Below are 206765 nucleotides of genomic sequence, written 5' to 3' on the forward strand. Positions count from 1 at the left end.
CTTGGGTTTTTTCGGTAAAGTCACGTAGGTAAAAAATTAAAATTAATAAACGTAAAATAAAATAAAAATCACGACGTTTCGGAGGCAACACAAGCTTCCGTCTTCAGGTGGAACCGTCACAGCACGATAGCTGTATCAAGTACTTGATACAGCTGAAGACGGAAGCTTGTGTTGCCTCCGAAACGTCGTGATTTTTATTTTATTTTTTATTTTATTTTAGGTTTATTAATTTGAATTTTTTACCTACGTGACTTTACCGAAAAAAACAAAGAATATGAATCCTTGCAGTCACGAAAGCTTCAAATCTAGTGCAGAGTCCTTTCAGCGTTGCCTCAGGACTTGATAGACGATATCAAGACCGCACGATGCTCCCTTGAGCACGGGGATGGGGATATCTTATTGAGTGTGCACAAGCACGTGCCAAACAAACACACCTACAGCTGCTATTGCTTAATTGCGAGATAGCGGCACAATTAGAGAATCCGTCACACAATGTCCGCGCGTCTTATCAGGGGTGATCACGAAGTCGTGAGAATTGTATTTTATTATGTTTTATTTTAATTATTTTATTATTTCCATTCTACGTGACTTTACCGAAAGAACCAAGAAATAAAACATAATACAATATTATATTATTATATTATGTTTTATTTTTATTATTTTATTATTTCCATTCTACGTGACTTTACCGAAAGAACCAAGAAGATTAATCCCTGCAGTCACGAAAGCTTTAAATCGAAAAGATCACGAAAATTGTGAGGCTTACGAGACCTCCTGACTTCATACTCGGTTGCCGTCGGTGGGATTCAGGAGTGGGTTCAGATTGTCAGGCCCACGTGTCACTTCTCTGTCCTTTCTGCAACTCTGTTTCTCTATGCGTCTCGATCCATATTCCTCTTAATACATTTTAAACCTACTTCTGCTATCTGTCACATTGTCTTTGTTATACGTGGCTGTGCTTTTGTCTCTTCACGTCTCTTTGTATGTTTGTCTCAATTTCTGTCTCTATGTCTGTCCCTCTGTTTCTATTTCTGTGTGTCTCTATTGTATTTAACACGTTTTGTGTTGTTCTGTATTTATCTTCATGTTTCTCTGTATTTCCAACTATGTCCACCATCTCCGTACCTATATGTTTTTGTCCGTGACTTCCATATCTCTGTCTGCTTCACAATGTCTCCCTGAGTCTCTCTCTTTGTCTTTATGTTTTTGTTCTGTCTCTGATCATGTTTTTAATGCTACAAGTTACACATGAATATCGGGTTAAAAAGGAATACAGTTTTATGGGTTTGCCTGCCCTCCTTCCAAAAGCAAGACTCAAGCAATGAGTGTAAGTAGACAATTAGAAATATGCTACTGCCACTTTTCATAACAGTCGGAGCTATATCCCAAACATGACCACTAACCAGAGAAGTCTCAAATGTAGTCATAAAGCAACTGAAGTAAAACACCACAAAAAGTATAAATTCAGTGTTTCAGTGGCAAGCAAATGATGAAGGAAGGCTTATATGACCACCCTTTCACAAGTAAATTCACGGAAACATTCAAATTATGTTAGAAAGGAGGCGAGTATCACGGAGGCCTGGAGACTGCGTCAGAGAACTGAATGAGCAACGCTGGAAATTATAATTCGAACCGCAAGCTTCGACCAGAGATGAAGTCATTTTCCCAAGCACAGTGCACATTATAGTCTCCCATAGACAAACGTGGGTTAGAGAACCTACACAAGTTAAAGAGACACCATCTCAGTAACTGTTATGAAAAGCAATTGGGCTTGGGTAGAACATATCGCCGGATGGGATGATCGCCGGTGGTCTAGACAAAATGAAGGAATGGCAGCCAAAAGGAGGGAACACTCCAACGGCATCTACCGTACAGCTGGTTCGATGAAATCAGCGCCTTGTGCGGGAGCTGTATGGACTGTTGCATCGTGAGACGTTGTTCTTCACATTTTCCGAGGGGGGGCACTTTCGCCGATAAGATATCCGTGTGAGGGCCACCACACATTTGAAACCATTGGGGTGTGACAGCACGATGATGTGGGGTGTTTTCACATGTTGTGTATTGTCGGGGGCCGCACGTCAGGGGCCACACTAAAGGCCACGAGGGGCCACTAGGGGCCCGCGGGCCTTGCAATGAAGAACACCGCCGTGAGAGATGATGATGACCGGTCAAAAATAATGAATACAAACTCAAGTTTATAACGGTTTGTTTTTCCAGCTTTAAGGACAAGTAGGGAACCACTCGGTCACCTCGACGTCTTAAGAGTAGGGCAGTTTAGCAATATGTGTAAGATTGATGCTTGAAGCTGTTTCATGGCCTGAACGATCACTTTTGCGTTTGTCCCACTGTGCGATGTTCACCCTTGTTTCGTGCAACGCGATGTCGGATGTGAAGATGTTTTACTTGAGCCTTCGATGGCAAGAGTCACGTGTGCCACAAGTGGCCAAGCACACATTTAACATGGCTGGAATGCAGAGAGAAAGATATAAAGTAAGGAGGAGGGAGTGGGACGGTGTTACTGTGGATCAATTCTCTCACCAGATTGCTCTGCAGTTTCCCTTTATACGGTTGTTATTGTTTAATATATAGATTTTTTTTTACACAAAAACTCAACAAGTGCTCACACATCGCGATGTATCAGTGCAGGAAAAATCTCCGTGTAAATGTGCTTTCAAATACGATGTAAACAATTTTACTATATATTTGTTTTACCAGGTAAGGCGCACAGACTGCAAATGATAGCCCAATTAAGTGGCTTATCACGTGGAATTGTATAGCAGCCAAATACTCTAAACGTTTCAGTGTGTGCCACTAATATTGTATTACATTTGGGGGTTTCACTTAATTCGGCAACAAATTACAAATCTAGAAAATATAAATAATATATTTTTAAACTGATATCCGGCGAACGTGTCTACAGCGAGTCAAGTTTATTCGTCTAGCAGAGTGTATGAGAAAGTGAAGGGCCATGAGCGTGGATAAGGAGTCACTTGATGGAAACCAGAAGTAGTTTTGTGACATCGCCTTCCATTGAACATTCTTTGTCATGGGCCAAACGCCGCTCTGTAAAAGTTCAAAAATGGCCACTTTGCCGCACGACGTGAAGCCGACAGCACGATTGGAATAAAATTGGGTAAGTATATATTAAAAAAAAAAAAAGTTTTAAACAAGATTAATGGATGCCTATCATATGTACAGAGCAGACTGGGGTTGTGAGGGGGCATTCTGGATGGAGTTGGTATAACTGATAAAAAAAATCTACCGTTAATGTGCATTTGAAAAAACTTTTGCTGCAAATGGGCTCATTTGTAATTTGCCAACAACGTATTGTCTCATGACACATTTGCTTCAGGATCTAGAGAGATAATGTATAAAATTAGATATATATATTTATACTTGTTTACCAGCAAAGGCTCACGGAGTCTCAATACACTTTTTCAGGAGGGTCGTACCAAGTTTTTTTTCGCAGGAGGGGACGATGTTTGCCGTTGCTGCTGTGTGTGATCCCAATTGAGTAACTTTCAGGTATTTATTTTCAGCATTGGGATGTTTGGCCAATACCAATTACATTGTAGGGTTTGTGTTGTTGTTTGTAGCTGTGAGAGGAAAGCGGTGAAACCAAAACAGACCAAGGCAGAACAGGGGAGAGGAAATACAAGCTCAACCCAGAAAGGCGCCCTAGTCAGGAATTGAACCCAGGTGCTTCTTGCTACGAGTGTTACCGCCGTGCCACCATCACATCCAACACGAGGGAGCAGCAACCTGCGGCTTCGGAGCCACATGCGACTCTTTAAGGACTTGCTTGGTGACGTTATTTATGAAGGACAATCACATTTTGACTTAACATCACCGTCTCGTATTCACCACACGGTGCATTGCGGCTCCTGAAATATTGCGTTTTTGTTGTTACCGAATTCGATGATAAAAAAAAATGCCCCTTCTCGTTATTGTGGTTGCCGACCCACTGTACTAATTACATTTCCAAAAAACAAACACTGCACTATACATTTCAACTTAATTTAATAAAATGTATGGTACTCTTATAAATGGGGACATACAAAGATAATGTGAAAAGCGCGCTTCGGATCATTAGCCCGAGCAAAGATATAAGAAACCACACGGAGGAGAAAAAACTATAATAAACGGTGAAAACACACAAGCGTGAACAAACACAACACTGCAAACAAAACAACAGGCAGAGAGAACAATCCTAAAATAAATAACAGAAATCGTGCTGCTTTGGCGCGGCAATTATTGCTGCGGCTGAAGTACGATGGCAGCGTCCGCCAGCGTGCTGCAGCCGGCGGTGCAGAAACGCGAGATGATTTAGAAAGGGCACCGGTCATTAGGGTCCTGTGAACGCTGCCGAACAAGCTGAAGAATTCATTGCGTGCAAATGTGCGCTCCGTGGATGGAGAGGGGGTAGAGCAGCCCCTTTGAAGCGCTGCCACTGCTCAGAGTGTTGAATTGCAACGTGCAGTTTTTTTGTTACTTCATATTTTAAGATCGCGTTCGTGAAACAACCCCGATTAAACAACAACAAATTCAACGACCGCAATGATGTTACAGATGGTTCTTGTTTTTTTGTTGTTTGCATCGGAAATGTTATACGCTTCACAAACAACTGTAAAAATCTTGTATCTGTTCCACCTGATGATGGTCGCTTGCAGTTGCGATCGAAACGTCGTGATTTATTTTCTTTTATACCTACGTGACTTTACCGAAAGAACCAAAGAGTATGGATAAATGTAACAATAGCAAATACGGGGTGGAACGGTGTCGCGCGGGATGTACCCGGCCACCTGCGTATTACTCCCGTCCACGGCGACAATGCTCCCGAGTGACCGAACTCGACTCGTGCTGGGATACTCCCTTCGCCGACCCACACTGACCAGCGTGGTGAAGTATAGTCAAAGAACCCCAGCCTAACCCGTGACTCACATGGCGTGGGACGGCCTTCTTCATCCAGCAGTAGATTAATTACATTATTTACTCACAACTGTCAGGAAGCACCTGGCTGGTATGTTTGGTCACTTACGGCTTGAATTTATTTATTTCGATTTGAGGCATGAAACAGGAGTGCCCAGAGAAAAACCAATCCGTACGAGAGAAGACCCACACGTCTTTGCACAGGCAGGTCAGTGATCTACTTGCTGTACCGCCTCTCACAAGCAGGGCCCAGCAAGTGGGTGTCTGGTGGGGTTCACTGCCCAGCCATGGTCCTGGGCACCCACCAACTTGCACTGAGCAGTGAGGTGAAGAATGTTCAAACAATCGCCACGGCTCACCATGGCCTTGGGAGACTCCTCGTTTAAAAGCAGTGGACCGATAGAATCGAAATAATTGTGATATCACAGTGATCTCAGGCACACTAATAATGAGATTGCTGTACTTTTTATTCAATGCCCCACCCGCTGCCCAGCTATTGCGAAATGTCATTGAATCCCAAGTCGCAGAGATTACTCCACCCGTGGAGAAATACAAGTTTTACCTCGGTTCTCCATGTGTGACGCTGGCCGGGAGGTTCGTGGCCTTTTACGGGGTTTCCTGCCTTCAAGAGGTAGCAATATGAATTTTGAGTCGATTCGTCTACGAAAAATTGTCTATCGTCCCAGATTTAGTTATAAGGAAATACATCCTGACGTACAGTGTATGCGCCATAGATTCACTACACGATGGTTGTGTTCACAGAGCCTTACTAAAAAACACACACACACACAGGTGCGCACACGTCCACGTGCGGACAGCACCTGGGACTCGATGAGGAGTCAAGAGCGTGGCCCTCATTAACGTGCAGGCACGAGGGAGCGTTCGACCGTGCACAACGCGAGTTGGCAGGGCAGATTAGCGCTCTGAAATTAAGCTTGCCTTTAAAAGCTACTGTCACGCCCTGCCTGTATAATTTACGTGGATATGTTATAAAATTGTAATGAAAAAAGGTGTACACGTGGCTGAGAACAGTGAGATTTTTTTTTACGTTGATAAATTATTTCAACTCCGCTATTTTTTATTTTACCATTCAGCTATACAGCTCTTTTTCAGAAGCGACCTGGCCACAAATGAGAGCTCAACGAAGTGGCTTTTGTGGAAATTTATAGCAGCCAAATTCTCGAAATACTCCAAATGTATAGTCGGAGGACATCAAATACGTTTTGGCAGCTAAAAACCTCAAGTCGTAACAGCCCTCACCCCCATATTCACGTGTGTCAGCAGTGCCGTTTAACTTTACAATAATTCGTTTTAATTCGAATGAAATGCTGAAATATTCTTTGTTTAAGCAGTCGAGAGCATGCTGAGATGTAATTGTCCCATGTAAATTTAGTTACGTGGGAATGGTTTGTATATGGATTTTTTTTTTACAATGACAGCTTTAAAACGTTTGGGGTAGCAGCTATTACACGGGCACTAACATCGTGTTGTAAATTGAAGTCACGGGGTCTTTGATGTCGACCTCACAGCTGAAGGTGCACTTCAGTAATTTCCCTTCGTGCTCCACGTGGCTCTCCGGTGTTTTCGGGTCGTGCCGTGCGATGTTCGATACGATGTCCGACGTTTCGCTCCGCGAGCTGGGAGCTTCTACGGGGAACTGAATTCAGCGCTGGGAGCTTCTTGACTTTAGCTCATGAAGAAGCTCCCGGCGTGTGAAGTGAACCGTCGGACATCATGTGAAACAACACACGGTGAGGAAATTACCAGAGGGAATTTGGGAATGTACTGGCGAATTAGTGCCAAATGCCTTCGTGGCAAGTGCCCTCACACGAGTTTATACTTCCACCGTGACTCAATCAACTGCTGTGTCAGTTTCTGCTCACCATACAATTCATTTGAAGTCTCGCAATTTTCGAGTTGGTGTGCGTATCTAAAGGCTCTGCACAACTCATTCAGAAATGAGCCTGTTCTCGAAAGCTAAGCAGGCGTTGATCTTGGATAGTGCTTGGATGGGTGACTATGCAAAACAGGCGCTGTAGGCCGCTGCAGGTTTATGTTTGCGGGAAGCAGAGAAGCGCAACATCCAATGTTATACTGTACTTGTACGCACGCCTCGTCGATAATCCCTGCCATCACCAATCCACACTCACCAGCAGAGTGAAGAATGGACATATACAACCCCTATGACCCATGCACCATGGAGAGGCCATCACCTCGCAGCGGAGTGACGAATGGGATATACATATTCTGCGCAATGTCATTTTTCACAGCTGTGATGAAGCGGCCGCGGCCATGCAGGCCATGCGAGAGAGACGTCGCCTCCCCGTGCGGCCTCACACGAAGCCACTTAGTTTTGGCACGGGTATCTGGGCACAGAACCTGCTCGAATGTCACAGCTTACATGCGTGTGTGTGCCTGCCACCAAATCACTCTGAATGTGCACGATCCCATCGGATCTCATAAGCCAAGCAGGATTTTTGGAACCCGGCTCATGCAATCCGATAACAAATCCCTTTTTTCAATATTATTTATATAATTAGGATGGCGGAGTACAGCTTATTCATATTGCCGCAAATTGTGCTTATGATTATCACGTAAAACAGCCTTCCCCAAAACACACAAGAGGGCTTCAAAAAATGAAAGTGTCATTGATTTAAAGCGTGGAAATCTTCTGTCTGGAAAAAAAGCGGTGTACAACGCACCACTGCGGTTTGTGAGTGTTGCCTTGCACGTAATGAATTAACTTTTGTTGGCGATGAAGGGACCGATGTGGAAGTTGTGAACGGCGTTCAATCACGCCCGATTAAACTCCATACAAATTGCCTAGGTGTTGGATAGCATGTTGAACCCGGGGGGGGGGGGGGGGGGAAACCCCCAGTACGCACTAAGCAGTCTTGTTACAATGTCCGCTCAGGCTAATGAGGCAGATGAAAGCAATTTAAGTGGAAGGAGAAGAAATGACATATTACCTCTCAAATCCTGTCTCTCAGCTTCAACGAATAGGAATCGCTGCGCCAGTTTTCGCGGCCCATTCAAAATGGATTATGCAATTGCACAATGCAGGTGAGTGCGTAGGGGGGGGGGGGTTCTGCTATAATCATCAGGAAATCAACAAACGTCGCATGAGGCGGCCTGCAAAACAAAACGGATGTTTCAGCGTCGGTAAACATCACGGCCGCTACCCCCGCCGCCGCTGGTACTATGGTGAGAGATTCTATGGCGATATAGCCAGGGATGTATTCGAGTTTTTGCTCACGTCGATTGTACACTGATAACGGACACACGCTGCAAGAGACAATGGCAGAAAAGCTGCGGGAGTAATCAAAATGCTGATGACCCAGCCGTACGGCATTTGCACGTAGGATGATGTTGCGTTGCTGCAGGCTCTAAAGGTCGCTTCCGCCAGAATTTCACTGTTGGCCGTCGATAACATTTAGATTGCAGGTAGGTTGCAAGGGTGACCTTGCTGTAACAAGTGTAATGTGCAATATTCACAGCAAGGGCAAGTTTGTAAACATGTCGGAAAAAGTGTAATTTTTTTTTCCTGAATTCCTCCACTTGGATGATTCCCTCATTTACAGAGACAGGATCACACGTGTTGGTGACATCACGAGTTAAAAACGGTGGCGCACGCAAACCTCAGAATTCCAATCACCTAAGCGCACTTTTCTCCGCAACGATGCTTCCCACCTGCGTCAGATGAGAGGACACGTCGTAAAGGTTACTTCGTTTTTTTGTGTCGTGCGTTGTGTTTTTTTTGGGGGGGTCATCCATTCCTTCGGCGTGAATCGTCAACCCCCGTGAAAGAAAGCGACAGCCCCCCGTGGGAAAAAGTGCGCCAAGCACTGTAGGGGCTGCTCATCCGATGTTGAACACCAAAAGCAGAATAAGTGTCCGCGATCGTGACCTTTACGCTAAGCGCGAGCCTCATCCGAAAAGCCTGAAATTTACGTGGCCTCGTGACGTCGAGTCGACAAAAAACCAGCACACTTTCGTCGCCACCAGCAATAAACGCACAAATATTCTCTGTATTTATATAATTATATATTAAAACAAAGTACCTTTTTTTGTTAAACGCATTTTAAAGCACAGGTAAAAACACCTACACACTGCAAACAACTACACACCTTCCAGAAAGCAACTCCCCAGTTGAAAACGACAAGATGCTGAAAAGTCTCAGAACACTGGGAAGCAGGTTTCACCCGGCAGTGTTTCAAGACGCAGCAACAGGGCAGCCCTTTAGCTCCCACCCCACACACACGGATGCAGATACTGCTGCAGGATCTGCAGGAGGCCCTGCTGCAGGGGCTCCAGTGGAAAAGAGCATCGCCTGGGTTTTCTCTTCAGCAAAAAAGGGGCAATATCAGCCCTGCAAGAGAGCGAGAGAGAGCGAGAGAGAAAAAAACAACTAACCAGGGTGTTCTTGCAAGTGGGCTTTACTTTGAGGACTTCTAAAGATTGTGAACGGGAGGTAATGTGTTAATGGCCGATACGTGTTAAAGAGAGGAATAAATAAACTACTTTGAGTACTCGATGAAGGTCAAAGAGAGACTGTGGCGGTCTTTGCCATTCTGGGAAATGGTTCCTCTGGAAAAAAATGTATCCATGAAAAACCATGAGCAGCCAAACACGAGACGACAGGACTTAATCGTCAACAAATGTATTTAATTTCTACCTAAAAGAAAAGATAAACACTTCTGCTATCCGGACTTTAACGTTGCTGCCAGGATACACAGGAGTGTATGCGTTTGCAAAACGTGGTTTTCCTGACAGATGTGCTATAACTGCGTGCTTCCAAGTGTTCGGAGGCCTTTTATAAAGGTCACGAGGACAAAGAGTACAGCCACTTGGTGGCTTGAAGCGGAGTTTCAGGAGACTGGGTTCCTGGCCAGGGTGTGAGCACACCAGAGGAGGAGAGTGTCTCCATCGCAGTCGACCGAAGACAGGGCATTCAATTATAAACAATCGCCTTCGTCTCCCGCAGGGAAGCAATTATAGATATAACCCGCCGTTGTTTAAAGTGTCGTTTTAAAATTCACTGCCTTCGTGCATATCATATACAATTTAAATAGTGTCCCATACCATCGTGTATGTATCCATCACTTCCACCCGAAGCGAAATTTGATTGAGTTTTATTTTACGTACCCCGCTCGGGACTGACTTTGTACTGCTGACACTTATTTTGTTAATTTTACCAGGCTGTTGAGAATAACAGTAAAATTGTTGTCAAGATTCATTCATGCGTCAACCTTGAGTTCCAGTCTCTTGAAATCTAGATTCAAGTCACTGACAACATAATAACACAAAATTGGTGGAAACATATTTTGGCCACATAGCATCACGGAAAATATCTACGATGCCATTTTTTTTAAGTGGCTTCCTGTCCACAGGACTTAATGAGCAAGACGGCAACCGGACAATGACTGTGAAAAGAACAAAGCAATTTTTTTTGTTTAAACCAAACCCCCCCAAAAAACTAACAGCAGGCGTCTCTTGATGGCAAAACGGATCTGTAAATGTTTTTTCATACCCCCTTGTTCTCGCCAAAGAAACAACAGAAACGTGACGGACAGGCTAGGTAACGCGCAGTGCTGCGCGAGCACCTAGACCGCATTTGTGCCTTGCCTTGCGCACGAGCACGTTATTGCATGCTTTAAATAACTTAAGAAATAAATAATCTCAATGATAATTTGTAAAAAAATATATAAAAATATTTTAGAACGCCTTTATTATTTTTTCTTATGATCATTGTCTTCGGTTTCATTTTTTTAAACTTTTTTTTTTACGTTTACCAGTCTTTAGCATTATTACTGCTAAATTCAATATGGCACTCTTGAAAACATGGAGAAATCCCGATACTGTGCCACACATTTATCCCATGAACAACGAACCAACAACCCAGTCACTGTTTAATCTCTACCCAGTCTCAACTACTGCAGTGGTGCGTGATACCAATGCTTTGGTACCCACACTATATACAATTTATACTACAGAATATCAATATTTTAACGATACCTTTACGTGATAGGCACATGGGGTTAGGGAATTGTGGATTGGTGTTTATTGTTGTCCGTGAAAGGCTTCAGAAGATTAGGGTGTACAAATGTTGCTATTTATTTTTTGCTGACATCCAAGTCACATTGTCAGCCTAAAAACTTGTGTGGAATGCAAGTTATAGATACACCGAGACCCAAAAGTTAGTTTACCGAGACAGAGTGCAACAATTTATGAATGTTTTGGCAATTTGTTTACTCCTAATAAAGACCTTGACTAATTTATTTAACGGATTTAAACAACGAGCTCTCTGCTAGGATGGCCTAAGGGCCATCCTGTGGCCACAGATTTTGTAGCATACTGCTCTCCTTTTTGTATTTGGATTGTCAACCAACACGGGGTATAACGACATCTTGTACACCTATTGTTCTCTTTCAGCCTCGCCCGCCCACCCCCCAACACGTTCCATTCATTGGCTACCACATTCAGATAAGCCCCTCCCCCCTTAACTTGTATTTAAGAACTAGTCTCTTGGACTTTTGCCTCACTTGAAACGGTAAATCTAGTTGTGACCGTCTCACCTGATGACGGAGACTTGTGTTGCCTCCGAAACGTCGTGATTTATTATTTTATTTCTGTTATTATTTCTGTAATTATTTATATTATTTATTATTTATTTAGTTTTACCTACGTGACTTTACCGAAACAACCTAAGAGTGTAGCACACTGCTGTTGATGCCCTGGGGCTCCACAGGAACTCTCGGACACAACCGTTCATTGTGTGCATCCTAAGATTCAGAGGCCTTCGGGGTTTTAAAGTTTACGGTTATGGATTGAACTAAAGGTTAAATGTAAGGTGAGCGATAGGATTTAGTGTAAAGGGGTTCACATTATTACGTGGAGGTGTGGAGGGTTTGAGATCAAAGAGTAGCGTTAAGAACTATTTTAACATAATCTGTATTGGATCAATTTCGTTGATGTCACACGGGTATCGAGAACAATTGCCAAAGATCGATCCACAGATCGATCGATCTTGTAGCAGTATCAGAATATTGATAATTTGAGTTAATAGACACAGCCATAGTATAAATCCTAATTTACAAAAGGCCCTCTGCACCTAGGGCAAAAAAACCAAACAAACACTAGCACTCTCTCCCTCACAGCTAAATATTTTGTATATTCATTTAATTTCTGTAAACGTCTGTTTGCAATTAATGACTATTCCTGCACAAAATCCTGCACGCGTGTCTTTGCACATATATATGTATATGAGCTTCAAAATGTTTGGATAAAAAAAAGTAATACCTTTATACAGTGCCACAACTTTCAAAAACTACACAAACGCTTCAACAAAGACACAACTACCGTATTTATCCGCATTATAAGACGTAAGTTCTGCCCGTGTTTTACTTTCCGGAGCGTCTCATAGTCCGGAAAATACGGTAATCGTAGTTATCGAGTGAAAAAACAAGCGTGAAAATTGTGTCGGCAGTACAAGAACGTCTCCCCCAAATGATATTTGCTCTCCTTTATTACGCGATGCCACACTCCTTACGGCAAATTGAAAACAAACAAACAAAAACTATCACCCGAGGAGGCATTTTTTTGCCTTCGTGCCAGAATGCTTATCACATCCATTTACCAAGGAGGTGCAACCAGCCACCGATGATTTCGCTACCGCGTGGGGGGGGTTCTGCTTTTGTGTCGCGTCGCCCTCCCAACGTGTTTCCGGTCTCCGCCGCACGCCGTTCGGCACGATGTCCGACGTTTCGCTCCGTACGTGTTGAGAGCTTCTTGAGGACACCCCGACGACGTTCTTGAATAAATTCCCGAATAAGTTCGCAGAAAAGTGCCCAGCGCGGCGGCCAAGATGTCAAATGTCGCGCTAACAACAGCGGGGCTCTACTTGGGAACAACTCGGCGGGCGCCCAGGTTCGTGAACCGAGGGAGCACCCATCCTGGTGGCCGTGGCAACGCAGCATGGATCTATCTGAAGGATCTGGGTAAGATTCAAATATTATCCTATTCTGGCTCTGACGGCTCTGACCCATTTCCTCCTTAGAAGGCGATGAAGCCTATTTGTGGAATGATTGATCACATTACGCGTAGCCGTTCAGAAATTAAAAAGATTTTACCCAAACATCTCAAAGCAAACATATGTGTGTACATAGGTACATGTATAATAAAGACGTCATTCCTCTTGCTGTTTCTTCTTCCGTTTTACCCTGTTGCAATTTCCCTGCTAAAAAAGAAGGGAGGCCCCACACTGTGGCTCAACAGACAACATAAATTGTAAACCAAACACAATTTTTTTTCTTCTCTCGGGAAAATCGTTTGCTGAAGGAAATCGAGTACAGCACTGCACACATTTCTGAGGCTCACAAAAGCGTAATTTTTTTAGGACTCAACCAAGAACCCAAGGAGACAGGGAGGGCATGAGGCACAGGGCGCGCAACCTAAAAACAAACACGTGCCGTCCGCCAGCAACATCACGGCCGCGAGAGATCTCGCCATCTCGGGATAAAATTTCGCGATTTTCTGGGAGATCCCACAATTTCAAGACATCCCGACGGTTCGAGAAAATCGCGAAGATATCAGTCGAGATATTGACAGAGATCGAACAATTACAAAGTGTCCCATAACGTTGATGGTGATATCGTGGCTAATTCCACGATGTCAAGTGAAATGCTGGGATCTAAATACAAATCTATCATTTTAAGAGTTTACAATATTAATGAATCAGATTATTATTGGTCGAAATCCCACAACAAATTGTGCAATATTAAAGCATGCCGTAAATTGGATACGACACAATTTATGAAAATCCCCAATGGTAAAAAAAAAAAACATCCCCCGTTTTCATGAAATGTGATTCCATTTATTTTGATAGTCCTATCAAAACAAAATGAACAAAATTAAAATCTACTTTGCGAATAAAAAAAACACACCATCGTTTTAAACAAACAAAAAAATAGATACCCCGTTATTTTAGGGCGATTTAGATTTGTTTAGTTTGATTTAAATAAAATTAGAAAAAAAACATGTCGAGGAATCTGCACAATATCAGGGCGAGACTTTTCGCACGATTGTAACTGCGATCCCACAATCTCGGGGTCACACTTGGCGACTTGCACTACCAGGAAGCCCGCGGGTGCCCTAACGGCACTATTGTAAACACACCTGGGGCGTGAGCTCCTGGACAGGATAGGAGAATGCACCTCAAAAACCGCACAGCAAACAAAGAACAAGAAAAAACACGCACACACATCGCCGCGCGTAAAGGTGGCCAATACGTTACTTAAGCGGAAAAACCGTTAACAATAAACCAAACTAAAAACGAACAAAAAAAATGTATATTATGCATCTATATATAATTAAACTTTGAGACGGTAACACCTAAAACAAACTTCTCTCAAAAGAAAATGAATACTTTTTTTCTTCCTTAAACGCACATCAAAAAAAAAAACAAGAGCTCTTTAAAAAAAATAAAAAAACACCAAACAAGAAGAGATAGCGAGAGTGCGGCCATGTCAAAAGTGTTATTATACTCGTTAAGTAGTTAAAGCCCCGTTATTGTTAACGAGCTATGCTGGGGCTAAAGGTGGACGTGGAAACCCTCCAGCCACAAGAGAGATGGAAGTGCGCCGGGGAGATTGGGAGGAGCCACGGAGGACAGCCCGGATGATCTCGGGAGACAGATCCGGTGATGGGAAGACAGCGAGATGAAGAGAGTGTGAAAGAGAAAAAGATTGGAGAGAGGGGAAGAGATGCAGAAAGGTAAGACTAAAAGGGGATAAAGATGGCGCGTGGGATGAGTCGAACATGGATCGAGGTAAAAACGAGAGATGCTGAGAGGGAACGAGGGATGGAGGAGTGAAATGGAGAGTGGGAATTTAGCGATGGGCAGGATGGACCAGGTGATGGCGAGACAGAGTGAGGGCGGAGAGGAGTTGGAGGGAGGGAGACGACCCTTCAGTAAGGCTTGCCGTCGCTCTTGTTGCGCTTGAGCTGCACCTTGAGACGCTTCATGCCGATCTGGAAGCCGTTCATGGCCTGGATCGCAGCCTGGGCTGACACCGGGTTATCATAGCTCACGAAACCTGCACGGCCAGAGAGAACACAGGTGACAGGGACGAATACGAGTGATCAGCAAATGAGCGAGAGGCAGAGAAAGAGAGAAAGAAGATGGCTTTCGAGAGACCCTGCAATTGCTTCCTCATGCCGCTGAGAGTCGAAAATACCTCACTTGAGGGAGCTCTTGATGACACAAGAGAGCCCGATCTATTTGGCAGTCTCTTCGGGAAGCATTTGTTAGTTCCTTGTGTTCTTCCGACTTTAACCGACCCGTGGCAACACACAGCCAAGCACAGCATTGGACAAAGCAGGTGACGAAATACAACGGAGTCCTTGGCTCAAAGCACTCCGGTGTCTCCCATCGCAGCTACACACGAGTCTCTGCGTCCTCTCGTACAACTCAGCAGTCGGCTGATGCTCTAACAACCTCGATGTTCCCGTAGCCATTCTCACCAAAATTGAATCACGAGCTCACTTAAAAGTCTAAAGAACAAATCCAAGGAACGTTCGCATGATTCCAGACCTTCCCAATATCACGTCTGGCAGTAAATATTTCTATCGGGCACACACCCTCACTGTCTGTTTCAAAGCCATGCTGGTTTTCCCTTAAGTGTCATTATTTCCGCGAGTTTATCTTATTCAGCAATACCCTGATACACTCCTTCCATGGAATACACGGTGAACAACAAAGTCCTCTGCAGTTCTCACACTCTTCTCCATCTTCCTTAGAGCAGCCTCCTGCTGTGGCTTCCCGACATGATGCAGCTCGATTCTGATTTGCAATCCTTCCAGCGTAAAATGTTTTTTTTTACATCAACATCTCCGTGAACTTTAACTTCCTTAGCAGGCGTCAGCTGTTATACGGAAGCATTGAGCTCTTTCACTCCCTTTTCCAGCTCTTCAGCATTCTCTGCCCGTTGCGAATTACTCTTCACCAGTGGGCCTGCCGTTGCTCAGCGGACTTCTCGGCTGCACCAGCTCCGCCAACCCTCCAAGACGTCTTCCTCCCGTGACTGTTCCGTCGCTCATTTTTCCTACTGCTGGATGAAGTCCTCGCCACGCCGTGTCGGTTATGGCGATTGTTTGACCATACTTCACCCGCCGCTGGTCGATGCAGGCAGCCGAAGGGAGACCCAGGAGCGGCTCACAATATCACTCAGCACCGACGTTAGCCGTGGCTGGGCTCGTAGTGCCGTGCGCTAATCACAGCGTCATCGCTCCACCGCTCCCCGTGGCATTTGAACCCACTTTAGACTTGGTGCCTTCTTGTCCGGTGACGTCTCCTGAAAGTAGTTGAGCATGATGGCTGGTGCAGTGACAACCGACACAGCAGTTTTCATCAATAGGAGTATTTATTTCCTTAGGCACGATCTTCAAGGATTCCCTTCTCTCCATGTGTCCCGAACTCTCTTGCTTCCCATTTATACATTGCTCAAGCCCCTTCCTCGAAGGTTCCTTGACCTTCCACTTTCCCTCTAGCCAATCACCTTCCACTTTTCCTAACGGATTCCAACTGTCCTCCCTGTCAATTATCCTACGTTTCCCACTCTTTCCATTTGTATTTCTCCTCAAATCCCTTCAATTCCCTGCCTCGAACCAATCCCCTTTCAGGCCCATTGAGTACCAATCAGAGGGCTTGTTTTACTTCCTTACTGTCCGTATCATGCAGGCCGTGTCGATAACGTAGGGTGAGTATATTCGGTTGTGACTGAATCACTACAGTTGTACATCATCACAACTGCCCTCCAGAATAATAATCTTCTGCAGCCAAAGTTGGGTACGAAGGCTGCCACTGCTGCAACAACGCCTAAAAAAACCCTCGCTTAACCAAACACACGATTCGGCCACTGGCAGACACAACATCTTACGAAGCAAAGGAGTGAATGAGTGAGAATGAGGACACGCTGAGAGGACGGGAAGAGAGATTTTGTCTCGTGCGAGGAAGCGAAGTCGGGTGCAGTCCCCTCTTGCCATCCCCCGAAAGTGCTTTTTATTTGCGCTCGCCTGGGCTCGACACAACCGATTGAATTTCACGCAATGAGACATGTGCAGTGAACTGCCCCTCCACCACCACCACCTCGTGCCATCGGTGTGTTCAGCTTTTTTATCAAGAAACGCACGAATTTGGCCAGAGATGCGCACGTGCGTACAACGTCGAGACGTGCAATCGCAATTGGGTAATTTTCAGGTGATTTTTTTGTTCGCACTGGGATGTTTCGGTCAACGTCGGTTACATTGTACGTGTTTGTTTTTGTTTTTTTAGCCATGGGAAGAAACCGGAGAACCCAGAGAAGGCCCATGCACAACAGAGGGAGAACACACGTACAAATCCCACGTACAAAGGACGCCCAAGGTCAGGAATCGAACCGGCAAGGGACCGGCGTTGCTGCGGCGCCACCCTGCCGCATCGTCACCTTGACCCGCCCCCCCTTACGAACTGGCGTGGTGTCGAGAGCACCGATCGCTTGGGCTCGTGGCTCGGCTCGCGGCTCACCGAAGCACTTGCTGAGGTTGGTCTGCTTGTCGATGAACACCTTGGCCGAAATGACTGCGCCGAACGGCACGAACATCTGCATGAGGTCCTGGTCTCCAAACTCCTGGGGGAGGTGGTAGATGAACAGGTTCGCTCCCTCGGGGCCTGGCGCGACACAGAGACATACACGCGCAGACACACACGGACACACACACGGACACACACACAAGACGCACGGACATGGACGCACGGACGTGGACAGACGCAACACACACTTCTGGACGGAGACGCACGGACGCACAACCGATGGGCAAGATGGCTTACAACTCAAGTTAACAGACAACTGGATGCGTGGACAGAGGCAAAGACACAATTAGACGCACGGCGACGTAAACAAGAAAATGGACACACAAAGGTCGTAACAGATACGCGTGAAACACAAACACATTGGCATAAACACACAGACGCATGGATTTGTGCACAGAGACAAGTCTATCAGTACAAAGACGCCCGAAGGCAGATGCGCGCAAAGATGAACCACGCAGACGTCCGCAGGCTTTCACGATTGCACATAGACGCGTGGATGCAGACACACGGGCACAGCGACATGCAGAAGTAAACATGTGTGCAGGTGCATGCGCAAACAGACCAAGTGCAGAAGCACACACACACACACAAGGCCACACGTGCGTCCGAGTGCGGTAACGGCACAGCGTCGCGTCACATTTGCCAATCCGGCAGGCTTCGGTCGTCCGCTCGACGCGCGCTTGGAGGTGCGCGTGGCCCGCTTCAGCGTGACCAACGGCGTATTTTTGACAGCTCCAAAGAAGCCACGCGACGAGGCAGCGGGGCACGACACTGACGTCGCTAATCAGAAGCCAGGGGCCGCGTTTCCAATTAACAAAATATCCTGCAACGGTAACCTGTGCGGCGCAGGCATGACGGTAGGAATGTATACTCTTTGGTTCTTTCGGGTAAAGTCACATAGGTAGAAAAATAATAGATCACGACGTTTCGATCGCAACACAAGCAACCGTCTTCAGGTGAAAAAAAGAGGGGGAATCTGCTGAGGCAGAATGTTTATAAAGGTTTAGAGATGGCCGGGACAACTCATGTTCACGTAGGAGCGAGCAGGAGAGCGCAAGTAGGAGAGAGAAATTTGCTTGTAAATGTAGGAATGTGTTTTGAATTTTTAACCGAACTGTTATAATGCGATGTCGAACCAAACAAAAATACGTCGGCACCGTTTCTTTTATAACAATTTTTTTCAATGTTGCTCACTGCTGTCGCTCTGTTGAGACAGCGGTGAGAAAGACAGGCCTCGGGAGGAGGTGGGGGGGGATTAGGCCACCTGTGTACAGTGGCACATGCCCTGACAGGCATGGTGTGCGCGCACGTGCTCTGTGTCTAGGTAAGGGGAAAAAGTTGAACGAACATTTTGCAGAAAGGAAAAAGTAATCGCCACCCGATGCAAACAACCCTGACTGGGATAATTTTGGCCCCGATTTGTTTTGTTTTTTTACAAATGTTTACATAGATTATATGTTTACTCAAGGGGTTAATTCACATTTATGACTGCTGAAATCCTAGGTTTGAATCTGGCTCTAAGCCACTTTTGATTTATGCTAAGTTCTCAAAGTAATGGTCTCGGACGGCTCATTAATGTCTGTACACACACAGACACACAACACAAATCCCAGTTGTATTTCTTCGATGAAATCAGAATATTTCAGCTCTGAAGACTAAAACACGAGGTTTTTTTGAATGGCACGCGATGAAGACTGTTTAGAAGAAATCCGAAGGTGGCCAATTAGTGTGGATAATGGTTCTTTCTCAGCGACTTAAGAAAAATATTAATTTGATGTTACGTTTGCTTTCTATCACGATGCGATGCACTGCTGGCTACGGAAGATCTGAACAAATTTTGTTGGAGAAAAGTCCAGTATAGGCTGAAAGGCAAAGTTGCTTGTATGCAAGCAGGACGGACGCCCGTGTTCCTGCATGGATGTTGAGCTTCTTTCGCGCCGCCCATAGCGAACCGCGCTGATTGGAGGCACACGACGCTGCAATCGCTTGAGCAAAATCAGCGCCACCTTTACCATGGCTGCGGTAAAATGTGGAACAATGGCAAAACACTCTTGTCCCGAGAAAAAAGCACTGTCACCAATGATGCTATCATTTAAAAAAATTAATAGATTTTCATATCGGTGGCCACAGTTGGAAAGTCGGGATTTCTTCTCGGTAATATGAACATATATGTAGCTCCCTTGCTTTTTTTTTCCTTTTTTATTAACATTTTTTTGACTGTGGACTGGCAGCACCGGTGAGATTCTGCGTTCGAACCGAAACTGCTGCCACGAGGGAGCGAGTCAACTGGGTTCACAAGAGCAGCGCATCGACGGTCTCAGCCCAGACGTCAACGACTGCAGAGAGAACAACACTTCATGCATTTGGCTGCTCTGCGTTTCCATGTGATAAGCCGCTTCGTTGGGCGATCATTTGTGACCAGGTCGCGTTTGAAAAAGACCTCTATAGCAGCTCTGGGGGCCTTACTTGTAAAAAAATATATTTAAATCGAAATTTAAATCGAAAAATATATAGAGTTTAGTTTTTAACGTGGAGGCTTTTAGTTTCACATGAAACTTGGTTTTGTGCCGAATTGGCAAATATCCAGCTCCGAGACTTAAAATTATTGGCTTAACTGTCATGTGAAGAACATGTATGTATGCTCTTTGGGTCTTTCGGTAAAGTCACGTAGATAGAAAAATAATAACAAAATCACGACGTTTCGATCGCAGGACAAGCAATCGTCTTCAGGTGAAAAAAAAAACAGCAGGAGAACTGCTGAGGCAGAAGAAATATGACATGTATGTATGTATGTTGAACTTCTTGCAATGTACATAGCCAAGAGTGCGAATCGGACGTGCCGAAGATCACTCTGCAGTAGGGCAAATAGAAGAGTTCTGCCCCCTACAGCGTCGACCGGAGATCAATTATTCAGTTCTCAGAGGGAGCTATGTCAGGAGTGGGGAACGTCCGGCCCGCGGGCCATATAAGGCTCGCGAAATCATTCGGTGTGGCTCTGCCAAGCCAACCGCAGGCGGGACTCTAGATTCAATAAATCTAGGAGCAAACCTGGAAAAGCAGTTGCGAGTAGCAGCAACATCATCAATACCAGCTAACATCACACGCCTCGCCAAAGAGAAGCAGTTGCAGCCATCACATTAGGGGTGAGTTAATTAAACGTTTGACCAAATATAACAGGGCAAATTTTTAAGTTGATAATTTTCTATGGCCCGCGAATGATATTATAAATATCCAAATGGCCCTTGGCAGAAAAAGAGGTTCCCCACACCTGAGCTATGTGATACTCGCTTCCGCGGGCTGCTCTCAAACACAGAGGGTTGCGCGCACTGCTCTTGCGGGCGGAGTCGACCGGATACTCGTCTCCTGATGGCGCGATCGCAATCAAAATGAGCAACGAACATTTGACACGAAAAAGGCAAAGAGCCCCTACCCTCCTTCTGGCTGCCCGCCACTCCCTGGCTCTGCACCAGGTTGTGGCCGTAGAGGCCGGGCAGAGCAGAGGCGGCGTACTGCTGAATGCTGGAGTACGCCTGGTTCAGTGCATCCATACCGCCTCCTCCTCCGCCGCCGCCACCGCCTCCTCCCCCTCCACCGGCACCGCCCGTGCCATTGGAGAGACCCGAGCCCCCCAGGCCGCCATTGAGCGAGCCCATACCTAAGGGCATTTGATAATCAACAGCATCATCACCATCACCACCACCGCTTTATACGTATACCTCCCAGACAGGACATCTCGGGGCGCTCTACGGCAAGGGACAACCCCCCCCCCCCTCCCCCCGTGGCAGCTGTTCGTTTACGGCACCAGGTGAAACACAGCGCCGGCCCTGCAAGTGGGCATTAGTCTGCCAGTAGTGGGGGGCACTGGTGCTGTTTTGTTTGGATTTCCACAATTGTGTAAATTCTGAGCGATTTACCAAATTATTTTAAAATGCGGACCGTGACTTCGGCACACGCGGCCAACAATCTCATTAATGACAAAAACACGGGTTGTTAAATGTCCACTGCGAAGCAGACTGCGCGTATTTATGTTAAATAGACCTGCGGTGTTAACCAGGGGTGGTCACTGGGCTCGAACCGCGACCCTTTGCAACTAGAGGCAAACGCGCTGCCGCTGGGCTCACGTCCCCTAAACGACACTGCGTAGAGCTTAAAGAAGTACGATGCAAATTGAAAAACAACTGCGTGTTAGTCGCCTCGATTATTAACGGCGTATCGGTTCACGGCAAAAAAATCTGGCAAGCAACGGCAACTCCTGTAAAAATAAAACACATTTTTTTTTAAACGAATTTAATTAAGCCTCTCAAATCGAAAGCTTTTCAATAACGGGGGTTTCAATTCTTTCCTCCCCCCTCATGCGCCGCGGTACCTCACATGCAACAACGCCCCACCATGCACCACTCGTCGTGTTATCTGCGGGTAAACGGGGGGAGGGGTGTTTTTTCTCACCTTGCGAATGAAGGTGAAAGGACTCCAGTGCAGCTGTGGGTTAGTATCGAGGATGTGTGTTAGTATTGAACCTTCACGGATGCCCCACTCTCTGCAGCTGTGCGCACACGTGTACGCACATGTTACAGCCCTGCTGGTCAATCCACTTCTGGACGAGGGCCTCCCCACGCCGTGCGGGTCGCGGGGGTTAGTTTACCGGACTCGAACAACGCTGGGCATTGCCGGTTGTGAAAGGCGGGCAGCATTGGACGTGGCGGTGTAGAAGTAGAGTAACAGTAATGGATTTTACTGCACCGCCCTCTGATGCTCACCACGCAGCCCAGCAACAGCCTATCACAACCCGTTATACAGAGTGGTCATCCATCCAAGCACTATCCAGGCTCGACCCGACTTAGCTTCTGAGATCGGGCAAGACGAGGCACACTGAGGGCGATTTCATCGGAGGCAGTTGTAGGGGGCACTAACGTCGCGTAAATGAATCGTCGAGGAGATGTTCGTGTCCCTGTTATCACTTGGTCGCTCCTCTGTCTCTACCCGTTGTGGTCCGGGGCCGCTGATGGTGTGCCTAAAAGCCATGCTTTTCCCCTCTAGGAAACATTTCACGATGCCTAAAACTCATATTGGACAGCCTGGAGCACATGGCCTGTGTACGTATTAGAGGGTGTGATGATGTGCCGATTAGATTTTTTTAAACCTTTATATATTATAGGCATCCGATTGCGTTCGTGAGCATCAACGTTTTTGAGATTGAGAAAAATAAACAATCGGCTCTCCAATGGAATCGCGAACCGCGAATTGCGACGGCCAAAACCGAATCGTCACAGTCCCGGTGCACGTGACAATACGCGCCACGTGCGTGTCTCCCTCACGTGAGGACGATTATCCCAACGGTCTCTTGATTGCAAACTATTAATAAATTACGTGACGTATGTACGCACGTACGTACGTACTCTGGACTTCTTTCGCGCCGTACATAGCGAAGCGTGCTAATCGAAGGTGCACAAAAATTCCGATTGCCGTATATATGTACGGCCATGGCCGGAGCGCAAAATCGTCGACGGTGTGGGGCGCGTTGTGCGCGGGGGAGAATATCGACGGCGCAGAGGCTGCCAGGCTTAAGCAACCATCCCAACACCGGTGGCTCCATCTGTGGCGCCACGACGCACGCGACGCTGCGCGCTGTCAATTTGTGTACGTGAACCATGGCCTGGGCCTCCTCTTTGCGTCGACTCGACCTCAAATGATTGCCCAGCGCAGCGTGGACGATTGTCGCCAGCACCACCGGGGAGACGGGGGAGCACACGGTGTGCGGACTGAAATAAGTTGATCGCTCCCGGCACTTGCCCCCACAGCTGAAGAGACTCAATTTGTGGGAGGGGGGGGCACGGGGGGGAGGTGATCTCTGTGCGCTAATGCACGCGCCGACAAATACTGTGGCCCTGTGGCTGCTGCGGCAAGAAACAAAATGCGTATTGTGTGCAGGGGGCGTCATTTCTCACTCGGTATTTTCTGGGTCACCGGTAAACCGGGCGAAGTAGGCACGTGATGGGAGAGATATAGCTGTAGTGAGAGAGGGATATGATGGATGTGGCGTGCCTGGCGTGGAAATATTTTTCAGTGTCGGTGACCCGGACAGATCCCGGATCGTAAGCACTCATTACGGTTTCACGAGCCCAGACCGAGTCTTTCACTTCCCCCGGGTAGCACCTGAGGTGGAATGACTTGTGGTTCCAAGTTTGCTCTTTATTAGGATTGTAAATCAATTGGTACGACTAAAGTTTTGCAACCTTAGGCGGTACCGATGTCTGCACCAGCCCATGGATGACGAATGTGAAACAGGGGGCTGCTGCCTCATCACAGCAGCGACGGATGTCAACGGCGTCTGGGAGGGAAGGGGATTTGTCACGAGTGGCATCGACTGTGAGGGGTCGGCCTGGTTCCGTCCTCTACCTAAAATCGCCCTCACCCCCCCCCGCCCCCGATTTACCTGCCAGGGCGCCCATGGTGCTGAGCGCCGAGTTTCCCCCAAGGCCCTGCAGCCCGGCCAGCGAGCCCATGGAGCCCACACCAGAGCTGGAGGAGCTGGAGGAGCTGCCACCTGGAGCGCGTGACAGCCGTGCACACGCACACACACGCACCGACACACACACACGCACACACACACACGCACCGACACACACACACACGCACCGACACACACACACACACGCACGCACACACGCACCAACACACACACACGCACCGACACACAAACACGCACCGACACACACACGCACCGACACACACACGCACCGATATACACGCACACACACACGCACGCACACCTCCGATTAACGCGGTTGGCTACGTACGGTGCGAAAGAAGTTCAACGTACATACACATATGCCACCGTGCATGTATCCGCGTGTACCACTAATTACGCGTATCCATCTGCTCCCACTTGGGTGCGTCCTCCTTATGCGTGTGCCCACTATGGGGAGCGGCGGTGCAGTGGTTGACGCACTGTGCTACGAACACGGCCATTCAACGCACGTACATGCGCATGTACAGAGCGCACCCTCTGATGAAACTTGGTAGACCGTGAGATGTAAAGCGTTCAGGTTGATTGTTGGTTCGGCATGATGATGATAAAAACTAAGATTAGGCTTTGACCTTTTCTGGCAATAACGCGGGTGTTGAGGTGTTCAAACATCGAGTCTGCATCAACAACACGCACTTGTGGCAAAACATGTAAAACAAACGCGCTCCGATAATCATATCTGCATTGTCTTTGAAACTGATTCAGCACTCGCAGATGCACTCCACTGACTTGCGGTTTGTCACCTCCTTATCACACTTCTTTTGCTACGACTACTCCAGTGACTGTTCCCATGTGCTTCACTCACTGATTGCTCCACCAATGTTGTGAACTCGGTCTACCAGACTAACTGTTTTGTCTCATTCGTCACACTGTGTTCATCCACTCAACACCCTGCAGGTCACAACAACAACAACAACACACTCACTCATTCACCCACTCACTCACCCACCCACCGACCCACTCACCCACCCACCCACCGACCCACTCACCACCACAATACAGGTCACAACAACGCACTCACTCATCCACTCACTCACTCACTCACGCACTCACCCACCTACCCACCACCACACTGCAGGTCCCAACGTTTCTGTTTCTGCTTCAATCTTCGCATTGCTCAACATTTGAATTCCCTCGTATCGTCTCCTTACAATAACCTTGCTCAATTCAAAAAACGTGTCTACCTACAGCACCTTCAATCGTGCCGTTTGTTGCTGGATGCTTGGCATTTCTGGATTGTGGATCCGTGCTCAGTAACCGTAAAAGTGCTGCAAGCAATCATCTGTGTGCGGTAGATATATATACACACACACACACCCCCACCATACAAAGACAAAGATCCCCCGTGTAGCCTTAACATACTGTTGGGGCAAGTGCTGTTGGCGAGCACCTATGAAGGCCGCTACATACTACACACACACACACACACAATCCAATGGAAACGAACTACATAAAATGTTGTAACAACTTAAACAAGGCGCGGTGTGCACAGTGCCGTCTGGCGAGGGACTGTTAACGCCAGGTAAATGGCGATCACAGTAGCCGGCACTGGCGACGCTGCATGGTAGGGCACACCGCACAGAGCGCTCGTTTTAATCTAGCCTGATGTGGAACAGACAGCCAGGCCAGTTGCACACATCACTCGCCCCCAGTGTTGCGCTTGAGCAGAAATAATCCCAGGGCAGGGGGCTCATCTCGGGGAGAATGAGATGTCTACGCCATTGCTCCGCACACAAAGTCACAAACGCGGGTGTGAGTGTGCACGGGCCAAAAAATCACGAGAAATAAAAAGTTCGGACGTACAGGCTTTGCTGGGGCGACTGCCGTACAAAGGCCACCACACAGACGGTGCTGGCCAGCGCTGCCTTCAGCCGTTGTTTGTCCCCACCACTGTGAATTTTGACACTTCATCAGCGACTCATTTCAAACCGAGTCGGTTCCAATTGGGGGAGGCCCCGGTGAGTTTCAGATACGGATTTTCCAAGGTATTGCATGCGGCAATGTTCGTAAACCCTGCTCTCTGTTAATACAGCGCAGTGCGTGAACTGGCGTGTCACCTCCCATCAAGCTTGCACACACACAAATGCACACACACACACGTAAAAAAGTCAAAGTTTCCCCGTATAACAGGCTATTGGGGCAAATGCTGTTAGTCGGCACCTATGAAGGCCGGCACACCACATGAGGGGGTGGGTGGCCAGCACCGTACCCGGCCGCCTTTGTCTCCCTCGTGGCGATGTCTACACATTGCACCAGGTACTCATTTGAGGCCGATTCGACCTAGGAGAGGCCCAGGACCGGTTCAGATAATCGTCACCGGTATTGGCCGTGAGCGTGACAGGAGCCCGGGTCGCCGGGTTCGTAGCGCAGCGTGGCGCTACCCGCTACACTACCGCTCCCATATGCACACAGGACACGCGGAAGACCAAAGACACCCCCACTCCCATGGCGCACTCTGTGCATACACACAAAAGGATAGACGCATTACCAACGAAACAAAAAAAGCAGGGCACACGCGGGGTCGGGGGGGGGGGCCGGGGGCGGGGATGCTGCGTTGAAAATATTCACTCACAATCAAAGGATTCGCTCACGCAGAATTTATGCATCCTTAGCCATCGAGCCGAGCGCCGGGGCTTCTGAGCTGCGCGCACCACCGCCGCCAGCGCGTCGTGCCAAGCCCTACCGCACCGTGCCACTCTCCCGGTGTCAAATCCACCGCAGTGTCACTGCTGCCTCAGTGTTCCGGAGCAAACCACCGCTGTCGGACTCGTCTCACCGGGACCCATTGGTGCTGAGTGTGGGGCAGACCTGGGCCCAATTAGCATTATATTCAGGTTTAGCATTGCGAGCCGAAATTACGACTGCCGTACATGTGCGGTACATAAGGCACCCTTTGCACACAGATATTACACCTGCGTACAGAGATATGAGTCGATAATACAGTGTGCTTCAAAGAACACTTAAATGGGACGATCGTTTTTAATGGAAAAGGAACGCATAATACACTGCAACTTGATAACCATTGTAATGTTAATAGCTTTAAAAAGTCAAAGAGTCTCCCACTTGTTCGCCATCATTGTCAACACGTGCCTGGAATCTTCTCCAGGTGGTCTCCAGAGCCCGGAGGCCTCATTTCTCGTGGTATTATTGCAAATTGTCAGAAGTGTTATGCTGAGTGCGTTTCTTACCGGCACCTCCGAGAGCGCCGAGGCCACCCGTGGATGAGCCGAGTCCGCCGCCCGAGGACCCCGAGCCGGGAGACTGTGACGCAGCTGCTGCTGCCAAAGCCAAGAGGTTCTGCAGCTGAATGGCGTTGAGACCTTAGTGCAGAGACAGAGACAGAGATGCCCCCGTATGGCCTTAGCAGACTGTTGGGGCAATCGCTGTTGGAGAGCACCTATGAAGGCTGGCACGGCAACACGAGGGGGCGGGTGGGCGGCACCACGCTCGGCCGCCTTTGTCTCCCGAGTGCTGATGTTTACACACTGCACCAGGTACTTGTTTTGAGGCTGAGTCGACCTAGGGAAGGCCTAGGACGAATACAGATAATCGTCACCGTTGTTGGCCGTGAGCGGGAATCGAACCCTGGTCACCGGGTTCGTAGCGCAGCGTGCTAACCGTTACGCTACCGCACACGACTTTAGTGCGTGCACACAAACACACGGATCGCTCATGCAATGGTTGAGAATGTTGCGGAAAGTTTTATACGGCACTCAATAGGGACGAAGAACACGCCAGAACTATTGGATAATTTTAGCTGGGTCTGTCTGGGTCAGCGACCCGGAAAGTATTTCCGCAACCGGCACACCACAAATAAGCATACCTCTTGTTCTGGCTGCGGTTACGAGATGTGTAGGGATACACACACACACAAATATTCACACATAGACATGCGCGCACAGATACCGATACACACACACACAGCGACCTGGAAAATATTCAGTGAGAAACATGGCCAGAGTCGTGCATGCCTGACTGGCTTTACTGGCTATGATGATGTTTACTGGGTATTCAATTTAGGCCGAGGTGACGCATTCGAGGCTCAGATGGGGTTCAGATACCATTTGCCAGCGGTGTTGTGCAAGGCCATGAATGATTGCAAGGATCACAAGACTGGATCGCGTCAGAAATGAAGACGTGACGGAGAAGGGCAAGAGAGCTGTATTTTCTCACGCAATCTAATGGGACTCCTCAGATGGCGACGGCGTGAGAAGCGAAGGACACCACCGGGAGAAGAAAGGTCACGAACGGGGAGACACTCGGGTGGAGACAGAGAGGCGGACAAAGACAAAGAGAGGTTCGAAACTGTGAACCAGAATGTGAAGGAATGTGGAATGGACGTGGAAATGGCCCAGGACAGGAGTGAGTGGACAGAGAAAGGAAGACCCCCCCGAGAGTGGGGACGGATGCCAGTTGAAAAAAAACGAAGCTAGCTCTACGCCCTAAACGTCAACATGCATAATGGGGGGGGACATGGATTGGTCGTGCAGTTGTTTGTGTGACGTGCTTTGCATCTCGCCGACCAGTGACAGAATCCCGGCCATGGGCTAGCATCGGTGGCCATGGGCTAACATCGGTGGCCATGGGCTAGCATCGGTGGCCATGGGCTAGCATCGGTGGCCATGGGCTAGCATCGGCGGCCATGGACTAGCATCGGAGGCCATGGGCTAACATCGGTGGCCATGGGCTAGCATCGGCGGCCATGGGCTAGCATCGGTGGCCATGGGCTAGCATCGGTGGCCATGGGCTAACATCGGTGGCCATGGGCTAGCATCGGTGGCCATGGGCTAACATCGGTGGCCATGGGCTAACATCAGTGGCCATGGGCTAGCATCGGTGGCGAGTGATATCTGAACGGATCCTGGGCCCTCCGCCTTCGCCGACCTGCACTGACCAGAGCAGTGAGGTCCAACAGACCCCCGCCACCAACACACGGCATGGGGGAGACACTCATCCAGCGGCGTATCGACAAAATGGCTGTAAATAATTAAATATTAATAATAATGAATTGTTAATTCCAATAATTATTGTGCAGGGAACCTCATTGACAATTTTCTTGTATTTTAAAAAGAAAACGAAAATATTACCACCGTCGAATCTCGGTGATCAACCGATACACTCGACTGCGATGCGAGACGTCCCTCCAAACGACTCTGCCACCATGCGAATGTCAACGTGGCCTTCGGACCTGATAACAGCTGGCTCGGTGCTTCTGACAACCGTTGGCATGAGCAATAGATCCCTGCAAGCTGCGAACGCTGCGTCAGTGCTCCAACAGCTTAAGCCTGCGTATGCGCCCATGCTCTTGCATCAATGTATTTATTGTTTACGGCGGCTGGGCAGAGCTTAGCGGTTTGTGCGCTTGATACAGAGCCAGTTTTGCAGAGTCAAACATTTTCATTCCTGATCGCAGCCACAGGGTTATTTTGGCAGGAGCCGGTGTCGCCCCAGCGTGTCGTCCGCTGTATCAGACGGCGTGAAAACAGACCTTCACGTGCTTCAATCCTAGACCAAGTCCCGACTGCAGAAATGAACCTAAATTAGCAAGCGCAGTCATCTCGACTTCAGAGGTTGCGATGTAAGCAGCATGGATCTGCCAAGTTTAATACCGTCTGTTAGTCCCTTTGCTGATCATACGCAGGCCTCCGCGAGCCGTCGCCATCTGACACAGTCACGTGATCTAAAAAACCCGTCGACCAGCCGCACACGAGCTGGCTCCATCCCTCCTTTGGCTCCCACTCCGTCGACAGTCTTAACCACCAGGCCATCGTGCCATCTACAGCGACGTGTGTCCCGTCCCAAGCTCACTAACGTCTCTCACTTGGGGCATGTTCTATAATCCACGCGTTATTCCAAGTATGAACCTCTCCACGTTTCTTTGAACACTTTTCGGATATTGTTCTCTTTTTTTCTGTAGAGTACATGTAGAGTAGAACTCCTGCTAGTGCGTAGCGCCTATGAAGGCCGTCACGGCACACGAGGGGGTGGCCCGGCCATGCGCCACGCCCGGCCAGCCTTTGTACTCAATTGAGGTTGAGTCGACTTACGGAAGGCCCCGAACTAGTTCAGATGATCGTCACTGATGTTGACTGTGAGAAGGACTCGAACCCGGATCGCTGGGTTCGTAACGCAGTGCGGTAACCGCCTGCACTACCACTCCTCACGACATTTGAGTCTGACACGCAAACACACGTACGTTTGTGGATAATGCCAATTACTAAATATCCACGTGGCTTTTGTGTAAGTTCACACGAGGGCCGAAGTGGGCACTCCGCGGGCTGCAGAAATAGAACGTTGAAATCGTAGACGGGGCCGCAGACCCTGAGGCTCATGCAAGCTGCTACTGGGCATTTGCTAAGTTTCTGCACTCGTGCAACGACAGCAGAAGTGAGAGAGACAAAAAAATGGGGCAACGAGCAGTGGCAGGGAGTAAGGCAAACGAGCAGTGTCGAGTTTCGTACAGTGGAGCAGGTTGCCACGATTGGAAGCGCAGTTGCTGCATCAGCCAGTCAAACGTGCTATCCAAAAAACCTGAATCTGTGGCATAACCATGCTGCTAATGAGCCTCTGCCATGTCACGTGGCCTCGCAGTGCACCTATCCTGACATCGCTTAAGTATGTATTTCGCACCATACGTAACCAACCGTGCTAATTGTGTGTGTGTGTGTGATTCCCCGCTCACCGGCCATCTGCTGGAGGCTCCCGTAGGCTCCCAGATTTCCTGTAGCGGCTGCCTGCAGAAGCTGCAGGTAAAGCTGAGCGCGCACAGAGAGGGAAGGCAGCGGGCGAAACAGGGAAGGGATAAGATTTAGTGACTGGATGCCGGTATTCAGGAATCTTGGAGTGTGTGCATGTTGAATTTCTTTTGCACCGTACGTAGCCAACCGTGTTTATCGGACAACTAACTAAGCACAAAAAGCAGTTCTAAAGAAATTAGTTTTCAATGCAGATTTAAAAGTGCATAGCTCCAGTGGCTTCCTAATATTGGAAGGAAGAGCGTTCCAGACGGCCGCAGAAGCGCATCTGAAAGCGCGCAATGCGGTCTTTGTTCGATGTGTGTGTGTGGTAGTTTCATTTCTGAGTCAGACAGATGGACTCTCTCACAGCATGCATGACCCAGAGCTGTTAAAAAGAACCCAGAACGGGCATATTCCAGGTGTGTTAATTTTGCGCAAAAAAAACTACAACTGAAAAATTACACTTGGTTTGCCGCATATGAAAAATCTATGAAATTTTTAACTAGGGTTATAAAAAATAACATCCATGAGAGCCTACGAGCTTGACGGCGGCCATTGACGTCAAACGTGCGTGTCCCCGTAAGTGAACTCAGATGAAAGTACTCAATCGGGGAAGGACGTGGCAACGTCGCTGCACACACTGCGCGAGACGATAGCAGACTGCGTGCAACGTAGCTGCTGTCGTCGTGTGCAGCCTTGGCGCTGCAAGAATGGCGCAAACGCCAAAGCATTCTCATTGTTACCCAGGCCCAAACCCGGCGTGTTGGCTTCTGAGACGGAAGGATATGGGCCGCAATTACGGTGGGATTTGGCCAGTCGATTCAAGCGGAGCTTGCCTGACCTCTCGTCTCCGTCCCGGCGGATTGCAAGATCGCGATGTCGCATTTGGAAGTTCTGATCTCGTCTGGCATTGTGAAGTTGTGGTTTAAATTTTTTTTTTTTATCACAATCTTCCTTGTACATGAACATAGGAAAGTTGGGATGAGGAGCAATGTCGTTGTGTTGGGCATGGAAAAAGCTTCAGCGTGTATTTGTTTACTTATTTATGAGTAAATATGTCAAGTCTAAGACTCAACAGAAAACGGCAAGTTGTCCTGTGATGCGAGTCCGTGGACCGAGTATTCCACACACTCAACCAAATTCGTACAATAAATGAAAATGTACAAATAAGGGGCGACGTTTTGGGCAAACGGCCATTCTTCACGGCACACAGGGAGGCCACTCTTAGCCACCCACCTCCCTTGCCCCCTCCGCGTGCTGTGAAGAAGGAGCATTGTCCCCAAAAGAACGTCGCCTAGTGAATACTTTGTCTTTTTTGTAAGGCAGCGTTAAACTGACGAATGCGTCGAGTTCTCTGCTATTCGTCCGAGTGGGCCGCCGACGCCGCCGCGAGTATCACCGTATGCATTTGTGTACGCAAATAGGGGTTCGCGGAAACGTTCACCTAAGAGCTCGTGGCAGAGTGTGGCTGTAGAATGTCCCCCGGGGGGGTGGGGGCTACAGGGGGTCATGGATTATAGGATGACAAACGAGATGAGTTTCACTTGGCGCGTTTTAATTTACTTCAAAAGGTCTTAAATCATCAATAGTTTTCAAGTTTAGTGCTACGGCGTTCCAGTATTTCGACAGAACAGCTGCTGAACCATCAATCTGCCAATATCACTATTCAAAGTTGGCACTACATATAATGACGCACATCTGCACGCGTGTGTCCGTGCACCCCTGTGTGTGCGTGCGTGCGTACTGAATGTCCCTGTATGCAAAGCGTCTGCGTGCCTCGCTCCTTGCACACAACTTCTTTCTCTTGAGGCCTCTGCCCAATAGAGGGTCCTCGGCTCAACTAGATCCTGAACTGATACCGAGCTCCTCATTCCCAACATCCTTCCTTTCGGGAACGTCCGTCCCTCTCGCTTTCACAACTGAGAATGTCCCCGATCCACGTCCCCCGCATTTTGCCTTCATCGGTTTAACAGCGCACAAACTGGATTCAGATACAGTCTCAATGCGACCGCAGCCTCGGCTGGGGCGCATTTATTTCACAAAGAGGGGCGGCCGTTCACAGGCGGAGGAACAGGGGAGGGGGGCCTTGAGCCTGGGGAATTGAACAGGGGCAGGGAGGTCGACCAAACAGGGACGGCGGCTGGTCGCACGCCCACTCACCGCCAGGTACTGCGGTGCCAGCGCACCCATGCCGGCCATGCCACCCCAGGCGTTGAGTTGCTGCATCTGCTGCGAGATCTGCTGCTGCAGCCTTTTGTGCTCCTTGTCCTTCTGCGTGTCGGCGAACTTGACGACGAGCGGTGCCGAGCAGCCCTGCGTGGAAGTGGAGGGCCATTACGACGAGGCCGGCGGCAAATGACCAGGCAATGACGTCATTTGACCAGGTAAATGACCAGGCAATGACGTCATTTGACCAGGTAAATGACCAGGCAATGACGTCATTTGCGGGGGGGGGGGGGGAACATCTCACGTTGCAGTCGAGCGTTTCGGTTGCTAAGCGAGATATGATTATGGTAATCATGAATTATTAAACGTATAAATTTATAAAATACGAGACAATTTACGTGATTCCAGCACAATAATAATTGGAATTCAGCAATGAATGATTCTTAATATTTTATTATTTACAGGAATTTTGTCGATCCGCCGCTGGATGGATGCCTCACCCATGCCGTGTGTTAGTGTTGGTGGTCTGTTTGACCTCACTGCGCTGGTCAGTGCAGGTTGGTGAAGGCGGAGGGCCTCAGGATCGGTTCAGATATCACTCGCCACCCTTGTTACCCCGTGGCCGGGAATCCGTCGCGACTAGATTGGTATTCGAAATGCATTTCGACAGAAGGATTCTGCATCCTCGACTGGCCTCGGAGAGTCACCAACGCTGCACGTAGAAGAAGACCTGATGATGCAGGCCTGGACCGCAGCGGGACACTGGAACGGTGGGGATGAGGTGTGCCTGTAAGGCGCTTTGAAATGCCGACGCAAAGCATCCCTATAAACGCCAATGCTCCACCTTACCCAATAAACACGGGCACTATTTTAATTAACACGCGGCCATCAATGGTGGTTTTCAGTATGTGTTTGTACGAAAGGTTGAACTTCTGTCGCACCGTACGTAGCCAAGCGTGCTAATCGGAGGTGCGGGAAGCTAAGCAGGATATTTTGGACCTGGATCCTGCTTGGAAGGGTGGATATACGTGGTGGGCCGGTGTACGAGACCATTATTCTCCCACATCTATGCTCCCTATCTTTATGAATCCATAATCGCCAGCATGGCTACGCGCTGTCAAATAACCCCCGCGGTTGTACGACAACAGGTTTCACTCAACTTCAAAGAGACAACTACGGCCTTGAAAGTGTCGAGGTGTGGCAAGACGTTGAGGGGATGTGGGGAGACTTTGGACGTGCACGGAGGTCAGGTCACATTGAGAGGAATTGAGGAGGCCGAGATAACTCATGGTGTCGTATCAGACTTGGAGACCGAACGTGTTTAACAATAATCATGAAATGTATAATGCGCCAGATCTTTCACACAAGTCAACAACTCAGAGGCCAGGGCTGCTCATAAGCCTGACCCAACAGATAGGCCTTTAGATGTTTCTTGAAAGTCAGAGTGCATTTATGTTGCCGATGTGCAAAGGGATAAGAGAGTTTCACACCGAGGGGCGACAGCAGAGAACGGACGTGAGGCTGTAACAGTTGGAGAACTTGATATCTAAAGCAGATTTTGAGTGACGCTGCGTATGGTTCTACCACGAGCCTTTAGTGCAAGGTGAGAGAAGCGAGGTGTGGTGGGGGACCGGTGGTGAAGGCGCGATGATAAAGGCAGGCGAATTTATACTTTTTTTTGCATCGGGAGGTCTACGTGTGGAGCATTCGGGGAGTTTGATTGGGGAAGGATTTAAGGAAGTTTGGCGAGGGGTTAGAGGGCCAGCTAGACAGATTGTCGGGGCGTGATGAGGTCTAGGAATCTGTCAGGGAGGGTTTTTTGACGAGTGCTCTTTGCGGGTATGGGGAGTGCTGGCGAGGTCACGGCAGTTGATAGCAGGATACCGGTTGTAGAGCCGTCGCTTTACTCACCTCCATGGTCTGGGATTGGTGCATCGCCTTGATGGCATTCAACGCCATGGCTCTCGTGGAAAACGTTACAAAAGCACAACCTGTACGGACACGAAACAAATAACGACAACAACAACAGCAATGACAATTACAATGTGGTGGCGTCCTAACTACGCCCGCGCCTCAAGACGCTGGACAGATGCAGCGGAACACGTTTTGAGCGCAAACGTCTGAACGAAAACAACCGCCAGGGACAATGTGAGGACGGAGACCGCCACCATCGCCGACTTGCACACCGCGCTCTTATTTTACACGAACATGAACCACATCGTCATAATCCGGTTACGTGAAGGTGGTATTTTAGTGTATCACGCAGAGACTGAGCCGCCACGTGCGAGGGCGCGTGACTTTCCGAACGATCTCCACGGCTGTCAATCGGAAACCTCGACACTTGAGAGGCGCCGGTCCGAGGGAAGAAAGTTCAAGGACGTCTCTAAACTCTCGCTGTCTCTATAAACCCATCACCTAATCTCTAAATCCCTCACCAATAGGTTCCCTCGCCCGGCATGGCTCTATCAAAATTACCTCCGGCCCTTCTCTCCGGACCGTGCGTCTTTGCGAGGAAAGAGATTGGCAGAGAGGCAAAACCATGAAACTACGCCCCCCCCCCCTGCCCTGCCCCCTCCGCCTCCCCGGCGTCGTGCGGCATAACCTGCCGCCAACACTCCGCTTTCCCGGAGTCCGGTGCAAAAAAAAAATCGCTGCCCTCCACCGAAGCGAAGAAGCCGACCCGGCAGTGTCACCTGACGCGAGCGAGCCGCTACCTCTCCTGACGCTGCCCTCGCTCGGAGGAGCGCTTGCCTAAGTCCAGCCACCCCCCCCCACGCCCCCCCCCCACGCCCCCCCCACGCCCCCCCCACTCCCCCCCCACTCCCCCCCACACCCCCGCTTAAACCAATCCAGCATCTCGTGGCCTATTCTGGCAATGCGATGGGCTGCCTGACAAAACATTTTGTCTCTGTGCCTCTGCTGCGCAAGCAGCACGCCTCCCACACGAGCAACCCCGGTGCCTTGGGAAGGGGAAGTCACTATTCTTTGGGTCTTCTGGTAAAGTCACGTAGATAGGTTCAAAGAAAATAACAAAAAATAACAAAAAACTACGACGCTTCGATCACGACACAAGCGGTCGTCATCAGGTCGAGACCAGGAGAGATGACGACCGCTTGTGTTGCGAGCGAAACGTCGTAGTTTGAAAAAAAAAGTCTCGTTATTTTCTTTGAACCTATTTACGTGACTTTACCGAAAGACCCAAAGAATATGAATTCCTGCAGTCACGAAAGCTTTAAGTCAAGGGGAAGTGAAGCTTTCGTGACTGCAAGGATTCATATTCTTAGGTTTTTTCGGTAAAGTCACGTAGGTAAAAAATTTAAATGAAAATTAATAAAAGTAAAATAAAAAATAAAATAAAAATCACGATGTATCTTACTTGATATAGCTATCGTGCTGTGACGGTTCCACCTGACGACGGAGGCTTGTGTTGCCTCCGAAACGTCGTGATTTTTATTTTATTTTTATTTTACTTTTATTAATTTTTATTTTTTACCTACGTGACTTTACCGAAAAAACCTAAGAATATCAAGGGGAAGTCACCGTTTACCGATGCGACCGCGGTGGCGTTGTTGAAGCGCCGCCGACCCTTCCAGCGCGCCCGGAAACGTCGTCCGGAGCTCCTCGCCGAATTACTCCCGAGCTCGAGGAAGTTTACACTTGGCCACAAAAATCTGCACGGAACCATTGACCCTGATCTGTCAATCAAAGTAAGTGATTCCCCCCCCCCGACTCACCCACCTAGCACCGCTGCCTGACGTTGGTCTCTGTTCCACGGTTGTAATAACATTTTAGATTGCCTCACCGGCACCAAAAGTCCCTCTTTGGCAGCACTCGAGAGAATCGATGCCCTCGGGGGGATCTCCCCCACATTTCATTGGGTCCACTGCTGCAATAAACACCGCTGAAGTGCGCTGACGAAACACACCTGGGATTTGTAGAGTGTCCAAATGTAACCGTTGCCTCAAGGGACTCGGTGTACGCAACGGTGGCAACTTGGCACCCTGGTGAAAGGAGGTCATGCCTACTTTATAGTTTTCTCAAGGGAAAGGGGCGGGCGGTCACAGGCAGCGGAAAAAGAGGAATCTCCTGAGCCTGGACTTGAACAGGGGCAGAGAGCTGTACTATGGAAGTTAATTGAAAGGGGAAGGCCCTTGGCCTGGAGCTGAACAGGGTGCAGGAGTCGGCTGGGAGAAAGGGGAGTCTCAGAGCCCCAGGGGCGGCGGAGGAGAACGAGTGACCTCCCACTCAGCCAATATCACTTGACGTTGATAATACTGGTGGCCGAGAATCGAATTCGGCTCGCCGGGAGCTGTAGCTCAGTGCGCCAACCACCACTCTATAGGTACGGTGTACACACACGCGCGCGCAGACTAGAATGTGTTTGAGAAAAGTAATCTTTTGTGTTAATAGATTTCCACCCCACGTCTATTTCTATGCCACTCTTCAGCAGTTTGGGGTTCTCTCCCGTTCCTTCTCACCTCGATGATACGAACTGTATCCCAATGTCTTTCAATAAGATGGCAATGGCTTGCAGACGTATTCATTCGGCAGTGGATTGATCATGTATGATGATGGTTTTTAGACAATAAATTGGTGCTATAAATGATCGTGAACAATAAGGCCCTGTGTTTTCACAGTCACTTAAAATAGCCTGGAGAGACCTTCATCCAGCAGTGGATTGATGATGGCCAAAGATGATGATGATTTTTGTCACAAAAGAGTGCTTTGCCTGATCAGGAATAATGTGATTCTGTGTTTAACACCGTCACTTACAATCAGTTGTTTACCGTACACAGTGTATGTAAATGAACTTGACGAAGTTTCTCAAAAAAATGTAATCAAATTGTCGGAAGTTGGCAATAATTACCGGAAATGTATCATTCTAGGTGTGTGCGCGATATGTCTTAATTAGCGCATAATCTGGATTCAACGCATCACACAAACCGCATTTGCCTTCATGCACCAGATGTTACTAGGCAATACAATTGATGAAATATGATGCAACCCCCCCCCCCATCAAAATAACTTTTACACAAAGATGTAATTAAAAAAACTACATTTAAATAAAACATTAATTAACCCTTCTGAGCCATATTGACACATTTAGGCAACACTTCCACCATGTGATGCCAAACAATGCTACAAAGCAATAATAATAATAACGAAGCAAGAAAATATGTAAATTGTGTAATTAAATTCCAATTCCGAGTCATATTTTTAACCACTAATGAACTATGAATGCAAGCATTAAAAAAAACATTTGCCAGCAACTGTAGAAGTGAATAAGACTGTAGTTTTTTTTTTAACAAAAGCAATCTGATGTAATATCCTCAGACACGATTGTGTTAAAGCTAAACGGACATTGCCGATTATCTCCAATGTCGGCAACAGGTTCTGGAATTTAAGTTTAAGATATATTGGCCAGGTGTAGAAAAGGCCCGTACTGTGTTTCGCAAATTCATAGATGAATTTCATGAAGAAGAGTAGTTGTGTTTCCATTTTACGCGACAAAACCTCGAATGTTTCTTGTTTCTCCCATGGTCCTCGGGCCTCCTCTTACCAACCCACATTGTGGTGAAGTATGGTCAAAGAACCCAAACCCTCGCCCTCCACCATCCCAACGGACCGAGTGTGGGGAGGCCTTCATCCAGTAGTGACTTGACAAAACCCTTTAAACTGCGTTCTTTGCTATCCTCCTCACTACGAAATAAATAAAAAGAAAGTATTTTGGGTAATGCTGCATTGGCAGTGGCGCACAAGCACATCCGTTGATAACGATGCCTTAAAAGAAAAATATAATAGGCAATGTTTTGGGGCAATGGCCTTTTTTCATAGAACATGAAATACTCTCGCGGTCTTTATGTACGATGAAGAACGCCCATTGCCTGAAACGGTGTCTATTATATATATTTTTAATATGCGTAATGTTTTTTATATATATTTTATCCTTTCAAAAGCGGTGTTATTGATATAAATGTTTAAAAATAAATATTCTCAAACGATTTCTGAACCAAAAGGCATCAACTTCAATGAAATACAAACAAATCACGATTAACAATGCCTCGCTGGATCTCCGGGAAAATAAAAAAAATCGATTCACGCAAAACAAAAACTCTTGAGAAAGTTAAACTTCTGAGCTGTCCAGGCGGCTATGAGGTCATACAGAGCACTTAGTCGGCAGCACGCAAATACCCCGTGTGTGAATGTGGGTAGCTCCCCCATTTGACTCAGTACACGAGTCTGTACGGTCTCAGCTCAGTCACCAAGATGGAACGTACTCATGATAGAAGCCCAAAAAAACTGCTCCTGACGCGGTTGTTGTCTGGCTTGACCACCTGAATGTGAAATTGTCGTTGATGCTCTGCATCCACATCGGCCGTACGAAAGAAGAATTGTCCAGCAACACCCCGATTTAAATCTCCTCTTACGTCGTTACCCAAATACTTCGACGCTTTATTAACACCGTGACCCTATTTGCGTCGCATCAGCCCGCACGCTTACGTCGCTGACAGCATCATCGTCCGTCGTTTCTCGTTATCCGTCGCCTCTCAACCTTCGCCTCCGACACCTGCCCTGCAAATCGCTTTGATTGACTAATCCCATACCTGCATTTCCCATAAATATGCTAAATTCCTCTTGATATGCTAATTACTATGTCAAGGCGCTCTTCCCCCTCCAATCCAGCTTAAATATACGCTCCAAGCCTGGGGTGTTTCATTCAGACGCTGTCTTCCCGACAGACCTATTCCTCACCTGAGGACGGCTGCTTGCGTTGTGGCCGAAACGTCGTGAGAATTATTTTATTATGTTTTATTTTTATTATTTTATTATTTCCCTTCTACGTGACTTTACCGAAAGAACCAAGAAGATGACTCCCTGCAGTCACGAAAGCTTTAAATCGAAATTTGATTGACGCCGTTTCGATATTCGTCGTCGCACCCTTTCAGGAACGCAACCCCCGGACCTAAACTGGGGTATTGCTGTATTACATTTGGTTTGCATTTCATTTGGCTACATTCTATACCTGAGAATTAATTGTAAGGAGTTGAATGTCACGCAACAAACATCTCATTCTGGAGTGTGTGGGAAAGTCCAACGCCGACTGTGCACGCGATTGAAAATGCCTATGGAAGGATTTTGGTGGAGAAGTTTTGTGAAAGATATCTTGTGCGACCATTCTCTGACACAAATTATTTCACATATGCCATACAGATTAATTGCAAGGCCTATACTGCACCGACAAGCCCCAAAAAGTTCAATTATATTGACAAAAATGCAAGGGTGCAGCCCTGCAATTGCTTGCTCACATCGCTGCTAGCGAAGGGCCTCCACTAGAGGGAGCTCTATAGGAGCCCCCTCTAGAGGGTAGTTGGCCTACTCTTCCACGCTGACCAGAGGTCTTGGAAGAGGAGATGGCAAAGCCACACTTTACCAAACTATATGCAACCAGCCAATCGAGTGACTGCGGTGAACGCATCTTTCTCCTGCTGGGTGGACAGAGAACTGGGGGGGGGAGGGTGGGGGAGATTTAAGAGACGTATCCGTTGTTGTTTCAACTGCCACGCCGAGGCGGAACAATTTCAAACGGTTGACCTTTGGAAGCTCAGAGGTCGCGGTAACGTCCTATGACGGTCGGTGACGTACCGGTGACTTATTGATGCAAAATAATTACACACGCCCCCGTTTCAAACATTCCAAGGCAGATAAAAAATCTCTTGGATCAGGCTTCCCATTCCGAACGTGGCAATCCGGTGTTGCGTCCTGTCCCTGTTCCCCTTAACGCAGCGCGTCGGAAGTGCGGTTCGCACCCTCGCAGTACGACAGTCACATGGGGGGGAGGTGAGGTGAGGAAAGGGAAGGACGGAGGGAGGCCAGGGAGGAGGGAGGTGAGGAAAGTGAGGGGGAAAGGGAGGGAGGGTTTGTTGTTGGTGTCTATGAACACAGTAACACACAATGGGACTAATGTTACACGGGAAACCCGTGTTATATCTTTGATTTAAAAAAGGGGGCACATAAGCAAAAAAAAAACGACGTGATGAACGAAGCAAAGTGCCGAAAGACCGAGCATCTTTCTCGTCTGATCGTTAATAAAAAGAAAAAAAAAAAGGAGGGAGGGAGGGAGGGAGGGGAGGGGAGGGAGGGGAGGGAGGGGAGGGGGCCCACCCCGGCTGAGGCCGTCGGGTCCACGCAGCACGCGGCACTCCTCGATGTGTCCGAACGCAGAGAACATGACCCGCACGTCGCCCTCGTTGCACTTTTTGGACACCATCCCGATGAACAGCTTCCGGTCCTCTGTGGAGCAGAGGCGCAGCGAGAGAAAGATAAAGAATCAAGAGTGTTTATTTAGACTGGAGGAGGAATCCGATGAGCTATGAAGCTCTTTTTTACAGGCGTCTGGCATGGGCACGGGGGTCCGCACGTTACAACGGCAAACTATTACAAAACAAACGGATAGGGAGTGAAAATTAGAGAAAATGCTAAGGCAAGTCACTAAATATAAATAAATACTTTAACACGTAGGCTTTCACGACCAATATCATCAATAATATAGATTTTTTTTGGGTTAGATCTCGTAAATATAAATGTGTCGTTAAACCCACCACCACCCGACACAGCCAATTAGTAAGATTTGTCACGTAAACAAAATATGCCAATTTGTTACCCGTACAGCACACTGGTGTGTTGGAGAGCAAATCCACAACATTTACCATTCACAACTTACTAATTGGCTGTGTTGGGTGGTGGCGGGTTTAACGACACATTTATATTTAAGCGATCTAACCAAAAAAAAGAAGAATAACAAAAAAAATAAACCTATATTATAAATAAATAACATGGCATTCGGGACGATGACGTCATGCGCGAAAATCGAACTCAGGTCGCCGAGTTCGTAGCGCAGTGCGCCCAACCACTTCGCTACCGCTGCCCAGACACTGGGCGCTAACACTCACGTAGAGAAACATGGACACACGGATAAGCTCAGGGCTTTATTTCAGCCGGATCTGTCCAGGTCGCTAATCCTCAAAATATTTTTCGCAGCCGGCACACCGCCTCCAGTATACATCTAAACTATGGCTGCGGCTGCGAGTCACATGCCACCATCACGTGCCACCTACTGCACAGTCTACCAGAGACCCAGAAAACATTCCGTGTGGGGAATCATGTGGAGAACGATGGTCTGTAAATTCGAGAAAAGTAAAAAAAAAAGATTAAGGTTGGGGACCGGCTTAGGACCATCATCACACCTCTACTGTGTGGGATATCCACAGCAGTTGCTGTTTGGATTGATGGACCCTGCCATAGGAAGGTGGAACTTTCACCACTGGCTTAGGACTGCTAATAGTGATGAGCACCACGCAAAAGTTCATTTGATGGCCAAGGTGGTTTGACTTTAAAATATATTTTTTATTCCGCTTTCAAATTAGCCTGAATAAGAACGGTGTTGACATTTGTGAACTACACGGGAATTTCTTGATAATAACGCCCACTTCAAAGGAAGCTCTTAATGAGGTCATCAGTGACAGACAAGCAGGGACCATATAAAGCGTAACACACAAGGACACATGCAAAGACGCACGAAAGCAAAGACAAAGATCTCCCATGTAGCCTTCAGCAGACTGTTAGACTAAGTGCAGTTAGCGAGCACCTATTAAGGCCAAATCAGCACACAAAGTGGTGACTGGCCAGCACCACGTTCAGCTGCCTTTGTCTCCCCAGTGCCGATGTCTACTGCACACCAGCTGGATAGATTAGAAAGATTTAACTTATTTCATGGGCTTCTTGCAACGGTACAGATGTTATACAGCGCAGACTTCGGATACAATCATGGTTACATATGTCGAGATGCAAATTCACTTAAGGCTGAGCCAAACCAGGGGAGGTTCAAGACCACTTCAAATATCCGTCTGCGATGTTGGCTGTGAGCGGGAATCGAACTCGGTTGGCCGTGTTCGTAGCAAAGCGAGCGAACCACCGCACTACCACTCCCCGTGTACGTAGTCGGCACACACATAAGCACTCACCGTAGGAAGAACACGTGGACACTCACAAATAGTGGTACACGCAGAGACATGCACGGTGGCATATATATGTATGTTGAACTTCTTTCGCACCGTACGTAGCCAACCGTGCTAATCGGGAGGTGCGGGGCTAATCAGAGGTGCAAGTACGCACGTTTTGTGGAATGCAGAGGCTCGTGAACACATGGGGGAGGCTCAACAACTGGTCGTGCAGATGGAAAGCTTTAGACCAAATCACCGAGAAAAGGCCCGAGATATTGTCACATCTCTCAGATGAAAAGTCTCTCCGCTGCGCATGCGTCCTGTGTGCAGGGCCGTCCATCGGGGGGAGAAGGGGTGGGGCGTGCGAGGCCCGGGGCAAATCCTACAGTGTACCCCCCCCCACTCCACCGACGCCTTAAAATTAAACCAAAAGTATTACGTCTGACACCGTGACGTTGAAGTGCGGGGGCCCCACAAAAGCGCGGGGCCCGAGGCGGTCGCCGTGCCCTAGGGGATGGCTCTGCCTGGGGATCATGTGACGATTAGGCGGGGTATCGAGATCTACCTATCTAAGCACTATCCGGGCCCAAAAGACTGATTAGCCTTTTTCCGAGACCTGCCAAAATCAGGAGGCATTCCGGGTGATTTGGTTATAGCCTCACAATGGACATTTCATGCAAACACAGGTGTACACGAGAGAGCGCTCGCAATATCGTTTACATAGGACACACACATGAATACATACGTATGGGCGTACATACGTTAATGTGCATAAGTACATACATGCATACATGTGAACGTGCATACGCACACACATACATATGTACACACATACGTACAGACATATGTACATACGTACATGAAGATGTTCAACGCAGGCACGCCGCAATGTACCACAGCCGACAATAACGCGATAAGATATCAGGTTTATAATTTTCATATAATTACAGCTTTAACTCAAAGCTGACGTCTGCTGACTTGGGTGTAGACATTTACGACCTCATTGGACCGTTCAGTTGCTCAGAGGCATCAATGGAGGTCCTGCATTCTGCTCACGTTTTGAAATGGCAATGCAAGACCTTACGCACAGTCGTCAGATTTTAGATAGGTAAGTGCACTCCGTTGCTTTTTTTTTCTTGAAAGCATTTTCACGTGAGCCAGGCTTCTTCACTCACCATTTGACTTTTCACTGTCAGCTGGCTTCATCTGAATTGGGTGGTGCATCTGCGTGGGATGGGAACACAAAACGCAAGATTCTGCCGTTAGTCATCGAACCACCGGGGCCAGCACCGTCAGAAGGGCCGATTATCAAAGACGCCACAGTAGGCGAGATGTTGACTACCTCGCCTGGTATACAGAAGGTCGTGGGTTCGATCCCGACCCCGACGCCTGTATATTTAGAGTTTGCACGTCCTGCCCGTAGTCGCGTGGATTTTTCTCCGGGTCCTCCGGCTTTTTCCCTCCACATTTGCAATCGACGTGCGTTTAGAGCATTTGGCTGCAATACATTTCCACGCGATAAGGCGCTTCATTCAGCTATCATTTGTGGTAGCAAGGTCGCTTTTGAAAATGCGCTGTATATCTCAGTGCGCCTTACCTGGTAAAATAAAAAAAACTGGATTCAACTTTTCAGTTTTAGTTTTTAAAGGATAACACGGCATACGAGACGATGTTTGGACCATTACCAGGGCCAGCTGCCTCTGTCTAACCAAAAACCGATGCTAACACACGGGCACCCAGCGCTATGTTTTGTTTGCCGAGTCAACAAAGTGGAGGCCCAGGTCAGGTTCAGATAACTAATTGTCACGGGGCTGTGATGCATGGCCAGGAATAGAGCGCTGGTTGCAGGCTAGACTAATGATCACGGGCACTGCTCCTCATATCCCTGAGCTCATAAGCACGCTCATATTAATGACAGTAACAAACACAGGCGCACAGAAGAAGAAAAAAAACCCCTCCAAGATGCGTTTAGCAATTGGACTGTAGGGACACAAGTGCTCTTAGTGAGCACCTACGAAGGTTTGTGCGAAGGCGCGTCGGAGTGATGTGGCCAGCACCGCACGCCTGGCCGCATTTGTCTCCCCAAGGGGTCCGTGTTTACACAAAGAGCGCAAGGTGCCCATTTAAGGTTGAGTCGACCTAGGAGAAGTTCACGAGGAGTTCAGAGTCGGTTTAACATTTTATGGCAATCTTCGTCTGGGAATCAAATTCACATTGCTGTTATCACAGCACCGTGCACGAACCACTGCAACCAAACACAAAGAGACAGATCCCCCCAATAGCCTTAACAGACTTTTGGGGGCAAGTGCTATTCGCGAGCATGGCACACGAGGTGGTGGGTGGCCAGCACTATGCCCGGCTGCCTTTGTCTCCCCAGTGGTGATGTTTGCACACCGAAGCAGGTACTCATTTTGAGGTTGAGTCGAGCAAACACACACACACACTCGTATGTGTGTATGTAGGCCCATGTTTCGTCTGGACAGAACAAAGGTCCGGAGGGTCAAGTGAATCCCTAGCACGTATCCCAGTGCTAATTCTCACTAGATCGTGGTCTAACTGGCCTTCCTGTAGGCATCGTTGTTAGCGCTGGCAATGGGGTGGTTGCTGTTGTTTGTAATGTATTTGGCGATTATATTGTTTCTAGTTAAAAAATAAAGTTGTTGTATTTTCTGGCAAAGACTGTATAAGTCACCGGTTATAGTTGCTATTGGTTTGTTACCGTTCTTGTAACTGTTGTTAAATAGTCGATGGGCACAATTCACGAAAATCCACAGTTTGAGACTATTATAATTTTTCTCCAGAAATTCTGCTGGCAGGAATAGATTGAAAACTAATTTCTAGTTTGAAAACGAATTTGTAGATTCAAAATGCATTTATTGAGAGCTGCTTTTTGTGTTCAGTTTGCTGTCCTTCGCCCGCAACTCTGATTACCACGGTTGACTAGGTACTGTAGAAAAAAAGTTAAATATCTATACATAATCATCATCTTCATCACCATCGTGCGTATGGGCTAATCCCACCATGACTGACCTCATTCCAGCAGTATTTACGAGAGTCTGGCAGACAGTATTTTTAAACTGCACTTTCTGAGTCATAGTGCTCAATCCGCACTCCCTTCATTTCCCAAGACCACGAGTTCACATCGTTGGGATTCCACCTCCAAAATCATCCAGAATCTTGGTACAAAAGTTGCAGAAGGTTTTCTCAAAGTCTCTGTCCCAACTCTGCCCTAAAGCCCACCAACTTCGACCCATCATTGCGAAAACGGCATCTGGTGAACTGCTAAATGCAGAGGAGCCAACAATGATCCATGTCAGCATGTACGTTGAACTTCTCTCGCACCGTACGTAGCCAACGGCGCTAATCGGAGTTGCGGGCGAAGGACAGCAAACTAAACACAAAAAGCAGCTCTCAAGAAATTCGTTTTCAATCGAGAAATTCGTTTTCAAACGAGAAATTCGTTTTCAATATAATTCAACTATGAATATGGCTAATTTATGTTGCCGTTGACATTGTTAGAATTTGGAGTGTCGTTACGATTATTGCTGCAGCTGCTGCTGGTGCTGGTGCCAGTTGTAGTGACGGAGAGGCGAAAGCGCTCACCCCAGGGAGAGTCTTGATGTTGTGCAGGGCATTTTGGGCGTCCAATGCCGACTTGCGGGTGTAAAAGGTCACGAAACAGCAGCCTGCCCGGCACACCGACCCAACGCACGCACGCATTCACACTCCGCCCAAAAAAACACAAGAGCAATCGCTCGCCAGGCACGCGGGGTGAAACGTTGTGTGTACGTTGACCTTATTTCGCACACGATACGTAGCCAACCGTGCTAATCGGAGGTGCGGGGGAAGGACAACAAACTGCAAACACAAGAAGCAGCTCTAAATAAATGAGTTTTCAATCTAGATGTATGAGTGCGTAGCTCCGGCGGCTTTCTAATACTACATGCCGAACAAAACGCGACACAACCCGGCGTTAACGCTACGTCCACGATGAAGTAACTGCAACTAAAGATGCTACGAAGCGATGCAAACATTCCCGCCAACCCCTTAAATAACGCAGGGCCAAGATACAGCAGCAGCAGCAGCGTTGGCTGGCTGGGCCCCGCTCTCACATCCCCTCCCGCCCCGTCCGTGTTGTTTGGACCTCTGCTCTGCGGCGGGTTCTGTGTGCGGTCGCGCAGGACGTTGATCTCGTAGACGGGGCCAAACGACTCGAACATCTCCTTGAGCTCCTTCTCGCTCCAGGCGCGAGGCACCTGCCCCACGAACATCTTGATGGCATCCGGGTCCGGCTGCTCCATGTGCTCCAAGCTCCCGTTCATCGTGGACTTGTTGAGGCTGCCCTTGCTGCGTGCAACAAACAAAGACGATACATAGATGTCACCCCCCGTATAGCCTGCAATAGCCTTTTTTGAGTTGACCTGCAGAGTCGCCGACTTGTCCCCCTTCACCCGTAATTTATCGAACCGTGACCACGTTTGACACCCATTGCTCCCGCCCAAAATCAAAAGAAATTATCACTTGCGCTCGTGGCCACACGACCATGCCTTGCCACGTAGGACGTCTCTGCTCGGAGACCAGCACTTTATCGTTCGCATGCTTTATTTCAATTGTTATTAATCTCGAATTCTTGATGGTGGCTACACCCATTTACGTTTGCATTCTATTGTATGGAACAGCACCATCTGATCCCCTTTCCCTATCCACCCCTTTGGCAATGTGTTGTAGCCGTTACCACCTTTCCCCTACATTATTTTTTTATCATGTATTTCTAAAATGATGTACGCAGCTGCGGCATGTCGGCTGCTCTGACTCACTTGAGTGTGAGAGTGAATAAACGATTTATATTATAAGTGCTCTTAGCGAGCGCATGTGAAGGCCGGCACGGTACACGAGGGGTTGGGTGGCCGGCACCACACCCTACCACCCTCATCCCCCCTCCTGGTACGGTGTGTGATGTTTACACACCGTACCAGGGATTAATTTCATGCTGAATTGACCTAGGAGAGGCCCAGGATCGGTTCAGATAATCATCACTGGTGTTGGCCGTGAGCGGGAATCGAACTCGGGTCGCTGGGTTCGGAGGGCAGTGCACTGAATGCTGAACAACCGCTCCCCGACACACACAAACAGAAACACATGGACGCACACACAACGAGCGCTTGAGACATTGTTACATTGTTTGTGATCATGATCTATGCAGAACTAGGACTGGTGACACAATTCAAGACTCAGTGAGAAGAGGCGAGGCAGCGGCGTAGCTCTTGAGTGTGCCGTCGGTACAACTGCACCAGGGCCATCGGGACAAAGTGGCAATGGTATGGAGCAAATTAGACGGGGACAGGGTAATATTTTTTTCAATTGAAAACTCACTACTTCAGAACGGCTTTTTGTTAAATTTGTTGTCCTTCCCCCGCACCTCCGATTACCATGGTTGGCTACGTACGGTGTGAAAGAAGTTCAACACGCGTGCACGCAATTAATTCCACGCTACACTGCTGAGATGAGTGGAGCGATTGCGGGTGCTGTGGAAGGGAAGTGGAGAGGTGGAAAGGTTCACTGACAGAACCGGGTGTTTAACGTTGAGCAGCGAGGTATGGAAACGCACTTATGCAAAAGGAACTCTTTCACACAAATAACTAGACCCACCCCCTCCCCTCCCACAGAAACATTCACTCACATTATGTGCCAACTGTGCTGCCCCAGCATGGAGGCTACTGCACTGCAATCTGGTGGGACGTGGGCCCTCTGTTTGGCGCAACGGGGCCTTCGTCACCGACTTGTTGCTGAATGATGAAAATGATGGGAAATTGACCGCAGCTCACACAATAAGAACCGTTCATCGAAGTCAATCTCATCCCTGGGACGCAGCATGGCTTTTACTCTGACACCAGCTGTTTCTAACCCCTTTTGCGACCCTTGGGCCACTGTCAAACCTTCAAAACATTTCCACGGACCAGTGCGCAGCAAAGAAAACTATTGTGTTTTGTAACAATTAAATAAATCGTGTTCTGTAACGGTTACGTGGCTTTGGGGACCACACGTTTGGAACCACTGCCTGGAAGATTCACACGAGCAGTAACGCATATATTCGCTCGTCGCAAGATGACTTGGCAATTCCTTTACGTCATAAGACATTACATTCCTTGTGTAATGTCGTGCAAGGGGCCTGTGACGTGAATACCGAAAACGTTGTGATGGGTCGCTTTGGCCTAGGGCCGCATCCAGCCAAAAGCCTGACCGGCGATCAACTCTCGCCCGTGCCTCTCACCCATTGCTTTGTTAACTCTCTCCGCATCTTTTTTTCCCGCAGGACCTACCCACGTGACCCATCACTCTTCGTTTCTTAATGCCCACCACCCCGCGTGCAGAGGGAACCCAAATGAAAACGAATCTGCGCCCAGCTTGCTAACGGCACCAGTTGTCATGCTGGGCAAAGCACAAAGCGAATCTCTTGACCGTACCGTGAAACAACGTCGAGACGTAATAATGCAACAACATGCCCGTGGCCTGTCATGGGTATTACCCAATAACAAGTACACGTACACAAGCAACAGCTTAATATTCCCCAAGGCTGTGCCTGAGTTTAGCACACAAAAGAACGCAAGCAACAGATTGGATTTATAAAGGAACACTTTACGATGCAGGCAATTCCACGCCGTCGCTATCTATTTTTCTACACGGCTTCGGGGGACCTCGTTATCAGTGTGCACTTGAGCATACTATGAGCGGTGAATCACGGCTCGTGTCCCGTCGCATGTTATACGATGCCTGGGGCCTAATCAAAATATCAGTGCAATAGATGGGAGTGTACATAAATGTGTAAAGCGTCTGTATCATGCCAACATTTTAAGTGCAGTACTGCGCGTATTGGACAAGTGTACTGCACGTGCTGTGGTTAACTGTGTGGGCTGTAAATCACGTACAAAAAGTATTACAGGGAGACGCAGTGGCACAGTGGCTAACATACTGCGTGACGTATGAACCCCGTGACCCGAGTTATTATTCCCAGCCATGGCTAATATCAATTGCGATTGTGATCTAAAACGGACTTTTGCAACTCCTGATCAGCATGGGGAAGTATGGTCAACAACCCCCAATGACTGACACATCACCCTCGCAGCAGCTTTTGGCCACTCATCGAAACAAAGACGGTCACTGCATCGCACGCTTTCAGATGTGATTATGCGGCCCTCTGGAACGCTCTTCCACCCAATATTAGGAAGGCACTGGAGCTGTGCACTTTTAAATCGTCTAAATTGAAAATGCATTTTTTTAGAAGTGCTTTCTGTGTTTAGTTTGTTTTCCTTCCCCCGTACCTCCGATTTAGCGCGGTTGGCTACGTACGACGCGAAAGCAGTTCAACGTACGTACGTAGAAGACGGGCGCGCGTGGCCTGGGAGAAAAATCCCAGGCAATGCCCCATTACGATTCCCTACATGCATCACCAGTGTCTTGGATAGATCGTGCTGCCGATTAAAACATTAGAACCCTCAACGCAGTATGCACTGAGCTGACCTATGCGGTCACGCGGTGAACGAACACTCGAGCAACTCAGACGCGTTGTTGATATCGCTTGCGCGATAGCGATGCTGTTGGCACCGTGACACGCGGGGGTTTCGACAATCCTCGCACCACGGGGTAGGGTCCCTCACCTTTCCGTTTTTGCCAGATCCAGATAAGGCTCAAGTTTAGGGGAGGTTTTGTGGGCGGTGGCAGCAGAATGCTGAGCGGTGCGCTGTGGGATGCCAGGCCAAACCTACAATGGGTGCCGTCCAAATTCACAGTGGACGTTAAATATCCCGCGATGTCATTTGAAGAAGGTCGAGGCCACTGTGCTGACTTTATAGTCCAAACTCCTGAAATGTTTTAAATTATTCTAAAAATACTTGATTTAGAAAGGCATGGGGCAATCGTTGCCCCCTGCCTTCCTCTGTACTGTGAACATTTGCAAGGCTTTCCTGGAAATATGTCTTGAGACTCGGTGAGTCTCGGGCATTGCCTGGGCAAAAATCCCAGGCAATGCCCGATTATGATTCCCTAATCATGGAGCTGTGCACCATAAATAGGTTAGCACCACCACAACAACATATGGTGTGAATAATTTGGAATCTTTGCACAATGTTTGGGGGGATTTTATTATAAATTCTAATGCTATTACAGACATGGGCAAATGCAGCGAAGAGTCCATTTGAGTCCCCTCCTCGATAAATAAAAAAGTTTTAGTTTTAATAGGGGGCCGTCCATAAATGACGACACGCGATTTTGGACGATTTTTGACCCCCCCTCCCCTCGTCACAAAAAGTCAGACCCCCTCTCAAATATGATGTCACAAAGCTCTGCCCCCCCCCCCCCAAATAAAACATGCTTTAAATTGCTTGAAACGATTGTCATTGTAGTGCGTAAATAATGTGGCGCTGCACTCTGATGTTGTAGGAGAAAACATTTATTAAAAAGTCTATTTAATTAAGTAGAACGTGTTGTCTATATTTATTTAAAGTTGCGCATTTCGATGTGACGTCACATTTCGCAACCCCCCCCCCCTCGTCACACATCGTCACAAAAAGGTGCGTGACGTCATTTATGGACGGCCCCTAGGTACACCACGCACGTGGAGGAATCCAGGAAACAACCCCGGAGCGACCACTGCAGAACTACCACCTGAGCCCCACGAGTTTCCGTTCGCCGTCGTCAATAATTGTGTCGTACAACTGACCCAAACGTTTGGAGAACACGTCTCGAAGCGTTCCACAAATTCCAATGAACCGAGTGCAATTTGAAAGCTTTCTGCTACGCGGTTTACGCAAATCCGGCTAACACTACGGCAACGAAGATGCTTTACCTACCTCTTCTTCTCAGTCCTTAAAATGTCCGACCCACGCTGCCACTTACAATAAGCCTGTTGCATGATGCTGCCCCATTTCAAAATCATACCATAGCGAGGCATGCGCTGTTTTGGGGGGGGGGGGGGCACACGGGGGGCGGGGTGCCGGGGGGGGGCTGTTTCCGAATCTCAACGGGCTTCCCGCTACATCGTATAAACATGGAGTGCCTCGGGTCAGCCGAGTTGATGACCTGCGAACATGGACGATGATTGTATAATGGCTGGCGTAGTGATGCTGTCAGTCACGAGGCAGGCAAACAGTTCCGTACCGGCAGCCGTGGGCAAGACCACGGCGCTCCAGTCGAGTAGAAATCCCAAACGCCTCTTAACGACGGCGATTGGTTCCCACGAAAGCGGTCGTTAAGTGATTTTGGTCTTCTTGGTTCTTTCGGTAAAGTCACGTAGAAGGGAGATAATAAAATAATAAAAATAAAACATAATAAAATAATACAATTCTCACGACGTTTCAGCCACAACGCAAGCAGCCGTCCTCAGGTGAAGTCTGTCGGAAAGACAGCGTCTGAATGAACACCACCAAGCTTGGCAGCGTATATTTAAGCTGGGTTAGGGGAGAAAGGGCGCCTTGACAAAGGAATTTGCATATCAACAGAGGAATTTAGCATATTTATGGCAAATGCAGATATGGGATTAGTCACTACTTGTGGAATGCGTAGGAGGGGGGGGGGGTTCAAAGTCATATTATCACGTCTGATTTTGGTCGTTAAGCGAGTATAGGGAGTGCACGTTAAAGGCTTAATTCGTTCCGATTGCATCGGAAGTTACCGCTTTTTCACCTACAAAACGTACCTTGTAATATTAAAACTATGGATATTAATGCATAAATATACTAACAACATCATGAACACATACTATTAAAAGAAACATAGTTAATCAATGCATTAAAATTTACTGTATCCACAACTGGCCATTGTTAACTGGGCAATGGTCGGTAAGCGAACCTATTGGAGGCCTGTCGTTCAGCGATTAGTCGTTAACTGGGGTGGGTCGAAAAGAGGAGTTCTACTCTACACTACTATACACTACACTATTGTACACTACATTACCATACAGAACACTATACACTACACATTGGGCTCTATGGAGGCCCATCGTTAATGGATTAGTCGTTAACTGGGATGGTCATTAAGAGGGCTGCTGCTGTACTCTGATCGCTGGTCTTACACTCCTCCCCTCCGCGTGCTCTCTTTGCTCCAGCAACCAAGGTTTCCTGTTGATGCCCCTTGTCAACCTTCACCCCGTTCAAGTCCAGACTCAAGAGCTTGATTTTCTGCCCTCTGGTCGTCTCTTCTTCTACAAAATACGCAGACTGATTTTGTACCGCGCCTTTCAATTCAGTCGCATTCAGACGTCAACCCTCGCAGCTGCTTTTGGCTGGCCATCGGACAAAGGCGGTCACTGCATCGCGCGCTTTCAGATGCGCTTATGCGGCCGTCTGGAACGCTCTTCCTTCCGATATTAGGAAGCCATCAGAGCTATGCACTTTTAAATCTCGATTGAAAACTCGTTTCTTGAGAACTGCTCTTTGTGTTTAGTTTATTGTCCTTCCCCCACACATCTGATTAGGTCGGTTGGCTACGTACGGTGGGTAAGAAGTTCAACATACATACGACTCCATATTGTATTGTACTGTATGTACGGAAGGCTCAGGGGCCTGGTTCAGATACTAACTGACTTTGGGTCCAACACCCAGTTGTCAAAATCGTAGCACAGTGCAGATATAACGCCACGGCTTCTCCACTCTACTTTGATAAACCATCCTCACTCATGCGACACAGGAGCAACGCATACACGCGCACGCACGCACACACACACTCACATACACGCATTCACACGCACGCGAACAGAAAAAAAATTGGGACACAGCCACCCGGGTATATTTAGTTCCTAAGATGCAGCGACAAATGATACACGGAGCATCAATCAGACGGCGGTATTAGTTGCATAGACCTGAAAACTAAACTTGTGAGGAGCAACAGCAGCAACAGCAGAAGCAGCATGAGGGTAGGGCCTAGGGGAGCACATGACCTCTTGCCCAGGGCGGACTTGGGGCTGACGGGGTCCCCCGTGAGATCAAGTGATGGGGGCTACAGCTGCTTCCAGCTTATAACCCATTCAGCACATACACTTTGCTGTAAGGGCACCACGGTGGCGAGATGTTAACTACCTCGCCAGGTATACAGGAGGTCGTGGGTTCGATCCCGACCCTGACTGCCTGCTGTATATTTGGAGTTTGTGGGCGTCTCTCTCCGCCTGGGTCACGTGGATTTTTTACCGGGGTCCTCCCATGCGTTTAGACGATTTGGTTGCAATAAATTTCCACGTGATAAGCCACTTCGTTGAGCTATCATTTGTGATAACCAGGTCGCTTCTGAAAAAGAGCTATATAGCTCAGTGGGTCTTACCTGGTAAAATAAATATAAATTTAGATTTAAAGCTTTCGTGACTGCAAGGATTCATATTCTTGGTTCTTTCGGTAAAGTCACGTAGAAGGGAAGTAATAATAATAATTTTATTTCATTATTTCCCTTCTACGTGACTTTACCGAAAGAACCAAGAAAAATTAATATAGTTACGTTTTAGTAATGGATATAGTTTAAAAACCTCTTATATGGCTAAAGCCTGCCACCTTTGCAAACTTTCACCGGAACACAAATCGCCGTCCACTGAAGATGCCTCGCTCATCCGCTCCAGCGTCGTCTGCTGGGAGAGCCGTGCGCAGCCGATGATTTAACCGCCGATACGGACCGTAACGCTGTAAATCGTATCTGCAACGGTATCTTCGATTTGTGGATCACCAGTGTGTCCAGGGACCACACGTTTGGAACCACTGCCTGCAAGACTCGTACGAGCAGTCGTGTATAATCGCTCGTCGCAAGATGACTCGGCAATTCCTTTACGCAATAAGACATTACATTCCTTGTGCAAGGTCGTGCAAGGGGGCCTGTGACATGCATATGAATTGAATGAATCACCCCTATAGCCCGCGGTGAATGTTCTATTAACATCAGGAACTCTTGATAGTCTGCGGGTGTATGATGTTGGACTTGAAGTGCTTGTTGCACGTGAGGGTATTTGGCTTCACGCAACTTTGCGAGATTGCGCAGTGGATGACGATGACGACGATGATCATAATCGTGTATGTGTGTACAATATGTTGAACCTCTGTCGCACGGTACGTAGCCAACCGTGCTAATCGGAGGTGCGGCAATTGCACGAGTGAAGCCTGAACAGAGAGGCTCATTCGCGCAAATGGACACAGGGAGGCCGATAGGATCCAAAATGAACTGAAATTGTCCATAAGTTAGAGTTCCGGGCACGATCAGTGCCTCCACAGTGACAGCATGAATGGGCGAGAGTGCAGCGCAGTACACCTTTTTATCTGTTCTTCCCATTCTTCGTGTCCCCACACAGATAGTCCTTTCATGCCGAGCACTTATCAGCGCTCACCCACGGATAAGATTTTAATGAATTCTACGGAATCTGCAGCGAGGACGAATAACTCGCAAGAAGTGGCAACCTCGTCCTCTCATCTGCGTTCGTCCACACTTCTTCACGTGGATGAGAGAAAGATGATGCACGGATAAGGGTGGTAAATAGAATATGCCAATGGGCAATGGCTCGAACCGTACCCCCCCCCCCCCCACTGCCCCCCTATCCGATAAGTGGGTACAAGGAGGTGTGGTGTATTTGGAAAAACGATGAGCAGATATTTGCGCTGCTACTGCTCACAGAAGAAAGAGGAGAGTGAGGCCGATAAGATAAAACAACAACGGCTGAGAAGCCACTCTGGCGAGGCACCCTCGGCACAAGCGGGACATTCATTGACGAATAAAAGCGCTATATTCTTGGGTCTTTCGGTAAAGTCACGTAGACATTTTCTGCAGCCACGAAAGCTTTAAGTCAAGATTTAATAAAGCGCTAAATAAACGACGCAATTTAAATGTTTAAGGCTCAGCCACCTCCTCCAGCTGTAGCATCTGCTTTGTGTAACGGTGACATTTACAGCATCTCTGCACCTGTGCCGCTAAAAAAAAGACAATCACGCTCGATTGAAACGCCAAGATGCATCCGTCTCAATAACGAGGGGGGACGATGGCGCACATCCTCCACGGCACCGCGTGCTGACGCGGAACGCTGCTCTGTGTTTGGGAAAATGGCCGAGATGCTGCTGCTGGGCCACAGAAAATATCTGACGGAGCCCGTAATGGGATTCGTTGTGGGACGCCACGGAGAAGTCTAGTTGCAGGCGCGCTCTTGAATTAGACGGGGACGAGCGCGCGGGATCATTTTTCTCCTACGTTTTGGACTCTTATCGCTAATTGTTTCCACCCCCCCCCCCGCGCTGTGCTTATCAGTCACGTCTTGAGGTGAAGAGACATCCGACTGGCACCCCTTAAGTTAGCAGAGCGTAACACCACATCATAGCGTCTCTTTAATAGGCCTCTACTCTTACTGCTAGTATGGGCCTCCCACCGCCATCCCAGGCGCCCCTCCCATGTCCGCCTTTCACCCCTCCTCTTCATAGCCAGTGGTTATGTCACTGTATCAAGTCATGGTGTCTATTGAGTGGGTCCCTCTCACCACAAAGGCAAACCAGCCATCACTTGCATCGCACGCTCTCAGATGCGCTTCTGCGGCCGTCTGGAATGCTCTTACTTCCCAGATCAGGAAGCCACTTTGCCCCCCACACCTCCAATTAACACGGCTGGCTACGTACGGTGCGAAAGGGGTTCAACATACATGCACTATCCCCTCCATGTAAATAATCACGTTTCCGCAACGGTTTCATTTGATGTACGTGCACGCACACGCCACACGCCTTTAATTGAGATGGCTGGAAAAATACAAATTAAGTCAATAGCCAAAGCTGACACCCGGCCTCGGAGGTCCACTCACACACCGTGCCCCCCACCATCTGGCTCCAGGTCTTCCGCTGGGTCGCCGACCCCCGGGTACCACTCCACAATGCCTGTGTCGGTGGCCAGCCCTCCTCCATCCCGCACATGTGTTGTACGCACACCACGGCGCCTCCGCTACCCGATGATAATCTATAACGCTGCAGTTCATTGCGACCGTCTGTGTGTTATTTGAAAGATGACCAAATTGCTTCGCCTATCCTGCCGTGCCATTCCCAAGCATGCACTTGCATTCAAAGCTCAAAGGGCAGCTTTATTAATGCCAACAGACACTGCCAAGTTATAGGCTGGCATTTTGAATAACAAGGATTAAACCTCCACGCTAAATTATCTCCCAGAGATGGCCGTTGAGGGAGGGGGGTGGTAGGTCAAATTATATCCCAAACAACATTGATACGTTCTAGATTTGAAGCTTTCGTGACTGCAATTATTCATATTCTTAGGTTTTTTCGGTAAAGTCACGTAGTAAAAAAAATTAAAATGAAAATTAATAAAAATAAAATTAAAATAAAAATCACGACGTTTCGGAGGCAACACAAGCTTCCGTCTTCAGGCGGAACCGTCACAGCACGATTTCTGTATGAACATTGATACGATGGTTTTGGTCTGCTATGGTATATTGATAATTGGCCGAGGCCACCATACTCTCGACTTGAGCACCTGCTTTTCATAATAATGATTACAGGCAGATGCGCACGTCTCCGTCAAATTGGAAAGTTAAAAGACAGACGCCACAGCGGTGCGACTGTGGCCATGCAACCAAAACGATGGACCATCTGTAGTAAGCCCACTGCAACCTCCTGCTCCTTCGACAGAGCAGGAGGAACAGCAAAACCACAGGGACTCTCTCCTGAAGCCCTCTCGTGGCGAGCAGACTTGCACAACTTAAATTGCGTCTTTCATCATTGAATCTTAAGGCGCATTATATCAACGACAATGGAGGGGAAGGGGTAAGAAGTGGCCATAAAGAGAAATGTTTTTGGGCGGAACAAGAGTGAACCAGGCTCCCTGACAGCCTTCGGCAGTGAGTTCCGCAGTCCATGTGCCACGGGAAGCAAAGGGCCCCATCATACCATGGACTTCAGCGTCGTTCTGGGGATGCAGAGGCGATCGGGGTCAACCGACCTCAAGAGTTCTTGTTGGAACTTAGGGGGTGAGAAATCATTCAAGGCCTTCGAATTTGTGGAGGACCTTGAATCACACGGGTTGGTGGTGGCCCGGCATTTGATGACAGTCGATGAGATGGCTCTCAGTGTGCAGTCATTACGAGCCACCCCGACAGCCAGCTGCTGCTGCTGCTAAGCGTTGAGCAAACGAAACCAGAACAACGACTCACTGAGATTTAAAATAAATTAGAAACGCGATGACTTTTAAAATATCCATTCTCAAAACTGCAATGAGGGGGTGGGGGGGGGGGGGGTGGAGGGGGGGGGGGCGGCCTGGCTGCGATATTGGCCCGGTCCATCTCTGTGCGACTTTTGCCCCGAGGATCACATTCACTTTCGCAGTTTCGATGCCGACGTCCCACGGCTTCACACAATCAAAGGGGTTTAAATCCAGGGGATCACGAAAGAGGGGGGGGGGTCCTGCATTCTCCTAGGGAGCTGAGGGGGGCATCATCAGAAGACCTCGAAAAGGTTAAGGGGGGCCACAAGGGGTTCGCGGCTATGCAACGGCAAAAATGGGGGGGGGGGGGGGGGTCGGTGCTGGATACACAGAGGAGCACCCCGCTGATACGCAGGCCTCAGCCGGTTTTGGCTTCCACCAACAGTGTATTAACGGCCGTAATGTTATTGATTAATCTGGTTCTTTCATGAGGGTTTCTGCAGAGAAATGTCTGGCCAATTTCCTTCCATAGCACTATTGCTCATACGACTAGAGTACTCTGAACGTGGGAGGAAAGAGTACCGGGAGAAAACTCACGCATACAAGGTCACAACGCACAAAGCCACTTGCTGTACTGTGCCACCTTGTGACCATTCCACGGCCAAGTGGGTTTGAGGTTCACAAATATCAGCAGCCACGGCGGCGGCGGCGATGACAGAAGCGATCCACGACCATCACCATGAGCTGTGCCAGCGGTGAGGACTGTGGTAACGAAGGCGGTGATCCATTGTCATATCTGCACCCATCATTGTCCCCCATCATCACAATCACTGGTAACAAAGCACACGTGGTCTTTCACTGCCTTCGTAGCCTTGATATCATCTGCACACCCCGAGGATAATCATGTGATTTGAGCACCCATCCGTGGTTCTTTGCTTTCATCTGTGCACTCGCGGATGGTTGGAAGGCTGATCCGCTAATAAACGGGAAGAACCGCAAATCAGCCAGACCCCGCGTATATTAGACGTTGTGGATTACTGGGCCACTGATATGGGGTTTCACGATACAGTAATAGGATCGGTGAGATTTTGGTAGTGGTTGTGAAGGTTTTTAAGTCCAAAATATGGTTAAAATCTTATTTTTTATCAGACCGGTAAAAACAACAATAAAAAATAGTGGACGTTGAAATATCACAAATCAATCTTGGTAAAAAAAGTAAACAAATATAAATTACCGAAAGAACCAAGAGTCTTAATATAAATGTAATCTTAAAGTGCTGGTAAATCTTTAAAAAAAAAAATATTTCATTTACTTTCAACGAAATATTATGCACGTGAAAAACTTGACCAACATGGCTATGCAACAGCGATGGTGGCCAGAACAACATTTTACCCTCGCTAGGTTATGTTAGCACCTCAAAAAAGACAGAGACCAATTCCATTTAGGCCCTGCCTTCAAGATCATAACGGGGGCTCACATTCTATACACGCGTGCGTGCAAAAATGTTTGCACGGCGCGCTTAATGACCTGCTTGCTGCAGATGTTGCGCAACACGCGGCGGGTCCCTGTAAACCTGAACACTCGCACCAGGGGAATGTGCACGTGATCTTGGAGGTGTTCTCAATTAGCGCGCATCAAAGCCGTGACAATTCTCGCTTTTCGTAGAGCCCCCCCCCCCCCCCCCCCCCCCCCGCTGTGTGCGGAGAGAAAGAAAAATACATTCTCCACAATATTCTTAGGTTTTTTCGGTAAAGTCACGTAGGTAAAATGTTTTTATTAATAAAAGTTAAATAAAAATAAAATAAAAATCACGACGTTTCGGAGGCAACACAAGCTTCCGTCTTCAGCTGTATACTGCTATCGTGCTGTGACGGTTCCACCTGAAGACGGAAGCTTGTGTTGCCTCCGAAACGTCGTGATTTTTATTTTATTTTTATTTCACTTTAATTAATTTAAATTTTTTACCTACGTGACTTTACCGAAAAAAACTTAAGAATATGAATCCTTGCAGTCACGAAAGCTTCAAATCTAGAACATTCTCCAACAGCCAGAAGTCGACCCGGAACCTCGCGGTAACGGCAGACGGGCGATTAAGAATGGTTGTCAAAAGAGCGTAAACAGGCACCCATGTTGCTTCACTGACTCCAGTTTTCTTAACGGCGGCAATTCACGTTTTCCACTTTTCGACCGGTGGCTTAAGCCCTGGGTGCTGCTCTTCTTGTGGCTGATGAAGCCCCCGCCGAGCCTGCAAGGACACGTTCGATTCTTTTTTTTACTCTACTCACGCTGCACGGCCTTAAACATCTTTCACCTCAGTGCACGTCGCTTGATAAATGTGTCCCTTGCAGAAGAAGCGGGACTCTAAAGATTCGGGGGGGGGGGGGGGACATTTGCGTTTACGGCTAACAGCTGTTTTGGCAGCATCGCTCGCGCCCGGCCGCTATTTTTAAACCGTCAGGAATACCGAGGGGTCAGCGCGCGCGTCAATAACCGCGCGGTGGGCGCGCGCCGCTCGGAAGCCTTTAATGAAGCGGCCTGCCGCGCTCGCTGCCAATTAACAAAGTGGCGCATATTGACCGGATAATTGGCGCGACGGCCGTTAGCGGCGACGGGGAGGCGGTCCCACAATGGTGGGAGGACGGCGAATGAAAAACGAACGCACCGGCGCAGCCGAGGCAAGGTCAAAGTGAGCGGGGGACGTTTGCGGCGGGCAAAAGTTCGCGAGAGACGAAAATCGCTCTCGCGAGCGAGCGCGAGAGAGAGAGAGAGAGCGAGCGATAGTTATAGAGCGGGGGTTTTCAAGCTTTTTGGGAAAGAGGATCCCTTTCGCAGTCTGCAGACCCCCTGCAGACCCCTTACCCTTTCACAGACCTTCCTAATGTGGCCTCAAGGGGGTCTCTTCTCTGCACCCTCTCAATTGTGAGCCCTTGGTGGTGAGAACAAAAGCGGGACATACAGCAGTAGGACAGACGGATATTGCCGCGGTGTAACGGTTAGCGCACGGGACTTGCAAGTTGCTGGACCGATCTTCCGACGCGGCAGTTTAAACAATGGGCATGTTTCTTAAATTCCTGCCTCCCACCCCCGTGCCTCTGTCCAACCAGCAGTGTAAATGGGCACGACCGGCAGTTAATTCGTTGGCAGGCCACGTGTGGTGGGATAAAGTGTGTGGGTAATCCTATCCCTTACAAGATGTCTGGCCGGCGTGGAAGACTAGGCCAAAAATACCCCCAAGAGGGGGCTTCCTTCTGCCAGAATGAGCAGGCAATTAGTACGGTTGGCTATGCACGGTGCGAATGAGGCTTTTTCCCTTCCTTTAAAAAAAATTTAGCTATGGGTTTAAAAAAAATTATTTGTTGTTGGAGTGTTGTTATCACTCGCCTGCATGCTTGTATTGGGTTTTACTGGGTTTTTGTTTTACTTTGTACATTTTACTTCTGTTTTTACCTTTGCGCAGTGCCTTATGACGTCCGGGTAAAAGGTTCTTTGCAAGGATAAATTATGGTTCTCAATTATTAAATTGCAGAATGTCACATTTATTTTTTACTTTAGTTTTACCGCAAAGGTTTTTTTTGTAATCCAGTTGCCAAAATACTAAATATATTGGACTTTAAGTCAACTCTCATACAAACACACACACTCCGTAATCCTGAATGCATGTCTAAAACACACATCACCCTGACCATAATGCACAAGAACTGCTGTCGAGACTAACAGCAGAGTGGCAGCCAAAGGAGAAGGATTCGATTAAATAAACTCGCGGGAAAATTTACCCCCCACCCGGACGAGTTAAATTAATTTAAAATGAACACATTCAGCTAAATCATGGGACCTACTTCGCCAGTACCAAAATATGATGATAGGTTTTTCCTCTTTTTACTTGCAACAAAACAGGTGTCAAGATGTTAAAACACCAAACTGAAACCTTTTACAAGGAATCATGTCTGCATTAACCACAATACTTGTGGTCAGAATGCAAACCAAAAACATACTCTGATAATATATGCATTGTCTTTTAAACTGATTGGTCCACACCAGAGACAGCTTTCTTTGGAGCCTAGTCTCAAAAGTCCTTAGACCAGAGGACGCCTTTCGGCGCCTTTTGGCGTCCTCTGGTCTAACACACCTTTTGGCGTTCTCTGGAGTTCTAATGTGTATATCCGGAGCGTGTGTTGGTGAGCACCGTATCAACAGAGATGGACGTTAGCATCGCGAGACCACGGGAGATGGCTCCGGCTTTTGGAGGCTTTCATTGATGACGATGATGATGGCGGCGGCAGTGGTAGCGGTGCCTACGAATGCAAATATCTGACACTAACCCCAACCACCTAAACTCGTCCAACGAAAATCCTGGACGCTGACCCATAGCTGCCTGCCGTTAATTTCCTACGGCCACGAAGCGTAGCTCAGCACACTTTCGGGGTGTTAGGGCACCGGCGGAGAGGGGGGGGGGTGAGGTCCTGGCTATTTATGGAGCCCTGTGCCCATCTCAACGAATAAAAAAACCTTGTGGGAGCAAAGTGCTCGGGCAAGCAAGCAGGGGCAGCGAAACCTGAGACAAAGCGGGGGGGGGGGGGGGGGGGGGGGGAGGACACACACCCACAATTGCTACACGGGGTCCACACTGGCGAAGATCTCTGCCGGTGTGGACCTCGAGCTCAGATTGTTGGGGCAAGTCCTGTTAGCGAGCACCTCTTAAGGATGGTATGACACACGAGGGGAGGGGGGAGGAATGTGGGAAGCCTTCCCAGAGCTGAGGTTTACACACTGCACCAGGTACTGAATTTAGTCGACCTAGGGGAGGCCCAGGATCGGTTCAGATATTCACCATCGATGTTGTTAGCCTTGAGCGGTAATCAAACTTGGGTCACCAGATCTGAAGCGCGATTGCGCGAACCACTACACTACCGCTGGCCACATGCACGCATGCTCATGCGCGCGCGTATGCAAACTTGAAGGTTCCTTTTTGTCGCGGCTAGCACAGACCGCAGGGGTGCCGTACTGCTCACGATGGGGTGGACAGGTCAAGGCCTCGCTTAGCCGGCAATCTTTCGTCTTCATCTGCGCAGATGTGAATTATAATCAGTCCACTCCAACGTGGTCCTCGGTTTATGTTACGTCAACGTAGGGAAGGAGGATGCTGCCGTGATGAGTTAGCAACACTGGACTTTGCAATCCACCGGAGTTCATCGGTTCAATCTCCCGGCGCGGCATTTGACGCAATGGCACGCATTTCGTAGATCCCAACTGCCTCTGGTTCACCCAGCAGTTTCAATGGTCACGACACAATTAGTGGAATTAACATGTCACATGCGTTGGACTAAAACGTGGGCACATATTCCCACCTCCTTCCAAGACGTCTTAGCCGGCGTGGAAGTTGTCGGCCAAAATACCATTTGGAGGGACTCGATAGAGCTTCCTCTCACGGAGGCCCTAGTGCCAGCAGTGGCGTGAGCAAGCAATTGCAGGACTGCACCTCTCTCACTGACTGAAATATCTTACATTCCGCTGCATGGCACCGAAGGGCACCGTGATGGCGAGATGTCAACTACCTCGCCTGGCATGCAGGACGCCGTGGGTTCGATCCCTACCCTGCCGCCTGCTGTCTATTTGGAGTTTGCATGTGTCTCTCCCCGTGGTCACGTGGATTTTTCTCAAGACTCCCCCAGTTTTTCTCTCCACATTTAGAATCAACAACAACACCCGTTCAGAATATCTGGCTGCTATAAATTTCCACGCGATAAGCCACTTCGTTGAGTTAGCATTTGAGGCCAGGTCGCTTATGAAAAAGAGCTATCAAGCTCAGTGGGCCTTACCTGGTAAAATAAAAAAAACATAGTAAAATAGTAAGAATGGGTAGAGGTACCGATCGCGCATGCGGGATCAGGAAAGGACTCAGGCTCTCTAGGATCGTATCGTGTACAGTATTTGGCCTCATGTATTTTTACCCCCCCCGTCCCGTTCTCCTTTGCCAAATAAATGTGTCTCAATGGGCTCACATCGGATTACGCCGTTGATTGACTGATAATGGCGCGTGTTAATAACGACCGCGGCAGCGTTAGAGACACACACACTCACTACAACCGACTCACATGCCAAATAACATAAACCAACGATCCACACACCGACATAGGATTATAGACTGGTCCACAGGCACACAGACACACAACGACCAACACTTACATACAAATATACTGACGCGCAACACGCAAGATATTATTATTATTCGGGCACGTGTTGTTAGCGAGCAGCTATGAAGGTTGACAAGGCGTACGAGGGGATGGTGTGGCCGGCACCATGCCCAGCCACCTTCAATGTTTACACACGACACCAGCTCATTTTAGGCTGTGCAGAACTAGGAGAGACCCAGGACCGGTTCAGATAATCGTGACTGGTGTTGACCCTGAGCCAGAATGGAACTCGGACCGCAGGATTCGTAGTGCTCTACGCTAGCCACGACACTGCCGCTTCCTATACAAAGACAACTATCCTCCGGATAGCCTTAACAGATTTTTGGGGCAAGTGCTTCCTATTCAAAAGATGCCCCCGTGTAGCCTGAACAGACTGTAGGGGCAAGTGGGGTTAGCGAGCACCTATGAAGGCCAAAACGGCACACGAGGGGGTGGGTGGCCAGCACCACGCCCGACCGCCTTTGTCTCCCCAGTGGCGATGTTTACATATTGCACCAGATATTCATTTGAGGCTGAGTCGACCTAGAGGAGGCCCATGACCGGTTCAGATAATCATCACTGGGTGTTGGCCATGAGCGGGAATCGAACTCGGGTCGACGGGTTCGTAGCGCAGCGTGCTAACCGCTACACCACCGCTCCCCACCATACACACCCACTGACACACACGACGAGTCATTACACTGATACAACTCACACGCAGCACACAAACTGACCCACATACTTCCATACAGTGCGATGTCAACACCGCATGACATAATTGCCCGGGCGACACGAAGAGTTCGACTTCGATGTCCCTCCACACCCGTGCACACAAAGACAAAGAGCCCCGAGTAGCCTCAACAGACTGCAGGGGCAAGTGCTGTTATCGAGAACCTATGAAGGCCGGCACGGCACACGAGGGGTGGAGGTGGCCAGCACCATGCCCGGCCACATTTGTCTCTCTAGTGGCGATGTTCACACACCGCACAAGGTACTTCATTTGAAGCCGAGTAGACCTAGGGGAGGCCCATGACCGGTTCAGATAATCGTCACCGGTGTCGGCCACGAGCGGGAATCGAACTCGGGTCGCCGGGCTCGTATCACAGAGCGTTGACCGCTGCTACACGACCGCTCCCCACACACACACACACATGCTGACAGCACGTGTGTGTGTGCCCTGCTCACACGGTATGCACCACAATCCCATCTCGCACTCCGCGCGTGTAAGGCTACGGCTACTCGGTTATCCGTGTCTCTCCTTGCTCGCAACAAGCATTGGGGGTGGGTGGTTGCTCATCCCCGCAGCTGAGCCATGTGCTCGAAATTCCACATTCCCACAGCAGGGGCCAGTCTATTCATAGGCCGACCGCCTTTGGGGCGGGGTCAGAAAGTGGTACTCGTTTTATAGACGCTTGAAAAAGATGATGGGCTCAGTTGGCCGCCGACTGGGATTTGAAATCACAAGCTTCCAACTTAGAGTTAGGGGTACTCAATGTCATGCGGCTGGATGTAAGAGGTGGGTCAATTCAGTCGGCAAAAAACAAGTCCAGAAGCATGTGCGCGTGTGCACAGCCCTCTGTCAAACCACTGCTGCATGGAAGTCTCTCAACGCCGTGTTGGTCACGTGGCTTGTTTGATCGTACTTCACCACGCTGGTCAGTGCGAGTTGAAGGGAAACAAGGGACCCAAGACGGGTTTGCCACTGATGTTAGCTCAGCCTAAGGATCAGACTCGGGTAACCGGCTTCACAGCCCAGTGCGCTAACCACTGCACCACCACTCCACCCCTACGGAACCGTTAAGACTTTCAATTTTTCAATTTTACACGTGTATTATGTAATGCAGTTCTACACCAATTCAGTCCATTGTGCCTCTTCCTCGTGAATGTATATCGGTGGCATTTGCCTAAATATACTAACTTGTACATTATTGTACGTACGTTGAACTTATTTCGCACCGTACGTAACCAACCGTGCCAATCAGAGGTGCGGGGGAAGGACAACAAACGAAACACAAAAAGCAGTTGTGAAAAAAATTAGTTTTCAATCTACATGATTTAAAAGTGCATGGCTCTAGTGGCTTGCTAATATCGCAAGAGCGTTCCAGACGGCCGCAGAAGCGCATCTGAAATCCCGCGATGCGGTGACCGTCTTTGTTCGATGGCCAGCAGCCAAAAGCCGCCGCTTCTAAGAAGACGACCGGAGTTTGTGTGATGATGGTTTACGCTCCTTGACGAATTATTGCTGAGGCTCTTCGGGGAGCTGTAGCCTGTTAGAGCAATTCCACTGGGTCAGATGATGTTTTGGGCAGAAGCCCCCATTTGCAAGCACCCACTTATAATGGACAGTTGCAAGCAATGGGTCCCGACGATGGTAGGGGGCCATCCATTTAGTACGTACGCATGGAGGGGAGAGGGGGGGTTAACCCAAATGCGTACGCTTGCGTATGGGGGGTCTGATGACAATGTACGTACGCATAGGAAATGTAGGGGGGGGGTGAAGCCTCGATAATAATTTGTCTACATTGGCCTTCAAATGAGTTAGATGGTCCGGCGGTGGACTATCTGTTTGCTTAAACACGTTAATATTATTAATCCTTGATCGTTTCTGCGTGGATTAAATATCGGCCCTTCTATAGGATTTGGGGGGGGTGCGTCAAGCTGTATGTACGCAGGTGGAGGGGGGTATAAAAAGTATGCGTGCATACAGGGAGGGGGGGAGGGGTCAAGTTTTGACAGATTTTTGCGTACCTACTCAATGGATGGCCCCTAGACGGATGAACAACGGTGGCTGTTGCTATGCCGAACCGTCAGGGAACCTCGTGGTGCCACTGCAACTGGCCACGCCGTGCTGAAGAGTCATCGGTGAACGTGAAACCAATCCGTGGTTGCCACAATGGAAATATAAGATACTGCGATGTACAAGCTGCTTCAAAAAAAAGTGAACACTTCCGAGAACTGCAACATTCCCACGAGAAATGAGGCCTCTGGGCTCTGGAGACCACCTGGAGAAGATTCCAGGCACGAGTTGAGAATGATGGCGTTAAAGTGAGAACTCTTTGACTTTTTGAAGCTATTAACATGCTTTTTTTTAATCATGTTACAGTGTATCATCCGTTCTCTTTACATTAAAAACGACAGTCCCATATAAGTGTGAACATTTATTTTAAGCACCCTGTACAGACGAATGGATGACACGTTACTTCCTGCAAAAAGAACCCCCCCTTCGAGTTTGTGAACGCTCACCCATGATTTCCATTTGTCAGTCCGTTTTTTTTTAGGTTGGCGAGTTTAAATGTCTACGACCCAAAAAATGTTGAGCGTGTACTTGTGCCGCGGCCGCCTCCTCCTCTCCGTACATCTGCACGTACGAGGCATCCGTGCAGCGTCGGCACAAACCCACAGCCGCATCTGCGGTCCCTTTCAGCGCCACTGAAAAGGTGGGAACCCTGCAGCCATGTCACAACGACCTGGACACGGCCACCGCACATAACTCAACGTTAATTTACGGAGCCGAGCGAGCGGAGGGAAGTTTCAATCCCGTACAAGGATGGCGATCCGCACTGCGGCCAGGAGGAAGGCTATGCGAAGGAAACGGGGCAGGTTTCTATTTAAAGAACAGCTGCTTCGTGGTGCAAGGAACTAGTAAAGAAGTTATATGTTTTCCAATTGTCTATGTGGAACAAGTAACCCCCCCTCACATGCGTCAATAACACTGCGGTCTTAAAAGAAGAAAGGGCCATTTGCCCGAAAATGTTGCCAAATATATATTTTTATTTCAAGGCCCACGGTGTTATTGACGAATGCTTTGAGCATTTTTTTGTTTTGTCAATTGTGCTTGTGCACCACTGCCAACGCAGCAGTAGCAGCATCACCAAATAATGTTTGCTCTCTATAGAACGAAGTATGGTCGGGCGTAAGTCGAAGGATTAGGTGAAGCAATGAAGAAATAAGGATAAGGACAGGGGCATCCCGTCGATGCCGCTGCTCTTAAAGCCGCTCCTGCTGTTAAAGCGAAATGGGCAGGGACGTGTCATGAGAACAGCTGAGATGACCAAGAAAGCAGAGAGAGAGAGCGAAAGGGATGGCAGTGAGATGATACCAACGAGTTTGGAGGCCGCGACTGGACACAAGCAACTGGGGAAGGGAAATAGTTGAAGAATATTAACCCTCGTTTGATCTCGGGTGACTACGACAATCTGACCTCGGAAACTCAGTGGGCGATGGCTACGCGCTCTTCCAGAATTATTTTCCCGCACCTCCGATTAGCACGGTTGACTACGTACGCCGCAAAAGAGGTTCAACATACGTACACGCATACATCACCCAGGAAGCCACCATGATCCTATAACGCTTCCACCTTCGGTGCTAGCGGCGACGTAGCGTGGAGCCCGAGAACGAACGCGAGCACACGTTTCCGACAGAGACAGCTGGGCCGGGTTGTCTCTCAAGGTGCCGACAATGAGGCTGACGAATGCCAAGATCCCAGCTTTAAACTGGTGGGTTGCCCAGCCATGGATAGAACACACTGTATCATCCAGAACCGCTGATGGTCTCAGCATGTGATGGGGGGTGGCAAGGGGGAGGGAAACCCCTCGTTGTAATACAAACATGAAGCAACATTCCACGGTCACTGCTTTTTCCAAGAAAGTAAGAAGCGTTTCACCCGCCCGCCCGCTCTCGACAGAAAAAAAGAAAACTCGCGCCCGCGCCGGCACTTAGGAGGAAACGGCGGCGAGCCTCGGCGATAAAACACAGTTGGGGCGCATCCTCAAAAAGCGCCGCCTCATTGTTCCCGGGCCAAGACGGACAGCCAGTGACCTCGGGGCGGAGTGGGGGGGGGGGGGCAGCCACCCGCGTGCGCTTTACAAATCAAGGCGGCAACATTTTGAGACTGCTCGCAGATTGGGAAACCTTTAAGGGAAAGGGAACAAAAATCCCCCACCGCAATTAAAGAGAATGAATGGCCTTGAGTGTCCGCAAAGGTCAGTCGCGCACACATTTAGGTCACGTACGCCCACGTCCTTCCTACGGTGTGGTGGGGGGGGGAAGCGGAGACATAATCAAGAGGATTATAAAAAAAGCGGTTGGATAGCCTTGGGAGGGCGCATTCACCATTCGGCCAAGCTGAATGGAGTCGGTTCAACGCTTTAATTCGGGCAAACCGGCCTGGCAACATCAACGCTCCGGATTAGCACGGTTGGCTACGTACGGTGCGAAGGAAGTTCAGCAAACATACATTGGCGGTAAAGTACAAAGCGGATTCTCCGGTGTCTCCGCATAATGATTAAAAAATAAGATTCTAAATACGACTGTGAACGTTTCGCGGGGGGTGGCGATTTTGCGTTGCATCGTGTGCCGTTGGACACGACGCCCTTCCGACGTTTCGCCCTCGGACCTCCTGCCGGACAAACCCACGGCACAACAACCCGAAAACACATGGGAGAGATGACATATCCGGAGTATCTCCGAAGCCTTTGACCCGGTTGGCCTTTTCCCCAACCCTACGTTAACCCGGCAGTATGTTTAAGCACGGGGCTAGTTTCACCTGTACCGGTGTTCATCAGCAGAGCCGGCAAGACGTGCCGAGCAATTACCGCTGGTTAACCAGGCGTTGTGGGTAAGTGCCCTCTCTCTACACTGTGGGCCGTCGGTGAAAAAAAATCAATAACACCTCGCCGAGGTGACGTGTGCTATAAACAGCGTTTAGATTACAGGAGAACCCCCCAACTCCTCTTAACGTCGGTAATTGGTTCCAACGAAACCGGCCGTTAAGTGATTTGGTCGTTAAGCAAGGATAGGGAATACATGTCGAAGGCTTAATTCGTTCCGAGAGCATCGAAAGGTACAATTTTTCACCCAAAGAACGTACTCTATAACGTTTAAACAATGGCTATTAATACATCAAGATAATAACCACATTATAAACACATAATATAATTTTTTTTGGTAATCAATGCATTGATTAATATTTACTGCACCTACAACGGCCCGTCCTTAACAGGGGATGGTCGGTAAGCGAACACTTTGCGCTCTATGGAGGCACTATACTACTATACACTACACTATACACTACCATATACTACACTATACACTACCATATACTACACTATACACTACACTATACACTACTATACTATACATTACACTATACACTACATTACTATACAATACACTATACACTGCACTACTATACACTACACTATAGACTACACTATACACTACACTATATACCACTATACACTACACTATACATTACACTACACACTACACTATAAACTGCACTACATACTACTATACACTACACTATACACTACTATACAATACACTATACACTACACTACTATACAATACACTATACACTGCACTACTATACACTACACTATACACTACACTATACACTACACTACTATACACTACACATTACACTACACTACTATACACTACACTATACACTACACTATACACTACACATTGGGCTCTCGGGAGGCCTGTCGTTAAGCGATTAGTCGTTAAGCGATTAGTCGTTAAGTGATTAGTCGTTAACAGGGGTGGTCGTTAAGAGGGGGCTTCAACTGGATTTAGATAATTTTTCTGCGATACATTTCCACGTAATTAGCCACTTCATTGGGCTACCATGTGGCCATGTCGCTTCTGAAAAAGAGGCTGATATAGCTCAGTGGGCTTGACCTGGTACGATAAACAGGTTAGTGTATTTGCATCTTTTTCTCAAGTGATTTGTTTACCTTTCCTATACATTTCACTCCTATCGTGTGTTTCTAGCATTTGTTGTTGTAACTTCCTGATCTGCCCCTACTGGACATCAGTGCAAAAGAGCTTCATGGCTCATCGGATTCCTTCAGTATAAATACATATTCCGATAAATTAAATACATCACATCCCGTTCGCTGATTCGCAAATGGCAGGAAAGGTAAATGACATTATTACACCGAATTTTCCACTATAGTGCTCATTGAGGCTTCATATAAAACGGTGAAATATTCTGGGACATGAGCAAATATTGATTTTGGAATAAGAATATGTATCAAGAAATGGACGTCCACCGAGGAGATGGAGCGGATGAGATGGAGCAAGCACATGCAGGCGTTGAATGGATTGTTACCATTGCAGAACGGCGAGGGATGGCGGCGACTTGGGGAGGCCTTTATCCACCAGTGGATTGATCATGGCCTATGACGATGATGTGTTTTAAGTGATAAGGGTGACCGTATTATGCTTGCCGAAGGCAGACTATGATATATTTACTCATCGTAACATTCAGTGGAACTGCTTTAAGAGTCCAAATGCGGCCAATGACTGTGTGTTATAGGTCGGCGGAGCAGTCCCAAGCCACCTTGTACAGCTGTCTCACTTTTACGGACCATCTAGGACCTTTTTTGTTGCTTCATTTTAGATTTTGACAATCATTTTTGATTGGCTAACATGACCTTGGAGCCCACGAGTTTCCTGCGAACAGCCGGCGGTAAGTGAGCGCGCGAGAGGGAGAGCTAGTGGAGGCTGTTGGGATAATTTTAGGAAGAAGCACAAAAAAAAGCTGCTCACGGCAACGTTGAGAAGCTGTATAAAAAAATGTGCATCTCCGTGAAATGAGGGCTTAACAGATCTCGATTTTTTTTTAATGAACAGTGGTGGTGTTGCTGCCTCGTTACTCGAATTCTCTGCGGGTATCATTATCGCTGCCAGGGCCACCGCGACAGTTTATTGCCGCATAAATCACGTGCTAGTAAGCGAACCGGCCCCGACGTGTGGTCAATGTTTGCCGTCCCTACGGGCCGCAGTTGTTTAAGTTAACTGGAGCTGACAATTTACAACAGCAGCAGCAGCAAGCACGAGAAAACTGCGACTGAAACGTCAACAAAAACTGAATATGAGGGGGGGTGGGTGGGGGTGAAGGGGAAGGTAAGGGTTTTAAAAAACGCACCGCTTTGAGATGGTGAATACGTTGTTATTCGGGTGGGAACAACACTCAGCACGAAGTGAGTTTGAAATTCAAGGATGGTAAGACTCCCGCTACAGCCTGCCTGGTGGTATCTAAGAGGCATTCTGCTTGTGGTCCAGCATTTTGGTGAAGGGCTCAGTGCATTCCTTCGACAACGCCGCGCGCACGAGAGATGTCTGTTTCCAGCGTAATGGATTTTGCCTGTGGGGAAGGAGTTGAGCAAATAGGTTGTTGACCTACTTGTGTGAAAGTTGATTATGTTCGTGAGATCGTTTGTCTAGATTCTCTCCCGGGCACTCCGGTTTTCGTAGCACGGAAAAAACGTCACCCCAAAGAATACTCTTGACAATTCATTGCCCTGAAAAGGACCCTTCTGAGAATGCTCACCCGTATCCGAACAATGAGCCAAAAAACATTTCCGCATCGGCTACATTAAAGACAACTAACGGGACGGCCTAAATGAAATACAAAAAAGGAGCTATAGCAACAATTAAAATAACGATGTATATGTTGCTGTACTTATGCGTCGTCCATCTGCAGCAATGTGATGCCCACTAAAGGAAGTTGATTTTGCGAGGAGGGCCCTGGAGAAAATTCTTTAATAAGGAAATGATATCAGGCGGTACATATTTTCCCCAGAGCAAAAACAAATCGAAAATAAACGGGGAAGAAAAATCAGGCAGTGGCATGGATTCTGTAAACGCTTTCCAGCGCACGGTTTGTCCTCGGAAGTGTTCACAATCAGCGACGACGACAACGTCACACGGCCCATCTGTGACGTCGCTGGGAGGGGGCGGTGGGGGACACGGCAGACACGTGACCTGTGACGTCATCGCCTTGGCCGGCAAGGAAGATCAGTTTCGTTTCGCGACGTGGTTTCTTTTTTATTTATCGCCAAGCTTTGGACAAACTATTCAATCCATTTGCCCGAGTTATCAATTGGGTGAGCCTCTAGCAGCAACGCAACTTTTTACACTCAAATTTCAGTAACATCGTGTTATTTTTACGAGAGCTTCCTTGTCCACCTGCCGGACGGACGCATGAGCAGAGCGAACGCGCGAACGCTTTCAACATTCGCTGTTGGAAATCATTTCAAACAATGAATATTCATGCAGGCATCGCAATTACTGTAAAACCCCTCCAAATGGAACAGCTTTGGAGATAAGCAAATTAGCAGGTATGAGGAGTTTTAATTGGATCATGTAAATGTTCTGCACACTGTGGTTTATTAAAACCGCGTGTCATTAATACTGCAGTAATTATCGATGATTGGCAAACCAACCCTCCTGAGGCTTACCCGACCACTGTGCTTAGACTCTGGTCCAAGAGATAATTAATTTATATACGCGGAGTGGAGATAACACTGCCCATAAATAGCAATGGAAACCAAGTGAAGTCCAGCCTGAATAAAACATTTAAATTATACGCAATATGTAGAGGTTTTTTTTTTAATTCAACCAGGACAGCTTCAACCGAGTTCCCAAGACTCTTATCCCCGGCTGTGCTGCTCAAGATTTTTGTTCAAATTAAGTGGATTTCAAAAAATAGACGCGATTCAAAAACGAATTATTCGGACAAAATACAGCGTATTAAAACGTTTACATTCTGTAAAATGTGCCAGAACCCCCCCCACCCATCATTCGTAGGCCCGGCAGGAGTAACGGAGCGATGAAGACTCACGGCAATCAGAAGCACATTTATTCTTGTGATAATATTTGCGTAGGCTTTATTACGGCTACAAGTTGTACAACACATATACAAACACAGAGACAATTTCAACCGAGAAGATGGATTCTGGCTTAGCAATCATTGGAAGGACGTAATAAACCATTTCGGGTCTTAACTGATTGTGTTCACGTTTACGGTGACTTTCAGACCGCGTCCCACTCACTGGCATGGTGCAGTGTGCAGAGTAATGTATGGTATCGTAATTGTATAGTAAATATATAGCAGTGTGATACACATTAGGGTGGGTAGAATAATACATAGTGTTATATTAAAATGGATAAGGTAGCAACTGCAGCAGCAACTGCAGCAGCAACTGCAGCAGCAGCAGCAACTGCAGCTCCCTTTGATGCTGTTAATCCTGCATAATGCACATGCATATGCAGTACTAATCACATTCCTGCATTTCCCATAAATATGCTAAATTCCTCTTGATATACAAATTCCTTTGTCAATGCGCCCAGCTTATATATATGCTCCAAGCTCGTGTGCTGTTTCATTCAGACTCTGTCGCCTCGACGGACCTGGTTTTCACCTGAGGACGGCTGCTTGCGTTGTGGCCGAAACGTCGTGAGAATTATTTTATTATGTTTTATTTGTATTATTTTATTACTTCCCTTCTACGTGACTTTACCGAAAGAACCAAGAAGATGAAGTTGTACAACATGCTGCTACGAAGGTTCCAAATAAATCTAGGACATCTTTTCACACGACTCAAGTATGGTGGGGAGTAAAGTGTGAGTATTTCCACCTCTTCCGACACGTCTATTGAGCATGGAAGAGTAGACCAAATACCCTCTGAACTCCCTCCACTTCTGGCCTCACCACACTGGATCTCAGTTCATGTTTTTCTTTCAGCTTAAAACTAAACTTTTTTTTTATTTGATCAGGTAAGGCCCACTAAGCTATTAGCTCTTTATCAGAAGCGACCTGGACATAAATGGTATCTCTACAAAGTGGCTTATCACGTGGAAATGTATAGTAGCCAAATGCTCTAAACGCACGTTTCTAAATGTGGAGGGAAAAACCGGAGGACCAGGAGAAAAATCCACGCGACCACGGGAAGAACATGCAAACTCCAAATGTACAGGCGTCAGGGTCGGCATTGAACCCACGACCTCCTGTATACCAGGCGAGGTAATTAACTTCTCGCCCCCGTGGCTGAATTGTAATCAGCCAAGAACTACCCACTGCTGAAAGAAGTCCTCCCCAATCCATCGTCATCTCTCATGGTCTTGCGATGAATCAACCCATCTATCTCCGGCACACGAGCTGAATCCACCGCTCCATCTCTACGGTGGTCGTCATCTCCGCTGTGCCCCTACTCCTTTGCCTGCCACTCCATCCTTAGTCTCGACCACCGGCCACCATCCCTTCCAGCGACGCGTTCTGCCTAAGCCCCAATTGCTTTACTTGACAGTTGCGACTCACGTTAACACATTCCTGCGGAGGGAGCTGGTAGGAAGGAACGTTGGGTTGCTCAGTCAATGGGCAGGGTCAACGGCGGCGTGGTGTATTCCGCAAATATGGCCGACTGTGAGGGCGGGCACAAGCCGGCGTGAGTAGATTAAACGTTGAGTTTTATAAGGGCACCACGGGGTGACCAGCCCCACCCCACCCAGCCCCACCCCTCCCACCCCCCACCCAGCCACACCCTCCCCACCCTCCCCTCCCCACCTAGCCCATCCCTCCCCACCCAGCCCCTCCCTGCACGACGGACGGACACAATAATCCCCTGTGGGCTAGTGTAACCAGGAGGTTCCTACCAGTAACATTGGACAAACGGTATGTTTATGTTATGCCAATTTCGGCCAATCCGAGTGCTCGTATGGGGACTGAGCCAACGCCCTCAGCCAATCAGTGACGCCCATTTATAAGCGTTGAGACTCACAACTTCCGATCGTCTTGGAAAGGATAAATGCTTTTAACGCGTAATTCCTTTATTCGATTAACAGTTATTTTGGTTAACAGTCGTTTTTCGTGGAACGGATTAAAAGCGTTAACCGAGGGGCTAATTACGGGTGAAACGTCGTACTCAGATTGTAAATGTTGTGCCTTGGCTCTCCAACACACTGGTTAGTGCTGTACTAGTGACGAATTGGCATGTTCTATTGACGTTCCAAACCTTACTAATTGGCTGTGTCGGGTGGTGGCGGGTTTACACGACACAACTATAATATTTATGCGATCTAAGCCAAAAAAAAACCTCTATTATTAGGGAATAAAAGGGCCCACCTCGACCTGACCGGGGAGAGACGTCAATTGGCAATGCATTGGACGGGGCGGAGGAGGTGATCTCTGTTGCAAATGCGATTAGTAATTTTCGTCCTTACCCATGTATCGATGGTTCAATTTGAATAGTGCAATTTTGTTGAGGGAGTTGCGTGTCGTTGCCTTGGTGTGGTCTGCGATTGCTTTTGCTGTTGTTTTGCTGCCTTTCCCAAGCTTGTGAATTGATGTACCAAAGCAATTTGAACTTCTATGTTTTATGTATTTCTGTTTATTTATGTTTAGTGGTTTGCTTACCCATACTTTGCACACCTTTCGTGTTTGTGGTATTGTTTGTTGTTTTGGCTTTCTGACTCGCTCCTACTGGACAGAAAATGATATTTATACTTCATCGGATTCCTCCAGTCCAAATGAAGATTATGTTTCTGTAGAAACAGCTATCCTTTTTAATATCGTAAAATGGCAAGAAAATATTTATTCCTGAGGGGTTTTGGAAAATATTCTCTAGGATTTAAAGATAAATTCACGTTAATAAGAGCAGAAATTGAAAAGTTATAGCAATTTTAAATAAACCGTGGTCAGTCTTCTGTAGCCGTTAGTCCCACCTCTTCGATGTTGCTATCTATTATACGTCTACCAAACTTCTTCCACCGTTTCAATTCAATTCAATGTTTATTGGTTACATGATAAACAAATCCCATGTAATCTTGATTTGAAGCTTTCGTGACTGCAAGGAATCCATACTCTTTGGTTCTTTTGGTAAAGTCACGTAGGCAGAAAATAAGCTTGAGTTGCCATCGAAACGTCGTGATCTACCCAAAGAGTATGAATCTCATGTAGCCAGTTACCATGGCCTGCAGCCACCAACTATAGAGTTATTGTTGGGATGGAGAGGAGCCTAGCCAGCAGCCAGCCAGGAAACTCGAGGCATCGATTTTTAATAGTAATATCAAAACCCATGCTTCCCCCCCGCACCTCCAATTAGCACAGTTGGTTACGTACGGTGCGAAAAAAATTCAACATACATACGTACATACGTGCTCGCCTGATTGGAGCACTTTATCATCCACTTTTCATCATATCTGTATCTCCCCATAGATAGCCACACAATCAGCTATATAATCCATTTGTTTAATCTACTTAATCTGCCTGCTGTCATCAAAAGGCAATGCGAGATTGTGGATTATCTGCATTACCCAGGACACCAATGAGGGATAATCTTAGTAACCCTACATTTGACCCCCCCCCCCCCGTCATCCCATCCCATTGAGCACAAGCATCCAATTACACCGCGAAGCCTGGTGTGACATCAAGAGACAACCTATTGCATCGTAAACCATTCCATCTCATTAGGAGCGTACAACATCATCAAGAGCATTTCAGCCTTTGAGACAACATCTTCCATAAGAAAACTGGCTGCTGCGGTTACGTATTTGCTGTAATTCACAGCACCGGAGGCCCAAGCACACCACACCATGCACAGAATCTCCCGTGCATTAGAATTCTACCTCCGGAGTTAGCGTGGTGCTAAAAAAGATGGCAGTAAAGAAAGTAACATACCTATCGATTCGTTTAACACGTCGGCTTTTGCCGACCAATATTATCCATAACAGTTTTTTTTTGGGGGGGGGGGTTAGATTGCGTAAATATAAATGTGTATTTAAACCCGACACCACAGGACACAGCAAATTAGTAAAGTTTGTAACGTAACCAAACCTTCAAATTAGTTGCTAGTTCAGCATACTAGTGTCCTGGAGAGTAAACCCCCAACATTGACCATTCGAGTATGAAGTTTTGCCGGCAATTACAACCAGTCTCATCAGGCAACAGTCAGAACTGTGGAGAACTCACCCTGTTCTGGTCTCAAATCTATCTATGAAACCACCTATCGATGAATTCAAAAGGGGTGTTTTTAAACCGGGGTCGTCTGACTTCACTCCATGCTCAAAGTTCTCAAAAGCAAGAAAAGTATTCGCGTGGTTTCTGTAATATAGACACAGCTAATGCATTCATGCTTTCAATATTCGCTGGGAAAGTGTTAAAAGGAACAGAGCAAAAGCCCAGAGGAAGAGTCCTACAAGAGTCTATTATTATTATCATCATCATCATCAGGGACATTCCATGCTGTCAATAAACAACTTGATCATATTCAAGATGATGTATTTTGGAATATAGGCAACGACAGAGAGAAACAACAGCCGATACTTGTGAATGACACAAATCTTCACTTAAAGCTTTCATGACTGCAGGAATTCATATTCTTTGGGTCTTTCGGTAAAGCCACGTAGATAGAAAAATAATGAAAAGTAAAAATATCACGACGTTTCGATCGCAACACAAGCAATCGTCATCAGGTGGCTTTACCGAAAGACCCAAAGAAAATGACACAAATGCCCCTCAACCTTCACGTGTGTGTAAATCATAACAGAGGCATAATTCAATACGAGCACAAGCAGTCAAACTTGCATGCAGTGCGTACTACGCTGGAATTTTCACTATTGCTACGATACACAATACGTGCATCGGCACCTACGGGGGGCGGGGGCTGGGAGGGAGCGGTGGCAGAATGGTGAGCACAAAACGCCCCGTGAATCCGGCCGTCTTAGTTCAACTTCTTGCCCAAGGCTGGCTTAGATGGGTGGCGAGTGATATCTGGAAGGGTCTTGGGGCCCCCCTTACTTCACCAACCTGCACGGACCTGCCTGGTCAAGAATGGCAACCTCCCCCCCACCCCCTTCCCACGAATGCCATAGCATGGGGGAAGGCCTTCATCCAGCCATGAAATGACAAATGGCTGTAAGCATATCCTTTTGCTTATACTTTATTTGCCTGTAATCGTGACCTCCGGAAGACGCACTTTTAAAACTGCTGAAATGTAATTACGAAATCTCCCCTTTTTGCAGTGAACCTCAACAGACCCTCAAATGCCTAATGAAAGGGCACCGACTTCAGTGAAACTTCAACGTGAAGTCAGGAGGGCACGCCGAGTTCGTCAATCAAAGGCTCAAATGTTTCCCGGAGCGGGTGGGTCTAAATCATCCGCCCACAGCACAGCTGACACAGGAACTCTGAAAACCCACACCAGGATTATTTTTAAACCCGCATCGTCACCACGTCACACGTGAACCATGCTTCTTCTCGGCTTCACCAGAACACGTGCACTTTCGCCACAGCAGCCTGGTGTACGAGCGCACATTTGTTCATTTAACACATGTGCCTTCGCGACCACTATTATCCACGGAGTGCACGTTTGCCGATCGCGGTGTTTTAAAGTCACACCGAGATCCCCACTTGGGATGTTTTGGACAAATCCCCTCTCTTTAAAAGTAGCTTTTAACATGTGACCAAAATAAACAAATCCTGTCTCGCTAAATGGGACTCGTGAAACCCCAAACCATCATCGCCTTCATCGTGGCAGATGGGCAAACGTCCTGGGCAGGGTCCTTGGGATTTTTTGGTTGTGCTAACCTCGGTAGAGAACAATGCCGAATCACAAAAGACGCTTACAAACATGCAACCAGGGGCTCCATTAAAATTTTAAATCATAGCATCAAACCTCTAGATGGAAGAACACAAAAGTTATCCTTTGGTTTTTTCGGTAAAGTCACGTATAAAAATAAAATAATAAATTAAATAATAGCATACGACGTTTCGATTGCAACACAAGCAATCATCATCAGGTATAATGAAATAGCGACATAGAATATAACCAGAAAACTATAGACAGACATATAAGCAGACAGATATCACCAAGATACAATCTTAATTAAGATTGAACCACTTCTACGGGGAAGTTCCAAGTTTACCTTTTTCTCTCTCTCTGGGTTTCTTGTTCTCTCTCTCTGCCTGTATATTTAGTGTAATTTTCTCTGTCTACACTCGTTTTGTATCGTTCTTAGGTTCTGCTCTGTCTGTGTGTCTCCGTTCCTCTTTTTTATGTTTTGTCTTTCTTTGGAATTTTCACACTTAAATTCTAACTTAGCAATCTTTGAAATACGTAATCGACCAGGCAATGCGTTAATTGTGTGTTGACCGACTCTCTGTGTCGTTTTACATAACATTTCGATACTTTGCTAGGTTATTTAATTTAGTGTGTTCTGTCTCCCTCTAAGCCTGCTTACCTTACTCCCCTCCCTTCGTATTCATTGACATGTAAATGTTTTCCCTACCCCCTCCCTCTCTCTGCCTCCGCCCCCCTCTGTCTATTTAAGGCCACCCCACAGAGACGATCACCTCTCTCTGTACCTGGGTTGCTCTCTCTATGTATCTTGGTGATATCTGTCTGCTTATATGTCTGTCTATAGTTTTCTGGTTATATTCTATGTCGCTATTTCATTATACCTGATGATGATTGCTTGTGTTGCAATCGAAACGTCGTATGCTATTATTTAATTTATTATTTTATTTTTATACGTGACTTTACCGAAAAAACCAAAGAATAATTCCTGCAGTCACGAAAGCTCCAAAATTAAGACAAAAGTTATCCTTTAACACAAACGAGGGGGTGTCCTGACAAAAAATACTCGGGCACCCACATGGATGTTTATATGCACCGCGGGCGCCATGGTGCCGAGATGTCAACTACCTCACCTGGTATACAGGAGGTCGTGGGTTTGATCCCGACCCTGACGCCAGTATATTTGGAGTTTGCATGTTCTCCCCGTGGTCGTGTGGATTTTTCTCTGGGTCCTTTGTTTCCCCCCCCCCCCCACATTTAGAAACACGCATTTAAAGTATATGGCTGCTGTAAATTTCCACTTGAAAAGCCACTTTCGTTAAGCTATCATTTGTGGCCAGGTCACTTTTGAAAAAGAGCTATATAGCTCAGTGGGCCTTACCTGGTCAAATAAAAAAAATGTTAAAGAGTTTTTATTTTTTTAGATATCCCGTGCTAGTCTAATTGTAGCACTTTACAATCCACGATTATTGTGTTGGACAACGCACAACAAAGTTACCTATTTGAAAAGTAGTTTTCCTGAATAACTTTTGACAACAGCTTTTTAAAAAAGAAAAACACGGCCAATTTGCGCGTGAAGGCACCCAACCGGCCCTTTGCGCAAGAGCAATTTCGGATAAGCATAAGGAACATGTGTTTTTGCAACTCTTGCAAATATTACAGAGGAAGCTGAATTGTAACGAGAAACACACCGCGAGAAGGATTTTAAATTGGCCGTGGTTGAGGTGGTCAATGTTTTAACCGAGGAATATATTGTTAAGATAGGGGAACTGAAACCACAAATGCTCAAGATCGCTACAAAGAAATACCTTTCTATCTGTTGTCATAGCCTTCATGCAAGCATATGATCCTGTTTGGGAAAAAGGGAACTTGTAGGTTTCTATGGAATTCTGGGTAAAATAGGTTGGCTAATTAAGAACTTGTACAATGCAACCAAAAAGCTTGTGCGCATTTAAGGGGAGTCACAAGAATAGTTTTAGGTAAAGACAACGTTGATTGTAATCCTTGACTGTGTGTTCAGCATAGACCATGAAGAATAGGCCTTACCAATCACAATGAATCATCTTTATATGATAGGACATGCACGTTTAGTAGGTAGGGACCGTGGCGAGTGGCAGTGCTAAACACTCGGGACAAGAGTGGGGCTCTCACATCTTCATCACAGTTATCATTGTGAAGCGCGAAGTGTGGAGACAGGAGGTGACTATTTGCAAGCGTGCTGTAATGTGCGTGACACACAGGGGAATGCGAGAAGGCGGTCAAGCTGAGGTACAGTAGAAACCCCTCCTCTTAACGACCGTAATTGGTTCCACGAAACCGGTCGTTAAGTGATTTGGTCATTAAGCGAGTATAGGAGATACACGTTCAAAGGCTTGATTCATTCCGATAGCATCGAAAGTTACCCCTTTTTCACCGAGAAAACGTACTTGATAATATTTAAAAAATGGATATCAATACGTAAAGATACACGGTTAATCGATGTATTAGTAAATGTTTACTGTACCTACAGCAGCACGTCGTTAAGAGGGGAATGCTCGATAAACGAACACATTGGGCTCTATGGAGGCACCATACGACTATACACTACACTATACACTACACTATACACTACTATACACTACACACTACTATACACTACACTATGCACTACACTATTGTATACTACTATACACTACACTACTATACACGACAATACACTACACTATTGTATACTACTATACACGACACTACTATACACTACATGATGCATTATACTATACACTACACATGGGGTTCTATGGAGGCACTATGCTACTATACACTACTATACACTACACTATACACTACTATACACTACACTACTATACACTACACTATTACACACTACTATACACTACACACTACACATTGGGCTCTATGGAGGCCCGTCGTTAAGCGATTCGTCGTTAGCAGGGCTGGTCGTTAGGAGGAGTTCTACTCTACACTACTATACACTACAACACTATACACTACACTATAAACTACAGTATACACTACAAATTGGGCTCTATGGAGGCCCGTCGTTAAGCGATTAGTCGTTAGCAGGGCTGGTCGTTAGGAGGAGTTCTACTCTACACTACTATACACTACAACACTATACACTACACTATAAACTACACTATACACTACCCATTGGGCTCTATGGAGGCCTGTCGTTAAGCGATTAGTCGTTAGCAGAGCTATTCGTTAGGGGGAGTTCTACTGCATTGCACTCTCCTTCTTCTTCTCGTGAGGAGTTCAGTCCTCGTAATGTACTGTTTTAGCAGGCTGAGGTTTTGATGGACTTGCCTAAACATATTTGTAAGAGAAGAGAGGCCAGCTTTACTGGCAAGGCTGTGTGTGTCAGAATAACATCACTGGTTGTGTCTGGGTCAGAGCACCACGCTAATAACAAGCAGAGAGACAGCTTCTAGTGTTTTCATATTTGTACGCGTGGAGAATGCTGGGTATTTGTCAGGATATGGTGTGTAACAGGAGTACAATTAGGCAAGAAAGAGTTCATAAGCTAAAGAAGGCTAAGCTGTATAGGAGGACATGCAACCTAGATGGAGGAGGACATGATATCGATACAGGCCCTGGAGAGGGCTTCCAGAGGTTGGCAATCCAAGAAGGCGACATAACGCTGGTGGTGTGGGACACGAATTTCTGCGAGGAGTGACGCGTGTGACCACAGAGTGTGGTTCATTGTCAAGCGGCCCTGTCTCTCACGGGTTTGACTGGGCGACTCAAGCGATGTCCATAACGGAGAGCACTGAGCCTCAAAAACCCCGGCATTCTCAGGTGTGCTGGCTCACTGCTCCGTCATGGACGCAAGCCTTTTCACAGACACCAAGGCACGGGAGTTGAACCCAAGGCTGTGGGGCAGAGGTGGCATAGTGCTTCGTCTGACATGGGTATTGGCCCCCCAGAGTTACCCAGGTCACGTCACTGCTAAAACATTGTGTTCACGCAAGTCGAATGCAGAATGCTTACATGCGTGAAAAACAACAATTTCTTTTCAAAATGTTCACGGGAGCATAGTGGTGAGTCGTTTTATTGTATGAAATGTCAACAGTGCTTTACGAATGCAGCGTTCAGCTGATTATACAGCGGATGTCTGCACTATCAAGTATCAGTGAAAAAACACACGCGCACGACACATTTATACACGCACATGCGCACACACATTCAAGCACACGATGCTACACACGCACACATTCGCGTAAGGACACAATTACACGTTCATGCAGACGTATGCACGTGGATTCACACATGCAGTTACTCTCACAAATGTACACATGCTCGCACGCGTTCACACGCAAATACGGTGCACAAATATCCCTATTTTATCAATATAGTTCATCCAGGCAAGTGCCAATGTAGGCCAATATGCCACACAAGGCATGTCAGACATATTCTGAACCCCTATTTCTATAAATTAACCATATGACATAATTACTTTGCATGCTGCAATGCTTTTTCAGGACATTAAATATTAATTTCAGTACCCACGAGAGAAAAAGAAACAACTTTTAATTGAAAATAAACTACTTTACAAGTCACACAGTTCAAGTAAAATACTACATTTTGAGCGTACTGCACTTGGCACACATAGTGGTCATTGGAACTAGGTTCCTCTTTTCATTCAAATTTAGAACCAAAACTGAAATATTTGGTGAGCTGAAAGCAAACTTGTGCACTCATCACTCATGCAACACTGTTAAGTCTAAAATTTCCAATATGGTTAAAAATAAGAGGATTTAACGTTGGCTTTTAGAGGTTCTCATGTTATGCTTTTCAATTAAATTCAGTTTGTCTGAGGTAAAATGTAACTTTTGATTAAAAAACTTATTCGTATATGGAAATCATGTCATATTACAATATTATTACATTACAACCATTTGTTGAAAAGTGTATTTAGAGGAACAAGCAAAGAATTACGCTGAAAAAAAAAACATAAAGAGGAACCCCATGGATAGGAGAAGAAAAAACGGAAGCTAGAGACAGCAACATTGACTGTCAAAAAAACCAAGTTGGGCATGTCACGAGATGGGACGGTGACCGGTGACCAGTGGTCGAGACTAAATAAGGAGCGGCAGCCACACAGTGCTGTGACATACTTAAGGTGCTCAAATGTAATGAAAGTTACAAAAAACACAAAAGCAATCGACATATCGTACTTTGAAATATGTTTGAAGTTTTCACTCTTCGGCCAGATCCAAATAGTGAACAAATGGCCAGGTACCAGATGGATCTCAAATTGAAGTGATTATCCGGTGCACTAATGGTATACCCAGTGGTATTGGTTATTAAGGCCACACTCTGCTGACGACACGAAACCAAATCAAAACTGGCATAAGGTTGCCTTGTGTAGGCAAATTGCATTGGATAGCAACACTTTGGAAGGCCTACAGGTCTGTAGAATACATTGCATTTCCTTTAAGCAAATTTAAATTAAATTAAATGAGATGAAATAGCTGTGGATGATCCCATTTGACCGTTTTACAGTTTGAAATAATAAGCAGTAAAGTTATAAAACTAAGGAGAGGATCTGACACTACACACGGGATCTGCAATTATTTCTTTCATAATGTAGTTAAGCGTCATTATCAGATTTTACTTCTCGGTCTCGCCAGTCTCAAACCTGGCCTACGGTACTCCATCAAATGATGTCATGGGAGGATTTTAAATGCCGACCTGTGAAGCAAATTGCACCCTTTGGATAATGCCTTCACTCACCGGACCTCCGCAGGCATCACCACGGAGCAATGGGAATCGGAGTCACCCAATTTGTGGAAAACTTCTCTCGGACGTGTTTTCGGGTCGTGCCGCGCGTTGTCCGACGTTTTACTCCACGTGCTTCTTCAGGTTCGGGACATCGCGCCGAGCAGCAGGCGGTACAAACCGAAAACACATTTGGGAGTATGTGGAGCTACCAACACGTGCCATCTACTCCAAAGTGCAACATGGCCACTCGACTGCGTGAACTAGTGTAAGCAGGTGTGGACTTTTGTCGTTGGTAAAAAGTTGATAATTTCTCATAGTTTAATGAAAAAAATTATAATAAAAACTATGCTGATGTGATGGCGAGCACACCGGGCTTTCAATCCAGTGGTCGTCAGTTCGATTTGACCTCTTGGAGTGGCAGTTCAAAAGGATGGAAAAGTTTCTGAAATCACCCAAGCCCTGTTGCACCGAGCAAATTGGGTCCACCACAGTCATAGTCGATCTGCAAGGTCGAGCAAAGTACGAGAATTCCAAGCTCATCAAAGTCGTCTGGACGAGTAGGCGAACGTTACCACCACCCTCTAGAGGGGCTCTCCAGGGCTAACTCTCATGCAGGCCCTTCCGCCAGCAGTGACGTGATTAAGCATTTGCAGGGCCGCACCTTTTTGCCATTTTAACAACGAAAAAATAGTCCAACTATTTCCTCCAGCTGCTGTAACTAGTGTTATTTTTTTTATGGCGTTAAATGTGTGTTTCTACTAAACCATTGCTTGCAATGATGATGCCACAACAGCAATAATAGCACACGTCTGGTCCTGTCTGAAACTGCACGGCTCGGTGACTTGGGGCCAGACAGAAGGACCTCACAACCATTTTGAGTTTATTAGATCACGATAACTGCCAACCCGTGTCCATCCATTAGATTGAGTTAACAATCGATCACTGTCCAAAAGATCTCCGTCGTCTTCGATAAGCCTCCATTAGATTTATGGCACAACAAATGCGAGCGTGTTCAGACTCAAGTTACAGTCAATGTTGTGTTCGTTAGTCGAAGACCATGACCAATCTGAGCCCGACAGACCACAACGGGCGTAAACCCACATGCCCAGCGAGGGCCTATTACACGGAGATTACAAAACGAGTCCATTATATCGACGTCAAGTTGCGTAACTCAACGAACGGGTGGTCCCCGATTTTTTCAACGCTGACGGCTGCGACGGCCGATGAGAAAAACTCGGGTGGGTCTGTCATCTCGTGACATTTTTGAACGGGGGCAGCTAAAAGGGTTATTTCAGAATCAGAATATTTATTTATACCGGAGGAATCTGACGAGCTGTGAAGTTATTTTGTTCGCAGATGTCCAGTAGGGGCGGGTCAGACCATTACAACAACAAACAATACTACAAAAACACACGATCAGAGTGCAAAGGTAAGCAAATCACCCCAAAAAAAATTGCTATAACTCAGCAATTGTTTTTATTTGACCAGGCAGAGCCCGCCGAGCCATTAGCTTCTTTTTTCCGAAGCGACCCGGCCACAAGTGACAGCTCAACGAAAGTGGCTTATCATTTGACGCACTTAACGGCGTCAAGGGAGAGGAGTACAACAGTGGGGGGGAAAGTGTGTGACGGCGTTGGGCGGGTGACCTTGGTACTCACGAGGGGTTGAGAGAGCAGTGCTCCACCATCATCTCGGGCAGGAAGTCGAGCTTGAAGCAAGTCATTCTGGCGCTCTCTCCTCGCGTCGGCCTCGCAGACTGGAACCCCCCACGGTCGGATGAACCGGCGGACGTGACCTCGACTAAATGCTTGGCACAGTAACAAAAAAAAAACCTCAACTTTCGCGACCTACTTAATAATAGCGACGAGGTAGAAAATAACTCCGGGTTCAACGTGGACCGAAACGCTCTCAAGGTCACCCGGGCTAAATGCTACGGACTGGGGTACTCATGACTGGACAAGAAGAAAAAAAATCGCAGTTACAGAACACTCAAGAGGAGGGGAGAAAAAAAACCTAACGCGACGAATGAAAATATGACAAAGCACTCAGAATCACTGAGACAATGCTCTCGGCGACACAAAGACTCGACACTCAGGATGACGCAGAGCGGAACACTCTGTGGACACAGGACTATAGAGAAGCTATGGTCACGGCACGCTGGCACAAACGTCCTCAACTCGGTGCGGCGCACAAGCGGCTAACATCGAGTGCGCAGTGAGCAGGGGAAGGGCGGCGAGGCAGCGGAGAGGGAGGGAGGGAGAGGGTGAGAAGGGGAGGGAGACACGATGGGGTGGCAGAGAATTGGGGACGTGAGCGTTTTTGGAAGTTCGATTGTCGGGGTTTGGGTGGGAGGAAAAGAGGTGCGGGATGATGCGACGGGGGGTGGGGTGGGTGACAGGCACGCCACTGGGTTCCCCTTACAGGGAACGGACAGGAACAGGTGGGTGGTTAACCCGCTCCACTATAGCACGCACACACGGGCAGACAAATCAACACATGCGCCAAGACGAGATCTGTGCAGCTGCGTCAGTAGCAACTGGGCAAACAGCATGGACACGCGCACACGCGCACACACGCACGCGCATTAAGTGAGACGTACAGAGCTTAGCGTCTTCTCGGGAGCAGCTTTTTAAGGCAGCAAAGAGACGGTCGAATTTAATTGGTGGCACGGGGAGAGTGTGTCCAAACAAAATTAAAAAAAAGCGATGATGTAATTCAATGTGCGGAAGAAATGCGAGATTCACAAATATTAGTCTCCGGCCGGTCGCAAGGAGAAAAACGCCCGCAGCCAAAAAAATAATAGAGAAAAAGCAGTAACCAAACACAACAGCAAAACGTAAATCTGAACAAAAGCAAGGAGTTGAGAGAGGAGTACAAACGATGTCGGTCTCGACAGGGAGCGCACAACGACGACGACGCTCACGTGGTAGACCACTGGCACCGCCGCCGCTGAAGAGGGCGGCTTTTGTACGGCGGCGGTGGCGGTCGCGGCGAGATAAACATCGCGCAGCCTCACCGAATCGTCGGGCAGATCACAGGCACGGACAATGAAATATGCCGACACGCGCGGAGTAGAGTGTCCGTTACCCGCCCCGGTGACCGCGTGCGCACGCACGACCGCTCGCTCACTCATTCATTCTTTAATACGCACGCCCATATTTATATACACACACACAAATATAAAATAGAGAGGAACTAGGGGTTGTTCGGGGGTGCCTGTGGTGCCCCCCCCCCCCCACAACCATTTACGGCCTTTGGCCAGGAAAGTCACATAAAAATTTGCACGCGAACGACGCATTCACGCAAGCACCCGATGCTCCGTTTAGAAGTTTTAAAATGAAACATCTTTGAATTGTATTGTGTTTTGAATTCGTTAATTTTATTTCTTCATTAAAAGCTTATATCATTTAACATCTGGAAGACTTCATTGAAAAGGACATTTCGTGTGAATTTTATCTCGTCATTAAGTCGATGGCCTTGCTGGGGGTTCGATTCGATGTGGACTTTCACCTGTTAGGGATTGCGGGATTGAGATAAGGCAACACAGAGCTGCTGGCCGTGCGAGAAGACCGCCGTCTGCAGATCGATTGCAACGTAATCGAACGTCTGTCCCTGCGCCTCCGTCATTCATGCAGGGGGCGCGTAGGTTTGCAGCGCCCCCTGCATGAAAACGACGGAAAGTGCCGGAATGGCACACGAGATGGGGTGGGTGGCCAACACCACGCCCGACCACCTTGGTCTCCCCAGTGCCGTTGTTTTCACCCCACACTAGGTACTCATTTGAGGTTGAGTCGACCTAGGGGAGGCCCAGGACCGGTTCAGAATCGAACTGGAGCCGCCGGGTTCGTAGTGCAGCATGCTAACCGCTCCACCCCCGCTCCACACACACACAATAATACATACACCAACACAAAGATATAATTCCACTGTTATGAACTCATACACTAATACACAATCACTTACACAATAATCAACACTCGCAAATAAGGAAAACAAACCTAAATTTTGCACAAACACACACCAAAGATAAAGAACCCCCGTATAGCCTTCGCAGACTGCTGGGGCAAGTGGTGTTAGCGAGTACCGACTATGAAGGCTGGTACGACATACGAGGGGGGTAGGCGGCCAGCACTACGAAGACAAAGATCCTCCCGAGACTGTTGGGGCAAGTGCTGTGAGCGAGCCAGCACCACAGGCACCGTCACATACACGCACAAAACCCAACATGCAATCACACGATCACACACGCAGGGATTCACATGATGCTCCACACACTCACCGAATCACAAAGACAAAATATCTTCAGTTAAGCCTATACAGATGGCTGGGGACTGTGCCGTCTGTGAGCATTTTTTTTAGTGTGGCCAGCAAGGCACACCAAGGGGCGGTGTGGTGAGCACCTTTATCACTCGGTGCCGATATTAAAATAAAATAAAAATCACACGATGTTCTCGTCTTAGGCTGTGCTGTTCTCGGCGAGAACCCGAACCAGAATCGGCAAACCCAATTGTCCCGGACGTTCTGCATGGCCACCAAGTGAACGCAGTTTGCTGGGAAAGTAACCGCGGTGTGTTGGCTGTCAAAGACCGCATCGCCGAACTCGCACGCGAACACGAACACAGTCACTCACTGGGCCAACAAAGATCCCCGTGTAGCCTGTAACAGACTGTTGGGGCAAGTGCTGTTAGCGAGCACCTATGAAGGCCAGAACGGCACACAAGGGGGTGGGTGGCCAGCACCACGCCGGGCTGACTTTGTCTCTCACACCGCACCAGGTACTCATTTGAGGCGGAGTCGACCTAGGGGAAGCCCAGGACCGGTTCAGATAATCGTCACTGATGTTGGCCGTGAGCGGGAATTGAACTCGGGCCGCCAGGTGCGTAGCGCAACGCGCTAAACCGCTCCACTACCGCTCCCTACATACGTGCCAACACACACACTTCCCTCCCTGACACGATGGACACGTGCCACTGCTTTGAGGGTACGAATATATTCGAAAGATATGTATACACACACACACAATGATTTATCAATCGTATTGGTAGAGGTGCAGCCCTACATTTTGTTGCTCATGCAACTGTTGCCGGAAGGGCCTCCACAGCTCTAGAGAGCCCCTCCAGAGGTTATATGGACTACTTTTGCATGCTGGCCAGACGTCTTGGAAGAGGTGGGAGTAACCCACCGTTTTCCACGGTGTTGAGATGTTAACTACCTCGCCTGGTATGCAGGAGGTCGTGGAATCCATCCCAACCCTGACTCCTGCATATTTGGAGTTTGCATGTCCATCTCAACGTGGTTGTGAGGATTTTTCTCCGGGTCCTCCGGTTTTTCCCCTCCACATTTAGAATAAACATGCGTAGAGTATTTTGGCTGCTATAAATTTTCCACGCGATAAGCCACTTTGTTGAGCTATCATTTTTGATGGTCAGGTCGCTTCTGAAAAAGACCTACACAGCTCAGTGGGCCTTGCACCTGGTAAAATATATATATATATATTTTTTTAGAGTTTTACTTTGTTCCCACCACGTGAGAGATCTGCCCATCGACTCACCGTGGTGTGCCCATTTATACGACCGGATGGACGGATGCGGGGATGATTCAAGAAATTCTCCCAAATGTTTCCACCGCGATGGAATCGAACCGGCGACGTCTGGATCGCAAGTCCAGCGTGATAACCATCACACACCACTGTGGCACTCGCAGCATCCTATCGTAGTAGACATTTGTATTATTATTATTATAAAAATAAAGAGCGGCTGTGTGAACGCGGCGAGTGAAACGCGAGGCTGACGGCGTTGTCGCTTTTCATTGCGTCCAACGCGGACGGCACAATGGGAAGTGCTGTCGAGGGTTAATCCGCGCACACACACGCGCGCACAACTGCACCATCAGCTCTCGCGAGCAGAGACAATGAAATAAATAAACAAACGGTAATTATTGTTTCAAATTTTTTTTTTCAAGAGCTACGACTACTGGGATGCTGCTGCTGCGGCGGTGTAACGTATTCGCACGCCCGAACTCGCAATCCCCGAGGTCGCCGGCTCGACTCCATCTCCTGGCGCGGCGGATGAAACGATGGGGCGAGTTTCATAGCCCCCCGCCCCTCCCCCCACCGCCTCCCTCGCCTGTCCACCCAGCAATTGAAATGCGTGTACTAACGGTCAGTCGATCGGCAGGTTTGCGTCCGCTGGGGTAAAGTGAGGGTGCTCCCACCTCTTTGAACACGTCTGGCCAGCGTGTAAGAGTGGGGGCCAAAATACAATCTACATTGGCTCTCCAAAGCGGCCTCGAGTGGAGGCCCTTCTAACAGAGGTGGTGTGAGCAGGCAATTTGCTGGGATCCAGGTACCATGATTGTGCATTCATATTTTTTACAGCAATAATGTATAGCCCTTTTGTTATCCACTGCTGGATGAGGGTCTCCTAACAAGGTGTAGCCAATCCACCACTCGAGACCACGAGTTTTGTCAGGACCCTCCTCTTGTCGAGGTAGCAATCCTGAAAAATCTCCAGTCATGGTCAGCTATGTGATGACAAGACAATTAAGTAACATGTATGTATGTTTCACTTCTTTCGCACCGTAAATAACCAACTATGCTAATCGGATCTGCGGGGGAAGGACAACAAACTAAACAGAAAAAGCAGCTGTGAGGATGACCGGATTTTGTTGCGAACATGAACGGAGTATTGTGAGATATCCTTCGTTGTGGTGCTGGGGCTCACCCAGGACTCACCGGTGCTTGTCCGTGATTCCTGGGAACTCTGGGGACGCGCTCGGCCTGGTGACGCCGGAATCGCCAGGGAGCGGCTGGCGTGTTGGGGGCGACCGGCCGGCAGGATCGAAGTGGTCCGAGTGGTAGTTTGCAAGAGTTGCCACCTGTAAAACAGAAAAACACAGGACATATCATGACAAGAAGAATATCTCACAAACCAGAAGAAAGGAGGAGCTACATGCAAATGAGTTGTCTTTAATCGTGTGTTATTAAGAAAATGACAAGATATGGGACATTTAAGGCCCTGAGAAGACTTATCCAAGGCAGCAGCTGCCCCAGCAAGAGGACTAAACTAAACATTTTTTTTGTATTTTACCATGTAAGGCCCCCTGAGCTATCTAGCTCTTTTTCAAAAGCAACCTGACCACAAACGATAGCTCAACGAAGTAGATTATCTCATGGAAATTTATAGCAGCCAAATACTATGAACGCGTGGTGATTCTAAACGTGCAGAGAAAAACCAGAGGACCCGGAGGAAAATCCATGCGATCACGGGGAAGGAAAAATACAAACTCCACATATACAACAGGCGTCAGGGTCGGGATCGAACCCACGACCTCCTGTATACCAGGCGAGGTAGTCAACATCTCCTAGCCACCGTGATGATGATGAGAGAGAGAGAGACACGCAAACTACACATACACAGCAGCAGGCGTCAGGGTCGGGATCGAACCCACGACCTCCTGTATACCAGGCGAGGTAGTCAACATCTCCTAGCCACCGTGATGATGATGAGAGAGAGAGAGACACGCAAACTACACATACACAGCAGCAGGCGTCAGGGTCGGGATCGAACCCACGACCTCCTGTGTACCAGGCGAGGTAGTCAACATCTCCTAGCCACCGTGATGATGATGAGAGAGAGAGAGACACGCAAACTACACATACACAGCAACAGGCGTCAGGGTCAGGGATCGAACCCACGACCTCCTGTGTACCAGGCGAGGTAGTCAACATCTCCTAGCCACCGTGATGATGATGAGAGAGAGAGAGACACGCAAACTACACATACACAGCAGCAGGCGTCAGGGTCGGGATCGAACCCACGACCTCCTGTATACCAGGCGAGGTAGTCAACATCTCCTAGCCACCGTGGCGCTCCTCATCGTTGAGGTCACAGCTCGGTGCAGTTGACGGAGTTGCCAGTGATCATTTCACTCTCGGGTTTTATTTCCCTCTCTCTTGGCCAGTCTCACCTCGCTTCGCATATCTGCCATTATGATGCCGTGCTTAGCATTGCGATGTAAATTGTTTTGTTAATATAGATAATAGTTGCCGTATTGTGTTCTCATCTGGTTAAATAATGGTTACAGAATATTCCCCTTGTTTTGAGGGTTACACTTGTAAAAAAAAGAAAATACATGGTCAGCCCTTTGCTCTGCTCTGGCCCACAGATGATATCTCATGACATGATGCCAAAGAACGTAACTGGAACATCAATTTGGAAGCGAAAAAACCCATTAAAACCTCAGAAAAAGAGAACGTCAAATTACAAACCGCAAAGCCAAAGCTACCGCAGGCAATTAGACGATCGCATGAGAATGTGCGTTGAACTTCTTCCGCAACGTACGTAGCCAACCGCGCTAATCGGAGGTGCGGGAGGCAAGAAAAACAAACTAAACACAAAGAGCAGTTCTAAATAAATTAGTTTTCAAAACAAGCTGTTAAAAGTGCATAGCCTCCAGTGGCTTCCTAATATCGGAAGGAAGAGTGTTTGCTGACGCGAGCCCCCAATGCGCGCCGGCAGAACGATGAGGATTTCGAGAGAACGCTGAGTAGCACAGCGAGAGCGGGAGGCGACGCTAAGCGAACTGTTCGCGTTCTAGCGGGTGCTGAGGCCATGGGTCAGAGGCACGGGACAGGCATCTCGAACATGTAGGGGCAGGCAGCTGTCACTTGTAAAGTTCATGGCCTACAACATTCCCATTGTCCTTGAGCCCCCCCCCACCCCGTCCAACCTTTCTGTATGTACGTATTTATGTTGAACCTCCAACCGCGGCAGGCAATCGGAGGTGCGGGGGGGGGGGTAACAAACAAAGGAAGGACAACAAACGAACTCACTGACCTCAACTCACCCATCCCTACTGCCACCTCGCTGGAGCACCCACCGCCTCTCCCACCTCACAGCTCCAAAGATAAGGAGGTCAAACTCCCGACTCCGCTGCCACCGTCTCCCCCGCTGTCTGGAGCGCTGTCTCCGTTGTCAGCGGACTTCCTCAAGTTGTTAAGAGCGTCCTAACAGCTTTCCCTTTCTAACTCACCGCAATAGAATAATGTACCGCCCCCCCCCCCCCTTTGTCAATCTGCTGCTGGGTGGAGGCTTCCCCATGGCTCCACTTCACTATGTCTTTCATTTACCATGTGACTGTTCACCCCCCTCCCTGCCCCCCTTAGAGTTTTGGTAGATTCTAATAATTTGGGGTTGTGATTTAATCCGATAATTAATTATTTTTGGTTTAATATTTGCCATTTTGCTTTTACTGTTTATAGTTTCTCGTTGGTATCATTTGTCCTGTAAAATTCTCACCATTAATGTAAGTGATCCTTATGGCGGTACCCCGGGTTACCAAATAATACAAAATGTCCGAGGCAATGAAATATATTTTTTATGGGACACAATTTTTTTCAGGGGTGTACTTCACTCCGCGATTGGGGTACCAATCAATCCGAAATCAATCCGAAATCAGTGCCACTCCAGCGATGTCGAACGCAGCGAGGACGATTGCGCTGAAACCCTGAACGCTCGTACGCACCGTAGCGGTGCATCGTGTACAGCTCGTCGAGATGAGTCAATTGCCGCATCACCGACCATCAACAGACTAAAAATGACTGTATCACGCACATGATGCGAGAGCCGGGGTACTACGATACCCCGGGGTACAGCCATGAGGTTCAAATGTAACAGCAGATCGCAAAATTTGCAAACAATTCGCATAAACTGCAAAAATATTCTCAAATGCACGATTTGGACGCACAGTATTTGCGTGCATGGAAAATCGATTTTAATCGGCGACACGATGCCCCTGTCGCATGCCTTCCTGTCACACTCAAACACCAGATGTCACTCAATGCTCTGTAAATAGTGGTTCGCGACATCCGATACACAGGCGCATGGGGGACGCACGGTCAGACACACAACGGGAGCTGCCGTGGTGTAATGAGGGTGGCACACTCGGCTTGCCAGTGCAGGGGGCCCCCGATTCGACTCCATCTTCTGGCACGCACCTTCGAACGACGGGGCGAGTTTCTCAAATCCTTCCCCGCCGCCTCTGTCAACCCAGTGGTGCAAAAGGGGCAGACCGTGGAAATTCGATCGGTGGGTCACACGCAGTGGGGTAAAGTGTGGGGTACGGTCCACCGCATAAAAAACGTCCGGTCAACGTGGAAGAGCAGGCCAATGAACCCCCTAGAGTTTGCTCCAGCGGAAGCCCTTTTTCTGCCAGCGGAGGCGTGAGAAAGCAGTCATAGGGCTGAACCTTTGCGTCGTATACGTATTCATACGCTTCAGCTGACGCTGCGCTTTCAAATGTCCGCCGTGACATCACCAACCGCCAGTGAATGAATGGGCACCTCGCCTAAATTGGTCATTTCCATTCATTCGTAATCTGCAAAGAATACAAAAATTCTAACCGCAATTTGGAACGGCTTTACTCTGCATATTTTACGGTTAATGCAACCACAATAACAACCAGTTCCTCCTGCTGGAGTTTAGTTTCTCCACTTCAGCTAAACTATTGAAATTTTACCAGGTAAGGCCCACTGAGCTATATGGCTCTTTTTCAGAAGTGACCTGGCTATCACAAATGATAGCTCAACGAAGTGGGCTTAACACGTGGAAATTCATAGCAGCTCAAATACTCTAAACGCGTGATGTTGATTCTAAATGTGAAGGGAAAAACCAGAGGACCCGGAGAAAAATCCACGCGATCATGGGGAGAGAGACATGCAAACTCTAAATATACAGGCGTAAGGGTCGGGCTCGAATCGGCAATCTCCTGTAAACCAGGTGAGGTAGTTAACATCTTGCCACTGTGGTACCCTCACACATATTAGGCCTTGGTGCAGAACTAGGCTACATACAGTGAAAAGAGGATGGCGTTTTGTGCTAAGATCATGGTCTAAATTTACAAAACTTATTCCTCGCAAAATAGTCCATCGGAATATACATTACATAGCTACAAGTGCCCCCTGCCACCCCCCCCCCTGAATCCTAAGACTGCCATTCCTGGGTATCCATCAGTTGGCAGCTCAGTGCTACAACACATGAACTACGAGCCCCGCGGGACTCCCAGCCGCATCGTGAGGGGGTCACAATTCTATTTGCACGGTCACACTCGTTTCGACCTATTCGCCTATACAAAGAGAGGATTTACTCACGAGAGGTCCGGAGGTCATTCGACTGCACAAAGGAACATCCTCCCGCAGCACTGCCTACCCGCCCCCCTGCTCCTAATGATTCAGTTCCGTTCGGTAATAATAACGCCGTTCTTATGGCTATCACGAAGGCGCTACATTTCGCACGCACAAATATAGTCTGCCAGAAGGGGCCTATGTTGGTGTGTTGTTTTTAACCAAATTGAGTAATTTACGAGGACATTAAAAAAGAATATCGCAAATCTGGACGGTGGCGTGCTCTGGGGCGACACTCCACCGCCTCAATAAATCATTCTCACGTCTGTATTCTGGAGGATTTACCCGAAGAAAAAAAACCCAATATGTCGTCCTGAACGAACAGCTAGCCTTCACGGATAACAAACTCCATTTCTCTTTAGTGTGGGGGGGGGGGGGGTGTGATGGTGGGGGCGGTTGGGGTGAAATAATGCGAGGAAATCCTCCCAATCTCCGCTTCAAAATCCCGCCGGGGCCGGCTAACAATCCCGACGGCGGCGATATCGCGGGGAAGGATCGACGGAGCCGCAAGGCGTCCGGGAAAAAATTCCACGAGGCCCTCGCGGCGCCCGCCGTCATCTCGGCCGCAAATTTCAGGAGGCTTGTATGCCGTCGTGTCACGGTGGCGAGATGTTAACTACCTCGCTTGGTATATCTCAAAATATTGGTCGTATAATATTGTCCAACAACCGGGATAAGTGTAGCTATCTAAATGAGCTCTAGCTGCCTGTAAATCGCGTGAGTTCCATGCAGCCGGCCCCATTGGATATCTCCATTCTCTCCGGTACTCTTTAAAAACAGACACTCCTCCATGCATCTCACTTCTGCTTCCTTCGATGTTGTGTTGTGGGGCGCTGCGGTGGCGAGATGTTAACTGCTTCGCCTGGGATACAAAAAGTTTGTGGGTTCGATGCCGACCCCTGACGCCTGCTGTATATTAGGAGTTTTGCGTGTCTCTCTCCCCGTGGTTGTGCGCATTTTTCTCCGGGTCCTCCGGTTTCACTCCCCCACATTTTAGAATCAACATCCGTTCAGAATATTTGTGCTGCACTAAATGTCCACGTGAGAAGCCACTTCGTTGAGCTATCATTTGTGGACAGGGCGCTTCTGCAGAAAGCGCTACAGAGCTCACCTCGGGAGCCAAACAAGGCTGACCCCCAGATACTGCCTGGACAGGCGACGAGCACCATGCATTAATAACAAGCGCCACAAGCTGCTGCGGAGATGTGGCAGCCACCTTTCCTAGTTTCGCCATTATCCTCCTCATTTTGACGCAGCTATCCTGAACAATCATTCCAAGTCCTGCTCATGGTCACCTCATTGTAATGAGAAGGTAACAATCTACATTTAGTTCTCACACGCTTCCGGTAATTTGAGATGTTCTTCTTTATCTGTGTTAGCAAGCAAGGGAAAGGCCCTTTGGAGAGACGCCGGATGAAGTGGAGCCCACGTGTTCTGTCATCTCCCTCCCTGGGCGCTTTCTCCGACAGCATTTAGACTATGCTGGCCGTGTTAACTGGCAGTAAAGTGAGCGGCTCGCAAAGTTACGGTTCAAATTACGGTTGGCACAGCCTCCATCATCTCTCTAGGGTCAGTAAATTGAGTTTCCGCTTCGTGGGGAGGTGAACAATGGCTGTCCTTAAAAGAGGTGTTTTGGTTAGATCGCGTAAATATATAAATGTGTCGTCAAACCCGCCACCACCTGACAGAGCCAATTAGTAAGGTTTGTCACGTAAACAGAACGTGCCAATTAGTTACTAGTTCAGCACACTGGTGTGTTGGAGAGCAAACCCACAACGTTTACAATTCGAGTACTGTGACATTTCGCCGGCAATTACAACAACCAGCATCATCAGGCGACAGCCAGAATTATGGAGAATTTGTCCTGTGTCATTGGTTGTCCCATGGATAGACTCGCCCTTGAAATAAAACTGTGGAATTTCCGCCACTGGCTCAGGGCCTGTGAACAGGAGGCAAGCACCGCCTCAATGCTCAAGTGAGTGAATAAATCACGGTGACTTTGACAGACTGACCGTGTAAGTTATTAAAAAAAACATCGTGGCACAATTAGGATGTGTAATTGGTTATAAAAGAGTGATTAAAAACAATGTCTACGTGAAGCATTGGAATTAAATTTGCTGAGTTGGTTTTGAAACAATCAACAAAGATATAATGCAATTGGAAGCCCTGCATCAAATATAGGTGCCGTTAAGTTTTTGTCCATCAAAGATAAGAACGCTATCCCCCAAAGATTCAATATTTCAGGACAACCTCCTTTTAGGATGCCATACAAATGTACACGTGTGGAATGTACCTCATCTCAACACATCTCAGATGTTAAACAGGGGTGAGTGTGGATAGCGCTTCGATGGGCGACAAACCACAGGGTAAAACAGGTGCTACAGGCTCTGCTTTGGGGATATGTTGCTAGCAGAGGGCAGCATGGCAGAATCCATTTCTTGGACTGTACTATGCTCCCACGTCTAGGCTACCCAAGAAAACCGCACAGACTAGTGTGGTGAAGTGTGGTCGTCCCCCGCATGACCTGCATGGTGTGTGGAGGCCATCACCCCTCACCCAGGAGTGGATCGACAAAAGGCGCTGGAAGTAATTGAATTAGGCCGAGACATGGCGCTTGTTCGGGAAACTCCAGAAGGCAGAGACTACTACCACGGCTCGGACATCGTCTAAATAAGACACTACATGAAGGAAGGACTCAACGCATTCTAGCAATCCGTCAATCCGAATGTTGTACGAATAAAAGAAGATAATCGGAGGGAGACGAAGCAAGAGATTGATTGATCTATCGAAGATCTATTGAAGATGGATCGATCTATTGAAGAACGACATCGAGCAGAAGCATGAAGACTGAAGCAGGAACACTGGGGGAGGAGAGGCAATGATCGAGGAGGTACTGTAGTTCATTCAGTCTCATCGTCACTTAAGCTATCGAATTTAACCAAGTTTCCCAAAAGTTTTCTTTCCTTTTTAAAATTTTACAACGATTGTAAGTATGTATCTTTATAAAACATTTTGGAGGACGGGGGGTTGAGTTCTACAATAAATTCCTACAAATTTCCAAATATTTTCACGAGGTTTTCAACATCCACTTTACCCCAGCACTTAATTTACTGCAGTGGCTCCCAATCCAATGTCAAGATCTCCCTCGCCATCATCAAGATCCTCCGTGGACTCGACCCGAGCCACCAGCCTCTCCGCTCTCATCTCACTCTAGCCCCCCTCCACGCACTCCCCTACCTCTCATCTCACCCTACTCCCCTCCACGCACTCTCTTACCTCTCCCATCTCACTCTACCCCCTCCACGCATTCTTCTACCTCTCATCTCACCCTACTCCCCTCCACGCACTCTCCTACCTCTCCCCTCTCATCTCACTCTACCACCCTCCACGCACTCTCCTACCTCTCATCTCACCATACTCCCTCCATGCACTCTCTACCTCTCCCCTCTCACCTCACTCTACCCCCTCCACGCACTCTCCTACCTCTCCCCTCTCACCTCACTCTAACCCTCCACGCACTCTCCTACCTCTCCCCTCTCATCTCACTCTACTCTCCTCCACGCACTCTCCTACCTCTCATCTCACCTACTCCCCTCCACGCACTCTTTTACTCCCTCCACCTCACTCTACCACCCTCCACGCACTCCTACCTCTCCCCTCTCATCTCACTCTACTCCCCTCCACGCACTCTCCTACCTCTTCCCTCTCATCTCACTCTACTCTCCTCCACGCACTCTCCTACCTCTCATCTCACCCTACTCCCCTCCACGCACTCTCCTACCTCTCCCCTCTCATCTCACTCTACCCCCTCCACGCACTCTCCTACCTCTCCCTCTCATCTCACTCTAGCCCCCTCCACGCACTCTCCTACCTCTCATCTCACCCTACTCCCCTCCATGCACTCTCCTACCTCTCCACTCTCACCTCACTCTACCCCCCTCCACGCACTCTCCTACCTCTCCCCTCTCATCTCACTCTACTCTCCTCCACGCACTCTCCGACCTCTCATCTCACCCTACTCCCCTCCATGCACTCTCCTACCTCTCCCCTCTCATCTCACGCTAGCCCCCTCCACGCACTCTCCTACCTCTCCCCTCTCACTCTGCGTCCGAACAGACAATTGAGGGAGTAACACATCTAAAATTTCATCTGTAATCTGCTATTAATCCATACGGAAGAAGACCACCGTGTAGGGTATTTGCTCGCAGTCTGAATGTCCTTCGCTGGCATGCGTGTGGGCATACTCCAGGTACTCTGCTATACCCCGTGAATAGAAGTGCAGGGCCTTCAAGAAACGATTCACAGTCTTGTAGGTTTAGTGGTGAGTTCCTGATTATATATTACAGTAGTAAAAAAAAAGTGGCCACGGACAGCAAATCCTCAAGTCAGCATCCCAAGTGAGTAATACTGGGAAATAAATAGGTTAGGGTCTGCAAAATGAAGTTTATAATCCACATAAACCAGCACCTTGCGACAATGAAATACAATTCCTATCTCAAATAGAAATCATTTACGGTGTTTTTAGGCTCAGAGGGCTGGGGAGAAATAAAAACTAAACCCATCTATTAAAGAATATGGTCGCGAACCAGTCCATTGATTGAGGATATTGCTCTGTAATACGACGCGCCAAATGATACAAAATTGAATTGCGCGGTATATTGCTTTGTGCCTTATTGATGCCGGTAGTGCGAGCGCACTCCCACAAGCACGCGTGCAGACATGCTTGCGCAAAGACAAAAATCCCCCCCCGTATAACCTCAACAGACTGTTGGGGCAAGTGCTGTTTGCGAGCAGCACCTATGAAGGCCGGCACGCCAGACGATGGGGTGGGGGTGGCCAGCACCACGCCCGGCCGCCTTTGTCTCCCGAGTGGCGATGTTTTAACACGTCGCACCAGGTGCACACTTGAGGCTGAGTCGACCTAGGGGAGGAGGACCAGAACCGATTCAGATAATTATCACTGATATTGGCCGTGAGCAGGAATCGAACTCGGGTCGCCGGGTTCGTAGCGCAGCGCGCTAACCACTGCACCGCCGCACATTTTAGACTCTCAAGATTGAGAACTCATTTCTTTAGATCTGCTTCTTGTGTTTAGTTTGTTGTCCTTCCCCCGCACCTCCAATTAGCACGGTTGGCTACGTACGGTGTGAAAGAAATTCAACGTACGTACATAGGTACATTCACACACACATAGAATGACCGTTGAAGAGGTGTTAATTAGCGAACGCCTATCAAGAGCCAACACAACGCGATACAACACAGCAACACGACGCACCTACGCGAGCTCCAGGCACGCGCACACGCACGCACGAGAAACCGCACACACACGCCGGGTCGTGCTGGGATTACAGCACAAAGCCAGACTCGCACCCATTCATCTCGGCATGAGCTGGGAGCTGGGAGCTGGCAGCCCCCCCCCCTCCCGCACCACAAGATAAACAAGGAGGGAAAAATAGAACACATCAAGCGGGGGAAGACGCCCGTTTGTGCGTGTGTGTGTACGTGAACGTCGGCGGAGTCGCGTGTGTATGCACGGTACTATATTGCATACATGCTCATGCGCGCGTTATCGTGAGTACCGGCGGTGGAGTCGGTAGTTAGCGTTCTGCGCTAAAGAACGCGGCACTTTTCAATTCGATTCCCGGCCACGGCGAACCGTCAGTGGCGAATGCTGTATCTGGACCGGTCCGTGGTCTCACCTCGGTCGACTCGGCCTCAAATTAGTCCCTGGTGTGGGGTACAAGAAACACCCGCACTGAGACGAACAAAAAAGGTGACCGCACACGATTGCGCTCACGAACAAAACCGCTTGCCCCAGCCGCCTGTGTAGGCTATCCGGGGGATCTTTGGGAGTGCTAGCAAGTGTCTTGTGTAGATGCGCGTGCGTGAGAGCGAGAGAGCGGTGCACATGGTAAACGCTGCACGGGTGTGGTGGGACTCACAATGGGAAGGAGAGAGGGGGGGGGGCCGTGTTCCCACCTGCCGCCCACAAAATCTGCAATAAATTTCACCAACAACAGCCCAACAGCTCCTAAACGAGTCTCGAGGGACGAGCGGAGCAGCATGCTCCGCTCGTCCTCACTCCAACCCCCCCTCAACGCCCGACAGACACACACACACACCCCTGGCTCTCCCTGTCTCCATCTCCCCCCTGCCTCCCCCTGTCTGCTCCTGCCTCCCCAGTCTCCATCTCTCCCTGTCTCCTGCTGTCTACTCCTGTATCCCCCTGCCTCCCTGACCCCCTCCCTAACCTGTCTCCCCCTGCCTCTGTCTCTCCCCGTCTCTCCCCGTCTCCTCAGCTCCGTCTCCCCGTGGCTCTCCCTGCCTCCCCCTGCCTCGGTCTCTCCCCGTCTCTCCGTCTCCTCAGCTCCGTCTCCCCGTGGCTCCCCCTGGCTCCCCGACTCCTGCCTCTTTCTCCCCTCGCCTCTCCCTCTGCCTCCACATTTTTACTCACGTAAAAACAAATAGAGATCAATTTAAAAAAAAAAATCGATAGTCGTTTAGCATACCGCCTTGAGATAATTAAATTGATTACTCGATGTCTACAGTAATTCCAGGTTAGCATTGCTCTGTAAAAGGGAGAGTAAATGACAATAGCATCTATCAATACTCGGCCTTGCTTGGTATTGCATACCCAAGCAAAGAGGCATTACTAGTAAGGCATTGCCACACTAGTCACCAATTTAGCCCGAGAGCAATTCTACGGCTGTAACGCATTCACAGCACTTTGTTGATCAGAACTGCGGTATGATGAATCCAATAGATAGCTGCAGATGCGACCCATGTCTCCCGTGGTGGATATAAGGTACCTCTGAAAAATAAGAATAGGTTTCTCTTCTTGGTTCTTTCGGTAAAATCACGTAGAAGGGAAACAGACGCTGTCTTTCCGACAGCCCTGTTCTTCGCCTGAGGACGGCTGCTTGCGTTGTGGCCGAAAAGTCGTGAGAATTGTATTTTATTATGTTTATTTTTATTATTTAATTATTTCCCTTCTACGTGACTTTACCGAAAGAACCAAGAAGATGAATCCCTGCAGTCACGAAAGCTTTAAATCGAAAGAATAGGGTTTTTTTACCCTTTCTGGCAATACAACAGGTATTAAGATGTTCGAACACCAAATAGAAACCTTTTGCAAGGAACCAAGTCTGCATTAACCTCACGCACTTGTGGTGAACATGCAAACAAACATGGCTCTGACCATTTTCGCATTGTCTTTGAAATTGATTGGCCGACACCAGAGACAGCCTTCTTCATGGCCTAGTCTCACCACCAGTGTCAGACCAGCGAACAGCCCTTCATGGCCTAGTCTCACCACCAGTGTCAGACCAGCGAACAGCACAAAGGCAATGCCACTATCAGAGCATTTATAGCTCAGGATGAGCAGCTATATCATGGGATCTTTTTGTCAGTTTCCACGTATGAAAGTATCTTGCGGCACTCTCATGGAATGGTGACGTGACAAGCCTCAACTGGCACGGCAACGCAGTTAACCGCTGGTGCAGTGTGTCACCACGTTACCTTAGGGGCCGTCCATAAATGACGTCACGCGATTTTGGACAATTTTTGACCCCCCCACCCTCGTCACACGGCGTCACAAAAAGTCAGACCCCCCTCAAATATGACGTCACAAAGCTCTGCCCCCCCCCCCCCCCCAAATAAAATATGCTTCAAATCGCTTCAAACTATTGTTATTGTAGTGCGTATTTCATGTGGCGCTGCACTCTGATGTTGTAGGAGAAAACATTTATCAAAAAGTCTATTTAATTAAGTAGAATGTGTTGTCTATATGTATTTAAAGTTGTGCATTTTGATGTGACGTCATATTTCTCAAACCCCCCCCCCTCGTCACACATCGTCACAAATGTCTAACCCCCCCCCCCCCAGGTGCGTGACGTCATTTATGGACGGCCCCTTACATGGGTGTGCCTCCATGTCACACGCTGCCACGTGACCCATTCTCAACGTGTGGCGGCCACAGCTCAACAACATTTACGCGCGACCTCAGGGTCAAGATTCAAGTTGTATTTGTTTAACCACGTGAGAACTCGGCGAGATGTTAACTACCTCGTCTGGTGTACAGGAGGTCGTGGGTTCGATCCCGACCCTGACGCCTGATGTATATTTGGAGTTTGCATGTTTGGACCGTGGTCGCATGGATTTTTCTCCGGGTCCTCCGGTTTTCCCCTCCACATTTAGAAACATGCGTTTTGAGTATTTGGCTGCTATAAATGTGTGCGTGATAAGCAACAGTTTAGTTGTTAAAGAGTTTAGTTTAGAACTCAGCGAGGGGTCAGGGTGCGTGACCCGGGGCATCAGTCTACAATCAATGGGCAATGATTGTCGCGTACAGCAGTCCCAAAAGGGCAATTTTCCGAATTTTGCTCATTTAAACCCCGACGCCCGCCAGCACTCAATGGCCTGGCTCTCTGGATTGACGTCAGAGGATGTTTAATTACACTCGCAGTGTTAACCAGGGCGGCTGCCGGAAAATTCGAACCGTCAACCTCTGCTAACCGCCGTGTCACTGGCCCCCAGATCGCTCCCTTGTCACGTGACCCAAGTCACTCTTGTGAACGAGACTCTCCAGGTCTCTCGCATTCTTACCTGGCTCAACAAATGAAACTTGAACACAAGCCCGGCGGCAACCGCCGAGCACCGCATATGCAGTCGCGTGCGCCCTTGCGACGGCAATTCAACGCGAGACATTCAAACGCGAGGAACGTGGCGCACACCCCACCGCCACGTACACAACGTTCCACGCGCCGCCGCAGTACAGGACACCGATACGGTTTGCCTTTCACCGTACGTGGCTCCGTTACTCTAAAAATAGCGTGCGAACAAACGTGGCGGTGGACACGCGCGCACACGTACCACCGGCAACTGTTGTCCATACACTTTTGGATGGGAAACCTCCCAACGACACCGTGTGGGTCACTGAAACTAAACAGTCTTTATTTTACCAGTGTAAGGCCCCCTCTGAGCTATATATAAGCTCTTTTTTCATAAGCGACCTGGCCAAAAATGATAGCCCAACAAAGCGGCTTATCACGTGGAAATTTATAGTAGCCAAATACTCTCAACAGCATTATTCTAAATGTGTAGGGAAAAAAACGGAGGACCCGGAGAAAAATCCACGTGGCCAGGGGGAGAGACACACCACGAACTTTCAAATATACTGCAGGCATCGGGGTAGGGATCGAAACCCACGACCTCCTCTGCATACCAGGCGAGGAAGTTAACATCTCGCCACCTTGGCACCCTTTATGACCATACAGTACTCAACCCATGCTGGTTGGTGCGTGTTGGGGGGGAAGACGGGAACATGGGCGTGGGAGCGTAGAAGTTGTAGTATTTTACACGCAAAGAGTAGAACGGTGGCTTTTAATGCACTGCCCTCTGTTGCTCACCATGTAGCCCTGTGGTGCGTTGTGTCCACTCATCCAAGCACTTTCCAGGCCTAAATTTCTGCCGAGTTTCTGAGAGATGAGGAGATTGGGCACATTCTGGGCGATTTGCATGGTTGGCTACGTACGGTGCAAAATAAGTTCAACATAGATATATACCGCTCCAAAACAAAGTACCAATCCATAACGTGAGCTATTAGGAGCGTGCACGACATTCTAAATCTTTCCTTAAGTCTCCATTATTTATCAGACTATTGAAAGTTATACACGGTATTCATAGAATACGATCAATGATGCTCGTTGCAACTTCCAAATCAGACCTGGAGACCTGTCATTCAGAACCGATATTAGGTATTAAGTTTTAATTGCGAGTCGTTCAACATTTGCAACTGAGAGCAGACAGGGCTCAATGAGCTCCCACTAAGTTGGGGAGACATTAGGATGCATTATCTAGCATGGGGGATTGAGGCATGAATAGTAACTCACGAACAGGTTTTCACATTTGCAATTAATTTTGGATAATTATCAAAGTTGGGATCTGGGCCAAGCCAAGGAACACAGTGGCCTAGTATCGGGAATGAAGTAATTGGGCATTCATAACAGCAATACCCAGAAGAGCCTCACCGATGCTCAAAGTAATTTTTCAGGAGTGTTTTGCTCCGATTGCCATGCTAATTCGAGCCGGCTAGTTGTGCATGTGGAGCATGCAGAGTAATTTTGTGATTTGCGTGCACGATTTTTGCGCGCGCGCGAATAACCAAGTGTCGCGAGGAAACCCACACACACGCGCGTGTATTGGGAGACAGCGAAGCTCCACGAGGAGTCGGAGGCAAGTCCAAGCCAACGCGATTTCCTTCTCAGGTGAGCACCGAAGTGGCGATCATCTCCGATGTAACGATCCTGAAGATATTGGTGAAAGTTCCACGTTTCTACGGTGGGGACGGGTCTTTTCCGAAGCAAAACCACCGCTTGCTTCGCCACGAAGCGGTATATATATTTTTTTATATCAACCCAGAGTCAGCCCCGCAACCCTCCGAACGCGGGCTGTTCACTCTGCCACCGAGTCACGTGATCACACAGTGCACCTTCCACAGGCCACCGCACCGCTGTGGAGGTAGTTTCCTCGCGCGCCACAATTCCACCTCCGTGCGCTCCACAAACCCTACCTCAGGCGTGCATCTCCATCACGGCGAGCAATCCACTTTACAGCAGGGCGTACGCAGCTGTGGGAATTGAACCGGCGACCCCGTACAAACTGGCTCGGAGCGAACGACTCAGAAGTGACTGCTACGGGCTATACCCATCTGGTTCGGTGAACAAAAAGCCGCAGCTTTTTGAGGTCACTTGCACCCATAGAGATGCCCCCTCGTGAAGGAGGGCAGCATCTGCTGCCTGGGTAAATGCCTGGCTTGCCAAAGCGAGAGACGCAAATGAGCAGCGAACAGCACGCTCGTGACCGAACCACTTTGATACCGCCCGCAGGTAATGCAGTGAATTCACCGTTAGGGTCAGCACACTGGACTTGCAATCCAGAAGTCGCCGGTTTCTATCTGTACACCCGGCAATGTTAATGGGCACACCACAGTTAGTCGAACGGCAGGCCTGCGTGTGGTGGTGGGACATGTATGTGCGTGTATGTTGTGGGGAGCGATCGTGGAGCGGTTAGCGCGCTGCGTTACAAAGCCGAATTCGATTCCCGCTCACGGCCAACACCAGTGACAGTTATCTGAACTGGTCCTGGGACTCCCCTAAGTCGACTCAGCCTCAAATGAGTACCTGGTGCAGTGTGTAAACATTGTCACTCAGGAAACAAAGGCAGCCGGGCGTGATGTTGGCCGTGCCGTCCTTCATAGGTGCTCGCAAACAGCACTTGCCTTAACGGTCTGTCAAAGGCTATTCGGGGGATCTTTGTCTTTTGTACGTTGAACTTCTTTCGCACCGTACATAGCCAACCGTGCTGAATCAGAGGTGAGGGACACAATATGAGTAGCGCCAGCTGGAAGAGGAGGCCAAATATACCACCGGGGGGGGGGGGGTAAATCTTTAGAGCTTGCTACAGTGGGGGCCCATCCCTTCCCAGACGTCTAACGAGCATGGAAGAGTAGGGCAACCATCCCACGAGACGGGTTCTCGCCAGCAGTGGCGTGAGCAAGCAGTTGCAGGGCTGCGCTTTGATCAACTTTGCCAGTCACCATTAGCGTGGGGGTTGCGGTGGTTGCGACGGGGTTGTGCCCGGTGTTTAGCACAACGAATAAGGCTGCACCAAGTCACGGTTTGAGCAATGTACTTTTTATATTCTTGGTTATTTCAGTAAAGTCACGTAGAAGGGAAATAATTAAATAAAAATATATTAAACAATTAAATTCTCAGTCGAAACGTCGTGAGAATTTTATTGTTTTATATTTTTCTTATTTTTTTCCCTTCTACGTGACTTTACCAAAAGAACCAAGAATATGAATCCCTGCAGTCACGAAACCTCTAAATAAAAATTTAATGTACTTTTGTTATTTTCTTACCCCTTGACAAATTATTGATTGGTGTTTGTGCCACCATTTATGTTTATAAACGTATGTCATCAGCGGATATGAAATTTCGAGAACAATTTTTTCCCATTAACGTTCATGCCTTCATCCACTCCAATTTTCGTAAAATGCCTTCTCTAGCGTTGCTGTGAATAGTTTGGGTGAGAACATATCACCTTGTATGAGATTAATTAGCCATGTATCCCGAGTTTGATTCTCATGAGATATAATCTTGTAACATTTCACATTTGTGCGGGGCGGAGAGGTTTAAATCTGACAAAAAAATGTCTAAAGTAATAAATGCCCACCATACAACAATGGCCATTTAAAAGTCTCCATCGAAAGAGATAATTAATCACCAGGGGCTTTCACTTTGTTATGGGATCTCACCTGGTAATATAAAGTATACTGAAATTAATTGGTTGCCAGTTCGAATGATGTATTCCCATTAATATCCCCTTCCACATCCCTTTTGCTTTCACAGCTGATTATTGCTGCTGGCCCCTGTGGATCGTGGTGAAGCGAAGGGCTTTCTTCTGTAGCCGCAGAATGGAAAATGCGCCACCCTGCTATGCAGACAGTGTTGTTTATCCCATGACGGTCAAACCGATATATATTTGTTTTATTCTCAGAAGTGGAATTTTGAGCAAATTAAGTTCAAAACTAAATTTAGCGCGATAGCTTTTCTTTTTTCTGTGTGACGACATTGAGGTCATTATCTCACTACGCCGGAGAACCCGGTTTAATCGCAAGCTCCTACCTGTAATCAAACTCAGGGTCTCAGCGGTGTCAGCTCAGCACTCAACTGATATTTTTTTTAATGCTTTTTTTCCAATCCCGATTTCTATGCACGCTACTTGATTAATAATTATTAAGATCCGTTTCTTTGAAGTGAGCTTTGATTGTAACTTCCCCCTATACATACACCCCAGTTGGTCTCTTCTCCTCACTCCGGCTCCCCTGGTTAATTGCCAGGTGGTGGAGCATTCACTCAAAACACAAACCAAGCCAGCTGCTGCACCGCGCTAAGCACGATACACTCTTTTGTTTGTTATATATATCTCGTGGTCGCTTAGCAGAGGCTCCAAAGGCGCCAAAAACGGCAAGTTGGCAGCAAAAACCGCATTTTTAAGTGGTAAATAGATGAGCGTTAAATACTACCCAATCAAGGGCAGGGGGGGGGGGGGCACGGCGGCTAACACACTGCGCTACGAAAATCTGGCTAACCTGAGCATGTTTGCCAGCGACGGTTAACATCGGTGGCGAGTGAATATCTTAATCTGGGCCCAACTTCACCAACGTGCACTGACCAGCCCGGTCAGCAACGGTCAAACGAAACCCCCGTTAGCGATTTGGCATGCGGAGGGCCGTAGATGTAAAACTTTGGTTCGTATCTGTATCAGATAAGACGTGTAAGTATGTGAGTGGATATGAGATGTAACAAATGATACGTAGCAGGTTAACAAAACGATGTTGAGAAACACTTGAAGGTTCTAACATTCATAATGCAGGTTATTTGTGGTTCCTTAAAGGGAACGAAACAGGAGGATTTCTCCACAAGTCTGGCTGTCACCTGATGATGCTAGTTGTAATTACTGGCGAAACGTCGTACTCAGATTGTAAATGTTGTGGCTTAGCTGTACTTGTAACGAATTGGCATGTTCTGTTTACGTGACAAACCTTACTAATTGTTTCAGTTAAATGTATTAGGTATAACCCTGTGAGCCATGCGGCTCTTGGCTCGGGTGCAACAGCAAAAAACAAAAACATGAACAAAGAACATCTTAAAGTGACCACGCGCAACAGAAAAATCCAAGAAAAAAACATCAAAGTTTTTCAGAAAAAAACACCGTATATCAACGCTGTGTGCAAAAATCCCAGTGGGATGCAAGTCAATCAATAACAACCAAAAGACAATTTAGATTAAAGTTATCAGGCTAACTCTGTACTTCAACAAACAAACATGGCTAAACCACACGGTTTCGAAATCACCAAAAAATTGGCTGTTTAACACGTCGTACAATTGGCTGCGTCGGGTGGTGGTGGGTTTCACGACTTTTATATATTTACGCGATCTAACCCCAAAAAACCTCTGTTATGGATATTGGTCGCGAAAGCCTACGTCTTAAACCGGTTCTAACATAAAACAAAAATTAATAATTTGTTATCACAGCTCTTAAATGGTGTCACAATACTACTGCTACAAAGAGGGCATTTTGCCTTTGAAAATGTAATTGCCCTTTTTAGATTACATTTTCTTCTTCTTCAGAATTCTTCTTTTCAACGTTTTTAGTCGCGCGTTTCGTTGTTTTGTGCCGCTTTACAAAACGTTCTCAATGTCCCCGTTGCGTCTTGGTTTTTCGCCGTCAAAATCTGCACCCGAGATCCCTTGTTTCCCAATTATCCTTGGAATCCTTCCCAAACCAAAAACGGCCTTCATCCTCTGCCTATGACCGACTGCCTCTGCAGAGAATAAATACGCCCGCAACCTTCTGGACAGCGTCTGCACATGCCGTTGCATTTTAGACGCAACATCATTCCCGAGTTGAATTCCTGCGCAGGTATTCCTCGTAACGTACACCCGTTGTCTCATCGGGGTTCTCTATTGGTGATGTGAAGGTACACTGATTGTCTGATTGCAGCGTACAAATATTACCTGGCTTGAAAAGCCAAATGATAAGCATAATAATGCGATTGCGAGCACAATGTTTCAAAGACGTAAATGACCGTTAGGGAGGTGCTGAGCAAGGTGACCGGGGCCTTTAAGTGTCTCTAAAAAGTCCTACGAATGTGCAGTGGGGATGGCGTTCCACATGGCGGGGGCTGCCTGGCAGTGAATTTGGTGCTGGTCCTAGGCGTAGAGGGGAGGAGGAGGTTGTGAGTCGCGCTGCCTGCCTGCCTGGTGGCACAGGCAGACGATCTCGCCGAGGTGAAAATAATAAGCGTGCGACGTGTAAACGTTCAAGCGCGAGCATGCGTAGGTCAGTGCGAGGTTCTGGCTCGAGTCAGCCTTTAACAGCTGCGATCCCATCTCCTCCCACCAGCCCCTCCATCACCTCCTCCCCTGCTATTCCTCTCCCCCCGTACATCTTTAGCCCCCGAGCAGCAGTTATTTTTATCGCGTCTTCTTCTGCTGCGAGATCCAAAGGATCCCACGCTTTCTTTCCGCATCGCCGCTCGCCTAAAGATGCCGCCTCCATCGAATATTTGGCGGACAAAAAAAAGTGCTCGTGTGCATTAATGCCCATTTCGTAGCAAAACCGCCAAGATCGCTTACATTTCAATTCATCACTGCCCACGGAAGGTTAAATGAAGCAGGTTCCCTTGTAGAGCTGGCAAATCACAATCCCGTATCACGACGCCTATATATCACGTAGTAGCAAATGCCCCACCTGTCATCATCGCAAGCACAAATCTGATATTGGATAAAGTGTAAGAAATTCAGCCACGTGTTTTGTGACCATTATCATTATCGCCTGCTGAGTTGAACAGCAAATACAAAGATCCCCCAGTATAGCCTTATCATACCGTTGGGGCAAGTGCTCTTCGCGAAAAGCTATGAAGGCCGAAACGGTACACGGAGGGGTCGTGGGAGGGAGGGGCAGCTCCACGCCCGGCCGCCTTTGAGGCTGAGTCGACCTCGGGGAGGCGCAGGACCGGTTCAGATAATCGTTGCTGGTGTTGGCCGCGAGCGGGAATCAAACCTGGGCCGCCGGATTCGCTAGCGCTCCCCATTATCATTATCGCCTACCGAGTTCAACAGCAATACACTACATACATGAATACTAATCCCACCTCGTGATCACCGTGGAGGGAGTGCGAGTGCAAGCAGTTGACTGGCTCTGCTATGAACCAGGTGACCCGAGATCAAATTCTGGCCATCGCCAATATCAGTGACCCCAGTTTAACACGTAGGCTTCGCGACCAATATTATTCATAATAAACGTTTTTGGGTTAGATCGCGTTATTTATAAATGCGTCGTAACCCTCCACCACCCGACGCGGCCAAACAGTAAAAAATGTGTCATGTTGACGAAAGACAAATAATTCACTACTTTAGCCCACCGGTGTAATGAAGAGTGATTCAACATCATTTACCATTTTTGAGTACGACGTTTCGCTGGTAATTACATCCAGTCTGGCAAATTGCCCGACGATGCTGGAACGTCGTACTAAAAAAATTATGCTAAATCACTCTTCAACACACCGGTGGGCTAAAGTAGTGAATAATTTGTCTTTTGTAAACCTGACACATTTTTTTACTGTTTGGCCGTGTCGGGTGGTGGGGGGTTACGACACATTTATAAATAACGCGATCTAACCCAAAAACGTTTATGATGAATCATTAACCCCCTTCACCAACCTGCACTGACCAGTGTAGTAACCGCATGGTCAAACGACTCCTATGACACGACACAGCATGGAGAGAGCAAAGGGCTGTACGAACATCATTATTAGCAGTATGAATTCATTACACTATCACCATTACTTCCAATGGGTGCAGTAAATAATAATCCCCCTAAGAAAATTGATTGCTTAATAAAGGCACACTACACCTTGGCATTGCGTGCATTGCCTCATGCCTTTGGATAGATAACATTCCAAGGGATCGTAATCCGAGAAATGGGCAGGCAATGCCAACGTTGTCAATAATTAACGTCACTATTCAGGTTCGTAATGCTGCCCATCACGATGCCAACTGGTTGTACCAATCCTACAATTGTGGGCATGGAATAAAACGGAATAAAACACGTGTCAATATCGGCCGTGGCCACAGTCGTGTTTTTTTTTAATGGACGAGCTCACCACCGAATGCAGAATCGAACGTGCCCTTTCACTTTATTTAGCCCCGCGCAGCTCTGATGGCCACAGTAGTAACGCCGGTCGATATAAATACATTACATATTACATTGTGGGGGCTACGTGCTAGGGACGAGAGGGCACTGCAGCAAACTCCATTGTTGTACCGTACTAAATTTTGATTTAAAGCTTTCGTGACTGCAGGGATTCATCTTCTTGGTTCTTTCGGTAAAGTCACGTAGAAGGGAAGTAATAAAATAATAAAAATAAAACATAATAAAATTATTCTCACGACGTTTCGGCCACAACGCAAGCAGCCGTCCTCAGGTGAAAACCAGGTCCGTCGAGGCGACAGAGTCTGAATGACTCTGTCGCCTGAGGACGGCTGCTTGCGTTGTGGCCGAAACGTCGTGAGAATAATTTTATTATGTTTTATTTTTATTATTTTATTACTTCCCTTCTACGTGACTTTACCGAAAAAACCAAGAAGATGTACCGTACTAGTTTCCTCTCGTCACTATGTCTGATAACAACAGAGAAGCGTTTCTGTTTTTAATTTTTGCTATCATGTTCCATCGTCCCCACCTGCTTTTGCCAACCGGTGCTATCTTAAGCCAGTCTACCGTATTTATGTTAAACTTCGTTCACACCGTTCTAACGCGTAGGCTTTCACGACCAATATTATCCACAATAATTTTTTTGGGGGGTTAGATCACGGAGATAGAAATCTGTGTTAAACCAGCCACCACCCGACACAGCCAATAAGTCAAGTTTTGTTACGTAAACAAAACGTGACAATTTGTGACTGGTTCAGCACACCGGTTGCGTGTCGGAGAGAGTAGACCCACGACATTGACAATTCGAGTACGATGTTTCGCTGGTCATTCTTTCTCACCCGTACAGAGCCAACCTCGCCCATCGGAGGCGCGGTCTTGCCTTCAATCCTCCAACTTTACCCGCGTCCCCTCGCCCCCACTCGTCCTCGGAAGTCATCTGAGAGAGAGCACTGTTAAAAAGCGTCGCTTGATTTCACGCGACAATTTTTTTGTTTGCTTGTTTGTTAACGAGCACCTATTTGCAGTTCAACGTTACACCGGGCATCCCCGTCGCCGCCGTTCTCATTCACTCCCGGAGTGCTTGCGGTTTCGATTCCCCTTCCCTTGTGTGCTTTCGGAATGGTTGCAAGCTCGCCCGCCTCCCCTTCCCAACTCACCGAATAAACACTCGAAATGAAACCGTCGCGCTTTTGTAAATCTCAAAACTTCACCACCTGCTGCTCGTCTGTCTCCAAACATCGCTCTTTTGCGTCTGCGTCAAGCAGGTGATTCAATAATCTGAAGCTATTTCTGCAATCACGTAAACTGTAATCATAAAAAAAAGAGTCTTCCCGTGCTTTTCTCGAATGAAAGTCAAATCAGCATGTTTGTTCGTTTTAGCATCCGGTGATATCCACGTCATTTCGCGTGTCCGTTTCTTATGCAGCTGGTTATTAGAGGACTCGGCAATCGCTACTGCAACACACACCACAAGCGAACCGGTTACATAACCATCCCATCGTCTTGTCCCACGCCGACCGAGCACACGTCCTCTCCCATGCTACCTGCCCGTGTACGCGAGTCGCAAGTCTCCTAAGAAGAGGGCGGCACGTGCAGCATGGGTGCTGCATCCAAAGGCGCTCTGCATATTCTGTGAATGTATACAACGATTGAGCGAACGACATGCATTAAACAGCTCACTGCAGAGCAAGACAGATTTTGGCATCTCGTGTCGGTTGAGAAAGACCTACCGACTCCGGAATTCTGCGTTGTCAACTTCATCCCCTGGGTGTCATTCTTTGATGAAAATGTTGTTCGGTGGTCTAAGGAGTCACGTACATATTCCTTTGCTTTGCCTCATGCCTTAATAATGAAGAGCATGGATAGAATATAAATGCTGATAGAAATCTAAAATCCGTTAGTCTGAATTTCTGCGAGCTCAAAGTGACTCCTTGACCTTTTTCCCCCGTCTCTGCAGTTCTAACATTCAATGCACCACGTGACTAAAATAAACATTAAAGGCACTCCTCCTCACCATCGATCAATACGTCAACTTGATGCACAGAAGTGGTTACCAATCATCGATTTAATATTGATGGGGGTCACCACATACCAAGAAACCATGCTGGCATTTAACAGAATTTTTTATTTTACTATTTTGTGATATGCTGAATGTTTATATTGTTGTCTAAATCCGAGTGGCTGTTGCGGATGGAATATAAATGAAAACAAAGCAAAATATACTTAATATCAGTTACAAAAAAAACGCTCACTTTGTCACGAACATTGCACTACGGTCAATAAATAACAACGTCCAGTGTAACGACCTGTCCAGGGCTTGACCCAGACAGTTTGAGAACCGGATATTGTAATCCACGACACAACAATGTAGCAACCCGGACATTGCAACGTCTGGATTTCTGGCAATGACCAAGGAACAGCACGGGATTTCACCCACGCAATTCCACAGACCCCCCCCCCCTGCCCAACCCACCCCCCATAAGCCCCGCGTCCTGCCCTAACCCTACCCTTGCTCAGCTTGCAACCATGACCGCCTCCCCACCCCGCTCAGCCCCTGGTCTGGCACCACGCCCCATACCCTATTTGCCTTGGCCAGATCCCGCGTCTGCATATATTTCCCCCCCAACGAAACGAGAACGATGGCGTTCGTAACAACACCCCGCCAATTATGCACCGGGCAAAGTCAGCAAACGACCTTCCGTGGCCCAGCGCGGCAACTCAGTGGCGAGCCCCTGACCCCCGCGAGGTCACCAAGCTTCCCTCGGTGCCGGCTATCGTTTAATACCCGCCAGCAACACAAACATAATTTGATAATTATCTGGCTTTTGTGTCGGCGCCGCGTCATTATCTCCCCGGGCGCGGGTGGGAAATGTCCAGCGTATGATTGAGCGCAACGACGATTTCAAGTGCTGAGCCTATGAAATAATAACAACAAAAAATCCTCCAACAAACACCCATTGGAAGTTATTTTTCAAAACAACGGAACTGTAACATAGTAAAGTCACGTAGAAGGGAAATAATAAAATAAAATAATAAAAATAAAACATAATAAAATAAAATATTATGTTTTATTTTTATTATTTTATTATTTCCCTTCTACGTGACTTTACCGAAAGAACCAAGAAGATGAATCCCTGCAGTCACGAAAGCTTTAAATCGAAATGTAACATAGTCATTTGACATCCACACCCAGCAAAAGCATTATTCAATATTACTTCATCTTCTCGAATGTGCCTAAATTAAGTCGAATAGCAGCTTAAAGTGTTAGCTCCAGGCTATTTAGCCGGTTGATGGCCGATTGCATTTCCACTACGCCTCCGTTGAAAGACCTAAAGATGGGCAGTGAGGATGCGATCCATCGTTTGTAAACGTGCAGACGCAGTCAATCCAGCTAGGGCTGTTTTTTCCAATTTGGGGATGAGGTGGTCGCGCATCTGCCGTCCGATGTCCTCTCGCGATCGATGGGTGACCACGGCCACCTTGATCGTGCCGAGGAGAGCTCGGGGAGTTGTACGGCGGCGTCGTTTGGCACGATCCGTTTGTTGCGGTTTGTCGACGTCCACCCGCTCCGAATGCCGGAATTCCTCCGGCACGGATCGAGACCTCTCTCGCGTTCTCTCTCTCTCGCGTTCTCTCTCTCTCGCTCTCTCGGCTTCGAGCGGCGCCAAATTGGTTTCCGTGAATATATTCAGGCGGGCCTTCGGGACGTTATACATTCAGCAATGCCCCGATTTGAGTCTCCCCTTTTACGTCGTTTCGCGAATGCGTCGTCGCTTTATCAAGTCCGCTGCCCGATTTGCGTCGCCTCAACCCGCACGCTTATGTCGCTGACATCGTCCGTCCTTTCTCATTATCCATCGCCTCTTCAACCTTAGCCTCCGCCACCTGCCCCGCAAATCGCTCGGATTGACGTCGTCTCGATATTCGTCGTCGCACAATTCAGGAGCGCATCCCCCCGACGTAAACCGGGGTTGTTGCTGTTCAACTTTTCGCGAATATTTCCAACAATTTTTTTCGATGATGCGCTTGCTAAGGATGTTTGGACAAGTTTGCTGTTGTTGCGTGTTATGGCACATGTGAGGAACCTACAGTGCCCTACTAGAAAACCCTCACACAGTACGGTACTGTATATGCATCCCGCTTGCTGTACTGTAACCCAGTGGGTACTTGTTATCCGGCACATGGGTGTTTCATGCACATCGAGGCTGCGGCTGTTTTGGGTGCTTCTCAACTGCAGTCTTCGTGACCGCCCCACGGTCCGCTCTTTAGTAACTACCAATAAATGACGTCACGCGATTTTGGACGATTTTTGACCCCCCACCCCCTCGTCACACGGCGTCACAAAAGTCAGACCCCCCCCCTCAAATATGACGTCACAAAGCTCTGCCCCCCCCCCCCCAAATAAAACATGCTTCAAATCGCTTTAAACTATTGTCATTGTAGTGCGTATTTAATGTGGCGCTGCACTGATGTTGTAGGAGAAAACATGTATTAAGAAGTCTATTTAATTAAGTAGAACGTGTTGTCTATATTTATTTAAAGTTGCGCATTTTGATGTGACGTCACATTTCTCACCCCCCCCCCCCTCGTCACACATCGTCACAAATGTCTGACCCCCCCTCCTCCCCTAGGTGCGTGACATCATTTATGGACGGTCCCTTACGTATTCAAAGGAAAATTAATCCAGTGGCACTCTGCGTGCACCCCATAGGTGGTAATGACACCAAAAGCTGTGCCATTGGGGGTGGTGGGGGGGTTGGTCACGAGGTGCGGAGTTCAAAAACTCGGCTCTCATCCGATGGCACCAACACCACCACCACCACTTTGAATCGCCGCCACTGCACCCAGGCGCAGTTCGTCCACTAGGGGCGTCGTGGGCCACCGCCCCCACCCAAGCAGCTGGAGATGAGAAAAAAAAATTCGAATAAAAAATAACTTTTCACCAAATTGTTTTGGTGCGTTTAGAATTTTTTTTGCAAATTTAATCATTCTTTCAACGTGAATTGCCTAATGAAGGATAACGTGTTAAGTCGTTAATACTAGAAACCGCTGCTAACGCCACAGTCTGATTTGAGCCTCGGCGAGGTCTCGGGGTGGCTGTGAAGGAGTCCGAGATGAGAGATTTCTCTTCATTCGTTGCGATTTTCTTCGTGTTGGAGCCACGCCGTTTGAGACCCATTCAGGGGTGGAGGGTGGAGGTGAAAACGGCGCCCGTGGCTGTAATGAGAGACGATGTCACGGCGCGAGGTGGCACCGTGCAAATACAGCAGCAGCTCACGGCTTTTTTGGCAGTGTCAAAGGGGTTGTGTAGTGTGCACTTGAGGGTCACGGGGACAGCATTTGAGTGGTTTGTTGTTTAGTTTCGCATATCTGCATTTCCCATAAATATGCTAAATTCCTCTTGATATGCACATTCTTTTGTCAAGGCGCTCTCTCCCCCCCTCCAACCCAGCTTAAAAAAGACGCTCCAAGCCTGGGGTTGTCATTCAGACTCTGTCTTCTCGACAGACCTGTTCTTCACCTGAGGACGGCTGCTTGCGTTGTGGCCGAAACGTCGTGAGAATGATTTTATTATGTTTTATTTTTATTATTTTATTATTTCCATTCTACGTGACTTTACCGAAAGAACCAAGAAGATGAATCCCTGCAGTCACGAAAGCTTTAAATCGGAATTTAGTTTCGTAGTGTTTATGAATGCCCACTTGCACGACGAGGTTTTTCTTATTTAGGGGCCGTCCATAAATTACGTCACGTGATTTCGGACGATTTTTGACCTCCCGCCCCCCTCGTCACACGGAGTCACAAAAAGTCAGACCCCCCCCTCAAATATGACGTCACAAAGCTCTGCACCCCCCCCCCAAAAAAAAAACATATTTCCATTTTGAAAATACAACATACTTCAAATTGCTTGAAACTATTGTCATTGTAGTGCGTATTTAATGTGGCGCTGCACTCTGATGTTGTAGGAGTGTTGTTATAACAATTAGTGTTGTTAAAACAATTATATATTTATTTAAAGTTGGGCATTTTGATGTGACGTCACATTTCTCAACCCTCCCCCCCACCCCCTAGGTGCGTGACGTCATTTATGGACGGCCCCTTAGAACACCATCTTTTCAGAGGTCACTCACAACAGCTCCACCTCGTGGAAATGTCACGGGCCGCCAATGACTGCACCGCAGCCCACGTTTGCTGATATGGAAGTAAGGTGGCTGTGTGCTGGGTGGTAATTTACAGCCGACTGTGCATGCATTACATTTGCTTCAGTTATTTTGCTTTACTTGACAGGGCTTGTTGCCGCCATGTAACGACCAGCGCAATGAACCTGCAATCAAGGTCGCCGGTTCCATTCAAGCTCCCGGCGTGCGACAGACGGAACGGCGGGAGGGTTAAATCTTGACTTAAAGCTTTCGTGACTGCAAGAATTCATATTCTTTGGGTCCTTCGGTAAAGTCACCTTTCTACGTGACTTTACCGAAAGACCCAAAGAATAGGGTGGTAGGGTTTATGACATCCACCCGCCTCTGTCCATACCAACAGTATGAATGGGCCCTCCACGGTCGATTGGCTGATCACGTACGCAGCGTGGGTCTTCCCCTCCCCTCTCAAGAAAGTGCGGACAGCGTGCGAGAGTCGGCCAAAATAGCCTTTTCGTGGAGTTCTCCAGGGCTCCTCCTTGTGGAGGGCTTTCTTCTGCCGGCAGTGGCGTGAGCAAGCAATTGCAGGGCTGCGCCTTTACTTATATTTCATGGAGGGGTAAAGGCTGATAAGCAGAGGGTCCCCGTTGGCCACGTTTTACATTATACTTGGTGTATAAATAAAATGTGTGTATAAAGCACATTGTTTATTTCGTAGGAATTAACCTTGCTGCCAGACGTGGAACCTTACGAGACAAAAATTATATTTAAAATGTGAAAAATAAAAATTTGATTATTCACTCGCCAAGTTTCTCATCCGGCTCGAAACCACGTCTGGTCGAATCAAATTCACGAGTAAATGTGATTGTTTATTTTGCTTGAAGCCTGCAAGCGGCCCAGTGTGTCTGGTTGCATCAAGATTGCAGACGATGCCGTGCCCTCGCACTCGCTCGGGGAACGCGACGGCTACTTTGTATGGACGGTAGCCACCGAGAAAATATATCAATCAATCAAATGATTTATTTATAAAAATATGAGAGCCCAATTAATCAATCCGACATCCTTGCAAACTGTTGGGTCCTGGGCAGGGGGCGACACCGCGGGTAGGGACGATGCCCCGACAATTAACAATGGTGACGGAGTCGTCGACAAGGAATGGTCTGAGAGAACGTCTGCTAGGGAGACGGATGGCAACGACTTGGAGAGGCCTTCATACAGCAGTGGAGTGATCATTGCCGATGACGTATGATGTTGAATGTGACTGAATGAATGGATGGCTGATAATGATGATGATGAATGTGTCTCTTTGAATGGGGCGAGCCTGGTATAAAAAAACATGCAAGGAGATATTAAAAAAAACGTCAGGCCTGCTAGTGGAACACATATGCAAGGTAAAACACATCAAAGGCTCTCGCTTATGCAGTCGTCTGGTCACGGTGGGGTAATGCAATTGGAGGACCAGTAAGGTGCTCTTCAAATCTCTCCCCTGTATTTATAAAATACAGCAGGCAAGTATAATACAATGCCACGGTATTGCCTTATACAACCGTAGAATACACTGGCCGTTGAATGGCACGACAAACATTTATCAGTATTGTACTATGATCCATAATTAGTTTATTTTGGGTTATATTGTGTATGTATGGCGATGTTTAACTATAACTGTCCACTGCCTGACCTCATGCATACGATAACCCTAGCCCTAAGAAGCAGAAGCCTATTGCTCATTCTGACCTTTACCATACGTCTATGTCAAAGCTAAAGTGCAAACACTGGTTATTCATCATCATCATCATCAGCCATGGTCAATCCACTGCTGGATCAAGGCCAACTCCCATGATCCTGCAATGTAACCAGTACCTGCCACTCGCTACCAAGTGATGGCGACGTCACCACGACGCCCGTGCCAGGCCAGGTGCACTTTTGCGGTGCAGGCGACGTAACAAGCTACCTGGCACCTGCACGCGAGCTAGTAATTACCCTCACACTGACCATAATCATAACAAAGGACCCCGCCGCACAGGCCCGGCTGACCGCAACCAAGCACCTGATCTCCAGCAACTTGAAAGGTTGGTGAACATACTCGTTGGTTCTTTCGGTAGTCACGTAGGTAGAAAAATAATAGATATGCACGACGTTTCGATCGCAACACAAGCGTCATCAGGTGGGACAACCACAGCAAAAAAAAAACTGCTGTGGTCGTCCCACCTGATGACGATTGCTTGTGTTGCGATCGAAATGTCGTGATCTATTTTTTTTTTCTACCTACGTGACTTTGCCAAAAGAACTAAAGAGTATGGATTCCTGCAGTCGCGAAAGCTGCAAATCAAGGTTGGTGAACATTACGCTTCTCTGCAAATGGCTCCGAATCGACAAGAACGAATTGCCAACGTTAAGAATAACAATGCATGCGTGTACGTTGAACTTCTTTCGCACCCGCGCGTAGCCAACCGTGCCAATCGGTTGGCGACAAGGATGTATGTTTCCTGTGACACTGGTATAAAATAAACCCCGAAGTCGCAAAGTTGGCAGATCACGCAAAGACAGAGCCATCGCCGGCCGTGTGTGTATGGGTCTCAGACAGCATTGCTACGAGCCGCCTTCAAGAGGCAGTACAGAGAGTAGCCTGGCTTTCAATCTGTCTTTGTGCGCGCAGTTTGTTTTCTCTCATCCGTGCATGGGGACGCATTCAACCTGCAAGCCCCCTTGTAGCATGACCTTGTTTAAAGAAGGGAGAAAAGGGGGGAGGAGGGTGGGTGGGGGTCACACACAGTCAATGTTGAACACATTTTAATCCGTAAGAATTTGAGCAAGGGGGCTGATCCTTCAATGGGGGGGGGGTGGGCTCAGCTCCCTCCAGCCACCCCTCCCCTAACCCAGCCTCTCTCCTGACGCTACAAGGCTATCACGCGCACAAACCCCTACCAATACTTAACGTTATAATTGGCCAATAAAAAAAAAACTTAAGCCAGGACACTCCATAAAAATAATTGTGAGACTCGGCGAGTTAAACAAATAAATATTGACTCTGCAATTATTTACGTGAATGGTTTCCACTATGGCCTGCCGGTTTCACGTTTGTCAATGTTCATTACTAAAATGCAATTTAGGTCACTTATAAGTCGCACGCGAGAAGTGTTTCTTCGTCACAAGACGATAGCCCATTTCAGAGCGCAGATGAAGACCTCGAAATATGTATTTTCAAAGGGTTATGGAGAATGATACTACCGATGTTTCATACCCTAATAAACTAACTCCTTCCTTTCCAGATTTGAAGTTTTCGTGGCTGCAGGGATCCATACTCTTTGGTTCTTTCGGTAAAGTCACGTAGAAAATAAAATAAATTAAATCACGACGTTTCGGGCGCAACACAAGCGTCCGTCATCAGGTGGGACAACCACAGCAAGAAACAATTTGCATAAAGTGGGCAAAAGGGGCTATTGCTGCTCTTGCCTATATGGCCTCTTGTTGCAGCAGCCCCTTTTGCCCACTTCAGCAATTGTTTCTTGCTGTGGATGTCCCACCTGATGACGGACGCTTGTGTTGCGCCCGAAACGTCGTGATTTAATTTATTTTATTTTATACCTACGTGACTTTACCGAAAGAACCAAAGAGTTTACTTCCTTTCCCTACCATCAATGCAGTCATCGCACTGTGACCGTTTGCCCGGAGATAAAGTTCATCAGCTCGCAGGAGACGTGTGCAAAAAGCATACACCACCTGCGCTGAATGACAAAGCTGTCATTTGACTCGGGGTTAAAAACAAAAGGGGGAAGATGCAGGACGACGAGGAATGGCGACGGGCTTGAGAAGGCCTCGGTGTGGCAGTGGATTGACCACGACCAGGGGATCGGCAAGCTGCGGCTCCTTCAGTGACTGCTCAGCGACGTTATTCATGGAGGCCCATCGCCGTCTGTGTATTCACCACGGTGCATTGCGGCTCGTGACATTTTGCGGCTCATGAGATTTTTTTTTACAATTTCGAAAGAAAAAAAAAGCCACTTCTTGTTATTTTGGTTGCCGACCCCTGACCGTGACTGATGATAATTATATAGTCTGTGTATTGTGTGTACAAATTACACGCACATTTATAGAATGAACAATGCTGTATTTCTAAGAGTAAATAAAATTGAGTTCAAATCCTGGATGGGTTTCGACTTTGCCCGTAAATACTCTGCTACTGTATTAAATGAGTACCGCTTTGTGGGAACCAGTTGTGGTTGCAGAAGAATGACCCTCAAAATAGGAATGTGTAATGTTCTTGCTCAACTCAGAACTGCCATCGCACGTGAGCACAACCCAAGGCTCACTTGAGCCTTGGAGACTGATTACCGATAACGACGAAATAATGTGACTCGATTGCAGATCGTAAATAAGCACGATAATGCACAGCCCTGTGCCAATCGACTGCTGGGTGAAGGCATCTCGAAGCTATCGGTCATAGGGTTGTTCGACCACACTTCACCAAGCTGATCAGTGTGGCTTGACGAATACAGAGAGAGGGGTGGGGGGGGAGAGCACCCAGTGCTACCTTCAGGTATCACTCGCCACTGATGTTGGTCGTGGCCGGGAATCACACAGTGGTACGCCCATGCACTGCGCTACCCCATTCCACAAAATTTCACGCCACGATACGGCCGGCTAACTGGGCCGAACCAGTCCCGTTATGACACTTGCTTCGTGTTCTTTCTTGTTTGGTAAAAGTTTATGAATCCGCAAGACGCTGCCACCTGATCACGGCGCCAATTACCGGCGGTGTCCACCACGACACGAAACATGACACACCGGGGGCGGGGAAGCGGGGTCGACGGCTTCTCCGATTCATTTTCTACTCCCTTACCCTGCCCGCGCTCGGCCCATTAATGGGAAGAACCTAAGCGCCGGCTGCATCGTGTGGAGCAAACCCCTTAAAATTGGTGCCATTAGCGCAATAATGAATTCTGCAGCCGCGCTCCTTGGGAGCCCATACAAGCAGGCGCATAAATTAAACACGCCCATTACATATGCTACTCTGGCGGTCTAAAAAAAAATGTCAGAATGCATCAGCTCGGTATCCTTTGCTGCCTTAACCCCCCCCCCCCCCCTGCTGCCGAGAGTCTCCTAAGACATCCCTTTGCTTGTCTCGCAAATTACTGCCTCCCACTCTCTCCTTTGTTTTCAGACTCTCCCGTGGGGAGCACTACCGCTGTCAGTTGCATTTACATACGTGTATCCGTACACAAAACGTCTCTGTAACGACACGAGCTGCGATTACACGGCGCGCTTGCAAACGGCATACAGGGGGACGCCAGGTCGGTGCCTGTAGCTGGCTGCAGATGATATTTAAGGACGAGAATTTCTCCAAGAGAACGTTTAAATGTCTCCACGCTTGGAATTGGGCTGAGAGATGGATAAGGGAACGTGTGGAGCAGGGGACAAATGCAAATTCGGGAGGCATCCTGATGACTGTGAAAGCGTGTAATTGGGCTTGGGCAGCTCACGTTGTGAGAAGGGATGATGGTCAATGGTCAAGACTCATGATGATGAAACGGCAGCTGAAGGGGTGAACACATCCGATGAACAGCACCATCACCACTACAGAGTTGGAGCGCTGAAATGAGCCAATGTACAGAAGCTAGATGCATTGTTGCATCATGAGACTGTTAGGAATAGTGACAGGGGGGAGGGCCTTAACCGAGCAGTGCAAAACTCATGACTGATGACATCAAAATCAGGTTATGAGCATCCAGGCAAAACAGAAGCATGTTTAAATCCACCGAGGATTTCTCTGAAGACAGACCAGCCACGGGATGTAGAATTTCTTTCAAAAGGTGTTTAATATGTACGGCCGCTTATCAAACCACCGCCTCTCCACGCCGTGTCAGTTATAGGGGTTGTTTGACCACACTTCACCATTCTGGTCAGTGCATATTGGCAACCAAGGCTGGTATAGATATCACTCAGCACTCATGCGAGCCAGCGCCAGGAATGAAGCTCAGGTCATCAGACTCACAGCAGCAGAGAGTGCTAACCTCAGTGCCACTGTGCCCACCGCTTTCTCTCATACGGTAGAAATGAACAAATGAAGTTTTTGCACTCATTTGGACCGAGTCCAATTGCCTCATCATCATGACTGGAAACATTTTTGTTGTTGTTTTTTTTTCAAGTGGAAGTCCAGGAGATAAACCCATCTCGGGGCACTGACATGGACAATGGCGTTGGCCATCAGAGCCATCAGAGACATTTCGACAAAACCACCATTCATTTGATATCTATGGGATCTTTTTTTTCTATGAAAAATATTAACTATTCCAGCCACCACGCGGCTTGGGCATCTCCAATTGGGTTCACGCTCACTTCCTGAAGACCGTGCCGGCACCACCGTGTTCCCAGGTTTTGAAAATGAGCGAGACGTTCTGCGATTCAACCAAATTCTCAAGCGCAAAGAGCGGAGCGCTCCTGGCTATGCTGCCATCGCCGGATGCAGTGTTTTTCACTTTTCCTCACCTCTCTTACTCTCTCTCTCTTACAGGAGCAGTGGAGAAGTGATGCGGAGAGAAGCCCACCCATACACAAACCAGTGCACTATATACAGCAGACTCTCGATTATCCGCGCTATTGACGGGGAGCACGGCTGCGGACAATTCAAAATCGCGGATAATTAAAATATATCCGTTTTCCGCGGATCTCTAACAACGCGCTTCCATTTCCCTGCCATTGCACAATTTCGTAACAAATTTTTTTTTTCGAATAAATCACTCAAGATGAAGCACAACTGACGATGTCGATGGTTACTCTTTTGATTTAGAACGAATACTTAACGATGACCCGATCGTAGCGTGTGCTCAGCGATAACACTTTCCTGCTCCCACACAGAAGACTCGGCCCACTTCAGTGGATAGCAGAGCCACAGCCAATCAACATCAATCAAACTCCGCCCACTATTGTGAAGATAGGCAACTACTGTACTGTAGAGGCGATCACGTGCATTTCGGATTATTTCGAGCAACATATTTGTTCGGTTTAAGCACGTGACTTGTAATACACGTTTCCAAGAATAACAATGTTTAACTGTTTTTAGATGATTCATTTGGGCTTCAGGGGAAATCCATGAGTTATTAATTTATGTTAAAATCTCAGGTGCACAGCTAATCCGCAAATCGGATAAACCGCACGCGGATAATCGAGAGTCTACTGTCTACTATAAAATATGTTTATGAAAGGTGGCCAAGTACAGCTAATTATGTGTATTTACTACAGAGCACAAAGTAGATGCAATGTGAATGGGTGATGCGGCAGTTCAAGCAAATGGCTCACAACCAGAATGCCGAAATTTTAAATCTCGGTTCGAGATCAGTTCAGCCCAGCAAATCCGTTACCAATTGAACAAGTGTCACTTTTTAGAAGTCAACAGTGATTGTCACATGGGTAGACTGACCCTGTCATAGGAATGTGGAATTTCACCACCAACACGTTGTTGTTGTTATATAAAAAAAATCTGAGGACGTTCCATGCTTGTTTGGTATCACGGCAACAACACCTTGGCAGCTTTACCGGATGTAATCTTGTGATCATGTGCAGTTATGCTGCCTTTGGGAGGTCTGTACATTTGTGATAGCACAAGTGAGACGTAACTAAGGATAAAATAAAATAAAAACACGGTTTAATTAAAATACCCAAAAGCTCATCCTTAATAGTCAGTGTTGTTTACGTTCAATTATACTGGCATTAATGTTCTAATCAATTCAATGGTGCCTCTGTTTTTGTCAGCTATTATTAAGTAGTGCTGTATACTAATAGTCAGGTGCCTCAGGCAGCTGTGGGGACAAAATAATTCCTTAATAGTGTATTGGAGAATGAATGTACTCTCACGAGACATTCATATGATGACTTCAAGCACTCACATCCAAGCGCCTCTCCTCTTGTTTAAAAGACGCTGCCACGCCGCCTCTTCGAATCCCCAAATAGCAAACAACAAGTCCTTGGCACGTTGGAGGTAGAAGGACACGGCCTGTGCAACGTTTAGTTGCGCAGATGCCTCTGGAGTGTCGAAAAAAATGGTCTTGGCGATAAAGGGAGTGGGGCGGTGCGGTGGGCAGTAGGATCTCCTAACTTGTATGGAATGTCAAAAAACACCTCACTCCTAGGCCTAGGTGGCAAGTAAGATCTTCAGAAGAAGTGTCTCGTCCCTGTGCAGCACCGCACAGGGAGCTGACGCCACCAAGGCCACCCCTGCAGGCCGACGTTATGGACGGCAAGAACACACTCCCCCTTAGGGATGTAAGATTCTCCGGGCATGTTGCCAACGTGACATGCCCGGCATGGCGCGATCCACAGAACCTTCGGCACAGTAGTGCAGATCCCCCAAGGCGCAACGCGCGAGGGCAAGCAGGGGGATTCCAGATGTGCTTCTCTGTCTTTTAACTACCGAAACGTCAACCTCGAGTGCCCAACGGCAACACAGTTTCACCTTTTTGTGGACCAAATGGCCACCGACGGTTAAACACACGGAGGCTTACAGGAGGAGGCCCTTCACGAATGCTTCCACGGCTACAAAATATTTTATTCGTGCACCACATGAAAAAACATACGCCAGTGACCACTGTTGATGGCCAACTAGAACGTGAAAGCTGGTCCTGTACTGCCCCCTGACAGCCCTTACTTGTCACACCTATAAACCTAAGAAGTGCTGATCTGCTGTCAAGATTTCTGATAAAGCCCTCCGAGACACTCGGCCTCAGAGCTCAAACCCATGATCGCACAGATGCCGGTTCGGTGTCATTGCAGGCATTAGCCACCCAAGCCCCAAAGCCCACATCCTGTGTGTTCCAGACTTGTCATTGAGATTCTAAAGGAATACACTATGCTGCAGGTACTCAGGCAGGTACTTATTCAGGAGTGCTGACTACTAATGCGGGCATGAGCCTCCTGATGCCTCCCCCTACCCATGGCATTGTGCCAGACCCCTGGACAAGCTGGTCCCATGCCAGAGTTGTCCCTGTGAATCAATGAGACTGGTCCCACGTGACATCGTTAACATGCCGTGAGATGGGGCCGTGGCCCCCGACACTCCCATAAAGAGGAGTGGCCCCTTGATATTACTCGCCTCGTTCAAACACTAAACTGTATTTTGGTTGATAATCTACGCGGTTAATATTTATCCGGAAAGTACATATTTAAGTATTCCTGACAAAAATACGTAACACCCGAATAAAACGTCCACCGTGGAGATGGAATGATGAAATCAGTTAATGTGCCGGTGCTGGGCGGATTATCACACTGCGGGATTTTGAGAGGTGACGGCAGCTTGGGTCGGCCTTCATGATGAGGCTAAACTAGGCGACATGAGGCATGTAACAATGCATCGTTTCAAAAATATCGATTGTGACGCTCCCGACACACGCGTTGAGTTGTGAGTTCAAAAAGTGATTATTCAACATTTGTGCGCATTATACGCAATAGACATTCCAACGTTACATTTAGGCCGATGGAGTTTACAAAACTGCACGAGGGAATTTTTTTTAAAGAAACAATAAAACTCGAGACAGCAAAAAACTAGACGAATATATGTGTACATATTTGTCTTGTTTAATCCTGAAATCAAAACATTTCGGTCCATTAATTCAATGCGGAGGTGAGGAAGGGGCGTAGTGGCAGGAGGATGGGGTGGTAAATCATGATCGTGCCTACGACCGACACATAAGACAAAGTTGGACAAAATTATCACCAAACGAGAAATACACCGAAGTGCCGCATGTATGCAGAGTGACGGTTGGAGGGATGAGACTCGAGGGTTTTGGGAAACACAGATCCCAGCCGGCTTGCCTCTGGTGCGATTCAGCCTGAGTACGGCTCGGCCTGAAATTGATCGTTGACGTGGGAGGGAGGATGAGTGCCACTCAGTTGAAGGGCTTTGAATTTATTACCTAAAAAAAAGGCACTGCTCTCTATCAGTGGCCTAGCAGTCAGTTGCCGGTTCAATTCCTCCAACGTGGGTATCAGCCCCCTGGGAAACATGTAAACATCAGATGTTGCAATATCATTAACGTTGTGTTTGTCTTTAAATTGCGCATTAAACAAAAGGTTAATGTAAAATTGCAAAACATTTACATTTGCAGCGTCCAACACGGCATAAAAATAGAAAACATGCGTGTCCTGGACATATATAGATATTTGAGGATGCATCATCAGATGTAAGCATTTCACTGCAAGCTGACACCGCATGCTGTGAAGTGCAACATCTGATAACAACCATGCTGCTGTACCTCATTAGTATAATAGATTCCATCTAACGTAAAGGGAGAAATGTGCTGATTTACAACAAAAAAACGCACCAGCTCTGCAAAACATTTTCCATGTGGGCCTTTGTGTTAAAAACCAATAAAAGCCTGCCAACAAAAAACCTCGCGCCACGACCTTCTCCACAATCATTCTTCGCACCTTCGTTTTCCTCTCTGCTTTGGACGTAGATCCTTACATATCAGCACGAGAGCCAAACATATATTTGTTTCATATTCAATGTTTCTGTGGCTTGGTGTTGTGATTTGCGCCACGATCGGTCCGGAGGTGATCTTCCAGAGCCGACTGGCGCTGCAGTCAATTGAATTTTTATCTTTGATTTGAATATAAATTTACGTTTGCAATATTCTTTTCATTTCCCGTGTGAGGGTAGTTTTTGTTGTTATTTTGCTCCGATTTTCTTCGCTTCAATTGCTGAACTTTCTTTTTGCTTTTGTCTTTTTTGGTCCTCCCACCTCCCCCCCCCCCAGGTCACTCCTGGTCTCTCAAAGTTCTCTCACTTTGGTTACACCAAATAACCTTGGCAACCTGAAACCTCGCGACGTCGCCCGCGACGTAATATATTCGCAACGCTGGACTTGGCATTGCAGAGGTCGCCGGCTCCATCTCCCGACATTGGCAGTTGAAACAACAGGGCACACTTTTTTCGATTTAAAGCTTTCGTGACTGCAGGGATTCATCTTCTTGGTTCTTTCGGTAAAGTAACGTAGAAGGGAAATAATAAAGTAATAATACATTATTATTTTATTTTATATTCTTTTATTTTATTATGTTTTATTTTTTTTATTTTATTATTTCCCTTCTACGTGACTTTACCGAAAGAACCAAGAAGATGAACAGGGCACACGTCTCTTAAATTCCCGCCCCCACCTCTGTCCACCCAGCAGTGTAAATGAGCAGACCACGGTAGAGTGGCTACTACGCCCTTCCCAGACGTATGACGAGCATCGAAGAGTAGGGCAACCATTCCTCTAGAGGGGTTCTCTAGAGCTCCCCTCTAGCGGAGGCCCTTCTGTCGGCAGGGACGTGAGCAAGCAATTGCAGGGCTACACCCTTACCGCCTTTGCGTCTCTTCCTTCTCACTTTTTTTTACCCCCGCCAACTTTTCTCACACATTCCCCAAAAATCTCCACCTGAAAATTCCACTCACAATTAATCATCCCCTTACTTAATGAGCAGATGACAGCCAATTGACATTCATTATGGCGACATGACTGGGTTTCTCTGGGAGCTCGTAATAGCCACGTGAGAGCGCTGAGTCAGTAGCCGTCGAACGTGCGGATCCAATCCAGGCAGCCACTCGTGATTAACAAAGACTGTCGTGCACGGCGAATTGATGATGGTCTCAGCTCAGTCGCTAATGATTGTACAATAACCGTCATACAAAAAAACACAAAGAAACTAAAGGGACGTGTTGGTACACAGGCATACATAAATATCTTGGCACATTCATCATTAAACGCTGCCTTGTAATAGAACAATATATTATACGCTGGCATTTTTGGAGATTTGCCCTCGTTCAGAGCATAAGGAGCGGCCAACTTTGACTGACTGATATAGCTGGGGATTGAGAACACTGGAAGATGTTAAGTTGACAAATATACATTTTTAATTAACATCCAAAAAGGTTTCTATTAGTAGATATTGAGAAGCAAACAAACCCTTAAAATATCGAACTAAATGCACCGATTTGAATTAAAAGTTCAATTATAAAATGTAAACAAAACCTGCACCATGGGAAAGTCGATGTCACCAGGTGGCAGGAAAGTGCCCATTGTTATGATAAATAATCCACTTCTTGGCTGAACTTGTACCTTCTGTTTTACCTCGACTGCGCGGCATCATTAGCATTTTCCAATGTGGGGAAGAAGCCTGCTCTGCTGCAATTACGCAAGCTTTAACGATTAAGGAGATCTCTTTTTTAATTTCAACTTGCTTTTTACTGCACAGTGTTAACGAGAAAGCAAAAGTACTCTGCAAACCGCTGAATTCCAATTCAGCGGGGGAAAGTGCAATTTTTTTAGTTGCCGACTGCAAAGGAGAGCGAAAGGAGGTGACACTGGACGACGCTCGGGGAAGAGGAAGACCGCGTGATCTGAGTGGACATCAAACTCTGGAGGGCAAGGAAGGCTGTCGCAATTGAAAGACTCGGCGACGGGGATGGAGCTGGGGAGGTGGGGGGAAGACCACTGCCAGGAGATTTCAGTTAGGAATTGGTCATGGCCCAAAAGAGGCCAAGGTACCAAAAACTAAATTTAATGTAGCTTTTATGTTTTTCATGAGTACACGAAGGAGGGTGACCTAGAGATTAATATAAAAAAAACTCCTGCAATAGCTGTGCGGTGGCACCTTCCAGGGATGTTCAATAAAATGCTGTGAAAGTTATTCTTAGAGGGCGTTTTGAAGGGACAATCGTCTTGTGCGACTGAAAACGCAATAGGAATTGGCGGTACCATTTCTTTACGGATATCTAAATATGATAACCCAATTTCTTACATGCAAAAAAAGGACAAAGTTTTCCTCTTCTTCGATACAACATCCGTAAGGTTATGATCATTTTTAATTGGCAAGCAATTTTCAAATGTGCGATTCTGACGATGACACCAGCGCACAATAAGCCTGCTCATGGAATTTACATCACACGCGGTGCAACCATAGCGCAGTGGTTAGCACACTTGCGCTGTAAACCCGGCAACACGGTTCCATTCCCTAACCACAGCTTGCATGAGTAGGGAGTGAGAGCTGGGGAAAATACCCCACCGTCACCAACAGGCACTGACCAGCGTGGTGAAGTATGGTCAAATAGCCCCCATAACTGACAAAGTATGGAGGGGGGGGGGGAAGAGGGGGGCTTTCATTCCGAAACAGATTGACAATGTGGTGTAAATTATATATTTTTATAGCAGCCATACAATTTTACTCATAATCCCTGCCAGAAATTACAGGAGTGGTGGTTATAGGAATTGAATGGTCATGATCTCCGTATAAAAAGGTGGCAAGGACGCTGACCGCTTGGGCTATACGGATGGCCTGGGAAATTCTGTTACGAGGCTTCTCTCTCGCACAGGAGTCCATGTCACGCGAATCCTTAAGCCTCTCTCCGCCGCCTTCCAATTCGCAGGGCGCATCGACTCCAAAATCTCTCTCATCGGTTTCAAAATCCTTCAACAGCTTCACCGCTGGTCACCTTTTCTGATCTCATTTCTCCCTAATCTCGCTCATGCTCCCTCTTGTTCGAAAAAAAAAACCCCGTGCCCTTTCTCTAAAACCTCCCATCATCAATCTGCACGATAGGACGTCTATATTCCTTGCGTGCTGTTCCCACTGTCTAGAATTGCCTTTCCTCTTTCCCTGCAAGGCGCCTCTCTCTCTCTCTCTCTTCGCGACACTTCATGACCGCGTGCAATTCACGTCATTATTTTTCATGACCGCGTGCAATTTGTGTCGCGAAACCAATCCTTCACCCTGCACCGTAATAACAGTGATCCCAACCAACGGTTTCTTAAGTGCCTAAATAAAACACTTGGTTTCAGACATGCTGTTTTATGTGGGACTTTTTGCACTCCACATTGCATGTGTTTGCGCGTGCATGTAGTTTGTACGGTTGTGGTGTTTACAACACCCCCCTGCAGTAGCGGAGAACTCATCACAAGTTTTCCATCCTATTACTTTGTGTCAATTGATCCATATGGCGGTACCCCGCGGTGCCAAATAATACAAAATGGCCGAGACAATTAAATATTTTATTTCTGGAACACTATTTTTTCCAGGGGTGTACTTAACGCCGCGACTGGGGTACCAATCAATCCGAAATCAGTGCCACTCCGCGATGTCGAAACGCAGCGAGGACGATTGCGCTGAAACCCTGAAGGCTCGCACGCACCGTGGCGGTGCATCGTGTACAGCTCGTCGAGATGAGTCGATTGCCGCATCGCCGACTATCAACCGACTCAAAATGACTGCATCACGGACATTATGAGAGAGCCGGGGTGCTATGGTACCCCGGGGTGCCGCCATAAGGTTCAGTTGAGTTACCTCCTCATATGTGTGGGTTTTCCCCAGGCACTACGGTTTCTACGGAATCTATCATGCAACAAAATTGCCAGGAGGAAATGTTCGTCACGTTTACCCAGATAATATCCACACGTGGCCGATATGTTGATCAAATTCTGACCAATAAAGCTCTTTCCTCCTCACCGGTCTGTTGTTTCTCTCAAACTGCCGTGAGCCTTTTTAGGCTGGCGGAGCTCAGATATGGAGTGAGGCTGCTGCTTCAGCTGACTCTGCGCTTTAAAATATCCACCGTGACATCACCAATTGCTAAGGAATGAATGGGCACCTCGCCTAAATAGGTCGTTTCCAGTTATTCGCAATCTGTAAAGAAGAAAAACAATTCAACTCGGAACTGCTTACTGCACGTATTTAACGGTTAATGCAACCGCAATAACAACCAGTTCCTCCTACTTGGGTTTAGTTCGTCCTACTTAAATTAAACTAAAATATATTTTTTAGGTAAAGCCCACTTGAGCTATATACAGCTCTTTTTTCAGAAGCGACCTGGCCACCATGGATAGCCCAACGAAGTGGCTTATCATGTGGAAATGTATAACAGCCAAATACGTATGCTGATTATAAATGTGGAGGGAAAAACCTGGAGCAAGCAGAGAAAAATCCACGCGACCACAGGGAGAACATGCAAATTCCAAATAAACAGGTGCCAGGGTCGGGATTGAACCAACGACCTCCCGCACAGGGGTGGTTTCTTCATTAGGGCGATTGGGCGACGCACCACCAATGTCATTCAACCACAGAGTCACGCTAGCCGTCACTGTGCCTCTGGATATAGTCCAATCAGCGTCATGCTACGTTCTGTGGAGTACCGCCTCTTTTTGGGTGATTTCACTCCGGCTGAGAATCACCCCGAGTGGCCCCATAGACTTACATTCAAAGATGTTTTTTTTCGAACGGCGGGCGCTCCAATGCATTCTCTATGGCTTCCGGGAGGGCTCGCCCTAACGTGCTTACGTCATCATACGTAAGCACGTTTCATCCAACAATATAATTTGTCGCCACCTAGTGGAATCTTTAATAAAATAAACTTGAGTGGATTCTATTAATAGCGAGTATAGAAACAAACAAGGAGATGTATTGTAAGAGTCACTTTATTTTTCATTAATATTAAAGAAGTGAAGTTGCCTTTACATGCTTAAGCTGTTAATGTATCCATTGCATGGGTGGACCTTATCCTTATCAATCATCCAGACATTTGCCCCCCCTGAGAGATTTTGCAGGAGCCGCCACTGCTCCCGCATACCAGGTGAGGGAGTTAACATCTCGCCACCATGGCGCCCCCCTTGGGCAGTGAATTCCGGGAGCCCGCTCCACACCTTTCTCAACCCTCTCCTCGGTCCACCCTGCACACGTCCGTCCGTCGCAGTCTCCTCTTCTGAATGACACCCCCAATAATTTCTTGCCAGACCCTAATCTGACCAAAGGCTTCCTTTCTAGAATTCAAATGAAGGGGATCAGCGGTGGCGGTTCAGTACTCTGACAGGGGCATTACCGCCCTGATCCATTACAGCCTAATGTGTTTGCATACTGATGCTAGATACATCCACAGTCAAGTCTACACGTGCCTCGTGTCGTTTGAGAATCTACTAGTATGTAATGTTGATCCAGCACCGGTTGTGAAAATGTAATGTTCCTGTGGCAGGGATCACCCGGAATGCACCAAATCTCACCAAAGCTCAGAAGCAAAGTCGACCTGAGCTTGGATAGTGCCTGGATGGGTAACCGTCAAGCATAACACAGGTGCTATAGGCTGCTGCGCTGCGACGTTGTCATCAGAGGGCAATGCAACAAAATCCAGTTATACTGTACTATGCTCCGTCTATAAATCCTCACCTTCAGCAACCGGCACTGACCAGCATGGTGAAGTATGGTCAGATAACCCCCATGACCCACACACTGTGGGAAGGACCTCAACCAGCAGAGGATTAACGAAAAGTGCCGCACGTGTCCGTGGCAAGGACCGGTCTGTTCTCGTGGCAACCACCGATGACTTCTCTGCAGTATGCAACCCTCCAGAGGGTGATGCTCATTTTAAGCAGCGGTGACTCGGGATCGGGACTCGCAGCTCGCAAACCTCTCACAATTCCGTAGCACCGCTTCGAAAACCAAAAACGTGGTAACATTCTTGTAACGCAGCAATACAAAATAAATAAATAAAAAAGCTTGTACTGCGGACAGAGAAATGCCAATGGCTGCACAAAGAGACACCATCAATCAATGTTTTTTTTTTGAACGGCAAATTAAGGCGCTAATTTTGGCCCTTGCCAGAGCGCTGCCCAAAATGAGAAAACATAATGGGAGGCTTCAACTTCTCCGCGGTCGAGCGGCGTCAAGCGGTGGGCGGCTCAGCACGTCTCAAAAGTTTTAATTAAACAACAAACTCGTGAACGAAACGAGGTGGCCTACGGCGGGGCTCACGATCACGTGTAAGCACCCCAGCCACGTGTATTTCGAGCCTCGGGATGATTCAAACACTCGGTTTATCCTCTAAGGTGAAAAACAAAACAAAAAACCTCTAAACCTTCGTCATCCGACCCATCGTCTATTATACATATCCCCCTACCCCACCCCCCTCTCTCTTGGTGTGTTATTGGCGAATGTGTTGAGTTTGTGTTGATTGTGCTTGTGCACGACAACCCGCGCAGTATCAAATGTAATTTAATTCGCAAGGTAAAATCTGGCTCTCTCTCATTTGCAGCTATTGCTCAATGGACCAAGGCGGTGGTGGACGAAGATATATATTAAAATGTTTTATTGCAACTCAACGTGAGCCCCAATACAATACGCAAAACGGTGGGGGGGGGGGCTGTATATGAATTTAATCCTGTGACCTGGATGCGAGGTTAACGTGTAATGCTGCAGTGAAAATTCTCGTGTAATTTGATTACTTGCTAATTGTGTTTCGCAAACAATTGACATTTTTCATAATTCAATAATCTAATAACATCCTTTGCCTCCATCAATAACGGTGTTGTCTGGTTTTGCGGTCACATAATGAGGGAGTAGGAGGTCGAGTGATGGTGTAGTGCAGGGGTCGGGAACCTTTTTGACTGGGAGAGCCATAAAAGCCAAATATTTCTAAATATATTTCATTGAGAGCCATATAGTATTTTTAACGTATAATAAATTAAATATGTCTTACTTTTAATGCGACTTCTGGTGCTGCATGGTTTTTGCTGATGGCCTTGTAGTCTGGTTCATACGTGGTGAGGTTGAGCTTCATGCAGGCGTGACCCGTGAAATTTATTTAAGTATTTTTAAAATCAGTTCCAAACTGATTTTTTTTCAACTCAAAATTGTCTGGGAGCCATATGCCGTCACTGGAAGAGCCATATATGGCTCGCGAGCCATAGGTTCCCGACCGCTGGTGTAGTGGTTCAACGTTCTGGCTTCTGGCCACCCGAGTTCGATTCCCGACCGCAGCTAAGATCGAGTGATGTCGGAACCGCTCCCAATCCCACTCCTTCACCAGCATTCACTGACCCGCGTGGTGAAGTATGGCCAAATAACTCCGATAGAAGACACGGGGTTGTGTGAATCCAGCAGCGGACTGAAAAAGGGCTGCAAATTTCTTATTTTATGTTTTCACTTTAAATAATGATCCAGGATCCAAATAGGAGACCTGGCTGATGTGGCACTCAGTGTGAACAATGGTTACGGTGCGGGCAGGGGCTGGCAGCAGAACAAAGAGAGCAAGGATTGAGAGGGCAGACGGCGGAAGGGATGGAGGAGGAGGATGCAAGAGGCATTACAGGGCTTCTGAGGATGCACGGCTGCACGCGTGTAGTTGGGGACGGCTCCCACAGACCTACAGACATACACCCTTTAGTGTAATAATTTTTATAAATTACAGCGGTCTGTCAATTCACTTCTCCTATGAAGGCCTCCCCACATGCCGTGTTGGCCATGGGTGTTAGATGACCACGCTTCATCTTGCAGGGTTTGGTAAGAGTTGGTGACAAGTCAAGGGGGTGGGGGGCCCTGAGGTTTCATGCTCAAGCCGCTGTTGGTGGAAGGGTCTCCGCTAGAAGGAGCTTTAGAGCCCCTCTATAGGGGCGTTTGGTTGTTTGGCCTACTCTTCCACGTTGGCCAGACATCTTGAAAGGGTTTACACTATGAGACCTCCTTTACCAGTGGCAAAATATAGTAATAGGTTTTTACCCTTTCAACTGATACAAAAACTGACACCTTTATACAAGGGATCATGTTTGCAATAACCACAACACAAGCAGTCATCTGGTCCAACACCAATGGAAACTAGGCTCTAAGAAAAGCTGTCTCTCGGGTGTGGACCAATCAACTTCAGGGAGAGTGCATATCATTATCAGAGTTGTTTCTTTTTGTTTGCATTTTGACTGCTTGTGTTGTGGTTATTGCAAACATGATCCCTTGTATAAAGGTGTCAGTTTTTGTATCAGTTGAAAGGGTAAAAACCTATTACTATATCTTGAAAGGGGTGTGAGTCGCCGCATTGTAACCCACCATACAAGACTGAGCGTGATATTGCCATTTATTCTGCTGGCTGGACAGAGGTGGAGGGTTTCAAGAAACTTGCTGCATTGTTTAAACTTTCAAATTCCACACCGGGAGGCGGAACCGTCGTGCTCTGGGTCGTAAGCCCAGTGTGCTCACCACCGCAAACCACGGCAGCATCCCTCCGCTGAATGTCTATAAATCCAAGTTGTAAAAAAGTGCAATTTCACGCAGCTCATATCGGTGGAATCACACAGAGAGATGCGGCCTTTACCCAAAGTCGCACGAACGCGCAGCGGAATGAGCTGCGGTGTAGGGCCCAAGTGTTCCCGACAAGCGCTCTCTGTGTACAGTCGGGAGTCAAAAATCCAAACATCAAATATCCATGAATTATCGATGCGCCCCCACATGCTGTGGCTGATACCAGCAGAGGCCACCAGGAGTGTGAGGACTGCCTGGCAGAGGGCGCTTGAAAGGGTGTCGTGGATGGGGTTGGAGCTGGCACGTTGGGTGCGGGAGAGAAAGGTGAGAGTCCGTATGGCGGTACAAAAGAGCGAGAATACCAATTTTTGTCAAATGAATATTATATTCAGCTTCGTGTGTTATGAATCTAATATTCATGTGGATCAGTACACCCACTCACCACACTGCAGGTCACAACAACAACAACACTCACCCACTCACCACACTGCAGGTCACAACAACAACACTCACCCACTCACCACACTGCAGGTCACAACAACACACTCACCCACTCACCACACTGCAGGTCACAACAACACACTCACTCACCTACTCACCACACTGCAGGTCACAACAACACACTCACTCACCCACTCACCACACTGCAGGTCACAACAACACACTCACCCACTCACCACACTGCAGGTCACAACAACACACTCACTCACCTACTCACCACACTGCAGGTCACAACAACAACACTCACCCACTCACCACACTGCAGGTCACAACAACAACACTCACCCACTCACCACACTGCAGGTCACAACAACACACTCACTCACCCACTCACCACACTGCAGGTCACAACAACACACTCACTCACCCACTCACCACACTGCAGGTCACAACAACACACTCACTCACCCACTCACCACACTGCAGGTCACAACAACACACTCACTCACCCACTCACCACACTGCAGGTCACAACAACACACTCACTCACCCACTCACCACACTGCAGGTCACAACAACAACACTCACCCACTCACCACACTGCAGGTCACAACAACAACACTCACCCACTCACCACACTGCAGGTCACAACAACACACTCACTCACCCACTCACCACACTGCAGGTCACAACAACACACTCACTCACCCACTCACCACACTGCAGGTCACAACAACACACTCACTCACCCACTCACCACACTGCAGGTCACAACAACAACACTCACCCACTCACCACACTGCAGGTCACAACAACACACTCACTCACCCACTCACCACACTGCAGGTCACAACAACACACTCACTCACCCACTCACCACACTGCAGGTCACAACAACACACTCACTCACCCACTCACCACACTGCAGGTCACAACAACACACTCACTCACCACACTGCAGGTCACAACAACACACTTACTCACTCACCCACTCACCACACTGCAGGTCACAACAACAACACTCACCCACTCACCACACTGCAAGTCACAACAACACACTCACCCACTCACCATACTGCAGGTCACAACAACACACTCACTCACCCACTCACCACACTGCAGGTCAGAACAACGCTCACCCACTCACCACACTTCAGGTGACAACAATAACACTCACCCACTCACCACACTGCAGGTCACAATAACACTCACCCACTCACCACACTGCAGGTCACAATAACACTCACCCACTCACCACACTGCAGGTCACAACAACAACACTCACCCACTCACCAGACTACAAGTAACAACAACAACAACACTCACCCACTCACCACACTACAAGTCACAACAACAACAACAACACTCACCCACTCACCACACTGCATGCCACAACACACTCACCCACTCACCACACTGCAGGTCACATCACTTAACTTTCTGCCCCGTTCCTCGCAGTGCTCCACTTTGGAATTCCCTCCCATCGTCTATTATTCAGAGTTCTCACAACATTTTCTCAACTCATTAAACGTATTGAATCTCACTATGAGATCTCTTTTACCAGTGGCAAAATATAATAGTAGGTTTTTACCCTTTTAACTGGTACAAAACTGACACCTTTATTCAAGGCATCATGTTTGCAATGACCACAACACAAGTAGTCAAAAAAAAGCAAACAAAAAGAAGCAACTCTGATAAGGGTGATAATAAGGACAGTGCATATTATCATCCTTATCAGAGTTGCTTCTTTTTGTTTGCTTTTTTTTGACTACTTGTGTTGTGGTCATTGCAAACATGATGCCTTGAATAAAGGTGTCAGTTTTGTACCAGTTAAAAGGGTAAAAACCTACTATTGTATTGAATCTCATTTAGTACAACTACAACAATGCTGTTTGTTGCTAGCCGCTTGCCGTTCTCCCGCGATTAAAAAACGAGTGGACCCATATTCTTATTCTTAGGTTTTTTTCGGTAAAGTCACGTAGGTAAAAAATTAAAATTAATAAAAGTAAAATAAAATTAAAATAAAATCACGACGTTTCGGAGACAACACAAGCCTCCGTCTTCAGGTGGAACCGTCAGCACGATAGCTGTATCAAGAGTGGACCCACTCATTTATTTTCCCAAACTTATCACGTTTTTTCCCCCAATGCCCCTCTCATTATACGTAAATAGGCAGCATAATAAATATCACTGCCTGCGAACGCCTCCGCCAATCTACGTATCCACCAATCTACCCGGCTAACGTTATTGACTTGCACACACACACACTTGATGACAGATGGTAAATTCGCTTACAGTAATACTGTTGGGAGGCAAAAATACAAAAACACAAGCGAGGACAATTACAAAACGAACCGCAGGAAATCACAAACGTAGCTGGCAGACGCTTGCTGTGACGAGGATGCTGCCGTATTCATTAGCTCAACAGAACACGAGTTAGGGACGTTCATGAAACAATTACACAAAGTGTAAACGCAATTTTATTAAACAAGCCGTGGACGCGTGTTGCGGAACGCGTTCAGTGTCTGCTGCGGGAGACACAATAACCATTGCTACAGTCTACATTATAGACTGTCAGTACACTCATCAAGGTTAATAACCAGGCTACAGTCTACATTATAGACTGCCAGTACACTCACCCAGCCCAATAACCAGGCTACAGTCTACATTATAGACTGTTAGTACACTCATTAAGGTTAAGAACCAGGCTACAGTCTACATTATAGACTGCCAGTACACTCATCAAGGTTAAGAACCAGGCTACAGTCTACATTATAGACTGTCAGTACACTCACCCAGCTTAATAACCATTGCTACAGTCTACATTATAGACTGCCAGTACACTCACCCAGCCTAATACCATTGCTACAGTCTACATTATAGACTGCCAGTACACTCACCCAACCTAATGACCAAGCTACAGTCTATAGTATAGACTGCCAGTGCACTCATCCAGCTTAATAACCAGGCTACAGTCTACATTATAGACTGCCAGTACACTCACTCCGATTAAGAACCAGGCTACAGTCTACATTAGTGTTTTTTATTTTTTATTTCAATTTTATATTATTTTTATTCACTTTATTTTTTTATTTTATTTTCTATCTACGTGACTTTACCGAAAGAACCAAAGAATATACGGAGCCACTATTTGTGCCGTAGCTTCACTTAATCGCATGCGCAGTCCTGTCAATCCACTGCTGGATGAGGGCCTACACACAACAATGCGCCACGTAGGTCGTGTCGGGTTGGCAAAGGTGGGGAGCACAGCAAGTGGGAGCATAGAAGTACACTGAACCCTGCAACATAACTGTTTATAACCGGAGCTGATAACACCACCGTTTGAATCCTCTTATCCGGGGGGAAAAAAAGACCCCCCCACAGATAAGAGGAAAGTGTTTCTGTCATCCATTCAAGGTATAGGTGGTCAGCCTATGCCATGGACAACATATAAAACACTTTGGTAAACGTGAATACAAAGCGCTTTTACAATGCTTTGTAGACGGAACGTGCAGAGGAATGATAAAATCAGCTCGTGTGCAAGGTGCCATGATGATTGTGGCATCAAGAGGTCGTGAGATGAGGTGAGATGAGGTGACAGTTTGGGGAGGACCTTCATGCGACATTGGATTTATCATCGCTGGTGATGAGGGGTAGCGGTTTGTGCCCTGTGGAATTAGCAGTGACGACAATGACATTTTCATCACCATCATCACTGTATTATCTACAGGCACCATCATAAAATTCATCGTGCATCACCATCATTGTCGTCGTCTTCATAATCATCTTTCATTATAACCGTGATCATATTAATTAATTTTCCCATCTTCCCATCGCCGGTCATCATCACTCGCAAGCCATTTCACAGTCGACCACCATCCTCCAAGTTCCGCGACTAAGAAGAGTACTGGTACTGTCCCATCACATGGGTTTACAGAACCACTACTGTGACACGTGTCCACGTGTTGGCTGACCTCTGGAAGGGCCACTCGAGCGCAGGTCTCAGCAGTCCCCCCCATGGGCCATCATCAACATCATCCTGATGCACATATGAAGAATTCTGATGTAAATGTATAATCCCTACAATGCATTGCCAGTTATTGATGCTCAAGAGAGAAGGTCACGCACCCGAAATAATATTAGTATTCTTTGACAATACTTAAGGCAGGGAAAGCCAGACTTAAGGCACTGTTCATTTACCAGCATGCAGTATCGATGCCAGAGGCTGAGCGGGCCAGGATAATGATTATCTGTTTATGAATTAATTCAACATCAATATCTTTAGGGGTGGAGCGGGAGTGCAATGGTTCGCACACTGCGCCGTGAACCTGACAACCTAAGTATGATTCCCGCTCACGGTTAATGTCAGTTGCGGGTGATGTATGAACCGGTCCTGGGCCTCTGCCCCATCACCAACCTGCACCGACAAGCCTGTATGGTCAAATAAGTTCCATGTCCAACACCGTGCGTACAGACCTTCTGTCAAGCAGTGGAGGGTTGTAATTTGTGATTATATCTGTGATGGTGGTAGACAGAATATAGGATTGATAATTTCTCAGGTTAAAAGCACAATACGAACATAAACCTAGGATTTTGATAAAGTAGTGTGCCGATCTAATGCACCCCACGTTTCTGCAATCGGTTCCACGTGGAGCAATATCCTCGAGACTTTTGTACAAAGGAGATTATCAGCAATGACTTTGTACGAACATTGCAAGTGCGGCAGGATATACTGGAGTCATCACAGATTGCATGGATTAGTAAATGTGATAGATCATAGCCTTGCAATGTAAAGAGTGACACATGTTAGTACATGTGTTGCATGTTTAACCCTTCAGAGCGGAGTTCAAGTGAATGATGGGTAAAACGAAGTTCATACGACGGTTTCATTTTCTCAGTCATAAGTGAACGTGCCAAGACCATCAATGCGACTACCCAATGCTGCACATGAGAAGACAAAACTGAGCTGTAAAAGGATTTTTTTATCAGAGTATACAAGTATACAACGTGCTATGACATGGATCAGAAACATGGACATTGGCATAGAAAATGGAACAAAAGCTGAAAAATAAGCAAAATTACTTAATTTTTCTGTGGCTGTTCCACCTGACGACGGAAGCTTGTGTTGGCTCCGAAACGTCGTGATTTAACTTAGTTATTTTCAGTTTATTATGTTTCATCTACGTGACTTTACCGAAAGAACCAAAGAGTATGGATCCTTGCAGTCACGAAAACTTCAAATCGAAAAAAGCTGAAAAGTGTGCAAACCAGAACGGAGAGGTGCATGTTTAGAATTACACAGCGAAAGAGAGAATGAGGAGCACATATATTATAGGACATACGCAATGCAAATTAGAAATTACTAAAAATAATAGTGAGTGGGCTTGGGTTAGGACACGGCGCTCTAACAAGCCTCATTTATACCGCGAGAAAAATTTCGTGCGGCAAATCACTAGCGCAAGTCAGAGGAGACGACGGCCGGTGTCGCTTTGTAAGATGTTGGCGGCATGCTTGGGGAGGCCTCCATCGAGCAGTGGATTGAGCACGGGCGATTGATGATGGGGAGAGGGAGGGGGGGCTGAGAATCACGCCCGTGATCTCAGCCGCACCGGTTCGGCACGCCGATGCGAAGCACAGGAGTTGTTACCCCTAGAGAAACGCTCTCACCCACACTGCCCCCCCACCGGTTTCTGACTGATGGGCACAACATGTCGGGTTATGTTTCCACCGAAAAGGCATTACAAGTGGAGCTGGCAGAACACTCCTCGCATGCGTGGTACGCGCGGCACGGACGAGAAGCTCGCTGAAGAAGAAGCGTGGTTGGTGTACCGCGCTCTGCGTCACGCAGCGAGCGCTTTTGCGGGCCGATGACCAAATCAGCCGGGAAGGTTGCTCCCATCTCGTCAGATCTCGCCCGCTAAGCAGGGCTGACGACCCCCTTTGTGCTTTTACAGGAGACCAACCAAGCATGCGTAGCAGGCGCTGTATATGCTTCGGGTGGGCTTTGTTGGTAGCGGTGCAGCAAAATCCATTGTTGTTGTACCAAGCGAAAATATAGGTAATTCGACGTTGAATATTTTATGCTTTCGGGCACTTCAAATCAATTGTTCCAGCAATGCATATTTGGACAGATGATTTCACTATCTCTCATCAGCAAAGTGCAATGGTTAACACACTGGACTTGCAGTGCGGAGCCCGTCGGTTCGATCTTCTGGTGAGCCAGTTGAAAAGGGACATTTTAAAAAAATCCTCCGGCCTCTCTCCACCCAGAAGTATAAATGCGTACACCAGTTGGTCAACGGGCAGGTCACATAAGGTTGGTAAAGTATGGCTACTCCCACCTCTTCCAAGGCCGGTGTGGAAGAGTAGGCCAAATAACATCTCGAGGGGCTATTTTGGCACTCCCCTTGTAATAAATTGGCATGTTACGGTGGAAATATTAGTGGAGGCCCTTCCACTAGCAATTGTAGAGTTGCACCATCACTAACCATCACTACCAACATCGGTAAGGTATGTCCTGTTTCACGAATAACACCGAGTATGTGACGTTTTTGGCAAAGGCTGTTAACAATGTAAAAAAGCCTATAAAAATAGGTACTCTATTTTATTGGCCACTGAGAGATGAAAGCCCAAGTTGACCACCACAAGCGGGGCTTGAACTCGTGACCTTTCTGACAGCGAGTTGTGCTTTCAGACCTCAACGCGAAGCTAATAAATATATATATACAGTAGCTGTAGCAACGCATAAAAAACACACATAAGAAAAAAAGAAAATTTCTTGCTGTGGATTTTACACCTGATGATGATTGCTTGTGTTGCAGTCGAAACGTCGTGATAAATTGTATTGATTAATATTTATATTATTTTATTATTTCCCTTCTACGTGACTTTACCGAAAGAACCAAGATGAAATTGGGCTTGTTTGGGGTGAGTTGGCCACGGGCTACATTTTCTGAAAATACGATTGTGTGTGGGGAAGTGATGGGAGTGGTAGCCGAGAGTGTGCTGTGACAACACCACTATCACATTCTACTACTTGTTAAATTAAATCACCTGCCCGGGTTAGGTGAGAATGGAAACGGCCAGGTAGCCACCACCACCACCACCGCCGCATGGCCCACAGCACCCAATTGTCGCTACAGTGCCGCCTCCTCCCCGCTCCAAGCAGCGGCATTGGCACTCACACCAGCGAGCAGCCAGCACTTGCGTCACTCAACGTGACTGATGAACTCAATACGTCGAGTATCAGGGCAGCCGGGTCAGCGACAGCCGACCAGCGATTTCCTGGCGATGAGACTCACGGCGAATCGCCGAACCCACACTGGACAAAGCGTTGGCGGTGAAGAAGTGTGGTCAAACAACCCCCCAGAACTGAAAACTCCCATGCCTAGCGCGTGCATGGAAAGGCATTCATACAACAGTGCGTCGACAAACAGCTGTAGTTTATGAATTGGCTTACTCTGAAGAGTATATGGGTAGGTCTCCGAGCCAAAAAAAAACTCACATTCAGCAAGAACACTGCTTTAAAAGGAGATATATATAGTAGGCAACATTTTGGATGACACTTCTTGTTGATATCAAATAAAACCGATATCGTTCTCTGAAGCGGCCGGCAAATGACAGCCAAATTCAAGGCTTAAAGCCATCCAGCAGTGCATTGACGAACAGATGAATAGTACAGCAAGGGCAGCGTCAAGCATCATTATTTACACGACCGGGTCATTGCGCGTCGGTGTCAGTCCAAATGTTTTAATCACCGACGTCTCTCTTTTTGTAAACAAATACAAGTAGGCGATGATAATAAACCGACGCAACCTCCACGTGAAAATTAAATAATCTCCGCGGCGCTCAAGCGGATAAACAACGGCGAGTTGAAACATACATGGTGACATTCCGGGCACTCGTGATGAGAAATAATGGAGAAAGAACATAAAAGGCAATTCATTGAAAGTATTCATATCTCCTTAATGGGGAAAAAAGCACACGAGACTTTGCACTTAAAAAAAAAAATTACACATTAAAATATTTCACCTAGACATCCTCTTGAGATGGAACATCGCGTTTGCAAGGGTGTACAGGCTAACGCATTGTAGGACCTGTGTTAAGCATGGAATCATCAGTAGTGAAACTTAACATTCGAAGACAAACATCCCATGTATATAGCCTTAACAGGCTGTCGGAGAAAGTGCTGTTAGCGAGCACCTATGAAGACCGGGACGACACACGAGAGGGTGGGTGGCCAGCACTACGCCCGGCCGCCTTTGTCTCCCCGGTGGCGATGTTTACACATCACACCAGGTACTCACTTGAGGCCGAGTCGACCTAGGGGGAGGCTTGGGCCCAATGCCTGAGTCATTCTATTAGAACGTAAATATGTAGTCACCCTACGTACTTATACGACTGACTATTGGCGAGTTTTATTTTGGAAGGTGAAGGGAATTGGTTAATTAGAAGCGTCAAAGGAATTCAAATGATCACTGGAAACAAGGCATATTGTTGGGAGGCATGGTGGTGAAATGTTAACTACCTCGCCTGGTATACAGGATGCCATGGGTTCGATCCTGATTCTGACACCCATATATTTGGAGTTTGCAAGTTCTGCCCGAGGTCGTGTGGATTTTTCTTCGGGTTCTCCGGTTTTCCCCTCTACATTTAGAAACATGCGTTTAGAGTATTTGTATGCGATACATTTCCGCATGATAAGCCACTTCGTTGAGCTATCATTTGTGGCCAGGTCGCTTCTGAAAAAAAGATATGTAGCTCATTGGACCTTATCTGGTAAAATAAAACGTAGTTTAGTTGATATTTCTTTCCGGCAAGACCACTCTTACCATTACAGTATGAATAAGACACAGCAGAGTACAATGAATCTATTTTGGAAACAAATAGCGCACAAAAATAATGTAATACAGAATCCAGATATTAACTTTTATAATGGACTAGCAAAGCCATTACAAAAAAACACTGCAGCAAATGTAGCGGCCTCTAGTGGCTACAGTGGACACGTGAAAACAATTCCATATGACACGTATGTACGAATAGGAAAACATTGATTCTTACTCGCAAAATCTGTTCATCTATCAAGAGCATACATAATTGATGTTAACCAATGAGTTGAAGCACTGTTACACTCAGAGTATGTATTACTGTATTAATGGTCCCTCATATGGCATTGATTTGTCATTTATTTCTGTATTTGGTTGATGAATCGATCGACTGGGGTGGTGCTGCGGAATAGCGTCCGATTCGCAATCTGAACGTTAACAATTTCAAATCCCCATCGCGGGTTCATTTAGCCAATCACCCCTGCAGGCTTGGTAAAATGAGTACCAACATTTGAAAAGTCAACAGCGACCCCATACCGTAAAGCCTCGTCGATGTCACGGGAATGCAAAATTGCCACGAAAACCAGTTTAGTCTATTGTCCCCTTTTGAAATCGAGGACAATTAGACTTTTATAAATGCGAAAGAGACTGAATTTTGGGCCTACGAGGCGTGAGGCTGTTATGTGCTAACGCCAAGGCTAGGACCCATTTTAAAACTGTCCTCAAGATTCAAGGCCTGCGAATGGCCTAAATCGGGGAGTCAGACATACTGCCAGCAAAAACACGAATACTTGTAGCGTACGCACCAACAACACAAGTGCAGCCTGTGGTAGTTACGCAGAGGGCCGAATCTAGCCCTGCCAAGCCCACACCCCCATAACCCGGCAGGTCAAGCAAGCCGCAGATAACACTTTATTCCTCAAGCATATAACTTACACGTATGGCCCTGGGGTCAAATAATAATAACACCCTTGACAGAAGATTTAACAGGGCAGACACAAACTCACAATGCTAGATAGCCGATGAACACTTTCATAATGTTGCATTCCTCTCCTTTGCATTTAGCCGACTAGTGTTGGGTCTGCCTTGTGGGTCCTCTTTATCTACTCATTCCTGTCCTGGGCCATCATCTCCACATCCACTCCACATTCCTTCCTATCCTGGTTCGCCACTTCGAAGCACCCTTTCTCTCAGCCCGCCTCTCGGTTTCCACCCTGGTGCTTCCGCGTTCATCGCCTTTATTCCGGCGTGGTTTTCCTCTCTGCTTAGAAAGTATCTAAGCAACTATAGTCTACACTTTAATACAGTACTGTAATTGTAAAGTGATGATGACAACAGAAGCATCAACGTCCAGTTCACAATTGGCTGCATTTAAGATATGTCTGAGAAAAATCCATAGGGCACTGACCATAATTCATGCACAGTTTGGTTATTACAAAATCAGGCATGAACACCTCTTGTGTGCTGCTGTGCATAACCACCCACATCGTAGCATGAGAATCCAATAAACACGAAACTATTTTTTTTATTTTACCATTTAAAGCCCACTGAGCTATATAGCTCTTTTTCAGAAGTGACCTGGCCACAATTGATAGCTCAACGAAGTTGGCTTATCATGTGGAAATGTATAGCCAAATGCTCTAAACGCATGTTGATTCTAAATGTGGAGGGGAAAACCGGTAAGACCCGGAGAAAAATCCACGCGACGAGGGAGAGACGTGCAAACTCCAAATATACAGCAGGCATCAGGGCCGTGATCAAACCCACGCACTCCTGCATACCAGGCGAGGTAGTTAACATCTCGTAACCGTGGCGCTCGAAACAACATGAAGAGTAAAGGCTGATACGAGTTCAATAACGTTGAGTAAGTGCTTTTACAAGTAAATGAAAATGTTATTGCTTCATGCGAACACAATGTTTTTTCATGGAACACGGCTTGTTGGGACAAGTAATATGAGCGAACAACTCCAAAGAACTGACACAGCCGCATTGCTTCGTCACTGCAGGCTCCTCCAGTGTTGACGTGTACTCACTGCACCAATTACTGGAGTGTCCGGCACCTTATTTTAGGCCCGAGCCTCCTGTGTTTGACGAGAAATCGAAGCCACGTGACAATCACCTCAAGTCTCTTATTATATAGATAGCCAAAAAAATAGGTAAGTTCCCATTGGGACCAAAAGCCTGTTTTTTCAACAAGATACCCGGTTTAACAGCAAACACGGCATCATAAAAGTATGGTATGCAATACAAAAACATCGACAACGCTTCGTTGTAGATGCAAGTGCTCCCTATGCTGTTTCCATCATGGGTGTTGTTTGACCATGCTTCACCTTGCTCGTCAGTGCAGGTTGGTGAAGGAGACCCAGAACTGGTTCGGATATCACTTACCACTGCCGTTAGCCGTGGCCAGACACACAACTCAGCATGACGAGTTCATAATATATTTTCAAGTTCCCAGTTTCTTCTGTTTAAACACGTGAGAACTCAAGAGACCAGGATTAGTCTAGTTTGCAAGAGCGGCCTGGAGTATGCATCTGCGAATACGGGGCAATGAGTGAAATGTACAGTCCAAATTGAGTAATGCAACGTTTTTCTGGCTGCAATTTAAAAAGTAGCAATCCGTGGCATAACCTAAAACCAAATATGGTTCATTGCAGGCTGCTGTTGGCGTTTCCGGTTCTTGATGCCAATTCCATCAACGTCATTGCGCCGAACAACCTGAAAACCCATCGGAGAGAACGATACAGACCTGTGGTTCCACTCAAGGGGATTCGGGCAGGATGGCATCACGGAAGCCTGTCACCATTGAAGCTTTCAAGGGATGCTTAACTGAACTGCTAACTCTCCGTGCAGCATGACAACAGGCATCAGATCTCTTAAATAGTAGCTGTGTGACCGTACCACACCTTGTTCGGACTTGCCCGAGTAATCAGCTGGCTGATGTCAGTCTTCCAGTGGTTCCGCAAAACATGCAGTACGATCGTATTACTGCCTAGCGGCGTAAGTCGGATTTCCACGTGTACAAATCAAACACGATGCTGTAGAACAATAGCTTTGTACGTTAACCGGGATGACTTGCGCTGCAAATGCAATTACCGTTCGCAAGCACACATTACAATTGATGGAATGACACACGCTGCCATTTTTGTACATTTACCATATGCTTCGGAACGCTTTCTGGATTAACATAAATTTTACAAATTATATTGAGAGAACGCAACTGTTTCCAAGTGCTGCTTCCCACCGAGTTTTCACAGCCCACCTTAGCCTGCTGTGTGTGCTCTGCATCTTGATGATTTTCCTTCCCCTGCCACACAGTGGGGAAATATTTCATGTCTGCCGCAATTGAACTCCATTTAAAATGTTCGTGCCGGTAATAGTAGGGGTTTTTTTTTTACACACCACAGGTGGTTTGTCTTTTCACACCACCGTAATCTTAGCCACTGCACCAACTTCTCCAGCAACAGTAGCAGCAAGACAACAACAAAAATGCAATCAACACACTCGTGGCACCGAAGGAATTTGACAAATGCATCTTTTTTAATTCCATTTTGGCTGTAAACTTTGTTTTTGTATTAAGGCCGATAACACAGGAAACTTAAGACGTATCCGCTCATAGTTTCTTATTGCAATCGCTAACATGTTATTCTATTATTTTAATTTCACACATTTACAAAACGTGATATCCTGCAAGAGTAATGTTATGGCAGGACTGGTTAAGCCTCTTATTTTTCTTGGTTAAAAAAATGTGTTTGCTTTACCCTTGTACCTACAATAGTCCATTTTTTTGTTTCCCCAAGTCCTCTGGTAAAATAACAAAAAGTTTAACGGAAACTAAACTACCACCATCCTGCCTATCTACTAATGAATCTATGTTCCTCATATGGCTACCTGCACACCTATAATATACGATTAAATGCACACCAACAAACCTGCACATCCGTGTAAAATGTGTTCAGCATTTATCTATCCAAATAAACACTATCTCCTTACATTACACCTGCACAAAAAGCTCAACACATCCATTTAATAACACTTAAAAAGCATATTTATATATATTTGGCGACGTTTTGGGTAATAAACCTTCTTCATAACAAAGGGCAATTGCCCAAAACGTCACCGATTATATATTTTTAAGGCAGCGTTGACAAATGAGATTGGGTTTTTGTTGTTAATTGCGCATCACCAAATATGCTTTTACATTAGACCAGTGCTCTTTACTAATTGTCAGAGGGGGGGGCCCACTTTCGCCGATAAGACATCATCAGTGTGAGGTGGGCCGCCACACAACGGAAACCGTTGGGCTTTGACAGCACGATGGGGGTGTGGGTCAGGGGCCGCACTAAAGGCCCCCAGTGGCCCACGGGCCTTGCAATGCAGACTGCTGCATTAGGCGTTCGACAAGTTCAATCTTCAGAACTCGGGATCTAAGCAGCATTCAGCCTGGATAGTGCTTGAATGGGCAATCACCATGCATGCCAAGTTGTTGTTATGAGCAGCAAAGGCGAGCGGAGAAAATTAGCTCGTGTTAAAAAGCTGTCCCTCGGCTCCAGGAAAATGTGATGGCCAGCAAAAGCGAGCAGAGCAAAATACCGACTGTGGAAAAGGCTGTCCCCCTCTTCGTTTTCTCTCTCTCCACAACATCCCATTAAAACCTAGGGCGGTCACTCATTCTCGTTGGTAGCTCGCTAGTTCTGGCACTCCATTCCCTTGGCTCCCTTTTCACCAACTGCCCCCTTCTTCCCACATTTTAATTAAGTCCAAGCTAAAGTGCAGAAGCTCTAAAAGCATCCATTCGCTGACCCAACTCCCGGTGCTGTTCTCGAATTGATTACTCTATAGTTTACTTGTCTGTGTACCAGACATTGATTTGCACCATCTGAAACTTTCACAAAATTCCGTGGGATGCTTGCTTTTTTTTTGCTTCACCTAGCTATTTTTTCTATAACATATATAAAATACGTGACAATTTATTGCCAATGTACTTTATTTAACCTCTGGACAGCCAAGGGAGATTTCTTTGTGCAAATAGAACACGCTTTTGTTACATTTTTTTATATTTGGTTGTCGTTAATTCTCAAATTTGAGATATGAGTTCACAGTGAACTGCTGCTTTATTTTGAATAGAGCCAATGGGCTTTGAACATATATTTCAAAGCAAATGTGACGGTGTTGCAATTCCTACAAAAATTTATGAGCAACTGTGGGAATCAAACTGCTGACTACATCAAAACTCGTTCCGTTTACCAAACACTATCGGTCGTGGAATCCTAGCTCAGACTATACTATAATAGGAAATTCTGTTTTATACTCGGTCTATACTTTTTTGTGTAAGATCCCGTGGTGTAATGCTAAGTACACTTGACTTGAAATCCAGAGGTCGCAAGTTAAGTTCAATCTTCCAGTGCAGTAGTTACAATTATGGGCATGTTTTCCACCCAGCAACATAAATGAGTGCACTAGTTAGTCGATCGGCAGGTCACACATATGGCATCAACATGAAAGAGACGGTCAAATACCCTCAAGTGGGGCTCTCTAGACCTGCCTCCAGTAGAAGCCCGTCTGCCACCAGTGGCATGAACAAGCAATTGCAGGGTTGTGCCTTTACCTACAAATACAGTTATTTTTCATGCTTAAATAAAAAAGTAAGATTGAAATATAGTTGAAAGTATGCAATAGCGCTACATGTCTAACCGTATCAAGGGGCACGATGACGTTGGCGAAAACAATTCCACGTCAATCAATCTATAGAATAAAGTTATGTTAACTATTAGGGACTTGCTCAATTGAAAATCTGTAAAAATTATCAAATGGTTGTCCTAAATTTGGATACTAAAACCAGAGCAAAAAAAAAAACTACTGGAAGCAAATACATTTTGCCCAGAGAGCTACCCATCAGCTTCCATGCTGATAATTAAATTATTCAGAAGACAAACGCATATTGAAAAGGGTTACATAATCCCATGCCTATGCATATTTTGAGCTGTTTTAGTATAATCACCTACAGGCTGTGCTGCTTAGTCCATAATTTAAAAATAATAAGTAGACGACTGAAGTCATGTATGCTGTATAATGGTCGCATGACTGGTGAAATAACAATATCTACAGCTTAATGAAGACCAATAAGATCTCAATATCTGGAGTGCTGCAATCCCCTTTGGAACTATTCTAAAAGTGCCAGACAGCCCCACCATGGACAGTGCTGTTTTTTGTAACACATTTTTTTTATTGGGTGCAATTATGAACAATAGCCATTTAGACATTAGTCTATCTAATCGGCATAATCATTAGTTCACTGCAGTTCAAAGACTCAGTCCCTACAAGGCGTGCGGTGAAGTTAGGTGATGTCCATGTGCTCGGCATTTGAAGACCTGAACACCAGAATCGGTGATTTCGCCGATAATGTGTTCAGGGAGGCAGTTTCCATATCCGGACAGCAGAGTGAAGAAGGGAGCTTCTGTCCAGGGAGCAATGTTCTGGCAACTGGGGGTGCAAGTGCGTGGCTTGGCAGGGTAGTGCATAATCTGGTGGCACAACAGTGGTGCAGAAGTTACATAAACATCAATGGCTATAACAGCCCGAGCAGAAGAACAAGTAGAGAAGTACAAGGGCTGAATGGGTTGCAAGTCGTGGGAGGTGTGTAAATGACGAGTGTGTTGTTGTTGTTGTTTATTCTGGTACTTGGGGTCTCCAGCCAATGCTGATGACACAACGGCCAGGTGGATAAGACTCATCACACTTAGACCACTTTACTATACCCAGTGGTGGATGGTCTTGTATGGGGCGCTGGGGAAGTCGGTGTCCTACCTGAAGACTTTGCTTTAAGCCAGGCATGTCCAAAGTCCGGCCCGCGGGCCAATAACGGCCCGCGGGCAGATTTCATATGGCCCGCAGCTTCGGTCTCATAATGTGTTAGTTATGGCTCGCCAGCTCTGTCAGAATAAATACATCATAAAACTCATGGAAATTTAAGGTATTCTATACAGTTTGTTCAATGTTATCTGACTGAATGAAAGGCAGAATTGCGTTTTTAGAAATTTTCACGTCTGCCTGAGTGGCTTATATTTGGTTACATTGTCATTTGAAAAATAAGGGTAATTGTGACAATTATTTTTTTTTATAACAGTGTGTATTTCCACGTAACTTTTGTGGTTAAAACAATGTCAAAAGGAACTATTGCCCCCCGGGCATCTTCACATTATTAAATGTGGCCCTCTTTGCAAAAAGTTTGGACACCCCTGCTTTAAACAAACCATCCATTAATTAGTAAAAAAAAATGTTTAAAAGTGGCTTATGTAAGTCATTTTAAATTTTCAAATCGAATCAGATATAATTAATTAAAATGTAATTGACATGTTGAGATGCTGCTCGGTCTCAACACCACAATGGGATGGTTATTTCTGCATCCCATTGGCCAATATAAACTACTCCAACAGAGTGCCAAAGCGAAGCAAAAGGGGGCCCATATAATTCTCCCCTGGCCAATAACAAGCCCCCCCTCCACTCCAAACCTATTTGCATATGGACATCCCGATGCAAATTTCTATATCCACTCGTCCCTCCCTCTAACTCACACCCCCCTGGCCACTACAGCACCAATATTACCCTACAAAAAAATGTCGTCAGGTCTCAGAGAGTCAGCGGGCTCAAGAGTACGCGGACCCGTTCATACGCGACCGACCCCGATTCATAGTTACACTTGTGACTCGTACATCGCTACACACACACAGGGTGGGAAGCGAGTCAAATCACTCCCCCCCCCCCCCCCGCAATCACGCGAACGATGTATTTTAGGGCTGCAACTGTATCGCCCGTGCAAAAAACGAGTCCAAAGAAATCTCTCGCGTTCTATCTGTGACCTGGATGCTAGCGATGATTTGTGAATCATTTACTGTAGATGTACTTTATACTGGTAGGAACCCACTGGTTCCACCAGCCCACTGGGGATTATTGTGTCCGTCCGTCCGTCGTGCAGGGAGGGGCTGGGTGGGGTGGGGAGGGGCTGGGTTGGGAGGGGTGGGGCTGGGTGGGGAGGGGCTGGTCACCCCGTGGTGCCCTTATAAAACTCAACGTTTAACCTACTCACGCCGGCTTGTGCCCACCCTCACAGTCAGGCATATTTGCGGAATACACCACGCCGCCGTTGCCCCTGGCCATTGACCGAGCAACCCAACGTTCCTACCAGCTCCCTCCGCAGGAATATTTTTAAACATGTACCTTTATATACATTTTATATAAACTTACATGTTATATACTACACCAAATGACGCGAATTCACCCTAGGTACACGGAACCTTACCCCCGCTGCGTACTCTGAGACTTTGCTGTAATCCATCAGTCGCCAACCTAGAAAACATGCAACTCTGGGTCACACACTTGGAACCACTGGCACCAGTTGGCCCAACAATCCATATTTACTGGGATTGAACTACACCACACCATTTCTGCATCCTTCCATGAGCCACGACTTTTCACGGATAGGATGCCAATTGCCAGCGCAGGCAAATTTAAAGAGGTGGGCAACCACGTGGGATTTGAACAGTGTAGAGTATAAGAAAGCCTCATTGGATAAATTCTCACTGCAATTGCTGTGGGACAGTAGAGATTGCCAGGGTGATTGTGAAGACAATGGATGTAGAAGATGAGCGCATGAGATAATAATATATGTTTCACAATGCTGCGGATGTCACATTCAACTGCCTTCTCCAGTCACTATTAATTGGTTTACGGCTACAGGTTACCGCACATTGCACTGTGCCTCGTGACAAAGTCAACCTATTATCGGCAATGTTGCGGATAAGGGGAGTTAAAAGGTAAATAATAGGATAGAAATTCATTTTACCCACAAATTTGCTTATCTGTAAAGTGGGGCCTCCCCAGCAGTCGTGGATAAGAATTCAACTTGTGGGATAACCCAAACTAAGGAACTGATTACAACATTTTTTTTTATCAGTGACTATTCAGATTTAATCAACCCTCCCTGAGCCACCCAGCCAACACCTCTCTAACTTTCAAGCTGCAAAGTGGCTCCATGTGTCCATGGCTTAAGTGAGCAAGTAAAAAAGCTTGTGCATCCAGCTGCAGCCGAAAGGGACGTCTGGTGGAGCATGCTAAACACGTACCCTGGGCGCATTTTGTAACCAACAAGCTCGACACGTGACTTGACATCCTTCCAAAACTTTTCGCGCAATAATTCTTCAAAATGCGCCACGTGGGTATTTCTCGCATAATTCAGACAGCAGCCCGACACGAAGTGACTAATTGGTTGCACACGTTTATAGAGTTATAATTCAGTGTTAATCACGTTCACGTTCCTGAAAGCATGGTTTGTCAAGTACTGTATACCACATTTTTGCATGTATCCATAAGTGACAAATGGATCGTCTAACGATCGGCACCACATCCCTCGTTTGCACGAAGTCAGCAGTCCAGTTCCTGCAGCCACCCATGAATTTACACGGAGCTGTTTCTACCAAATTGGAATTCAAAGATTCTTTGACATCAATCATTTACAACAGCAGCCCACCGCACCGCATGGTAATGTCAGAGTGCAATTTCTAAACAAAACTAAAACTTTTTCAAAGGTGCTTAGGTAACTATGGATACCACCTTGTAATTTTTTTCTGAATCTGTATGAGCTCTCACCTAATTAAAGGGAATCAAACTGAATTAAAATGTAGGATGCCATGGTGTCCAGCATATCATGCATTCAAGTGAGGGTTGCCCTCGGAGGTGTAATTGCTATTCCTTCTTTTATTTTAACCATAAAAGCCTTACTGAATCTCAAGTGTATAATATATTCGGCCAGAATGTATCTGCGTAAACAAACGCTGCTGCCTAATGTAAGTCTAGAAACCAACAGCTTTTCGCGTTGGTTTAGATTTAATAGCGGTGTGACGATGATGATTCAACTGGGCAATTTGATGAATTGTCACAATTCCAGAACCAATTGCTTTTGTCTCGTTTTCACTGTCTCGTTTCTATTTGTTTCCGTTTTCTTTCGTTTGCACAGTTTTGTTCGCACCACTAGCTGATCCTTTGCACTTTTTTTTAACACCAACGAGTTTTCCAGAGACAACTGAATGCACGTGTTGTGATTAATCGATGCATCTTTACACCCCTAATTAAATAACATGGGAGATCTGTATCCTTACATTGTTCTCTTAAAACAAGAGACGGCGGAAGAAAATGTTTGCATAAGATAGGGTCTCTAGAGAGCCATGTGATACCACCACCACGACCCACATGGTTGTGGGGAGGCTCTCATCAAGCAGTGAGATTGAATAAAATGGGGGGCTGAATATGTACACGGCAGCGTCGACAGGTATTTCCATAGAGCCACTGGTGATGCTGAATGAGGGCCCCCCTTCCATCCCATGAAGGTCGTGGGGGTTTTTTGACCTTTCCTCCCCGACGCTGTGGGATGGTGTTGGCGGGGAGCGTAGATGTTGGGGGGCATTGACGTAATGTGCAGCACAACAATGGTTATTGTGACACTGCCCTCTACTGCAGCGCCACAGTCCCTATGACAACCTGTTTGTGCATGGTGGTCACCCATCCAAAGCCCTATCTAGACTCAACCCTGCTAATAGAACAGGTCCATAAAAATAATATTGGTAGGAACCTCCTAGTTCCACCAGCCCACAGGTGATTATTGTGTCCGTCCGTCGTGCATCCAAAAATGGGAGGGGTGGGGCTGGGTGGAGAGGGGAAGGTGGGGAGGGAGGGGCTGGGTGGGGAGGGTGGGGAGGGGCTGGGTGGGTGGGGAGGGTGGGGCTGGGTGGGGGGTGGGAGTAGTTGGGCTGGGTGGGGGGTGGGAGGGGTGGGGCTGGGTGGGGGGAGGGGCTGGTCACCCCGTGGTGCCCTTAGAAAACTCAACGTTTAACCTACTCACGCCAGCTTGTGCCCGCCCTCACAGTCGGGCATATTTGCGGAATACACCACGCCGCCGTTGACCCTGGCCATTGACCGAGCAACCCAACGTTTCTACCAGCTCCCTCCGCAGGAATGTGTTTCAGTTGCTCCTCAGCATTAAACCTCGTGAATCTAAACAGATAAGTTGCGGTACTCACTAATTAGTGTTGTACAACATTGTGGCTTTCTCGTAAAATCACTGGCGCCCGGAATGACTGGCTGTTCAGGAGCCCCAACTAAAAGGAGTTCCAACAGACAATTCTGACAAAATCGCCCGATCATGCTGGATGTAAGCACCAGCGAAACTTCACAGTACTCAAATTGGAAATGTGGATTTACTCTCCAACACACGGTGGGCTTAAGTCGTAACTAACTGCCACGTTTTGTTTACGTGACAACCCTCACTAATTGGCTGTGTTGGGTGGTGGCGGGTTAACGACACATTTATACTTACGCGATCTAACACACAAACACATTTATTATGAGTAATAGGGTAGAAATCCTACTATCTGTTGACCCTATTACCCATGCCACCTATTATCATAGACCTTTCAGGTCTATGATAATAGTTTGTGCCCCCTATTCTTCCTTTCATCCACGATTATCCACATTTTTTTCCCTCTCCCATACTTAATTGTTGAATGGCGTCCTATTGAAAATAAAAAAATAAATGTGGCAAATTCGTCTGATGATCTGAAACCATTTCCACGGATAAATTGGAGCAATCTGACGAAAAACACTGTGAATAATAGAATCCGTGATGTTAATCCCCCATGCCATGTGCAGGATTAGAGGCCTTATACTTTATTTACCACATCATCTCATTCACATTTGGGGCCACTGGTGTCTCTGGGTGACTTAACAAACGCAGCCGCTGCAGTTTAACAACTAGCACGGCTGTTGCAGCTTAATCACTCACCTATACACCATAGTCTTTCGCTTCTACAACCACATTGGCCCAACTCCTATTTTTAACTGCGACAAACGCAACTGTAACTTGCACACCACTAGAAGCCTCAATATGCTCTATAGAGATCAGGTACACTGGGCCACCCTCCCATGACATTTAAAATGACCGCAGCAACGACTTTGACCAATATCGTCCTGGTATAGAATATATAATATATAGCATGAACACAAAATCGAATACTGCGCAAGTAACAACAACTTAATCATTTCCTATTCGATGGCCACATAAAGGTTGACTGGACGGTTTCACTTTTTTTCCATTCGAACCTCAATCATCATCAACAACAACAATTACTTAACCAGATAAGGAGGTCACTAAAACATCAATGTCTACTCCTACACGGTTGACCCTGGGGCAAATGGCTGACATCGGTCACAGGGCAATTCCAGTACAGTTATGGCTTCATGTAACAACGTCAGACAGACGAATTAAATCTCGCATTAATCAAAGCAAGCAAAACACATCACATGCATCTAGCACAACTGTCTGCAACTGACACGTTTGTAATAATTGCTGTAGCAATTTGGTGCATCCCTGGCTTAAAGAACCAAATAGCAAACTGACACCTCACTCCACCTTTACAAAAAAAATGTTAGCAACAATACGGTAATCCTGCGATTCAAATCATATAACACCGTGCACGCCGATTTACATTCGTAGTAAGTGAAATAAATTCGGCTAGAAATGACCGCTTTATTGCAATATCAATGACTGTACTGTTGTTACGTTACATTACAATTACCACCACATGCACAATTGCTATACATTACTTTGCCATGATAAAAGCAACAACCACAATGCAACTGCAAATGAATCCCCAATAGCCACTTCACAGACACCATATGTACCCGCCATATATAGTATAGTTCACAAGTTTAGTTTTAATACAAACGTATTCGTTTGGTAATGCAAGCTTTTCATGATGTTTTTTTATCGATGGGTTTGTTACTCAACATCTAGGTAAATATTCATCTTCTCGGTTCTTTCGGTAAAGTCACGTGACTTTACCGAAAGAACCAAGAAGATGAATCCCTGCAGTCACGAAAGCTTTAAATCGAAATTTAGGTAAATATTCTCAATAGCTAGGTAACTCATGAGTAACTATTCGTACACCAAGTGTAATACAAATGTTCTTCGGGAAACATCTTTTTTTTATCATCAGGTCTCATGGGGTAATCAAATGAAGTGTCCAGCAATTATTCCCCACTCTCTCGACTGACCTCGTGTTTTAATGTGCCTCGGAGTAAGGGTCTGTTGTCTGCAAACCATACCTTGTCAACCCATTCGGTTTAGCCGTAATATTGTACAAGGGGAATTGGTCTATACGGCGCACAGCTTTTTTAAATACAGGCAAAAACATATTTTTGTGTCTATTTGTTTGTGTTTCTCCCTTGTGATGGGACGCTGTAGGATGAACGTTGAGATTGATAAGGGGCAGAGGGTGTGACCAAATAGGATCTGAATTGGTCTGTAATAAGGTAAGGGGTTGACAGGTATGGAAAACGTCGCATATAATACATTTCATTTTAAGGTCACGGTGTAATTGACGAATGTATTGAGTGAGTGGGGATGGTTGTTTCTGCTCAAAATAAATATCCTTAACTTTTAACCAAGCAGCCGTTTGCAAACATTACAGGATGCAACGCCCACAACTATAGTTTCCTCAACATCTACCGCGGAAAGTTGATCCAAACGCAGCACAAAACAACACCCTCGTAAATGATAACAGCTCGCCGTAATTATCGGCAACAAAAAATGAATCGCAACTTTTGAAGGCGATTAAAAAAAAATCACCCAAGAGTTACCAAATGATAAAACTAAATATGAAACTGCCATCAGCGAGAATAGAATGTGCATCACCCATCACCTCTACATCCACAATGGAACGTCCTGACCCCCTCCACCGTGTCCCCCTACTGGACATTCGTGTGAATACAAAGAGCTTTATAGCTAATCGGATTCCTCCAGCAATAAAAAAAAAAGATTCTGATTCGATGCAGGAGAGTGATCGAGAATATTGTATTGGATTGTAAAATGTCAGTCGCGTGGATTAGTTACAACAGGAAGAGTCGAATTATTATTTCGGTAAAGTCACGTAGAAGGGAAATAATAAAATAATAAAAATATAAAATACAATTTTTCACGACGTTTCGATTGCAACACAAGCAATCGTCATCAGGTGTGAAATCCACAGCAAGAAATTTTGAAAAAAGTGGATTTCACACCTGATGATGAATGTTTGTGTTGCAGTCGAAACGTCGTGAGAATTTTTATTGTTTTAAATTTTTATTATTTTTTTATTTCCCTTCTACGTGACTTTACCGAAAGAACCAAGAATATGAATCCCTGCAGTCACGAAAGCTTTAAATCAAAATTTAAGTCAAATTATTGTTTTATATATACGGTACGGAACGACTGCACATCCACTCATTCAACTTTAAAAGCCTCAATCAATTCGGTACAATGCCATAGTGGTAGCCACCTACGTGACCTACTGCACTATATATATACATTTTTCAATGTTACTGCTACGAAATGGCACAAATGGCCTTAGCAAACATTTTAGGGCCGAAATGCTCAATCTTTTAACCCACAGAAACACAAGATTTCCGCTTACTCAACCACACCACTCATCATCGTGATCACACTGCGTACAATTCCACAGCAGAACAACAAGGGGCTTCTGTAACAGTGGCCACCGATTGGAGATTGCCACTCTGCGAAACAGACAATCTCTAACCACCATAACCAACAATCGTTTAACTACCCTCAAAAGACACACAAAAGCCACACGGAGACGTTCTAGATTAGTTTATTTATACCCCCCCAAGTCTCCAAATACTTTAACAACCACCAAACACATACACGAGTACTGCTTCATCTATCTCATCAGCAAGTTCTAAGTGATGGCAGCAGTTTGGGAATGAATGGTGAATGTCACTGCCTGTCAATCATCATCACCACCATCATCATCAACCTTCTTCTCGCAAGCCCCATGCCTTTCTTGTTAACAGCGCCACAAACAATTCCATACACCCGACCACTGCAATAATCGATTGATCACAGATCAATGCTCAACATTCGCGTCCTTCGAACACCACCAACCCCCCCCCCTCCCAAGGCGTGGAGCCACGCACATCCATGCACGTCGGACTTCTTTCGCACCGTACGTAGCAAACCGTGCTCATCCGGAGGTAGAGAACAGGCACAACACAACATTGACACGACATTGTCACAACATCCCAGGACCCACCGGCATATCCACTCCAATACACGGCTGGACAGCTTCTCAACAACTGCTCCCCCCAATACTCTCCCCAAATGCCCTTAGATAGCCTCTCCCCAAACCGCGTTCCCCTCCATCCCCTCCTCCTCCACTTCACTCCCAACAACAAACAAACAAAAAATATTCCCACTTTAATTCACCGTCTCTCGCCTTAATCCCGTGGCCCGACGTTTCACACCACCACCTCCTCCTCCTCCACTCGCCACACTCGAACCCGCCCCTTTCCCAAATCTACCTTTGTTGTTGTTGTTGCTGCTGCTGCTGTTGTTGTTGATGCGAGAAGCGGCGTCTAGCGTAGCCAGCGATCCAACAAGGAGGTGATAACGAGAGGGTCGTTTAGATCTTCTCTTCCTTCCGCTTGCTGCTTGCTGTGCTGTCTCCGTGTGTCGGGGGTGAGGCAGGACACGGCGCTCGCCTTTGCTGTCACGCCCCTCTTTCTTCTCCTCCTCCTCCTGTCTCTGCCTCTCTCTCTGTGTGTGTTGTGTGCCTCTGTCTGTTTGCCAGAGCTCTTTACTCCAGGGGGTGCAAGGCTACAGTGCAGCACTGTATGTTGTGTGGTTCAGGGATGGAGCGCCGTCTCTGTGCGCGTTCTTCACACACAACCGCCTGAGCCACCCCGCCCTGTCTTGGAGCCACCAGGTGGCGCTCCAAGTGGATAAAAAACACCATCACCAACCACCACCCATCACTACCCATTACCACCCACCACCACCAACTACCACCACCACCCACCACCACAAACCACCACCCATCACTACCCACCACCACCACAAACCACCACCACCCACCATCACCACCACAAACCACCACCCATCACTACCCACCACCACCACCCATCACTACCCACTACCACCACCCCCAACCACCACAAACCACCACCCATCACTACCCATCACCACCCACTACCACCAACTGCCACCACCACCCACCACCACAAACCACCACCATCCACCCATCACTACCCACCACGACCACCACCCACTACCACCACCACCCACCACAACCCACCACCACCCCCACCACCACCACCCATCACCACCACCCATCACTACCCATCACCACCCACTACCACCACCACCAACTACCACCACCACCCACCACCACAAACCACCACCCATCACTACCCATCACCACCCACTACCACCACCAACTACCACCACCACCCATCACTACCCACCACCACCACCCACTACCACCACCACCCCCACCCACCACCACTCCCACCACCCCCATCCACCCCCACCCACCACCACCACCCATCACCACCACCCCCACCGCCACCACCCACCACCCATCACCACCACCCCCACCACCACCCATCACCACCACCCACCCCCACCACCACCCACCACCCCACCACCACCCACCACCCACCCACCCCCACCACCACCCATCAACACCACCCACCCCCACCACCACCCACCACCACCACACCCACCCACCACCACCACCACCCACCACCCATCACCACCACCACCCCACCACCCACCACCACCACCCACCACCACCACCACCACCACCACCCCCACCACCACCCATCACCACCACCCACTCCCACCACCACCACCACCGTCCATCACTACCCCCACCACCACCACTCCTACCACCACCACCACCACCCATCACCACCACCACCACTACCACCCCCACCACCACCAACCACCCAAGCGCTGACCACTACGAGGGACATCGAGCGCCACGGGGTGATGATGATGATAATGCTTGTTGCACGAACCCTTTGGCTCGGTTTTAGGATGCGATGGGACGTAGGTGGTGTCGGGTTAGGCTTAATTGTGGGGATGGAGTTGGATCTAAGGACACGCGTGTGAGGGCTGAGGCTCGGGCTTGTGAAACCGATGGTTTTAGGCTTTGTCGCACCTGCGATTAGCGCGTTTGGCTGCGTTAGGTGTGAAAGTAGTGCAACATGCGTCCATTGACTTATTGGGGTATTGGGTTAGCGCTAGGGGTTTAAGTGTCAGGGCTTGTCTAAGTTATGCGAAGCGGATAGAATTGTGAATGATTGTTAGGTGAATGGTTTTGGGCCGGTCATGTAGAGATGCCGGTCAAGGTTGGGAGTGTTTGGGTAAGGGTTAGGCAGTAGGAGTGTGATTACGGTTACCACCTTCACATAGATTTCCCAGGATGGTACTTTCTTTTTAAGAGGCAGCTGATGAAATCGGTAAGCCTTCCAAGGATATGAACGTTGCATGATAATAATAATACACGCCTCAAGGTAATGCATTTCTACGTAAAGTATTTTTCTTATTTTGTTCTTTCCTCTTGTGAGATATGTTTCTGCCCATGGCATGTCCCGGTTGTGTGTGCCTGAGAGATGGCAACCCTACTTGCAAGGGTAAGGAATGGTGGAGTCAGGGTAAGGGGCATTGTTGATCAATCTTGTAAATTGTTTATAATTTAATTGAGCAACAACCCGATGAGAAGATCTTGTTTGCAAATGACAATCGATCAAACTCTAACGTTACACAGGAACAGCTGGTAATTTTAAAATCCGTATCTAGTTTCGCAGTGATTTCAACTTTTAGGGTTATAAATGACCAGGAGAGATTAGAAAACAAACGTAGCAACTGCAAGTCTATCTGTAGAGTCTAGCCACCTAAGGGCTGAAATCGTGGCTTTGAGCTTGAATATTTATTTCCTGACATATGGAGAATGACGTTTATTCGAATAGAGCACGGTGCTGGTGGGTGGAGGCGGGGAGCAAAGAGGTGGGAGCATGCAGTCACAGTGCGACGATGGATTTTGTTGTAAAGTACTGCCCTCTGCTGCCCATCACGTATGCCCACCGGACTATAACACCTGTGAGGCATTGTGGTAGCCCGTTAAAGTACTATCCTGGCTCAACCCTGCTTAGGTTCTAAGATCTGACGAGATCAGGGGCATTCCAGAAGAGGCACAATGGGGATCTACTTGTTTAAGAAAAGTTGATTTGATCTAATCAGCAGCTCTGTGATCACAGTATCTCCATGATCATCATCCTGACATTCTTTGGTTAGAAAGTAAAGCGCAATTGGTCCTTGTTTGCAATGTATTTTCAAAAGCATACACGTAAACCAATTAATTGTACGGTGTGGTTATTATAATTGTGTGTACACCGAAAGCATACATCATGGCCAAAGGTAATTTCTAAGTACTCAAATAGGTTCTTTGGAATGTCCTTGCATCTTCACGTCACGGTGCGGTGACGTGGTTGGATAGTAGCGTCGTTCCTGGTCGTTGCAGAAATTCGCAGTTCGACCCCAGTGGCCGCCCTGGTTAATGCTTCGGGTATGTTAATGATAAATACGGGCTGTCTAATTCACAATGGACGTTAAAGATTACGTGACATTCTTTCAAAAAGAGTAGCGCATGTGGGCCAGCATCATGATTCAAATTGTCAAATTTTGAGAAGAAAAAAAAACTCGCAAATTACTTAATTGGGTAAAAAAAAACACATAGCAACGTTGCACTTTACTAGCATACCATACCCCTCTGTGAACCTTCGAGATAGCCTGGCACTTTAAGAATAGCACGAATACCAAATGTAACAAAACCAAGAGTTATATTGTTAACCGTCTTCTCTTCCATTGAAATCAAATGGTCCATCCTGGATCATACGATTGCTCAATTTGATCGAGTCGCTTTAAAGTATTAATACTTTTGTCACCCATTGTAAATTATTACCACTGCACATTTTAATTGGTTGTCTGCTTTCTGGTGTTGCTTCTGTGTTTTTTAACTTGTATTTGTTTATAGACATCTCTATCTGCAACGGGCTGTTGTGCCGATATCTTTTCATAAAGTAATTTTAAATAAAAGTGAATATAATGGATTAAGTTAATTCTTGTCTTGTTGGATTAAGTGTGACCCCATTAAGATTCATTATCTCTTCCAACAGAGACCTGCAAAACCCATGTACAGCATATAGAGCAAAAATCTTGGGTGTCATATCAAATGCATCGATAATAATTTATAAATCCCAAAGGGTGCTTGCTCTCTCCTCGTTAACGCGCCATCGTTTCTGAAACGAACTAATGAATTGAGAAAGGGCTGCACGTTCATCGTCACAGACGCAATACGGCGAAGGCCTTGGACATTATCCACGTAGATTTTTTGTTGTTTTGTTGTGCAGAACGGCAGCTGACGTTGTGCAAAAGTGAGGCTGATTATTCCGCGTTCCGAAATTTCGTGGAAGGACCGCCCTGCCGCAGAGGGACCAAGATTCCATCACTCCACTAAGTCCTTCAGTGCGGTGCTTCTCATGCCGCTTTTTTTTCTGCACGACTCACCGCCCGACTTGCCGCGCGTGCGACCGATTGGGGTTTAGAGGACCGGATGCAGTGCCGGATGAAGCGAGTGCGGGGCCTGTCGCATATGTTATAAAGAGGCACTAAATTAAAAACAAAAACACGTAAATATTAAATCACATTATTATTTACTTGCATAGTAAAGTAATTGTATTTTTTCAATTTGCTATACAGCCAGATAATACGACAAATCGCTAACCATAAACAAACAGTCGTTCGTAAAAGTTGAAGGCGGTATAGTACTATAGTAATAAAGCAAGTGCAGAATCACTGAACCGGAATTGATAGCTTGAAAGCATTTAGCGCGGGGCCCTTGAAAGCGCGGGACCGTAGCATATGTAGCTACTTTTGCTACTAGGATCATCCGGCACTGGGGGGGGGAGGGGGGGATTGACGGTCTCTATCGGCCACTAAGTGGTAGGGAGAGGTCACATGTCCTGGATTGCGAACAGCGAGTCTGAAAATACCTCGGCATGTTTGGGACTTTGCCACGGAACGCCGGGGAACGCTGGTGTGCCGTGGCGCAGCGGCTGCTAAGCACTGCTTAGTGGACTGGATACATTTGGTGGGTCTGCGGAGTGGGCTTTGCAGCGCACCGAACACTATTCACAAGGGTATTCCGCTGCATATAGTCTGCCACGGCAGATAGGCTCCACGGCAGCGAGATGTTAACTACCTCGCCTGGTATACAGGAGGTTGTGGGTTCAAACCCGACCATGACGCCTGTCAATTTGGAGTTTGCATGTTCTCTCTCCCCGTGGTTGCATGGATTTTTCTCCGAGTCCTCCGTTTTTTCCCTTCACATTTAAATAAAAACTTTTCGTTTTTTATAGATTCCATTATGGGGGAGGGGGGGGCATCTATACCGTCAATGTCCTCGTAAACGAGATGTTCAATCTCAAGGTATTTTCCAGGTGAAATATTTTAATGACTACAATCCCATCTCTGGCTGGATTTATCCACCACCAGTGATGCCTCCAACCCAGACAATTCACATGAGAAACCGAGTGACGCTCATACAGAAGAATGCAGCCATGCATGGACATACAAGAGCTGTCAGCTGAGACATCATATACTCGTTAATATCATCATTATCATCAAGAGTAGTAGCGACATCGTCAATAGCAGCATCACCATCAGCAGCGGTCTCATCATTACCAACACTGTCAGTCTCACCCTCATGAGAATCAACAGCAGCAGCAACATCACCATCAATCATGATAATCAATGTCATATTCACTTTAATCAGAAACAGCATGAGTACTAGGCATGTAACTACGTGACCCCTTGCGATATGACAAATAGTCACAATTTTGCTTCGCCATTAGGTTGAAGAGTAGTGTTTTTACATTATGATGATGATAGTGCATCATATCCACAGGGCAACACATTCATCCCAATTGTAAATTATTACACACATGACTCGAATAACGTATTTTTGGCGTGAGAATCGATTTTCATTCATTCATGAATCGATTAATCATTACGTGCCTGATCATCACGACCTATCACCATGCCAATGAACGGCAACATCGGCAACTTTGTAAGCAGCCTCATCGCAAACATATCTGTATGTGTGTTGAACTTCATTCGCACCGTATGTGGCCGACCGTGCTAATCGGAGGTGCGGGGAAGGACAACAAACTGAACGCAAAAAACGGTTCAACAAAATCATCATCATTCTTCACAGCATCAACATGATGAGCAGCAGCAGTGACGGCACCATTATCATCGTGAGCAATATCACCATCATCGATATCATCCCCAGCAGCGTCAACATTGTCGTTATCATCATCAGCAGCAGCAGCTTTATCTCCCTCAATGTCAGCTGTATCAGCGGCATTGTGTATGTATGTTGAACTTCTTTCGCACCGTACGCAGCCAACCGTGTCAATCGGAGAGCGGTCGCTTATCTGTTTTTAACACGATGAATGTGACAACACATTTGTGTCATAATTTCACGTTTAAATGTTTTTTTATTGTATATTCTAAGCCACTAATTGGCTCAACTTCATTGAAAGCGGGGAGTTCTACTTAATATACGAGGGTGATCCAAATTACAACTTCACACCTTAAGGGATGGATGCAACTTTATATGCAGCGGCATTAGCAATGACACGGAGGAATGCACAGCACAGTCGCTCGCAGCCACGCATATAATCCTGTGCGCGAGACACTTTGTCACGAAGGAATTAATTGGGGAAATTGGCAGGGCCCAGGCATTGATTTCTCTGCGAAAGAGACACGTGCTGTCATTTGCTGTGTGCTTGCAGAGACGACACTGTAGCAGCAGCAGCGGCGGCGGCAGCAGCAACACGGCAGAAAGCGAACTGCTTATTGTGATGAATGCCATTTCTTGCACAAAAGCGTGGGAGTCAACGTTTCACACTGGTGTCACGTGTGTCAAGAATGTTGCGCGTGCAGGCGAGAACTACATTGGGAGCAACGCAATGGAAAAAAAAACAAAACCACGTGCAGGAAACCAGGCGCTTGCTGCTCACTCGCGACGGTGATTCAGCCAGGTGGCTCAGCCGTAGGTTGTGAGTTCAAAGTCGCTTATTTCACGAGCGTGCAAAAAAATTGGAAGCGTGGTGTTGCAGAGGTCAAAATATGTCCCCTCGGGTCGTGCGAACCAAACCGCTCGCAGAAAAGGATAAATATAATATGTGGGCCGTTTTGAAGTGGAAAATCTCATGTAGACCGCAGGCCAAAGGACGTGAAATTGTGGGCCAAATTAAGGCCCCGTCCCTGGTTTAGAGTATCACGTGTGCATGAGTTATCACACTATACACTGCACCACGTCCGTCACCGCAGCTCACCCTCGTGACCCAGATGTTGTTTCCCCCAGTTAATGAAATCTACAGTCGATGGAATAAGGCACCTTGAGAGACGATCGTATTTGGATGGTTAAAGACCAATGCAAACGTGTTTTTTGTTGTTTGAACAACTTCGTTTGAATCCATCCCATGCAACGTGCACTCATTTGCACGCGCTCGCGAACCAGAGAGCATTTGCGCACTCAGCCAAATATTTAATGGGGGGGTAAAAAAACATTTGGAGGGGGCCACAGACACAGTCCCTTGCCCTATTCTCCTCTCCCCCCACTCTGTTGTGCCTCTGCCATGTCCATGCACGAGAATGCCCGTGGGGAGGAGTCACTCGCTAACAGGCGACGAGTAATCATCATTAGCCATCGCTTACAATGCTTGGATTCCCCCCAAAGGGCATCCGGATGGCTACAGAAGTTGGTGGTATCTTACAAGAGGCGTGTGTTATTCATAATACGGTAATACTTATTCAAATAAATAAATAAACTGACCGTGCTTTGTCGATCCACACGTGGATGAAAGCTTCGTCACGCCAATGTCTGTCGCCGCGGTTAATTGACCATACTTGACCGCTCGTAATATTTACAGCGCAATTTATGCAATCTTTAGTTGGGGGGAGTCTAATAAAAGTATTTATACGTAAACTTAAAATTACTTTTTCGACTTGTTTTTTTGTGCGTGAAAATTGGCAAATCGATGCGAGACCTTTTTTTTTAAAAACTAAGGCAAATGTTTCATTAATTCTTTCAAAATTAAGTTCATACCCAAAGTCATACAATTACTCAAATCGTGGCTGGTATGAATTTTCACGTGTTTGTTATTACATGTTTTTTTTCCCCTCCCAGTATTTAAAAACACATTTTAAGCAATTACCGATCAAACACCGTTCAATCAGCCACCACAGACGTAGCCCGACTCCGATCCACGCACGGTTATCCCACCTCGCCCCATCCCAACCGAGGTAAGCACCCCTACAATCAATGCATCCTTCTTCATAATGACAGTGCCCGAGCCATGCAATTCCGCACGTGTCCATGCGTGAGGCCTGGTGCAACGAATCAAATCTGTCCCGCCTGTCCAATTAACCGTCTCTGTTCGTATCCTGGCTCTCGGGCTTCCACTTTCGCCGTGAGCCCCAGTGCAGTTTCGCTGCCTGCGCACCCCGCGTTAATGTGTCATTTTACATTTGTAAGGGGCGTTGCATCCGTAGATCCCAATGCGCCACCGCGTGTTGAATTAGGTTCGAGGCTCATTTAGGTGGCCCCTTCTTTCCCTTTAGTAAGCGACAAACACGCATGGCGCTGCGGTTTCTTGGGTATCGTATTTCATTTCGCATTTGAACTTAGGACTGATTAAACTCTAAGATTGAATTAATGCACGAGCATAATAGGCAATACGTTTCAATTACGCATTTTAATTCTGAAATAAGAATAATGTTTCCTTTAAAGGAAACGTCCTAATAAAGATTAAGATTAAATGGCATAATATAGATTAGGCTTTCCTTCCAATTAATCCAGCGATATTTTTTTTGCGATGTTGCTCGTTCATTGTAAATGAACTACTATTTGAAACAGAAACCTTGCATTCACGCTGTTTCAGTGCATTGGTAATTGGGAATTTACTTTTGGATACAATTATTCAAATTGTGTATATGAAGCAAATGTAATTGCTTGTTTTTTTTTCATTCATGAAACGAATGCAATGAATTTAAACATAGTGGAGGGTGGTATTGCAAATTGGAATGTCCATTTCATCAAGAATAGTATGGTTAGGTACCACGTAAATAAAGAAGTACGTAAATAAATAAATTAATAAGAACATTACATGTATTCAATATGCCTTCATAAACATGACACCTTTAATGAACTGGAACACTTAAACTATTGAACTATTTTTATTTTACCAGGTAAGGCCCACTGGGCTATATCGATCTTTTTCAGAAGTGACCTAGACACAAATGATAACGCAACGAATTGCCTTATGTGGAAATTTATAGCAGCCAAATTCTCTAAACGCCCGTTTGTAATTGTGGAGGGAAAAGCCGGAGGACCTGGAGAAAAATCCATGCGACCAAGGGGAGAGAGAACATGCAAATTCCAAATATACAGGAATTGGGGTCGGGGTCAAACCCACGACCTCCTGTATACCAGGCAAGGGAGTTCACATCTCGCCACCGCGGCACCCCACAACACAACATGGGAGCAAGCAGAAGTGAGACGCATGGAGGAGTGTCTGTTTTGAAAGGAGACGGAGAAAAGGGAGATATTCAATGGGGCTTGCCGCTGAGAAGTCACGTATTTTACGGGCAGCTTGAGCTCTTTAGATAGCTCCAGTCATTCCGGTGTTGGACAACATCATATGAGCAACGCTATGAGAAATAGGTTTTTTTAAGCTGCTGTGATGCTGCACCTTGAAATATCAATTAATGCAAGATCAGTGTGATTGGCTACTGATGCCTCTACATGTCGTGTCTGCGCGCAGCACAGAAACCCAAAAATATTTCTCTGATTAAGGCTGCATTGCCGCCTTGCAAAGCAGCAGCAGCAGCAGCAGTTGACATCCATCAGGCTGCCCTTGCCACCTGTCCTGGTTTTCCCAGGATCGTCCTCTTTTGAGGCAGTTGTGCTGGGAAAGCTGTAAGTCTCCCAAGTACATTAAAAGTCCCAGGTTTTGTGAGTTGCATAATGGCACGCAATTCAACATAATGCATTTACATGTAATTCTCCCCTCCTGGGACATTGTGAGAACGTTTCCTTCCCGTGATATGTCCCGGTTGTGTCTACCTCATAGGTGGCAACCCTACGATGGGCTGAGCCAAATGAAGCCTGAGACTTGGCATGGTTCTGCTTTTGTTGCGCTTAGACGCAAAACACGCGCGTCCGTCCATCGTGTAAAACGCGATAGAACATGTATTAATATCACTTTGAAGATTGCGATACCAGATGGTAATACTTGCAGGCGTCGTTAATCCTGGAATCACATGAGTCGAACGCCATACCCACGCAAGTCTATCTCTCATCACTGCGATTGACTTCTCTTTGCTCAGTGCCAGCTCTACTGAAGGCTCGAGTACCGTAGCCCGCCGTGAATTGAGAAACATGCGTTTAGATTATTTAGATTGTTTTGCTGCTATTCATTTCCACGAAATAAGCCGCTTCGTTGAGCTACCATTTGTGGCCAGGTCGCTTGTGAAAGAGAAGCTAATAGCTCAGCGGGCTCTACCTGGTAAATACAAATAAAGTTGTTTTTGTAATTTTCTTACCTTATCTATACTTTGCACTCGTATCGTGTTTTTTCTTAAATTGTTTATTGCTGTAACTTTCTGACCCGCCCCTACTGGGCATCTGTGAAAACAAGCTGTATAGCTCATCGGATTTCTCCAATATGAATAAAGATCTGATTGTGATCAATTATGCATGTCGACGCAAATGCCCCTGGCAAGGAGTTTATCAGCAACGATCACACTTTAATGCCGAGGTTGGTAAGTGAGCCAGTGAACGGCTTTCAAGAGTAGCCTGGTGAATAGCTCAAATGTCCCTGTGCCATGCAGCAGCGAGACACACTCTTTGTCTCAAAATACAAATTATTTGCATCCATACATTCAGAGCCCTTCAGATTTACGATGACAGAGCAGGGAGCAGCAGGTAAGGAATGGATTGTCGCGGGGCGCTCAAGGTGAGGGTCTTGTTTTATTACCCAAGGCAGTGAAGGCAGGAGTTACGGCAGCTTGGGAGACTCATTATGGAAAAAGCACCGGTCACCTTAAATACCCTGTGTGTATCTTATACACGCATGCATTTAGTTTTCTTTCTCTCCGATGGAACGGCTCCAATTAGCCAGCGTTTCTGGTGAGATCTGGACTGGGCACCCAACATTGCCATAACAGCTGGATGAGCCACCATCCTAAACTTAATACATTTTCCATCATTATCAAGCGAATGGGGGGGACAAGCCAACCCTGATTGTAAACACCAATAAAATGTATTTCTTGGAATCCTCAACAACTCGCTGAAACCAACTGTGCAGGTTTGGATAGAGTCCGAAATGGACACTTACTCCAACTGTAGAAGAACAACAGGCACATCATGTTGGTGTCATATTGGTGGCCAATGTCACTTTTGCAAATGCGACTTTCTTCGTCTCTTGAGTTACCACCTGGTTCCACAAAACAAACTTGAATCAGGTTGCAAATAGTCAAGTTCAAGTTCATGTATTAGGTATAGCCCTGTGAGCCATTCGGCTCTTGAATCGGGTGCAACCGCAACAAACAGAAAACAAAAACATGAACAAGAAAACAGCTTAAAGTGACTATGTGACTGTGTGCAAACAGAAAATCCAGGAAAAGACAGCAAAATATTGCAGAAAAAGCACCGTACACCAACACTGTGTGCAAAAATCCCAGTGGGATGCAAGTCAAACAACAACAACCACAAGACAACTTAGAATAAGGCCATCAGTATAACTCTGTACTACAACAAACAAACATGGCCAAACCAAAAAACTTTTCGAAAATCACCAAAATAAAGCCATAAAAGCAATGAAACAGTGATCATAGGAACTGTGACCGAATTTTCACAATAAACGACGTAAACAACATGTACTGCAGCCATAGCTGGCTGCATGAGTCACTCCACAACAGCAGGAGCTGCAGCCAACGGTTGGAGGACAGATCACCTCCCTAGCAGGTGACAGTGTCAAAGACAGGGCTTCCATTCAGTTGTTCAGTCGCTACATAGTCCAGCAGGTATTCTTGCTCGAACCTCACATGCACCTATGATCAAGTCAAGCCCATGGACAGACAGGGCATACACGCGCACAACAGTGGATATATATATATAGTGACGTCATAAAATATTGTACCATGAAGCTTAAATCGGAAAAAAATAGAAAATTCTTGGATGCGAATTTAGCAACATTGTGAACTGAACTCAGGGTAGTGATAGGGGCTGGGGTAGTGATAGGGGTTGGGGTAGTGATAGGGGCTGGGGTAGTGATAGGGGTTGGGGTAGTGATTGGGTTTGGGTCGTGATTGGGGGTGGGGTCGTGATAGGGATTGGAATCGTCATGGTCATAGCTGGGGGGCATGGGTAAGGGAGTAGCAGTAGGAGGATGGGCTAGGGGAGAATATATTGGGGTTGTTTAAGGGAGGAACGGAAGCAGGTCAGTGAACGTGATTGTTTCATGTGCAGTGGGGGTTTGTTCCAATGAATGGGAGCAAGAAGGAAAAACGAACGAGAGCGAGACTGGGCGCAGAGCTAGCGAGGCACAGAGTGGAGCGTAGATCGTGGGATGGGACAGAGTAAGATATGAGAGAAGCAAGATGCACCTTGGAGATGCTATGTAGAGATGCGATACGAACCTAAATCATATTACAGTATTGCAATTAATTGTCACACATGCACGCAAAGGTAAACGTTCCCAAGCCAGTGATAGACAATTGAGGCAAGCGCTGTTGGCACAACAACACTCAGTGGCGGTGATGTCACTGCGGCGCTTGTGCCCGGCTAAGTGCACTTTGAGGCCAGGCGAAGTGTCGAAGGCTCGCTGGCAGGAGGTCCCACACACACACACGTGCACGCAACAAATTGAGAAATGCACAAGAGAAGGTGTTGCGGATAGTGCTAAGCAATCCTCATCTAATTTGTCTCCTCGAGTGCCGACGCTGAACACAAATTCGGACGGTATTCATTCAGCTTAAGCTCATTTGACTCAACAGAGACCCTGTCTATGTTCAGATACGAGCTACGAGAGAGATTTGCACGGCCAAAAAAACGAATCTGGGTCACAAATCGCTACACACCTCCCGCCCAACCAAGCACGCAAAATACACACACAGAGAGAGAGAGACGCGCGCACACACAGAGAGAGACGCGCGCACACACGCGCACACACGTCAATGTCATTTATTTAAGCAGACGAGCGGCGCTCACTGAAATTCATTACCTCCGTGGCAACGTAGACCTAATTGAGCCGTGGCTATGCATTGAGAGTTTCTCTTGCGATAATTGAGCTGTCGTTATCATCGCCGGCCAGGTGGGAGTTCTTGGCTTAGAGCGAGGATATCGCAGCAATCTGAAGGTTGTGAGCTCAAATACAGCACACCTCTGGGGTCGATAAAATACGTAACACTTTGAAGGGAAGTCAACAGTGGTTGTGAAATGTGCCACCATAGGAATGTGGAATTTCAGCCACTGGCTCAAGGCGAGATGTTAACTACCTCGCCTGGTATACAGGAGGGCGTGGGTTCAATCCCGACCCTGACGCCTGCTGTATATTTGGAGTTTGCGTGTTCTCCCCGTGGCTACGTGGATTTTTATCCGGGTCCTACGGTTTCTCCCTCCACTTTTAGAAACATCTGCGAAGAGTATTTGGCTGTTCTACCTCTCCACATGTTAAGCCACTTCGTTGAGCTATCATTGGTGGCCAGGTCGCTTCTGAAAAAGAGCTACAGTGTATAGCTCAGTGGGCCTTATCTGGTAAAATAAAATAGTTTAGTGTTATAAACAGGTGATGGGCACCGCCTTCATATTCATTTGAGCGGGGAGTTTGTTTTTGTTACAACGTAAAATGACCCTCACGGCGTGGGGAGAACTCCGTCTAACAGTAGATTGACGAAAGGGCTGCATGTACAGGTGAGATGCCGTCTTGCTGTGGGACATCACACACAGGTAGCAGATCAGAATTCTGTAGGTGGATTCGCACGCCTCGTTCTTCCCAAGATACGTGAGGACTCCGCGTCCATATACAGGGTGTGCTCCCGATGTCTTGTGACCCCCAATTAATTGACCTCCGAACATTTTTGTTCCTTTGCACATTAATTTTTGTTTTGAATAAACCGCGCTTTAATTTTTTTTCAGTTTTAGAGAATATATTGGGGGGGGGGCGGGGGGTGTCACAAGACATCCGGACCGCCCTGCACGGCCATCGAGGATATTTTAACTACCCTTCCACGCTGACAAAGATGCCGCAGAAGCGATGCTCCTACACGGACGTGTGCTCAAGCGTAAGGCGGAGTGGATTTGGAGCGTGGAAACGGGAAACGATGTCACTGCGCATTATCCGCACGGAACTCGGTGCGAGGGGGAGGTTTTCGCAGCTCATCAGTGTCTTCTGTAACCTGAAATTATTTCCCTTCATCCCCCGCGAGCCTGTAATTGATACTTCCTGCATATTTATTATTCCGAGCCATTTGCCTTAGAACTTTGAAGAAAAAAAATGCAACTCACGTCTCTATCGTGTGTTCTTCTTTCTCCTGTCGCCCTGTCTTTGTTCAGTAAATATGTCCCGCCGATTCGTGTGGAACACAGTACCATGTGTGTGTGTGTATCGGGTGGGGCGGTGGCGCAGTGGTTAGCGCACCGCGCTATGAACCCAGCGACCCGAGTTCATTGTGCAGTATTCCCTCGTTGTTCGCGAACTCGCTATCCGCGTTTTTGGCTGTCCACGAATCGCATCTGGAACACTACTCACACAACTGCATAGAGAGAGAGATGAAAAAAGTGATGAGATATCGTGTTGAGAGATAAAGTGATGAGATAAAGAGATGTATTATTTTGATCATTTGCATGTATTTAACAGCTTATTTTAAACACTTATGTAATGAAATTCATTAAAACGGCCAACACCATTATCCGCGAAATGTGCTATTCACGAGCATTTCCGGAACGTATCCCTCGCGAATAACGAGGGAGCACTGTGCTTGCGAACAGCCTACGTCACTGAGGAATGTCTGAACAATTCCTGTTCATCCCTTAGGTCGACTCAGCCTTTAATGTGTACCTGGTGCCATGTGCAAACATCAGCGTTGGGGGCGATGATGGCGACCGGGCGTTGTGGTCATGGCCACATCGCCCACCACTCTTATGCTGTACCAGCCTTGCAGGTGCTCGCGAACAACTCTTGACCCAACAGTCCATGTAGGCTACATGGGGGATCGTTGTCTTTGGCGGGCCTACTCCATTTGCAGAGACTCCACTCAAATAATACGAATAAATTATACGGCCTCTACACATTTCCTAGCAATTATTAATACACTTACTAAATCTTTTAACTCCCTCACAATATTCAGAGAAGTCGGAGGGTAATCAGAAATGAGTGGGGTATGTTTAAACGGATCTTTCTGTTCATCCCAGGCTTGTCCCAGTAAGGGACCGCTTACTGAACAATCTCAAAATGGGTTATGTCCTCCACAAAACATGTCTTCCCCATGCACCATGGCCATTGCTCGATGTTCGTTCCTTGAGAATGTAATTACCAGATTACTTTTTGGTTCTTTCGGTAAAGTCACGTAGAAAGGAAATAAATTAAAGAATAGAATACGACGTTTCGATTGCAACACAAGCAACCGTCATCAGTTAGAACTACATTTGAGTGAGAGACAAAACACAGACACGGAGGCACACAGACAGACACACAAGCAAAGAGAGACAACACAGAGACACACAGAGAGAGACACACAACATAGACACACAGAGACCCAATGCTTCTGTGTCGAGGCCTTAAATGCTTACCGGATATCATGCTATTGTTTCCACAGGTTCAAGGTGCAGCCCTGCAAATTCTTGCTCATGCCGCTGCTGGCGGAAGGTCCTCCACGAGAGAGAAAGAGCTGTGGACAGCGCCTCTAGCACGTATTTGGCCTCCTCTTTGTACGTCTGTATGTTGAACGTCTTTGGCACGTCTTGGAAGAGGTAGGGCTTCCCACGCTTTGCCCACCACACGTGACCTGCCGATCAACTGCGGTGCTCCCATTTATACCGTTGAGTGGACAGAGGTCGAGGGTGGTGATGGGGGGGGGAGATGGAATTAAGAAACCTGCACCATTGTAATAATTGGTTTTTACCCTTTCAACTGGTACAAAAACTGACACCTTTACACAAGGGATCATGTTTGCAATAACCACAACACAAGCAATCAAAATGCAAACAAACAAAAAACAACTCTGATAATGATAATGATATGCACCGTCCTTGAAGTTGATTGGTCCACACCCGAGACAGCTTTTCTTAGAGCCTAGTCTCCATTGGTGTTGGACCGGATGACGCCAAAAGGCGTATAAAGGTGTCAGTTTTTGTACCGGTTGAAAGGGTAAAAACCAATTACTATATTTTGCCGCTGGTAAAGGAGATGTCTCATACTGCACCATTGTTTTCGCTGCCGTGTCGGGAGAACGAACTGCTGACCTCTCGATCGCAAGCCCAGTGAGCTCCCAAGCATTCCACGATGGGTAAGCCATCCCGACTTGAAGTGGCCCTTGTAAAAAGACATCGCATCTTTTTTTTCACCACGGGCTCTCATATGCAGAATTTTGTTGTGACCCAGAGGGAATCCTTTCCCGAAAGAAAGAATGTCGAAGCTCTGTGTGGTTACGCAAGCGGTAACAAAAGGCATGCATTTGAATACGGTTCAGTGCTGCATGAATTTAAACAGTTGACAGGGCTTTGCCCATCATCCTTAACCTCGGGGGTTCAAACAGACAGAGGCCTGGCCCTTATGCCTACAATGTTTAATTCCCAATCCGAACCACCTCCCCCATACCATCCTGGAGCATAATAACCATCATATTAATGCAGTTACTACGGGTCTGCATTCGCCTTTCTGGTGGTAAAGGATTCACACATCTGCTGGCTGAGATAAGTAACGCCCAGCCATTCACGCGCACACGCAGAAACACACACACAAAGAGGCAAAGATCCCCCCACTGACTTGGCCTATATATGGGCTGGTGGCTTAAAGCATAGTTTCTGATCAACTAAAAAAAACTGGTGCAGTGCTCAATGGGGAGGCTGAGGAAGGCACCCACTGAAACCGGACTGCCTTTGTCTTTCTGCATAACCAAGTGGCGGTGGGACGAATGGTGGATGAAGTCAATGCATCAACTTAAAATTGTAATCGACTACTTTTTGCATCAAAACTCAACTCAATTGAACAAGAACCAAAAAAATATATAATAGGCGACGTTTTTGGCAATGGACCTTCTTCGCATAATGCAGTGCAAGTTTTTGTTTTTTTAATAATCGATGCCTATGCCCAATTAAAATGGATGCCACCCCTACATCCTGCCTCGTGAAGGCAGGAAACCCCCCATAGCCACGTCCCCGTGCATTGCAGCTGATGATGCCGATGACGTCACCAAGCCCCACCCATGTCTGGTTTCGACTTTCAATGTTCCTGAACTCGCTGATAATGTAACATGCGTAATACACAGTCTGTTCTCCTATCACGCGGTAGTGGCGTCCCTGAAGAACACTGCGTTGTAGAGAAATTGTATTATAATAAACGATATATAATATAGGGGCAAAACGCAGTCCGCGATAACACGTGAGATGCGAATGCAGGTTGAACAAAGACTGAGGCAGGTATGGGTAGCATCCAGAAGCATCCAGCAGCATCCCGCCTTTGTGCGATGCTACGCCGAGGCAGCCGTCGCAACCGCGTATTCCTACTCAACGCAGTTCTGTTCACTCGATCGCGCCGTAGCCAATTCGCATCCGCGTTATAAACAAAACGTGTCCCCGAATACATTCGTTGCGTGATGTATCCAATTCGCGTTTTAAAAACAACACGCGTTCAATGAGAACAGATTGTGTTTTAATTGAAGGGGGGAAAATGCGGTAAATTGGTTTAATCGTAGGAGAAAAATAGTGGTAAAGGCTAAAACCAAGAGCTCACAACTGCGAGAGCAATTGCTTGAGATAGACCCAGTCTGGGTGCTTGAACCAGGCCATTGTTAGGTTGATGGCTCAACACCATTACCGTACCCGGCTCATTATGAGTTCCATACCAGCCGTGAAGCCTAAGTTTATGATTAAGAGCCCCAACAGGGCCCATTAAAACTACCCAAGGAACCACGTGGGCCCCTGGCTTGAATCCCAAGGTTTCCGAGATGCTGGCTCAACTCCCCCCCCCCCCCCCCGCAGAACAAGCGGCAGCATGAGGCCCTCTGAGAGAAACCCAAGCGAGGCTCGGGGTCTGAACACGGGGACTTCACACAAGCCGGCGACAGCGCCCTTTATACCGGCCACTCAGGTGGGGGGGGGGGGGGCTCCTGAGAAGCAATCCAGCCACATCGCCCGTGTACTCAATTGGGATGACATCACCGCATGAGAAACATCATATCATTCAAAACGTTGTCATTGAATGGGATTAACACGCGGTACTGTCCTCTTATTAATGTATTTGAACTTTAAAATACAAAGAAACTCCAATTTCACTTGAAACATTGGTCATCTCCGCACCTACCAATAATGGTGAAATGCGATGAGGGCAGTTGGCTACGTATGGTGCGAAAGAAGTTCCACAGACGTACATGCATATGCGCTCACGACACCGTAACATAACCACTCGCGCGAAATGTAAAATCGTCCATGATGCAGCAACATGCATTTCTGTTTTGTTCGATTCATTCCTGTGCGGTCGTTTATTTCATTGCTTTTGCTTCGGTCATTTTTGGTGATTCGGGTCACTCTTGCAAACGACACTCATCGTGGTCTCTTGAGATCTCACCTCGTTAAACACCACGAACTCGACTTGATTGAGTTCAATTGCCTCTTGGGCGCGGGGTACACAGCAGTAAAGGGGACGCTGCCGCTGTAGAATGATGCTTAGCAGCACAGGGCTTGAGATCCGGAGATCGGCGGTTCGACCTCCTGGCGTGGCAGTCTAAACAACGGTGGGACTTTCTTTACCCAAACGCCCCACAGGAATCATCACCACAGTTAGTGGATCTGAAGACCACGTGTGGTGGGGTTAAAGTGTGGGTAGTTCCTCGTCTTTCAAGACATCTGGCTTGTGTGGAAGAGGAGGCTAAACTATGCTCCGGATGACCTCTTGGAACTCGTTTCTAAAGGAGGCCCTTCCACCAGCAGTGGCATGAGCATGGTAATTGCAGGCCTGCACCTTTACATAATTATGCACTTTTTTGTATTAATATGTATAAAGTAAACAATTGTTTCTCCAGCCTGATAGATGGGCGCAACCTTTGTGGATGCGACGCGGAATTTTGCTCTAATGCAATACTTGCGTGTATAAATAGCACACTTTTCAGCGTCAATCTTCTTTTCCAAATAACTATTTAACATAATGTAATGAAACACTTACATCACTGAACGATCTGGCAGGCAATTAAGCGGTGTCGCTCGGGTCAGCAGCTCGTTCATTAGGAAATAACGAGACATGGGAGGTCACGGTACCGGCTCTTGGGTTCAACCTCCAGCTCGAATCGGTCTCCGATGGCTCGGGGAGGGGGGCGATCCACGCAGAACAGGCTACTTGTGATCCCAGCAGCAATGTCGCTGCCACTGTCTCGTTTACAGCATCAAGTAGCAAGTGCTGTTAGCGAGCACCTATAAAGGCCGGAATGGCACAGGAGGGTGTTGGGTGGCCAGCACCACGCCAGGCCGCCTTTGTCTCCCTAGTGGCGATGTTTACTAGACACTGCACCAGGCACTCAATTGAGGCTGAGTCGACCTAAGAGCGGCCCAGGACCGGTTCAGATAATCGTCACTGGTGTTGGCCGTGAGCGGGAATTGAACCCGGGCCACCGGATTCATAGCGAAGCGCGCTACCCGCTACACTAAACGCTGCCTCGCTTTTAACAGAGTTCTCCCAGGCTAAAATAAACGCTGGGTGCATTGAATCATTAAAGCCGGTTCTGTTTGGTTCGGTCGTCCAGAAACTAGATCCGCACCTCTCTCTTCCCCTCGGCGGTCGGACTCGTGGAGACCACTCCGGTGCCGTGTCTCGGTAGCCGGTCCTCCCCTCCAGCCTGCGCGCACGTCCCATCCAGCGCAAACCCCTTTTGCTCTCTGAATCTCATCGATAACGCTCACCCGTCATGTTCTCCTCCGGACGAATTGCGTCTCCTGTCTTGCCACGGATGCATGGGCGTTGGAAGAGTCGGCTGAAATACACGAGACCGGGGTTCGATTTCCGCACACGGCCACCGCTGTTGACGATTATTTGAACCGGTCCTGGGCCTTGCCTAGGTCGACTCCGCCTTAAATGAGTACCTGGTGTGGTGTGTAAACATCGCCTACTCGGGAGGCAAAGGCGGCCGGGTGTGGTGCTGGCCACGCACCCTCTCGTGTGCCGTGCCGGCCTTCATAGGTGCCCAAAGACAGCACTTGGCCCAACGGTCTGTTAAGGCTATACGGGGGATCTCTGCCTTTGTCTTTGAATGCATTGTGAAGTCACTGCGAGTGCGCTTGTGAACGACTGAATGAAGGCAGGCAACGAAAATTAAACTGAGGTCACCTGGCCACATTCTAATCTCAGTCGTCTTCTAGCGGTCAGATATTGTGGTAATATACGCACACTAAATAAATATATAACCACTTGATTAATAACGCATTATTTGGCGACTTGACCATTACGCTTACAACTTAAGCACCAATTACTTCGGCAGTAATGGGCATGATTACTGGTGCCCGCTGTATGTGTGATTGGGTGCATGTGTCAGCATTGGTTATGCACGCGGAGATATGTAAAGTAATCATTTGAATGTGTGTAGGTATGTAATTATTAATAATAATATACAGTACAGTCTTTTGTCAATCCACTGCTGGATGAAAGCCTCCCCCACGTATTGGCGCTCATGGTGAGTGTGCATCGGCCAAATGGGTACCCGGTGACCGCTTTCAGATAAATAACACTCACTGCTCATGTGAGCCGTGGCCGGGGAATCGAACTCAGCAGGGTCACTAAGTCCATCGCCCAGTGCACGGACAATCTGCGTTTACCATTTTACCCCCAGTTATGTTATTACTGCTTTAGAAGATATAAAAAAAACAATTAAAAAGTCCTTACAAAAGGTGTGTGTGTCTGCCCATGTGCAGCACTTAAAGTCCAATCGATGGAAATTACCGCATGCAGCACTGTGAAAGGTGGAGGGAGAGAGGTGTGGATTGCTGTGGGCTGCGCCGATATTAAAGGGCAAGGCGCGCTACCGTGCCGCTTCGGCAGCACTTACTTGCATGCGTGAAAGGTAAAGGCGCAGCCCTGCAATGTCTTGCTCGCGCCAGTGCCGGGCGGAAGGGCCTCCCTCCACGCCAGTTTGGCGTCTTAAGGGAGGTGGAAGTACAGCGACCCCACGCTTGACCCCGCCACCGCGCCTGTGTCCTGCCGGTGAAGAAACCTGCCGCGATGTTTCAAGTGCCGTGTCGGGAGATCGAACTGGTGATGACCTCTGGGTTGCAAGTCCGGTGTGCTGACCCAGCCGCTGTGTTAGTACGACCAGAATGGGGGGTGGGGGGGGGGGAATCATAGTCGCGCAAAAAGAACGCCACCTTACGCATTCCGCTACATATCAGCGGACTTTACAAATTGCGTGTCGGTGTTACGTCGTTGTGTGTGTGTGTGTGGGGAGCGGCGGTGTCGTGGTTAGTGCACCGCGCTATAAACCCGGCCAGCTGAGTTTGATGCCCGCTCACAACCAATATCAGTGGCGAATAATTGAACCGGTCCTGGACCTCCCCTAGGTTAACTCTGCCTTAAATGAGTACCCAGTGCAATGTTCAAAAGTCAGCACTAGGGAGACAAAGGCAGCCGGGCGTGGTGCTCGCCCCCTCCTCTGCTGTGGGGCCATAATAGGCGTTCACTAACAACACTTGCCCCAACAGCCTGTTAAGGCTTCATGGGGTATCTTTGTCGATGCTTGTAAGGGTATTACACAGCACTGTCAGTGGCGTAGTAACTACGTTATCAGCTCAGGGGGTGCTGATAATGTAGTTAGCGCTTGTCAAGGGGGCCCCAACTCGTAGCTTTGTCCACCAGGGTACGTGTGCATATTGGGGGGGGGGGGGAAGGGGGGGGATCTTGGCAAGTGATTGCAACTCAAGTTCCTGGCCACGGCTCACGTCAGTGAGCGAGTCGTATTTGAAACCGCCACAGGTCCACGCACGTGCCCAGTCGCGCAACGTTCATTAGACGCCGCTAGACTTGATCGTCCATTCCCGGGGAAATGAGGTCGGTTTCGATGAATATTTTGGCGAAAGGCATAAGCCCTTGTAAAAGACCTTCTGCTGCAGCAAATGCGCATCTCCGTTTCCCAGTTAGAACATTACGGGGCTGTAATTAACACCGTGGTTATTTGCATTTGACTTGTGGCTACAGTAATTGTCAATGATTCATAATTTATTTTCAATTATAACGTTGGCTGCAAAAAAGCCACGTGTTAAGCAATTGTCAGGTTTTTGTATTTTTGGATTATGACAGTGGCACAAAGCCCTCTTTCACAGCAGGTAGCGACTTAGCTGAAAAATCATCACAGCACAGTGGTCACAATGAATTTCGTACGCTGTGTGCACGTACAAGACTATACAAAACTTACAGCGTGTTGACGTGCGCTTTATTAAGAGCAGGGCGAGTGGTAGCAACTTAGAGGTCAATTTAATTGACACGAGTTGGTTGACCTTATGGCTTTGAAAAATAAAATGACATTTTTATGCCAAGGCGTGGAGAAAAGTAACTCAAGGAAACATTTGCGCCCTCTAAGCCACGGGAGTTAACGTCTATCAACAGCTTGGTGTTTACATTGCCGCTGACGTCTTCTCCTGCAACGAGCGTACAGTACTAAAATAATTTAAACGAGTCAAGAGTTATAAAAAATAAATTGATGCGTACAACCTGCCCGGTAGCGCGCACCAAAGCTACTGAGTGGATTATACTGGTAAGAACCTCCTAGTTACACCAGCCCATTGGGATTATTGTGTCCGTCCGTCGTGCATCCAAAAATGGGAGGGGTGGTGCTGTGTGGAAAGGTGAGGGTGAGGAGGGGCTGGGTGGGGAGGGTGGGGCTGGGTGGGGGGTGAGAGGGGTGGGGCTGCGTGGGGAGGGGCTGGTCACCCCGTGGTGCCCTTATAAAACTCAACGTTTAACCTACTCACGCCGGCTTGTGCCCGCCCTCACAGTCGGCCATATTTGCGGAATACACCACGCCACCGTTGACCCTGGCCATTGACCGAGCAACCCAACGTTCCTACCAGCTCCCTCCGCAGGAATGTGTTGACATCGCAGGATCGTGGGATGCTGTGGCAGCGGCTTGGGGAAGCCTTCATCCAACAGGGGATTGATTAATCGTGGCTAGTGATGATGATGAAACGCTTGAGGGAATTCAACTTTTGGCTCAATCGAAATGAGCTCAACACTGAGTGCATTGCTCGGCAATGGTCAATAGGGCCACCCGAGTCGTCGACGCAGGACAAGCTGCCCATCACGTCAAACATCCGAAATCGATTCGCACATTTTTGATGTTAAAAACTAAACTTATTTTGTTATTTTACCAGATAAAAGCTCACTGAGCTATACAGATATTTTACAGACACGACCATGCTATCATAAATGATAGCTCAACGAAGTGGCTTATCATGTTGAAATGTATAGTGGCCAAAAACTCTAAACGCGTGTTTCTAAATGTGGAGGGGAAAATCCGGAGGACCCAGAGAAAAATCCACGCGACCATGGGGAGAACATGCAAACTCCAAATGTGCAGGCGTCAGAGTCGGGATCGAACCCACTGCATGCGAGGCGAGGTAGTTAACATCTCGCCACCGTGGCACCCCACAAGGCTATCACGAGGATGCTTGGTTATCCAATTAAATAATTTACGAGCAATTTTTGTTTTAAATTTGACTAAAAATTGCACTGTGACGCCAACACACGTGGCCTAGTCCTTCGCAAATGACAAGTCCGGGCATCTTGGAGTAGCCGGCCGCGTATCTTTGACGAATGCGCCCCACAGTACTCTGCGTTAACCAGGACGGCCCACTGGGCTCAAACCACGTGCCTCTCTGCAACAGGCGGCAATCGCGGTAACCGCTCGGCCATGGCGTCAGTCACCTTGATATAACCTCTCCCCAAAGCTATCGTTTTATGTAATTTTCGCCCCTCCCCCCCCCAAAAAAACCCCCACCACCACAAAGAACTAATTTTGGAACAATGTCATCTTTTTTCAATGCAGAGCCTTTGAAAGTGGGTGTAATCCCATCTCAATTTACATGATGTCGCACTTCGCACGTGTCACTTTGGGACGCAATTAACAACTGTCATTCTGGGGGGGGTGGGGTTGGGGACAGGGAGGCGGGGTGGCAGGAGCCTTGCGCGGGAGGAGATGAAGAGAGGGAGGAGGGGACGCGTAGGAGAAGGTTAGAACACTGGGTTACGATCAGAGGGACTCGGCTGTCTCGTCACGTCCAGCGCTTGCGCTCACTCTGCACCGCTCGGCTTTGTGTCGCGAGAAAGCCAATTATGTTACTATTGGAGCGTGTTCGCTGGTCGCGGTGGCGCACGGTGTAATCCTGTGACGTGGAGGCGCGGACGGCTTGGGTCGGGATCGGTGCCTTCATAACGCCCCGTCGAAAAGACAAAGACGTTCCGCTGTTCTGCTTGGGGGCAGAGACCACGTGGTGTCCGCCGCTTGATCCCCTGCGGTCGCTGCTGCGGAAGGATCTGTGTGACAGCCGCATCGCTCTGTTCTGCCACGAACACTTCCTGCGTCAAAATAAATATATATAAAGACGGCACGTGTGAGTGGGTTTAGTGGCTCGCGTAGGGAAAAGAGCGTGGCAAGTGCATCCAGCTGCAGCATTACGAGGTGCTTTTGCCTGCGTGATACAGCACGGCGAGATGGTATCTCGCCTCTCGGCGCGTGTGCAGGCGCCCTTTGTGTCAAACCATGGCCGGGTGATGGGCATCCGCACGCCACGCGGCTCTTGGAGGGGTTGTTTGATCATACTTCACCGCGCTGGTCAGCGCGACCTGGCCACAAATGGTTGCTCAGCAAAGTGGCTTATCACGTGGAAATGTTTCGCAGTCAAATACTTTAAACGCGTGATGTTGATTATTAATGTGGAGGGAGGAGAAAAAAACGGAGCACCCGGAGAAAAATGCACGCGACCACATGAAAACTCCAAATCTTCATCAGTCTTCTTGGTTCTTTCGGTAAAGTCACGTAGAAGGGAAATAATAAAATAATAAAAATAAAACATAATAAAATAATTATTTACAATTATTTTTTATTATAAATAATTATTTTATAATAAAAATAAAACATAATAAAATTATTATTATGTTTTATTTGTATTACTTTATTATTTCCCTTCTACGTGACTTTACCGAAAGAACCAAAAAGATGAATCCCTGCAGTCACGAAAGCTTTAAATCGAAATTTATTCATCAGTCGTCAAAGTCGGGCTCGAACCCACGACCTCCTGTGTACCAGGTGAGGTAGGTAACATCTCGCCACCGTGTACAGTGGTTGCCCATCTCTTCCGTATCCAGACTCAAACCTGCTTAGCTTCCCGCACCTGAGGAATCTCGTGCGCATCCTAGTTAATTTGGCCATCGTATCTGAACTATCCGTAGGATATATTAGTATTCTCTCCCCGTACACGTGGAGTTTCTCTGAGCACTCCCGGTATGATACTTATTATAACAGAACTCCGACAACCGCCACATCCCACAAATCGTGGTAACCTCTGCGGATCGCGGCAACTCCCGTAATGTGCGTGGGTGAAACTCATAAATCCGCGAGTTTTCGCGGATTCTCGGACAAGCACACACGTGTGTGTGTGTTGTGCGTGTGTGCTTATCACGGTTGGCTACGTACGGTGTGAAAGAAGTTCCACATACAGTCCATACGTAAAACACGTGTTTTTTTCTCTCGCTCTCTGTGTCTACGCAAGAGACCTTCCCAATATCAACTTGGATTAACGGAGTTGTACCGTTAGTATTGGACAGCACATTTGATCTTCGCTCCGTTCTCATAGCACATATGCCATCACGACAAAAGCACTGTGTTTATGCCATGCAAGCTTAACAGAACATCTCCGTCTTTAATCTACTACAGAACTGGCTGCTTCATAGCAGCAGCAACAATAATTATTTTTTTAAATGTCAATTAGCTCACATCGGAGCATCATACAATGAATGCTGCGGCTCCGTAGGGCATTCACGAATAAACACACGGAAACTACCTCATTATAAGTTTAAAAGCCTCTTTCTTCAGACACATCGCCCTTTTGAAGTTTAAAGTTAGAGATGTATGCTTGCACCTTCGCGTGTAATGAACTCCGTTTGCGAAGGACGGCGCAGACAGGGGAATGAGACGCAGCTTTAATGTCGAGACTCAGCACACAACTGACCCTACGGCCTGTTGGAAGCAGAGTCGATTACCCACCTCGCGGTAATTGTCGTATCAATGCAAAGAGGAGCGCCCATCGCTTTTCAGCCACACCTCTCTGCTAATCAGCCCAAATGATGGGAGTGAGGGTTGAGTGACAGTGTGGGGGGTGGGGGTGGAGGAAATTGAGCAGAGGGAAGGTACAACGAGATGATGTGAGGATCAGGAAGCTCTCTCGGTCTTTAGACTAGACTGTGCTGCATTGACTGAGAGCACAGGACATTTTAATCCTTGTTTATATAATTTTTTTACACGAAAGTAAATCTTCAGCAGTCCGTTTCTAAACGATTTACAAAGCGTTGTGCCAACGTTGTGTTGTAAAACAAAAAATAACAAGCTGTGCAATGAAGACAAATGTGATGGGACTGAGGTCTGTGCGGGGATGTGAATACAGGGCGTACGCGAACATCTATAAATAATTGCGTACGCGGGGAAACACGTGACTGTCCTTCAGAAGTAAGCGAATGCACGCGAGATTAACAATACAAGACTGTGTGCATATGAACGTCGGCTTTGTGAACATCGATACACAATGATGGCTGAATCATGTACACACAAATAAAATAAAAGGGTGCATCGGGTGTGGGTGCCACGGTGACGGATTGGTAACTACCTCGCCTGCTACGCGTTTAGAGCATGTGGCCTGCGATAAATGTCCACATGATAAGTCGCGTCATTGAGCTATCATTTGTGGCCAGGTTGCTTCCAAAAAGAGCTATATAGCTCGGTGGGAATTACCTAATGAAATAAAATAAATGTAAATTGGTAACAGCGGATATGCCACATCATACGGTACAAATACTGATCGTGGTTTACCAATGGTGATCATGGTTTACCCATGATGGTTTACCCATGATCACCTCACGGAGTCTCAAGACGTATGTTCCGGGAATTCGTGCCAACAAGGATGATTTTCACATGTCAGAGTCTGCCCAGAGTAATCCCACACATAAACACGTGCGCGCGCGCGCGCGTGGTAAGAACACTCGAGGAAAGAACTGGCCCTCCTTGTCAAAATAACTGTTGGGCTCCATAAGGCCATAACCGGCTGGAATCAACTCGACTTGTGAACAGGTAAACAATTCCACACGGTCATGTCCCGTGACCCGTTGCGCTCGTGTATACGCAAAGCCTGCGATTCGCGCGCGCGCGGTCTCCCAAGTGTCAGCAGAGCATCACATCACATTAAGGGAGGGGAGTCGCAGGATGACACTGCAGACCTACTTTCGAAGCCATTTCTGGGCTAAAGCCATCAAAACTCGTGCCGCTGGCCTAATGGCAAGTGGCAACTTGAGCTCGAGCCCAGGCATCTTCGCGGAAGTGGCTTTAAAAAAAATACCTGGAGCTTGCGACCTTGTTTTCTTTTTTTAAGGAAGGTGAATGCAACAACTTCTGAGTGTTAAAACTATTTAAAATGAGGGTTAAACAGGCAATTTAAACGAGCGATGATGCGAACTGCCTTTTGTCGCGCTTTCTCATTGAGCCCCGTAGCGTATTGGAGGCACGTCTGAAACGTCCGTATCTTCGTCATATTAAGTTTTATACCAACATTTTTTTGTTGTTAATTTATAATAGTTCATCAGTGAGGATGAGGGAGGAGGGGGGAGGGGCTCTAGCACCCCACCCCACCCCCACACTATGAGACGTTGGCTCAGTGCTATAATACACTGAGGGCTTTACATTTAATATCTCAAGAACATTATAATTTCGTTCACAGTTATGACGACGAACGCCATTCACAATCAATAAAATGCGTCAAATTGGAGCTCGCGGTACTAATGCTTCGATGATGATGAGAAGCATCCATACTCCACGGGCTGGCAAAAAAACAATAATCCCCCCAACAAGTCTCCAGCCAACAAAGTGGAGGTGAAGTTTATCCCGGACCACCACTGAACACGCTGCATGTGTAGTAGCTGCATGTGTAGTAGCTGCACGTGTAGTAGCTGCACGTGTAGTAGCTGCACGTGTAGTAGCTGCACGTGTAGTAGCTGCACGTGTAGTAGCTACGGGCCCCGCACTTTCAAGGGCCCCGCACTAAATGCTTTCAAGCTATCAATTCCAGTTCAGTGATTCTGCACTTGCTCTATTACTATAGTACTATACCGCCTTCAACTTTTACGAACGACTGGGTGTTTTAAGGTTAGCGATTTGTCGTAATTATCTGGCTGTATAGAAAATGAAAAAATACAATTACTTTACTATGCAAGTTAAAAATGTGTGTTTTAATATTTATGTGTTTTTTTATTTTATTTAGGGCCCCTTATAACAGATGTTACAAGCCCCGCACAAGCTTCGTTCGGCACTGCGATGAAGTGAAATGTGCCCCGACATGATTTCGCCGGGTTCGACTTTAAAACGGATGCGTAAACGTGAAGTGTTGCTGGCAGCCGATTGGCTTCAGGGTGGAGCGTGAATGCAGTTCAGTTGTGTTCACAAATTACGTCGCGTATTACATATGCAGCGTGTGAAACTACAATATCAAATTCTCCTCCACTGCTCAAGAAAAATAAATGTATATTAAAGCAGCAACAATATACAGGATACGAACATTATGCATGTAGAGTACATGTACGTATGTTGTATGTATGTTGAACTTCTTTCGCGCCGTGCATAGCCAACCGTGCTAATCGGGGGTGCGGGGTATGTACAGACTGCAGTGGTAATAATTGTGTGACAATGCCATACTTTGTCACTCCACTGCTGGACAAATGCCTTCCCATGCCACGTTCATTATGGGGATTGCTTGGCCCATACTTCACCACGCCGGTCGGTGTGGGTTGGTGTTAGGGTGGGCGGCGTTCAGACATCATTCGCCACTGATGTCGACCATGGGCAAGAATCGAACCGAGGCTGTCCGTGTCGATCGAGCAGAGCGAAAGCGAATCCGTCGTACGGCCTCTCCCGCAACAGAGTGCTCATAAAACGGCGCGTTCCATACGACGCCTTCAAAGTTGAGTGCTCGCAGAGTACGCACTCTGCGCACTTAATTCTCTCGGCATGCCACATCGCGTCTCCGTCTGCATTCATCATCACCAGTTAGGAGCGGGGTCTCGGCTTCGTGGAGTTAAGCTGTGGGTGGGGAGGAAGGTGGCTGGAGTGTGGTGCTCACCGGGGGGTTTGAGGCTCAGGATCGCGAGGTGTGGTTGAGGATCGGAGAGGCTGATTGCTGCCCATAGACGGAGAATGGTGATGGAGTGTGCTCATTTGGGGAGGGTGGAGATTTGACCGATGGCTGCGGAGCGGCGTTTCTGAAACGTTGTTGGGCCCGCGGGCCACTGAGGCCCGATGCAAACATTAACGCGGACCACGCAGCCATCCCCAACCCCTGGTGACAAAACGCATTCGCATATCTCTCTCTCTCTCAGGATACCAGTAATAGGAAATGATTCATGTTTCCGGATCATTAAAAAATAACGCAGCTAAAAGGTGTTTTTGTTAAGGGGGGTAGGGTAGTTTAATCAGGGTAGTTCACATGACTACACTTTTTTAAATTAAATATCATAAATAAAATATTAATGAATGTCCGAGACAAAAGGTCTAAACAATTGTTTATTATTGTCCGGATCAACCTGCATTTGCATCACATCCCCGCGGACTACCTGGAGGACCACACTTTGAGAACCACCGCTGCAGAGCAATGTGTGTGTGTAAGGGTGGCACGTGGCTTTGGGTGGTAGAGGCTGCCCTTATGAGGTGGAGTCCTTCCAACTCGTGGAGTGATGACATCAAGGTTAGAGTGACCCTGGCCCCCTTCCCAAAGCCTCGATACTGGGAAGGGATACACACTCTCTCTCTCTCTACACACACACACTCACATTCTCCTGTGTGTAAATGTGTCCTGCCTTTCCCTACCACCGCCATCCCTCCTCACCCAAACCCTCGCCGCTTTCCAGCGCCAACTGAATTCCTCCATCACCTCCGGCCTCAGCAGCAGCAGCGGAGGCTTCAACGGCGTCGGTTCAAAGTAGCAAACTGCTCTGGTATCAAAATATGCATTTTACACAGGGGCCGGCAACCTGCGTTTACTGAGCAGGACACATCACCGTCTTGTATTCACCACACGGTGCATTGTGGCTCTTGAAATTATGGAGTATGATTTTGTTTTTACTGAACTCCAAAAAAATGGCTCTTCTTGTTTTTTTTTTTTGTCGGTAGCCAACAACAACAACAAACCATCAGCAGTTCCTGAAGTAGGGGCAGACTTTGCAGCAATGAGCATTGGTGACGATACGGTGATGGTGAGACCTCGTTGGAACGAAACCAGTCTGTGTCTCTATCTGCTGCCTGTTAGTCATTCACATCTTAGCGAATGTAAATTTGAGGACCGCAATTGACTTTTTTAGAAACTGCTGCTGTAGTTCCCACATGCGGAGAGGTTGAGGGTTATTTTAAGATTATTTCGATTATTTTTGTGCTATAGATGTCCAAATGATGGGCCACTTTGTTAAGCTATAATTTGTGGCCAGGTCGCTTCTGAAAAATAAGTTAATAGCTCAGTGGGCTTTGCCTGGTTGGATGGGGATGGTTTAGCTTTGTTTGTATGCGTTTGGGTGATTTGTTCACTTTCTTATACTTTGCGCTACTATCATGTTTTTTTATTGTTTGTTTTGTACCGTATTAACCACCCCTACTGGACGTCTGTGAAAAAGAGCTTTATAGCTCATCGGATTCCTCTAGTATAAATACAGATTCTTGTTCTGATTCTGATATTTACACATCACCAGTAGCATCATCTTCATCTTCTTTACGATTAAAAGTCCTTCATTGGCAGCACTCCTGGATGAAGTCGTGTCCACGCCGAATCGGTCACGGGGGTCGTATTTGATCATACTTCACCACGCTGGTTCAGTGCGAGTTGATGAAGGGTCACGGGTCACTCAGCTCAGATGTCACTCACCGTCGCTCTTAGCCAGAGCCAAGAGTAACACTCGGGTCGCTAAAGGGTTCGTAGCGCAGTGCGCGCTAACCGTCGCGCCACCACTCCCACCTGCAACGAAAACAAAAACCTACCGAAAATACTGCGTCCGTGTGTACGGCTCTCGTGAGTGAACGCGGCCTCTTGTGCACGTGCGTGCGCATGGCTGAGATCTGCTTGTGTCTCAGTGCCCGGGTGCTGGTGGGGGGCACAGGTGGTGCATCGGCCAAGTCATCTCAATCAGTCAACCCATGGCACCTGGGTCTGTCCCAGCGGGCGTTCGACGCTTCACGTGGCCTTGGAGTGCACATAGCCTGGCACAAACGCCGTGGTGACTTCATCCGCCACTTAGTTGCGAATGGCGGTTGTTGTTGTTGTTGTTGTGGGTGCTGTGGTATGATCTAGCTTCGCTCGTCTCTCTCAATCAACGTCTCTGCTTCGAGCCCAAGGGAATACCGAGGCAGGCGCTAAACCCAGCCCATTATTTAGATTTGTTTTTGCTCTCGCCATTCGCTACAGTGAGTCGCGAGGCTTCGCCGCTGCACTGCAAAACTCGACGCGAATTTGCAACCCGTTTGTTGATGATTTGAAAGGGGGAAAACGATGCAGAATTTGGTTTCCTCTTCTGACCTCGATCGCCTAAAGTCTTTTTTTATATGCCCTGGCTTTCTGGGAAATTTATGCGGTTGTTGTTTTTGTAAACAATCAATTTCCATAGCAAGGGAAGTCTTGATGATGAATTTCAAGAGTGGATGACCCGGCTGAGGTGTGAGGGTTAGCAACTCTGACTGGCAATGCAGAGGTGGATTGACTGTAAATTATTTTTAGAAGGGGGGCTGATTTTTCGGCAAAAGGGGGGCTCAGTGTAATCTCTAGCTCTCCGCCTGCTGCTACGGGGCTGTGGTAAGAGATAGAATATTGTTGTCGAAGGCTGTAATATGACAGATCAAGATATGCAGTGAGCGTTTTTCACAATCTCACTTTAGATGTCACTAAAACTTGATCTCCGTTTCTTCTTTATAATTTTACAATCAGAATTTTTTTTTGTCGGTCACTTCGAAGTATATTACTTCCTCGGGTGCTGTGTACAGATGGACCTATGCATTGCTTCGAAAAACTCTGCGAAGTTATGACAGCGTAGGTTCTCGCGGTTGTGTCGTGGGTGCTCGCTAACAGCACTTGTCCCAACGGTGTGTTAAAGGCTATACGGGGGATCTTTGTCATTGCGCATTAGGGTTGTGCCGCGTGTTGTTCGGCAAGCATGCCCACGAAGTTTGACTCCACATGCTGGGAGAGTCTGCAGGTACTGAACTGCTTCACGACGAGGAACCGAAGACGTTTCCGGCACGTCGAGTGACACATTCCCAAATCACGGAGAGCAACACGAAAACACACACACACGTCGCAGACTTCCACTAAGGTTTTTGACACTTTTATTTCGCACTAACCTGACCAAACGTCCACCCCCCGCCTTTTAGAAATTCACGCTGCACTCTTCCCGGCATTACAAGCATGGCTCTCGATGGTTTACAATTGCGAAAGCCCTTCGAAAATGTTTTGCACACTTTATCCAACGTCATCGTTTGTCGCTGTTCAAGTGGGAGCACAGTCAACCTCGGCGTCAGGGTTCGTGGGATGCGCTCTCTGGAGGGAAACAATCACCCTGCTCTTGACCGCGATGAAGCCAGTCAATGAGATCCTGAGACTTGCTTGGGGACACTCGGTGTTTCTTTTGAATTTCATTTATCTAAACATATTAAAAGGGTTAAATCTTGACTTAAAGCTTTCGTGACTGCAGGAATTCATATTCCTTGGGTCTTTCGGTAAAGCCACGTAGATAGAAAAAATAATTCAATTGTGTATTATTATTTGTATCTATGTGGCTTTACCGAAAAATAATACAATTATGTATTATTTTTTTCTATCTATGTGGCTTTACCGAAAGACCCAAAGCATATATTAAAAGGGATAGTTTCCCACTGGTCCTCTCGTTTGTGCCCGCTATGACGACGCTTTTACCGATGATGGACATATTCGACGGTTAAGAAGGGTAAAGCAGGAGCTCGGGCAGGACACGTCCGCTCGAAGGGATAATGGCGATGGTCAGAGTTGTAGCCGGATGAGATCATTCACACGAGAGCAATGGATAACGTGGAGAGGGAGCAATGAAATCAGCGCGTGTGTAGAGAGATGCTCTGATGGCTCGGGAGAGGCTTTCATCCAGGAGCAGATCGCGGCTCATGATGATGATGAGAGAGCCGAATGGCTCACAGGGCTATACCTAATAAATGAAACTTGAAACTTGATGATTGAGGATGGTAATTTCCCAGTTTCTCTTTCGTCATTATCTATACTGCTTCTGTCGCGATTCTCATACTGTAAGTCGCACCCGACAATACTCTTCTTATAACGATTGCAACATTTTTCTGATCCACAAGTGACAGTTTCACCGAGGCAGATGACGGCGATATTGTGCATCGGTGGCCCTCTCAATTACTGAGCTGCAAAGTCAACCCCACAGTCACAGTCCGCGAGCTTCCAAAAAGCGTCGATTTAACTGTTAATTCTGTAAATATTGCACGTGGCATACAGTTAATATTCAAAATTTTATGATGAATAATTATTTGCCTGTGAATGAAGTTAGAAACACTTCACCGCTACATAGTATCTGGCTACAATTCTAGACATTCTATTGTTTCAGAAGTGCAACCTCGGCTGATGTGCCGTCCTTTCACCGATCTACTCATTGGCAGAGTCAATGCACTCTGGTCGAAGAGTTTGTTCACACAGTTGCTAGATGCACAGACAAATAACGCAACGCGCATCATAACCAGAACACTGAAACCGACACCAACCCCCCACCTGAATTCCCTGTTCTGGAGAACATCCTGCCACCAAATATCCGCAGAGACGTACTAACTGCAATGAATTGTCACGTTCATCTCGCCAACGACAACCACTTACAACCATCAGCGAAGACCTCGACAATGTAACGGCCGATTCAAGTCCCGATCTCCGTTCTGGGCATCGCTCGAGGACACCAAAAACCGCATCAGAGAACAGCAGCAGGCCGATGCGCACAACTCCTTCATGAATGAAAAACGAAAGACACAAGCCGCAGCAGTGCGACTGTGGCCACGCAGCCCACGCTTTGGATCAGCCAGAGTAGTAAACCGCTGTGGTCTGAGATCGTTCAATGGAGGAACAGCAAATGAACACAAAGTCTCTCCTGAAGTCATATCACGGCTAGCAGTCCTTGACATTGCCATTTATCTCCTTTAAATATTGCCACACGCAAGAATAGAGTATTTAACATGTATGTATTGCACCACATATCTTCATTTCGTAGCTTAAACTTAGAACAGATTTTAATCATTGGAGGTTAATTTAAATATAGTTTTTTTATTTCATGTCCTACTTGTTGTATGGTATCTTTAGATTCAGATGCATTTCGGCAATTCTATAAATACACATCTAAAATTAGCACTCTCGTATCCCCAAATCATTCCCACCGTCTCTCTCATGCACACATCTCTCGCTGTCTCTCGCACTATCTCCATCTCCCCACTCTTTCTCTAACACCGTCTCTCTCTCACTCGCATCTCTCTATATTTCGCTCATACACTTCTTCCCACGCACGCCCTCCTCCCCGTGTCTCCACGAAGGCGTAGCCAAGCTGTCATCTCCCCTCCCCCCTCGCGAGGTCCCGGGCGCGCATCACCTCCAGCTCTAGTCGAGCAGCGCGCACTGGGGGCAGCTGTCGGAACGTTGGCGCGCGCGCGCGTCCGTGCGTGCGCGCGCGCGTCTGCATTTACGTGGGGGAGCGGTGGCGTAGTGGTTAGCGCACGAACCCGGCGACTCCCGAGTGGTGCTGGCCAGCAAACCCCCTCGTGTGCCGTGCCGGCCTTCATAGGCCCTCGCTAACAGCACTTGCTCCCCGCAGTGCGTTTTAAAGGCCATCGAGGGGACCTCTCTCTGTTGTGTACGTGCGCGTGTTCCGCACCTGCCCCAGTAGTCTATGTAGGCTCTACGAGGGATCTTACACGCGTGATTAAATCTATCACGAGCCTTACCGGTCGATGTCGATGGATTGATGCATCGTTACACCCCCTTGTGTATATGTAGGTGCAGGGGTATGCAGATGAGTGCGTGCGTGCGTGCCCATAAAAATCAACTTAAGTTTCAGCAACCTATTATTATTATACATATTGACGACATGGGGATACTTGTTTTTTCGTTTAATTACCTTTTAAGGTGTTCATTCTTGTTCATTGTAATCGGGTCCCGCGTTCAACGCCTGTGCAATTTCTCCCAAAGGGGAAATCCCCAAACCTTGCTGAAAATAAAAACGACTACATCGTGAAAATATTATCAGCGCCACGGTTTCCCGAGGTTTTTTTTATTAAAAAAAAACGGAAAAGACTCCAAACCTGGAGAAATAATGAGAATGGCTGGAGCAGCGCTTCCCCCAAAGCCACGTGTGGGAGCGCCGGCCGTGGCGTGGTAACCGTGCAGGAGAAATATCGAACGTCGGCAGAGATCGTCAACGCTAAGCTATGGCGGCTGACAAAACATGAAAAACAAAGACAAAGATCCCCCATATAACCTTAACCTGGCTGTCCAAGTTAGATTCCGCTCAACACCGGTGACGATTATCTGAACCGGTCCTGGGCCTCCCGGTCGACTCGGCCTCAAATGAGTACCTGGTGCGATGTCTAAAAACATCGCCACTGGGGAGACAAAGGCGGCTCGGGCGTGGTGCTTGCCGCCCCATCCCCCCGCGTGCCGTGGGGGCCTTCAGAGTTGCTGCTGATCGCTCACAGCACTTTGCCCCAAAGTTTCTTGAAGCTACACGGGGGAATCTTCGTAGTAGGCATTGGGCGGCTAGGGTCCATCACGCTGGTGGGAGGCATCATCACGACGACTCAACACGTCCATTGCGAATTGAAGACAGACACGGTGGATGCATTAATAAACCGACATCGGCATTCTGTCTGTCTGGACGGGATGAAATGCCATCATATTTGGCAGTGGGCATTGCAGGCCGGCCGGCCGGCCGGCCGGCTGACTTGCTGGCTGGCTTGCTGAACGCTGCGAGAGGCGAGCATAACGTCGCGTCGGAGACGTGAACGTCGAGAGAGACGGTCAAGAAAAAAAGAGGAGGTGAGGGAGGATAAGATGACTTATTGGAGACGCGTGAGGTTTGGGGGGCGGGGGGAGGGCACGCGCACAGCCACCATCTACTTTTGTCGGCATTTTGACTACGGCAAGGAAAAGTGCAGTCGTCAATAGCCTGAAATGTCATCGCCGTCTCAAGACGCATTTGCTAGGCACACGGACCCATGAAGAGGGCGAGCCGGAGGGGGGGGGGGGGCTGAGAGGGATGCACACAAAAAAGGCTATGGTGGGGGGGGGGAAGAGGGGGGGGGGGCTTTCGTCTTCCTCTTTATTGCCGCAAAAGTTTGTGCAGACGTGTGCAGTGGGTGTATGTTGGCATTACGATGGTAAAGTGGTTTAATAAACTTTGACGTCTTACGTTGGTTTTTACGACCAATATGTGGCCAATGGCCACCGCGAAACATTCGTTCGCCCGGAGGACATCCCCCCCCCCTCCCCCAATATCCAAAGTGTGATTGCGGCCCTCTAAGTTATGGGGGAGCGGTAGTGCAGTGGTTAGCGTTACGCTGCGCTACGAACCTGGCGACCCGAGTTCGATTACCGCTCACGGCCAATTCCAGTGACGATTATCTGAACCGGTCCTGGGCCTCTGCTAGGTCGACTCAGCCTCAAATGACTACCTGGTGCGATGCGTAAATATCGCTACTGGGGAGACAAAGGCGATCGGGTGTGGTTACTGGCCACCCACCCCCTCGTGTGCCGTGCCGGTCGTCATAGGTTGCTCGCTAACAGCACTTGCCCCAACAGTTTGTTAAGTCAATATGGGAGATCTTTGTCTTTGCATGTATGTTGAACTTTTTTCGCACCGTACGTAGCCAACCGTGGTAATCGGAGGTGCGGCCGTGAGGCATGGGCCCCACAGACTCCTGGCAGATTCATCGTCGTGCACCACGATCCATAACGCGCAACGGCAGCCCGCAGGTTCCGTGGCCCCCTGACCTCTCGGGACAAATGTTGAACATCGGTGCTGGTGTTGGTCTGGCCCCGCAACCTCTTTGGTCTTCACAGTTGCTCGTTAAAAAGCGGTTTGCCGCGACAGTCTATAATACAGTATACAAATTGATCTTTATTTAGGTTGTGTGTGCGTGGGTTTTTGTGCATATACAGTTTGCGGGTGTGATGAGCAGCGCCGCAATGCAGTTCTTCATGAATTGTTCGTGTTTTTGTTTGCAGAATTCGCAGAGGCTGAGTGCTTTATGTACACGTTTCTCCGCGTGTCGTTTGAAATTTGGAGTCGCCGTTGCGTGCACCTTTAGAGCCCCGTGCGTGTGCAATGAACGGCGAGAGAACGCGCCTGTGTGTGATTGAATGTGCACGTGCACTGCGACAATACGTGATGGGTTTAGGTGCGGCAAGCTGTTTCGTGGAGCGCAGGAACAAACACACAAAAAAACAGAGCGCTGTCCACGGTTCCTGAACAGGGGTCGCGCCGCTGTGAATAACGATTCCAATTTAAAGCAAACAGAGACACGCGGGGGGAGATGAGGGGAGCAGAGAGGACCAGAGATAGAGCAGTCGGGAGAAAAGGGTTGCATTTAAATAGAACGGGAGCCTGGGTGTCAGATAACTCGAGTATTGAAAGGGGAGAGATAAATTGGCGAGAAAGGAGAGTATGGGAAATCAGGGCGATGGGAAGGCAGTGCATCGGGGAGGCACGGAGACAGAAAAGCAGTGGAGCAGGGAGAAAGGCAGGGATCTTGGAAGGGGGGAGTAGTGGGAAGGGGGAGATAGGAAACACGTAGATTAAGCATCAGAGAGGAGGAGAGACAAGGAAGCCAAGTGACGGGAGAGTAGAGGGAGAAGCAGGCATCGCAATTCTGGAGGCGGGGTGCGAAGGGTGCCGGATGTCCCCACGTGTCCCTTGCCTCGAGCACGAGCGCCAGTTTCCTCCGCTCAAAGCCACGGTTATTGTTGCGCCACCAAAGACCCCTGCCATTTACGCACCCCGCTGACACACGAGCAGCCGTGAAACGTGTCTCTTGTGCGCGTGTGTGTAGGCGTGTGTGCGAGTGAGCGCGTGCGTGATCGGTGCGATGTGCAAACATCGCCACTGGGGAGACAAAGGCGCTCGGGCGTGATGCTGGCCACGATCACCTACGTGTGTCGTGTGTGTCTTCATAGGTGCTCGCTAACAGCACTTGCCCCAACAGTCTGTTCGGGATACACGGGGCATCTTTGTCCTTGTCCGGATTTGTGTGTGGGGGGGTGACGCAATGCGCAAATGTGCTCATTCGAAAATCTGAGTTAGATTCCTCGACTTAATGTGAAACGCCACGGGCTGAAGGTAACTCCCGCTCGGTTGATGCGGATTAAAATTCGTCAACATGTATCTGGCACGGTGGGATCAACATCGGCACTTGGGAGAGAGAAAGGCAACCGGGCGCAGTTTTCAGCCTACGAGTCTTGCCGGGCCTTAATTGCATTAAAACGGTGTGCTAACGAATGCATTCCGACATGTGATCACGCACTGTATAATTGCACGTGTGCTGCTACTGCTGCTGCTGCTTCACGTACTCGCGTATGAATACTGTTCACGTGAAAATACAACATCAACATTATTTTTTTTACCAGTAACATCTTATCATGTACAGTCTGTAGCTTCGAAGGGGCCTATTCATTTTCTCTCTCGAATTTCTGATTATGCTTGTGATGTCATGTCATTAGAGGAATATTTTTTCATTTATTTCTTACAGCTAGCAGTGTATCACCTTGCATGGAAGGTGACGTCACGTAACAACTTCTGAACTTGGCCTCTTTAGCCACACTCTGGGACGTAACTTACGTATATCCTGCAGAGTGCGCAAATTGCATGTCAATCAAATCAAATAAACATTTTGAAATGATCAGAGCCGGAACTTTTGCTACATTATGTCAATACGACAAATTCAATACGATGAGAAATGTTGTTGTTATTCTGGTTCTTTCGATAAAGTCACGTATATTTTTATTATTTTATTATTTCCCTTCTACGTGACTTTACCGAAAGAACCAAGAATATGAATCCCCGCAGTCACGAAAGCTTTAAATCAAAATTTAATTTTGTTGTTGTTGTTGTGCAGTAATTAGTTACCGAGGTGAAAACCATGAATTCGCTGCACGTTTGAAAAGCCGGTGTGACTGAAATGAATGGTGTCTAAAGAGAGGTTGCCACCCGCCCTGGGTTTCTCCCCAGGATTGCCCTCTTCTTGAGATAGCAGCCGTCCTGGGAAATCTGTGCATCTTCGTGGGACATGAAAAGTCTTGGGGTTTTATTTCCTGACTGGTGTAATCATACACCACTCAAGATAATGCATTTAACGCGATGTTCTATATGCTGCTTCCCATGATACGTCCCGATTTTTGTATCGCAGAGGTGGTAACCCTGTTTGTAAGAGTTAGGACCGAGCGTGTCGAGCCAGGATACGGTGCAGGCTTGATCAATACCGTTAGTTGCTTATAATTTAATTGGGTAACACTCCGCTGCGGTTATCTCTGTTGCAAATGACAATCGATCGATTCTTACGTGACACAGGAGCAGTCGGTATTCTTGAAATCTTATTTCGTTTGCAGAGCGATTGCGATTTTTTGAATTTTTAAGCAAATATGCCGGAACACTTAAACCTACTCTGATCATTCTTCCCCTGCACCACCAACCATTCCTGCGGTACATTTCCATATATAGCCAACAAATTAGGCCGTGGAATGGCTGTGAGAGATTTGCGAGTTTGCTGCTACTGCTGCTTCTGCTTCTTCTGCAGATTTTGTTTCGCCTGTGGAAACTGGGCAGGGAGAATCAAGCGCAGCTGGGCAAGTGGTGCTGGCGCTGTCAGGGTCATGGTGAAGAGGGGTTTGGGTGATGTTGACGAGTGGGGGAAACTCCGCTCTGACAGCCGCACCGATGTCCAAGGATGCACCCAAGCAGAGCCCACGGGTCCATACACGTCCACGCGTATCTTTGTGTGTGTATGTCTGTGTGTGTGTGTGGGGAGCGGTGGTGCAGCGGTTAGCGCGCTGCTCTACAAACCTGGCGACCCGAGTTCGATTCTCGCTCACGGCTAACATCAGTGACGATTATCTGATCCGGTTCTGGGCCTCCCCTAGGTCGACTCAGCTTCAAAAGAGTGCCTGGTGTGGTGCGTAGAAACATCGCCACTGGGGAGACAAAGGCGGCCGGGCGAGGCGCTGGCCACCCACCCCCTCGTGTGCAATTCTGGCCTTCATAGGTGCTACTCGCTAACAGCACTTGCCACTACAGTCTGTTCAGGCTATACGGGGGATCTTTGTCTTCTTTGTCTTTGTGTGTGCACCCAAGCGCCTACATTGCCAGAGGTGGTAAAGGTGCATCCGCGCAAGTTCTTGCTCTCGCGAACCTGCTGGCGGAAGAGCCTCCACCCGTGGGAGCCCTTACAGAGCCTATTTTGCTTTATTCCTCCATCCTGTCCACAAATATTCGTGACGGTGTAAACCACCACACTTATTCAGTCCGCCGCACGCGAACCCACCGATTGACTGACTGTGGTTGTCCTGTGCCCATTTGTGCTGCCGGTACGGGGATTTATTCGTGACGGTGTAAACCACCACACTTATTCAGTCCGCCGCACGCGAACCCACCGATCGACTGACTGTGGTTGTCCTGTGCCCATTTGTGCCGCCGGCACGGGGATATATGGCGCAACGTGCCCCAGTGTTTCGACCGCTGCACCAGAAGATTGACCCGGTGACCCCCAGTATTTTGCAATTTCAGTGCGCTAACCATCACGCCGCAGCAGCGTCTAGAGGTAATACATATTTAACGTGCCATTTCATTGAGGGGTTGCTGCAGCTGCGTGTTATTTTGGTGTGGTCAGGGGGTTGTTGTTGTTGTTGTTGTTTTTTTGCTACCTTGCCAAAGCTTCATACATCGGACGAATGTAACACGCGTGTTGTTTATATTTAATGACTCGCTTACCCTGCTCTCTACTTTGCACTCCCGTCGTGTTGTTTGTAATTGTTTTTCTTCGTCGTAACTTTGCTTTTCCAGCTGTGAAACAGAGCTTCGTAGCTCATTAGATTCCTCCAGTGTAAATATTCTGAATATATATAATATATATAATGAATATGGACGAATACATTTAATCCGGTAAGTCGTCATTGTTGAGGTTTATCTATACGAAGATGTATCAATGAACATGAGACCACAACTCTTTCACGCGGCTACTCTAACACGTGTGGGCGATTTTTTTTTGTTTGCATTTGATTTTGTGCGCGATTAGTGGTGACTGGGATGACGCCGTGAAAACCTTGGTGCACTCTGACTATTTGAAACCGGGTATCGAACCCCAGCGTGAAGCTCAGGGTTGCAGCAGTGTCGGACATTTCATGATTGTGCGGTCACCGTTTGATGAGGCCCCAGTCCGTCGTATTTGTCATAGAGCAGGAGCCGCGTTTTAATTTCAAATATCTACCTTGTCCTTGAGTTTATCGGTACCAGCCATATGCATTGTAGCAGGATCACTCAGATAGTTGTATTAAATAATAATAAAAATCATAAAAAGTCAATAGTCGTATGTTTTATAGAGAATGTAGTTTTTCAGGGGGGGGGGGCAAACGTGATATGTAAAAAAATACACAATATTAAAATCTGAATCTGAACCTTTATTTAGGCTGGAGGAATCCTATGAGCTGTGAAGCGCTTTTTCACAGATGTCCAGTAAGGGCGGGTCAGCAAGTTATAGCAACAATAAATGCAATAAGGGATGCAATAGTAAGATAGAGGAAAGTTAAGCAAGTCACTGAAATAAAAAAATTACTGTAAACAAAAAATAGCATGGCAATACAAAACTTGCATTAAGTGCGCCTATCAAACAGGCAGTGTGTGCAGTATTACACGCTTAGCGTTCGTACCACAGTGCACACTGCCCATGGTAAATGCGAGTGTCATTTTCCATCCCAGGCGGTACAGACGGACGAACCCCCTTCGGCTCATGGGCTAAATCCTCGTAACGAGCGCTTGCCAAGGCTGGTATGGAACGATGAGGCATAACAACATACCCTGGTGCCTTCATCACATTGTGCCAGGTCGACCAGGGGGAGGCTAAAGCCATGTTTAGACACCAGCTGCCACCACTGGCCAGGGAACGCACGTGGCCGAGATTGCAACAGCAATATGCTGTCCACCACAACAAGACAAAGATCCCCCGTATAGCCTTAACAGACTGTAGGGGCAAGTGCTTTTAGTTGTGGCGCTGTCCACCACAACAACCCATGCCGACATCCTGCATATGAGACGAGTGGCGTTTGATTATGGGTGTAGCGATGCATCGATTCGTGGATTTACATCGAGTATAAAGGCTCACAATGCATGCGTCGAATTCTGTAAGAATCACCAGACGCAAATTATTATGCTCATTATGTGATGTAACGTTTAGGCCACTGAAGCGACCGGAACTGTACAAGTGAGACAGATACAACAACAAAGAATACAAAGGAGATGTATTCATATTCTTGATTCTTTCGGTAAAGTCACGTAGAAGGGAAGTAATACAATAATAAAAATAAAATATAATAAAATAATTCTCACGACGTTTCGGCCACAACGCAAGCACCTGAGGACGGCTGCTTGCGTTGTGGCCGAAACGTCGTGATAATTATTTCATTGTTTTATTTTATTATTTTATTACTTCCCTTCTACGTGACTTTACCGAAAGAATCAAGAAGATGAATCCCTGCAGTCACGAAAGCTTTACATCGAAAGAGATGTATTCAATTAAATCGTCACGGCAGTCCCGAATAGTGACCGATCGATTAAATCATCAAACGGCTAATCAATAATTCCACTCTTAGTGAAGTTAGCCAGCACCCAACGTGGTCTTGCACATCACTTGATGGGGGATGGAGTGGCCAAACTCCATGCCCGGTTGTATTAGGTGCTGTGTGTCACTGCCGGGTATCTGAACACAGCGCACAAACCGCAATGTGACCATCACCACCACCAACCACCACCAGTTACCCACAAACCCCCCCCCCCCCCCAAAAAAAAAACCATCCTCCCCTCCTTGGGCCCTCTCCAAGCAAGCCGCATCTCAAGTCAGAGCGGTTGTGCCTTGCTCTCGCCTCGCTAATTAGCTGTCTGGCAATGCACGGCGCGTGATCATGACCGCCTTTTAATTGGACTTCAGAGGATGGATACAGAATGTGCTGCGCGCGTCTTAGCGCCACCACCCCCGCACAGCCCAATCGCTCTCAAACAAGAGGGGGAGGCAGGGGGGGATATTAATAAACAAAATTCAAACCAAAAAAATGGGACCATTGATGATGGTGGTTGTCGAAAGCCGAACCCTGAAATCGGATGAAACCTAACCGAGTTCGTATCAGCAAATTGTATATCGTCTCTTCGCTGCATTCCTCGCCTGTGGCATTGCACACTCATTCAACCATAACCACCTC

The 206765-nt window shown here is 47.4% G+C and overlaps 1 protein-coding gene across 9 annotated transcripts; it reads right to left on the bottom strand.

Annotated features, from left to right (window-relative positions):
- Window positions 1-264: 264 nt before the first annotated feature.
- CELF2 (CUGBP Elav-like family member 2) lies at window positions 265-163416 on the bottom strand. Of its 9 annotated transcripts, XM_061559879.1 has the most exons (17): window positions 163192-163416; window positions 92130-92272; window positions 87055-87203; window positions 85409-85531; window positions 47132-47334; window positions 46591-46673; window positions 44163-44211; window positions 41150-41278; window positions 34898-34977; window positions 32981-33133; window positions 30766-30838; window positions 27272-27403; window positions 23991-24101; window positions 22004-22036; window positions 20988-21212; window positions 17492-17635; window positions 265-15023 (listed from the first exon to the last, which is right to left on the bottom strand). In XM_061559879.1, the coding sequence occupies exons 3-17, from the start codon at window positions 87117-87119 to the stop codon at window positions 14896-14898; spliced, it is 1731 nt and encodes a 576-aa protein (XP_061415863.1). In that variant the 5' UTR covers window positions 87120-87203; window positions 92130-92272; window positions 163192-163416; the 3' UTR covers window positions 265-14895. The 9 variants fall into 9 exon arrangements, with proteins under 9 accessions (XP_061415863.1, XP_061415868.1, XP_061415862.1 ...); XM_061559884.1 differs by lacking the exons at window positions 85409-85531; window positions 87055-87203 and having other exon boundaries at window positions 92119-92272; XM_061559878.1 differs by lacking the exons at window positions 85409-85531; window positions 87055-87203; window positions 163192-163416.
- Window positions 163417-206765: the final 43349 nt, after the last annotated feature.

Source organism: Lethenteron reissneri, chromosome 26 (genome assembly GCF_015708825.2).
Source record: "Lethenteron reissneri isolate LAM-NWPU_2019-01 chromosome 26, ASM1570882v1, whole genome shotgun sequence".
Taxonomy (NCBI): Eukaryota; Metazoa; Chordata; class Hyperoartia; order Petromyzontiformes; family Petromyzontidae; genus Lethenteron; species Lethenteron reissneri.

Coding starts and splice junctions, on each gene's coding strand:
- CELF2 (XM_061559879.1), bottom strand. CDS start 87,119: ATGACTTGCTTCAAGCTCGACTTCCTGCCCGAGATGATGGTGGAGCAC. Junction 44,212..46,590: donor ACATCAAGACTCTCCCTGGG/GTGAGCGCTTTC, acceptor CATCCCACGCAG/ATGCACCACCCAATTCAGAT. Junction 15,024..17,491: donor CAACCTCAGCAAGTGCTTCG/GTGAGCCGCGAG, acceptor CTGGCCGTGCAG/GTTTCGTGAGCTATGATAAC.